This window comes from Schistocerca cancellata, chromosome 3, assembly GCF_023864275.1.
Source record: "Schistocerca cancellata isolate TAMUIC-IGC-003103 chromosome 3, iqSchCanc2.1, whole genome shotgun sequence".
Classification (NCBI taxonomy): domain Eukaryota; kingdom Metazoa; phylum Arthropoda; class Insecta; order Orthoptera; family Acrididae; genus Schistocerca; species Schistocerca cancellata.
In genome coordinates, this window is record NC_064628.1 from 49,836,329 (window position 1) to 50,120,310 (window position 283,982).

Below are 283,982 nucleotides of genomic sequence, written 5' to 3' on the forward strand. Positions count from 1 at the left end.
TTAGAATTATATGTTAATACCTTCAGCTGCTGATGGGCGTTGATATATATCAACGGGGACAGGTGAAAATGTGTACCCCGACCGGGACTCAAACCCGGGATCTCCTGCTTACATGGCAGATGCTCTATACATCGGAGTCACCGAGGGCACAGGGGATAGTGCGACTGCAGGGACCATCTCACACACGCCTCCCACGAGACCCACATTCTCACCTCATGTTGTTGTTGTTGTTGTTGTTGTGGTCTTCAGTCCTGAGACTGATTTGATGCAGTTCTCCATGCTACTCTATCCTGTGCAAGCTTCTGCATCTCCTAGTACCTACTGCAGCCTACATCCTTCTGAATCTGCTTAGTGCATTCATCTCTTGGTCTCCCTCTACGATTTTTACCCTCCACGCTGCCCTCCGGCACTAAATTGGTGATCCCTTGATGCCTCAGAACATGTCCTACCAATCGATCCCTTCTTGTAGTCAAGTTGTGCCACAGACTCCTCTTCTCCCCAATTCTATTAGTTATGTGATCTACCCATCTAATCTTCAGCATTCTTCTGTAGCAGCACATTTCGAAAGCTTCTATTCTCTTCTTGTCTAAACTATTTATCATCTATGTTTCACTTCCATATTTGGCTACACTCCATAAAAATGCTTTCAACCTCAAAGATTTTATTTCTTCTCCATGGATTTCTTAATGCCTACTCCGAACTTTTCTTTTGTTTCCTTTACTGCTTGCTCAATATACAGATTGAATAGCATTGGGGAGAGGCCACAACCCTGTCTCACTCCCTTCCAAACCACTGCTTCCCTTTCATGTCGCTTGACTCTTATAACAGCCATCTGCTTTCTGTACAAATTGTAAATAGCCTTTCGCTCCCTGTATTTCACCCCGGCCAACTTCATAATTTGAAAGAGAGTATTCCAGTCAACATTGTCAAAAGCTTTCTCTACGTCTATAAATGCTAGAAACGTAGGTTTGCCTTTCCTTAATCTTTCTTCTAAGATAAGTTGTAGTGTCAGTATTGCCTCACGTGTTCCAACATTTCTACGGATATACCTCACATTTTTTTTCTTTTTTCCTTTATTGAATTTCGATTCCCGCCAAAGGGGGCGGGCTGGCAGCAGCATAGTACACCGCTCTTCAACTTACAGAATTTGCTTTAAAAAGATGAAGATAATAAATAATAAAAGCAAGCGATAAAATCGGTGACTTAAATGGTAAAATGGCGGAAAATTGTGGAACTTAAAACATAAAACAAAGCGTTGATGAGGCTAATAAAATACACAGGAAGCAGAAAAATAATAGACAGACAGTTAATAAACACAGCGATAGTCTTGTTTCTGTTCGCAAGAGATATAAAATTCACACCCAGAGACAGCACGATTTCTGTTCGCAACACTTTGGAAAGACGCACAACACTGAACACACACTTGAACACTGCACTAAAAAGTTGGCACAAATATGACATATCACAGCCGAGGGCAGATGAAAGGAACCTGGACAGATCATGGGAAAGAGGAGGGGGGAAGGAGAGGAAAAAACGAAGTGCGGGGGGGAAGGGGGAAGGAGCCGTTGGAGGACGAGGACCCATAAGAGGGAGAGCGGCTGGGCAGACGCGACAGGGAGTGGGGAAAGGCAGAGGAGGGGAATGCAAAAGGACTTGGGGGGGGGGAGGCAGAGAGAGGTTAGGCTGGGAGAAAACAGGATGGAAGGGGGGATCACCACATATGTCCACATACTCCATTCGTAGTGTCCCTACCCAACACACTCATTACTCGTGGAATACATTCTTATCAAGTCCCGTGAGATTTCGGGTAATATGTGAGCATCCACACAGAAGAAGAAAGTCATGGCCGGTATTGCCAGAACTATACAGGGTGGTCCATTGATTGTGACTGGGCCAAATATCTCACGAAATAAGCGTAAAATGAGAAAAACTACAAAGAACGAAACTTGTCTAGCTTGAAGGGGAAACCAGATGGCGCTATGGTTGGCCTGCTAGATGGCGCTGCCGTAGGTCAAACGGATATCAACTGCGTTTTTTTAAATAGGAACCCCCACTTTTTATTACATATCCGTGTAGTAGATAAAGTAGTATGAATGTTTTAGTTGGACCACTTTTTTCCCTTTGGCGCTGTAATAGTCACAAACATAAGCCTCACAATTTTAGACGAACAGTTGGTAACAGGTAGGTTTTTTAAATTACAATACAGAACGTAGGTACGTTTGAACATTTTATTTCGGTTGTTCCAATGTGATACATGTAGCTTTGTGAACTTATCATTTCTGAGAACGAATGCTGTTACAGCGTGATTACCTGCAAATACCACATTCATGCAATAAATGCTCAAAATGATGTCCATCAACTTCAATGCATTTGGCAATACGTGTAGCGACATTTCTCTCAACAGAGAGTAGTTCGCCTTCTGTAATGTTCGCACATGCATTGACAATGCACTGACGCATTGTCGGTGGATCACGATAGCAAATATCCTTCAACTTTCCCCACAGAAAGAAATCTGGGGACGTCAGATCCGGTGAACGTGCGGGCCATGGTATGGTGCTTCGACAACCAATCCACCTGTCATGAAATATGCTATTCAATACCGCTTCAACCGCATGTGAGCTAAGTGCCGGACATCCATCATGTTGGAAGTACATCGCCATTCTGTCATGCAGTGAAACATCTTGTAGTAACATCGGTAGAACATTACATAGGAAATCAGCATACATTGCACCATTTAGATTGCCATCGATAAAATGGGGGCCAATTATCCTTCCTTCCATAATGCCACACCATACATTAACCCGCCAAGGTCGCCGATGTTCGACTTGTCGCAGCCATCGTGGATTTTCCGTTGCCCAGTAGTGCATATTGATTCAAATGGCTCTGACCACTATGGGACTTAACATCTGAGGTCATCAGTCCCCTTGAACTTAGAACTACTTAAACCTAACGAACCTAAGGACATCACACTCATCCATTCCTGAGGCAGGATTCGAATCTGCGACCATTACAGTCGCGCGGTTCCAGACTGAAGCGCCTAGAACCGCTCAGCCACACAGGCCGGCAATAGTGTATATTACGCCGGTTTACGTTACTGCTGTTGGTGAATGACGCTTCGTCACTTAAATAGAACGCGAGCAAAAAATCTGTCATCGTCCTGTAATTTCTCTTGTGCCCAGTGACAGAACTGTACACGATGTTCAAAGTCGTCGCCATGCAGTTCCCGGTGTATAGAAATATGGTAAGGGTGCAATCGATGTTGATGTAGCGTTCTCAACACCGACGTTTCTGAGATTCCCGATTCTCGCGCAGTTTGTCTGCTACTGATGTGCGGATTAGCAGCGACAGCAGCTAAAACACCTACTTGCGCATCATCGTTAGTTGCAGGTCGTGGTTGACGTTTCACATGCGGCTGAACACTTCCTGTTTCCTTAAATGACCTAACTATCTGGCGAATGGTCTGGACACTTGGATGATGTCGTCCAGGATACCGAGCAGCATACATAGCACACGCCCGTTGGGCAATTTGATCACAATAGCCATACATCAACACGAATCGACCTTTTCCGCAATTGGTAAACGGTCCATTTTAACATGGGTAATGTATCACGAAGCAAATACCGTCCGCACTGGCGGAATGTTACGTGATACCACGTACTTATACGTTAGTAACTATTATAGCGCCATCTATCACAAAGCGAAAAAAGTGATCCAACTAAAACATTCATATTTCCTTACGTACTACACGAATATGTAATAAAAAATGGGTGTTCCTATCTAAAAAAAAAACGCAGTTGATATCCATTTGATCTATGGCAGCGCCATCTAGCGGGCCAACCACAGCGCCATCTGGTTTCCCCCCTTCAAGCTAGACGAGTTTCGTTCTTTGTAGTTTTTTCGTTTGATGCTTATTTCGTGAGATATTTGGCCCAGTCACTTTCAATGGACTACCCTGTATACTTATATGGATATGGTGTCTGTTCTTTCGGACATGTCCGAACGTTTCAAGCAGACTCACCATCTTGAAATGTATTTTTGAGGTTATAAATAAAACTGTTGAGACATCAGCTGGTCAGGGCTCATCCCAGTGATGTCAACTTAAAGCCACAAAAGTACCAAACTTGCCCTACTGACAATTTTTGCCCCAGACCAATTTGTCTTTTTAATTACTGAATGACCCCTGTATAGTTCAAATCGCAATAAATGATAATTATTGCAAGCAGTTTCAATAATATTGTCGTTACATAATTGTCATTTTGTTTGCCCGTCTTCTCAAAGCTGTGTCAGCTGTTCTCGTCTCCCGAAGTCACGCAGAGTAAATCTGTGGAGCAGTGGACGCAACGTCGTCAAGACGTAAATTAATATTTCTCTCATGACGACTGATCGAAACTGGTTTTAATATCTACTATTCCCCTCATAGATTTGAACGTATAGTACAACGTACAGTAGGCAAACGGGCTTGACTCTTGTCCGCAGCAACGATGTTCGGCAACGTGGACTTCGTTTGCCCGCTCCGTTGCCGCGCATGCGCAGTTCTCATCCCTCCACTACTGCACTTCTTAACGTGACGCGAGCTATAATAGGTAGTACAAATAAGAGGGTCTGCTCACAGGATGCGGCGAAGAGCTTTTGCTCAAAGATCTACGCCGGGCAAAAATTTTCGCAGTTTTCAGTCGTTGCACGATTGCTGGACGACTATGAGAAGCTGGAACACAGTATTGAGTATTGCTTCTATACATACTTCCGAATTCGAAAAGTTTCTTAGTCGCTATGGATAAAGTCGTCGTACGTTTGTCGTCATCATCAGGTATGGATATTACTAATACCGACAATAGCGAAAAGCATGTTCAGCTAAAAAATAAGGCACCCGAGAATGTGTGTTCCGTCAGTTCCTGTAGTACGTCAGCAAGAAGTGTCAAGAAACCGTCAGGTAGGTCATACCATGAAGAATGGAAAAACACGTTTCCTTGTATTTATTACGACGAAGAATTGGAAATGAATAGTGTGCATAAAAAGGCTTTTGATCCCAGTACAGTGTTTCCGTCGGCAACTGCTACAGCTGCAAATAAGAACTCGCGTAAATGCGTTTGTTCGAAATGAATTTTCCCAGTGGCAAAAGGCAACTGAACGTTTCAACATTTACACTTCGCCGTTCGTTCGTGACTGCTCTGGCAATTACGAAACAAGGTAGCAATGTGTCATCCCATATCTCAACACATAAATTAGAAGATAAGAAAACTGCACGTAAGGCGATTTTAAAGATGATAACGTTCCTCCAGTTTTAAGTCAGTAAGGAATATCAATTCGTGGTTATGCCGATGAAGCATGAAACATTCATCATTTGCTGCTGCTTAAAGCAGAAGATGCTCCTGATTCGCAATCTTGCTGCAGCGAACTTATTATAAGTGGGCTTCTCGCGATATATTGAATGAAATTTTCTCGTTATTACCCAGCGATGTACAGCAGAACATTGTGAAATCTATTAAGGAGGCTCTATGTTTTTCGCTTACTGTACATGAGGCTTCCGACATATCAGTGAAGGAAGAACTATCCGTATGTTTCAGATATGTTGATAAAAATCTTCAAGTTGAAGAAGTTTTTATGGGCTTCTATGAAGTAGCTTCAATAAGTTATAGGACATACTTTGAAGTCCGATATTGCAGCACCTGTGTTATTCTGATTACGATGAAAATTTCTTTTGGACTTGCATTCAAGCCCAAAGAAACTTTGCATCGTAATCAGCATAACGCAGTCACTGCAATATCGTATTTATCCCATTGGCGGATTTAAAAATTTTAGGCCCCTAGGCACACCATATTATATGCCCCCCAAAACATGTTTTAAATAATAACTATTACCCGATCACTTCACAATTATCATTTTGGGTGGGAGCACTGTGAGCTGTTTCCGAACTCTGCTATTCGTTGTCCTGAAGGATGCGTCAGTGGTCTAGTCGCGCTTGATCAAAATATAATATGGTTCCTGAACTGTACTTGGTGCGCGGCAGCGAATAAAACAAAACTGCATTGTGTTAACGCATTCTTCTGTCGAAAGACAACAGAAACGAACACAAGTAAAATAACTTTTCTTTTATGACCTAAAACTTTAGCCCAGGAGACAACGGAGTTTTGTTATACATTCACTTTTAGATTGTTCTTTTACATGAAACCGTTGAAAATGAAAAAAATAGTTGTGTTACCATCTGAAAATTGAAGCGAACGTGTCATACATTAGAAATTAATACATACTTTTACAGAGATGCGTTCAAAATTAAAATTAAACTGTCGTTTTACGATCTAATAACGTGAGTGTGTAGCAGATAAAAAAAAAAAAACACGTTCGGTATTAATACGTGAATCTATAGGAAAGCGTAAGAAATGAAAATGAAATAGAGATTTCGGTGCTCGAACTAATAACTAAATGCAGACGAACAAACACAGAGCTGGATTTGCTATTACATAATTTTACAGACTAGTGTGGAAAAATCAAATTTGTTTTGTAATCTAATAGTTAACGGTAAAGAATTAGGGTCTGTGCAGCTAGATGCTGCATAACAAGTGCACACAATACGTTTAATCCATGTAAGGGCTGAACAATTTTGTACTACAGCTACGGCTCTCACCATAGCTCTTTCTAATGGTATTAGCAAAACATTTACGTATTTATCGACAGAACTGGACTACGTTATTTATTAACATTTTTTCATCTGAGCGTACTCTCTGATGACGTATATTTCCGCGATAACTATACATTTCAGCAGACGCCAAGAATACGCATCAGTTGTAATATACTGTAACATTACGAGTCAAGATAGCTGTAACGGAACTTAATAGCGTAAAGTGATCGTTAAAAACGCACGCCGCGCAATTTGTTACGATTTGGTCGGTCATAATAACAGTAACATGCTTTTGAATACAATTAAAATATAACGGCGATGCCTGTTTAGTGTTATTGGAAATAATATGTAGTAAATTAATGAGTAAGGTAACCGATCCTATAAGAAGAGGTAAAATTGGGCATATTAAGGTGTTTTGCTTTATATCGACTAAGCCGATGATACGCCGTCTTTTTTTTCCGTTTACTCTCAGAAAAAAACAACAAGTAAAGAAGAGCTAATTGTGCGTTGTGAAAAATATAGGGGCGAATTTTAAATAGGTACAGTGTATAATCAGACTAACAAATGGACATTTAGTTACGCGAAATAGCGGATAGCGAAGTGTGGTCATTAAACTGAGTACACCTACAGGGCTGTCAATTCTGGGATAATTCGATTCACATCTCACGAGGGACGCGGTATTGAGACCGTTTTTTTTTAATTATATCGCGGAAAGCGGGCTTCAATTTATAAAAAGGAGAAAAGCTGTATCATTATCATTGACTGTTGGTGTCAAGCAACCAAAACAGTTCATCAAAGGGTTTCGGTGAATGAGTGGTGAATACGAAATGAAACTGTGAACGAAGTTATGTTAAATAAAGCAGAAGAGACAAGACAGTTTGGTCGTATCTGTTATTATTCCATAAACTGTAACATTTCTTCTCGTTGTACGAAGCCTTTATAGACGATCGTTATGACAATTTGCTTTGAAGGGATCTCGTTACGAGTTAAGTTTTGGGGACCTGGTCAAGAGGGGATAGTTCGTAGATCCTAACTAATGCAGCTATTCTGGAATCAGGTGCTACCGTGACCGTTGTGTGTTGTCAATGGCTTAAGGTCATCATATCTCATGCTCTAAGATCGACGCGCCTCTCTTCTTGGTATAACGGTGTCTCACGGTAACAACGACAACGCCGACGACGAAGGAAGATACGATAGAAGTGGCGCCCAACGTGGGGCTCGATCGAGGAGGATTGCTGCATCGAGTCGAGTGTCATCCGGATTCACGAACTCTAGAGTTGGAAAATATTGTAGCAGCCAGTGAGTCTGTCCAATGAGAGAGGTATTCTTCAATAGCTAAAAGTGAGCGATACTACCAGGTATGATTAAAATAACAGTATAATTATAAAGAAAAGGAAGTTGAGACTTCTGATTTTGGTAGATAAAGATATATAAATACATAGTGAAAATAAGTGTATGTCTTGATAGTGAATAATCATGTCAAAACGAACGAAAGGAATACATGATAATGTGCAGTTGAGTAGAGCAATGAGTAGAGAGAGAGAGAGGAAAGTGAAGAGGATATGGATGATGCATCCCATGAGCTCAATGTGGGACAGGAGACATGTAAAGATAATAATACAGTTATTGATTTAGAGCTGTTAGGAGATTCAAATACAATGATAAGTAAGGTAAGCAGCGTGGGAGAACATAAAGATCTTGAGGTTTCGGAAGTAGATCAGCAAGTTGATCCTCAAAATGGAAATAATAATCAAAAAATGTTTGATATGCTGGTATCAATAAATACTCAAATGGGTCTAATGAATGGAAGGCTTGGTTCACTAGAAAAAGATAATAAGCAATTAAAAGAGGACAATCAAAAGTTAAATGAAAAATTTTAGGCCAAATTTGGTTCAAATGGTTCAAATGGCTCTATGGGACTTAACATCTATGGTCATCAGTCCCCTAGAACTTAGAACTACTCAAACCCAACTAACCCAAGGACATCACACACATCCATGCCCGAGGCAGGATTCGAACCTGCGACCGTAGCAGTCACGCGGCTCCAGACTGACCGCCTAGAACCGCTAGACCACCGCGGCCGGCAAATTTGGTTCATTAGAAGTTAAAATGGATTCTTTGGAAAGCAAACTGAACACCTTTGATTATAAACTGGAAAATACTAAGAAAGAATTAAAGGTGGACTGGGAGACTCAATTAAATGCGAAATTTGGAGAACTAGATGTGGAGTTTTCTAACACCTTAGAAAGGCAATATAATAATTTAATGGGAAAACTTCATGATGTAGAAAAGAAATATGAGGTAGTTTCGAAGAGTTATGATGGCCTGTCCAATATGATGGTTAAGTGTGAAAGCAGCTGTTTCAGTGCTAGCGCAGTCAAATGAAAATATCAATGAGCACCTAAGTAGAAATGATTAATTAATTAAGCTCTTCACTAGCGAAATTCAGAAAATAAAAGACAAAATAGTTGATGAGTTACCTAAATGGCAAAAGGAAACCAATCATAAATTGGCGGAGTTAGAACTAAAGTCATCAAAAATTTGTTGGGAGAGGATGAACGTTCGGAGAATAGGTCGAAAAAACCGAACATGTGATAATATGAAGTACAATTGTGGTGAAAATTTGCATTGGGAAGTTGATGATTCGGTTGATAAAGATGATGATTCTTTTGGTCAGTGAGGATATTTGTCTTCTTTAAAGGCGGAGAACAGCATTTTTAAAATTAGACAATTCCCAACATTCTCCACTGAAAAAAAACAACCTGCATCCGAAAATCTTTATCAATAATTTCAAAAGAATATTTCCACGTAGCTGGTCAGAACACGACCGACTTCAATTTATAGTATCCAAAATTACCGGAGAAGCCGCATTATGGGCCGCCAAAGTAAGTGAAAGTTGCCATACTTGGGCTGAGTTTGAACAACTTTTTTTGGCTAAATACTGGTCGTCGAGTAAACAAGAGAAATTAAGAAAAGAGGTTTACCAACCTGAGTATTTTAACAGTAAAGGGAGTACTTTAAGGCAATATTTTGAAAAGTACATAAATAAGACACGTTATTGGAGTGATCCAATTTCCCACAAGGAAGTTATCAGAATTTTGAAGGGAAGGTTGCCAATAAATATACGTGAAAAGTTAATAAATGTTCCTGACCATGATGTAGAACAATTCTTGTTGGTGATTGACTCTATAGATATGATTATGGAAGACGCAAGACAAATGAGTAGTAATCAAATGTTGACTCACACTCATAGTAATACAAATAATTATAATAATAATTTAATATATGATAATAATAATACCGAAAACCAGGTCAAACCCGCATCACAGGAGCGTGGACAATCTTCGTCCTATGGTTGCATTAAAAACAATGATTATAATAAATATAGAAGAGATACTTACTGTGCTAGAGGTAAACCTCGATATGGTGACGCGAGTGTGCATAGTAGTGATATTAATAAGAGTAACAGGTACCCAAGTGATGAACCCAATTGTATTCGACCTTGGGAAGATAATTCGAAGCATAATGTTCATCGGCTGAATGGAACAAACGCCTCGAGTCCTCATCCAGCACAAGGAGTTATACCAATGGGCGAAGGAGCCTCCAATGTGCGACGGGGTGAATACCATAACTCGGATCATACTGTACGGATTGTGGAAGTTAATGAACCCCCATCGATGACTTAACAAGATAGATTAAACTAATACCAGTCACCAAATGCCTTCCTAGGATGACTGGAAAGGAGAAGGAAGGCAGGCATCAATTTGAACTGAGAGTATTAAGGTACAATAATGATCAGGATATAAGGAATGAATTAATTGAAGAAAAACCTGAAGTTTCTAATAAATGCGGACAAATTGTACAGGCAATAATTCCAACAAGTATAAATAATGTTGATGTTGAAATATTAATCGATACTGGAGCGACTATTACTGCTATGATGCTGGACTGTTTAAAACAGATAAGCCAAGGGATAAAAATGCCCACTTTTCCTATCACAGGATGTACCGTGTCTGGCGCGTTCAGCGCAAAAATCCAAAAAAGTGTGAAACAGGTACATGCCGATGTTACAATACGGGGGGCTCAAATAGAAAGTACATTCCTGGTTGTTCCTAAAATGACAGTACCATCTATCTGGGGTTTGGATTTTTTATGTGAGACCGGTGCAATCATTAATTTAGAGAAAGGTGAGTGTATATTTAATTCCAATGGTAATGTTTTGACAGCCACCCTGAGAAAGGGCCGAGTAATTCCAAATCAATTGTGTATGAATCTAATGGTAAAATATGTCAGTATTGATGATGAAAATGTGTTTGATATCTGCCTTATTGAATGTTCTGAAGAAATGATGGATAAAATGTCATTGCAGGAAAAGGTGTTAGAATCAGAATATTTATCTGTTATCCAAAGGGACGAATTGTACTACTTCTTGGAAGCATATCAATCGATTTTTAGTAAACGTCTGGGTATAATAAAAGACTTTGAATACCATATAAAGACGTATGTACATAAACCCTTTTGTCGTACTTCCTATTCTATCCCATGGACAAAGAAAGAAGTAGTCAGAAAGGAAATAAATAAAATGTTAGAATGGGGTATTATTGAGCCCTCAGATTCCGAATATTGTAACCCTCTTGTGGCGGTAATTAAACCCAATGGTGACATCAGATTGGTGTTGGATGCCAGAGAGATCAATAAGATCATTATACCTGTACAAAGGCGACTGGAGAACCTAGAAGAGTTAGTACAAAAGTTTTATGGTGCCTGCTTCTTAACTTCTTTGGATATGCGTAGTTCATATTGGCAAACTAGAATATCGAAAGAATCTCGAAATTATACTGCATTCGTTTTTCTGGGCCGAAGTTACCAGTTTACTGTCATGCCATTTGGGTTGAAAATAAGCAGTGGTGTTTTCATATCGGCATTAGATACCATACTGGGCAGAGACCTTTTGAATGAAGTTACTTTATATGTGGATGATTTGCTAATTGCTTCTGAAACTTGGGAGGAACATTTGGACTTATTAAGAAGAGTTTTTTCGAAACTTTTGGAATATGGAGTTACTGTAAATTTGAGCAAATCCAAGTTTGCTCATAACCAATTGAAATTTCTTGGACATATAATTACTCCTGAAGGGATAAAACCAAATCCTAAAAAGATGAATGCAATTAACAGATGTGCTTATCCAAAGAATAGAACGGAATTAAAGTCATTTATCGGCTTAGTTTCATTTTTTCGACGATTTTTACCCAAGCAGTTAGGAAGCCAAGACTGTTTGTTATGGCTGTTAAGAGAAAATTTCATGTGGGAGTGGAATTCCAAATGCATGCAAGCTTTTGATAACATCCGCAATGCTTTGACTAATGCTCCACTGTTACATCATCCGGGACTTGATCAAGATTTTTATATTGCTGCAGATGCTTCTGAAACAGGATTGGGTGCCACTCTTTTCCAGATGGACAATCCAGAAGATATCAGTACCATCAAAATAATTGGGTTTGCCAGCAGAACACTCTCTAGCTGTGAATGTGCGTATTGTACTACTGAATTGGAAGTACTGGCCGTGGTCTGGTCCCTTAGAAAGTTTCGATATTTTGTATATGGAAAGAAGATCATTGTATTCTGCGACCACAAAGCTTTATCTTTATTTTAACAGGAAGGATCTTCCATTCACGTTTAACCCGGTGGGCCTTGCTACTGCAAGAATATCATATTACGCTCAAATACGTCAGAGAGAAAGACAACATCATAGCCGATGCTCTTTCAAGACTATCGAAAAGAAAGAATGACGACGAGTGTGAAGAATGGACTATTGACTTTAAAGTCATGAATTTATCAAGGCAATATTGTGAGAGGAAGATTTCACAGCTATGTCGAAGTCTTCCACAACTGCAAGAAGATGATAAGTTGTGGAAAGCCATTAGACATGCAGTTGAAAGCAAAACGCTAAGTCACTCTCAAGAACAGTATCAATTAAAATCTGGAATATTGTATCGGAGGAAGGATGAAGAAGATGTTTGGAAAGTTTGTGTTCCAAATAAATATTTAGAATCACTAGTATGGTACACTCAATTGAATTAGGGTCATTTTGGTGCCACTAAATGTACAGCCAAAATAGCACAATACTGCTATCATCCGGATTTGGGACATCTAGCTACAAATATTCTTAAGAAGTGCAAAATATGTCAGAAGGCAAAACCCATAAACTATTGTCGGAAGATAGAATTACATCTGATCATCCCACAACAATCTTTAATGTTGGTGTCATGAGATGTCTGTGGGCCATGTCCCATGACACGTGGACAGTTCAAATATGTTTTGGCTTTCTATTATCTCTTTTCAAAATATGTGAAATTATATCCTTTGAAAAATCTCCACATTTGACCCATGTTACGCAAATTTATCAACTACTATATAACTGAGCTTGGCAAAACTATAATGATCTTGACAGACAACGCTGCTTATTATACAAGCAAAGTATGGAGAGACACTATGAGAGAACAAGGAATCGAGCACATTTACATCTCAAGATTTTATCCTTGTGGAAATCCGGTTGAGAGAATCTTCCAAAAGTTGAACCGATTTTTACGGATGTACATACCCAAACAACATTATAAATGGATCGATTGGATTTATGTATTTGAGAAAGTGTATAATGACTTACCACACTTATCGACAGGTTATTCACCTAACCAAATAGTATCTGGTGAAAGTATTGTGCCAGAATGGATGAAGAAATTACCTGCGATAGAACCAAAGATTACCAAGAAAGAATATATGGTGAAGAAGGTCTACAAAAACCTGAAGCATCAAGCACAATTGAGAAAAACCCGTTTTGATAAAAACGTGAAGAAAGTAGTCACATATGATGTAGGGGAAGAAATTTTATTGAGAAATCACCCAAAAGCATCAACCAGGAAAAGACTGGATAAGAAATGGCAATATTTATAAACAGGTCCATACAAAATAATGAAAATACCTCATGAAGGGAGCTACCTCCTGGCAGATTGTGATACTGATGTAATTAAGGGCTTGTTCCCTCACATAGACCTGAAGAAGTGTTATCAATAATGAGCAAAATATAGATTCAAGAAACACTGAATGGTACCAAGACTACACTCAGAGTGGACTAAACAAAAGCACCAGTGGATAAATACGTACTTATACTAACTTACAAAGAAAATTAGAGAATGTACCGACGATTTCCATGAGATATCTTCTTGGTATCAGCAACAACGATGACGCTGAAATACGATTTATCCTCTCACTGAACAGCGAGGATGGATGATTTAAAAGTGGCATTAAGAGGAAAAGAAAAGTACCAAATTCTCTGTGGTTAAACAAGTGGCCCGATAAGGGTTTTGGCCTAGGATGCCAATCGTCGAACCAGGCTGTGATCCCTGCCTTGCACAGTCGGTTGAAGAACTGAGGGCTTCATCCAAGAAAAAAAAATGTGGTGTGAATATGAAGTGATTAGTGCGAAGTGTTTCTAAGACAACCTTTAAACAAATGTGGAATTTAGCTAAGGGCATTTTGTCTAGGCCCAGTAACTCAACTTAAATATTGTAGAATGTATGTACTGACTTGTTGAGTGAATCTGAGAGTGATTGTATTGGCCGAAACAAATACCCTCTCCTGTCACAGTACACAAAAAAATAAGCCTGTTCTGTCTGGAACCCTCTTCAAGTCATCACAGTCTGGGAGGCCGTGTTAACATTATGAGTCAAGATAGCTGTAACGGAACTTGAATAGCGCAAAGTTATCGTTAAAAACGCACGCCGCGCGATTTGTTACGATTTGGTCGGTCATAATAACAGTAACATGCTTTTGAATACAATTAAAATATAACGGCGATGCCTGTTTAGTGTTATTGGAAATAATATGTAGTAAATTAATGAGTAAGGTAGCCGATCCTATAAGGAGAGGTAAAATTGGGCATATTAAGGTGTTTTGCTTTATATCGACTAAGCCGATGATACGCCGTCTTTTTTTTCCGTTTACTCTTAGAAAAAAACAACAAGTAAAGAAGTGCTAATTGTGCGTTGTGAAAAATGTAGGGGCGAATTTTAAATAGCTACAGTGTATAATCAGACTAACAAATGGACATTCAGTTACGCGAAATAGCGGATAGCGAAGTGTTGTCATTGAACTGAGTACACCTACAGGGCGGTCAGTTCCGGGATAAGTCTATTCGCATCTCACGAGGGACGCGGTATTGAGACCGTTTTTTTTTTTAATTATATCGCGGAGAGCGGGCTTCAATTTATAAAAAGGAGAAAAGCTGTATAATTATCACTGACTGTTGGTGTCAAGCAACCAAAACTGTTCATCAGAGGGTTTTGATGAATGAATGGTGAATGCGAAATGAAACTGTGAACGAAGTTATATTAAATAAAGCAGAAGAGACAAGACAGTTTGGTCGTATCTGTTATTTGTTCCATAAACTGTAACATTTCTTCTCGTTGTACGAAGCCTTTATCGACGATCGTTATGACAATTTGCTTTGAAGGGATCTCGTTACGAGTTAAGTTTTGGGGACCTGGTCAACTAACTATTGCAGCTATTCTGGAATCAGAAGCTACCATGACCGTTGTGTGTTGTCAATGGCTTAAGGTCATCATATCTCATGCTCTAAGATCGACGCGCCTTTCCTCTTGGTATAACGGTGTCTCACGGTAACAACGACAACGCCGACGACGAAGGAAGATACGGTAGGATACTACAGTATCAGTATGACTTGACTGTACAGCGCGGCCTGGATATTGTTTAGTATTGTCGGGCGCCTTCGGTCACGTCTGCACAATGAGGTTAATTCCGCGTTCTTCCAGCGGCAAATGTAACATAAACAGGTAATACGTAGTTTGTAAATCCAATGAATGTGCTCGAAGCTATAATAAAAACCATATTATAATCTTAAATTTTTAAAACTAATATGAATAAATAAACAGACTCTCCAGTCAGCAAAGTTTTGCGGCTGGCTTTGACGACAGAAAACTCATAGTTCAGACGGTTATGCGTTAGGAGGTCGGCTTCGATGTGAAGAATGGACAGGGGGTCACTCTCTCTTCCGACAGCGTATGTACGATTTCAGTCTTTTAAGAGCCGAAAACGAACGTTCTGTTGAACAATTTGTAAGTGCCATACATAGAAATATTCTAAGAGCAATGTCAACATTCGGAAACACGGACTGTAACCTCTCTTTTCTTAAAAATTTACTCATTTCGACTGGTATATCACTAATCTCAGAAGATTTCAAAAGTTTCATGCACACATTCACTAGGTAAGGGAGGCTCTAAATCTGTGTCATATGACGTTTGGATTTTTGCTGCACATGCAGCAATATCGTCAGGTGAACTGTTCTTAAGGTTACTGACAACTGTGGAGTCCAACAGTGTTCTATAGCTTTCCTTCCTATTCACTAATTCGGTGTACAAGTTGTCGAGTACTGGGAGAAATGTTTCGACTCTAAATTTTTCCCTTCAGAGTCCACTTCTTTCTCATCATGAAGTTTGCGCTTTCGTGGTCTTTCATAGGTGCGTTCATAGTCTATATCATTCACAATCTCCATGGATTTATTTTCATAATAGTGGAATATGCCACGAATAGATGCAATAAATCCTACAAGTGATTCATATAATTCATGCACTATTTTAGTACCAATATTTACACTTTGCAATTTCAGATTTACACTATTAAATCTCTGGAGTATGTCCTTCCAAACTGTCATCATGAATACTGTTTCTAGTCTGCTGAGTTGATTCAATAAAGCTGAAACCTCATTTCGCACAAGAGGTTTTTCAAAAGTATCATTGGCAATATGTGTGAGGGCATTGATAACGCCCTCCCAGTTTTCATACAGAATTACACACACTTCCTCTCTTGCTGACCAACTTGTTTTTGATAAACTGTTTACTGTTTTGCTTCATTATTTGATGAAAGAAAAAAGTTTATCCCAGCGCTGTTTAGAAGCACAGAAAAAATTATAAAGGTTTTGCACTACATTGAAAAATGAACATGCTTCCTGACAATAGCTTGCAGCACTAGTGCCGACAAAATTCAAAGTGCTGCACAAGGCACATAATGCGCTTGGGTTCCTTAATGTGTGCCTGCATACCAGTGTAGGTTCCTGACATGTTGTTTGCATTGTCATAAGACTGGCCTCTACAGTAAGTGATATCAATGGAATTTGTAGACAGGAGTTTTAGCACGGCCTCAGCTAAATTTTCGGACTTGTCCCAGGTTAGGTAAAAACAGAAGGAAATGTTCAACGGGTTCACCATTCTCGTTCACATATCTTAGTATGGAAGATAATTGATAGATATGTGAAATGTCTGTAGTAGAATCTACTATTATAGAGATATATTTGGTCTTTTTTATTTCACTTAGGATAGTTCTTTTTATTCGTTCAGAAAGAAGCTCTATTATTTCATCACAGATTATAGAAGAAAGATAACTTGTATGTCCCTGCCCTGGATTTTCCATACCGTTCAATGTGCTCTGTGAGAAAAGGATCAGACTCAGCTTAAGTTCAAGAGACATCATAAATTGACTGTTACGTAACGAATGGAATCTTTCAACGTGTCCGTATAGTGAGGTCCATGACTTGTTAGCTTCTTCACTACTGCAAACACCATTTTCAGCACACTGCATCAGTTCATTTTTTCTGTCTCAACATATGACTCGAAATGGTTATCTATTGTTTCAAGTGGCTTTTTTCTTGTTAAGAGTGATAACTCAGATTATTTGTGTTCAAGTGAATTCTCAACGTGAGATAAAATATTAGAAATATGTTTCCAATCTGCAATACCATTAGTAGCAATCGCAGCCTTACTTCTAAAAAATTTACAAGGTGCATAAAAAACAGCACCAGTGCTAAAGGAGTATGCTAGAAAATCACACAAAGTTGATTCACTATTTACAATTTTACAATAAAATACATATTTGTTCAAATATCTGGTTTTATCACCTATTGATCTTCGTGAATTAAAAAATCGCCATCACAATTTTAATTAATTAAGAGAATGTTGATTGTTGATTCATTGACACACCATTCTGCAGGATCATCACTACCGAGTTTATTTTTTTCTGTAATGTCTGACGCGACACTTAGTTTTTTTGTGAAACTCGAAATCAGGTACAATTTGTTTTTCTTCATTTTTATCTTTTGTTGTTTCGTCTGTATTTACCTCTTTTACCACAGCTGCAGAGCCACAAATATCATCCGTACTACTTGGAACTTAACGTCGAACCAGCATCATTTTATGCGAAAAATTAATCTACTCTGTCAAGCGTTTTTAGATCATAGGCTTCTCGTTCTCGCTCTTCCTTAGGTAATTTCCAAAATACCGCCCCTCATAATTTTGCACTTTTCCTATTCTCACTGTTATTCATGTTAAGTCACTTACCAAATTGTCAACCAATAATCAAAATAAAATAAAAAAAATTGTAAAAGGAAAAAAGGGAAGACTGTATCCAGTTCCAATCATACTACACCGCACATGAGCAGAGAGCTTATTACTTTAAACACCACACACGAGCACAAAGATTTCTCCTTTAAGCACAGAGCGATGAACTGACCAACTCGCAACACTTGACGTAGCTGTACTAGGAGAAAGAACGACAATGCAGAATAATTTAATTTCATTTTCGCCTGTTTCTCTGTTGTCAGTGAACGGTAGAAGCACACCTGCCAGCTGGAATTCGTCTTGTAAAGAAAACAGGATAGTCCCTTTTTTGGCTTCTGTTTCCTGTGTCGCCGGTATTTTAGCTGTTCTTAATATTCTTGACAATCTTTATAATTTAAAAAGCAAATAATTTTTACAATTTCTTGCAGTGAGGTGTACCGGATCTAATCTTATCCTACTTATTATTATAACATTTTAGTGGCTTCGGTGGGAAGAGAAGATGGACTACAAAGTTTAAGTAGCCTTGTTGGCAGTTGATATGGTATGTTGTAATTTGTATGGACACTGCTGTTATGTCTACACGCAAAAGCACCTTTTTTTCCAACATAAAATAAAAATAACCTTTCCTTGAAGAAAAAAAGCTTAGTTAAGAAGTTTAATATAAAATTTGCAGTGCCACGTACTATTCGACTGCATAGAGTGGGAACTTTGATATCGTGCAGCCTGCAGCACAATAAATGAGACAAACGAAAGTTGGTTTCTTCTTTTTTCGCCAAAAAAAGTAACTAAGTAAATAAATAAATAAAATTTTTAAATTGTTGTCAAGTGTATTTCACACATTATTAGATATTCTGCTTATGTTCTTTTCGTATAAACATGTGTTTAAAAATGTAAAACATTCCCAGTATCAACATGTTTTGTTAAACAGGTGTCATTAAATCAAAGCTCAGGTACTGAAGACCACAGAGCTTTCACATTAATCACAGCAATGGAGGGTTGAGTTGATACTTCCCCATAATTTCTACAAGACATTTAAGTTGAGTTGGGTTTTACATTCTGAGGCCCACATATGTTACAGTATTTGAGAAACTGCTGATTCGTTTATCACAGTTTCTCAGGTGTCCTGGTATTTTTACGGGGAAAATATGGTAGGGTTAATAGAAGCCGACAACATTCTCGGAATAATAACTTTTAAAACATTGTATTGTAGGTTGCTGTCCTGACAGCTTACTTCAAAATATTTTGAACAATCATGAAGATGAAACCAGACTTAACTTCTGAGGTCATCAGTCCCCTAGAACTTAGAACTACTTAAACCTAACTAACCTAAGGACATCACACACATACATGTTTGAGGCAGGATTCGAACCTGCGACCATAGTGGTCGCGCGGTTCCAGACTGTAGCGCCTAGAACCGCTCGACCACCCAGGCTGGCACCAGATATAAACCCAATGCTCAATTTCCATTCAGTCACCAAGTAAACCATGTATATTTCAAAGTTTGTGTTGTCGAATTTCGTTCTTAAGGCTTATTAAATTAGCAAGTCGTTTAACAACATAAAAAAATTTTGTCGTTTGTAAGTGCAGTTATTTTAAAATGTAAAAGGATAAAATGAGTACAGAGCAAAACATGCCCTTAAGGTGCCGCTCCTAGGTCCATGCCTAGTGGGCCTATATGTAAATGCACCACTAATATATCCGCCAACACCAGGAAAGCGACTTTCAAGTACAAAGACTGATCTGCGTGGGAATATACATAATGGATGTAGTAGCACAGGATGTGGATGCATCGTTGATGACACATGGAAGTTTGAGACATGTGCAGATAGTCAAATGGTAAGGCAACTGCTCGCGATAAGCGGGAAATCCGGTTTCGAGTTCCAGTCTGGTACAAAAATTTCATTGTCGCCATTCCATTCTACAGCTCACAGTTGCACTAATTCGCAATTGCGAATTCATTTAATGTACTTTGAAGTCGTCCATAATGTCATAAGACATTTTTCCCTTGACATTAAATACTGTCGTGGTCAATGTTAGGATAGCAGGAGCAATGTGGGTGGACATTTAATAGGATTACAAAGTAGGATTACTCAGTTGGAGCCAAGAGCTATATTTGTTCATTGTTCGGTGCATAATTTTAATTTGGCAGTACAAGATGCAATGCAAAGTATTAGTTATGTGCGAAATTTTCTGGTGGTTCTTCATGAATTAATATCATAAGACATTCGCCACAGGCCCTAGTGGTGTTTCAATCGCTGCAAGAAGACAACAGAAATGGTGACGTAAAAAAGTCCACAGACCGACTTTGCTACGTTTCTGTCCTATGAGGCGGTGTGTCAGGTTACAAGCACTAGCATCGTCGAAAAAAATTCTCTTGTAATTATTGGAAGATCTGTCAGAAGAAAAAAGTAAAGTCAGTGGGAAGGCTAGTAGATGTATTTCAAACCTGCAACAATTCAGATTTCTTTCTTCCCTGAAAATGTTAATTTCAGTTTTCGACAGGACTGAGCAACATCATTTGCCATTTCAAATGAAATCATTGCCATACAGAAAAATCAAAACATTGGTGGAAACTTTATCTGCAAGTTTAGCTTCACAAAGGGATTTATAAAAGTTGTGAAATGAACCATCATTAGAAAAGCAGAGGAACTTAAAACTGATGAACCAGTTTTGCCATGAAAAAGAAAGATGCCAAAATGTTAGAATGTAATAAATGTAGGTTCTGGCTCACTAGCTCAAATTTATAAAAAATACCAAATTGCTCGTTAACACTCACATTTTTTATTTTCCATAAAATTGATCTAATAATCCAGAACCTACATTTATTATCTAATATCCCTTTTACCTATAATAAAATAATATAACAAAAACTATAATAAAAATCATTTATTTTACATACATTTCCCATAGGTGAATGCAATGGAATTAAATATATTAGAGAATTAATTATTATTTTAAAAAACAATTTTTAAAAATGCATTTTTTACAACTTTTTCATAGCCCCAAAAATTGTCCTATTTTTGACTTTTCTGAAAAACGTAGTTATTTAAAATTATATTAAAGAATAAGTATATAAAATTATTTACATTTTGCTTTAGCAACCATAAGATTATTATCAGCTGTTGTGTGTAAATGTTTTTTGAGACAACACTTATATACAGTTCTACCACATTCAGATACATAAGAAAAGTACTTTACTTTGCTTTCATCTACCTAGTTTCAGGTACTTTTTGAAAACAATTTTTATGAATGTAAATAAGTTAATTAAAATGTATTACTTAACAAAAGTAAATTATATTAAAAATTAAATGGACAACAAAAAACGGACAACAATAATAAAATTAATAAAAAGAATTAGTTAACAAAATACATTATTTTAAAAACCACACTGGAAACATGAGTAAATAATTAAAATGTGTTAGTTAACAAAACTAAGTAATTAAAATGAATTACTTAACAAAATAATATTATATTAAAATTTTCACTTTTTATTTTTTATATCTTTCTTAATATGTTTCAGAAATGTATATAAATATGAAATTAACATTTTTATAAATTTTTAAAGTTTTTCATTCATTTATATAGAAGCAAATATTAATAATAAAAAATTTTCAGTAAGTATTCTATGTAGTGCATTATATGTGAGATTCTTTTTACCATTCATAATTACATAAACAAGTGTATCATTTGGAGTTTTATCATTAAAAGTTGCACAAGGATTCATAGTTGTTTTCTGTGTAGTTACAACATTCTTTCTACATGTCATATTGATGACAAAAATAGGATAATTAGTTACAAAAGTAAATGGATTAATATCAATATCTGATTTTAGTAAAGTAATCCTTTTAATTCCTTTACTCTCAGAATACTAGTTTCAGCTACTTTTTATTTTTTACTTTTTAACCTTTTCCACTTCTAGCTACTTTTTTCAAGTCTAATTTTTTTATCTTTATAAATGGAAGCTGAAATTAAAATGTATTCTACAAATGAAAAGAAATATTCTTTAATAGAACTTTTGGGAAATAAAGTAAAACCATTTAATGAAAGATTTGGCTTATGGTTATTTACAGAAAATTTAAATAGTAGTAATAATCTTATAACAAATATTGTAGATATGGTATACACAAATGAAGAACAAAAATTAGAAGAATTTAAACCAATTCTAGAACCATTTTGCGATAATATAATGGTAATTAAAATAACAGATTTTATAGATTGTAAAGGAGAAATGAAAAATGGAAAATGTTTTATAAAAAAGGAAGCATGTGGGGCATTTAATAGGATTTTAAGGTCTAGATCTTCTAAATTTAATTTAGCAATACATGGAGTTAAAGCAAAAATTCCATATTTATTAGATTCCAAAACACAAATAATTAAAGGAAGTAAACAAATTATTAACAAAGATATAAAAATTACAGAACAAAGGCATAAAAATCCTGTTGTTATTCCTTACAATATAGAATAAGCAAATATTAAACATAATACACTTTTAAGAGAATTACCAGAAATTTTAGAATAACTTAAAAGGAACATTATTATTTATTATAGATTTTTAATATGTTATAAAGAAATTTATTAAGATTAAACGGAGGAATTAATTATCCCTAAAGATGTTGCTCCTTGGGAAAAAGATGTATTTGTTTGCATAACTAAGAAAACTATAGAAAAAGAATGGAATCTGTTATTATTTAGTTATTTGGAATATAATGTTTACCATATTAATTCTGCAGAAGATGGAAATTTATACTTGTTATAGTTTTGGAGATTATTATATTAGTAAATACATAGCAAGTTTAGTTGGACGAAATTACGAATACCCACCATTAATGTTAAGCTTTTTTAAACAGAATCATATAGTTATACCAGATAAAATCGAAACAATCAAAATATATTAAACAACAAACACAAGTATTTCTTTATGCTTGTTTGGTGTTGTTTTAATTTTATCTAGTTTAACTTTAATCATGTAATTTAGATCTATATGTCTATTTTTAATTTCTTCTTCCAACCAATAATTTGAACAATAACAATCTGGTATATTTCCAAATTTAAAAATATGTCTATCTTTTCCTTGATCATTTTCGATTTTAATGTTAGAAATAATTAGTTTTAATCCTTCTTCTAGATCTTGTAAACCTTTACAATTTTTTATTTTTGTACTCCTAGTATTTGGTCCATTTTTACATTTTCAATTATTTCTTTATCTTCTTCTTTATAGAATAAACTATCTTTGTCGTCGAACATCGTTATTCTTTTTTAGTAAATTATTTTAGGAAACGAATTTCCGTTAAAAGTAGAAACACCATCTGTTTTTATTACTAAAAATGGTTCTTCCTTTGGATAGTAAAAAGTTTCTAATTCATGTTTAAATAATAGAAACAAATCCTACTTTTTAAAGAGTATTTCCTTCTTTCTTAATTTCTATAAATGTATTTTTATTGTAACCTTTAACAATATATACAGATTTATTGCCATTTTGTTTTACCCAGTGCACCAACATATGTAAACTTGTTTTTATCATTTACTACAAAAGCATAAATGTTAAAAACTCCTCTTGTAGGGTAATCTATCCATTGTTGTTTAAAATAATTTTTAATTTCTTCTTCTGTTTCTCTTATTTTTTATTCTTTTTCGAAAGTAGTTTTGAGTGGTTCCTTTAAAAATTTTGTTTTATCTAAATATTTTAGTTTTCTTTCTTATATATATTTAAATTTTCTAGTTCTTGTACTCATTTCTTAATAGATTGTAAATATGGTGAATTAACTGGTTCGATTTCTTTAATGGAATATGGATAAAGTTTATTGTGGTAATTTATAACTTTTCTAGACCTAAGTGGTAGAACATTATCTGTTTTTATTAATCCCAATTCTTCGATATTTATTTCTTTGGATATTGTATGAAACAAAGTATTAAATTTTGAAAAATATGTTTCTCCAGATTTTATAAAGCCTGTTAAAACTAAGTTTAACATCTGCTAATTATATTTTCTAAGGAAGAACAATGGGATTTTTATACCTTTGTTCTGTAATTTTTATATCTTTGTTAATAATTTGTTTACTACCTTTAATTATTTGTCCACTGGGATCTGATAAATATGGTATTTTTGCTTTAACTCCATATCTTGCCAAATTAAAATTAGAAAATCTAGATCTTAAAATACTATTAAAAGCACCACATGCTTCCTTTTAGAAGAAATTTTCCATTTTTCGTTTCTCCTTTGTAATCTATAAAATCTGTAATTTTAATTACCATTATACTATCGCAAAATGGTTCTGTAATTGGTTTAAATTCTTCTAATTTTTGTTCTTCATTTGTGTATATTATATCTACAATATTTGTAATAAGATTATTATTTTTTTAAAAATTTTCTGTAAATAACCATAAGCCTAATCCTTCATTAGCTGCTTTTACTTTATTTCCCAAAAGTTCTGTTAAAGAATATTTCGTTTTATTTATAGCATACATTTTAATTTCAGCTTACATTTATAAAGATAAAAGAACATTAGACTAGCTAGAAGTGGAAAAGGTTAAAAAAATAGAAAATTAAAAGTAGCTGAAACTAGGTTGCTGAAAGTAAAGTAATGTCCTTTTTTTACCTATATGAAATTCCACCTCTTATTCCTTTTTCAACCACTAAAAGCATATGTTAATTATGTAATAATTCAGGTTTTTGTTCAGTAATTTTTAACATTGCATCCCAAGATAAACCTGGTGCTGTAAAATACCAAGAAGGATCTAAGCTATATGTATTTATACACGTTTTTTTAAAATTACTTAACAGTAATACATCAGTTTTAAGATATAAATCATGATATTCAACAAGATTTTTTATATTGATTCTTCCCCAATTAATTTTGCATGTTTATAATCCTCATCAGTTAAATCACAACCATTTAATTTACTATAACATTTTTCTTTGTTTGGTAAATATGTTTCTTCAAATTTTTTCCAAGAATGCATGTAATCATATGGATAAACACCTTTGCTAATTACTAACTTAAATAATTCTGCAGAAAAATACTTTTTAATTGTATTTAATTGATTTTTCTTTAAATTTTAATGAAAGTTTATCAAGTGAAGAAGCCATAAACTTAAATGTATCAACAACTCCCCCCCCCCCCCCATGAAACATTGGCCTTGATGTTGATGGTGAGGTCTGCATGCCTCAATGATACAGATAGCCGTACCGTAGGTGCAACCATGATGGAGGGGTATCTGTTGAGAGGGCAGACAAACGTGTGGTTCCTGATGAGGGGTAGCAGCCTTTTCATTAGTTGCAGGGGCAACAGTCTGGATGATTGACTGATCTGGCCTCATAACACTAACCAAAACGGCCTTGCTGTGCTGGTGCTGCGAATGGCTTAAAGCAAGGGGAAACTAAAGCCATAATTTTTCCCGAGGGCATGCAGCTTTACTGTATGGTTAAATGATGATGGCATCCTCTTGGGTAAAATATTCCGGAGGTAAAATAGTTCCCCATTCGGATCTCCGGGCGGGGACTACTCAGCAGGAAGTCGTTATCAGGAGAAAGATAACTGGCGTTCTACGGATCGGAGCGTGGAATGTCAGATCCCTTAACCGAGCAGGTAGGTTAGAAAATTTAAAAAGGGAAGTGGATAGGTCAAAGTTAGATATAGTAGGAATTAGTGAAGTTCGGTGGCAGTAGGAACAAGACTTTTGGTTAGGTGAATACAGGGTTATAAATACAAAATCAAATAGGGGTAATGCAGGAGTAGGTTTAATAATGATTTAAAAAAATACTACTACAAACAGCATAGTGAATGCATTATTGTGGCCAAGATAGACACGAAGTCCATGCCTACTACAGGAGTGCGAGTTTATATGCCAATTAGCTCTGCAGATGATGAAGAAATTGATGAAATGTATGATGAGATAAAAGAAATTATTCAGGTAGTGAAGGGAGACGAAAATGTAATAGTCATGGGTGACTGGAATTCGATTGTAGGAAAAGGAAGAGAAGGAACGTTGTATGTGAAAACGGATTGGGGGGTAAGAAATGAAAGAGGAAGCCGCCTGGTAGAATTTTGTGCAGAGCACAACTTAATCATAGCTAACAAAAAAAATGGCTCAAATGGCTCTGAGCACTATGGGACGTAACTTCTGAGGTCATCAGTCCCCTGGAACTTAGAACTACTTAAACCTAACTAACCTAAAGACATCACACACATCCATGCCCGAGGCAATAGTTAGCTCTTGATTCAAGAATCATGAAAGAAGGTTGTATATATGGAAGAAGCCTGGTTATACTAGAAGGTATCAGATAGATTATATAATGGTAAGACAGAGATTTAGGAACCAGATTTTAAATTGTAAGACATTTCCAGGGGCAGATGTGGACTCTGACCACAATCTATTGGTTATGAACTGTAGATTAAAACTGAAGAAACTGCAAAAAGGTGGGTATTTAAGGAGATGGGACCTGGATAAACTGAAAGAACCGGATGTTGTACAGTGTTTCAGGGAGAGCGTAAGGGAAGAATTGACAGGAATGTGGGAAAGAAATACAATAGAAGAAGAATGGGTAGCCTTGAGGTATGAAATAGTGAAGGCAGCAGAGGATCAATAGGTAAAAAGACGAGGGCTAGTAGAAACTCTTGGGTAACAGAAGAAATATTGAATTTAATTGATGACAGGAGGAAATATAAAAATGCAATAAATGAAGCAGGCAAAAAGGAATGCAAGCGTCTCAAAAATGAGATTGACAGGAAGTGCAAAATGACTAAGCAGGGATGGCTAGAGGACAAATGTAAGGATGTAGAGGCTTATCTCACTAGGGGTAAGATAGATACTGCCTACAGGAAAATTAAAGAGACCTTTGGAGAAAAGAGAGCCACTTGTATGAATATCAAGAGCTCAGATGGAAACCCAGTTTTAAGCAAAGAAGGGAAAGCAGAAAGGTGGAAGGAGTATATAGAGGGTCTATACAAGGGCGATGTACTTGAGGATGGTATTATAGAAATGGAAGAGGTTGTAGATGAAGATGAAATGGGAGATACAATACTATGTGAAAAGTTTGACAGAGCACTGAAAGACCTGAGTCTTTACAGACGAATGGAAAAACTGACAGAAGCCGACCTCGGGGAAGATCAGTTTGGATTCCGTAGAAATGTTGGAACACATGAGGCAATACTGACTCTACGACTTATCTTAAAAGAAAGGTTAAGGAAAGGCAAACCTACGTTTCTAGCATTTGTAGACATAGAGAAAGCTTTTGACAATGTTGACTGGAATACCCTCCTTCAAATTTTGAAGGTGGCAGGGGTAAAATACAGGGAGCGAAAGGATATTTACAATTTGAAAAGAAACCAGATGGCAGTTATAAGAGTCGAGGGGGATGCAAGGGAAGCAGTGGTTGGGAAGGGAGTGAGACAGGGTTGTAACCTATCCCCAATGTTATTCAATCTGTATATTGAGCAAGCAGTAAAGGAAACAAAAGAAAAGTTTGGAGTAGGTATTAAAACCCATGGAGAAGAAATAAAAACTTTGAGGTTCGCTGATGACATTATAATTCTGTCAGAGACAGCAAAGGACTTGGAAGACCAGCTGAATGGAATGGACAGTGTCTTGAAAGGAGGGTATAAGATGAACATCAAAAGCAAAACGAGGATAATGGAATGAAGTCGAATTAAGTCGGGTGATGTTGAGGGAATTAGATTAGGAAATGTGACACTTAAAGTAGTAAATGAGGTTTGCTATTTGGGGAGCAAAATAACTGATGATGGTCGAAGTAGAGAGGATATAAAATGTAGAATGGCAATGGCAAGGAAAACGTTTCTGAAGAAGAAAAATTTGTTAATGTCGAGTATAGATTTAAATGTCAGGAAGTCGTTTGTGAAGGTATTTGTATGGAGTGTAGCCATGTATGGAAGTGAATCGTGGATGATAAATATTTTAGACAAGAAGAGAATAGAAGCTTTCGAAATGTGGTGCTACAGAAGAATGCTGAAGATTAAATGGGTAGATCACATAACTAATGAGGAGGTATTGAATAGAATTGGGGAGAAGAGGAGCTTGTGGCACAACTTGACTAGAAGAAGGGATCGGTTGGTAGGACATGTTCTGAGACATCGAGGGCTCACCAATTTAGTATTGGAGGGCAGTGTGGAGGGTAAAAATCGTAGAGGGAGACCAAGGGATGAATACACTAAGCAGATTCAGAAGGATGTAGATTGCAGTAGGTACTGGGAGATGAAGAAGCTTGCACAGGATAGAGTAGCATGGAGAGCTGCTTCAAATCAGTCTCAGTACTGAAGACCACAACAACAATATCAACAAATCCCATTTTTAAATTTTTTTGTGTGTTTATCAAAACTAAGGTATTTATTTCCATTATTTGGTATTAGTTCTATTTCTTTATCATCATAACCGAGTTCTTTTACAAAAAGATGTGAATTATAATGAGATAGATTATGTAGATATATTGGTACAATATCAGGTTGTTTTAGTTGTAAATTACAATTATTACATAATGGAGCAATATATTTTCCAGTTAAATGATCACGATGACGAACTTTTTTATTATTTTTTGTATAATGACATTTACGTAGTGTACAAACTGTAGATTTATGATACATTTTGTATTCATCAAGTGTAAGTGGTTTCATTTCTTCAGTTTCAGAATATATTCTTGCAATTTCTTCAACTTCTTGTTTTATACACTCTATAAATTTTTTATGACACTTGGTCCTCTATAGACAACAGGATCTTCATAAATTCCATGTATATACTTTATATAACAACAAAATCCATTTTATTCATTTTTTTATATTTCATTGTATATGGTGTTTGTGGATTTGGTTCAAAATAATGCATCTTTAAAAACTAAACTTTAAAAATCAGCATAAATAACAAATGGAACTTTTATTTATAAAATAAACATGTTCTTTTTAACCTGACATTTCAACTTTTAATGGTTTGTTAGTTAAACAATTTGGCGTATGATTATCTAATTTTTCTTTACTATTAAAATGAAGTAAATATAAATCACAAATAAATTTTACTGTTTCATGTTTGGTAATTTGACTTGATACAAGTCTAGATAAATTTTTTTATGTAACAATAATGTGAATTGTTATCTTTCTTAAAATAAAACAGATTTACATGTTTTTCTTTTTTAGATTTTGTAATTTTTAATGGATAGACTTGATAATATTCATCATCATAATCAAATGAATAAACATTAGTAGATTCATTAATTATATTTTCAATTTTTGGAATATGTGTAAGTAATACAGGAAACTCAGTATTTTCAATTTTTTTTATGGAGATCAAGACTAACAGTTTTGTATTTTGTTTTTCTTTCAGCACTTTTATCTACAGGAAACAAAGCTGCTTTTATAGACCATAAAAAACATTTTTGATCTTCATTCTTCACATTAACACATACTTTTTGGTTTTTTTATTACTTCAGGTAAATCAATGTGAGATGATCCTTTTAATGGAACATATTTATTAATTGCTAGTATTGAATCACTAATTCTATTTAAAGACCATCCTGATCTTTGTGCTTGAAAATAAGACATTTTTTCTAAAATATGACTTTCATTTTATTAGTATTTTTTATTAAAATCTTTTTCTGTTAAAATAGTATAGTTTGGTGTTTTTTGTCCTATTTCTTGAAATTTTTTAATCGATTTCACCTTTCTTATCTTTACGCCATGATGTACTTTCAAATATTCATTAAGAATTTAAATTTTTTTTGTTTTTACTGCATTTAAAATATCATTAGGATCAAGTATATCTACATTATTTTCTAAATTTATAGTTTTTAACATATTTTTATATGTTCTTTTAATTAAGTAATCTTTAATTGTTTTTCTATCTCTTGGTTTTACAGATATATTTGTAAAAAATGGAAACATTCTTTTTAATGGTTTATCTTCTTCAGTTGAAAAACATCTTAAACATCGTAATATGGTAACTTTTTCTCAAATTTTTTCACTATTTTCATTTTTATCAATGTTTGTATTTTCTTGTTCATGTATATAAATATTGACAATATTATTATTATAAGTTTTACTTTCTTCAGTTATATAATTTTTTATTTTCACTTATTTCAGATTTATTATTATTTTGAACAATATTTGTTTTATTTTCACTTGTGTTATTTCTAACAATATTTGGAGGATTACTAATAATATTTGAACGATTACTGATAATAAATGTAATTAAATCAGCTTTACATAAATTTGAATATCTTCGTACATTATTTATTTTACAAAACTCACAAAGTCTTACAACAGGAAATTGTTGTAGTTGATTAGCAAGTTGTTCTAGTTGAGCAGCTCGTCTATTAATTACAAAAAATTTGTTAGATTTTTAGAAAATATTTTTTATTAATAAAATGATAATTATTTAATAGATGGATCAGTATTATTATTTAATAAATAATTAATAAAAATCAGAAGTATTTTAACAATTAATTAGTTTTCAAAGAATTAATTTATTATTTAGTTTAACAGTCAATTAGTTTTTTAAAAATTAGTTTATTATTTAGTTTCTAAACAATTTGTTTTTCTAGGAATTAGTTTACTATTTAGTATAACAAACAATTATTTTGGTCTTCTATTTATTTTTAAAAAATCATTAAATTCCTAAAAATTATTTTCGTTAATAAAATGATAATTATTTTACACTTGAATAAGTATTATTATACACTCCTGGAAATTGAAATAAGAACACCGTGAATTCATTGTCCCGGGAAGGGGAAACTTTATTGACACATTCCTGGGGTCAGATACATCACATGATCACACTGACAGAACCACAGGCACATAGACACAGGCAACAGGGCATGCACAATGTCGGCACTAGTACAGTGTATATCCACCTTTCGCAGCAATGCAGGCTGCTATTCTCCCATGGAGACAATCGTAGAGATGCTGGATGTAGTCCTGTGGAACGGCTTGCCATGCCATTTCCACCTGGCGCCTCAGTTGGACCAGCGTTCGTGCTGGACGTGCAGACCGCGTGAGAACGATGGGTTCGATGACGGTTTGGATGTACCGTGCACTATTCAGTGTCCCCTCGACGATCACCAGTGGTGTACGGCCAGTGTAGGAGATCGCTCCCCACACCATGATGCCGGGTGTTGGCCCTGTGTGCCTCGGTCGTATGCAGTCCTGATTGTGTCGCTCACCTGCACGGCGCCAAACACGCGTACGACCATCATTGGCACCAAGGCAGAAGCGACTCTCATCGCTGAAGACGACACGTCTCCATTCGTCCCTCCATTCACGCCTGTCGCGACACCACTGGAGGCGGGCTGCACGATGTTGGGGCGTGAGCGGAAGACGGCCTAACGGTGTGCGGGACCGTAACCCAGCTTCATGGAGACGGTTGCGAATGGTCCTCGCCGATGCCCCAGGAGCAACAGTGTCCCTAATTTGCTGGGAAGTGGCGGTGCGGTCCCCTACGGCACTGCGTAGGATCCTACGGTCTTGGCGTGCATCCGTGCGTCGCTGCGGTCCGGTCCCAGGTCGACAGGCACGTGCACCTTCCGCCGACCACTGGAGACAACATCGATGTACTGTGGAGACCTCACGCTCCACGTGTTGAGCAATTCGGCGGTACGTCCACCCGGTCTCCCGCATGCCCACTATACGCCCTCACTCAAAGTCCGTCAACTGCACATACGGTTCACGTCCACGCTGTCGCGGCATGCTACCAGTGTTAAAGACTGCGATGGAGCTCCGTATGCCACAGCAAACTGGCTGACACTGACGGCGGCGGTGCACAAATGCTGCGCAGCTAGCGCCATTCGACGGCCAACACCGCGGTTCCTGGTGTGTCCGCTGTGCCGTGCGTGTGATCATTGCTTGTACAGCCCTCTCGCAGTGTCCGGAGCAAGTATGGTGGGTCTGACACACCGGTGTCAATGTGTTCTTTTTTCCATTTCCAGGAGTGTATAATAGAATATTAATAGTAAAGGATTATTACTTAATAAATAATAAATCATATAGCTAAAGGTTTCTTATTGTTAACATATTCTAAAATAAATTTTTTACATTTATTATTAGGTTTATCTTTATGTGATGAATTAATAAAAAACAATTTAAATCTCTAATTTCTTGACAAATTTTACATTTCTCTTTAGATGTAAATTTTTCTTCAGCTATTACTTCTTCATTATTCATTGTAGATTTAGATTTCCCTTCATTATCCATTGTTAAAAATATTTTTGAGTGCAATTCACTTAGATTTCGTCCTAAGTGTTCTTTAAAATAATATTTAGTAACAGTTTCTCTACAGACACAAGGAATTCGATTTTTATTGTACTTTGGTACATGATATTTATTTATACATGGTCTAAATATGGTTCTATAACCATCTTTTGTATATTTTTGTAAAATAAAATTAATAAATGATATCTCTGTATTACAATAGTTACAAAATTTAGTTTTCACAAAACAATCTTGTTTCACTTGCTCCACTTATATATATAAAAATTTCATTAAACTTGTGAAAAAGTTAATTTTTATAATCTTTTAAACTTGAATTTTATATTATTCATATAAATTATTTCAAAAATAAGAATCTTCTGGATCATCAGAATCATCAACAGATTCATAATATCGATTTCTAAATTGTTGAATTCTATAAAAGAAAGGATCAAAATTTCTTGTAGTCACTAGTAAATAATTAAAAATTGATCAAAACGTCCGATTATTGTTGCTGGGAAAGAATGAACTGTTGTCAATATTTCAACAGATGTTGGTTCTTTAGTTTTAATAATACTTCTACAAAGTGGACTATTTTATTTTTCTGTTAACCATTGATCAATACATTCTTTTTGAAAAATGCGATTGCAATTTATTTTAACAAATTGATTATTATTTTCATTACTTAAACAAATTGGATAATTAATATCTTTTTCGTGTATTTGCGGCCAACAGTGACATAAAAAAGATTGAATGACTTGTCGATTTTGCATGTTCATAAAGAAATGGCTAAAAATATTGATATTACCAAAATTTCAAACTAATTCATATGTGCAAATGACATAGGAGGGAAAGTGTTATGCACTGAATGTTAATATCTGATAGATCAAACTGTGGACCCACATTATTTGGTACATAAACTCAGTAATTTGTAGTTCTGTTCACAAGTAAATCTTTGCATGGTTCTTTCTCCAATAAATCAAAACTATCTGATTTATGAAGAGTTTTTAATTTTAATTTATATGAATGTGTTATTTTCTTTTAGCAACACTTTGATAACATCATTACTCCATGCAATCACTGTCCATGTGAGTTATTTAAAGTGTATACCCAACACAGATCTAACTGATATTTTGTTAGTGAATTAAAATTTGAAAGAAAGACAAATAATTTAATACAAAAGAATCGATTAATGTTAGAGTAACATATTTTCAAAATATTTGTTACAATAACTTATCCTTGTAATCCAGACCCAGTAGTGTGACGGCCGTTATGTAACAGGGCATGTCACAGAGACCTTATTTGGGCGTAGAGTCTCTTTGATCCCAGGTTTTCCCCCGGTATTCACGTGAGACTGGGGAGACCATGAAACACACTGTCTGTGCACGAGTGTAACGTTTGGGCTGGTCTGGTAATTAAGTAGCCCACAGTAGGTAAAAGATTATTGTTATTTTATTATGATTTAAAATTAAAATAAAAAAATGCAAATATAAACTAAGAAATATGTATACAACATAGAGTATTGCCACACGCATAGGAATGGTCAGATCAACATGGTTTTGTAGAATCAGTCAACACTATATTGAGTTTAGTCCAGTGTTTGTAAACAATGCTTGTCCTTGCCGTCTCTCATATCTCTTTGCAGCATGTTCCACAGACCTCACAAAAGAGCTCCCTTAGGTGGGTCTTGGCGCCCCTCTGCCGTTTAACGCTTGTCCACCTCTCCTATCTCCACCTTTCCATCCTCCAAGCTGCTGATTTCCACACCTTCCCCTATTCCATGGTGACTGGGTACATTGCTTCTGGTCATGTCCTGTACAGCCACACTTCAAACATTTCACACCTGCCGTAAACATTGTTTGCCTCTTGTGTGCCCCTGTTGTTACGTCTAATTCCTCACATTGAGGAATGTACGGCCAAATACAAATCTTTCGGATTCCCTTCACGCACTTTCCGTGACATATGCGCCGGTAACCGTCTCAAAAATACATCAAGCGTCCTTTGCTCAGCCTCCTGCAACAGAACATTAATTTACCTTATCCTGTAGGCAAATTTCTCCCCCTGTCTCTTTGTCATTGTACTTAACCTCTCCCTAAAGTACCGAGAGCTATTCTGTTTCCTGCACCTTTGTAAAAGCCCATCCTTTAACTTCTTAAGCTGTCCTGCCTTCCTTAAGGCTTCAGAACACCTTACGCCCATTAATCTAATCGTGGCTACATGTAACAACTGTTCATCAGATCAACCATTCATCGCAGCTGAAATTTCCATGTCCTCCAACAACGAACGCACATCCTCAGATGCCTTGCCAGAAAACGGAATAATCAAGCTTGCGGCAGCTGGATCAATCTCCTGTACCCTAGGCAACAGGGACTGTTCTGATGCGGTTTTCTGCTCACTTCTAGATGTTAATTCACTTCTCAACTGCGTATTGTCCGCTGTCGATTGTGCTACCTATTCCAACAAAATCTGCACCGCTTCTGATTCCAACACACCTTGTGTCCTTGACTCTGCCATTGTGTTGCTTTCGTTCCCAGTTAGTCCCGAAACAAAACATTTTTAAGTACAATAAAAACCTGACTTCCTACAGGTCCGTATCATCACACTCAGTGTCATCATAAACCAGTACAGAAGTAATTAAATGCCACGAAAAAATAATAAATCTTATTGCCTCAATTACGCTAACATTTACTCTAACAACAAAAAATACTATGAGCACGAAAAACATCTAAAATGTGGCTTGCCAGGAGCCATACTCGAAAAAACAAAAAAGAAAGAAAGTGTCCAACACTCAAACAGAACCATTTTGTCAGCACTCACCGCATCTTGTGACTGTACTGCAGGCAGTGGAATCAGACGTTGTACTGGTCAGATGATGTCCGCTATTCTGACACCAAATGCAGTGGCTACTTCTGCAACCGAATGAATCAGGATGACCTAATGTAGTGGGAAGATACCAAATGTAGTGGGTGGAGCCAGGAGGGGGTGTATTAAAACTCGTCCGAGCTTTTCAAATAATTTATTTGCTTCCACTACAGTGCCCCTGTTCACCTCGGTCCACGTCACAGGGTCCCTCAATGCTGAGGCCACTGCCCCAGCAACTGAGTGCAACACACTGCTGTGTGTCGGCCTTGTAGGACTGCGTCTTCGGGCTGTGCCCGCAGCCGACTCAGCAGACTTCCTCCCCATTGACTCAGCACTGCTCCACTGGGAGCCGCCGAGCGGCCTGCTGCGTCCTTCCTCGCTGGTGTAGCTGGCGATAGCGAGCCGTGGAGTTGCCCACCGCTGGCTGGCTGGCTACGGCCTCAGGGGGCCGTGGTTTCAAGGTATATCCGACCATAAAGGGTGATAGATTCATTTCGTAAACACCTGCGTAATATATCAATGCATAGGTTCAACTGGATCTGTTGTACTGTACAAACAGCACAGGCAATATGGATGTAACATAATGGATATGCAGAACGTTATCTCATCGGTTCCCTAAGCAGAACCTCAGATGTTCTTTGTAGCACTATCGACTGTGATGTTTACTGCTGTACACCGACCAATATCAGTTATGTCTTTCCAACCATTTCGTCTGCATGAGTGCTGTTGATTACCACATACTGCCAGACGCTTGTGCCTTACAACGCCTCTTTGGTAGAGTCTTACCGGAATGCAGCGCCTCCCGAAAGTGCTGGCTGAAAATACCTGCAGTCTGTTCAAGAATCTGATTGACTGGAAGACCTAAATGTCAATTTCCTAGAACTGAGAGGAATCGAAACAGCTAGCTGGTGTGAGAGTGGACTACCATAATTTTTTCGGACAGTATAAACATATAATAAACGATGTAGCGGCACCACAGTCTAGGATAGGGAAAGTTCGTTTTGCGCGATATTCGGAGCACGTGTTACAGCCAGGTGTGGGCCGGATTGCAGTAGGTTACACTGACCAGCGGTTGCGAAGTGAATGGAGGCCAAGGGCCGTAAAACCGCTGAATAGGATGTATGAAGCAGTTCGCATGGCGCAAGCTATAGGCAGAAGGAGCCCACTGGTGCAACCAGGCTGCGGTGCTTACGTGACACGAAGCGACGTGTTTGTGAAACAGAAGCACGCAGCCAAGTATAAATAGGTTTTGTTTCCTAACAAGATTCATTCAAGTGTGGCAGCTCTCCTGGATGGTGGAGCGCGTCACTCCGCCGGGCTACATGCACAACAGATGGGACGACAGCGTCCCAGTCCACGGCGGGTCGTTGGTTCTACCCTCTGAGGCTGATGGAGGGTCCGCAGCCAGCCAGGGCAGGCCACTCCTCGGCTCGCTACCGAGGGCAGACGTCTCGGCTCCCGACACATGCCGGAGACATCCGTGGTGAGGTCTGCAGATTCGGATGTCGGATCGTGGGCAGTCGTTGCCACCGCGTTCCCAGCTGTGCCAGCCAAGGAAGAAGCAGCAGCGGGGCCAGCCTGTGGCTCCTGGTGGAGCAGTGCGGAGACAATGAGGACAGTTGTTGCTGAGTTGGCTGCTGGCACAGCCATCCTGATGTAACTGGAATTCTGCAGCTGGCAAACAAGGTTGGCACAACACAGCGTTGCATTGCACAGGCCGCTGGGGTGCTACCCCAGTATTGTGGGGTCTGCGACGCAGACCGAGGTGAATGGAGCTCTGTAGAGGAAACGAATAAATCATTTGGAAAGTTCTTTCTGAGTTTTAATACGGCACCTCCTGGCACCCACCAACTACATTTGGTGTCAATACGCCGCATTTGGCGTCTGATACCACAACAACGATAATTGCACTGTGTGCCTGAAATGAGTACATGTTGGAGTGTTAGGTCACTGTAGTTGTGTTGTGACATGTGAAAAGAGAATGTTATGGATGTGACTATGTCCAGTTGTAAGGGGAGTATGGATTCTGCGATTTTTGCGTGGAAAATTGCGATTTCGTCGCATCGATGCCCATAAGCAGTTTGAAAGATTATATGTGGAAGATTATGTCCATTCATAAGGAGGATATACACTCCTGGAAATGGAAAAAAGAACACATTGACACCGGTGTGTCAGACCCACCATACTTGCTCCGGACACTGCGAGAGGGCTGTACAAGCAATGATCACACGCACGGCACAGCGGACATACCAGGAACCGCGGTGTTGGCCGTCGAATGGCGCTAGCTGCGCAGCATTTGTGCACCGCCGCCGTCAGTGTCAGCCAGTTTGCCATGGCATACGGAGCTCCATCGCAGTCTTTAACACTGGTAGCATGCCGCGACAGCGTGGACGTGAACCGTATGTGCAGTTGACGGACTTTGAGTGAGGGCGTATAGTGGGCATGCGGGAGGCCGGGTGGACGTACCGCCGAATTGCTCAACACGTGGGGCGTGAGGTCTCCACAGTACATCGATGTTGTCGCCAGTGGTCGGCGGAAGGTGCACGTGCCCGTCGACCTGGGACCGGACCGCAGCGACGCACGGATGCACGCCAAGACCGTAGGATCCTACGCAGTGCCGTAGGGGACCGCACCGCCACTTCCCAGCAAATTAGGGACACTGTTGCTCCTGGGGTATCGGCGAGGACCATTCGCAACCGTCTCCATGAAGCTGGGCTACGGTCCCGCACACCGTTAGGCCGTCTTCCGCTCACGCCCCAACATCGTGCAGCCTGCCTCCAGTGGTGCCGCGACAGGCGTGAATGGAGGGACGAATGGAGACGTGTCGTCTTCAGCGATGAGAGTCGCTTCTGCCTTGGTGCCAATGATGGTCGTATGCGTGTTTGGCGCCGTGCAGGTGAGCGCCACAATCAGGACTGCATACGACCGAGGCACACAGGGCCAACACCCGGCATCATGGTGTGGGGAGCGATCTCCTACACTGGCCGTACACCACTGGTGATCGTCGAGGGGACACTGAATAGTGCACGGTACATCCAAACCGTCATCGAACCCATCGTTCTACCATTCCTAGACCGGCAAGGGAACTTGCTGTTCCAACAGGACAATGCACGTCCGCATGTATCCTGTGCCACCCAACGTGCTCTAGAAGGTGTAAGTCAACTACCCTGGCCAGCAAGATCTCCGGATCTGTCCCCCATTGAGCATGTTTGGGACTGGATGAAGCGTCGTCTCACGTGGTCTGCACGTCCAGCACGAACGCTGGTCCAAATGAGGCGCCAGGTGGAAATGGCATGACAAGCCGTTCCACAGGACTACATCCAGCATCTCTACGATCGTCTCCATGGGAGAATAGCAGCCTGCATTGCTGCGAAAGGTGGATATACACTGTACTAGTGCCGACATTGTGCATGCTCTGTTGCCTGTGTCTATGTGCCTGTGGTTCTGTCAGTGTGATCATGTGATGTATCTGACCCCAGGAATGTGTCAATAAAGTTTCCCCTTCCTGGGACAATGAATTCATGGTGTTCTTATTTCAATTTCCAGGAGTGTAGATTTACATAGGTAACTAATATTTCCAGAGCCACAGCCGTCATGAGGGGATATTTGCGATGTTTCGCACATCGTCAAATGTTTCAAATTTGCGCTGCAATCGTAATATTTAATTGAAATTACACTGATCATTATGTGGCTGGTTTCCAAGGACGGCTACACTTAGTGTCTGGGCGCATGGCGGAGGTAACTGGTGGCCAGAGCGGATGGACATTTGTGGCTCAAATCACAAGCTGTCGTTGAGCAACCTTAACTGGTCAGGCAGGGTACAAGGATGCAGCTGACCTAACCAAGTCGCCCTCTGGGCGAGTGAATGGCGCACAAATACTCAGTATGTGTTGGGCAGCCTTCGCATCACGTGTATTGTTTGAGAAGGTTCAGTGTGGCGAGTGTTTGCGCTGGACAATTATTCCTCCATATAAATTGATTTCTTGACGACCTGGTGGTCAGGGCAGCAGTCTCTCCGGCAGTTTTAGCGTCTGGTACGTTTGGCGTGTAGATGCTAGAAGATGTCGGGCATGAAGGCAGCTGGCAGTGGTGGGCTACGGAAGTTTCCGCGATTTACAACTTCTAACCACGGCAACTACTACGGAATGGCTCGTGTTTTTATATGTATGTGTTTACAAAGTGCTCTGTCCACGTGCCGACAGGTGCTGTCTGTGACGTTGAATGCTGTTCAATACGTCCCAGTGGATTCTGTCTTGCAGCATAAAGTTGGAGTGGCATTTGTTTAAACAAAGGTGGATTTATTGTTGTGACTACCCTAACATGCAGTAGGTGCTTTCCCCTCCTTCTTCTTCCTGGTGTAGTAGAGAGAACCAACTTGCGAATTCTATGGTATAGTGCTTTAAAAATACACTTACCAGACCTGTAGGTGGTCAGGAATTACTCAACCATGATGGCACGAATTCCCGCCGAAATTTGAAATTACAACTATGATTTTATACTGCACAGCTTCCAATTACGATGTCAAATTCCCGATTGATATTTTTCTTGTTTCAAATAGTCGTATTGTGAGCACGCTCCAGTCAAACCCCTGCAATGTCTCCAGGAAATTAAGGACATAGCGCAACTGATCTGAAATTTGCAATTCTCACAAACATTTTTAGCTATCTCGAACGTAATGGATTTCCCACAAACGACCTAACTGTACGAGTATTCACCAACAGCAGGAGAGGAAAATCCAGAAAGGGGAAGAGAAAGGTTTTGAAACTGGGTGGCTGTAGGTTCGAGCCCTGGACAGCCCCAGAATCCCCCCCCCCCCAAATATGCCAGTCCTAGTATCCACCAATAGGAACCAAGGAAAAACTGTCCAGCACAGAGAGTATTGATTTAATTAATTAGTCAGTCAATTTCATAGAGTGCCGGTAGTCCAAATGGACTATTTCCAAATCATGCACATCCCAGTATTGTCGAGAGGCTGGGGATTTACCAGTTATCCGTCACTTTGTTCAGAACAAAAGAGGGGCTAGTGTGGTTCCCAGTGGCACACAAGAGAGAGAGAGAGAGAGAGAGCATGTGTTTTGTTAGGAATTTTCCAGGTATCACTATCAAAGAGTTGCCACCACCTAGTGCTTTGTCTGATGGGAAGTACCTAGAGGAGCAAGAGGGAGGGGAGGTGGTGATTGGAGGGAGAAGGAGATTTCTTCTCCCAGCGTCCTCTGCTGGTGATGTTGTGATTTAACTCAGGCAGCATCTGCACAGCGGGCTGTGCACATAGAGCACCTGCTTCCACTCACCTGGTGTGGAGCTGTGTGTTTGGGAATGAATCCGGAAGTTAATTTCAAAGGAAGCTGACAACTGGTATCACGCATTCCTCTGCACGTGACTAGCACATCCCAGTCCAGCGCTCTGGTCTCAAGGGATTGCCTGTGGTCTGGCGCATATGGTGCGGTATGGCACACACAAAGACGAGATGTCCCAGTCGGTGCTGTTCCAGGCACGACTGAAGTTGGCGGATGGCGCGATCAGAAGTTTTTCCCATGAAATATGGGTTGTGGTGAGTGTTTTAAGCAAGCCTTTACTGGCAAATTGCAATATTCCCACAGCCAATCCGTTTGATGAGATATTTCTTGCCAAATATGCAAGCCCTGTGTCCTGCAAACTGATTAAATAAAGAATATGCATCGACATATTATTGACATTGGTTTGGATTTTGTGTTGTGAGATTCTTTGTCTCCAGCACAGGTAAGTCTTTTTCCCACCAATTTCCAGATGGGGGAGGGAAGGGAGAAGTGGAGAAGGGGAGGGGCTTTCCAGAGTTTGCCAAGTGGCTCAGAAATTAACAAGTTCCCCTTTTCCCAGACAGTGGGGGGGGGGGGGGTTTGGGGGAAGGGTGAGGGGAGCAGTTTTTCAGAAAGACTGATGATCCCCAGGAGGCTATAAATCAACCTTAAGGGATTGTAAACTACTTAGCAGAACATTAGGTTAGTGGAAGAGGGAGGGGAGCTGGTTTAACTGATCAGTTCAAATAATTAGCATACCAATTTGATATCAAAAGTGCTCCTGGCCTCACTTTGCCCTACTATTGACGGTTTGCGATCGTGTTTCTTTAATGATTGTCGAAACTCTGTGTCAGCTGTAAGAGGATCATTCGATCATTACATGTCCTAATGTGTTTTTGAACACATATTGACACACATTCCTTATGGTACAAGGTGCCACCCAAGGGCTAGAGAGAGAGAGAGGAATGCGTCTATCTGTACAACGTCGGTTTTCACTCATATTATTTTATCCTACCAGTAACAGATCCAGCTCTGCACTACTGATTTTGCCCAGCAACCTTATAAACTACAGCAGTGGATCACGGCTCCCTTTTTAAATTTTCGTGATAAGCTGTGTGTGAGTCTGTATTTGTGATACATCAATTGTAATTTAACACTATATATACATTGTCAGACCACATTATAATGACTCCCATCACGATGGCGAATATGACCCAAGTTACGGCAAACTGGTGTTAGAATGTTTTTTCCTAGTACAATCGACTTGATAAAATATTGCTATGCAGGTAGACTCTGATGCCGTTCCCCTCAGAAGTATTAGGCTCCAAGATCACCTGATTTATGTGTTGTCATCGACAACGATATGTAAGAGGCTGATTCGTGGTAGAATCTTAACGTCCGAGATCTGCTGATATTGCTGTAACCAGTACAAGTATGGATTGTTTCTGCTAATACATAAAGCAATTGTTTTTAAATATGCAGCAGCACGCAGAGTTTTAATATAAATTAGTTTTAGAACTTTTTATTCGGACAGTCTCTGCTGTCTGGTTTGTGTTTGACAGGCGATACACTGGTAGCTTTATCAAGCAAGTCTCTGTATATTACCGGCAGCATGTGGGCAATCCTCAGCTCTGCCACATTGCGACCGAAACGGTGCTGGTTATCAGGCAAAATGTTGTGGAACTTCACTCATAGCCACACACAGATCAGTGGTTCCCTTCCTTAAGCCGTCGGCACACGGACCGTGCATCCGAACGTTGAGCGTTGAGCGTGCCGAGTTTCTGACGTCATAGCGTGGAATAGCACGTTCCGGAGTCTTTCCGAACGTGCAGAGCAATATCTGGCATGTCAGATATCCTGAGCGTGTGTCTGAGCGTTGACCAATCAGATGGCACAACACCACCTACGTAACACGCACGCCAGCTCCCTTCAGCATTGATCTGTGAGGCGCCATATTGGCATTCAGTTCAAGCTTACACGTATATATGTCGTTTCTGAGCAGCAGCAAATTGAGAATCATTCGAAAACCTATTGTTAACTGCATGATTCGTTGCAAGAAAATAATGAGAGACATCATATTCGTGGCAAAAGAATTATTGTAACTTGCATATTATGAGAGTGTATCATTTGAAGGTAGCGACACACTGAGGATCCACGAAAAACACATTGTTCTTGGTACAATTTGTTATAATTAAATTTCAATTAGTAACATAGATACGATTAAACCTTTTAGCAAAGGCTACATCTTATAAGAGGGCGCTAATGAAGTTGTTGTCAATTTAGCGTAGTGAGTAGCATTTATGATTGTGAAACTAACTACAGATTTGTGAATCTCGCTAAGACTAGATATTTTTTTCATAATATTCGCGTATATAATAGGTTCTGATGCTTTATTGTTAGTTTAATGTAAGTACATACTACAGTATTTGATGTTATGTAAATATAAGTTCACCTTTTTTTGAGGAGTGAGTTTGTTCGATTGGCTTAATCTACAGGACAGCTTGCGCTACTTGTATAAAAATATTTTGTTCCTTTTTCTTTTGAGTTTCGTGATTCACATGTTGTAAAGTTTCTGCTACTGGGTAGGAACAGTGATCAAGTAAGAATGACTTTAGGGTTTTACTAAAATGTGGGGAAGATAAAATAGTGTTATCTTATGTGGAGAACTAATGCAAATTTGTGTCCCACTGTTTGTAATGGAACTTTTATAAGCCTGTGTCCTTATTGATTGGACACGTTACTTTCCTTTTTGTCTTAAAACATCTACATCGATATTGAAGTTTTTATTTGTGTATATTACATATAGAACAACGTGACTAGGATATGAACAATGGAGGAAATGTGCGTTTTAATAGAGCTAACGTGGGAATTTTACGCAGCGTGTTGAGTAAACAGTGTGATTTACGAGCTAGAAACATCCGACAACTGCCGCTGGAGTGCGATGCGATCGCGTATACCACGTTGGGGCCCACGTACCGTATGCACAAGTCGCATCGTTCCTGAGCGTTCAGCAGCACGTTGAACTCGGCACGCTCAACGTTAACGTTCGACAGCACGGTCCGTGTGCCGACGGCTTTATATCAGCTTTGCGTGGACCGCTCCCTGCGCTTATTTGGAGCCAATGATAAGGTTTTCTCCACATATACGGGGATGTGTTGCACTGCTGCCTACGGGCTCACAGTGACGATGTTGGTCCATGTGCTTCCTTGATCTGTAGCGTTGTCGGGTACAAACGGCATCTCGTCGTAAATACGGTGCTGATTGCACTGTTATCAGGTATGTGCAACTTGCTTTTCCAGCGGTCATTGTGCATGTGTTGTTCGCATTTTTTAATCACGTGGTAAGTAGTCGTTGGACAACCGGTTTTTCGGTATACAGTGAACGGTCTCTACGGTCGCATTTAATCGTATTGTGGCATCTGCGTGTCTATGACTTTGTATGTAGGAAGAGTTTATTATTTTGCTGCGCTGTGACTATTTCTCGGTCTCGTTTGCATGTGACAATGTCACATATGATAATTTCCACAGCTATTTACTAGTCTTATATTGAAGTAATATCGCTAGAGTTACATGTCCGGCAGATCTAGCCCGCCGTCGATGTGGTCCTAGGATTGTATTTTGTGACTAAATTTTTTTCCTCGATACACCAGGTATGGTTCGTGTAGTACAGGATATGTATGTTGCACAAGTCGTGCTCACTTTTCATGGGTACTCATTATTAACGCACAGGTAAGTTTTCGTGTCAAATATGGCAGTGTGTTAGCTGTCCAGCATGTGTGTGGAATTCTGTGGATCAGTGGAAATTATGTGCCATATTTGGATTTGCCCTTGGTTAATGTTCGAGTCATATAGTACTGTCTCTTACACTTGTAGAGTTTATTCTGTTAAGAGTCTTCATTTCACCTGAGAGGCCGCCTAGCTCAAAACGCTAGTTTCAAAAGCATAACGGTTGGATGGGTGGAGGAGGGGAGCATGTTTCTGATAGGTCCAGAGAGAAAAGGGGGTGGGGAGCGACGTGCTTGGCTCTTAAACTGTTATCCACGTTTATCTGCAAAGGTGTAGATATGTTACCGACAGGTTTTGCTGTGGTTTGATGCCCTCTCTCTAAATTACTGAGCACCATTTGTGCAAATTTCTCTACCACACAAGGGGAGATGGTCTGGCGTAGTGCTAGAGATATACGCTCCTGGAAATTGAAATAAGAACACCGTGAATTCATTGTCCCAGGAAGGGGAAACTTTATTGACACATTCCTGGGGTCAGATACATCACATGATCACACTGACAGAACCACAGGCACATAGACACAGGCAACAGAGCATGCACAATGTCGGCACTAGTACAGTGTATATCCACCTTTCGCAGCAATGCAGGCTGCTATTCTCCCATGGAGACGATCGTAGAGATGCTGGATGTAGTCCTGTGGAACGGCTTGCCATGCCATTTCCACCTGGCGCCTCAGTTGGACCAGCGTTAGTGCTGGACGTGCAGACCGCGTGAGACGACGCTTCATCCAGTCCCAAACATGCTCAATGGGGGACAGATCCGGAGATCTTGCTGGCCAGGGTAGTTGACTTACACCTTCTAGAGCACGTTGGGTGGCACGGGACACATGCGGACGTGCATTGACCTGTTGGAACAGCAAGTTCCCTTGCCGGTCTAGGAATGGTAGAACGATGGGTTCGATGACGGTTTGGATGTACCGTGCACTATTCAGTGTCCCCTCGACGATCACCAGTGGTGTACGGCCAGTGTAGGAGATCGCTCCCCACACCATGATGCCGGGTGTTGGCCCTGTGTGCCGCGGTCGTATGCAGTCCTGATTGTGGCGCTCACCTGCACGGCGCCAAACACGCATACGACCATCATTGGCACCAAGGCAGAAGCGACTCTCATCGCTGAAGACGACACGTCTCCATTCGTCCCTCCATTCACGCCTGTCGCGACACCACTGGAGGCGGGCTGCACGATGTTGGGGCGTGAGCGGAAGACGGCCTAACGGTGTGCGGGACCGTAGCCCAGCTTCATGGAGACGGTTGCGAATGGTCCTCGCCGATACCCCAGGAGCAACAGTGTCCCTAATTTGCTGGGAAGTGGCGGTGCGGTCCCTTACGGCACTGCGTAGGGTCCTACGGTCTTGGCGTGCATCCGTGCGTCGCTGCGGTCCGGTCCCAGGTCGACGGGCACGTGCACCTTCCGCCGACCACTGGCGACAACATCGATTTACTGTGGAGACCTCACGCCCCACGTGTTGAGCAATTCAGCGGTACGTCCACCCGGCCTCCCGCATGCCCACTATACGCCCTCGCTCAAAGTCCGTCAACTGCACATACGGTTCACGTCCACGCTGTCGCGGCATGCTACCAGTGTTAAAGACTGCGATGGAGCTCCGTATGCCACGGCAAACTGGCTGACATTGACGGCGGCGGTGCACAAATGCTGCGCAGCTAGCGCCATTCGACGGCCAACACCGCGGTTCCTGGTGTGTCCGCTGTGCCGTGCGTGTGATCATTGCTTGTACAGCCCTCTCGCAGTGTCCGGAGCAAGTATGGTGGGTCTGACACACCGGTGTCAATGTGTTCTTTTTTCCATTTCCAGGAGTGTAGTAATGTAGTGTGGTATTTCTTATACAATTTTTTTGTATTGTAAGATTCTCTATGACATCACTATTTCTACCAATGTGCTCGTTTCTAACACTATGACGTGACACACTAGTAATGGAGTGTTGGCTTAGTAATGATACATAAATCGGGACCGTGCTGACAACGTCATGACGTCGACGCAACGCAACGCGACGTGACGTCACGCAACACTGTGATGCGACGTCATGACGCACGTAACTCGCTTAATAGCATACAGTGAGTAAAATTGCGGAAAATATGGAAACCTGATCATAATTCCATAACTGGATGAGGTCTTTGCTGGTGCTTCGAAATATTAAAGAAATACATCTTGAGTAAGAAATTTGTTGTTAACAAACAGTCTCGGCCCATATCTGTGGTGTCCAGTTCCAGAGTGTCCCAGTTACAAAAGATGGAGCTGGGGAGGTGTGCCTAAGTATCAGTGACATCTAAGTCTGCATCGTGATTGCCTACTAGCATCATGACGTCGAGAGTGGTCTTACGTAATTAGACAAGATACATAAAATTGTGGAAAATACGAAAGTAGGTGAAAAATACTTAAAGCTGAGGAAAATACGAAAAATACGTAAAACTGAGAGTGCTTACATATTTGCCTAGGTGAGGTCTCTACAGGTCCACATAACATTGTAATTAACGAAGAGAACTCAAAAGATGTGACTTAACATAATTTGTTATTAACAAATAGCCACAGCCTGATCGCACCCAATGCAGGCTAGCTACAGGGTAACCCCTCCCACACAAATGTCCCAGTTATAAAAGGTGAAGGTGTGGAGGGCTTGCATGGTTCTCATTGATCCAGAGGTGAGGGGATGGTGTTGCCGCCATGCCACCATTTTTATGTCACATTACTTTGAATACAAGTAGTACAATTGCCTGTGCGGTTCCCCTGAGTGAACTTGATCAATTACAGGTGGTTCTCAGGGGGAGAGGGTGTGGAAGAAGCAAGAGTCCCATACTGGATGCCCTTATCAGTAACCTTGAGATAAGACCGTGTATTCCTATTAACGGTATGTGTTTTGACTTGTGTTGCTGTACTTTTACCTCCTCCTGCAGTATTTTCTCCTTGAATATATTCCATAGCTATAACTAATGCTTGTATCCTCAACCATATATTCATCTCTGTCCTTAACTTTTATTTTACACTTACGATATTGGACATTCTTCCCACATTTGAAACAAAATATTTGTCTAGAACGTTTCTGACATTGTTTGCATTGGGGTTTCTCTTTGGGCAGTAAGTAATACAGAAAAACCAGTGTTTCAGCAGGACAACATTGTTAACTGCACAGATTCAGCATTGTTGGTCTAGGAAAATAAAAAAGATAGTGCTATTTTTTTCAAAACTAACATAAGTAATTGTGTAACAACAGCTCCAAAATTATACAAAATGGCGTTTTACCTCATATACAATTCCATGCATCAAAAAAACCCAAATATGTAAGTGTAAGGGTCTACAGGTCGCACGCAGTCGTACAGTACACAACACGCGCTCGCCAGACGACCTATGTGGAATGCTGTTAGCCGGCCAGGGTGGCCGAGCGGTTCTAGGCGCTACAGTGTGGAACCGTGCGACCGCTACGGTGGCAGGTTCGAATCCTGCCTCGGGCATTGATGTGTGTGATGTCCTTAGGTTAGTTCTGGGAGACTGATGACCTCAGCAGTTAAGTCCCATAGTACTCAGAGCCATTTGAACCAATTTTTGGAATGCTGTTAATTTGCTTGGACAGTACCCGTGCGTCCAGCCGCAGTGCGACGCAGGGAGTAAGCCACTGGCCGCCGTCCCCAGCGCGCCGTTTTAACTAGTGTGGCCTCGAATATGTCTTCACCATGCAGCCCTTCGATACGACTGTAATTAGCCGCTGTTAGGATGACAGACACAGTGATGATGGGTGCGCGTAGCGTGCGTGTTTTATAATACGCCTTTGTTAATAAATTTTTTTTAATCTTACTTCTCAGTGTTCGCGTATTGCCGCACGTCAAGGACCCACTGCTTACAAATCCTGACAAAATATTCGTCTAATTATCATCCGTGGCAACAACACAAACTACCCTCTTATAGAAGTGGTGTCAGAAGTTTGATAATTATGGAAAATCTACAGTCCTGAAGAGGTGCAGCACAACGTGAACTTCGAGCAGCTGCAGCATGAACATCTTCCAACTACGCGGGGACATTCAACGCTGGAATTCAGGTTGGTCTACTCCAGTTTGGCTAGAATACGAAAGGCAGTGATGGATTTTTATTGTACATTTGAGTGACTCTTTGGCGTTAAATTAGACAAAATGTCGCAATCCAGTCAGAGTAACGTTGTCGATCTACAAATTGTTATTAATGAACTGCAAGAAGAGATTCGGCAGTTAAAAGCAGAAAGAAGTGAGCGTAACATTCCGAAAGACTTCTCAAATCATAGTTCATGCAGTACAACTACAATAAAGAATTTTTCTTTATTGCCATCAGTACCACTGTTTATCGGGAAACCCGAAGATGATGCGAAGGTGTTTTTTCGTAAACTTGAAGGTGCCGCCATGTTAGGATCATGGGCAGATTCAGATAAGCTAGTGGTCACCAAATTAAGAATTCAGGGAGCAGCACAAGATTTCATTAGAGCGGAGCCTAGTTGCATGAAAACAGAAGATTACAATGAGTTTAGAACGATTGTTGTTCAGAGATTTAAACGCAAAAACGCGATCAGATTGTACAGAGAGCAGCTTTACAGTTTGCGAATGCGACGAGACGAATCTATCGAGCAGTTTGCCGACAGAACTCGAAACATCAACGCTCAAACATACGAGTTAGTAGAAGATGAAAATTAAAACCGCATTCAGTTGTTCGAAGCCGACCAGAGAGCCTTGGACACATTCATTCATGGGTTGCACGGAGAGGAAGTAAGCAAAGCTGTTCGATTGGCACGATGTAAAACGTTTCAGGAAGCAGTAGAATCAGCTGTTGGTTTCGTTGAAGCACTAAGACGACCGAATGAGATGCAGAAACAAGAACGCAGAGTTTTCAACACAACAGTACAATGCTACAGATGCAAATGGTTCAAATGGCTCTGACCACTATGGGACTTAACAGCTATGGTCATCAGTCCCCTAGAATTTAGAACTACTTAAACCTAACTAACCTAAGGACAGCACACAACACTCAGTCATCTACAGATGCAATAAGCTGGGTCACAGGCGTAAGGATTGTAATGAGAATCGAATCTGTTATCATTGCGGGATGCAAGGTCATGTTTCGAGAGATTGTCGCAACAAGAAGAAACATAATGAGAACAATAGACAATCTGCCAGATCTTTAAACCATTACGGGGACGTACGGGCCTCAACTGCGTCCGCCCCTTGCCAGAGACAGTGATTCCTGTTAGTTACAGTGAAAATCAGACCGAAAATGGCTTCTTGATAGGTGCTGTATATCGTGGGAGAAACATCAAACTGCTTATTGACACAGGAGTACAGACCGCATTAATGTGGTGTTGCACAGATAAACGGGATAAATTGAAACCTCCGCTATTAAAAGTGCGTGTGTTAAACGGAGGAAAGGTACGTAACTATGGAAAAGTTGACGTAGAGTTCATTCTTAGCCAAGGTGAAGGTGAAGGTGAAAATAAAGATAGAGATAAATACACAGCAAGGGCGCAAGTCGTTTCAAATAACGAAACGCGTTACGACGATGTACTTGGATTTGATTTCTTGCCCGCTAACGAGGCAGATATATTTGTCACACAAAGACAGATCAGACTATGCCATAGCAACTACAACCTAGGAAATCGTTCTTCAGATCATACTCAAAGGAGCAGCAATACTGATGTCGTGGGAATGGATCGCCCAAACGATGCATCAATTCAAACCGTCCGAGTCGACGCTCAAATTGATCAGCCTCAGCAAATTCCCAAGGGAGCGGGAAAGACAATCTATGTTGGGGTTAAGTCACCCCAATGCAAGGAAGGAACTTTGTTATTAATTGAGCGATCCGAGAAAAGTGCCTTACTGGATACAATGCATTTTTATGTTGCTAGAAGTGTAGGTGTCGCTACCGTGGTGAGACAGAATGTCACGAAAGTCCCAATTACAATAACGAATTTGATCAATGAGGATATTGTTGTGCCACGAGGAACGAAAGTTTCTGAAGTGTTGAACGTAAGTAAAAGTGATGTAATACAGATTACAGATGACGTAACAAATACTGCAACTATAAACACTGATTTTTTTTAACAGTACCGCAAAATTGCATGGAGGAGATGATGTTAATAATGAACTGAAGTGTAAGATTTGGAAGAAGATAGAACATTTGACAGCTGATGAACAGAAGATTTTAGCGCATGTTTTGTTGGAGTATGCAGATTTATTACCAGAAAGTCCAAATTTACCTGTCACTCATTTACACTCCTGCAAATTGAAATAAGAACACCGTGAATTCATTGTCCCAGGAAGGGGAAACTTTATTGACACACTCCTGGGGTCAGATACATCACATGATCACACTGACAGAACCACAGGCACATAGACACAGGCAACAGAGCATGCACAATGTCGGCACTAGTACAGTGTATATCCACCTTTCGCAGCAATACAGGCTGCTATTCTCCCATGGAGACGATTGTAGAGATGCTGGATGTAGTCCTGTGGAACGGCTTGCCATGCCATTTCCACCTGGCGCCTCAGTTGGACCAGCGTTCGTGCTGGACGTGCAGACCGCGTGAGACGACGCTTCATCCAGTCCCAAACATGCTCAATGGGGGACAGATCCGGAGATCTTGCTGGCCAGGGTAGTTGACTTACACCTTCTAGAGCACGTTGGGTGGTACGGGACACATGCGGATGTGCATTGTCCTGTTGGAACAGCAAGTTCCCTTGCCGGTCTAGGAATGGTAGAACGATGGGTTCGATGACGGTTTGGATGTACCGTGCACTATTCAGTGTCCCCTCGACGATCACCAGTGGTGTACGGCCAGTGTAGGAGATCGCTCCCCACACCATGATGCCGGGTGTTGGCCCTGTGTGCCTCGGTCGTATGCAGTCCTGATTGTGGCGCTCACCTACACGGCGCCAAACACGCATACGACCATCATTGGCACCAAGGCAGAAGCGACTCTCATCGCTGAAGACGACACGTCTCCATTCGTCCCTCCATTCACGCCTGTCGCGACACCACTGGAGGCGGGCTGCACGATGTTGGGGCGTGAGCGGAAGACGGCCTAACGGTGTGCGGGACTGTAGCCCAGCTTCAAGGAGACGGTTGCGAATGGTCCTCGCCGATACCACAGGAGCAACAGTGTCCCTAATTTGCTGGGAAGTGGCGGTGCGGTCCCCTATGGCACTGCGTAGGATCCTACGGTCTTGGCGTGCATCCGTGCGTCGCTGCGGTCCGGTCCCAGGTCGACGGGCACGTGCACCTTCCGCCGACCACTGGCGACAACATCGATGTACTGTGGAGACCTCACGCCCCACGTGTTGAGCAATTCGGCGGTACATCCACCCGGTCTCCCGCATGCCCACTATACGCCCTCGCTCAAAGTCCGTCAACTGCACATACGGTTCACGTCCACGCTCTCGCGGGCATGCTACCAGTGTTAAAGACTGCGATGGAGCTCCGTATGCCACGGCAAACTGGCTGACACTGACGGCGGCGGTGCACAAATGCTGCGCAGCTAGCGCCATTCGACGGCCAACACCGCGGTTCCTGGTGTGTCCGCTGTGCCGTGCGTGTGATCATTGCTTGTACAGCCCTCTCGCAGTGTCCGGAGCAAGTATGGTGGGTCTGACACACCGGTGTCAATGTGTTCTTTTTTCCATTTCCAGGAGTGTAGTTCAGCATCATATTCATACAGGGAATGCAGCCCCAATCACATAGAAACCTTACCAAATACCATTAAGTCAAAGAGAGTTGGTAGAAGACATGGTTAAAGAACAATTAGAAGCTGGAATTATGACACCAAGAGATCCTTCAGACCCACCGTGGTGTTCAACTGTTGTAATTGTAAAGAAGAAATGAATTTCTGGAGAACCACAGTTCCATTTTTGTGTTGATTACCGATCTTTGAATGCTGTGACCACACCCAACATTTACCCTTTACCAAATTTAGTGAAAACCTTGGATTACTTGGGCAGATGTCGAATTTTTTCAGTATGATGATGAGATCCCATACTCTGAGGAGCGTAGGGGACAATGCAGGAGACCCGCACCGCTATACTAGGCAAGGTCCTAGTAGAGGTGGTTTGCCACTGCCTTCTTCCAACCGTCATGGGGATGAATGATGGTGATGAAGACGACATTACAACATCCAGTCATCTCGAGGCAGGAAAAATCCCTGACCCCACCGGGAATCGAACCCTGGACCCCGTGTGCGGGAAGCGAGAATGCTACCGCAAGACCACGAGCTGCGGACGTATGTGATGTTAACAAGCGGTTATCATGAGTTAACAGTGCATCCAGATAATCAAGAAAAAACTTCATTTGTAACAGCAACAGGAGTATACAAGTATCTTCGTATGCCGATTGGACTTTGTAATGCTCCAGCTACATTTTAACGCCTTATGGATTCAGTTTTATGAGGACTCACTCCAACACAAGCACTTGTTTACCTTGATGATGTAATAATTTTTGGTGAAAACATGAAGCAGCATACTGACAGACTACAAGTTATTTTTGAGCGTATAAGAAGCGCAAACCTGTCTTTATCAATAAATAAATGTCATTTTGCACAAAGTAAAGTTAACTATCTTGGTCATGTTACAACCAGTGAAGGTGTTCGACCTGATCCAAAAGTAATTGAAGGTGTAAAGAATTTTCCTGAACCACAGAATTTGAAAAAACTACAATCATTCTTGGGATTGTCAAATTTCAACACACGATTTATAGCCAGTTGTGCGAATATAGCACGCCCAATGACATAGCTACTGAAGAAAGGAGCCACATTTAATTGGTCTACAGAATGCAAAAAGGCAGTGGAAGAACTTAAAACTGCTCTAACCACAGCCCCAGTGTTAGCCTATCCGTATTTTGGTAAACTTTTTATTCTTTCAACAGATGCATCCAATTTTGCCATAGGTGCAATCTTGTCTCAGGAAGTTGATGGTCATGAACATCCAATCTCATTTGCCTCCAGACAATTAAACAAAGCAGAATATAATTATACTACTACTGAGAAGGAGCTTTGTGCTTTGGTTTTTGGTATAACACATGACAGATGTTTCTTAACAGAAGAGAATTTACAGTTATTACAGATCATGCCGCACTTAAATGGTTATTGAGCTTAAAGAATCTAAGTTCCAGTTTAATGAGATGGGCATTATGACTGAGTGAGTACCAGTTTGAGGTTATTCACCACACTGGTAAACAACTTGTGAATGCTGATGCAAGGAATCGAAAAGTCAATGTTTGTGTTACAATAAGTCGAGAAGAAGAGTTAAAGACAGCTCAAGAAGAAGATCCACAATGCAAACTATGGAAAAATGATCAATGTTTTGTCCAAACAGATGTATTATTGTACAAAATCACTAATAAAGGAAACCGCCTAGTTATTCCAGAAAGCATGAAAGAGCAAATCCTGAGAGAACAACACGATTCTTTATTATCAGGACATTATGGTAAAAAAGCAACAAACATTAAAATAGCTCATAGCTGAGTCGCAAAGCTGACGTTTTCGAATTTGTTTCACAATGCAATTTCTGTAACAGACGGAATAATGTAGGAAAAAGTAGAGCACCACCGCGAGAACTGCAAAAGAAAAGTGAACCATTTGAATGAGTAGGACTAGATGTCATAGGACCATTGCCTAAGACTAAAGATGGAAACAAATACATATTGACAATGTTAGATCATTTCTGTAGATACCTTCTCATGATACCAATACCTGATCAGAGCACTGAGACTATAGCTAAAGTTTTTGTTAAAGAATGAATTCTTAAGTCTGGATCACCATTAAGTATAATTAGTGATCAAGGAACGAATTTTATGAGTGAATTACTTAAACAGACTTGTAAGCTCATGCAATTAACTCAGTTAAGGACTACACCAGCACACCCTGAAGGAAATGGAAGAGTCGAGCAAGTCCACAGAACAATTATTAAAATGATTAGCCATTATGTGAGCAGCAAACACGACAATTGGCATGTCTGTTTACCATACTTGGTAAGTAGTTACAATGCCAAAATGCACAGCTCAACATGCCTAGGTCCATATGAGATCGTTTACGGAAGAAGAATGCATTCACCCTTGGACTTTGCACGAATCAGCAATGAACACATAAGGGATCTAGCACGCAAGCTAAAAGAAGCAGGGAGGGGAATGAAATAGTGAAATCGTTAATCCTTTCTTCAGCAAGCAAGACAACACAGAGTACAGGTGTTTTGTTTGAACCACGATCAGACATGTTAGTTTCAACAAGTAATACAAAACCTGTCCTCAAGTACAATCTGAGTGTAATCCAGCAGCAGTTCAATTCTGTAAAGAAGTAAATTGATCTAATTCGTTCTGTTAAGGGTAATGATACAATTTTAGAAATGGGTACATCTTGATATAATAACTGGATCCCAGCCAAAATGCAGGTAGAATCTACATTTGTTAATTATGAACAAGAGATTTACTGTTTTTAAAGCTTTTGCCACACAAAACTTTAATTAGGCATAAACATGCCTGGTTTGATTTTGGAGGGAGTATCCTTCATACTGTATTTGGTAATTTAACTAGTCGAGATCTGCTGGAAGTTAAAGGCAAAATATTAGCTCTTGAACAACACTCCAGTACAGATTCAACTAACCTCTCCAATGAAATTATCATATTAAAGAAAGAACAGTCTTAGAAAGTAGTTCAAATGATTGTTTGAGCAGTGTACTGCTACACCCAGGACAACTTTTACAGATCCTATTATCAATTGAGCGAAATCTTGATGCAACCTATAATATGATTTACCCTGTTAATTCTTACAATTTATATGATTACTGTAAGTTAACCACCACACACTCTTAAATGATTGAAGATGAATTAACTGTTATTGTTTCTACACCCATTGCTAGATCAAAGCATAACTTTGAAATGTATAAGATTTATACTTACCCTGTGAAATGGAGACAGCCAGGTAGTCATGTAAGGTACATACTGAATGATTGTCTACTGATCAGCAAGGATCGAAGATATTTTGTGTCCCTAAATGAAAATGATTTGCATATGTGTAAACATAGTCATAAGTTAATTTGCAGTATTCTTAGATAGTAGAGTGTATAGCTTTGAGAAAAAATTGTTTATGAATCTCCCCCAAGAGACGATTGCCCTAGAATTTTAATGCATCTTTATCATACATTTCTTAAACGATGTTCTGAAGGTATACTTTTCTCATTTAACTCCACTTTTGATGTCACATTTACATGTAAAAATTATGATACACCTGAGCTACCCTTTACACTCAAATTGGACAATAATAGATTAATCTGGAGTGCCACACATTGTGATTTATCATATGAACTATTTGATATGTCTAGTGTATTGCCAACTACATTTCATGCAACTTGACATTTGCCTTTAACAAGAACATTATCTATTTATTACAATGATTCATACATATTAACATATGGAAAGCATTCCTTATCATGTGTTTCTGAAGATAATAATGTAATTAAGGATATCCATGAAAATGTAATTTCTTCCAATAATGAGTTAAACTTCATTTAAGTAGCCAACAGAATTAAGTCCTTCGGTTCATCCAGTAATGTTAATGCATACTTTATTGTTAGTATTGTGTTTTTATTGCTTTTATTAATTTGTCTTTTGTCAACAGCATTTGTCATGTACGAAATTGTCATCCTGAAGACATGCTTCTCTGTACCAAACGTTACTGTGTCTGCAAATGAAATACATGTTGCAATGCCTTCTGATGCCACAAATGGTGAAACAGATTTATAACGCCCAGAAGTCGTTTTGAGCCACCTATGGTTGCTCTTTTTCTCTGGGGAGAGTGATGTAAGGGTCTACGGGTTGCACTCAGCCGTACGGTACGTAACATGCACACGCCATCCGACCTATCTGGAATACTGATAATTTGCTTGGTCAGTAAACGTGCGTCCAGCCACAGTGTGACGCAGGAAGTAAGCCACTGGCCGCCGTCTGCAGCGCGCCATATTAACTAGCATGGCCTCGGGCAACAATATGTCTCTTTTCTTAGCTCACCATGGAGCCACTGTTAGGATGACAGACACAATGATGGTGGGTGCGTGTAGCGTGCAATTTAATTTAGGACTGATCTACACCTGCCGGCAGTAGACCGCTCCATTCGCACCATCAACAGAACAGGTTCTGCTGACGGTATACTACGCCTTCCACATTGCTGGCAACAGGTTCTACACAACGCTGGTGACTACTTTGAAGTACAGTAACAGGTGCAAACATGTAACTCTTTTGTACCGGTTGTGAATAAATAGTTGCCACTATTTAAGTTCCAGCCCTTGTATATAATAGCAGAACTGCACGCTTTTTCATACTTGCATTTTTGTGTCTGCATCAGAAGACATATATTATTCTTGCGAATACATGTTCTGATAGCTGTGTGATATTGAATAGTTTGTCAATGGAATTTCCTGATGCCACTGCTTCCATCACCATGTCTTCACATTATGGTGGGAGTCCTGAAATGCAGCCTGAACGAGTATATGACACCTGCATGTCGAAACTGTTCCAGCTGGTGTGCAAGATGTACGAGAGAGGCGAAATAACTCCAGACTTCAAGAAGAATGTAATAAATGCAATTCCAAAGAAAGCAATTCGTGAGGGGTGTGAAAATTGCCGAACTATCAGTTTAATAAGTCATAGTTGCAAAATAATAATAAGAATTCTCTACTGAACAATGCAAAAGTTGATAGAAGCCGACCTTGGGGAAGTTCTGCACCTAGCCTTGGAAGACAGATTGAGGAAAGGCAAACCTACATTTATAGCATCTGTAGACTTGGAGAAGGTTTTTGGCAATATTGACTGAAATACTCTCTTTGAAATTCTGAAGGTATCAGAGGCAAAATACAGAGAGCGAAAGGCTATTATAACTTGTACAGAAACCAGATGGCAGTTATAAGAGTCGAGGGCCATGAAAGGGAGGCAATGGTTGAAAAGGTAGTGGGATAGGGTTGTAACCTATCCCCGATGTTACTCAATCTGTACACTGAGCAAGCAGATATGGAAACAAGAGAAGAAACTGGAGTAGGAATTAAAGTTCAGGGAGAAGAAATAAAAACTTTGTGGTCTGTCGATGACGTTGTAATTCTGTCAGAGACAACAAAGGACTTGAAGGAGCAGTTGAACGGAATTGGCAGTGTCTTGGAAGGAAGATATAAGATGAACATCAACGAAGGCAAAACAAGGATAATGGGAAGCTATCGAATTAAAGTAGGTGACACTAAGGGAATTAAATTAGGAGGCAAGATGAGAGCAGTAGATGAATTTTGCTACTTGTGCTGCAAAGTAACTGATGATGGCCGAAGTAGAGAGGATATAATGACAATGACAATGAAGGCATTTCTGAAGAAGAGAAATTTGTTAACTTCGATTATAGAGTTAAGTGGGTTGGGTTGTTTGGGGAAGGAGACCAGACAGCGAGGTAATCGGTCTCATCGGATTAGGGAAGGACGAGGAAGGAAGTCGGCCGTGCCCTTTCAAAGGAACCATCCCGGCATTTGTCTGGAGCGATTTAGGGAAATCATGGAAAACCTAAATCAGGATGGCCGGACGTGGGATTGAACCGTCGTCCTCCCAAATGCGAGTCCAGTGTGCTAGCCACTGCACCACCTCGCTCGGTATAGAGTTAAGTATTAGGAAGTCTTTTGTTAAGGTATTTGTCTGGAGGTAGTCATGTATGGAAGTGAAACATGGGCGGTAAATAGTTTAGACAAAATGAGAATAGGTTTCGAAATGTGGCGCTACAGAAGAATGATGAAGATTAGATCGGTCGAGCATATAACTAATCAGGAAATACTGATCAGAACTGGGAAGACGAGAAATTTGTGGCACAACTTGATCAAACGAAGGGATCAGTTAATAGGACACATTCCGTGACATCAAGGGATCACCAGTTTAGTACCGGACGGAAGTACGGGGGGGTGAGGGTTAAAATCGTAGAGGGAGACCAAGAGATGAATGCTGTAAGCAGATTCAGAAGGCTGTAGGTTGCAATAGTTATTCGGAGATGAAGAGGCTCGTACATGATAGAGTAGCATGGAAATCTGCATCGAACAAGTCTTCAGACTGAAGACCACAACAACAACAACAAACGACATCTGAGCATGTATATCAATTGATCGTGTCATATATTGCTTTCTGAGATTTGGTTAAGTCGATTTTGCAGTATTTTTCTTTATAATGGCAGATAAACACTGATGAGCTAAAATATTATGACCACCTGTTTAATAGCTTGTTTGTCCGTCTTTGGAAAGAAATACATCGCTGATCCTGCGTATCAGGGATTCGTTAGTTTGCTGGTAGGTTCGTGGAGGTATGTGGTATTAGGAGCCTACGCACAGGCCTCGTCATTCGCGTAAATAAAGGATCGCTGATTTGAGTACGCGGTGATGGCGCACAATAGCGACCCAGATGGGGTGTGTGGGATTTACATCAGGCGAATCTGGTCGCCGACACCTCAGCGTCAGTTCGCTATAATGTTCCTCAAAACGCTGTAGCATGGTTGTGGCCCCAAGACATGAGCAATTATACTGCTGAAAGAGGACATCGCCGTCGAGGAAGACATCAGGCACGAAGGGATGCAAGTAGTTTGCAGTCAGCGCGTTTTCGATTACTACCACAGGTCCCATGCAAGCGCAGAAGAATGTCTCCCATAACATAATATCGATCCTACCAGCCTGCGGGTCATGGAGTGCTGCATTTTTCAAGTCGGCTTTCACCTCGATGATGGCTTTGTGAAGACGACCATAGACCTAGCGTAGCGTTAATGTGATCCACGTGATGAGCCGACACGTTTCCATTGATCGATGGTCGAATCGTGATTGTCCTGTGCCCATTGCAATCGTAACTTGTGATGTCGTTGGATCAATATGTGAACACGAAGGGGTGATCTGCTGCGGAGATCCATGTTCAACAACAAACGATGAATGGTGTGCACTGAAACCCTTGTGCATGCTCCAGCATTAGTAGAGATGTAATATGTCACAGACCACCATCTATCCTACTTTACAGAGCAAACAAGAATCCAAACACCAGGTTGTGTGAAGAATCGTGGACGTCCAACCGCGCAGCTCGTAGTGGTAGTTTCACTACCTTTCTACTTCATTCTGTAGATGCTCACGACAGTGGAATGTGAATATTAGACTGGCTTCGTCGTTTTCGAGATACTCCTTCAGAGGCTCCACGTAATAATAATCTTCCCTGTGTCAAAGTCGCTTATGTAAATGGATTTTCCCATTTGCAGTCCATACATTCGCTAGGGTGATCTCCCTTCTGTGTCTGCTGCACTTACCCTGTCATGTGCCCTTAACGCCACCAACCGGCATCAAACGTCACGGTGGGCAGCGGTAGATCAGTCTACTGCTCTTTTATATTTTAATGTTGTGGCATCTATCAAGGGGGAAAATGGCTGATTCCATTGAAACCAACTAGTACAGATGTGGAGATCTCCTCTAATGGCCGAAAACAGTCATGGCTAGTTGAAGCATATTACAACTTGACTGAAACACTCTGCTTCCCGATTCCTTACACTGCAACAAATTTTCGTCATAAGATAATGATGGTAGGTGTGTAATTCCCTTTTGCATTTGCTGACACGTTTTAAGGGGCTCCGGAAAGGTCAATTTTTACTTTTTTGCGTTTTCTGAATCTGCAGACCTTTTAATAGATATATAATTTATTGAATTCCGAAGACTACAACTATTTTTAAATTTTTTTTTGAAATGTGTTCTACATGGGCGTGACCCACTGTGGCGCTGTTAAACTGCTGTCAAATGGTGTTATTATTAACCAATTATTAATAATTATTATTAATAATAATAATTATTATTATTATTAATAATAATAATAACTAAACTGTTGAAAAAGTGTATTCACGGAAAAACTCAAAACCCCAATGAAAGTGTAAATAGTGTTACATGGTCGAGAATCCCCAAGACTGTATTTGTTGGAATAGAAACACTTCACTTTGGTGTGTATGATGCTGTTGCGACTTTCAATGATGGCAACATTGTAAGGTGCAAGGTATTTAGAAATATGGGAATGAAGATAGGTTCTAACATGGTACGAGCGATGCTTGCTTTAGACAAGGAATGCCTTCGGACTGCAGACAGGGCTGTAAAGAGTCTAGAAATACAAGCAAGAGTAAACAGGAGGAGGAACAAGAGGAAGCTGGAGGAGGAGTTTACAGAGGATGAAGATAATCCATCCTATGGCCCTGGAATGCACTAAAAAGTTAATCCAATGTTTGTCGCTCGATTCCCAAAACTTTTATTTTTTCATACTAATTACATGTTTTCTAAGGATCTTCCAAACATATTTGTTTCAAACTTTCAGTAAATGTTACACAGTACCTTCTGCATAATTTAACACAGCTTTTTTCCAAAAAACTGTATATTTTTGAATATATAAATAAAAAATTGCAAAAACATGTTGTGAATTTTCATTACAATTGAAAAAAAATCATCTTTAATAACTGAACTAAAATTTTGTAAAATCCCTGTGTTAAGTTGTAGCCCATATTCCAATAAATAATCTGTAAAAAGTTCAACTTCCTACCTCAAATACTTTGTGAGGAAAGATGTAATTTATAAGCGTTATTTTAACATTGCAAGTATAGGGCGTTCCGGAGCCCCTTAATCATAGTGCTAGATTACATGCTACATAGATCCTCAAATCATATGCTCCACGAGAAATTGTGAAATGAGAAACTTTGGCACCTATGTGTTGAATTTTTGTTACACTTGCGTTAGCATTTATTAATTACTCATTCCCCCAACATTCGCCATCTACCCCTCATCCCCCCCCCCCATCTCCCTCCAGAAAAACAGTTCTAATAATATATGGTAGAATACCTATTACGTTAAATAATACTAGCTGAAACGAGAGCAGCAGTATACTCCGTAAATCGTAAGCAGTCGATGCGACACACAGGGAACACCTGGAACCTGGGGGCAGCTAGGGAACCGCTAGCCACAGCTAGTGCCTGCACCCATGGAGGTAAGAATAGAGGGAGACGCCGTGACGTCACAGCTGTGAAGCTATGTGAAGCCGAGGGTAGCCATCTCAATCCGACCAAAACATTGCTGCTGTAAGCTTGTGTGCATAGGCTTGTCGCTCGCTTTTGGAAGGATTTTGCGCTATTATGGTGACTTGTGTGGTGTTCGGATGTACGAATCGTTCTGATTGTGATGCGAAATCGAAGGGAATAACATTTCATGTGTAAGTTGTCTCGTCAAGTGTGATTTTACAACTTCATTGTGAATGAACGTGTGCTACATCGGTACTTGTACTATAACGTGTTTTTCTCCTGTATGATTTTAGATTTCCTAAAAATGAAAGTCGGAAAGCTCTGTGGGAGAATGCCGTGAGGAGGAAGAATTGGCGTGCGTCTAAATGGAGCACTATATGTTCTCAGCATTTCCGAGAAGAGGACATAGACCGAACTTCCCTTTCAACAGTAAGGCTCCAAGAAAATGCTGTACCATCAGTTTTCCCTACACACCCAAAACATTTGCAAAAGGTATGTTAATTCAAAGAATTAAATTCTTAGTTTTCAAGTTCACATTTCAGTATAACACGTACGTATCGTCGATAATCGAAGTATTGAGTAACTCACTTAGTCTTTATCATGTACCAAATTAAAAGCTAACACTATATTAACTGCCGTAAAGTATAGGCCTAAACAGGACACTGTGTAGATTTGCCATTCTATGTACCGTATTTCAGTAAATATTGGTGGTAATGAACAGTGTTTCCCAGTAGTGTGACGTAACTGAAATGTCCCAGTACGTATTACAAACAAGATGTGTTTATGGGGCTTTGGAGGGAGGGTATAGCTGACTTAGTTTTCAGTTACTATTATTTAGTTTGTGATACACGTTTATTACTGAATTAACAAAATTGTATCGTTTACATTGAGGACTAGCTATTCGTAATATTACGTTAAAAACTATTTTTAATCAGAAGAAACGCGGAATTTCGCCTTTACGAGATTTTATTTTAAACAAAAACTTTGAAACAACCAATCTGATGACGTCACATGCGTATATGGTGCAATTAGCGACTGTAATACACGCAGCGCTGTAGCACACTGGCAATGTTTTGGTCAGAGTGTCATGGCAGCGAGCCACGCCCCCACGGCTTCAAAACGTAGTACAGCTGGGATACGTAGCGCCATCTCCCCTTAATCTTACCTCCATGCCTGCACCCATGCGTCCATGGAGGTATACCTCCATGCGTGCGTCTCTGTCAGGAGCAGACGCTGGAGCATGAAAGAGTTCAGAAGAAGACAACCAGTCTAGAGCTATGTAGCAACAATATTTTTGCACTAGACTGCCGTTAGTGGCGTGCCAGAATGGGAAATGCAATGTACTTAATTTAGTTGTTCAGTTTACACATACAGACGAAATGCAATATATCGAGTGGACATGAACACGCTTCTTAGCGCCGTTTACCAGTAGGCTACTAGCAGACATGGCATTCGAGGGCTGTCGCAGATTATAACGTTTCATCTTCCAACTACTGCGTCTTGAAGTGTGATCAGTTCGTGTCAATTGCCAGACATAGAGCTTTGAGGGTGGCCACATGCCACCTAACGAATTGGTTCGGTCTACTCAGCTGTGGAAGCCGTCCAACAGCCTGGTGCTTTTGTGAATGACGGTATTGTTTTGTACGCTTTCGAAGTGGCATACTCTAGAAGTGAAATGTAGTTCACATAATGATTCAAGCCATGTTCCTTTGCCTGTTTTATGTGTTAGGCAAAGGTGGAATCTTGCAGACAATATTGTACTGTATGCTAATATCAGGATACAAGGGTTTGCGATAGCCTAATGGTTAAAGAGGTAAATTTGTAATCTATAAGTAAGACGTTTTATATCTACGAGTACAGCAAATTTTAATTTTTTATGAATAATATAATCAAATGTAGCATTCAGTGTATTTCTGTATGTGGCTTCGAATGCTCGCTGGAGGAAGACAAGGACGAGCAGCGTCCACTATCTTCCATATTGTAAATACACCTCAGTCTGAGGATTAACTGTTTATTACAAGCTGATTATTCTGTGTACAGCTGCTAAGGTGTTTTGTGCCTGTGTTTATGATCTGCTGTAACCGTTCATTGCTGTCTCCTTTTAGTAGAGTCGTGGTGTCATCTGCAAATATGATTGTTTTATGTGCATCAAAATTCAAGTTTAGATCATTTATGTACAGAAAGAACAGAAGGGGGTCCCATTACTGATCCTTATGGTACACCGCATTTAGTTTGTTTATAGTCAGATAAGTGTTTGGATACAGTTTTGAGTTCAATGTTTGTGTGCTTGATGCACACTGTTTGCTTACAATTAGTCAGGTAGGAATTGATGCATTTGTTGGGCAGACCTCGAAAACCATATATTTCAAGCTTTGATAGCAGAATTTCATGATTCACTATGTCAAAATCTTTTGACAAGTCAATAAATACTCGTGTTGATTACAGTTTTTTGTCCATAGGCTTGGGATAGAATTGATGCACTCGTAAATAGCAGTTGTTGTTGACCTCTTATTTCTGAATCCATGTTGTTCATTAATACATAGGATGCTATTTTTATTTATAAACTTCATAAGTTTGTCATTCATAACTTTTTCTAATACTGTAGAGAAGCAGGAGGAAATTGTGACGGGTGTGTAGTTATTTACATTATCTTTATCACCTTTTTATATACAGGAATAACTTTCGATATTTTCAATACATCAGGGAAAGTGCCTGCCTGAAGTGAGCAGTCACATGAGTGTCAGAGTATTTCAGTTAGGTTTGATACACTCGTCTTTAATATTTTTGCAGGTATACCGTTAATGTATGTAGAGTTGGAATTTGTTTAGTCCTTTTATTGCTTTAGCTACTTCGCATTGGGAACAAAACTGATGTACATTGGTCCTCTACATGTACTTATTTTATATTCATTTGCCTTGGTGCTCTTAAAGCCTGGTTGTAACATGTTATTAGAAACACTTGTGAAAAAGTTGTTAAATGTGTTGGCTGCTTCTAAGGGGTTTGTTACTTTTTTATTTTTATGTGATAGTGTTATATTTTTGACAGATTGTCTGTACTCTCCAGATTCTTTTTTTACAACACTTCACACAGCCTTTGATTTATCAGCTGAATTATAAATGTATTCTACATCTACATGATTACTCTGCAATTCACATTTCAGTGCTTGGCAGAGGGTTCATCGAACCATAATCATACTATCTCCCTACCATTCCACTCCCGAACAGCGCGCGGGAAAAACGAACACCTAAACCTTTCTGTTCGAGCTCTGATTTCTCTTATTTTGTTTTGATGATCATTCCTACCTATGGAGGTTGGGCTCAACAAAATACGAGTATTTTCGCATTCGGAAGAGAAAGTTGGTGACTGAAATTTCGTAAATAGATCTTGCCGCGACGAAAAACGTCTTTGCTTTAATGATTTCCATCCCAACTCGCGTATCACATCTGCCACACTCTATCCCCTATTACGTGATAATACAAAACGAGCTGCCCTTTTTTGCACCCTTTCAATGTCCTCCGTCAATCCCACCTGGTAAGGATCCCACACCGCGCAGCAATATTCTAACAGAGGACGAACGAGTGTAGTGTAAGCTGTCTCTTTAGTAGACTTGTTGCATCTTCTAAGTGTCCTGCCAATGAAACGCAACCTTTGGCTCGCCTTCCCCACAACATTATCTATGTGGCCTTTCCAACTGAAGTTGTTCGTAATTTTAACACCCAGGTACTTAGTTGAGTTGACATCCTTGAGAATTGTACTATTTATCGAGTAATCGAATTCCAACGGATTTCTTTTGGAACTCATGTGGATCACCTCACACTTTTCGTTATTTAGCGTCAACTGCCACCTGCCACACCATACAGCAATCTTTTCTAAATCACTTTGCAACTGATGACCTTACTAGACGGTAAATTACAGCATCATCTGCGAACAACCTAAGAGAACTGCTCAGATTGTCACCCAGGTCATTTATATAGACCAGGAACAGCAGAGGTCCCAGGACGCTTCCCTGGGGAACACCTGATATCACTTCAGTTTTACTCGATGATTTGCCGTCTATTACTACGAACTGCGACCTTCCTGACAGGAAATCACGAGTCCAGTCGCACAACTGAGATGATACCCCATAGGCCCGCAGCTTGATTAGAAGTCGCTTGTGAGGAACGGTGTTAAAAGCTTTCCGGAAATCTATAAATACGGAATCAACTAGAGATTCCCTGTGAATAGCGACCATTACTTCGTGTGAATAAAGAGCTAGATGCGTTGCACAAGAAAGATGTTTTCTGAAACCATGCTGATTACGTATCAATAGATCGTTCCCTTCGAGGTGATTCACAATGTTTGAATACAGTATGTGCTCCAAAACTCTACTGCAAACCGACGTCAATGATATAGGTCTGTAGTTCGATGGATTACTCCTACTACCCTTCTTAAACACTGGTGCGACCTGCGCAATTTTCCAATCTGTAGGTACAGATCTATTGGTGAGCGAGCGGTTGTATATGATTGCTAAGTAGGGAGCTATTGTATCAGCGTAATCTGAAAGGAACCTAGTCGGTATACGATCTGGACCTGAAGACTTGCCCGTATAAAGCGATTTGAGTTGCTTCGCAACCCCTATGGTATCTACTTCTAAGAAACTCATGCTAGCAGCTGTTCGTGGTTCAAATTCAGGAATATTCCATTCGTCTTCCCTGGTGAAGGAATTTCGGAAAACTGCGTTCAATAACTCCGCTTTAGCGGCACAGTCGTCGGTAACAATACCGTCACACAGCGCAGTGTAGGTATTGACTGCGTCTTGCCGCTTGCCTAGAACCGCTCGGCCATAGAGGCCGGCCTGTTTATTTTAGAGTTCCCCTGTATGGTTAATGTTTTCAGTTGGAATGCAACTTCAAAGAAATGGGTTAATGTGTTAATGAAAGTGTTGAATTTTTTATATATATCGTTATGCATTATTTATATCATTATGCATTATTTTTGCAGCTTTTACTACTTTTCTTAATATTTTCGAGTATTTTTTATAATATGTGCATACTTCAGGTGAGAAATTTTTTAAGTTAGACATACATATTTCATGAAGCAGTCTTCTCTTCTGGCATAAAACCCTTTTTCCCCTTGTGATCCAGCTGTTTGTTCTAAAAAAGTGGTTCAAATGACTCTGAGCACTATGGGACTTAACATCTGAGGTCATCAGTCCCCTAGAACTTAGAACTACTTAAACCTAACTAACCTAAGGACATCACACACATCCATGCTTGAGGCAGGATTCGAACCTGCGACCGTAGCGGTCGCGCGATTCCAGACTGAAGCAGCCTAGAACCGCTCGGCCATAGAGGCCGGCCTGTTTATTTTAGAGTTCCCCTGTATGGTTAATGTTTTCAGTCGGAATGCAATTTCAAAGAAATGGGTTACTGTGTTAACGAAAGTGTTGAATTTTTTATTTATATCGTTCGTTTTGTACACTTCTGACCATTTTTCTGTCTGTAATAAGTTGTTGAAGTAGTTTACATTATCGTGATTATAACTACTACACGTGGTTCTAAAACACATGTTGTTAATAATACTGCCTTTTACTTTTATGCTTAATATTTCAGCAAGACGGTCACTAAAACCTGTACTGAAAATTTTTAGCGGACTGTTTTGGTAACTCTTCTTGACTAGAATCTGATCTAGAGCTGTTTGGCAAGTTTCTGTTACCCGAGTAGCGGATTTTACTTCAGCCTTTAAATTATGGCATGTTGCAAGGTTCAAAAGGGTCTCCCAATTCCCACTATTTGTAAAGAAATCAATATTGAAGTCACCGAGGATTATCAGCTCACAATCCATTTTATTTACTTTATTTAGCAATGACTCCATTTTGTTTAAGAAAAGCTCAAAATTTCCCTATGGTGATCGGTAAACTGTAGCAATAACCAGGTTTAACTGAGTAATTTTGATAGCTGCAATTTCATAACCCTTTTCGACATTTGTTCTGGTTAAGTCAGGTAGGATAATAAAATCTACATTTTCCTTTGTGTAGATTGCTACCCCATCCTGCCTGCTGTTTTTCGTGGCGTAAGTAGTAAGCAGCCAAAATGAATTTGTTTATTTTCATATTCTGGATTAATTTTGGGTTACGCAAGTGCTCAGAAATGCATAACACTGAGATATCTTTAAGTTCACCTGTTAACAGTACGTTTATTTCATCGATCTTATTACGCAGGAATTGCACATTATGGTGCTAAATTTTTAGATCAGGAGTATTTACGATCTGGTAATTGGGAATCATATTTACTGCATCATACACTTTTAGTTTAAATTAGGAACGTCAGCAGTGTTGTATTTTCGGCCTCCTTTCTTGTTCATTTTGTTTTCCTCGTTGTTATGGAAAGGGTTGGGAAGGATGTACAGGCAGCTGATAGATTTTTCTATTCCTTAGAAGTCTTTCTTTAATTATTCCCCTAACATGATGACAAACAAACCTTTTCCTTCATAGTTCAAATGCATTCCATGCTTCGTGTGCAGATTTCAATGCAGCTTGCTTATATCCAGTACATCGTGCTTAGCGTATTGAGAACATAGTTGTTGTGGACACTCAGTTTAAATTAATTACACGAAAATGTGAACTTGGACAACATTAACGCAATAATTTGAGTTTATTGCCACAAAATCGGCTGATTTTTTGCAATATTTGCCTCATTGCACTAAAAGATCAATCTGAAGAACTTATCTGATAAGAATGATCATGACAATAATGAAAGACGTTAACATTATATGGATTTTGAAATATCGGTTCCCTTCCATTTTAGCGTCTTTGCTAAGCGCAAAGAAATGAAGTAATTGGCCGCGACTTTGCTATCGGGTAAAGTCTTCATCAATAAATTTAGTTTTAATATGAACAACGAATAGTTGGACATGTCCGGTATTAACTTCAGAAGTATTCCCTAGATATGGAAAGAACTAAATAATAACCTATTTTGGAGCAACTGCTTCTGAAAATGATCAAAAATCACACCTGCAGCAGCAGCCAAATTAAGAAAGTAGTAGTAATAATAGTAATATATTTCTTGTAATTACATAGTCTGCAGCGGCTTTTCTTTTACTAAGAAATTCGTTGATATTGTTAAAATTTTCAATCCGACTTCGAATTAGAGCTATAAAGGCAAGAAGTTCTTTACATCCCGCGGTAAGAGACCAACATAATATCTGTGTTAGAAGATCGCTGATACATTTAAAAGAGAGCCTCTTTTTCTTCACCGCATCTAATATGTAAGCTCTTTTCATTGCTAGTATCAGAAATTAACTGTACTCGATTAGCAGTTAAGACTATGTACGGTATAAAATGGTTTCGGTGCTTGTTACAATACGATATGAAATATCATTGCATTGTGGGCCTCGTGGAGGTATTGGAGATGAGTTAGCGAGGAATCTGGTGAACGACAATGTGGTCGAACAAAATTACAACATAGCCAGGAACTGAATATATTGAACAAGCTAGAATCCACGGTCTGGGAGTCAGAACTCTCATACAACATGGCGCATCTTCCATTGCAACACAATGACGACCTTGCAAATGTGGGTTTGAGTAGTCTAGTGGACTGATACGAGTATGGTACGCACCAGGTATGGGTTTGATTAATATTTTTGCACGAACAGACCTCCTTCATTTCAGGTAACGCCAAGTGAAGAACACTGGATTGCACCATGATTCTGAACCCACATTAAATATTAAGATCCTTGCTAGCTACTGGTGTAGAATCACTTTAGGTTGGGCCACAAGAGAGGAGAAAGTCGTGGCAAACAGAAACTCTGTCACCAGCAAGCTTTCTTACACAAAAAAATTAATTTAATTTAATGAACCTGTAATTGTTGTATAATGTCACAGGGCACTTACGGTCGTTTTATTTGAACCTGAGATGTCTCAAATTTGTGTGATGCTCTGAGATTCCAATTCAGATCTCCTTTATGGTGACTCAGCACCGATTACATCAGCTAGTATAAGAAACTTGTCTGGTCAGTGCGCAGCTGTGCTACAGGGTTGTCTTGGCAGCAAGTTTTCCCTCAGCTTTGGTTTTAATCGGATGCGTTCGTATTACTACCATTTAATAAAGTGTACATATTCTGTATTTGTGGTTACAGACCACATATCAGCAGTATCTTCACATGACTGCTCTCCATATTGGTGACCCTGTGACTAAAGTCAGCACCTACTACGCATTTTCCTGCATTCTTCATTTCATCTTCACACCAAAACAATGGAACCTGCTTGCAACTATAGTGACAGAGTAGTACGAATATAAGGTAGTGAATTATAAAGTGTTGAGTTTAGTGCTTCGCATAAGACTCGTTTGAATATCAACAAATCGTCAAAGATAGACACATTGCAATGTTGCTCGATTATATAGCACTTACCACATTACGTACAGTTCTGCTGAACCTGTTCACATCACCATGCTGGTTCAACATGCATTAGGTTTCTGAAAGTGAGTGCACTGTGTGGTATTCTCATTGTTAACATATATTTTCACTGAGGGTGGTTCTGATACACTGTAATCCAGTAACGCTGTCAGCAATTGAGAGTTGAGCAATGCAAGTATTTGTTCTGAATTTTGATTTAATTGAAATAAATCATAATCTGGTAGCACTACTTTCACTGAACTCTCCATCTGATGACTATCCTTTAACAACACATTTAACATTGCAGAGTGTAACACCACATCCATTGAACATAGTGCTGTAATGCTGACGTTGGAGATGGTGGAAACTAAAATCTTGGAACAATTGTGTGTATCATGGAGCTTGGCTGGAAACAGTTCTATGTGGTGTTCCAATACATCCTTGATGGCTTGTAAGCCTGGATGCTAGGGATGAGTGGTAGGTAGAAATCTACTGGAAATGTTAGATGGCCTGTGTACGACATGAAGCACTTATAATTTATATGAGGAGTCACTTAAAAATGCAGTGTTAGCCCATATACACTCCTGGAAATTGAAATAAGAACACCGTGAATTCATTGTCCCAGGAAGGGGAAACTTTATTGACGCATTCCTGGGGTCAGATACATCACATGATCACACTGACAGAACCACAGGCACATAGACACAGGCAACAGAGCATGCACAATGTCGGCACTAGTACAGTGTATATCCACCTTTCGCAGAAATGCAGGCTGCTATTCTCCCATGGAGACGATCGTAGAGATGCTGGATGTAGTTCTGTGGAACGGCTTGCCATGCCATTTCCACCTGGCGCCTCAGTTGGACCAGCGTTCGTGCTGGACGTGCAGACCGTGTGAGACGACGCTTCATCCAGTCCCAAACATGCTCAATGGGGGACAGATCCGGAGATCTTGCTGGCCAGGGTAGTTGACTTACACCTTCTAGAGCACGTTGGGTGGCACGGGATACATGCGGACGTGCATTGTCCTGTTGGAACAGCAAGTTCCCTTGCCGGTCTAGGAATGGTAGAACGATGGGTTCGATGACGGTTTGGATGTACTGTGCACTATTCAGTGTCCCCTCGACGATCACCAGTGGTGTACGGCCAGTGTAGGAGATCACTCCCCACACCATGATGCCGGGTGTTGGCCCTGTGTGCCGCGGTCGTATGCAGTCCTGATTGTGGCGCTCACCTGCACGGCGCCAAACACGCATACGACCATCATTGGCACCAAGGCAGAAGCGACTCTCATCGCTGAAGACGACACGTCTCCATTCGTCCCTCCATTCACGCCTGTCGCGACACCACTGGAGGCGGGCTGCACGATGTTGGGGCGTGAGCGGAAGACGGCCTAACGGTGTGTGGGACCGTAGCCCAGCTTCATGGAGACGGTTGCGAATGGTCCTCGCCGATACCCCAGGAGCAACAGTGTCCCTAATTTGCTGGGAAGTGGCGGCGCGGTCCCCTACGGCACTGCGTAGGATCCTACGGTCTTGGCGTGCATCCGTGCGTCGCTGCGGTCCGGTCCCAGGTCGACGGGTACGTGCACCTTCCGCCGACCACTGGCGACAACATCGATGTACTGTGGAGACCTCACGCCCCACGTGTTGAGCAATTCGGTGGTATGTCCACCCGGCCTCCCGCATGCCCACTATACGCCCTCGCTCAAAGTCCGTCAACTGCACATACGGTTCACGTCCACGCTGTCGCGGCATGCTACCAGTGTTAAAGACTGCGATGGAGCTCCGTATGCCATGGCAAACTGGCTGACACTGACGGCGGCGGTGCACAAATGCTGCGCAGCTAGCGCCATTCGACGGCCAACACCGCGGTTCCTGGTGTGTCCGCTGTGCCGTGCGTGTGATCATTGCTTGTACAGCCCTCTCGCAGTGTCCGGAGCAAGTCTGGTGGGTCTGACACACCGGTGTCAATGTGTTCTTTTTTCCATTTCCAGGAGTGTAATAACACATTACATTCCTCCACGACAGATCATCAATGTACAGTATTACTGTTCGTTTTTGGAGCGTTATCTGCGACCAGCTTTGCGAAAGAAGCGGCGACACTTTCTGTGCAACCCACCCATCATTTTGCACGACAATGCGCGGGCGCATACAGTGCAAGCTGTGGCTGCTCTGTTCAGTCGATGGGACTGGGAGGTACTGTACCATCCACCATACTCCCCAGACTTAGGTCCTGGTGACTTTGATTTGATTCTGAAGATGGAGCCACTTCGTGGTATTCGCTTCAGAACTGTTCCAGACATTCGACAGGCAGTAGACCGCTTAATTTGCACCATCAACAGAACAGGCTCTGCTAACAGTATACTACGCCTTCCACATTATTGACAACGGGTTCTACACAACGCTTATGACTATTTTGAAGGACAGTAACAGGTACAAACATGTAACTATATTGCATCGGTTGTGAATAAATAGTTGCCACTATTTAAGTTCCTACACATTTCAGTCGAAGTGTTTGTACGCTTCTCAACAGTTTCGGTGACCGATGGATTGGTAGAGGCGGACCAATTCCATGGCCTCCACGCTCTCCTGACCTCAACCCTCTTGACTTTCATTTATGGGGGCATTTGAAAGCTCTTGTCTACGCAACCCCAGTACCAAATGTAGAGACTCTTCGTGCTCGTATTGTGGACGGCTGTGATACAATACGCCATTCTCCAGGGCTGCATCAGCGCATCAGGGATTCCATGCAACGGAGGGTGGATGCATGTATCCTCGCTAACGGAGGACATTTTGAACATTTCCTGTAACAAAGAGTTTGAAGTCACGCTGGTACGTTCTGTTGCTGTGTGTTTCCATTCCATGATTAATGTGATTTGAAGAGAGGTTGTAACCTCCCCCTCACTTATCGACCTTAATGACAGTGAAAAATAAAACCGCGTGTACCTAATGGAAATTTGGGAAAAGCAATCGTCACAGAGGTTAATTTGTCGGTAAAGAGGGAGGAAAGGGTTACATCTAAATGAAAGGAAAAATGCTAATGAAACTGGTGGAAATTAATTTTGAAAAACGGGTAAAGTTAATAAAGAAAGTAAATGTGCGGCCGTTACGTTAACAATCAACTAGCGGTAATTAGATATTTGAGATTTGGGGGAAATTACGGTCGCCAGTCCTAAGGACAATTACTATAGTAACTGAAAAAGAAAGATTATTACACATATAATTAGCACTAGAAGTGTGGCAACTGAAGGTTGACAAGTGTAGTGTGAAAACTGAAAGTTTGTCAGAAGTAATAAATTTCGCTACACTCTGACTTAATTTAGCAAAAGAATTAATAAAACCGAAAAATCGAAAGTTAATTTAGTGACTGAAGTTAATAGTGAGCTTTCTTTCTGAAGCACATCGAAATTCAGTAAAATACGGTTAGTCTTGGACTACCTCAACAATCATTTGAAAAGCTACTTGAATCTACGCAATTTAGAAATAAGAGATTTAACTTTGAACTTGAATTAAATGATTCTGAACAATTAACAATAGTAAAATTTAGTACGTACCAAGCTGAGCTGCAGTCACAGGTAAGCTAAAATATGGTAACAAAACTCACACTCTTAATTTGTGCTAGTGTAATCTAACTATTGTAGCCAGCTATGAATACTTTAACTGAACTTTGAAATTAAAGCAGCGAAATGCTATAATATTACTCTAATGCTGGCGTTTGAATTTCTACGACACTCGGGTTCATTCCGGAAAAGGAAGGGACCCTGCTTGGTAATGCAATTCGGACAATGAGCAACATGCCAAGTTGCTGTAATTTTGTGATGCAACAATTTTAAAAGTTTGAAGAGCTGAGGTCTGCCATACAGTTCTAAAACTTTACGTGCTTCCAGTCTTCCTTGTTGGTTGATTGAAGGTTTGAAGCCATCGATCGAGGAGGTGGCGACAGTCACTCATTGATGGCCGTCGCTGTTGCAGAAGCTGGATGTTGGTGCGCCTTCTTCTTGACACGGTCACCAGACAAAACGGGCTCTTGATGTGCGCCAGCTAATGCTTCCCGTCTGCTACACCATGTCAGAAACTATCATCGCAAGTCGAGTGCAATTACACGCTGCCAAACCCCGAAAGCGCGGCAACTCGCGGGAGCTTCACACAACACACCTGCTCCACTCGCTACTCCAGCCAGACTCCCTCTCTGCCTGCACTCCACGCGACACAATTAACACTCCCAAAGATCCTAAACACTCTGGTTCTCCACACGACCTATCGACGTATCCGTTCGATAGCATAGTTTTCCCTAGGCCAGACCCAGCGTATAAATACAAATAATATTCACAAAACAAACAAACATAAATGCATAAATATGTATATACAAACAGTAAAACAATTACAATATATAAAGAGACAGAAATGTCATATCTTGAGGTAACAAAGCAAGGAAAAAAAATTATAGTACAATAGATGGAAATAGGATATGCATTTCCGGCGTTATACGTGCTCTACATTGTCTGAGGATCTCCGTGTAACCTAAACAGACTCAGAAAATGTCCCAAAAAAGAAACAGCGGAAATGCATATGTTCAAAACATCAACAAAATTTAGCATTCGTCTAATTAACCGTAAACCAATTTTTAGACGATAATAATTGACTGGAGGCACTCCTAATCTTATTCCACTCTGTCATCTTGCACAAAATAAAACAGGTTGACAACATATTAAAATTCATAGAAAACATAGAAAATGGTTTAGCTATTCTAAAAATCAAAATTCCTAGCAGTCTCAAGAAATGGAATACTATTTACAAAATTAATCAGATTACATGGTCATAGAAAACAGGTATATCAAAATACGCAAATTAATAATTAATTACATAGAATACGTATTTAATATAAAGTTTTCATACTTAATATTCTCGTCATGAGTGTGCACTTAACGCTAAACAAGAAAATAATATACAGCAGATCGACAAAAACATAAATATTGACAGTAGAATTATTTCACATCAGCTGTCCGGGAAGAAAAACAACTCCGCCTTTCGTACTCGCAAGTACAAAGAATGCCGACAGTGGCACAAGAGCCGACAGCGACACAAGAGCCGACAGCGGCTCCGCCTTGCCAGTATTGTTGCGCCCGCCTGTGCGGCACGCTTGATCTCACTCGCCCCTGTAACGGCATTTCCAGAACGTCCGTTTCACTGAATTCTTTCGGAAAAACTCACTCCCGAGTAATCTCAAGGAGTCCATAAACACTATCACAGTGGATAACTCAACACTGTCCATCATCACTCGCATGTACTAGCCTGAAACTTAAAACAGCGTCTAAGTACATCGGCAGTGACTAGTAAATCACATATTTATGAAATCTTACAGCTATTTACAAAAACATATTTACATTCCTTAATCTACTGTGACTCAGCTGAAAACTTAAACTAGCAGCTTGGATTTTTTAGTTGATTAGATCATGATTAAATTGATTAAAAATTAAATTGATTAATCAAAATTAATTACTTATTAATTACAACTTCTTTAATGACCTTGGTCAGTCAAAAGCATGGCAATCTAGCAAATCGTTAAATCTTACACTCTATTTTACATACTGTACAAATTACCCATTGTGTGGTATTAATCGATCCTAGGTTGGTACAATTTCAAGTCTACAATGTTCCGTATACCTAATAGTTTTCCAGAGCTTGGATACTCTAAGCAATAGGCATTTGTGTGAGGTATACCAAGGACTTTATATAGTCCATTATAAACAAACTTCAATTTAGAGATTTCATGGTCTATCTCGCTCGATTTCTCATGAGCTTTTACAAGTACTAAGTCTCCGATTGCAAACTTACCAAAACGCGCTTTAACGTCATGACGGCGTATGTGAGCATCGGCTTTCAGCTTTATTACTTCTCGCAAACGATCTTTTTCCACACCAATACTAATGTCAATCCATGGAGGGAATTTGATTATCTCTTCCAATTCACTTTCTACAATTTTGTCAATGCCGAAATTCCTCACATTATGGCAGTTCAAATTCATACCTACATCAATACCATCCGGCCAGTTAACAATGTGTATAGGCTGGTATTGCCTATGCGCACCGTCTCCTGCCTCGTCAAAGCTAACTACTACTGTTTTATCTTGTGAGGTACATGTCAAAGTTTTGCTTTCGCAATTAATCACTGCACGGTACTTTAATAGCCAATCTAACCCGATAATTACTTCCGTAGTTAAGTCTGGTACGACGACAAACTCTTGTTCAAATCGTGCCCCACATATCTCGAAGTTGACAAAAATCTGTTTTGTGACCGGTTTACTGGCCTTCCCAGAAGCACCGATAATTTTCACTCCTGTTACTGGCATAACTACGATGCCGGGTCTGTCTTTCAGTAACTCAAATATTTTCCCAGACACAGCACTCAATTCTGCACCGGTGTCAATCAACCCGTTTAGTTGTAGGTCGTGCATATTAACAGACACTACTATCTGTCTACACTTGTCCTCGACTGTTTCTTTATTTTCCCACAGTAAATCCTCGTCTATATCCAGGTCATTCCAGAAAAAACCATCCGGCTTTGGTCCTAAATCCGGCTTATCTGGCGGCTTTTTCAGCCTCTGTTCACATACAGTTTTAATTTCAACACGTTTGTCCTGAGGCTTAGTCTGTAGCTTCGCCTCCAATACCGAAACCTTTTCCTGTAACTCATCAACTAGTGAGTGTTGCTTTGCTATCAATTCACTAATTGTCACCTTCGTTGATTCCTCTTTGGTCAGATTGATCTCATCTTCCAGACTACCTGGAGAAATGTGCCCAGTAGTATCTGCAATTATTTCTTCTAGATCTGCGCAACCCACACTGCTATCGTCTGACCGTATAATGTCAGATCTAACTTCATACACGCTGTAATGTATGTGCTTTTCTACCAATCGTGTCCGGCTATCACTAAAATTTTCGTAATCTTTCTCCTTAATACTCTCGCAATGTTTAAACTGGAGTTTTGCGTCGGATGGGTCGGCCACTTCTCCCACTATAACTTTCGGTAAAGTCTGCCGGTCAGGGCCAGAACTTTCCGTTACTACTTCAACATCCAACTCTTACGGGACGAAACACGACGAATCTGGCTCGTGCTCCCCATTAACATCAATTAATTCTTGTAAAGTCTGCCGGTTAGGGCCAGAACTTTCTATCACTTCACAAACACCACCTTCCTGCGGGACGAGACGCGGCAAACCCTGCCCGCGCTCCCCATAAACACTTCTCCCGTACAGGCCGCTATAATCTCTTAGTTCGTCGTATAAGGACCGAACTGCCTTAACCAGACCTCATCCCTCTCTGCATCCCCTCGCTCGATGACGGACGTGTTATCCGACATCTGATCTTCTCTCAACAATTGCGAATCATTCTTAAACTCAATCTCCAGTTCCGCTGTGGGTATTACAGCTGCCACTTTATAATCGGTTTCCGGAACACTACTTAAATTGTTCTCACTGACAGTGAATGTACTTCCTTCTACTGTGTATACAGCTGATCTACTACTTGTGGGCGCACTCCTTTCTCCTAACACTGGCACACTCTCCCGCCGTTGATTATTCCACACGTAATTTTCATAACGACGACACCTGGGTTTTCTCCTGTTATTGGGCCGCCAAAATTTCTCCACGCTCGGTCGGCCCCTCACCGGCGCGGCTAATGGTTTCCCTGTCTCGTCCCAGCAGATACGCTCCCAGGATGCTGCTGAGGCGGCTGATCACACCCTCTGGCGTTATTACGATCCTGTGAAACCCGTATCACGTTAGTACGATACTGGTTTCCGTAATTCCTGTTATTATTTGCATTGTACCGATTGTTATTACGGTCCGAACCATTATTGTTATTGCTGCCATGGTTGCGGTATGCATTATTCCCATGGTTATCGTTGTTGTGGTTGCTGTGGTACCCGTTGTTGTTACCACGGCCTCTACCACTGTCGTGATTATTGCGCCAATTATCCTCGTCCTCCACTCTTTCCAGGAAATCATTTATTGTCCTGTAATTGCTTCCTACGTAGCGTTTTGTATCATCTGGAAGCTTTTTGTAGAGTTCCCAGACTATTTCGGATTCCGTGCGGCGATCACGCAAATATTCCAACTTGCGGATCCAGCCCTCACAAAACTCCTTCATCGAACCACGCGAATTCGCATCGAAAGGCCTCGATACGACAAATTCGCGCCAGACACTTTGCTGTTTTCGCTCTGACCAGTATTCAGCCAGAAACAAATTTTTAAACTCGTCAAAAGTCAGGTTCGTAATGTTGAGGTTTAAGCCCCAACGCTTGGCATCACCAGCCAGCACATCAATAACCGCATTAATTTTTCTCTCATTAGTCCATGATCTGGGTAAAACTCTTTCACAATTTTTAATGAAATCCGTCGCGTGTATACCGCCTTTTTTCAAGGGGTCGAACCGCTCCTCTTTCGTCAACAATTCCGAACTATGTGCATAGATTGGCACATAGCTCTGTTTTTCGTCAAGTTTCTTTTCTAATTCCGACACTCTCGTAATTACTTGGCAAGTGGTTGTCGCAAGCGTTTCTACTTCCCTTTTTTTCTCTTCGCAGGTATTAGCCTGCTTCGTCACTTTGGTATCTACTTCGGATACTAAAGCCTTTAAAGTTTCCACCTTCTTTTGATCCTCTTTTTTCACTAATTGAATTTGTTCCGTCACCTTATTCTCGATGATCGGAGTAACTGATTCTCCTACACTTTTCTCGATTCTGCTAATTTCAGAATAAAAACGAGTATTTATGCTCGCAATTTCCGCCTGAACGCCTATCATTTCCTGTTTAAGATTACCGATTTCGGTATTAATTACAACAATATCTACTTTGATTTTATCAACTTTTGTGTTAACAACTCCAACATTGTTGTTAACAACGTTAATAGCTTTGTTCTGATTGTCTAGCATCCGTTCAATTTTTTCAGACTGAGCTTCTTGCTTGGCAGCCTGAGCTTCTTGCTTGGCAGCCTGATCTTCTTGCTTGGCCGATTGACCCTTGATTTCGTTAATCAAAACATTCAATAAATCAGTTAAATTCCCGGAAACTACCGGTTTTACTTCCGTAGCGGCTTCCTCTTTAATTGTCCCCCCGTATTCGTCATCAATGGATTCAGATTTGATTTTCACTTCCGATTCCGAAACATTTTCTAAAGTTTGGAATTCCATTTCTGCTCTTTGTTGCGTTTCGGCGGTCGCGTCTTTCATGCTAGCCGCCTGCCCCTGAATAATGGGTACCACGGTGCGCGTTTCCCACTGTTCGACCGATTGTTCCGTATCCAAGTCTACCAAATTTTGGCAATTGTTGCCTTCACTCATTTTAATAATTTTCAATATAAATGCCATATCTCAAATATAATTAGGATTCCTCACACTAATATTCTCGCTGACGTATCGACCATTTTGTAACCAGTACTTTGTTGCGAGATTTGCACAATGCAAAATTCGTGTCCAGAACAACCTCAAATTCGAAGATTGTCCTGTCACCAGGTCGCCACGTGTAACCTCCCCCTCACTTATCGACCTTAATGACAGTGAAAAATAAAACCGCGTGTACCTAATGGAAATTTGGGAAAAGCAATCGTCACCGAGGTTAATTTGTCGGTAAAGAGGGAGGAAAGGGTTACATCTAAATGAAAGGAAAAATGCTAATGAAACTGGTGGAAATTAATTTTGAAAAACGGGTAAAGTTAATAAAGAAAGTAAATGTGCGGCCGTTACGTTAACAATCAACTAGCGGTAATTAGATATTTGAGATTTGGGGGAAATTACGGTCGCCAGTCCTAAGGACAATTACTATAGTAACTGAAAAAGAAAGATTATTACACATATAATTAGCACTAGAAGTGTGGCAACTGAAGGTTGACAAGTGTAGTGTGAAAACTGAAAGTTTGTCAGAAGTAATAAATTTCGCTACACTCTGACTTAATTTAGCAAAAGAATTAATAAAACCGAAAAATCGAAAGTTAATTTAGTGACTGAAGTTAATAGTGAGCTTTCTTTCTGAAGCACATCGAAATTCAGTAAAATACGGTTAGTCTTGGACTACCTCAACAATCATTTGAAAAGCTACTTGAATCTACGCAATTTAGAAATAAGAGATTTAACTTTGAACTTGAATTAAATGATTCTGAACAATTAACAATAGTAAAATTTAGTACGTACCAAGCTGAGCTGCAGTCACAGGTAAGCTAAAATATGGTAACAAAACTCACACTCTTAATTTGTGCTAGTGTAATCTAACTATTGTAGCCAGCTATGAATACTTTAACTGAACTTTGAAATTAAAGCAGCGAAATGCTATAATATTACTCTAATGCTGGCGTTTGAATTTCTACGACACTCGGGTTCATTCCGGAAAAGGAAGGGACCCTGCTTGGTAATGCAATTCGGACAATGAGCAACAAACGTTCATGCTAAGTTGCTGTAATTTTGTGATGCAACAATTTTAAAAGTTTGAAAAGCTGAGGTCTGCCATACAGTTCTAAAACTTTACGTGCTTCCAGTCTTCCTTGTTGGTTGATTGAAGGTTTGAAGCCGTCGATCGAGGAGGTGGCGACAGTCACTCATTGTCGGCCGTCGCTGTTGCAGAAGCTGGATGTTGGCGCGCCTTCTTCTCGACACGGTCGCCAGACGAAACGGGCTCTTGATGTGCGCCAGCTAATGCTTCCCGTCCGCGACACCATGTCAGAAACTATCATCGCAAGTCGAGCGCAATTACATGCTGCCAAACCCCGAAAGCGCGGCAACTCGCGGGAGCTTCACACAACACACCTGCTCCACTCGCTACTCCAGCCAGACTCCCTCTCTGCCCGCGCTCCACGCGACACAATTAACACTCCCAAAGATCCTAAACACTCTGGTTCTCCACACGACCTATCGACGTATCCGTTCGATAGCATAGTTTTCCCTAGGCCAGACCCAGCGTATAAATACAAATAATATTCACAAAACAAACAAACATAAATGCATAAATATATATATACAAACAGTAAAACAATTACAATATATAAAGAGACAGAAATGTCATATCTTGAGGTAACAAAGCAAGGAAAAAAAATTATAGTACAATAGATGGAAATAGGAGGATATGCATTTCCGGCGTTACAAAGTAATAAAATGAGCTCTATTATGGTAAGTAAGCGTTTCCGGACACATGTCCACATAACATATTTTCTTCCTTTGTGTGTGAGGAATGTTTCCTGAAGTTTGGCCGTACCTTTTTGTAACATCCTGTATAGCCGCACTGCTGGCTGTGACGTCACTAGTGCTCTCTTCCTCGCCATATATGGTAATGTTTTCATGCCGCGTCCATTTCAACCCCGCGATGGCCGTGTCCCAGGCTGTGCTGAGCTTCAAACCGCCGTCCTCGTTGATGGTGTTTTCAGAGGTTTTTATTTCAATAGCTTCTTTTATGATGCTATCCCAAAATCCCTTCGTCCTCATAACGACAGATGTTTCGTCGAATAGAATTCGGTGTCCATTTTCTAAGGCGTGTTCTGCTATGGCTGATTTTTCTGGATAGCGTAGGCGTAAGCACCTCTCATGTTCCGTCCAGCGTTGCTCCACAGTGTGTACTGTTTGGCCGAAGTAGTAACAGCCACAATGACATGGTATCTTGTACACTCCAGGCGTTCTAAGCCCTAGATCGTCCTTCACAGGCCTCTTGAGCTGTCGAATTTTTGCTGGAGGCCTGAACACCAATGAAATATTATATCTCTTCAGGAACCGTCTAATCTTTGTCGACACTGTACCACAGAAAGACAAAAACACAAGTTTCTTTTTTTTTCGTCTTCGGTGGTGTTCTCTTCTCTGTTGGTGTGTTTCTTGAGTGTCACACCAGATATAATATCCTGTGACACCCGACCGTGGCTGTACCCGTTTTCCCGGAAGACTTTTCGGAGGTGGCTCAGTTCTAGTGGCAGACTTTCAGCGTCTGAGACGACTTTAGCACCATGGACGAGGGTATTCAGAACACCATGTTTTTCTGCCGGGTGGTGGTGGCTGAGAGCGTGCAGATGCTAATTGTTGTGTCGGTTTCCTGTAGACACTGTTGTTGAGGTGCCCATTGGTTTTCCGTCGAACGAGGACGTCAAGGAAAGGCAATGCACCATCTGTCTCGATTTCCATCTTAAACTTGATGTGGCTGTGAATGCTGTTCAGGTGTTCCAAGAATTCTTCCAGTTTTTCACGACCATGGGACCAGATGACACTTTTATCATTTAAACATTATACAAAAAAACTTTCAAACTAGAAATACACATTCATTCATTCAAGTGACCAGGACCAGTGGATCACGCACCACCACAGTTAGAGCTCTCCATCTGCCTCTGTCTTCTGGTATCTGTCTCCAGTTTTCCATGACTCCCAATTGCAACAAGTCTTCTCTCACTCCATCGATCCCCCTCTTTCTAGGTCTTCCCACTGGTCTGCTGTCAGATGGGACCCAGTCCATTGCAATTTTGGGCCATCTTGTTGCATCCTTTCTAACTACATGTCCATCCCATTGCAGTGCTTTGCTTCTCATCACTTCCAAGATGTTAGGCTCATTGGACAGCTCTTCTTAGTCTGTGTTATGGTGTCTTCTCAATTATCCAGTAGTCTGATCTCAGACTGGTCCAAATATTTTCCTGAGGAGCTTCCTTTCAAATGTAAGCAGTCGATTAAGGTCTTGTTTTCGAGTGCTCCAGGTTGAGAACCATAAAGTACTACTGGAATTATTAATGTCTTACACAACCATAGCTTTAGTTGTTGAGAGACACTTCTACATTTTAATATAGGGTCTAGAGAGTGATAGCATCTGTTTCCCACCTGCAGTCATGCTTTTATCTCTGCCTCGATTGATGTTACTTCTGAAAAATTGATCCAAGATATTTAAACTCTTTCACATGTTTATACTTGGTGTGGTTCACAATTAAATCTTGAGAGTTTTTGATCTTTCTTCCTATGGACATATATTTTCAGAACTAATTTTTTGACCGATCTTAGCTGCCAATAACACCAAGGTCTGCATACTTCTTTTCAAATCTTCTTGTGTGCATGCTAATAGTGCAATGTCGTCTGCATAGGCCCGATATGTAATGTGTTCATTGCCAATTTGAATGTCCTGGAAGATTTCTTTGTTGAAATCCCGCATTACCTTCTCAAGTGCCAGGTTGAAGCGGACGGGTCATAGCCCATCTCCTTGGCGTAATCCTGTTACAACTTAGAAGCTTTCTGTCATTTTACTGCCTACCTTAACCTTAAGTTTTGTGTCATTTAGGCATATCTCTACCAGTTTGACCAATTTCTGTGGCATACCAAACTCTGTCGTAGTTCCAATCAGGCTAGGTCTATGTATACTGTCGTAAGCCTTCTTGAAGTCTACAAACAGACCTGTTTTAAGACAAAAATCTGGTCCATGGTTGATCGTCCTGCTTGAAACACTTCTTGGTATTCTCCAATTATGTCTCTTGTTACAGGTTTTATTCGTTCTAATAGGCATTTGGAGAAGATCTTATAACAGATGTTGAATAGCGCTATGCCCTATAGTTGTCACATACAGATTTATCTTTCTTTTTATACAGGGTGGTCCACTGATTGCGACCAGGCCAAATATCTCACAAATAAGCGTCCAACGAAAAAACTACAAAGAACGAAACTTGTCTAGCTTGAAGGGGGAAACCAGATGGCGCTATGGTTGGCCCGCTAGATGGCGCTGCCATAGGTCAAACGGATGTTACCGGCGTTTTTTTAAAAATAGGAACCCCCATTTTTATTACATATTCAAGAAGTACGTAAAGAAATATGAATGTTTTAGTCCGACCACTTTTTTCGCTTTGTGATAGATGGCGCTGTAATAGTCACAAACATATGGCTCACAAGTTTAGACGTACAGTTGGTAACAGGTAGGTTTTTTAAATTAAAATACAGAACGTAGGTACGTTTGAACATTTTATTTCGGTTGTTCCAGTCTGGTACATGTACCTTTGTGAACTTATAATTTCTGAGAACGCATGCTGTTACAGCGTGATTACCTGTAAATACCACATTAATTCAATAAATGCTCAAAATGACGTCCGTCAGCCTCAATGCATTTGGCAATACGTGTAACGACATTCCTCTCAACAGCGAGTACTTCGCCTTCCGTAATGTTCGCACATGCATTGACAATGCGCTGGCGCATGTTGTCAGGTGTTGTCAGTGGATCACGATAGCAAATATCCTTCAACTTTCCCCACAGAAATAAATCCGGAGACGTCAGATGCGGTGAACGCGTGAGCCATGTTATGGTGTATAACTGCTAACGTAATATTTACGGCAGTTCCCAAAAGATGTTGCTTGACGATATTTAGTCTAATTTTAAATCACGAAGAACACACGCCACTTGGCCTGCTTAAGACTTCTTTATTCACTTTTCTTAGCAGCTATCCCAGAATCATCACATCTTTGCTACCAAAGAATAAACAAAAATAAATAAATAAATAAATACTATTTTAAAGATATTACATCATGTTATCGGTAATGAACTATAACTATTAACGGTCTTGGCAACTTCATAAAATATAAAAATTCCATTTAGATTTCATCACTGTTGCCTTTACAGGTGCTTCGACGACCAATCCACCTTTCATAAAATATGCTATTCAATACCGCTTCAATCGCACGTGAGCTATGTGCCGGACACCCATCATGTTGGAAGTAGATCACCATTCTGTCATGCAGTGAAACATCTTGTAGTAACATCGGTAGAAGATTACGTAGGAAATCAGCATACATTGCACGATTTAGATTGTCATCGATAAAAAGGGGGCCAATTGTCCTTCCTCCCATAATGCCGCACCATACATTAACCCGCCAAGGTCGCTGATGTTCCACTTGTCGCAGCCATCGTGAATTTACCGTTGCCCAATAGTGCATATTATGCTGGTTTACGTTACCGCTGTTTGTGAATGATGCTTCGTTGCTAAATAGAACACGTGCAAAAAATCTGTCATCTTCCCGTAATTTCTCTTGTGCTCAGTGGCAGAACTGTACACGACGTTCAAAGTCGTCGCCATGCAATTCCTGGTGCATAGAAATATGGTACAGGTGCAATCTGTGTTGCTGTAGCATTCTCAACACCGACGTTTTTGAGATTTCCGATTCTCGCGCAGTTTGCTATTGATGTGCGGATTAGCCGCGACAGCAGCTAAAACACCTACTTGGGCATCATCATTTGTTGCAGGTCGTGGTTGACGTTTCACATGTGGCTGAATACTTCCTGCTTCCTTAAATAACGTAACTATCCGGTGAATGGTCCGGACACTTGGATGATGCCGTCCAGGATACCGAGCAGCATACATGGCACACGCCCGTTGGGCATTTTGATCACAATAGCCATACATCAACACGATATCGACCTTTTCCGCAATTGGTAAACGTTCCACTGTAACACGGGTAATGTATCACTAAGCAAATACCGTCTGCACTGGCGGAATGTTACGTGATACCACGTACTTATACGTTGTGACTATTACAGGATACCGAGCAGCATACATGGCACATGCCCGTTGGGCATTTTGATCACAATAGCCATACATCAACACGATATCGACCTTTTCCGCAATTGGTAAACGTTCCACTGTAACACGGGTAATGTATCACTAAGCAAATACCGTCTGCACTGGCGGAATGTTACGTGATACCACGTACTTATACGTTGTGACTATTACAGCGCCATCTATCACAAAGCGCAAGAAGTGGTCCAACTAAAACCTTCATATTTCTTTACGTACTACACGAATATGTAATAAAAATGGGGGTTCCTATCTAAAAAAAAAAAAAAAAACGCAGTTGATATCCATTTGACATATGGCAGCGCCATCTAGCGGGCCAACCATAGCGCCATCTGGTTTCTCCATTCAAGCTAGACGAGTTTCGTTCTTTGTAGTTTTTTCGGTTGATGCTTATTTCGTGAGCTATTTGGCACGGTCACTATTAATGGACCACCCTGTATATGGGGCATATCACAGCTTCCTTCCATTCCTCTGGTATTTCATGTTTTGCCCAAATTTGCTCGATTAGCTTGTGGGTATTTAAACATAGGATTTCGCTTCCAGCCTTGAGAAGTTCAGTGGAAATTCTGTCCTCTCCTGGACTTTTACCATTCTTAAGGTTTTTTTCTGGTTCCTTATCTCTTCGATGGTGGGTAGAGGATATTCTGGGTCTACTGTTACTGGGTCATCAAATTCAAGTAGTTCAGCTGGTTCATCAGAGTTCTCTGAAGTATTCAACCCATCTTCTCCCAATGTTTTGATCTTCTGTTAACATTCTTCCATTGGCATCTATTTTGAATTTGTGTTGATGGTATGCCCCTCCTTTAAAGCTTTTCACTTTTCTATAAAGTCCTTTATACCTATTTCCATGAAACTCTTGTCGAGCTTCCTCCATGTTGTTTTTTTACATATTTTCTCCTTGCTTTCCTCATGTGGCTTGTGTCTGCTGACATATTTCTTCGAACTTTGATTTTTCTTCTTCTTGTATAATACTTTGTACCCACAGTAGTTTGGCTTGCTGTCTCTTCCTGATAGGTTCCTCACACTCCTCATTGAACCACATTCTTTTTCCTTTAGTTCGCTTTGAGCTGTTTCTTTAATTGTCTCTGCAACCACCTTCCAGTTCTGATCTACCACAGTATCTCTTTCCTCTTCATTCAAAGCCTCAAAACAGTTTGTCAGGGTTATCTTGAAAGTTCTTCACATATTATCTTTAATCAGACTCTCCTGGTCATATCGAGTGACTCTTTGCATTCTTTTGTACTTTCTGGCTCTCCATATTGTTTTCATCCTTCCCCTGACAAGGAAGAGGTCCGATCCACATTCCGCACCTCTTGCTGTTTTGTATCCACTTCTTTATTTTCGTCTCTACAATTAGGTGGTCAATTTGGTTCACTGTCTTCTCATCTGGAGACACCCAGGTTCCTTTATATATTCTCTTCCTGTCGAAATCAGTACTACTTACAAACAAGCCCTTTGCAGTTGCAAAGCTAACCAGCCTAGTGCCATTACCACTGGTCACATCATGTAAACTGTGCTATTTGATGGTCCCTCTGAAGGCTCCTTCTTTCCTTATTTTTGCATTAAAATCTCCAAGGATAATTTTGTAATGTTCACTTGGTACATTGTCTAAAACCATTTCTAATTCAGATGGCTCTAAACACTATGGGACTGAACATCTAAGGTCATCAGGCCCCTAGACTTAGAACTACTTAAACCTAACTAACCTAAGGACATCACACACATCCATGCTTGAGGCAGGATTCGAACCTGCGGCCATAGCAGCAGCGTGGTTCCGGACTGAAGCGCCTAGAACCACTCGGTCAGAGAGGCCGGACTATTTGTTTTAGAGTTCCCCTGTATGGTTAATGTTTTCAGTCAGAATGCAATTTCAAAGAAATGGGTTAATGTGTAATGAAAGTCTTGAATTTTTTATTTATATCATTCGTTTTGTACACTGCTGACCATTTTTCTTTCTTTAATAAGTTGTTGAAGTAGTTTATATTATCCTGATTATAACTTCTACATGTGGTTCTAAAAGACATTTTGTTAATAATACTGCCTTTTACTTTTATGCTTAATATTTCAACAAGATGGTCACTAAAACCTGCACTGAAAATTTTTAGCGAAGTGTTGCGGAAACTCTTCTTGGCTAGATACTGATCTAGATCTGTTTAACAATTTTCTGTTACCCGAGTAGCGGATTTTACTTCAGCCCGTTTCTAATGACTCATGGAAAATATCTTTTTTGATGTCATCACTTTTTTCGGTTGCGGCATGACAATTTATATATGTGAGTTTGTGTGTCTATGGTTAGGAGTGAGATTCTGGCGTTGATTGTTCTAAAATCTATAGAGTGGTACAGAGTGATTTCTTCACTACAAAACCAGTTCCTAGTGAGTGGTTTGCTTCTGAGGCTCAATGGAATATGACATAGCTTTCTGTTTCTGTAGCTCCGGTTTCTGTCTACCTTGTCTCTTGCAGAGCCGTTAGATCTATTTGATGCTTATCTACTTCTTTTACTACGCATTTTGCTGTCACAGTCTGGAATAGGCTTCAGACATTGCAGGTCCCTAGTTGTATTTCCTTCCATAGTTCTTGTTCTTGCTTTGGTCGTTTTACAGAAATCAGTCCTATCCGAGGCTCTTCTGTGATGTCATACTGGTGATTATTTTTTCCAGGATGGGTTGGCAGCCCATCGCCAACCCACAGTCTGGAGGAGCAGGGTTTTTCGCCTTAGAAGGTTGGCTTCTCCATGCCTGTAGAGGTCTTTCTGTTCTTTTGTACATATACCAGGGAATGAGGAAAAGGAGATGGCGAGGACAGGTTTGGGATAGGAAAGGGGAGCGATAGGTCATTGTGGGACACACTTTGTCTGTTTCCTCCATTTGGCCTGTCCGGCTCGGGTGACCTTGTTGGTAGCTCGCTACTACTGGCATAGCCCTGCAGATCTGGAGCATGCAAACCTTCTTGCCCTCATGGACAGTGCTATGTTAAGGTGATGTCCCCTGAGTAGGAGAAATACACATTACTCTGACAATGCAAGATCTTCCTAACGATCAATGTTTCTCAAACAGGTCACACAAGATGGGATCATACTGACAATGAGCTCACTAACAAAACTTCATGTGGTACTGCTGATATTCCGGATTGCATTATAAAACAAACAGGGAAGCATATTGTTGATCCTGTGATATTTATTATTAATCACTCCTTTTTAACTGGTCCATTTCCCAGTCTTATAAAGGTTGCTAAGGTCACACTGCTGCACAAAAAGGGAACCACAGACAATATTCACAATTCTAGATCTGTAGCGCTGCTTAGTGGCTTCTCAAAGATCTTTAAAAAGGTCTTTTACAATAGGCTACTTGAATTTACAAGCAAGTACTCATTCCCTACCACATGGCTTCCAGAAATCTAGATCCACAGCCACGGGTGCATAAATGCAATTCTGAAAGCCACATACCAAAAGAAAATGGCTACTGGAATATTTATCGATTATCTAAAGCATTTGACATTGTAGATCATGCTACCGTACTACACAAAACAGAAAGTAAGGGTATCAGAGGTGTTCCAGAATAATGAAGCAAACCGCACCTTACTACAAAAAGTTATTCTTAAACATGACATACAAACTAGAAACAAACTACAAACCATTACACCCAAGTATTTGTAAGAGCTGACTGATTCCAATTGTGAGACATTGATATTATAGTCATATGATGTATGTATGTATGTATTGAACTGGGGACCTAGAAACAACAGAGGCTCCGTCCCCACAACAGGCTATAGCAGTCCACTCACCCCACACTGAACGTAGGGTTATAGTGTGGTTCGACCTCCACTGATATTGGATATAAGTTCAGGACTGCTGGTGAGGTACTATGAACAGCATAGCAAATACATTATTATAAACAAGCTAGACACCAACCACAGAAATACAAGTTTATATTCCAACTAGCTCCACAGATGATGAAGAGTCTGAAAGAATGTACAACAAGATAGAGGAAGTTATCTGTATAGTTAAAGGAGATGAAAATTGTAATGGATGATTGGAATTTGGTAGTAAGAAAAGGATCGGAAGGAAAAATAATAGGAGAACGTGGCCTGTTGGAAAGGAATGAAAGAGAAAGCCGCTTGTTAGAATTTTGAACAGAACATCATTTAATAATTGCTAACACTTGGCCTAAGAATCATGAAAGCACAGTGTGTGCATGGAAGGGACCTGGAGATGCTGGAAAGTATGGAATTAACACATCTACTGTTATTCAGGAGTCACATGGAGGTGGACTACATGGGCTACATGTTTTTGCAGTCACCATTACTTATCTCTAATAACTTTGACTGGAAATTCATGTGCTGCTTCTTTATTGTACATGTATTTGATCTCCATTATTACATTCCATGTTAGATTTTACTATAGCAAGGCTTTAACAAAGCTCACAATACATATATGCCTTTGTCATTTAACTCTGTCTTCTATGAGCCTCCTTTGACAAGTAACATCATGATCATTGTCTTGCACTGCCAGGTTCTATGGTCTGCAGTGAATCTTTGATGTGGGATGACATTCTTGTGGAATATCTTAGCCAATGAGCTGGTGTCTCCATGTAGGAAATCCACATGCCTATCATTCCTGCCATGCAGATACACTGCGAACATTTTCGCTCTCATAACACACGCAAGAGAAACAAAATTTCCTGCACAATCTGTGGCCCAAAACAAACACTTACTTACTAAAATAACAAAAATCCTTGTTGAAGATCACGATTATCCTTCATCAGTTATAGAGACAGAATAACACATCACTTTCTCAAAGTGATATGTTACCTCTCATACCTCACACTTAGACAAAGGATGTCATCACAATTCGGTTATCTAAACAACTAAACATATGTGCATCTTCATATTTTCCCGGTGCAAAGACATTTCCATAAAAGGTGTGCAGTTGCATAAATTCTACTTCTTCTTCTAATATTTTGGCTGAATACTGTCCAGCCATCTTCAGAGTGAGCCAACGTGACTGACACTCCAGCACTTGCTCCATCCTTTTAAACCCGCATACCGCATGCAGCCACAGATACACAAGGTGCCAGAGACATTGATCGGTGACAAAGAGGTATGACATATGCATGGAATTAGATCTATGGCCACACAGTTGATCTGCACGGTGATAGCAATGCATCATTCTGAGTTGCAACATCATGACACTTGTGATTTTATTACAGAAATTGTCAGATTCTGTGATTGGACCAAGCTGAAGCTGCTATCTCTATTAATTAAATTCAACACCAACCAAATTTCAATGGCTTCTTTCACTACTGAGTTCCAGAAAGATGAATTCGAGGCTAAAATTTTGACATTATCATGCACCATAGAGTGCCCAGTGTCAATACAGCGCTCTCTGCCACTGCAGATTTATTAGGCTGTAAGAGCCGAGATGTGCCAGTTTGCCTGCTTTATTTCTTTGTTTGTTGTCCTGCATTGCTCTACTGGCTAAAAAATGGGAGGTGGAAGTCAAACATGGGGTACTTTAAATGATGTAGCCAACAGGTGCACATCTGCGTTTCACAGTTGTTTACTTTCACTTTTCACAACCCCCCAATACACATTTAATATGGCCAGCGCACTATTGTTTAACTTTTGATAAGCATTATTAATAGTTTGCACGCAAACATCCTCATACTGCTACAATAGTTTACCATTGAACATCTACAAACAATAAAAACCTAAGCACACAGTTCTTGAAGAAATGACAAGGTACATACGGAACAGAAACTGTTATTGTTTTAACATAAGGCCTAATTGTGTTACACTTATTTCACAGTTAAGTTGATCCATTGTTGTTGATCTAACCAAAACAGGTTTCTCGTCTGAAACTTGGACATGGACTGACTGTCTTGGTACCAAAATTCAGGCCCTTATATATCCTCTCAATAATAGGCACTGAAACTACACATTTCCAAAATGAGATTTTCACTCTGCAGCGTAGTGTGCGCTGATATGAAACTTCCTGGCAGATTAAAACTGTGTGCTGGACCGAGACTCGAACTTGGGACCTTTGCCTTTCATGGGAAAGTGCTCTACCATCTGAGCTACCCAAGCATGACTCATGCCCTGTACTCACAACTTTACTTCTGACAGTACCTCGTCTCCTATCTTCCAAACAAAACTTTACAGAAGCTCTCCTGTGAAACTTGCAGAACTAGCACTCCTGAAAGAAAGGATATTGCGGAGACGTGGCTTAGCCACAGCCTGGGGGATGTTTCCAGAATGAGATTTTCACTCTGCAGCAGAGTGTGTGTTGATATGAAACTTCCTGGCAGATTAAGTCTCGATACGGCAAACAGTTTTAATCTGCCAGGAAGTTTCATATCAGCGCACACTATGCTGCAGAGTGAATATCTCATTCAACATGTACAGACAACACGTACAGTCAAGGAGAGATGCACAGGGCGCTGCAGGTACACCCGGCTCTTACAACCTAATGAATCTGTGGTGGCAGAGAACTGTACTGATACAGGGTACTCTATGGTGTATGATAACATTATAATTTTAGTCTCGGCTTCATCTTTCTGGGATTCAGTAGTGAAAGAAGTAATTGAAATTCAACTGGTGACAAAATTAGTTAATAGAGATAGTGGCTTCAGCCTGAACAAATCATGGAATCTGGCAATTTCTGTAATAAAATCACAAAGATGTTGAGAGGGTGCAGCTCATAGTGATACATCGATATCACTGTGTGAATCGACTGTGCAGCCATAGATCTAATTCCATGTGTATCTCATAGTTCTTTGTTGCTGATCAGTGTCTGTGGTGCCTTGTGTATCTGTGACCGCATGCACAGCAGTGCTATCTGCCGGTTTAAAAGGACAGAGTAAGCGCTGTAGCATCAGTCATGTCGGCTCACTCTGAAGATGGCTGGACAGTATTTGGCTGAAATGTTAGAAGAAAAATTGGAATTTTTATGGCTGCATGACCAAAATTTTGTGGAAGAACTAAACATATCTTTAACTATTTTACAAGTGACTTTGCACTTAAAAATTACTCATACACAATAATCCTTTCTTTGCATTACTTATACAAAAAAGTGCAATATATCATTTGGTAGTATTTTTAAGCTCATTTGAAAATGAGAATATAGCTTATGATTACTCAGTATTGCCGTACCTTTTCATTTATATGTATTACTTTTGCACAAAGTAATTCTATTAAAAGTAATTTCCACAACAATGTTTTGCACACTACATCTTGCTGTGTTAACTTTATCATAACCTCTGTGAACTAGGCACGCAAATCAGTAGTTCCATTATTTATAACTTCCAATAACTCATCACTACTTTGTGGACATCTGGTCCAGCTTCATATTTCCATTCTCAAGAAACTGGTAAGTATAGCTACCAATCATTCTCCTATTCATGGGTTCAATTCATTCAAAAATTTATGTAAGAAAATACACAGGTAACATATCCTAAATCAGGACTAACGTCCACTGAAAAAAGTACTTATAAACCCAACTAGGTACTTCTTATATTCCTCAAAACTACAAAATTTCACAGGTACAAGCAGTTAACCCCCTATGACAGATAGTCTACCAACTCAAACATACATTCTCCACAATCAATAACATAAAACATGGTAATTTTTTTATTATTAAGGTAGTCTGGTCACGAGATCATTCTTGGGATATGCTTCACAACATACAGTTGAATATATATCACTAGATTCTGTATCACCCTTATTCTCATGCCAGAGGAGTTACATGCTTAAGTGCATATGCAAACTTCTCTTTCTTTTTCTGATACCAGTATATTCATGCTCTATGCTGCGGTTTCATAACAAAGCTCAGACCTCTGTTTCCCTTTTCATTTAATTTTTCAAGGTTACAGAATATCAGTGAGTTCATTCATTTCACTAGCTTGGAGTATGCCAAGAGAAATTCAACAGTGGTCTACTATCCTTATACACAATGTCAGATACACCACTTACTGCAGGAAGACACTCCCTACAGACTTATAATTCTCTACCAAGATAATATTCCCTTATTCCTTCCCTCACTCCCCTTTCAGTGTGGGTCATCCTTTTATAGTCTACCTCACCTTTCTCTTACGCAAGTGTAGAGGGTCATTATCCCATACCATATGAAGCATCTACCTACATCCCTTTTTGTGAAACCTACTCCTTTTGGCCTCCAAAACTCATTATTCCATCTTGAACTTGCACATCCACTATGGCTGCTCAGGAATGCTCCTCCAAGTATTGTGATACTGCAAGCTCAGCTATTGACACATCATCTTTGCTAGGATATAGCCTGGATGTCACCATGCTATGGTACATTGCTTATGGTACATTGCTTATTTGTGCCTTCTCCAGAGGTTTTTTTATCTATGCATCTGGGGTACTACAGTGGCAGGATTTTATTTTGCATTGTAAATATTTAAACTTCAATACCACATACTTTCTTGATGAAGAGTTGGATTGGATTGCAGTGGTTGAGGGGTTAGCTAATTATTGTTAAGTAATTCATATTATTTTTATTTTTATTGATTCATGATCAAATTTTAGAAAGTCTAAAATAATTTATGTGTAGAATATGTCAAAGAAACAGTACTATTTTGTCACCAGTTGGATGGATGGATGGAGAGGTTTGTATGGGTGCACAACGGCAAGGTCTTCAGCACCTGCTCAATAACAGTTTGAGACAGGTGTCAAGAAAATACTCAGAATAGGAAGATAAAACAGAATGCAAAACACAGGTAACAAAGTTTAAAAAATATGTGCTTACCCACACCGAAGCATGCGATGAAGCATGCCGTCAGCAGTAAAACATGGAAAACACAGGAAGAAAGTGAGAGAAGGAGCTAAAAAATTATAGCAGATGGAAGTGTCTGGCTGACCGCAAGGAAAAAAGGGAGGAGTCAGCCACTCTGTACTACACTAAAACCTCCAGCCTTAAAGTTTAGGCCAGAGTCCAGACACATCACAAAACTTTAAAACCCTACATACACTCGTCTCGCCATTAGCTAAAATACATGGCAGATCCCCATCAATTTGTGCATCTGCCTTTGCATCACGGTATAAAATGCAGTCTGTTAAAATGTGGCGGACAGAGATGTGCACACTACAAGCATCACAAAACGGGGGATCTTCCTGCTGTAATAGAAAGCTATGTGTGAGAGGACAGTGCCTGATCTGAAGACGCATGAGGGTCACTTCTTCCCACCTGAGCAACCGGCAGCAGGAACGCCACGGCCAAGTTGTTGACTTCACCAACCGCAGATTATTGGCCATCACTGCCAGTCATTCTTCCTCCCACAACTCCATGCACTTCTTGTGGAGTGCAGAAATGACAGACTGCCAGGGAATAGGACACTGGACCACATCCTACTCTCTGCAGGCCTCCTTGGCAGCCCAACTGGCCTATTCATTGCCGCATATTCCGACATGGCCTGGCACCCAGCAGAATGTCACCTGCTTACCCCACCATTGGAGCAAGTACAGTTGGTCATATATCAGGTGGACCACCTCATCTGTCGGGTACAAATTCTGCAATGATTGTAAGGCACTAAGAGAATCGGAGCAGATGAGAAACTGATTGCCCCGAGTATGATTCATCTGCTCTAGTGCCTTCAGGACTGCATGGAGCTCTGCTGTGAAAACGGTATATTCATCAGGGAGGCGAATCCTGGTAACATGATCAGGGAACATTACAGAACAGCCAAGAAAATTCTCTTGTTTGGAACCATCATTGTAAACGACAGTAAAACTGTGATGCAAATTTGAAATGTTAAAAAACAGAGATTACAATGTAAAATCTGGCGTACTATCTTTCTTAAAATTCGTCAAGTCTAAAATAAGTCTGGGTCTCTGGAGGAGCCATGGTGGAAATCTGCTCCAACTGCAATGGAAAACATTAACACCATCCATACCCATCTCAGAGAGGCAATCCTGTGTGCAAATCCCATAGGACCTCGTTGCTCGTTGCTGGTTATGAGAAAACCGTGCCAGAGGAAGCTGAGCAACGGCATGGTATGCAGTTGTATATGGTGTGGACATACGTTTTATACGCCTGGCACACTTTAAGTAGCCATTGACGCACACCAATTTCAAATGAAAAGCATATTACTCCAATGACTTCAGCAAGTGTTGAAGCGGCAAGAAGAGGATCCCCATCTAGCCTAGTTGCAGTTCCTCAAATTACAACTCCAAAAATTACAGCAGAAATGCCATCACACTACAAGTCAACTCGCCCAACACGAAACAGGAAAGAACCACAACGTTTTTTATGGCAAGTGATTCCAGAGAAATGTTGATTTCATCTTCTAAAACATCACTCTGGAAAGAAAACTTCAATTGTAAAAGTGTTAAAAATGATATGTCATGTGCAGCTGTCGAACATAAGGTAGGCCAAAACAACCTAGTAAATAAGTCATCATCAAAATTTATGCTCCTGCACCAAAATGTACAATCCTAATCAAATAAAGTTAGTGAGATAGAAATATTGTTATCAGATGAACTAAAAGAAGTGTCAGTTATATGTGTTAGTGAGCACTGGTTATCAGAAAATATGTTACATCACAAGGATAGAGGGCTTTACCCTTTCATCTTTTTTTTGTAGGAAAACATCCATGCATGGAGGAACATGCATATATGTTAGAGAGAACGTCAAACACGATAATTTAAAGTTCACTAACCAGCTAGGGAATGAGCCAAACTTCGAAATTTCTGCTACACAGCTGACAAATTTAAATATAATTGTTATTTGCATATATAGAAGCCCAGATGGAAACATAACTACTTTCATTGAAAATCTTGAGAAGGCACTTAACAGTATAAAAATAGTTAGTAAAACAACCATCATATGTGGTGACTTTAATATACACTCCTGGAAATGGAAAAAAGAACACATTGACACCGGTGTGTTAGACCCACCATACTTGCTCCGGACACTGCGAGAGGGCTGTACAAGCAATGATCACACGCACGGCACAGCAGACACACCAGGAACCGCGGTGTTGGCCGTCGAATGGTGCTAGCTGCGCAGCATTTGTGCACCGCCGCCGTCAGTGTCAGCCAGTTTGCCGTGGCATACGGAGCTCCATCGCAGTCTTTAACACTGGTAGCATGCCGCGACAGTGTGGACGTGAACCGTATGTGCAGTTGACGGACTTTGAGCGAGGGCGTATAGTGGGCATGCGGGAGGCCGGGTGGACGTACCGCCGAATTGCTCAACATGTGGGGCGTGAGGTCTCCACAGTACATCGATGTTGTCGCCAGTGGTCGGCGGAAGGTGCACGTGCCCGTCGACCTGGGACCGGACCGCAGCGACGCACGGATGCACGCCAAGACCGTAGGATCCTACGCAGTGCCGTAGGGGACCGCACCGCCACTTCCCAGCAAATTAGGGACACTGTTGCTCCTGGGGTATCGGCGAGGACCATTCGCAACCGTCTCCATGAAGCTGGGCTACGGTCCCGCACACCGTTAGGCCGTCTTCCGCTCACGCCCCAACATCGTGCAGCCCGCCTCCAGTGGTGTCGCGACAGGCGTGAATGGAGGGACGAATGGAGACGTGTCGTCTTCAGCGATGAGAGTGTTCTTATTTCAATTTCCAGGAGTGTAGATTTCCACAAGAACTCAAAAGACTGATTAAACCTTGAGGCCTTATTAAAAACCTACAATATACATACAACTATCAAATCCCCCACCAGAGTCACCAAATCGTCAAGTAGTGCTATAGATCAGATACTAATAAATACAGATAAATATTTATACAAATTTGGAAATATGAATACAGGTTTCAGTGATCATTATGCACAGTTTATTGAATTCCCAGTAGAGACTGCAGGAAATACTGAACAACAAATGACAAGAAAAGGTAGAAATTTTACCAAGCACAACCTACAACACTTCAAGCACTTACTAAAAAAAGAAACATGGATTGATATAGACATCTATGAAGACACATGTAAAAAGTTTGACATGTTCATGGAAATATTCTCCCATTATTTCAGTATTTCTTTTCCAGTTAAAAACCAAACATTAAAAACTAGAAAGAGAAATGTTACATGGCTGACGAAAGGCATTAAAATATCATGTGCTGAAAAGAGGAGACTTTATGAAATTTCAAAAACACAAAATGTTACAGAAGAATTTCTGGTGTATTTCAAGAATTATAAGAGAGTGCTTCACAAAGTCATAAAAGAAGCTAAAAAAACAACAAATGATCACCATATAAAAATGGCCAGGAACAAAATGAAAGTCATGTGGAAGATAGTCAGAGAACAAGTAAGACATGAGACCTCCCAAAATGTAAATCTCCAGGCAATCTAAGATGGCAAAAAAATTACAAATCCAGAAGAAGTAGCCAATGCTTGTAAAACATACTTTGCAAATATTAGTGAAAAATTACTCTCTGACATAAAATCTTCAAATAAAAATCCTGCTACAACACCATCAAATCAAAATAGAAACTGCAACTCCCTATTTCTTACTCCAACCAACCCTAAGGAAATTATACTATCAATTAGAGAGTTAAAAACAAAATTTTCAAAAGGTGTGGATGAGATTCCAGATTATGTCATTAAAAATGTGGGTGACCTCATTGTAATACCATTAGCCCACATTTTCAACAGTTCATTAACAAATGGAGTCTTTCCTTCCTGCTTAAAGACAGTGAAACTGAAACCACTGTTGAAAAAGGGTAAGAAAGAAGACATAGCCAATTATAGACCTATTTCCTTGCTATCTACATTTTCGAAAATACTAGAAAAAAATTTTCAAAAGAGTTTGCTAGATTTTCTAGAAAAGTGCAAAATATTATCCACAACCCAACGTGGCTTCCGGAAAGGCCGATCAACAGAAACAGCAATATATGAATTTCTGGGTGAAGTACTTAAAAAAATTGATAGTGGACAAAAAGTAACTGGCATATGCCTTGATCTGTCTAAGCTTTCGACATCATAGACCACACCCTATTGCTGCAGAAGCTTGAAAGAATTGGTATCAGAGGTATGCCTAACAACTGGCTTAGATCATATCTTACTGACCGCAAGCAAGTAGTAGAAATACATTTTCACAAAGAAAATAAATCAACAAGACACTATTCTGATTATTAAGCAGTAAAATATGGAGTACCGCAGGGTTCAGTACTGGGCCCCATCCTATTTTTGATATATATAAATGACCTAACATCAACCAACCAGTACCATAGTACTATCCAGTTTGCAGATGACACAAGCATGTTAGTCAGTGGGAAGACTGCAGAGATACTACAGACAAGACTGTCTGAGGCATTAACAAATGTTGTAAACTGGTTCAACCAAAACAAACTAATAATAAATAAAAGTAAAACAGTAGCATTAAATTTTCATAATGTCAAGAGAAACACTGATGAGAATATAAGAATTCAGATGTCAGACACAGATATTGCAAGTGTGCCTAATACAAAATTTATGGGGGTCTGGCTACAGAATAATCTTAGATGGGATACTCACATTGACAACATATTAAAGAAGCTAAGTATCATGTGTTATTTAATGAGAGTGCTAGAAAACAGCTGTCATAAGGACTGTCTAATGACAGTTTACTATTCTAATATACATTCTGTCCTAAAATATGGGATCACTTTCTGGGGTAACTCGCCATCCTGCCTAAAACTCTTCAGAATGCAAAAAAGAATAGTGAGAATCATGGCTGGAATAAAAAGGAACAAACCATGTAGACCATTATTTAAAAGGATAGGGATTCTTCCCCTTCCATGTATTTTCCTATTTGAAAGTGCAATGTTTATAAAGAAATATACAATAACAAATCCTAGTATCCTCCCCAAAAATGAAAATGTTCATCATCATAATACAAGACAGAAAACTGACTTTCATGTACTTCATACATGTATGTACTAGCAAAGTCAGTCGTACAACTGGGGTGAGTGCTAGGGAGTCGCTCTAGACTAGACCTACTGTGTGGCGGCGCTCGGTCTGCAATCACTGATAGTGGCGACACGCGGGTCCGACGTATACTAACAGACCGCGGCCGATTTAAAGGCTACCATCTAGCAAGTGTGGTGTCTGGCGGTGACACGACAAAGACAATCACGAAAACCCAATTTGAGAAGCTGCTCCAGAATGAGACGCCTCCAAGTAGTATCATAGGCCTTCTTAATGTCAAAAAATACCCCTAGATGGTGATGACAGCGTAGGAAAGCTTGTTGTATAGCTGCCTCCAGCAGGGCAAGGTTATCGAAGGTGGAGTGAAAGCTCCTGAACCCACATTGAAAGCGACTAAGGAGTTGCTGGGACTCTAACATCCAGACAAGGCAGTGGTTGACCATCCGCTCCAAGATCTTTCCCATGCAACTAGTGAGGGCAACACTGTGGTAACTACTTGGGCTCGTGCGGTCTTTCCCAGGTTTTAAAAGAGGAATTAAAACTGCCTCACGCCATGAGTCAGGAAGTGACCTGATGCCCAAATGGCATTAAAAAGTGCAAGGAGGATTTCTTTGTTGAGCATTGTGAGGTGCCGTAGCATACTGTAATGGGTCCTGTCGTGACCAGAGGATGTGTCATGAGCTGCATACAATGCAGAATCCAGCTCCCACATGGAGAATGGGCAGCTGTAAACTTCATTAGAGATTGACTGGAAGTCCAAACTACACCTCTCAGCAACCGCTCTATGGCGCTGGAAACCCAGACCCTGACTGACTGTTGCAGTAACCATGGCAAAATACGCTGCCATAGTCTGGGCAATGCCTCGCGGATCCATGTGGAGAGTTCTATTATTCATTATAGCAGCCATGGGGCACTTCCGTCCTCTCCCAGAAATTCTCCTGATGGTTTCCTACACAAGGTAACTTTTGGTGGAATGATTAATGGTGTTCACGAACTGTTGCCATGACCTCTTCCTGCTCTCTCGAATAATTTGGCGACATTTTGCCCTCGCCACCCGAAAGGCTGCAAGATTCTCAGCAGTTGGCCGACACTGGAACCTACACAGAGCCGCACGCCTGGTCCTGATTGCAGAGCGGCATTCGGCACTCCACCAAGGAAAAGGTTGCCTCTTCTGGTGGCCTGTGGATTGTAGAACGGATGCTGCTGCGGCGTGGTGGACCATTGTCGTAATATGATCCACCCATGCCTCGACAGTCGCACAGTGTTCGAAGTGGGCCAACTGGCTGTAAAATGTCCAGTTGGCTCTACTGAGCACCCATCGCACCAGTTTCCTTTTGGGGCCTACGCCATCTGGCAGGTGAATCCAGATTGGGAAGTGATCACTTCTGTGCAAGCCATTGACCACTTCCCACTGAGCACTGTGGGCAAGAGCTGGAGAGTAAAGCGAGAGATCAATGGCAGAGAATGACCCAGTCGCTCTGCAGAAGTGAGTGCTCTGTCCCACACTTAGCAAGGACGCACAGGATGACAGGATAAGCCTCTCAATTGTTCTAACCCTGGGACAGGTAATTTCAGAGCCCCAAAGCACATTGTGGGCATTAAAATCACCACAGATGATGAACGGCTGGGGGAGCTGTGTAGTAAGGTCGGTGAGGGCCTCTTCATCAAGTGCATCAGTAAAGGGAACATATAGTCAATGGATGACGCATGTGTGCGGACACAGCAACGGCTTGTAAAGTTGTCATTAGTGAGACAGGCGAGGAGTGGTAGTCCATCCTGACGAAAATACCTATGCCTCCTCTAGCTCTCTCTCCACGCAGGTCGTCCTTTTTGTGGAGTGTATAGCCTCGTAGCACAGGGGAGTACGAGGGATGGAAATAAGTCTCCTGGAGACACATACTCTGAGAGAGTACACAAAGTTTCTCCACATGCTTCCTGAACCCCTGCAAGTTCCACTGAAGTGTGGGAGACATCTAGGATGGGGTAGCACCTTCACCCTGTCTCTCCGACAGGGTGGGGAGACTGCAGCAGGTGGAGGGCCAGCTGTGGGGTGAGACGATTGCCCCATACATGCGCCATACTCCATCAGCTCCAGGGAAGAGTCAGATGAAGCCTCATGTAGAATGACATCGACATGGTCAGACGGTTTACCACGTGATTTGACCTGCTGTTGCTGCTTTATAGGAGCTTATGCAGTTTGGTGGGTTTTGGTGGAGCTGATGTTGGAGTGGTAATGGCTGTACTGGGCTTCTGAACAGCCTCAGCTGGTGGAGGCGCCAGTGGCTGATTCAAGTTGACCACTGTACCTTTGTCTGCTGTTCGAGTAGAGGCTACAGGCTCTGAAACACTTGCTGCCTTGCAAGTGCACCGACATCTGCAGGTGTTAGTACCAACACTCACCATTTCCATCTGTGTAGAGGCATCTGTTTTTGGAGTAAGCTTCTGAAACATCAATGCAAAGGATGTAGCAAATGTGGGAGGCTGCATCGACATGTATATCTTTCTGGCCTCACCATAGGGGATACATTTGGTTGTTTTGATTTCCTGGACTTCGCATTCCTCTAAAAAGATTTGGCCGTCCCTACTCCAAACAGGGTGGTTTCCAGAGAAGTTGATACATTTGGCTGGAGATGAGCAACCAACACCCTCATGAGTGGCCTGACCACAGTTTCCACATGTTGCCCCTCCTTTACACCCGAGGGTGGTATGCCCAAAATGCTGGCATTTGAAACAGTGCATTGGGTTTGGGACATAAGGCCGTACGTTTAGGTGAAGAAAGCCTGCCTTGACAGTGCTCTGGGAATTTGGGGGTGTTGAAGGTAAGAATGAAGGAGTCATATTTAACTAGGGTTCCATCCACCCTTTTCATAACATTCCAGACAACCACAATTCCCTCCAGAGCCCACTCACTCTTCAATTCTTCAACAGGAATATCCACTATATCTCTACATGACACAGCACCTTTGCTGAAGTTCAAAGTGCTGTGGAGGTCAGTATCAATGGCATATTTGTCCAGCCACTTAGCAATCTGTAGGTTAACAGCTTATTGGGAACTTGATGTTTCAACCAACAGCGTCCCATTTCGCAACTGTTTGACAGTCCCAGCAGTGCCTTCTAAGCCCTTCTGGATGTAAAAAGGTGAGACCTTCTCAAAACTACCTTCTTTCCTTTTGATTACTAAAAACACATTTTGATTACTGTCCTGTGCTCTGTTACTCTTTACTGCTGCATGCTGTCTTTCTCTCACATCTGGAGGGCTGGCTACCTGAGCTGTCTTATTAGTTAGGGTGTTAGTAACTTCCAGTGGCCCACCCGTTCCACTGGGAGGAGGAAAGGAAGATGTTGGAGGATCCATCTTGATCCCATGAGCAGCTTGGGAAATAAGGGTCCACTCAGACAGAGCCAATTGCACCTGAGTAAGCCTTATACAACTGAGGTGCACCAAGTTCTCCAAAGATTACAGTGACAGGGGACTGGTAGCGATTATCAGGCCCCAGCTCAGGAATCGCGGGGTTGCCAAGCCTGTACCCGGCAAATGAATGCTGAGTCCCTGGGGATTGTCACCAGATGAACCATAGTTTAGATTTCTCTAGCAGCAGTCTTTTTTGGGAAATCGATGTTAACTTGTGTATCTTTTTGCCATATCTACGTTATAAGAGTCCTTTCACTCAACCTGTAGAGGGAGCTATCAAAAATTAAACCATTGGATGTGGGATGTCTGTTATCTCATATGGACTCTCATCTTGCTAGTCTCTTTTTTTCAGGTTTGAGCTTTGATTATGGGCTTTTATTAGCACTAGTGCACCTGCAGTAAACTCGACTGTAGTAGGTTTTTGATTCTGCTTCCTCATTCTATGCCTAGTTCGCTATCTTAATTGTTTTGTGACCTGTACATTTATCTTGTCATTACTTAAGCATTTTCATTTTGGCCACACAAAAAACTTCAGCAAAGGTTCTCAATGAACTTTTATTCATTACCTCTACTGGCAAAAGTGCAGTAGTGGGATGGTGTAACTTCTTTACAATTATTTGAAGGTCTAGGATCATTTGTTCCCAGGTGGTGTTTCTGGTAAAACAGTAATTTCTACATGGCCTACCAATTTCCTTCATTATTTCTACAGATGGGTTGGATTTAGGATGATATTTTGAAATGGTTTCAATGTTTAAATCCTTCCCAAGCTAAAAATTCCCTAAAGCTATTGCTCGTAAATTGTGATCCACTGTCCATGAGTATCCTGTGGGGCTTCCCTGTATCATTAAAATAATCTCTTAAACAATTTATTATGGTAGATGAATTTGCTAATTTTATCAGATACAACTAAACATATTTTGGCCAACACTCTAGTATAATTATAATGTAAGTAGCTCCAGCTCTACCTTTTGGTAATGGCCCATAGAGATCAGCAGCTGTTAGTTCATGCAGAACTTTTGGTGTTATTGGATATGACTTATATGTCATCTAGCAGTTATCATCATTCACTTTTTGACACAGTTTACATGTCCTTAGAACAGAAGTACCGAAATTCTTAAAGTGGTAAAACTTTGTCATATGCCTAATGCAATTCCTTATGCCAAAATGGCAGTACCCTTTGTGTATAAACCAAATTACAGGGTTATTACAAATGATTGAAGCGATTTCACAGCTCTACAATAACTTTATTATTTGAGATATTTTCACAATCCTTGGCACACACATACAAAAACTCAAAAAGTTTTTTTAGGCATTCACAAATGTTTGATATGTGCCCCTTTAGTGATTCCACAGACGTCAAGCCGATAATCAAGTTCCTCCCACACTCGGCGCAGCATGTCCCCATCAATGAGTTCGAAAGCGAAGCTTTCTGGCACGTTTCTTGGTAGAGGAGGTTTAAACACTGAATCTTTCACATAACCCCACAGAAAGAAATCGCATGGGGTTAAGTCAGGAGAGCGTGGAGGCCATGACATGAATTGCTGATCATGATCTCCACCACGACCGATCCATCGGTTTTCCAATCTCCTGTTTAAGAAATGCCGAACATCATGATGGAAGTGCGGTGGAGCACCATCCTGTTGAAAGATGAAGTCGGCACTGTCGGTCTCCAGTTGTGGCATGAGCCACACGTGAAACTTGCCCGCACGCGTTCAACCGTTTCTTCGCTCACTGCAGGCCGACCCGTTGATTTCCCCTTACAGCGGCATCCAGAAGTTTTAAACTGCGCATACCATCACCGAATGGAGTTAGCAGTTGGTGGATCTTTGTTGAACTTCGTCCTGAAGTGTCGTTGCACTGTTATGACTGACTGATGTGAGTGCATTTCAAGCACGACATACGCTTTCTCGGCTCCTGTCACCATTTTGTCTCACTGCGCTCTTGAGCACTCTGGTGGCAGAAACCTGAAGTGCAGCTTCAGCCGAACAAAACTTTATGAGTTTTTCTACGTATCTGTAGTGTGTCGTGACCATATGTCAATGAATGGAGCTACAGTGAATTTATGAAATCACTTCAATCATTTGTAATAGCCCTGTAGGTCATCCTCTGTGGTTTCAGGAATATTCAACTTCCAATACAACAATTTCTCATTCACTTGCCAAAATGAATTCTCACCGTGTATGACCCATAACTATTTCTCCAGTTCGGGTAACACTTCATGCTCACACAACAATAAATTTTCTCCAAAATAATTATCTAATCATATATTGTCTTTTATCATCTGAACTGGGTGCCTTACACCATTGTTGGTGTAGCCAACAGATAAAATTTTAATTGTGAAAATCACACCAGGCCCCTCAGTTCTAGTCATGTTATTCATTCCCAATGGTAATCAGGACAAAGCATCTGACACTGCATTTTGTGATCCTTTTAAGTACCTTATCTCTGTCTGGAACTCCTGCAGAAATAACACCCATCTCATTAGCTGGCTATGAAATAACCTTTTTTCCATGAGGAATGCCAAGGTTTTGTGATTAGTATAATGGACTATTTGTGATCCCCATATCAAAATTTTGGAATTCTTGTATTCTCCATATTATGGCTAATAACTCCTTTTCCATTGCTGTGTAGTTCAATTCATGCTTATTCAAACTCTTACTAGCAAATGCTATCATATTATTCCCACCTTCCTCTGGATTCCACTCACCTTGGAACAATTTGCATGCAGTTCTGTATTCAGATATATCAGTAGCAAATTTAAATGGTTGGTTCTTCCTTGGATGTTTTAGAATTGAAGCATTTACTAGATATTATTTTATATTTTGAAATGCCTTCACTGTGCTTCCATTCCATGCCCATTTGGTTCACTGTTTCAGTAATGATAGAAGACATGGATCATTCATTGGTTGCCTCTTTATAAATCACCTATAGAGTCCAGCCAAATCTAGGAATGAAGGTAACTATTTCACATTTTGTGGCTCAGGGCAATCCTTTACTGTTCTTATTCATTCAGGATCTGGTTTTACCCCTTCATCTCACCCAAAATGAGATTCAGATAACTTTATAGCTATGCCATTTTTCTGCAAGTTTTTCAGTCTCTTACCCAACAGGGTACAATGATCCTTCCAGGACTCAGATATTTTTAATACATCATCCACACAAATAATCAACTCTTGCATTAGGTCATCACCTGCTTTATCTAGTGCACATATGAAAATTGCCACAGAAATATTTAACCTGAAAGGAAGTACCCTCAATTGATATGAATTCTCCTCTAATAAGAAAGCTGTATAAGATTTTGAATCCTTATGTAACTGGACCTTCCAATAACTAGCAGTCAAATCCATGAGCTAAATAATTTCTCTTGTTCGAATTTCTCCAACAGTTCTTTGATACTCACTGGGTATCCCTTTCAGTCTCTATATGTTTGTTAAATGCGCTGGCACTCAACATCAGGCATACCCCTCCAGCTGGTTGTTTTACCACCAACAACAGAATGTTGTATGTACTCTGACTGCATTCTACAATGCTGTTTGCTATCATCTTGTGACTTTCTCCATGTACTGCTGACCATAGGCTCATAGGGATAGGATACAGTTTGCAAAAGAACAGTGTGTTATCTTTTACTTTAAACTTACATACATACTCCTCTATTATGCCTAGTTCATCAGAGAACACCTCTTTATATTCAAATAAAATATCATTTAATTCCTCTTTCTGGTCCCTCATTACAATTTTAAACTCTCAAGATTTTGCCTATATTTGTTCCAAAAATTCATCTAATTCTTCTGTTGCAGTACCTTTCATCACTACCTTAGGGGTAGATACTAAATAAATATTATCTAACTGCACCTCTCGTGAAATTATTAAGTGATGTTTTAAATGTAAATTGAAGGTGGCGACTGGAAGGAAAGGAAAGGGTGGAGGGGGGGGGGGGGGGCAGGGATCACTCCTGCATTGGGACATTACGCGGAATCTGCAGTGATTAGTGAAAATGTGTACTGGACCGGGATTTGAACCCAGGATCTTCTGCTTACTAGGCAGGTGCGTTAACCACTGTGCCATTCGGGACACATGTTATCACAACTGCGTGGACTATCTTGGCACTCCTCGCGTCCAGTTAATATTTTCGTCAAGCACCCCCTATCCTCAGCCCTGTCCATTTCCTCCGTGTTCACTCTCTGAGATTCCCACAGGAGTTCAGATGTATTTGTGGATCTGCACTGAAGGAGGTGGATCCAGTACCCAGCTAGGTCAATCAAATTATATGATTGCATGGGGTCTCTTCTTTCAGAATGGTCTGAAAGAAAAGACACCACACAGAATCTGCAGCTGTTATACATTATATGAAACTGAAGATGAAGAGGGGAAGAAAGGAAAGGAAATGGGGGGCTAGTGTATGGAGGTGGCTGTAAGTTTTTTGTGGTCACTGTTACTCAACTTTAATAATTGTTTGACGGGACTGTGTTGCTCTATCATGAGTCAACAGACTCAATTCTTGAAAATGCCAAGTCCATGCCAGCTGGAAAACTCAAGTACCAATCACTACAAAATAAATTCACATGCTGCTTCTTTATCACACATGTATTTTACCTCCATTATAACATTCCATATTAGATTTTACTATGATAAATATTTAACACAGCTCACAATATATATATGCCTCTGTTATTTAGCTCTGTCTGTCTTCTATGGGCCTCCTTATGCAATAACTTTCCCGATGAGCAGATATCTCCATCACAGGAAATTGAAGTGCCCATGGTCCCTGCCTTGAAGATACATTGTGTCCACTTTACTCTCATGACATGCATAAAGGAAACAAAATTTCCCACATAATATGCAGCCCACAGCAAACACTTACTTACTAAAATAACAAAAATGCTTGTTTATGGTCACGAGCATCCTTCGTCAGTTAGAGGAGACAGAAGGAATAACACATCCCTTTCCTAACGTGATATGTTACCCATCAAGTATCAGATTGATTATATAATGATAAGACAGAGATCTCAAAACCATCAGGTGTGGCTTCTGAACATAATTTATTGTTTGTCAGCTGGAGATTAAAATTGAAAAAAGTGCACAAAGGTAGGAAATTAAGGATATGGGACTGGGATAAATTGAAAGAACCAGAGGTTGTTGAGAGTTTCAGAGGGAATATTAGGCAACGGTTGGCTAGGACAGGGGAAAGAAATACAGTAGAAGATGATCGGTAGCTTCAAGAGATGAAACAGTGAAGGCAGCAGAGCATCAAACAGGTGAAAAGATGAGGCCTAGTAGAAATCCTTGGATAATGCAGCAGAAGGTGAATTGAAGTGAATACAGACGACTAAAAAATGAGATTGACAGAAAATGCAAATTGGCTAAGCACGCGTGACTAGAGGACAAATACAAGTCTGTAGAAACATTCATGACTAGTGAAAAGATAGATGCTCCGTACAGGAAAATTTTGGAGAAACAGAGACGCAGCTGTATGAATGTCAAGAGCTCAGATGAAAATCCAGTACTACATGTGGAAGGGAAAGCTGAAAGGAAAATGTAGAGAGTCTGTATAAGAGAAATAAACTCACAGACAATATCATAAGAAAGAAAAGAGCAAGTAGGAAAAGATAAGATGGGAGGTATGATACTGTGAGAAGAATTTGACAGAGCAGTAGTTGACTTAACAGGAATCAAGGCTCTGGGAGTAGCCGACATTCCCTCAAAATTATTGAGATTCTTGAGAGAGCCAGCCAAAACAAAACTTTTCCATATGGTGTGCAAGATATCTGATACAAGGGAAACATTTCCACTTCTCAAGGGGAATGTTATAATTTGCAACTCCCAAGAAGACAGGTGCTGACAGGTGTGAATACTACTGATCATAAAAAAAAGGTCATGGTTACAAAATAGTAATATGAAGAGTTTGCAGCAGAATGAAAAAACTGGTAGAAGCCAATCTCAAAATCCAGTAAATTCAAGGTACTCATTCAAAATATAGAAAAATATTTCTTTAAAAACATAATTATGAGTACAACTCTTTTTTTAATTAATCAGTGTTAAAATCGCCCCTCGGCCCAGTTAACCAGGGAAAAAACTTGCTTCAACTTTCCATTAAAACATTTAAATTTGCCACAACTAGACTCCTCAGCTGCGCCTTTGTTCAGATTGCAAGTGGTTTAGTTGCTCTCTTGTGAAGTGTGGAAATGGTGTAGCAAAGCAAGCTGTGACAAATTCCCATTTTATTTTGTTATTTGTGTCCTTAAATGATAGTTTTTTGCTTTCTTAATTATCATTAGTGTTCATGAGAGATGAGTCATAAAAATAAAGCTGTCATTCTGTAATTACGAGTATAAGATGACACCCAACTTTGCTAAATTACATTAGTCAGAATAATTCCCTAATTAATTTCAACCACTTCATGTAACTAGTTTTGCTGAAGCTCAGTTCAGTTAATTAACAGTAATTATTTTGTATTCCAGTCACATTGTTGACTTGTAAACAGATATAATTACTATATTGCTGATAAAGTTTGGAAAATAACACATAGAAATACTTACAGTGTGAATGTAGTTAATTTCAAAACCTAGTAGGAACATCAGCACTTAATTAGTTTCTGGGTAATTAACACTTTCATGCATGATATTGTTTATTTAGCTATTTTCGCAGTTTCCTTCATCAAAAAGGCTTATTTCAGTCAAAACTCTTATTCAATTAATTTGAGATTTAAAGTTCTAATTGTAAATTATCAAACTTATGTATTTAACAATGCAAAACTTTTATACCATTTTTGCAAAGCGACAGAAGCACTGGGCCTGAATTCATTTTTAAGTCAGTCTGCTCAGAGATTTTGAGAGTGGAACCCATGTCAGTCAGAACTGTAATAATGTAACAGCACAACGATGTGTTGTTACGAATAAGAAGACAGACAGTGAAGTAGGACAGTTAACAGTGATTAGTGGTTAACTATAATATAAAAGTGCCACAAGTACCATTCATTGGAGTGAGACTGTTGTAGGTTTGTTATGTTATGCTGCACAGTGACTATTGCTGTATAATTAGATGCCGTATGTGAATACCTGGTAAATGAGATTTAATTATGTAATTAAGACACAGATTGACAATAACTAATTCAGTGGGATAGGGTTCTGATGTCCATGGAAATAAAACCTGTGAAACCAAATGTGTGTATCGACAACATTACTGGATGTAGACAGTGCTGTACCTACCCATACTTACAGCCAATTTTTCACCGTGCTCGTTGCCCCTGAGGAACTACAAGCTGATTTATGACCAGGTATGTCACAAAGTGCTCAACAGACATTTGAATAATCGTACTATGTGATCAAAAGTATCCGGACACCTGGCTGTAAATGACTTACAAGTTTGTGGCGCCCTCCATCAATAACGCTGGAATTCAATATGGTGTTGGCCCAAACTTAGCCTTGATGACAGTTTCCACTCTCACAGGCATATGTTCAGTCAGTTGCTGCAAGGTTTCTTGGGGAATAGCAACCAATCCTTCATGGAGTGCTGCATTGAGGACAGGTATCGATGTCGGTCGGTGAAGCCTGGCACGAAGTCAGCATTCCGAAACATCCCAAAGGTGTTCTATAGGATTCAGGTCAGGACTCTGCAGGCCAGTCTATTACAGGGATGTGATTGTCATGTAACCGCTCTGCCACAGGCTGTTCATTATGAACAGGTGCTTGTTTGTGTTGAAAGATGCAATCGCCATCCCTGAATTACTCTTCAACAGTGGGAAGCAAGAAGGTGCTTAAAACTTCAATGTAGGCCTGTGCTGTGACAGTGCCATGCAAAACAACAAGGGGTGCAAGCACCCCCCATGAAAAACACGACCACACCATAACACTACTGCCTCCGAATTTTACTGTTGGCACTACACACACTGGCAGATGAAGATCACCGGGTATTTGCCATACCCTCACCCTGCCATCGGATCACCACATTGTGTACTGTGATTCATCACTTTACATAACGTTTTTCCACTGTTCAATCATCCAATGTTTAAGCTCCTTACACCAAGCAGGGCGTCATTTGGCATTTACCGGCATGATGAGTGGCTTATGAGCAGCTGCTTGACCATGAAATCCAAGTTTTCTCACCTCCCGCCTAACTGTCACAGTACTTGCAGTGGATCCTGATGCAGTTTGGAATTCCTGTGTGATGGTCTGGATAGATGTCTGCCTGTTACACATTATGACCCTCTTCAACTGTCGGCGGTCTCTGTCAGTAAACAGATGAGGTCGGCCTATACGCTTTTGTGCTGTACGTATCCCTTCAATGTTTCCACTTCACTATCACAACAGAAACAGTGGACCTAGGGATGTTTAGGGGTGTGGAAATCTCGTGTACAGACATATGACACAAGTGCCACCCAATCACCTGACCATGTTTGAAGTCCGCGAGTTCCACGGAGTTCCCCCTTCTGCTCTCTCACAATGTCTAAAACTACTGAGATTGCTGATATGGAGTACCTGGCAGTAGGTGGCAGCACACTGCACCTAATATGAAAAACATATGTTTTTGGGGGTGTCCAGGTACTTTTGATCACATAGTGTATTGTGTATATGTTACATCATGAGCAGTTGTTTTCTGTGGAATGAAGTGGCTCACCAGGTTTTGCACTGAGGCTGGGAACTGCATTTGTTCTGTACTCCTCATTCACCAATCTGTGCCCTCATTGTGGATACTGCCCAACATCTTTAAGTCAAGCAGATTTGTAAACCATACAGCCGTAGTCTAGGTGGGACATAATTTATAAAACTACAACATGCAGGACCTATCTGTGGCAAGATCCTACCACTGAGACATTTAATGCTCTACATGTCCTTGCCACAATATCTTTGTTGTGTGACAATCAAATAAAAAATGAGACACAATAACCTCACCAACTTTTTAAAGTCAAGAACAGTGTCCCCCAAAAGAAGCCATAGTAAGTTAAACAACAATTAAAATTACATAGTCTTTTTTTACGGAAAGTTAAAACCTGTAGCTTTTGCCCAGTCTCTGAAGAGTTACCTGCATGTGACATTCTGTAGCTGTCAGGTTGGAGGATTTGAGAAATATATCAAAACCAGTACACCTAATAAGCAAAGGGCTGAGTGTTTTACTGCAGATGACAAGCTTTTTATTGCAGTATATTTAAGGTTATTCTTGAAACATTTCTCTGAGGGACACAATTCTCCTCTACATATTTATCTGGAAAGCAGAAAAACAGCATAAAAATTGTGCAACTAGAAAAGAATTTATAAATGTTGGCAGCCACCCAGAAACATCCCTGTGGTGCAAATATCTACGAGTATGTATTGCCATCTCCAATTGGGCCAGATTGTCAAGTGTTGTAACCCTACAATGTGAGCACATGTAATCAAATGGTGAGCAATACAAGTGCTGCCACGGCTGACCTGGAGAGGTCACATCGCACCTGGACAGACGGTGCAACAAGTGCTTTGCTGTGTGCACAACAGCCCAATATAAGCCCAGCACACCAGGCCCTCAAACTCATTTATGTTTACTTTGTTATTGTATGCTTACCTATGAGAGTGTATATTGATGTGCTCTATAGTTATGAGACTTTGTACTGTTCTATACTTCATTCAGTGTTATTGTGGATCTCTTCATGTGGACGTTTATAAAACTTGGTTGGTGTTACTTTTGGCATTGTATCTGTACAACATTACAACATACCTGGTGGCGCGTGCGTTATTCTACTCCTTGTGTTTCTTTCTTCTTTGTTCAATATACAGCCAACATGTCAGTGAAACTAGTTCTTCATTTTTTTTGTTGAACTACAGTGAGATCTTTCCGACAGGGTTCCACTGCCACTGATGTAACCCCCGCTGTTTCCTTGATATGTCATTCTGTGGAAGATTGGAAAGCATTCGAAAAATGACTTTGGCAACATATCAGGCTTTTTAAGTTGCCGACTGCAACTTGCTTAAGGCTTTATTTTTGTCACGGATTCCTCTTCATGTCTATCATCTTTTGTATCAGGCAGCTACTCTTCGCAAACACACCAGTCTCTCTTTTGATGAAATATGTCAGTTGCTCTCTAATTATCATTGCAAACTTACTCACGATATTGCTGCTTGGGTCAAGTTCACCCGTTGGCTGGAGTAGTCATACAGAGTTTGGGCAGCAGAACTTCACATACATAGCCGTTGTTGCCAGTTTGTTACTGAGGCCCACTGGGACTTGTATACTGTTTTCATAGTTCGTGAAAATGCTTGACAATGGGGAAATTCCTCTCTCAAAGGCATCCTGAACATTGCTCCATCTTTTGAAGTATCTAGGGCAGCAGGAAATCAGACAGAAGCATGGCGTGAAGTAGCTGTCATTGCTTCTTCTCCTCCTCGGCTGCCATCAATTAGCTCACAGGGACGTCACGGCTGTGGAACCGTTGTCTCCTCACCGAATGGGGTAGTGCAGTGCTAAACAGCAGCAGTCAGCATCACAATATCAGCTGCGTACTCCTCTTCTATGGTGCCCTTACTGTTTTGTTCAACATGAGTGGCCCATGTGCCCAAAGCAATGGGTGGTGTGTGTGTGTGTGTGTGTGTGTGTGTGTGTGTGTGTGTGTGTGTGTGTGTGTGTAAGGGGGGGGTGGGAGGGAGGGATGGACATATTGCATCTGTGTGCAACTCTCAAACTCATTCACCAGACATGAAGGTGAATGTGGACACTGTTTTCCAAGTGATGGCAGCCCCAAACTCTACATTGAAGTACATGTGATGGACAAGATGTTAAAAATGTAAGTGGATGTGGTTGCAGCAGTGACTTTGTTAAATTCTCAAACCCATGTGGAGAATCTCAGATCACTGACATTGCCCCCTGTCTCAAATTGATTGGTGAGTTACAACAAAAAACAAATGCCCATATTGGAACAGTTTTCTACTTCAATATTGTACAAAGGAGTTGTTTGACCTTTGACCTTTCTAGTAGAGGATGATACTAACACTGAAAACTTGTCTGGGTTAGATGGCTTAAAAATTTTTGGGTTCTCTATTTTTGACGAAGTGCATCTGGTATCGGAACAAGTTCCATACCAACAACTGGATGTGCTCTCTGCTCAGAATATTCCTCCCTGTTTTTGGATGGTTTAGGGTGTGCTACGGATTTCAATGCTAACATCACAATGAAATCAAGAGCGCACCCCTCTTTTCTTTTGTGCCTGCCCAGCCCCTATAGCTTTACAGAAGCAAGTCAAATTGGAACAAGATTGACTTAAGTCTTTGGGTGTTATCATGCCTGTCTAATTTAGTGAACAGTCTACTCCCTTGGTAATTGTCAAAAAAACTAATAGCAACCTCTGGCTCTGTGGTGATTTTAAAGTCTCTGTAAATTCACAGTTTATTTTATCTATCTCTCACCCTGTCCGGATGAACTCTTAGCATGGCTTTCTGGGATCAGAACCGTATTTACAACTGCCTCCGGATGATAATTCCAAACGTGTCCTCGTAGTGAATACCTCCTTTGGTTATATCAATACCAGCACCAGACATTTGGCATGTCTAGCACACCTGCCATTTTCCAACAATTTTTGGAGCAACTCGCAGCCTCCATGTCGAGTGTACATTAACTGTCTGGATGATACTGTGGTCTAAGGTTCTGCAACAGATGAACATCTGTGGAACCTTCATGCCTTGTTTGTGGTGTTACAGTCTGACAGTTTTAAATATAACTTGACAAATCAAAATTTTTTCAGTGTTCTATTGTCTATCTTGGTTTTGAAGACTCGCATGCTGACTTCAAGCCTTTATGCCAACATGTCGATGCCATTAAAGTTTTGCCATGTTCCACCAATGTCAAAGAGATGCAAGCCTATCTCAGAAAGATTGCATTCTACCCTAAATTTCTTCCTGATAGAGACAGATTGGCCCAGCCAATTCATGTTCTTTTATATGAAAATGTTCATTTCCATTGGTTGCCCCCGTGCAAGTGTTTCTTTACCGTATTAAGTCAAAATAACACTCGGCACCTTGTCTGGTTACCTTCCAGCGAGGTTCTAGCCTTGGGCTATTACCAAACACAAATATGTGGACAGTTCTGAATGCCCTATTGCGTGCACTTCCGAAATTCTGAATCAGATACAACAGTGTTACTCTCAGATAGAGAAAGAATCCCTTGCTATTGTGTATATGCCAAAAAATCATGTTTTCCTACACAGTTCTAAGTTTCATTTTGATTACTGATCATAATCCTCTGGTTTCGCTTTTCAGTCCTTTAGTATCTTCACCAGACAAAGCAGCCCATTGCCTGCAACACTGGGTTCTGTTTTCAACATGCTATAGCGACAAGACCCATTTCCCACCCACTGCACAATGCTAATGTGGATGCTCTTTCTTGATTTCTGAGTGGCCCTGATCCAACATTTGATCAGGGTGAACTGTTGTATTTCCATTTAGACGTTGAAGCCCAAAACACCGTGGATGGTTTTCCCACTACCAGTTCTCGGATTTCGGCAACTTTCCCGATCGATCCTGTCTTACATCGGGTTGTTCGATTTGTCCACCACAGCTGGCCGGATAAACCACTGAGTCGAGTGTTGGATCCTTTGCATAATTATTATGCTCTCCACCAACACCGCTCAGTTCTAGATGACGTGTTACTGTTGGCTACTGAAGAGTCGGTGCCCAGGCTTGTGATCCCGTCTGCAAAACGGTGGGAACCATGTGCCTTCGCCACCTGGACCATTGGGGTATTTCTCATACAACATTGCTGTCCTGCTGCCACACGTTTTGGCCTGGTACTGATAGTGAATCACGCGCACTGCGGCGGCCTGTCCACAGTTTGTCGCCCATCAAGCGGCAGAATGGGTGTCTCCTCCCCCGTGGCCTGCCCACCCGCACCCCTGGGAGTATATTCATTCTGATTTTGCAGGTATGTTCCTTAATTCCTCTTGGCTTGTAGTAGTTAATGCTTTCCCAAAATTTTCTTATGTGACTTGTTGCACATCAACATCCACACTGGTGTTGGTCATGACACTGTGACCAACTCTGCCTATACATGACTGACTGTGCACCAGAGAGCCCTGCTTACCTATGAGATTATATATTGGTGTGTTCTACAGTTGTAAGACTTTCTACTGTTCTTATTTCATTTAGTGTTATTGTGGATCTCTTCATATGGAAGCAAAATAAAACTTGGTTGGTGTTACTTTCAATATTGGATCTGTACAACATTACAATATCGAGAGTTGAATGTTACCTTCTGAACTATGACAGGAAAGATAATTTGAAACGAAAAAGTCAAGTAAATATGGGCTCTAAAACACATACCTTGACAGCTATGAGCAATTCTTGATCTTCAGTACTGTGAAATAAATCTCTTCTACTGCAAGCTCTTTGCTTTCCATGTTTTGGGAAGTGGTAGTATGGACCTATTGTGTCTCATTGTTTAGAGGCACAAAACACGTGGGTGTTTTCAGCTCATTACTAAATGCAAATAAGTAGGAGGCCGAGTTGATAGAAGCTGAAGGAGTCCAGGTTGCAATAATATGCGGTACGGCACACTGTTAGAGAGAAGGATTATTATTCAAGAAACACATAGTACAATGAAATTACTTATCTTCAGTAGTTTGTAGGACTGCAACTGCGGCTATGAACTGACAATCTCGTAACATGGAATACCATGAACTAATACAACAATTCTCAGGGACTAAGCCTGATGGGCCCTCCTCAGAGAATCAATGCAAACATTACAGAACTGGCTGAGGGCCGATTATGAAAGTATGTCTACCTAGATTGAAATCTAGCGAAGTGAATGAGGCATACTCCAGTTCTGTCGAGCTGCACAGCCCACTAGTGTGTGCTGTGCTCGGCAGATTATGGGCTGCCAACCTTGTGTTGGCACGGCGTTGTAGTAGTATCTGTGGCAATGATACTACAGGACCAAAACAAGAAAAATATGTCCAGGAAACATGGGCTCTAAAATGTATACCTTACAAGTTATAAGCACTTGTTCATTAGATGAGTTGTGTTTAAAAGCAGCAAACATGAACAAGTGCTCATAGCTCTTAACATATGCATTTTAGAGCCCATGTTTACTTTACTTTTTTGTTTAGAGTGGTCATTCCTGTCTTATCCCTCAACATTGACCATCTCTTCTGAAACATCCTGTATAGTAGTGGCAGAAGTGAAAGACTTCTCCTGTCTGGGAAGCAATGAAGATATCAGGAGTAGAAGATTGCCACAAATGTGGAAAGCTTTCCTCAATGAAAGAGCTCTGTTGGTATCACATTTTGACATGGAACTGAAAAAGAGTTGATGAATCCCACTAGATGAATATAGTGAAAGTGTTTGTTATACGAGGGCCATCCACAAAGTACATTACATTTTGGAATTAAAAATAAATAAAGTATTGGAAAAAATTTTTATTATATACAGATGAAAGCCACACTTCAATACTACTTTTCTACATAGACGCCATTTAAATTAAGGCACTTATCGTAGCGATGGACGAGCTTGGAAATTCCTTCGTCGTAAAATTCGGCCACCTGCGCCTTCAACCACGTGGTTACCTCTTCTTGAAGCTGTGCGTCGTCATCAAAACGCTGCATAGCCAACCACTTCTTCATTGCTGGGAATAAGTGGAAGTCGCTCGGTGTCAGGTCGGGACTGTACGGCGGATGAGGAAACAACTCCCACTTAAAAGATTCGAGAACTTCACGAGTGGCATTTGCCGTCCGGCCCGGGCGTTGTCGTGAATCAGCCAGATCTTTGAGCCCTACTTTCCCCTGCGCTTGTTTTGTATTGCTCTTCTGAGGTTGTGCAGAGTTTGGCAATACCTTTGAGAGTTTATTGTTGTGCCTCTTTCCAGGGAATCCACAAAAATCGTATTTCTACTGGGTTACTGATTAACCATGTGGTTGAAGGCGCAGGCAGCCAAATTTTACGATGAAGGAATTTCGAAGCTCGTCCATCGCTATGATAAGTGCCTTAATTTAAATGGCAACTATGTAGAAAAGTAGTATTTAAGTGTGGCTTTCATCTGTATATAATAAAAAAAATTCCAATACTTTATTTTTAATTCAAAAACGTAATGTACTATGTGGATAGCCCTCGTAGTTCACATAACTAAGGCTATTCAGGAATGCAGCTCAAATGGCTCTGAGCACTATGCGACTTAACTTCTGAGGTCATCAGTCCTAGAACTTAGAACTAATTAAACCTAACTAACCTAAGGACATCACACACATCAATGCCCGAGGCAGGATTCGAACCTGTGACCGGAATGCAGCTATCCAATTAATAATACTGTTACGCCTGGCATCTTTCATATGTCTCATATATATAAGAAAGGCTAAAAATCCACCTCTTGAGTTAATACAGGGTGTTTCAAAAATGACCAGTATATTTGAAACGGTAATAAAAACTAAACGAGCAGCGATAGAAATACACCGTTTGTTGCAATATGCTTGGGACAACAGTACATTTTCAGGCAGACAAACTTTTGAAATTACAGTAGTTACAATTGTCAACAACAGATGGCACTGCGGTCTGGGAAACACTATAGTACGATATTTTCCACATATTCACCATGCGTAGCAATAATCTGGCGTAGTCTCTGAATGAAATTACCCGAAACCTTTGACAACGTGTCTGGTGGAATGGCTTCACATGCAGATGAGATGTACTGCTTCAGCTGTTCAATTGTTTCTGGATTCTGGCGGTACACCTGGTCTTTCAAGTGTCCCCACAGAAAGAAGTCACAGGGGTTCATGTCTGGCGAATAGGGAGGCCAATCCACGCCGCCTCCTGTATGTTTCGGATAGCCTAAAGCAATCACACGATCATCGAAATATTCATTCAGGAAATTAAAGACGTCGGCCGTGCGATGTGGCCGGGCACCATCTTGCATAAACCACGAGGTGTTCGCAGTGTCGTCTAAGGCAGTTTGTACCGCCACAAATTCACGAAGAATGTCCAGATAGCGTGATGCAGTCATCGTTTCGGATCTGAAAAATGGGCCAATGATTCCTTTGGAAGAAATGGCGGCCCATACCAGTACTTTTTGAGGATGCAGGGACGATGGGACTGCAACATGGGGCTTTTCGGTTCCCCATATGCACCAGTTCTGTTTATTGACGAAGCCGTCCAGGTAAAAATAAGCTTCGTCAGTAAACCAAATGCTGCCCACATGCATATCGCCGTCATCAATCCTATGCACTATATCGTTAGCGAATGTCTCTCGTGCAGCAATGGTAGCGGCGCTGAGGGGTTGCCGCGTTTGAATTTTGTACGGATAGAGGTGTAAACTCTGGCGCATGAGACGATACGTGGACGTTGGCGTCATTTGGACCGCAGCTGCAACACGGCGAACGGAAACCCGAGGCCGCTGTTGGATCACCTGCTGCACTAGCTGCGCGTTGCCCTCTGTGGTTGCCGTACGCGGTCGCCCTACCTTTCCAGCACGTTCATCCGTCACGTTCACAGTCCGTTGAAATTTTTCAAACAGATCCTTTATTGTATCGCTTTTCGGCCCTTTGGTTACATTAAACCTCCGTTGAAAACTTCGTCTTGTTGCAACAACACTGTGTTCTAGGCGGTGGAATTCCAACACCAGAAAAATCCTCTGTTCTAAGGAATAAACCATGTTGTCTACAGCACACTTGCACGTTGTGAACAGCACACGCTTACAGCAGAAAGACGACGTACAGAATGGCGCACCCACAGACTGCGTTGTCTTCTATATCTTTCACATCACTTGCAGCGCCATCTGTTGTTGAAAATTGTAACTACTGTAATTTCGAAAGTTTGTCCGCCTGAAAATGTACTGTTGTCCCAAGCATATTGCAACAAACGGTGTATTTCTATCGCTGCTCGTTTAGTTTTTATTGCCGTTTCAAATATACCGGTCATTTTTGAAACACCCTGTATAATCTGCAGCTTATCAAAAAGATCAGATTCCTAAAAGAAGCTACTGACTCTAAACTCTTCTGAAAGTTAAACTTTAAGGATTTGAGTGGTACATGTAGATTTGACGCTACACAAATCCAGCTATAGGGCAACAAGTCAACATGACAATAAATCCATTATTCAACTACATATTTTGTCAGCAATTCATTAGGCACCATTTTGCCTATCATATAAAATTCCTTCTGTGTGCCAATGAATGTGAGATTAATCTAGAATTTGCTAGCTAGGTGCATTTTAGATCAACAATTTAAGTGAGTTGAGTTTCAAATCTCTGCTTCCAAAATCATGCTTGTTTATACAGACGAATTACTTGATCTCCAGAAAGGTAATCATACACAAGGACAAAATGCATTCCACAGTTTCAAAACAAACTGATGTACACGATATGGGACTTGTTACAAACTGATATGGCTGGTGCCGTCTACTGCAATTTCAGATGCTATGTTTTTCTAATGACCTTCAATCAACAGATGCCCCACAAGCCAATTCTGCTGTCAATTTGATAGAGAATATAAGCATACTGCCACACCCAGTAGCCTGGTATTTCCCACCTAAATTGCTTTTCAACATCACAAAATGTTTTCACATATGTCTTTGTGATAATCAGAAGAAGAGTGTTGAAGTCTTATCAACCATGTCACATTGTTAGAAGATACAATGTCCAGTTTCACATCGTCACCTTGCATTTGGATATTTGTACAATTGAACAGTACCAAATAAATGATTTTGATCTGTTAATTTGACTTCACATATGACCTAGAGGTACTAAGATACTGTTTCTTCACTGAATGTATCTCACAAAGATGTTATTAACACTTACTTTGATTTTATTTAACTTCCATCTACCAGAAAAGCTATGGCACTTCTATAAACTGCAAAGTAGTCATTTCTTTTTCTTTTTACATTACTGTCAAAAGACTGGTGACATGCCTTTGCAAATAAAAATACTTGTTGCAATGTTGTGGTCTTCAGTGCTGAGACTGGTTTGATGCTGCTCTCCATGCTACTCTATCCTATGCAAGATTCTTCGTCTCCCAGTACTTACTGCAACCTACATCCTTCTGAATCTGCTTAGTGTATTCACCTCTTGGCCTCCCTCTATGATTTTTACCCTCCACGCTGCCCTCCAATGCTAAATTTGTGATTCCTTGATGCCTCAGAATATGTCCTACCAACCGGTTCCTTCTTCTTGTCAAGTTGTGCCACAAACTCCTCTTCTCCCTATCTCTATTCAATACCTCCTCATTAGTTATGTGACCTACCCATCTAATCTACAGCATTCTTCTGTAGCACGACGTTTCGAAAGCTTCTATTCTCTTCTTGTCCAAACTATTTATCGTCCATGTTTCACTTCCATACATGGCTACACTCCATACAAATACTTTCAGAAACGACTTCCTGACACTTAAATCTATACTCGATGTTAACAAACTTCTCTTCTTCAGAAACACTTTCCTTGCCATTGCCAGTCTACATTTTATATTGTTGCAATAGCATCAACTAAAAGAAAATAGAGACAGGAAAACATCCAAAAACCAGGAAATAATGAGTGTATAATGGAAATGGAACAAATGTAACTGAAAGCCAAATCAATATTTGAAGTAGTTTCTAAATGCTTTTATGCAGATCAATAAATGAATACATGTAAGGTTTTTAACTACAGTATTTATTGTATCTGTAATAATGAATTATCTTACACCAGCAGCTTTAACAGTACGTATGTGACAATAAAAATGTAATATAGACAACAATTACACTTACTGAGAATGATTCACATTTTAAATTTAATGAAGCATGCACATACAATTGAGACATTTCATCTTTATGCAGAATATATTTTCTTTTCCACCTTTGGCACATAATAAAGCTTTTCTAACTGCAGTTCAAGATAATTAGCATATGAATACAAAACCATATGCAGGTAGTTACACAGTAACAACATTCAGTTTTTCAGTCTATGCAATTTCAACACATTTAATTAAGCTTTATGTTAAATTTCAAAACACAAATAGAGGATACTGTATGCAGACAGTTATTTTAATTTGAAATTTGTTATCTTATCTACTGCACGAAAGTAGCAGATAACCCTTCTCTAAATATGATTACAGAGTGTATCCTGGAAATGCAGCTACATATGGATGCAGAATGTCTACAAGGAAATATATGGTACCAGCAAGACCTGTGGAAAAAGAAAACAAAAAGCTGTCATTTTACTACGAGTTACATCAGTTCTGTCAAATGAGGTGGTTTTTCGCACTGGGGGATTTTGGACAGTATGTTTTATTTGCTCTTTCCCATTGCATATCAATGAACTGCTGCTAATTTTCATTTTCTCCAATTACTTTAAGCACAAGACTGTATTTCCCATATTCCATGACTTACTTGGTATTGAATGTGTACCTAAGTAAGTATCTGATGAACAGTTTCATTGTTGAAAGTTCATGCAGTATCATCAGGTGGAAACTTTCTATTGTTGCAACCAGTGGAAAAATATTATAATTGCATATGTCAACGAGATCAGTAACCTAGGGAATTGAGACAATTGCTGTACAAGTTTGTCAAGTTTTTCATAAAGTTATAAAATAATGATGTTTTTACACAATTGTGTACTGTTGTGTGGTGATTTTGGCCACTGCTGAGAACATATAAAGGCAAGAAAGGTTATAAAGTATTGTGTAATTATGATGTGGAACTTTTGACGAAGCTCTTCCTGATATTCAGTGTTGCAAATTATCACATAGAAAAGCATATGATTTGTATGGTACACCTAGATGGACTCTGCAAAATGAAGTGCAGGAAATACATCTAAAAAATTTGTGAGGATAACCAGTACAAAATGTGGAAGAAAGGAATGCTGAAGCAACGTATCTTGAGGGCTGCACATTGAGGATTTCCTTTTATTAAATTGGATATTAGATATTTAGTGAAAGCGGACCTGGATAAATCTGGCTGAAAACAGAAGAGGTTTTCTACTATTTTGTCAGAAGAAGAATGGGCGCATTTATTCCTCAAGTGGTATTTAGAAAATTTCTCCATATGTTTATGAGAAAATATAAAATGAGCTCATGCCAAAGTGAACAAAGTTACTGTTAAAATGTATTTCTCCAATATAAAGCCAATGCCGAAAAAATCTTCCACCTAGCAACATAATCAACTATCACGAAACCAACATGTCAGATGATCTGGGCAAGCGACAGATAATTACAAGACAAGGAATTAAGCTTGTTGAAAAATGGATGGATTCTTCAAAATCTAGTGTTTCAATAATGATGACAGCAAGTGCCAATGGTAAACTGCTTCCTCCACCTGCCTTTCATAAATCTGAGCATTTGTGGGACCTGTGGCAAGAAGGTGGCTCAAAGGTAAACCATTACAATACAAATAAGATTGGATGATTTGATCTACTGATGCTTGAAGACTGGTTATTTACAAATGCTGTGCCCTATTTGAAGAAGTGAAAAAGGCCAACACTGATGACTGAGAACAACTTATCCTGACATGTGCCTTTATATATTATTGTAGAATGTGAGTGGAACAATATTTCATTCTCTCCCCTTCATCCTTATAGCACCCACCTCCTCCAGCTGCTGGATGTATGCTGTTTCAGACCAATGAAAGCACTGTGGTGAGCCATATTAATTGAATTTAAGAAGTGAACTCTTGAGACCATTTTCAAGGATACTTTTCAATATCTTCTGATGCAGACACTGACTAAGATTTCAGCAAATTCTACTGAAAACATAAAGAGAGGATTTTGCACCACGGGCTGTATCCCATTTGATCCGGATAATGTATTATGGAAATTGCCTGATAATGACAGCGGGCTGGTGAAGCTACACAGAGCCACAGACCTCCACTTTCGAAGAAATGCTCAATGAAGTTCGGTATCTGACAAATAAGCCTGGTAGTACCTGCTACCACAAACTAGACATTCCTCCGGGAAAATCTGTTATGGGCCATGACTTCCAGGGAAGTGAAAACAGTGTAGAGACAAGTGATGGTGCTTATAGCAGTAGGGAAAGTGAAAATGACCCATCATCCAATGAAGTTTTACTGCTGAAAGAAGAGACTTTTCTTGTTGCAGGTTATAAATACACATCAAGGAACATACAAGGCAGTATGATGGACTGGCCACAAATGTCGGTGCAAGGGAAGTATAAGTCAAGTTCTTGTGTCCACACAACAACAGTTGAAACGTATTCGTGTTTGCTAACCTAACTGATGAAATTACAATACAAAAAGAATCAGTTTTTTGAGTACTTTCTTCACCAGATGAGAAGGGAAGGGTGTTTATTTTTTGGAGAAGATGTACTTTAGACTTGTAGGCCATCGTAACTTTATGACCACTGTTTGAAGTGTTTGCATCTTAATTTTGAATGCTGAGTAAGAAAACTGATTTGGATCTTTTGACAGAATTTCTTTGTTTTGTTCCTGTTTTTAATATTAGAACTTTAAAATTTAGAACTTTAAAATTTACAATTTATTTTGTTAGAAAATAGAACTATCCTTTAACAATTACATAGTGAAGATGCTGAGTCACAGATAGTGAAGATGCTGAGTCACAGATAGGCACAACAAAAAGACTCTCACAATTAATTGTTACATTCCATCCTGAATTTCCATTGCTGATTTTTGAACTGACCTTTAATATATAAAATCCATTATCTCAATCCTTATCACTTATCCATAATGATGGACATCCTTAAGATGTGCTAAAAGTCACTAAAATCAAATAGGAAGAATGTAGAAAAAAAGGTCAATTTATGTCCAAATTCTCCACAAATACTTTATTTGTCTGTCTCAGGCAAATATAGGTACACACAGACTTTCTGTTTTTAGGACATTTTATTCGTAACCTATGCACGTTATAGTGAAAATAACCTCAAAACTGCCCAAAATCACCCAGTTTAAAGGTATGTCAAACAAATTTTAAAAAAATCACATTATCATCCAATATTTAATATGTATACTGTAATGCACTTTTGCTCCTTATGCAAACATCTCAGATGCTCCAGTATATCTCATTCTTAAACAATAACATTAAGAGACAGAGGTGCTCACTGTACTTACCTTCAGGAAGCAAAATAATAGTACAGCCAACAGGCACATATAAAAATATACAACAATATTCTAGCTTTCAGTTCAGAACTATTAGTTCCTTCCTTGGGGAAGATGAAAACAGAATCATAACTCACTCAGAGTCCAGCTCACTCAGATTCCAGGACTGGGAGACCCACCTGTTGTGACGTTATTCTCACTATGGATCCTCACGCCAGTTCTGAGGTGAGTACTTTGAGCTGTGTCTCAACCACAAAGAACTTTGACCTATGTCTCACCAAGAAACTATTCCTTCATGCTACCTTCTTCTGACGGTATTATATTCTCTTTCTGTGCCAATACTATAAACAAAAAATTGTACTTTCCTTCCTAATATTTGTGAGAGTGTATAACCACTATCTCAACATATTAATTTGCCTTAGATAGGAAATAGAATTTCAACTAAAACAAATAATGATGTGTCTGGCAGGAAAAAAATTAAAACAAATAATTTGTTAATATGGAAAATAATTTGTTGATACTGTTGGCCAAATGTGTAATTGGTGTGTATCTCAGGAGAATTGTCTTCCGATGGAAGAAACCATCCCAGGACTGGGAGCACAGGCTGCAATCAGCTGCAGATTGTCACCTTGATTTTGACACCATTCTCAGTTCTTTTCAAGACTCCAAGGCCCCACATAGAAAGACCATCACATCAGATAAACCAGTTATTTCAACAAACTATACAGCAAGTCTGGAGAGTGAAAATTTCAAAATATTGGTTTGTAACTGTCAAGTTACTTGTAGAAATGTCCCAGAGTTCTCATCTCTCAAATGTAAATTGCAGAATGTTCTGCTGTGTGTAGGACAAAATCAGGCCATGTTGTTTTCGGTGGTTTGTAAACATTTCTAATAGTGATACCGTGCAATTGTATGACAACTGTATGTATAATATCTGCCTCCACACTTACAGAATGGCTCTGAGCACTATGAGACTCAACTGCTGTGGTCATAAGTCCCCTAGAACTTAGAACTACTTAAACCTAACTAACCTAAGGACAGCACACAACACCCAGCCATCACGAGGCAGAGAAAATCCCTGACCCCGCCGGGAATCGAACCCGGGAACCCGGGCGTACACTTACAGAAATCAGTGAAGCTTCATTTATGTTATTACAGTCATATGCAGCAATTCCATACACTTCGTGGTAAGTTACACCAAGTGCAGAATATCCAGGAATTCGACCTCGGCTTCGGAATATTTCTTCACTGGAAATGCGAGTTTCCTGAATTGCGACGACATCAATCGTCACCACGAACTTTGGAAGTACTCTCAAAATGATGAAAATGGGAGTAGGCTTGCAGAATGGGTTGAAGAGAATAATCTTCATCTAGTGTTTGATGCCAAAGAACAAGGCACTTTCAGGTCAGCTGCTTGGGACAAGGATTCAAATCCTGACTTATGCTTTGTTAGCTGCAACAAAAGTGGCTTTCCCATCAACTCCACAAGGAAAGTGATAGATGCCTTTTCTCACAGCCAACACAGACCTGTAATAATACAAATTGGCTGCACGGTTCCTGTCATATGATCAACACCACATGCTCGATGGAATTTCCAGATAGCTGACTGGACGAAGTTTTCAATGGAACTGGATAAGACCATTCGCTGGATACCTCCATCACATAAGAACTATCAACACTTCATTGGTGCAGTGACAGCAACAGCTAAAAAGTGCAAACCACGATGATACCGAAAAGAATATGTTCCAGGATGGAATGATGAAAGTGAAACACTGTACCAACACTTCCAGCAAAGTGGTGACCCAGAGATAGCTACAGAACTATTGTCCAGCTTGGACATGTCTCGGAGGCAGAAATGGGCAGAAAAAGTTGAAAATGTGCACTTTACCCACTCGAGCAGGAAAGCATGGAGTCTTCTGAGAAAACTGGGAGGAAGTGCACCAACATGCAGAAAAAATTCTGAAGTAACACCAGACCAAATTGCTTCCCACATCATTACTACCTCAAAAGTGATCCTGACAAGAAACATACAAGATATATCAGAAGACAGCTCCGTGACCTGAAAAAGATGGCATCTCCCTCATCTGAGTATACCCATCCCTTCACGGTTTCAGACATTGACTCTGGACTGAAGGACCTCAAACCTCTTAAGGCACCTGGATTCGATGGTATCCATCCAGAATTCTTGATCCATATGGGAGGAAAAGCTAAGAAATGGCTGGCAGAATTCTTCACTGACATCCTGCTGACTGGTCAACTTCCATTGGAGTTTAAAAAGGTGAAGATAATATCTGTTCTGAAACCTGGCAAACCCAGCAACATGGTAGAAAGCTGTCGCCCCATTGCCCTAATTAGCTGCTGTTACAAGCTTTTTGAAAGGCTAATATATAACAGAATAAGTAGCACTATCCTAGAGAACGTTCCAGTTGATCAAGCAGGCTTCAGACCAGGGCGTAGTTGCTGTGACCAAGTATTGTCTCTCACATCCTTCATAGTCAGGATACCAAATGAAGCAGAAAACATCTGTAGCGTTTGTTGTTCTAACTGCCGCCTTCAACACTGTGTGGAGGGAAGGCATTATCTACAAATTTCTCTGCATCATACCCTGCAGAACAATGGCTCAACTGCTTAACAGTGTGCTAAGCGATCGGAAGTTCCAGGTAATCACTGGAAGCAACATAAGTAAGGAGAGGAAGCTGAACAATGGATTGCCTAAAGGATCAGTTCTCTCACCATTACTGTTCAACCTATATCTACCTGACACTTTGTCCAGAAAATACTGCTATGTCAATGACCTGGCTCTAGCCGTACAACACCAGGAAATGAAGACAACAGGAGACATTCTAACCAATGACCTCTGCACTAGATAAGTACTTCAAAATCTGGAGACTCCAACCCATTGTGAGTAAAACAGAAGTGTGTTGCTTCCATTTAAATAATTGGTTGGCGAATGTAAAACTGGAAGTAAGTTTATTGACTTCCATAATGATAGTTGCTATACTGACATCATGATTGCTAGTCCCCATTTCTATACTGACATTGTTGATAAGGTTTGGCCTATTTGTAGGTAATAGGTCTAATATATTTCAACTGCATGTTGGCTGCTGAGCTATCTGCTCAAGATAGTTTTCACAAAATGTGTTCAAAAGTATTTATCATGACTTCTGTCTGTACATTCCTTCCTCCCTCCCCTCCCCTGCCTGCCCGCAATGAATCCATGGACATCCCAGTCTACACTCAGTAGGTTACAGCCACCTCCAACTAGTATTCCATGATCTTGGTATTGATGTGCTACTGACCACAGTCTTTCTTTGAGTGATTCTAGAACTGTCACAGCAAAATTATGTGGCCAGCAAAAACATCCACCAATTAACTTGGCTTCAACTATACCTGTTACGTGTGACCAGATAACTTCCCTGTCACACTCAACTTCCAGTTTCTATAGAGAGAATATTTTTGTTAACTGCAATGAACACTCCCCCTGCTATGGCCTCTAAACTATCTTTCCGATATACGTTCCACAACTTGCCAAATGTCTCAGAGCTTTCCACTTCAGGTTTCAGCCAGCTCTCAGTTCCAAGAATAATTTGAGTACAAGAACTTTCCTGGAGGGCAGTAAATTCAGGAATGTTATTATGAATACTTTGAAAGCTTACTGATAAAATTATGACAGGCAAAGTGTCTTTATTCTGAACATATTCTGACTTCCCTTGCTGCATATCGAATGGTGAGTGTTTATCAGAACACCTAGCCCGCAAAACCCTCATGCGCACGCCACAAGTATTCTGCTGCCCGAGTAGCTGCTTCCTTCACGTAGTGCAGCCCTGACCTTTCAAGGGGAGTCCTACAAATCCCCACATGATAATGCAGCTCTAGAAATCTGCAGCCAAGACTGGCACAAAGTTGATAAAGCTTTGGTTGAGACCTTCCACTCAGCTCCAAACCAATGGACCCAGATCAACTCTGAGAACAATGCTGAAAATTGTGAGTTCTGCTTGCATCTGCGCGTGAGGCCAGTAGCCTTCACCACCCCTGCCAGTGAGTTGTACGAACTGAAGATGGTCTCAGAAAAGATGCAACAGGCATGGTTCGTGCCAACGCGAGCCATACACAGTCAGGTGGCTTGCGGAGTATGGATGTAGATGTAGAACTTGCAGGCAGCTGCACCCTGCTCATTCAATAGCTGCAGGAGAGGCCATCTCTACAGACATACTGAATGCACATCAGCTTTCTCTCCAGCCCTGAATGCTATCTGCCTAAGGGGCTCATAACATGCCTAGCATTGGAGCTCCTAATAACTAGTAAGCCCCCCCCCCCCCCTCCTCCCGTGTGCCTGCTTGGACCCTGCTGAATGAGCAGCCACCTGTGCACTCACAGGGTGAATAGACAAGGCCAGGCAGCCACCATACTGGCCCTCTGCCATTGAGTGATGTGAACGCGTTCCCACCAGCTACTGTGTCGGATGCACTAGGAGGTGCCTTGGAAGCAGAGCCAGTGGGCAAAACAAGTACATACTCTTCTGTAAGATGCAAGTGAGGAATGTATCTACGCATTAAAATATGTATTAAAATAATCTGAAACAGTTTAATCTTTACTTTACCTTGACATACTTTTCCAAACCTTATTTTTCTTTTTTAAAATTTTTCTTTTATTTTATTTCAGAATGAGTGTGGTTTGATCTCTTGAGGTTATTAGCATTTTTTGCACTTCAGTGGTACTGCATTGCAACACCTCTAAATTTTCAGGTGTGACATTTGTAGTTGGGTAGTTAGTAGTGTAACAAAAAACAGCACCATAGTAGCATTCGCAACATAGCCGCTGGCTATCAAGAATGTTCTTTAGTGTCCTGACTAACATATAAGGTGATTCAGGAGGAATGTCACATAATTTGTGACATGATTCTACATGTGAAAATAAACTGAAGATGTTGTACAATCATGTGTCTGATTTTTGATCATTACGGAACCGATTTTTGATCATTATGGAACTGGTGTGGTTTGAGGCTTACACGAATCCACAAGTGGATATAAAGACAAGTGTGAAAATTATGTACCAAAATGCTGTGTAGGCACTGTGGTGGACTTAATGACGGGGCAGACGATCGATCCATCCTACAAGATGTGTTCAAAAGTCATCCACCCATCTCAATGCACTTGTCAACAAGTTGGAGACTGTGTTATGTTGCACATTGATCATCATCTCAGTGGGTTTTAATGCAGGGAAAAGCATCGATAATATGAGAGACAAGTTCTTCATGTGTATCCAGTTTCATAGCATACACATCCCTCTTTAACCAGCCCCATAAACAGAAGTCGAATGGGGTTAGGTCAGGTGGTCCAGTTAACAGGTCCGCCATGGCTAATCCACCACTGAGGCAACATGTTATTCAGATACTGGGATACTTGTCTGGTACAACGAATCAATGGCCCATCAAATCACAGGTACATTTGCATCATTGCTCTAATGCTTTGTCTTCCAAAGGTGCAGGAAATATGTGTATTCTGCAGCTGGAAATATGTGTATTCTGCAGCTGTCATGCTATTTGGCAAGAACACAGGCCCTATCACCAGATCATTAGTCATACCACACCAGATGTTTACTGAGAACCTAACTTGAAATCTTGTTTCCCTAATGTCACGCAGGTTTTTCATCGCCCACGTATGAGAAATGTGGGTGTTCATGATACCACTATGTGCAAATGTAGCATTATCTGTAAAAAAAAATGTTTACTGCACGATGTCTGTGTACAGCCAATCATTCCCAAAATTGTTGTCTGCTTACTGAATCACCTGGATGCAGATGTTGCATGGGCTGCACTTGGAATGGGCACAAGCCCTCGGAATGTTAACATACACCAAACTTGCATTTGTGGAATATCGAGCTGGCAGCTGGTGGGATTCCATTATACCATTGCAATAATGTCTTCCCTTTCCTCAACCAACTGGACGGGCTCATGTTCTAATGTAATGTTTACACTGGATAGTGTTCCATATTCATACAATGTTTGAAGACTCTGAGGAATACTCCAGCACAGAGTGTTCATCGGTCAAGGAAATGTCTCTGGTATTCTGTCACGCCACATGGGCACTGCCATTACAGTACCCATACACAAACAACATGACTTCTTATTCTGCATGGGTGAATGTATGCAGCATGTTGGTATTCACAGACGCAATGGACTTGTTTAATTGAACAACATTGAAGTGCAACATGCAAAGAGTCTCACGACTGTGCATTGATCCAATCCACAATTGCACACTGGCTATGCTTGGAGCTATTGCCTCGGAGCAATATCACAGTGCTGCCATCTGTTGGAGAATCCCCAGACATCTTGTATGATAGATCAGTCATATGTCTCATCATTACTCTGTCCACCACAGCACCTTCATTACTCTGTCCACCACAGCACCTACACATCGTTTCAGTAAGTAATATTCACACTTGACTTCATACTCATTCATGGATGTGTCTAGTCTTCAACACTCTCCAATTCTGTAAGAGTCGAAAATCGGACACATGTTCATAGGACTTCTTTGGTTTATTTTCACATGTAGAATTACCTCACAAATTAGGTGAGATTCTTCCTGAATGGTCCTTTATAAGGATATAAAGTAATCCAGAAATAATTACAAATGGTAGTAGATTAGAATTAGGTGTGATTTACTGCTCGTGTACTTTACACAAATAGTCCACAGTGGCTGCTTCCACCAATTAATATATTACTTGACATATCACAATCCCTGAAGGTTCTCCTCCATGATGAGCTTTATGGAATACGATGTGAGAATGAATAAATGAAAGATTAAAGTGTTGTTTATTTCACAGAAAAAATGCAACAGAAACCTCAGTTGACTAGCAGCTGTGGAAATACTGCAGCTTTTGAACTCTTAAATAGAAAACTGAACAAAGTAAATATCAGGACTGAATGTATAGCTAGTCTTCAACCACCTATGTATCCTTCCTATAGAATAATGATGGTGGTGGTGATAAAATAATACTAATCAACACCATTCACAGAGCCATATAAGCAGTCACCTTTCTATGATTACCATATGAACGAAATGGGAAGAAAACCTAAAATATCATTTGGAAAGTATCCTCTGCAGTACACTTTACTGTGATCCGCAGAGGTTTTTTAAGAGAAAGAATTTTGTTAAAAGTTGCATGAAAGTTTAGAACACATGTATAGTGAAAGATTAATAATGCTATATTGGTGACAAAGTAAATCATTACTGCTTACATTTTAATTCATTAATGAATCAGTTGTAATATACTGCACAAAACAAAAAAAGATTTGAGTGGGAAGCATAATAGTGCAGTTAATAGGTCTTTTCTTTATATAGTGAAAATTATAATGACAACTGAATTTTTGCAGTGTATTTTTTCATTTAAAGTATCTTGAACTTTCTGAAAAGTTGTAATGAAAAATATGTTGCTGCTGAAAGGAGAACAATGTCACCAACAATGCTATGAGAAAACTGTTGATACTGCTTCCTCAAACACAATTGACAAGGCCTCTTTCTGATGAAGCAAGCTGGGATAATTTTTCTTCTGCTTTTGTTTTGCCATCTGCCACCTTAAATTTGTTTTGCTACTTTTAACTACTTGTCATAAGCATAAATGAGTATAATATGGATATTCATACAAGAGAAAGGTTGGCCCTCAGTTGTAAAGAATATAACACCAGATCTAATTCTGCACTTAGTTTTATGTATGTAATTGATTTTCTTATTTATTTTAACTATTCCTAGTTAGTATCTTTTGTTATACAGTGAAATCAGTAATTGTTTCATAACTTAAATTTTACTGTTGATGTATAAACAAAAATAAATTCTGTACTAATTATAAACATTTGAGAGAAGAAACAATAGCATTCTTAAAGTATCTATTTGGTTCTAGTTGGAAACATGTTAACAAAACCAGCCCTTAATGAATTCCAAAGTAATTAACAGTTTTGTCAAAAGTATTGTTTGCATAACTATATACGTTAATTTCATGATTTAAACAAATAATTCAGTCTAACTTTTGTAGTAGAAGAAACTATTAACAAGAACCAATTTTTTGATGTATTCAGTTAATTTAATGAGTTAGGTTTTAATTGTAATTTCTGTAAATTTAACTTTGAACAATGTGTAGTTTCAGTACCTATTGTTGTGATGATATATAAGGGGCTGATTTTTGGTCATGAGACAGTCAGTCCAGAGATGAGTTTCAGGTGAGGAACCTGTGGTTTTTAGAACGACAACAATGCATCAACTTAACAATGAAATAAATGCAACACCAATTGGCCACATGTTAAAGCAATGACAGTGTCAGTTCCATACACACCTGATTATTCCTAAAGAACTGTAAATTATGTGGTTATGTTTTTACTGCTTGTTGATGTTCAACAGGATGGACAATTTGCTCATCTATTAGCAGATTTCCCTTTTTACAGCAAGAACAAATACAATTTATGGAACACAGTACTTTACAGAGCAACACATAACAGACAGTAAAGAACAGGTTGTGTGTAGCAATGAACACATTGACTGGTCAACAGTAATACAGGTTACAGAATCTGTCGAGCTGTTTTTTGCAATTTCTTAAGTAACAATGGTTTTTTTTTTTTTTTTTTTTTTTTTTTTTTTTTTTTTGGGGGGGGGGGGGGGGGGGCCCTCACTAGAGCCCGAGCATGCCAGTGGGCCAACCCATGTGGCCTCAGTCAGCAAGCCTGTGAACTGTATGGACGCGTGATCTCTGAAATCGCACGCATCATGAGTGAACATATGTCACTTTTCCTTATCATGTTTACATGAATTCTCTTACGGCTTTTATTATCCTATTCTCCTACTGTTGTTGTCACTTCTTTAGCACACTCAACATCATAGCCATCAGCACCTGTATCCCTATTCTCTTCACACATATTTTGCTGCCCCATATAATTTGTTGAGAAATTGATTAAAAAACATTGGGTTATTTAAATATGGTAGTAATGTTCTGGGAGATTGAAAGTAATTTAAGAGGAAAGAAGATGACTTACCAGGTAGCGAAAGTGTTGAGTCAAGAGGCACACAAAATAGAATGGAAACTTCGCTAACTTTGGGATGAAATGAGTGGGCAAAGGGAAAAAATTTGGTGGGAGGCAGGAGAGAGGATTGCGGAAGGGTGGCTGATGGCTTGGAGGGCAGTCAGGGCAATGGCTGATGGCCCGAGGGGGCTGCCTCTTCCTACTGCATTCCTATCCTGCACACCAGCTGCCTCCCTACTAGCTATCAGCCACCCTTCCCATCCCTCCTGTCTGTTTTTACCCTCTACTTACTCCACCTGACATAACCTCTCACCATGTCTACCTGCCAAACTGCAATCCTATTATTGTGTGTTCAGCTGGCATAATGTAGCTGATATATAGAGGGAAACATTCCACATGGGAAAAATATATCTAAAAAGAAAGATGATGAGACTTACCAAACAAAAGCGCTGGCAGGTCGATAGACACACTAACAAACACAAACATACACACAAAATTCTAGCTTTCGCAACCAACGGTTGCTTCGTCAGGAAAGAGGGAAGGAGAGGGAAAGACGAAAGGATTTGGGTTTTAAGGGAGAGGGTAAGGAGTCATTCCAATCCCGGGAGCGGAAAGACTTACCTTAGGGGGAAAAAAGGACAGGTATACACTCGCACACACACACATATCCGTCCACACATATACAGGCACAAGCAGACATTTGTAAAGGCAAAGAGTTTGGGCAGGGATGTCAGTCGAGGCGGAAGTACAGAGGCAAAGATGTTGTTGAAAGACAGGTGAGGTATGAGCAGCGGCAAATTGAAATTAGAAATTAGCGGAGATTGAGGCCTGGTGGATAGCAAGAAGAGAGGATATGCTGAAGGGCAAGTTCCCATCTCCGGAGTTCTGACAGGTTGGTGTTAGTGGGAAGTATCCAGATAACCCAGACGGTGTAACACTGTGCCAAGATGTGCTGGCCGTGCACCAAGGCATGTTTAGCCACAGGGTGATCCTCATTACCAACAAACACTGTCTGCCTGTGTCCATTCATGTGAATGGACAGTTTGTTGCTGGTCATTCCCACATAGAAGGCTTCACAGTGTAGGCGGGTCAGTTGGTAAATCACGTGGGTGCTTTCACACGTGGCTCTGCCTTTGATCGTGTACACCTTCCGGGTTAAAGGACTGGAGTAGGTGGTGGTGGGAGGGTGCATGGGACAGGTTTTACACTGGGGGCGGTTAAAAGGGTAGGAGCCAGAGGGTAGGGAAGGTGGTTTGGGGATTTCATAGGGATGAACTAAGAGGTTACGAAGGTTAGGTGGACGGCGGAAAGACACTCTAGGTGGAGTGGGGAGGATTTCATGAAGGATGGATCTCATTTCAGGGCAGGATTTGAGGAAGTCGTATCCCTGCTGGAGAGCCACATTCAGAATCTGATCCAGTCCCGGAAAGTATCCTGTCACAAGTGGGGCACTTTTGGGGTTCTTCTGTGGGAGGTTCCGGGTTTGAGGAGATGAGGAAGTGGCACTGATTATTTGCTTCTGTACCAGGTCGGGAGGGTAGTTACGGGTTGCGAAAGCTGTTTTCAGTTTGTTGGTGTAATGGTTCAAGGATTCCGGACTGGAGCAGATTCGTTTGCCACGAAGACCTAGGCTGTAGGGAAGGGACCGTTTGATGTGGAATGGATGGCAGCTGTCCCCTACCTTCTACCTGCTTCCTAAAATTCACAAACCCAATCATCCCGGCCGTCCCATTGTAGCTGGTTACCAAGCCCTCACAGAACGCATCTCTGCCTACGTAGATCAACACCTTCAACCCATTACATGCAGTCTCCCATCCTTCATCAAAGACACCAACCACTTTCTCGAACGCCTGGAATCCTTACCCAGTCTGTTACCCCCGGAAACCATGCTTGTAACCATTGATGCCACTTCCTTATACACAAATATTCCACATGTCCAGGGCCGCGCTGCGATGGAGCACTTCCTTTCACGCCGATCACCTGCCACCCTACCTAAAACCTCTTTCCTCATTACCTTAGCCAGCTTCATCCTGACCCACAACTTCTTCACTTTCGAAGGCCAGACATACCAACAATTAAAGGGAACAGCCATGGGTACCAGGATGGCCCCCTCGTACGCCAACCTATTCATGGGTCGATTAGAGGAAGCCTTCTTGGTTACCCAGGCCTGCCAACCCAAAGTTTGGTGCAGATTTATTGATGACATTTTCATGATCTGGACTCACAGTCAAGAAGAACTCCAGAATTTCCTCTCCAACCTCAACTCCTTCGGTTCCATCAGATTCACCTGGTCCTACTCTAAATCCCATGCCACTTTCCTTGACATTGACCTCCACCTGTCCAATGGGCAGCTTCACACGTCCATCCACATCAAACCCACCAACAAGCAACAGTACCTCCATTATGACAGATGCCACCCATTACACATCAAACGGTCCCTTCCCTACAGCCTAGGTCTTCGTGGCAGACGAATCTGCTCCAGTCCGGAATCCTTGAACCATTACACCAACATCCTGAAAACAGCTTTCGCATCCCATAACTACCCTCCCGACCTGGTACAGAAGCAAATAACCAGAGCCACTTCCTCATCTCCTCAAACCCGGAACCTCCCACAGAAGAACCCCAAAAGTGCCCCACTTGTGACAGGATACTTTCCAGGACTGGATCAGATTCTGAATGTGGCTCTCCAGCAGGCATACGACTTCCTCAAATCCTGCCCTGAAATGAGATCCATCCTTCATGAAATCCTCCCCACTCCACCTAGAGTGTCTTTCCGCCGTCCACCTAACCTTCGTAACCTCTTAGTTCATCCCAATGAAATCCCCAAACCACCTTCCCTACCCTCTGGCTCCTACCCTTGTAACCGCCCCCGGTGTAAAACCTGTCCAATGCACCCTCCCACCACCACCTACTCCAGTCCTGTAACCCGGAAGGTGTACACGATCAAAGGCAGAGCCATGTGTGAAAGCACCCACGTGATTTACCAACTGACCTGCCTACACTGGGAATCCTTCTATGTGGGAATGACCAGCAACAAACTGGACACAGGCAGACAGTGTTTGTTGGTAATGAGGATCACCCTGTGGCTAAACATGCCTTGGTGCACGGCCAGCACATCTTGGCACAGTGTTACACCGTCTGGGTTATCTGGATACTTCCCACTAACACCAACCTGTCAGAACTCCGGAGATGGGAACTTGCCCTTCAGCATATCCTCTCTTCTCGCTATCTGCCAGGCCTCAATCTCCGCTATTTTCTAATTTCAATTTGCTGCCGCTCATACCTCACCTGTCTTTCAACAACATCTTTGCCTCTGTACTTCTGCCTCGACTGACATCCCTGCCCAAACTCTTTGCCTTTACAAATGTCTGCTTGTGTCTGTATATGTGTGGATGGATATGTGTGTGTGCGCGAGTGTATACGCGTCCTTTTTTCCCCCTAAGATAAGTCTTTCCGCTCCCGGGACTGGAATGACTCCTTACCCTCTCCCTTAAAACCCACATCCTTTCGTCTTTCCCTCTTTCCTGATGAGGCAACAGTTTGTTGCGAAAGCTTGAATTTTGTGTGTATGTTTGTGTTCGTTTGTGTGTCTGTCGACCTGCCAGCACTTTCATTTGGTAAGTCACATCATCTTTGTTTTTAGGTGTGTGTGTGTGTGTGTGTGTGTGTGTGTGTATATATATATATATATATATATATATATATATAATGTCTGCTTGTGTCTGTATATGTGTGGATGGATGTGTGTGCGTGTGCGAGTGTATACCCGTCCTTTTTTCCCCCTAAGGTGGGTCTTTCCGCTCCCGGGACTGGAGTGACTCCTTGCCCTCTCCCTTGAAACCCACATCCTTTCGTCTTTCCCTCTCCTTCCCTCTTTCCTGATGAGGCAACAGTTTGTTGTGAAAGCTTGAATTTTGTGTGTATGTTTGTGTTCGTTTGTGTGTCTGTCGACCAGCCAGCACTTTCATTTGGTAAGTCACATCATCTTTGTTTTTAGGTATATTTTTCCTTCGTGGAATGTTTCCTTCTATTATATATATATATATATATATATATATATATATATATAAATAATAGAGGGAAACATTCCACGTGGGAAAAATATATTTAAAAAGAAAGATGATGAGACTTACCAAACAAAAGCGCTGGCAGGTCGATAGACACACAAACAAACACAAACATACACACAAAAATCTAGCTTTCGCAACCAACGGTTGCCTCGTCAGGAAAGAGGGAAGGAGAAGGAAAGACAAAAGGATATGGGTTTTAAAGGAGAGGGTAAGGAGTCATTCCAATCCCGGGAGTGGAAAGACTTACCTTAGGGGGAAAAAAGGACAGGTATACACTCGCGCACACACACACATATCCATCCGCATATACACAGACACAAGCAGACATTTGTAAAGGCAAAGAGTTTGGGCAGAGATGTCAGTCGGGACGGAAGTACAGAGGCAAAGATGATGTTGAAAGACAGGTGAGGTATGAGCGGCGGCAGATTGAAATTAGAAATTAGCGGAGATTGAGGCCTGGCAGATAGCGAGTAGAGAGGATATGCTGAAGGGCAAGTTCCCATCTCCGGAGTTCAGACAGGTTGGTGTTAGTGGGAAGTATCCAGATAACCCGGACGGTGTAACACTGTGCCAAGATGTGCTGGCCGTGCACCAAGGCATGTTTAGCCACAGGGTGATCCTCATTACCAACAAACACTGTCTGCCTGTGTCCATTCATGCGAATGGACAGTTTGTTGCTGGTCATTCCCACATAGAGCGCTTCACAGTGTAGGCAGGTCAGTTGGTAAATCACGTGGGTGCTTTCACACGTGGCTCTGCCTTTGATCGTGTACACCTTCCGGGTTACAGGACTGGAATAGTTGGTGGTGGGAGGGTGCATGGGACAGGTTTTACACCGGGGGCGGTTACAGGGGTAGGAGCCAGAGGGTAGGGAAGGTGGTTTGGGGATTTCATGGGGATGAACTAAGAGGTTACGAAGGTTAGGTGGACGGCGGAAAGACACTCTTGGTGGAGTGGGGAGGATTCCATGAAGGATGGATCTCATTTCAGGGCAGGATTTGAGGAAGTCGTATCCCTGCTGGAGAGTCACATTCAGAATCTGATCCAGTCCCGGAAAGTATCCTGTCACAAGTGGGGCACTTTTGGGGTTCTTCTGTGGAAGGTTCCGGGTTTGAGGAGATGAGGAAGTGGCTCTGGTTATTTGCTTCTGTACCAGGTCGGGAGGGTAGTTACGGGATGCAAAAGCTGTTTTCAGGTTGTTGGTGTAATGATTCAAGGATTCCGGACTGGAGCAGATTCGTTTGCCACAAAGACCTAGGCTGTAGGGAAGGGACCGTTTGATGTGGAATGGGTGGCAGCTGTCATAATGGAGGTACTGTTGCTTGTTGGTGGGTTTGATGTGGACGGACGTGTGAAGCTGGCCATTGGACAGGTGGAGGTCAGCGTCAAGGAAAGTGGCATGGATTTAGAGTAGGACCAGGTGAATCTGATGGAACCAAAGGAGTTGAGGTTGGAGAGGAAATTCTGGAGTTCTTCTTCACTGTGAGTCCAGATCATGAAAATGTCATCAATAAATCTGTACCAAACTTTGGGTTGGCAGGCCTGGGTAACCAAGAAGGCTTCCTCTAAGCGACCCATGAATAGGTTGGTGTACGAGGGGGCCATCCTGGTACCCATGGCTGTTCCCTTTAATTGTTGGTATGTCTGGCCTTCAAAAGTGAAGAAGTTGTGGGTCAGGATGAAGCTGGCTAAGGTAATGAGGAAAGAGGTTTTAGGTAGGGCGGCAGGGGATCGACGTGAAAGGAAGTGCTCCATCGCAGCGAGGCCCTGGACATGCGGAATATCTGTGTATAAGGAAGTGGCATCAATGTTCATCCCCATCATCTTAGTTCATCCCCATGAAATCCCCAAACCACCTTCCCTACCCTCTGGCTCCTACCCCTGTAACCGCCCCCGGTGTAAAACCTGTCCCATGCACCCTCCCACAACCAACTATTCCAGTCCTGTAACCCGGAAGGTGTACACGATCAAAGGCAGAGCCACGTGTGAAAGCACCCACGTGATTTACCAACTGACCTGCCTACACTGTGAAGCGTTCTATGTGGGAATGACCAGCAACAAACTGTCCATTCGCATGAATGGACACAGGCAGACAGTGTTTGTTGGTAATGAGGATCACCCTGTGGCTAAACATGCCTTGGTGCACGGCCAGCACATCTTGGCACAGTGTTACACCGTCCGGGTTATCTGGATACTTCCCACTAACACCAACCTGTCAGAACTCCGGAGATGGGAACTTGCCCTTCAGCATATCCTCTCTTCTCGCTATCTGCCAGGCCTCAATCTCCGCTATTTTCTAATTTCAATTTGCTGCCGCTCATACCTCACCTGTCTTTCAACAACATCTTTGCCTCTGTACTTCTGCCTCGACTGACATCCCTGCCCAAACTCTTTGCCTTTACAAATGTCTGCTTGTGTCTGTATATGTGTGGATGGATATGTGTGTGTGCGCGAGTGTATACGCGTCCTTTTTTCCCCCTAAGATAAGTCTTTCCGCTCCCGGGACTGGAATGACTCCTTACCCTCTCCCTTAAAACCCACATCCTTTCGTCTTTCCCTCTCCTTCCCTCTTTCCTGATGAGGCAACAGTTTGTTGCGAAAGCTTGAATTTTGTGTGTATGTTTGTGTTCGTTTGTGTGTCTGTCGACCTGCCAGCACTTTCATTTGGTAAGTCACATCATCTTTGTTTTTAGGTATATATATATATATATATATATATAATAGAGGGAAACATTCCACGTGGGAAAAATATATTTAAAAAGAAAGATGATGAGACTTACCAAACAAAAGCGCTGGCAGGTCGATAGACACACAAACAAACACAAACATACACACAAAATCTAGCTTTCGCAACCAACGGTTGCCTCGTCAGGAAAGAGGGAAGGAGAAGGAAAGACAAAAGGATATGGGTTTTAAGGGAGAGGGTAAGGAGTCATTCCAATCCCGGGAGCGGAAAGACTTACCTTAGGGGAAAAAAGGACAGGTATACACTCGCACACACACACATATCCATCCATACATACAAGACACAAGCAGAAAATGTCTGCTTTTTCCGCTTTCAACACTACCGCTGCTATAAAAGCCGCCGTTTCCAGTTCACAAACAGTTCCTTTCAGCTATTAAACAACCTTTTCGGCCAGTTTTAATATCTTTTGCTTTATTTCCATTTCCGTTTTTCTCACATCATCGATCATTTTTACCCGCTTCCCACATGTTTTAACGTCATTATTTCTTCATCAGACAATTGTTAGCTTCATTTCCATAATCTGCCACCACCAAACCACCCTTTTAATACATCCTCACGTAGTTTTTTCGAAATTTTCGCGTATTTCTCCACCCTTTAACGTGTTTTGGCGGCAACACAACCACCTAACCTTTATGCACATCATTATCTACCTACACAAGTTCACCATAGGATCAACATAGCCCAGCTCTAACCAACCATTTTTCGCCTTTTTTCACACCAGATCTCCATTTGATTTCTAGTTTTACCTTTATCTCTCCCCATATATTTTTATATTTATTTTCATTTTCATTTCAGCCTCGTGTTCCACTTTCCACCTTCTAGTACCATGTCACCCTCACAACACCTCCACAACGACCCCATTAAGTTTTATTTACATTCCCTCCGCAAACATGCCTTCGCCCTAGCCAGATTACACTCCCATATTTTATTTTCTCAGGCTTGTCTGACATTTGGCATCACCCCCAAAGGCCTCACACTTAAAGTTCCCATCTCTGGCTGCAACCCTTCGTTCCATCAGTCCCTCTACCAGTTCCAAACCGAACAATCCATTGCCCTCACCCACCTAATCCTTCACCTACACATCCACTCAGCCAATCAACACACCCATCAACTCCTGTCCCTAATAAAAGTCCTCAATCTTTCCTCTCCCACATCCACACCGGTTGTTCAGAGCATCCTCCTACAGGCCAACCGCAAATTAGAACAGCATGCCACCCTCCACCTTAAAAAACTATCCAATCTCCTGGTTTCCCACCTCCGGAAAGGCAACTCACTCACCCTTCACAACCATTCCAGCAAACCTCAACCTCCTCTCATTGCACACAAACCTAGTCTCTCCCATCTACTCAATCTCCCACTTCCAGCTCCACTCCCTCCAAAACCTCAAAATTCCAATCAACACAATCTGGAACCACAACACCCCAATTCAGTAGTTAACCTCTCCTCCAAACCTCTCTCCCAATCCGAAACCTCTGTCCTATCCAAAGGCCTCACCTTCAGCCCCACTCCCAGATTTAACCAAACAGCCCTTGTCAAAGATTTACTGTCCTACACCCGTACTCTCTGCTGGAAATATCACTTTGCCACGAAGAAAAATGATCCTAATCCTACTCCTGATGATCCAACTCCCCAAGATACTATCCAAATTGAACCATGCCTGGAACAGTTCCGTCCTCCGTCACAGCGGGACCCACCTCCTCTTCCTCAAAATCACCCTCTCCTAACCTTCCAGGAATTTCTGACTTCCAGCCTTGCCTCTCAATCCTTCTTAAAAAACCTTAATCCTACTCCCAACATCACCACTGCTGAAGCCCAGGCTATCCGTGATCTGAAGGCTGACCAATCCATCGTCATTCTTCCGGCGGACAAGGGTTCCACGACTGTGGTACTTGATCGTCGGGAGTACGTGGCTGAGGGACTGCGTCAGCTTTCAGACAACACTACTTACAAAGTTTGCCATGGTAATCCCATTCCTGATGTCCAGACAGAGCTTTAAGGAATCCTCAGAACCTTAGGCCCCCTACAAAACCTTTCACCTGACTCCATCAACCTCCTGACCCCACCAACACCCCGCACCCCTACCTTCTACCTTCTTCCCAAAATTCACAAACCCAATCATCCCGGCCATCCCATTGTAGCTGGTTACCAAGCCCCCACAGAACGCATCTCTGCCTACGTAGATCAACACCTTCAACCCATTACATGCAGTCTCCCATCCTTCATCAAAGACACCAACCACTTTCTCGAACGCCTGGAATCCCTACGCAGTCTGTTACCCCCGGAAACCAACCACTGATGCCACTTCCTTATACACAAATATTCCGCATGTCCAGGGCCTCGCTGCGATGGAGCACTTCCTTTCACGCCGATCACCTGCCACCCTACCTAAAACCTCTTTCCTCATTACCTTAGCCAGCTTCATCCTGACCCACAACTTCTTCACTTTTGAAAACCAGACATACCAACAATTAAAGGGAACAGCCATGGGTACCAGGATGGCCCCCTCGTATGCCAACCTATTCATGGGTCGCTTAGAGGAAGCCTTCTTGGTTACCCAGGCCTGCCAACCCAAAGTTTGGTACAGATTTATTGATGACATTTTCATGATCTGGACTCACAGTGAAGAAGAACTCCAGAATTTCCTCTCCAACCTCAACTCCTTTGGTTCCATCAGATTCACCTGGTCCTACTCTAAATCCCATGCCACTTTCCTTGACGTTGACCTCCACCTGTCCAATGGCCAGCTTCACACGTCCGTCCACATCAAACCCACCAACAAGCAACAGTACCTCCATTATGACAGCTGCCACCCATTCCACATCAAACGGTCCCTTCCCTACAGCCTAGGTCTTTGTGGCAAACGAATCTGCTCCAGTCCGGAATCCTTGAATCAATTACACCAACAACCTGAAAACAGCTTTTGCATCCCGTAACTACCCTCCCGACCTGGTACAGAAGCAAATAACCAGAGCCACTTCCTCATCTCCTCAAACCCGGAACCTTCCACAGAAGAACCCCAAAAGTGCCCCACTTGTGACAGGATACTTTCCGGGACTGGATCAGATTCTGAATGTGACTCTCCAGCAGGGATACGACTTCCTCAAATCCTGCCCTGAAATGAGATCCATCCTTCATGGAATCCTCCCCACTCCACCAAGAGTGTCTTTCCGCAGTCCACCTAACCTTCGTAACCTCTTAGTTCATCCCCATGAAATCCCCAAACCACCTTCCCTACCCTCTGGCTCCTACCCCTGTAACCGCCCCCGGTGTAAAACCTGTCCCATGCACCCTCCCACCACCAACTATTCCAGTCCTGTAACCCGGAAGGTGTACACGATCAAAGGCAGAGCCACGTGTGAAAGCACCCACGTGATTTACCAACTGACCTGCCTACACTGTGAAGCGCTCTATGTGGGAATGACCAGCAACAAACTGTCCATTCGCATGAATGGACACAGGCAGACAGTGTTTGTTGGTAATGAGGATCACCCTGTGGCTAAACATGCCTTGGTGCACGGCCAGCACATCTTGGCACAGTGTTACACCGTCCGGGTTATCTGGATACTTCCCACTAACACCAACCTGTCTGAACTCCGGAGATGGGAACTTGCCCTTCAGCATATCCTCTCTTCTCGCTATCCGCCAGGCCTCAATCTCCGCTAATTTCTAATTTCAATCTGCCGCCGCTCATACCTCACCTGTCTTTCAACATCATCTTTGCCTCTGTACTTCCGTCCCGACTGACATCTCTGCCCAAACTCTTTGCCTTTACAAATGTCTGCTTGTGTCTGTGTATATGCGGATGGATATGTGTGTGTGTGCGCGAGTGTATACCTGTCCTTTTTTCCCCCTAAGGTAAGTCTTTCCGCTCCCGGGATTGGAATGACTCCTTACCCTCTCCCTTAAAACCCATATCCTTTTGTCTTTCCTTCTCCTTCCCTCTTTGCTGACGAGGCAACCGTTGGTTGCGAAAGCTAGATTTTGTGTGTATGTTTGTGTTTGTTTGTGTGTCTATCGACCTGCCAGCGCTTTTGTTTGGTAAGTCTCATCATCTTTCTTTTTATATATATATATATATATATATATATATATATATATATATATATATATATATATATATATATATATATATATATATTCTCTGCCCAAACTCTTTGCCTTTACAAATGTCTGCTTGTGTCTGTGTATATGCGGATGGATATGTGTGTGCGTGCGAGTGTATACCTGTCCTTTTTTCCCCCTAAGGTAAGTCTTTCCACTCGCGGGATTGGAATGAATCCTTACCCTCTCCCTTAAGGATTGCTAGATTTTTGAAAAGGAAAGCTGCTACTCACCATATACCAGGTGTATCGGTATGAAATGAGCATTTTCTTTTTCTTTTCTTTTTTTTTTTTTTTTTTTTTTTTTTTGTGGAAATGAAACAGTAATTTTGAATTGAAAAGTAAAAAAAATTTATTCAAAGTACTGACCATTGCTTTCTATACATTTTGACCACCTTTCTGGCAATTTGTGGACACCACACCAATATAAATGTTCGTCTTTTGAAGCAAACCAATCAGACACCCAATTTTAGACTTCTTCATAGGAATCGAAGTGTTCCTCAGCCAATGCATGTCCCTTTGATGAAAACAAATGGTAGTCGGAAGGGGCCAAGTCCGGTGAATACAGCGGGTGGGGTGGCAGCTCCCAGCCAAGTGTTTTTTGATTGTATCCTGAACCAGTTTTGCTTTGTGTGCAGGTGCATTGTCATGTAAAAAAATTACTTTGCCATGTCTTCTGGCCCGTTCTAGTCTTTTTTCAATCAATGCATAGTTCAAATTGATCATTTGTTGTCTGTAGCGATTAGTATTCACAGTTTCACTGGGTTTTAGAAGCTCATGATACACCACGCCTTTCTGATCCCACCAAACACAGAGCATTGTCTTCTTGCCGTATCGATCTGGTTTTGCAGTCGATGTTGATGGTTGTCTCGGATTAACCCATAGTTTTCCCATTTAGGATTCTTAAAATAAATCCATTTTTCATCGCCAGTATCAATTTGATGCAAAATTGATTTTCTTTCCTGTCTTTGAAGCAAAATTTGACAAATGGTTTTACAGTTTTCCATCTGTCTTTCATTCAATTCATGTGGCACCCATTTTCCAAACTTTTGGATCTTTCCCATAGCTTTCAAACGGTCAGAAATTGTTTGTGGTGCAACATTTAGCATTGCTGCCATTTGCTTCTGACTCAAATTATCATCTTCATCCAATATTGCTTGCAATTCGGCGTCTTCGAACTTTTTTGGTGGTCTTCCACGTTCTTCATTTCATACATCAAAATCATTATTTCTGAACCATCGAAACCATCTTTTGCATGTTGCTTCTGATAGAGCATGATCACCATATGCCTCGAAAAGCATTCAATGCGACTCTGCAGCACTTTTTTTCAAACGAAAACAAAAAATTAATGCTTTCTGCAAATCATCACTTTCTGGTACAAAATTCGACATTGTTAACACAATCAAAAATATATGATGATGTTTGTTCCATGACTTGATGTATACTAAATATCTTTGACAGATGTCATACCAACCAAACAAAAAAGAAATTAAGGCTCGTTCACAACAAATGTTCCCTATCAACACATTTGTATCTTAACGCTCATTTCATACCAGTACACATGGTAGTGGAGATGTTGAATCACAGATAGGCACAACAAAAAGACTTTCACAATTAAAGATTTCAGCCATAGGTCTTCAACAACAGACACACATATGCACGCACATGCAAGCATGCGCACAGCAAGCATGCACGCACACGCACACACACCACACACACACACACACACACACACACACACACACACACACACAAATGCAACTCACACACACAAGTGCAGTCTCAAGCAATTGAAACGACACTGCGAGCAGCAGCACCAATGCAAGATCACACTTAAACACAATTTTGAATCATACTTAATTTATTAAGAACATTATCTCAGATATTCAAAATCATCATTATTATGCACTTTCATACTACTGCAAATTCATACCTTCAAAAAGTGAGTAAGGACGATCAGGTACTCTGTTCTGATTCTTATCATATGTTGTGCACCAATCTGCAAACATGCAAGCCCGATACAAGTGCTTTGTATCCTGCAAAAAAGAAAAGGTTTGTTAATTGCAAAAAAGAAAAGGTCTGTTAATAATTTCATCTGGCAATAAAATGAGAATAGCAGATACTGTTTTACATCTTTTCTATCTTCATACAGATTTATTCACCAACTAGTGTCAAACTGTTGCAAACGAAAAGATATGGAGGACTTTTTTTGCAAATACAAAATTCTTTGAAAGCATATATTTCTTCTATCAGATTGACTTTAATTTTCTAAACATGATTATCTTCCTAAGAAATTTCTTGAAAAATTATCCTGTGATAATTTCTCACACACAAGTATGTAAAGCTGACATCCCAAAAATAAAACAAAGATCTTTTTATTGCATTATTAAGAAGAAAACCTCGTATCTCAACTGTCAGTAAGCCAATGAGAGGTAATGACCAATGATTAGAGTTGAAATTTTCTATGACAGGTATAATGGTCATCAAAGTGCATTGGTGTTGTTATCAGGTCTGGCAGGGTATCACAAGGATTTGTGAATAGCACCAGATGCTGAGTTATCACTGTGTCAAGAAGCAGAGGTGTCACGCACTCATGTGAGACAGCATTATTGCCACTTGACAGAGTTAGAAAGGGGTCTTATTGTGTGTCTGCACGTGGCTGGTTGAATCATTCAATATCCAGATTTGTGGAGCATTCGGATGCGTCAGTGACCAGATGTTGTACTGCATGGGTACCAGATACAATATTCTGCGCTATTGGTCAGGGAATTGCAGCAGCTGGACTAGTAAATAACCATATGGTGCGAGAGCTGCCATTAACACCACAACACAGACAACTGCATATGGAGCTGTGCTGTGACTGGAAAGCATGGAATGTGTTGCACTGCATTCAGCACGAGTAGTGGTTCTGCACTACCCAAGATGATCACTGTTGACGAGTACGGCAGTGACCTGGAGAGAGGTCCCATTCTTCCAACAGTTTGGAGAGACATAGTGGTGTTACTTCTAGTGTCACGGTGTGGGGAGCCGTCAGATATGACTTCAGGCCAGGGCTAACTGTGACTGAGGGAACTCTGCCAGTACAAAAATAATAACATCTTGCATCCTCATGTGATCTCTCTCACGTGACAGTTTCATGGTGCCATTTTTTGACAGGACAATGCTTATGTGATGCTGAGGTACTCCTGTTGCCAGGAAGATCCCCAGGTCTGTCCCTGATAGAACGTGTGCTCCGGTGTCAGTATCCACAATATCTAGGATCATTTACAACAGTTGTGGACTGGCTTGCCTCAGGAAAAGATATTAAGTCTTAATAACCAAAAAAGTGGATGCCTCCAAGCCAGAGGATACGAAACATCATATTTATTAGTGGGCTCATACTGCCAAGATCTTTGTAAATTTGACTTGATTTTGTAATCACTAAAATAATATCATATACCCTCTCCACGTGTGTAGTTTCATTACATTTCCTCCTCACCTTGTGCATGCTTGACTTTTTTGTCAGGCAGTGTACTGTACAAGCATAATATCTCATACAAAGCAACAATATTTGCAACATTCATTGTATGACAAAAGAATCTGAAAACAAGTATGTAAACACAGAAAAATGAAGTCCACCAAAACCTACTATCAGAATAAAGTAATTGCATGCACAGACTTTTATCATTTTTCTTCTTCATCTTCCTGTGGTATAAAAAAATCAAACAATATGGGGTTTGAAACTTGTTGAGGGATTAAAACTGTATGCTGGACCAGTATGAACCTGAAACCTTACCTTTCACAACCAATGCTCTTAATGACTTTGATACCTAGGCACAATTAATGACATGCCCTCCCAGTTTCACTGGCCCCAGTACCTCCCTCCTACTTTCCATACTTCAAAGAAGCTCTCCTGCATATTTTGCTGGAGAGATACTGACAGAACTAAAGCTGTGAAAGTGGGGTGTGAGGTTGCTCTGAATAGCTCAGTCATAAGAGCATTGTCCACAAAAGTTAAGATTCCTGGTTTGGGTCCTGGCCTGGCACACATTTAATCTGACAGGAGATTTCAAAAGAACACGCACCTTTCTGCAGTGTGAAAGATTAATTCTAGAAACGTATAGTATTTTTCTGAACTTACATTAGTCAGCTGATACAGTGTTAGGAAAGTGTATGCATTTCCTGCAACTCCGTGACAAAGTCCATATCCTTTCGTCAACAAGCCACGATTCCATACAACATCGCCACACTTCAATGCTGTCTTCAAATACTGATCATTGTTAAATACCTAAAACAGAAAAAAAACGTAGGTGTAAACAACAGCAAGGGCCACAAGATCTGTTGCTCTCAGCAGATACACTGTTGGTCAGTTCCCTGTACTGCAAGAATCTTTGATCCTTCCATTACATAAAAATGGTTGACTATCCTGTTTTCCTGAGTGTAATACAATCCTTAAGACAAGTTTATGTTATTATACAGAATATAATTTTTCACTTTTGGCTGCAGAACATTTTTGTCTACTATTGCAATTGTGGTGTTACGCAATTGTTCAGCATCGCACATTTGGTACCATATAAACCCAAACAAGTTTTAGGCAAAGATGGCATAGAAATGACTTACATCCATAGATATCTTTTGTACGATTGTGCATTACTTAGTAACAGCTGTGATCACTGACACAAGTAACATAACACCTAAACTTGTGCTATTAACATACAGGCTATAGCATTATTTTAAGTTACATGCAAATAGCACAGGCTTAAGCATTATGTTATAAGTAGGTGATAACTGCTGTTGCCTCCCTTGCTATGAAGTGGTGCAAATCATCTAAAGGTACTGTTACTTGTATCTGTGCTACGATTTGACAAAATATTTATGCTTGAAAATGGTGTAATGCCAAAATTGCAATGGAGTCTCACCAGCGTGTATCATGGAGCTCGTATTGCTGAAGATTTGGTGTTGTTTGATTCATTTAGCACCAAGGCCCACAAATTGTGTGATTTCAGTTCTTCTGTTGCATTGTCTGAGAATGAAGGCAGTAGCAAGTCTGGCTGAACTGGCTAGCAGCTTAACAGCCAAATGCCTTAAAGGATGCGGTTGGAGAGATTGCTTAAGGGTTGTTTTTGGAAGCCTTCAGCCCTTAAACCACCAACAAACTGTTAGCAAAGCATGTGCGTATCAGGAGTGCTTGAAGGAAGAGAGTAGCCTCTCTGTTTTGGGATTGTAACGTTATGCATATCTAGGCGAACTAATTGGCCACCCAGAATTTTATGAGTTAAGGTGAATTTGATGTATGGCTGAACACCAGCGGGCCCACAACCCGGGGAGCGCTGTGGCCAGTCTGGGTAGTTGAACGTTTCCAGCCAGCCAGGTACAGACACAATGAGTGCATCACCAGAATTGGATAAATCCCAAAGGTGGGAATTTGGATGGCTGATAATTGCACTACTTTTCTGCAGAATATGCTCCAGGAAATGATGGAGTATCAGACACTCTTAAAGATGACCAAGTTACAGCTCTTTAGAGATTTGACAATAACTCACATCAATTATCAATGCAAATCTGAACACATTTATGATCTCAGGAAAATGAGGCGCATCCAGTGTCACAATAATACCTCAATATCTTTAAAACTACAGAAGTTAATATCTCATAGCAAATAAACATTTTCAGAATAACAATCTAAATTAAGAACTTGAAATCGCTTCATGTGATTTCAACAAAGTCATCTCAGACGACAGAATTACACAATAGCTATATCCATGAATATTATGTATCTGTATCTATTGTATTTATTGATTTATGACATCTTATACATCTTTTCAATTATGCAAATGTTTGTCAGAAAATCATATTCTCCACATCTATGCAGCAAATGAATGCAGCATGAGTGCCTCATATTTTGTCATACTTGTGTTTTTATTTAGTGAACAGTTTACTGTTTTGCCAGTAACTTATTTAATTGTTGATTGCAAGTACTATTAAAAACCTTTTCTAATTTAAAAGTGGCCAGTGACTTGCTTTAGTTGACACCACTAATGTGAAGAGTGCCAAAAGAGGCTTGTGTCAAGAAGCATAAATAATTGTTTAAACAATACTTCACAATAATTTGTAGTCATTTATGATGAGCACATTTGTGCAAGAATACTGGCTTAATTATTTATGAACCAATTAGTACTTATGTTCATTGTATATGATCTGAGAATAACAAAAATGTTTATGACGTTTCTTTAACTAAACATTGTTGTAATACATTAGTTTAGTCCAGGAAGTGGTCAGCTTGACTCACATCGTGTCTGTAGAGCTTGAGAATGATGAATTTTTGGTGGGGATGGCCTTCAGCAATGAGAGTTGGACAGTGCAGAACACTGCTGTAGGGACTTCTAGAGTGAAGAACTCAAGGGAGCGACTCTGGACCCTTTATGTTGAGCTCTTGAAGAAGGCCTGAGGTAACGTGCGTGATTCAGTCATGTAGGTGATTGATTCCGGGCAGTGAATGGGCACTACCACATATTAATTCTGAATGTGTTCCAGAATAAGACTTTAACTTTTGTCACTTGATTTGTGGAACAGAGAACAGACAGAGTATGAGTTACTAATCTTTGTACTGCATGTGTTAATTTCTGAATCATAATGTTGAACTCTGAACTATTTTGAGCTGATAAATATTTCACATATTGTGATCATGAAATTGACTTAGTTTTTGCAAGTCTTTGATGACTACTTAGTTTGAGGATTTTGCTACCACTATCATAACACTCTCAACATAACGTTACTGCATTTGATAGGATGCTTTCTATCTGTATTTTAATTGTGTTTTGTAGGACCACTTCCTGTTTATTTGAGATGTCCTTTCTTGAATCAACATTGTTCAAGATAATTCTCTGTGGCCTACATCAATTACAGCCATTAGAATAGAATTATTGTTATTAAATTATTCATTTAACTTTAATTTTGTATTTCTGTATATTTTATTAACTTGCAGTTCCAGCCATTGTATAAACTATTTGACTGCACGATCAGAGCTACAGGTTATTATTTGCAGCAAATTAGCTGTGGGGCATGAAAGCAGATGTGCAGGACTCGACAATATGACTGCATCAAGCAATTCTTTTTAAACCGAGCCATGCATAGCCCCAGTACCTAAAGCGCAAGAAATCACAGGTAAAGACACAACTGGTTTGCTTGTATGCGAAGCTGTTTAGAAAAACAATTACCCAGAAGTAGCTGTTAGGTGCTGTCACAGGATACAGAGCATGCTCAGTATTAAGGAACTGCTAATGCACAGTGTGTGTTCTGCCAGTAACACCTGTCAGCAAAGCTCAGAGCTACAAGATGCAGCTGGAAACCAACTTGACATGAGGGGCAACTTTGTTTTATGAAAACTCAAAGGGCCACTGGGTGGTGGGGGATGCAGTGAGCTTGCATACAAGGCAGCACTGTGTGTCACCCATGCTGGTTCAGTTAGACACTAGGGACTCCACGTCTGATGAACTTATGGCTCGAGTTTAGAATTTACTCTTGCTATGCTGCTCAATACTTAGCCAAGCATTCCTCCTCCTCAATGACTTTATCTTTGTACTGAGTCAGTTCTTGTACATTCAAGCATTTCCTTTGGGGAACAAATAAAGTAGTCAACTGGACTTTATTATGAGGAGGCAATGATTCACAGGTTGCAAAAATTGTTGAAAAATCATGGGCACATTGCTGTATTACTCAATTTTTATTACACAAGCAGTTTTAGTCATTAACAGACTATCTACTGGTGTCTACCATCAACAAAAAATCAAAATAAAGCACAATGAGTCATTACAAAAACAATCCTAAAAACAGTACTCAACATTTGTAACCTACAGAAAATTTAAATTGTGAAATCGTAAACAGATGTGCGACACAACTTATAGCCACAGTTAACCATCATGGCACAAGTCAGTAATTTCATTTGGCTATAAAACATGGGGCTGATGTAGAGTCCAGTAATTCTGTGGTGAAGCACTTGACAATAATGGTGTAACATGCGATTCCCAGTAATGAATGCACTGTGAAAGATGTAATACAAATGGGAAGATCTGGTACACAGAATCAAAGGGCACCCTATAATTTTAAATTAGAGGTAACACTCGACCCATGGTACATGATTGTCTGACTTCAATTCAATGAAAATAGATATGAAAAACATAAGCTAATTGAAAATGACACATTCAGATTTTATCAGGACTGGTTGTTTTGGAGATGCCGAGTGTGGGAGAGCATGGGACTGTAGCTGTTGCTAATGCAAATTTCATAAAATGGGAAAGTTACTCTTGTAACATATTTAATGTGTGTAATCTACCACCATGACTAAATGTACCAGGAAATCCAATCAAATTATACACTGTCTCATTACGAAAGCTTGTTGTAATGAAATAAAAAAGTAAACTGCTTGTTTCTGTCACAGTTAGGAAATGATTCAAGTGGTGATGACTGTTTTCAGATGCGAGATGCCATCTTTACATCTGTATTAGTTGGCTTCAGTGGAATCAGTCACATTTATCGCCATGATGGGGGATATTACATTAAAATAGAAAAGGACAATACGTTTGCCCATGCACAGAGAAAGTAACTACAAAACCCACTCACCCAAACATCATGAAGTAATAATATACAGTGCAGTTTTGATTTGTGAAACTACGTGTCATATACAGATAGAATTTCAGTACTCTTGGCATAATGAGAAAGCATGGTGGTGAAAGTACAGGTAACTGGATAAACAAATTGTTTGATATCACACAGTAATAAAATTTTGTGTTCATGGCAAAAAATGTGTCTCATCTGATGCAGAGACAAAAATAAAGGTATGAATAAGCATGCATTTCGCTAACACATACATTTTTCACTTCAGATTTACCATAGACTAATGTCAATCATTGCTTGCCTAATCTTTGCCTGGGATGGTGATTCCCTAAATGAGGAACAAAACACAAATCACTAATTTTAATGCTCCCTTTAAGACTTTTCAGAACATTTCTTGTAACTTACTATTTCCAAAGGAGGAACTTATACTCTCACCTACAAAATACTGAATCTGTGAGATGGTGTATGATGCAGAGCATCTTTTAACATCTTCTCTTGAATTCCCATTACTGAATTTCATTCTGGCCATTCACAAATCAAATAAAGAAAATGGAAAAAATTGTAAGAACTGCAGCATTTCTCCAGCAAGATATGAACCAATATGTAAGGCCTCCTGTGAATCAGAAGCCAAGTGCTACGCCATAAGACATCACTGGAGCACACCTTCTCTCATTTCTTTTATGTTGCTTAGTTGTGAAACATCCCTCCTGGGTTCAAACAATGATTTGTACTTGATCTGTGTCACATTTTGAAAGGTAATAATTCTAAATATTTCTGCAAGATGATAAGAAAATATCAAGTGAACGCTGATGGACAGTTTATGCACACCAAAAGTAGGTGGAAGATACATCATTGTCAAACTTCTCCTGCTATGTTGTCAGTTCCATTCTACACTGATTTCCATATGCAGATTGATGGAGTGGCTCTGGGAGAATGCAAGAATTCACAGTTCCTTTAAGTGTTTTCAGAGCCTTTGTTGTAACTCAATATTTCTAAAGGAGGCAGTAATGCTTACACCTACAAGGAACTGAATCAAGGCTGTGAAGTGGCATGTGATGCAGAGCTTCTCTTCAGATTCAGTTATTGAATTTTGTTCTGCCTGTTAGCAAATCAAATAATTAGAAAAAATAAAAAATCTACATACTGCAGCATTTCTCTTGCAGTGACTCAGAAGCCAAGCATGTTACTGCTAAGCCAATAAGACACCACTGCAGTGTACTTTCTCTCATTACTTTCACAGTGCCTATGATAGATTATAATCACTCAGAGTCATATCTTCAATTGAAATCATTGAGAATATTCATCAAGATGACAAGAAAGCATCAAGTGAATGTAGATGGATAGTCCTGCACATACCGAGAAGTAAGTGCAGGAGTGGCTCAGAGAGTCTCACATACTGCAAAGTCAGTGAAGGGCTGCCATAAATAAATTTGATAGATGGTCGCATGCTGGGAGACTGCAAAGTAGCACATGATTTCCCCACTGAGTTTTACTGCCATTTCAGTAACTAGGCTAACAAACTAAGCTGTAGGCAGGAAAATCGTTCTTGACCACTACAGCAACCTACACCACAAATTAAGAGCAGGGGATTTTTTTTTAGGTAGGCCTCCTATGAAGCAGAGGTTACAACTGTTACCTCCTGGCTTAAGCATACTACAAACTGACATGCTCATTATGCACACTGCGAATTGACATGTTCATTCAACAGTCGCCTTTTAACTTTTCAACTAATTATCTTCAGTTTTTATGCTTGAAAGATGTCATCTAAGTATATCCGAAAATTCATAAGCAAATAATCTAAGTGTAATTACCATGTGTTTAAGAAGTAATGACTACAAAATGCTGACAAGAATTATTTACAGAAGAATGGAAACACGTAGAAGTTGATCATGTGGAAGATAAGTTCGGGTTCCGGAGCAGTGTAGGAACACGCAAAGCTATATTAATCCAGTGATTTATCTTAGAAAACAGACTCAAGAAAGGCAAACCTACATTTATAATATTTGTAGATTTAGAGAAAGCTTTTGACAATGTTGACTGGTATTCAATCTTTGAAATTCTGAAGATGGCAGAAGTAAATTACAGGAAACAACTTTCACAGAAACCAGACTGTGGTTATAAGAATCAAAGAGCTTGAAACAGAAATAGTAGCTGAGAAGGGAGTGAGACACTGAGAAGAGAGTGAGAAAGGGTTGTAGTCTCTCCCCAGTGTTATTCAATCTGTATACTGAGCAAGCAGAAAAAAAACTGAGGAGAAATTTGGAAAGAGAATTACAGTTAGGGAGCAGAAACAACAACTTTGTGGTTTGTCAGTGACATTATTATTCTGACAGATAGCAAAGGAGTTGGAATAATAGTTGAACGGAATGAACATTGTCTTGAAAAGAGGTTATCAGATGATTATCAACAAAATTACATTAAGGGTTATGCAACATAGTTGAATTAAATCAGGCAATACTGTGGGAAATAAAGTGGGAAATAAGACACTAAAAATAGTATGCGAGTTTTGCTATTTGGTTGACAAAATAACAGACAATGACTGGAGTAGAGTGCAAATAAAATGCAGACTGGCCATAGCAAAAAAAGCTTTTCCAAAAAAGAGAAATCTGGTAACACCATACAAACATTTAAGTGGTAGAAATACTTTTTAAGAATATATTTGTCTGGAATGTAGTCTTGCATGGAAGCAAAATGTGAACAATAAGCAGTTCACTCAAGAAGAGAATCGAAGCGTTTGAAATGTTATGCTACAGAAGACTATTTAAAATTAGATGGATATATTGAATAAATAATGACGAGGTACTGTATCAATTTGGGGAAAAAGTAATCTGCGGATCAACTTGACTAAAAGAAGTAACCAGTTGATAGGACATCCTGAGGCTTCGGGGAATCATCAATTCAGTAAGCAAATAAAGCGTGGGAGGCAAAAATTGTACAGGGAGACCACAATTTGAGTACAGTATACAGGTTCAAAAGGATGTAAGTTATGGTAGTTACACAGAGATGAAGGAGGCTGCAAATCATGGACTAGCATGGATGGAGACCATGACAACAAGAACAGCTCAAGATGAATCAACTATTTGGTCAACGGGCAGCTAACAAATCAGAGTAGAATGGTTCTTTGAAGGTACAGCTTTGAGGAAATGAATATTTGAAAACACTGAAATTATCAGAGTAATAGTTTTTGCTATTGATACCTGCAGAAAAGCTGTTACTCTGCGAAGTATAGCATTTCAGCATTCGGCTTTGTTATCAACCCCAATGTATTATGATAAGCTTCTTTGCTGAAAAAGTAATTTATTTTCTCAGGGATCACACACACACACTGATTGAATGTCTTACATCTACATCTATATCTACACAACTACTCTGCAATTCACACTTAAGTGGCAGATAGAGGGTTCATCGAACCACTTTCAGACTATTTCTCTACCATTCCACTCTCAAACAGCAGTGGGAAGAACAAACACCAACTTTTCCATCCAAACAGTGATTTCACTTTACAATGATGATTTCTCCATATGTAGGATGGCATCTACAAAATATTTTCTCATTCATAAGAGGAAGCTGGTGATTGAAATTTTGTGAAAAGACCTTGCTGAAACAAAAAATTCCTTTGTTTTAATGACTGCCTAGTCAATGTGTATTTAGTATCCAAGACAATCTTGCCCTATTTCACAATAATACCAAAATGAGCTGCCCATCCTTGAATTTTTTTGAAGCCCTCTGTCAATCGTATCTAGTATGGAACCCATACTGCTCAGCAGTACTCTAGAAGAGGATGGAAAATTGTAGTGTGGGCAGCCTCTATAGTAGACCTGATACATCTTCTAAGTGTCATACCAATAAAACAATGTCTTTCCTTCACCTTCCCTACATCATTATTTATCTGATTATTCCACTTTACACTGGCTGTAATTGAAATCCCTACATATTTAGTTGAATTGACAGTCATTAGGTCTGTGTGATTTATCGTGTGCTCCAAACTTAACAGATTCTCTTTAGTACCCATGTGGATGACCTCAAGCTTTTAATTACTTAAGAGTCAATTGAGATTTTTTGCACCATACAGATATCTTGTCTAAATCATTTTGCATTTGGTTTGATTTCCCAGTGACTTTACTAGACAGAGGCATTGTCTGCAAACAGTCTAAGAGAGCTGCTCAGATTGTCTCCTAAATTGTTTATGTAGAGGTGAAAAATGTATGTAACAGCAGAATTGCACATTTTTTGATACCTTTACATTTGTGTCTACATAAGACAAGACACATTTTTGCTGTGAATACAAAATTTGATTACTGTGTGACATCAAATAATTTGTTTATCAAGTTTTCTTGTACCTCTAATTTCACCACTATGTTTTCACATTATGGCAAGAGTACTGAAATACTATCTGTATATGGTACCTGGTTGCACAAATCAAAAGTGCACCATATATTATTACTTCATGACACTTGGGTAAGTTGATTTGTAGTTAATTTCTCTCTGTATGGGCAAAAGTATTGTTCTTTTCTATTTCAATGTTAGGGCCACCATCATCGTGACAAATGTCATTGATTCCATTGAAGCCAACTATTAGGGAAGTAAAGATGGCCTCTCACAGCTGAAAACGGTTGTCCACTTGAATCATTTCCCAACTGCGACAGAAACAAACAGTTTATCTTTTTCTTTCATTATAACAACCTGTTTCTTTCATTATAACAAACTTTTACCATAAGATAGTTATCAAAAATGTATAACTCAATTGGATTTTCTGGAACATTTTAATCATGGTGGTAGATTATACGCTTCAAAGATTCTCATGCCATGTGCTGCACAAGCAACTGTTACATGAATAACTTTGTCATCCCTGTGCCTAAATTTTAGGACATGTGCATTACCTACTATTACGTTCTCACACCATCCCGCACTCAGTATCTGACAAAATCTAGCAGAATACTTACTGCATCACTTTCAACCAGCTTATATTTTAATTCCATTCATAGAATACAATGTCAGATAACCTCTCTGCATTTCCATCGAAGACACACTGCACCATTTCGCTTGTTATATCAAAGTATTTATCCATGGAAACGTATACAGCAATATGAATAGAATTATACTAGTCAATATGACAGCAGCAGCATAGGCCGTAGATTGCAGCCATCACTGTGACACTTGGGTGAAAAGGGGGCCCGATGGCCATAGTCAGTGCCAGTGCTCATTGTGTTGTGAGCAGATTCTGTGGCACAGAGTGTTCAGAAGTGGACACCCAGTCTAGATCTCAGACACAAAAATATTTTGTGCTACACTGCCATCTGTGGCAGGCAAAATGTGAAATTATGATTGTACTTCCATTAGATATATAATTTAAACATAAAGGCAAAACCCAGTAGAGCAGGTGGACTTTAACACACTTCTTAGCACCATTTACCTTAAGACCCCTATCAGACATGGCATTGGATGGTTCTAGCAGATGATAACATTTCCTCAGCCACCTTTCACATCTTAAATTGTAACCAGATGGTGCAAGCTGCTGGACACAGAGCTCTGTGGATGGTCATGTTTGCCACTTAACAGATTGGTTCTGTCTTAGCAGTTGTACAGCTTGCCCAGCAGCTTTGTTTTTTGTCCAAAGAATGCACTATTTTGAATGGTTTTGAAGTGGCATACTGTTTCTCCGGCTACTGTATGTGATCAGGTAAAGGTATGACCTCACAGAGTATGTTGCACTATTTGGTAACTTCACTGCAGATGACCACTAGAATGGTGTTGTGATTAAATTGGTAAATCTCTAAGCTGTGGATAGTGTATACGAATTTTGTTACTTGTACAAATTTTAATTCGTTGTAAGAATTATTATCTTAGAATGACAACATCAGTTGTACCATTCAAAGTATCATACACATTTGTGTTTACAACTTGAAAAGTGCACTGGAGGAAGGCAAGGATAAAGTCTCCTCTAATTTACATGATGTAAGTAGACCTCAGTCAGAGGATGAACTCAGCCTTCAATTGATAACTGTTTTGTACTTTTAGCAGTTCCATATCCTTAGGTATTAAACATGGCTTCAACTTGTGATTTCAACAGCTGCAGCAACACAAAGTGTGATTTCTAAAATGGAAGTCCAGTTTGTAATATCAACAGTATTATGAAAAAGATAAACTACTACTCATGGTAAAGATGACACACCGAGTCACAGACAGATATCACGAAAAGACTGTTGTTACACATTTGAGCTTTCCACCAAAGCCTTTTTCAGAAAGGAAACACACACACACACACACACACACACACACACACACACACACACACACACACACACACACAAATGTGCGCGCCAATCAGAATGCAAGAACTTCAGCAGCAATCCCGGAGTGGGGTAAGGAAGGAAGAGGGATAACAGGATATGGGTGGGGGGAGGGGTGGAGCATGCAGAGACTAGATAGTGGAAGGATGAGGCTGCCAGGTAGAGTGTTGAGAGGCTGTGGGGGAGGGGATCAAGGAGCAGAAAAGGGGAAAATACTGATGGGTGCAATGGCAGAGAGTAGCGCATAATGGGGGTGAGGGCATGTGAATTGAGAGCAGGTGATAGGACAGATGGGGGTGGAAACTGTTGGGTGGTGGCTGGGTGTGAGGACAGTAGGTTACTTTACATAGAGGCCAGAACGATTTCAGGAGTGGAGAATGTTTTATAAGGATAACTCCCATCTACACAGTTCAGAAAAGTTGGCAGTGGAGGAGAGGATTCAGATGGCCCATGTTGTGAAGCCGCCATTGAAATCAAGCATGTTATGTTTAGCAGCATGTTGTGCCACAGGACGGACCACTTTGTTCTTGGTCAGTTTGGTGGTGGCCATTTATTCTAATGGACAGCTGGTTAGTAGTCATACCAATATAAAAACCTGTGCAATGAGTCCAGCAGAGCTGGCATATGACATGGTAGCTTTCACATTGGCCCATCCTCTGATGGGGTAGGATAAGTCTGTAACAGGATTGGTGTAGGAAGTGCTGGTGGGTGGATCAGGCAGGTCTTGCACCTGGCTCTTCCATCTGTGAGAAGAGGTTGGGCCACCTGTGAAAGCAGCCATGTCATACACCAGCTCTGCTGCAATATGATACTTGTGAAAAATTCAATACCTCACATCTTTTTGTGCCTTTTCAGCAATGATGATCTTTGCCTTGATCGAGTTTCAGTCAGGCATGACAGCTTTGCTTAGTTAGCAATGGCTACAAGTGCTGGGCCTGAATCTAGATCCAGAACAAAAAAGTTCACTGTGTCATTTAAAATTCAAATACGTGCACAAGTAACATTCATGAATCATGAGTAAGGTGAAATTACTTGTGAGAGGTTGTTAATGTTTATGTTTTCATAGAGCACTTGCCACCTTTTTATAAATGGTTAGTTCAATAACCAGTTTATGAAAAACCACCTACCACAGGAACATTATTCAGCAGTTGGTGGGTAAAGCTTTTAAATTGCAAAAATACTTTGAATTGTCATAGAACTTTAGGAAAACAGATATTGTCTCAAATCTCTTATTCATACAAATATTTAATCATGACTAAGGATTATAGAACCATTTATGTGGTAGAGTAATTTCAGATTCTGTCCAAGGCATTGGACAGACTACTTCCATAACATCAGCAACAAAGAGTTTACGCATCCACCAACTACTAGTCCTGATCCTACCTTAGGACCCATCCCCTCAATTACAGCTAAGGAAGTAATGCTTGCCATCAGCAAGATGAAAAATGGAGAAGCAACTGGGCCAGATGACCTACCAGCAGAAATCTGGAAAATGATCAGAAAGCCTGCTTCAGAATTCCTTGCCTCACTCTTCAACCGAATCATCACCAAAAAACAACTTCCACAAGCACGGAAAACTAGCATAACAGTTCCAATCTGGACGGGAAAATGAGACGTGAATGATTGCTCGACTTACCGCCATATTTGACTCCTCTGTCATACTTTAAAGATCTTTAAATGGGTACTTGATAGCATACTCTGAAGTACTGTCTCTGTAACACCAAACCAGTGTGGATTTGTTAAGGGGCACAGCACCATCAATGCTATACATGCCACGCCTCTTTTGATGGAAAAACACAGAGAGAGACAGAAGAGTGTACACATGACATTTCTAGACCTAGAAAAGGCTTTCGATTGTATCCCACACGATCTTATTTGGTGGGCTCTTCGCTGGGCTCTTTGCTGCCATGGTGTCCCTGAAGAGTACGTAAACTGGGTGCAACTTTTGAACCTTAATTCCACTAGTGTTGTTCGGAGTCCTGCTGGAATTTCTCCGTCCTTCAATATCACTGTGGGTGTTCATCAGGGTTCTGCCCTTTCACCATTGCTATTCATCCTTTGCACGGATATGGCAACAGTCGATATACAGACTTCACAGCCCTGGACCCTTCTTTATGCAGATGATGTAGTACTAGCCGACCAAGCCTGTCCTGAACTCCAGCGCCAGGTTCAAACGTGGAAGGACAGACTGGCTGAAAATGGACTGCACCTCATTGTCCAGAAGACAGAGTACCTAGAATGCACCTCCCAAACCAGAGGCACAATAAGGATCGACAAAGAAGACCTGCAGAAGACCATGCATTTTAAGTACGTAGGGTCTGTCGTCACCTCAGACTGCGACACAACTCTTGACACTCGGATGAGGATGAATGCAGCTTGGCTCAAGTGGAGACAGGTCACTGGAGTCCTCTGTGATAAAAAGGTGCCTCAGTATCTAAAGGCAAAAGTATATAAGACCATGTTACACCCAGCAGCTGTGTATGGGACTGAGTATCGCTCTATAATGACACAACAGGAGCAAAAGTTACACACCATGGAGATGAAGATGCTTCGATGGTCCATGGGGATGTCACCACATAAAAAATACAGACGTCCAGCAAAGGTTTGGCGTTGCGCCAATCACTGAAAAAGTGAGGGAAGCCTGTCTCCACTGGTAAGGCCACGGTATGAGAAAGCAAGACAACTCATTTGGAAAAACAGCATTCCACATCAACTCAGGAGGAACACGACCACAAAGAAGATCAGCAAAGAGATGGACTGACAACATCAGGGGAGACATACACGTTGTTGGCTTAAGACCAGAAGATGTCAACAACAGGGAGAAATGGAGGAGATGTAGCAAAACAGCAGATCCCACAAGACGAGGTTAATGCTTGGAAAGAGAGAGTAATTTCAGATTCTAGTGAGCATAGTGATACTTTTCAAATGTCACTTGTTATAATTATGCTGAGTTTACAATTTCTAATAACATGCTTCCTAACATACCGAAAACAGTGGTATTAATTTACCTATGGACTGATAGCCATACAGAGCAGTTTTCTCTACTGGTCACTTGTGGTAACCATTTTGTATAGTCAAAACCACTGTACTGCAAAGAGATTACAGGACCTTTAAGAAAGCTACATTATGTGGCTGCATGAAAATCAGGCAAAATGCAATTCAGGTCATTCAGATACTTTTGAGCAAAAAAGTACAACATACAGAATGTAGCAGAGGGAGAATAAGGTGCTATTGCAAGGTCTAAAACACAACCCTAATACTTGCATTCACTGACTCACGTTTTATTAGCAATACCTTGTTTTTTATATATATCACTGTAAAAGTATGTTATAATGTATACACACCTGACATTAACGGCATAGTTACAGCCATGCTACTTTAAGCCTGTGATTTTTTCGGTGCTGCTCAATGTGTGTGTGTGTGTGTGTGTGTGTGTGTGTGTGTGTGTGTGTGTGTGTGTGTGTGTGTGTGGTACGCGCATACCCAAGTTGTGCTTCATTCTGATGTTGTAACTGGTATACATATTGGTAATCTTCTTGTCGACTGTCTTTTGTTTATGACTGCCAGTTGAAAACAGGATGTCATTGTTATGAAGACTACAAACTTGGGCCAATATGTATCAAGCTACAAGGACATTACACCTGTTATTTATATCAAATCTTGTGGTTTTATTGTTTTAATTACTAGAAAATGTTTTACAAAACTGAATTTCAGAGAAGTATTCATTAAAAGATGATTATCATTGTAAGTTCTACCACACTTTTCACAAATTGAAACTTATGATTTTTTATGGTGTGTGGAGGAGGAGGAGAAGGAGAAGGAGAAGGAGGAGGAGGAGGAGGAGGAGAAGGATGGGATTTTGGGGGGGGGGGGAGTGGGGGTGTATGTTTGAAGAAGTGTGTTCCGGCACCTAAAATTTTAGAAATTAAGCACTGGATAAATGTGTAGACAGACAGCATGCGGGACTCCAAACGAGATATACATCTTCAAAAAATTAATTTGTGGATTAATACTGATTAAAAAAGCACATGTCAGTGTTAGAAACATGAGTGAATGCTATACAGGAATAATGAACTTCATTTAAATCCAGTTTAATAAGAAAGAAACTCAACTAAACCATAAAGCTCTGAAATACAATATCACAGCAAACATAAACGAAAATAAAGTAAGATGCATCACTGCAGATTTCAGTGTAGCCACTACAACAGAAAAACTAGGTAAATTCAATCACTTCAAAATTGCCTTACAATTTATCAAAATAGAAAAAAGTAAATGAAAACTTAATACAGTAGAGCGTCGATTATCCGAACGTCGGTCAACCGAACGACTGCTTAACCGAACTGTGTACTCGCTCGCACCTGTTACTCTCCCACCCTACCGTCCATCATCCCCCTCACTCCCAAACCAAGTTTCCCACAGTAGTTGCCGCACTGGGCCACCACTGGTGGGACATTGCTTCTAATGGGGCCTTCACAAGGCGCTGCTGACTGGCCAAGCCGCAAGTCACTGTGTTTCAATCAGCACACTTCTGTCGGCTTGGCACTGGCAGTAGAAGTAGCGGCAGTACCAAAGCTGTTCACAGCAACAGCTGTGCCCGCTTAGAGTTGAGGCGTGCCGCTCCACGCAGTTTGAAGGATTGCGCGCCCCCAAGAAGAGCTTCTCACGGTGTGAACAGTCACCTTCTGTTCTCTGTTACGACCACTTGTTTGCTGCTGCGTGAAGAACTTGAATGCGTATGTAATATGTATATAGTTTTGTTTAATAAACTGTGCCACATACTATATATTCCTACTGAAGTTGCCTTTGTATGTTACTTTGTAATACTAAAATAGATGCCTGTTCTTGTGAATAAATTTACTGTACAGTACTTCTTTAGGCAAATAAACATGTACAGTTCGATTATCCGAACAAACCAGTTTTCCGAACACCCATGTCCCCCAATTATTTCAGATAATCGACACTCTACTGTAATGATATTATAACCTTAAAAAGCATAAATAATAAATTAACAGTTGGTGGAGCTGTGGTCACTAAAGTGGACAAAGGCAATTTGTTTGTCATTATCAGAGAGGATAATTATATTAGCACAATCATACACTTCTGAATGAAAATGGCATTTATGAAATAGCAATACATCCTCACCAAGAAGTTCCAAACAAAAATTAGAAAGCTGATAGATGACAGTAACTTTATGATCATGCCAAATGAGAAAGAAGAATTAAAATTGATGAATCCACAACTGCCTACACCGAGAGCTCAACCAAAATTGCATATAATGGTTATTTGGATTGCTTTGACTGTAAAGAACATTAATTATCCCCTCTTACAAACTAAATAAGAAGTTAAATAATATATTAAAGGCACTTGATGTTGCAAAAACCATCTCCATAGACAGGCTCAAGCTGGCCTGCATCCTAGAGGCACCCCCAACCAATGAGCATAGCACCATAAAGGTGGAGCTGCCCCTGAACACCACCGGACCCAGTCACAGCACCATCAACACTGTGCCCAATGTGACACATGACAACACCATCCCCTCTACTGTTCGTGACATGCCACCAGCTGACGCCACCCCTGAAGCCACGTCCAACACATCACTGGCCAATGCCACCTCTGATCCACTGTCAACCGCCTACATGACTGACACATCCCCCAGTGCCTGGGACCCTGATGTCGCCACTGCACTACTCTTTTTGCAGCCTCCAACCGATGCACACAGCTTCCTGACCCCACAGGTACCCATCACTCCCAACAGATTGCCATCACCACTTTCACTATTACCTGCCCCATTGGAGCAGTGACGCTACTTCACAGGCTACCAATGCCATGCACAGGAGTTGCCCACACCCCTCATCTCAACAGAAACCACAGCATGAGCACAGCAGCAACAACTTGTGCATGCCCCCAGCACACATCTTCACTCAGCTTCAAACACTCCTCTGAGTGAATGGCAATGGTGTTTTCCTCTCGAGAGGGGGGGATTGTGTGGTGACTCGTGACTCGTTCCATCGCCTCCACATGTAGCAGCAGATGACAGGCTGTGCAGCCCAGAAGCCAGTCTCTCCACCTCCCTCGCTGGTCACTTCCACCAGAGGAAGAGCTTAGATGGTCTTTCTTATTGGACATCAAGCAGACCAAACCATTGCTGCAGCACTCTCTCCTACGAGCTGACATCTCCCAGCCGTGTTCTCGGCAGCATGCCTGTGAAACGCCATGTGGTTCACATTGTTGTCTGCCACTCTTCAGCACAGCAGGTGCAAACAGTTGAATTCTTACCCCGTGTTCGGTGTCAATATTCTGTTGCAGTTTATTTAACACACAGCGGACTGCCACATTTTTCCGCTCCGCCTTCCTGTTGTGGGTGCCCTTGAGGCACTTCTATTGACTACAGGAGTACAAAGCCTGACGCCGGATGCCAGTTTTGCTCTCATGGTATCAGTACTTGGAATACTACATGCAGTGTAGAGTGACTAGTGCAGTGAAGTGTAGTGTGTGCCACAAGTGCCACATGGGTTTATTACTATTCCACCCTGGCCATTTTGACATCTCCTTTGGCCCCAAACACGCCTTTGAAGCAGGTTTTCCTGTGCCACCAGATGATACTGAACAAAGACTGTAAGCTATTCATGGTCTACACTGTCCAGAGACTCTACCCTAAGCAAAGGTCCTACTTGGTTAAGAGGTGTTAGCTCATTGAATTGTACCACAGTTGTTAGCTTTTAGGAGTAGTATCTCCGAACCAGCCAGTGCGGCTTTTCTAGCATGTCCCATAATTTAGTCATCTTCTTTAATTAGCACACCACTTAGGTACATATGTCCCTTATGAGTATAGAAGGGAACCTAAAATGTTCATTCAGTGCATTGTGTCATACATTTCAGAGCTTCTTGTCTGAAGATGTTCGCTTAGACAAACTGGTTACCGGGTTAATAAACAAATAATTATTACAATATGGACTGCCTTTCTCTGTTATAAATTCTTTTTTGTCAATTACTTGGAAAGGAGGTATCATAACGGTGAATGGCTGCAGGTGTGACACATAGGATTGTAACCTACACAACTGTGGTTTCAAAAAGTCAGTCCCATCAGTCCTGTCAGTTAGGAGGGCTCATCAACATCTTACTTTCCTTAGACTTTATGTGTGTGTGTGTGTGTGTGTGTGTGTGTGTGTGTGTGTGTGTGTGTGTGTGTGTGTGCGTGTGCATACATGCATGCCTTTGTCCACAATTTTGTCCTCTGAACAAGAATACAAGTTCAAAAGCTGAGTGAAAAATCTGAGTGAAAAATCTATACTTCCTGTTTAAGCAGCTATCCATTACTCAAACATCCTTCTAAATTGTGAGTGATTATCATTACCATTTCCTACGTTTATGTATAAAACTCTAAGTAAAAAAGGCTGCTGTCCATTTCAGTTGATACATCTGGAGAAGTAATTCAGAGTATATCTGGAGTCATAACATATTTCTGAAATAATCTGATCTGCTCCACTACTAATCTAATGCCAAAACATTTATCTGTTTCATTTTCTGCATGAAGGAAGATTTCTCAATTATTGTACATAAAACTAGAAGTAGTCATACCTCTGAGGCCAGAGCAAACAGATGGACTGCACCAGGAGCACCATGGCACCACTGTACCAGTCGATCAGACCCAAGTGAACCAGCATGTCCTAAGGATGATGGGAAGTTCCCAGAATCAAACTTCATGCTGTGCACATAATCCACTGTGGGGCGCAGCAGCTCATCAATGTTGGCTTGGCTCAGGTATTCTCTAGCCTGAAAAGTAAGTTTTATTTGTTTATTACTGCTACTGTTGTTTTTCAAGCAGTTTTGTATTTAGGCAATAACATTTACATGTTGTTATATAACCTGAGATCATCACAGTAACTTAAATCAGTGTCTATTAGGTTATGACACATGGATCTCATTCAATAACTACTACTCATTCAACTGTGATTTCACACTGAATATTACTTGTGCAACAGAAACATGTTTATGCAATATTGCATTTAATATACAATATACTGAGACTGTAAATCCATTAGCCTTATAGGGGAAAATTGTATAAATTAATCTTTCTTCAGCCAACACTGTATTACTGTCTTCAGTATAAACATTCCTGCTGCTTTTGTATTTTGCTAATGCCATGTATCCATGATGAAGGTGGAAGTATTTCCTGATCAATAAGTACAATTACCAAACCTGTCAAAAGACTCAAAAAGACTGCAAAAGGTTGTAATCAGGTATTCATCTACAAAATGTGTCCAAGCCTAATTCAAGCTAAGATCTTATTCTTATCACGCTATAATCTTATTCTTAAGCAGTGACATTAAGCTAAAAAGTTTTGTGGTTAGTTGGTTATTTACATAGTTATTTTCATGTTCCATGGGTCATAATATTGTAACCTTTTGTTATAATATGAAATGAATCAGATTTTTAGTAGACTTTCTCAGCAAAGAATTTGGCAACAACATGACTGTTTACTTGAATTCTTAAGTTGAGCCTTCCTGGCATTTTAAAATTGTGTGCCCGACCAAGGCACAAACTTGGTGTCTTTGCCTTTCATGGGGAATGATGCTGGGAAGTCTCATATCAGCGCACGTTCTAATGTATGGTGGTTTCATTCTGGAAACATCCCCACACTGTGACTAAGCCATGTCTCCACAATATCCTTTCTTCCAGGTGTGCTAGTACTGCAAGTTTTGCAGGAGAACTTCCATGGATTTTGTAAGATAGGTGATGAGGTGCTGGTGAAAGTAAAGCTGTGATGACGGGTTGTGAGTCCCTATTTGGTAACTCAGTTGGTACAACAATCGCCTGCAAAAGGCAATGGACTCAAGTTCGAGTCTCAGTTCGGCTCACAGTTTTAATGTCATGAAATCTCGTATCAGCACGTACTCTGCTGAAGAATTAAGGTTTCATTCTGGAATTCTTACATTATTTTTATTTAGTTTTAAATACACCCACTGCTTTATACCAAACTATTACTCGTCAAGGTAACATGGCTGTAGGAGAAACTAACTTGGTGACATGACTACACAGCATGGCCACTCAAACATAGAAAAAAAAGTCACTGAGAATTCCAGGTGAGAGGAAGAAGATCGTATCAAGAAGCTCCTGATAAACTAATGGAAGTAAAGGGTGAGTGGGAGAGAGGGGGTGGCAGTATATCCCAGCAGTTTTTAAGCAGCGACAATTTATATGAAATAATATTCATATAATTAACATACTTCACAATATTAAGTATTTTAAAATTTGTGATTTATAAAACTCAATACAACTCAATTTCAATTCTAGGTTAAAATGCAGAATTCCCTGAGGTTTTCTGAAATTCCCAGACATTTCCCTGATTTTTCCAGGTAAAATGTAATTACCTCAGAATTCTAGGTTTTCCAGAAGAACTGTCACCTTGCTACATACAGTCATGTTTCAGTTCAAAGTAGCATGCATATTAGCTCACCTTTGTGGAAAGCCATGAGTACTTACTGCTTATGTCAGTAATTTTACTTACACTGAGAACAATACAACTGTACAGCAGAGAAGGCAACAGAAGGTGAAAGCAAAAGTTAAGAAGTTAATGGTGTGCAAATTACAGGAGAGGGGGAGGGGGGGGGGGGGACACACAATACAGAGTGGAGCAGGATAAAAGTATCTCCCCCAAAACAAAATAAGTAAAACGCACACAATAAATATATCATTGATGATATAGCTACTTTTATTTGACAGCAATTTTTTTCATATTATGAACAACACATGTGAATACCAACCTTGCAAAAGAACTTCACAGCTTTTGTTGAATGGTACTGTACTTTCAGCCTAGCAAAGAAATTCTTAGAAAAACTGTTCTAGCTGTGGGATTTGATTTTAAAAGATGCCAGAATGAACAAGTCATAATGGTCCTAGAGAATGTACTTGCAAGGAGAGTAAACACATTAGATTTTTTACAAAAAAATGAAACATCAGAATTAAAGTGTCCAGTGATTTATTTAGATGAACTGTGGATTCATATACGTGGCACTGTGAATAAATGTTGCAAAGTGCCTGTGTGAAGAATACTGTTAAACAACAATGTCTGGGAATGTTTCATTGCTGTGAATGCAGAGTTTCGTTTTGTGTTCACTTCTCTTCTATGATTATAACAGAAATACTTCAGACTATCATGCAGAGACAAGGAAAGCTGACCTATTGGCATTAATTAAAGAGCATAACCTTTCTCCTTCCTGCTGTTGCCGTTCTATCTAGACCTAAATCCTACAGAACTGATCAGGAATTTTGCAAAGAATAAGATGCGTAGTTTTAATAAGTCAAGCATCTCACTCTCTAATCTGAAAAAAATAACAGCTGATTGTTTTTCTGCTAATGAACACACACTGTGTATCACCTAGCATGGTGCAAGCCTTTCAAAGTAATACTACTTTAGTGATTTCAGTATCAAATTTACTGCTTTTTTATTTAAGTATCTTTTCAATTGGTTTCATAGGGCTGAGTAGACTACCTTCCTCGCTTTCCCATCAGGAAAAAATCTAAGGAACTGACTAGTACTCAAACCCATGACCTCAGTATCATCAGCCTAAAACACTACCTGTTATCCCACACAGTAAGTTTGTTGCTACTGCTGCACCATAAACTATTACTGTTGTGATTTTACGAGACCAGAATGGCCACATGTGATACCGAAAAAAGTGTGATGACTATTGGAGGAGATACTTCGACGGATGAGGAGACTGAAAATATAATAAAATCTGTTAGCATACATTTGAACAAGAATTGTGGCTGAAATAGCAGGTGACAAATTGACAGACAAAGCTGTAGAAAATTGTGACATCATCTGGAAAGATAGTTTTATGGATACAACCATCAAAGGGTCATAAAGAATGTAAGGAAAATACTCATATATTATCTGTCCTGTTTCTGTTCTTGTTCTAAATGGGTATTTCATTCAGTGTACAGACATGTAGCATGTGAAAGTGCCCCATACAATAATACATATTCAGTAATTCTTCTATGCAGTAGGAGTTGTCAAGCAGATATGACTTCAGTTTGCATTTGAAGTTATTTAGTATCCATCAAATTCTTTAAGCATTGAATTATTTACATCACTGGGTAGATTTTTATGGCTGAAGAGCTCATTCCTTTCTGTGCCACACTAAAGCTGAATGATGGATAGTGTAAATCATTTCCACTTCTAGTGTCATATTTATGAATGGTAACATTGTTTCCAAGCTGTAACTGATGGTTGGCAACAAACTTCATAAGGGAATAAATGTACTGTAAAAGATTGACAGTATGCCAAACTATTCAAAGAGCTGTCTACAAGAGGTTCTAGAGCAGACCACACACTTCTGTCTAATTAATAAATTTTTTATTCAATGGCGAGTTACCATGAAACATTAGTGAATGTAAGCAGGAAAAGTAAAGTTAAATTCTTGAGATTTTCATCTCTCAAATCTAATATTATCCTTAACACAGAAGTTGCAGAGCTTGGACATTTCAGAAAATCTATAACATGTGACTTCCGGTTCAAGTTCATCAATATAAACAACTAAGAAATTACAATATTTGTTTCATTTATACACTTGTCCTCTTCAATTATTCCTAACAGAGTGGTGAGGACTAGCGCAGTACTGAATTGCACATACTGTGCTTTTGTCTAAATTCTGTGATAGTCTATTTGTAGAGAACCAGTCAGTAAATTTCAAGAAAATATTAATTACACTTGCAGGTGTTGATGCCCCATTAGTGTTGATTATAATGTTTTCATCATCAACACAAAGAACTATTTATGCTTCTTGGCTGTATACGATACACATTATACAGAATAGGAATGGATCCAAGTTGATACTAGTGATACATCTGTAGTTAGATTAGATTAGACTTAGTTTTTGTTCCGTAGACCTAAAAATGAGATGATTCTCACAGGGTGGAACAAGTCAGAAAATATAACATAAAACATTTTAATATAATACTCACTACCCTGATCATTTGTACGGAGATTGTCAGAATATATGAATACATTATAGTAAACTGGAACTTCTAATATTTACAGAATTAATACACAGTCAGAAAGAAACTTCGTTATGCACTTTTAATAAATTTACCATACACAAAATATCTAATCTGTCAAAACTGAAATCTAAGAGACATTTTTACTTAAGCTGGTCTAACATTTCCTATTAAGACATTCATCAATAGAGTAGAAGGAGTTGACTATTAAAATGTCTTTCAAACTCTGTTTAAACTGTGCTTTACCTGAAACCAAGTTTTTAAATGCTGCTGGCAATTTCTTGAAAATGTGTTTTCCTGAATGTTGGACCCCTTTTTGGACCAAGGTGAGTGATTTTACATTTTTATGTAGATTGCTCTTATTCCTAGTGCCGATTCTACATGTTGAGCTATTGGTTGGAATTAGAGACATATTACTTGCAATAAATTTCATTAAGGAAGAAGCAGTGGTTAGAATATGAAGTTCTTTGCACCACAAATGAGTCTTATTACACACTTTTGCATACTAAAAACTTTTGCTTGGTTTGATGAGTTTCTCCAGCATATGATCCTATATGACATAACAGAATGAAATGAGGCAAAGTGATTATTCCCATTCTAAAGATGCCTTTTCATTGTGTACACTCCCTGAGTTTCTTAATGCAACATTACAGACTCTTTTAGCAAGTAAATGCATGAGATCACAAAGAATCTGTTGCTTTGGAAGTTAATGAGAGCAAATGCTTAAATATGACATGTTGTAGGCTGGTTACAGAAAATATTCACACAATAAGGTGAGAGGCAATGCAAACTGTAGAAAATAATTATGAGTTAAGTAACACAAACCTATGAAAACCTACTGGGTATATGTTTTGATATCATGAAAATTACTGAAAATAAACATAAAATTTCAAAATAGGAGTTATTGGTAAACATCACAGACATCTGTGACAAAACATATGAAATAACAATGAAAATAATCAATTTCTGACAATATAATGTAATTGGATAGATACAAAACATATACTCACCAAGTGGCAGCAGGAGAACACACACACAAAAACGGTTTAACTTATGCAAGCTTTCAGAGCCAGTGGTTCCTTCTTCTGGAAGAAGGGTAGGAGGGGAAGGAAGGAAGAGGAGTGAAGGAAAAGACTGGAGAGTTTTAGGAAAAGGGGTACAGTTTGGAAAAGTTGTCCAGAACACCTGAGTGTAATCAAGCACCTTCCTCAAGCAATAGTTGATGGAGCCTATTATATGTTCCCACCAGGCTCCCCACCAAACTGCCCGTGTAGGTATGTACTTCCAGGTGATTCTGTGGGGGCACAGTAGTGCTGTAGTTCAGTGTTCAGAATTGTGTTTAAGAGTTCTGACTGTTCTGTGCTTGCTGCATGGAATGTAGCACTGTTTGAATTGTTAAACAGTGAGTTGTAGGCTTCTACAGCCTTCAATGTGTTGCATTGGCAACAGAAATCTATCTAGCCATAAGTGACCTTAGTATGAATTGCATGTGCTGTGGTATGTGTGAGTAGGGCCATGTAGGACTTCTCGGTCCAATGTAATTGGTACCTGTTACTATGAAAGGCCTTGTGGGTTGAACCCTGTCAATTGGTAGTGGAGCCTCCATCTTTACATGTCGACAACTGTTTATTATCTTGCAAGGCAGGCAAGAGCCAAGAGCTCTCCTAACAACTTGTTGCACTTGCAAAATGCAAAACTCTTAACATAGTTCTCCTAGTACAATCATTCTCTGAGATGATGCAGTGTTACATGTGTTTGTTCGGGCAGACGATCCGTGAAATCAAGATGTCTGCTCAAGTTGGACTATGCTGCTTAATGTAGTGCAAAATATTTTGGGAAGTCTGCTGAATGTCTGCAACTTCCTGCCATGATATTTTGGTGTAGAGTCTTTTGGCCACCTTCAGGTGAATACTGATGAATGCGCTCTGAGCTCACATATTTAAGACTCCCCTGGAACATGTATGGTATATTCAGTTGGTATTACACATGCGCTACTTGGGTCCGTGTGCTTCTGCTGCAACTCTATGCTGCACCGTGCACCCTCCATAGTAAAGCTCATCGCATCAATAGCAATCTGATTGTCTTCTTTCTTCCAATATCTTGGCACTTCTGGGCTCTGTCAAAGATGATTTAAGAGCTGTGCAAGGCAGATGTTTACAGGATTCTATGTGAATGTGGCAAAGCTTGTATAGGGCAATCACACTGTGCAGGACTGCATTGTAGAGTGTCAACAGCATACCAGCAGTTCACTATCACCGAACATTGTATTTACCAATGAAACAAAATGTGGTCCATTCAATGAAGTTTTGGAACTCCATCACCAATGTATCAGTGGAAATATGACTGTCTGAGTCCCTTATCAACTGATATGGTAGCTTCCACTTAAATTCTGTAAGGGACCAAGTCATAGAAACATTTTGTGCTCTGCATAGGCAGCATCATTCTGTGACTTTATGGTGTGAAGACAACTGAACTGATATCGATGTGGTGAGCTTTCAGGTGTATGCAACACCAACTAAATACATGTGCTGGTGCAGACTGAAATACTTGAGATCAGAGCATTTTCACCAGTATTCACCTGAAGATGGCCAGAAGACTCTGCACTGACATATCATGGCAGGAAGTTGCAGACATCTGGCACTTCTGAAATGTTATTGAGCAATCTGTACGCCAGGGAAGTTTTAAATTTCACATCCAGCATAATGTTGCATTCCATCGACCCAGACCACACCATCATGCAGGAAAGGGTTGTATTGGGCAGCATTTTATGCTTTTGGATATTGTTCTCCCTTATGGCAGGCAGACAACTCAGCAGTGAATAGCTCCTCTTGAACTTTTCTGATCCAGTATGTACAGATATTTTGCAATTCCAGAGCAGTCAGACTGCCAGTATTTTTAATCTTGTTCTTCATGATATCAAAAAACCAAAATGCCTGGGCAGTTATATGCAATATTCACCAGTATGAACTGAATTTTGCAGTGTCGAATAAGGGTTCAATTATGGTAATCAGAGAAACACTTGTTAAGGTTTGGCTTCTGCCACTGATTTAGATGAAGCTGGGTTGTCCAGTGATCATGACTGTTTGTCTTCTAAAAGCCATGGTGGGCCACACCAACAAATGTCAAGTGTTACTTGCAGATCTGCTTTTAGTCCCCATGTGAGCTGATATGTGAGATTTTGACTTCCAGGAGAGTGTCTCCATGAGTGGGTATATTGTATGTCCATTTGTTTTGATAATTTTGTACCAACTAAAAGGCGACTATCTAGTCACTCCATGAAGTAGCTCTGTCGGGCTCAAACCCTGTTTCTTGGCAAAAGTAAAGAAGGAGTCATGAGCTGACAAATGCGGCAAGCAGTTCCAATGCAGGTAATGTCCAAGATCTGTATTGGTTTAACAACAATCCCAGTGTGTGAGAACAGACCAAGAGGGTCATACAACTGAGTTGCTGCTCGAAGAATGTTTCTCTTAGACACCAGTTTGTCAATCAGGTCTTCAGCCATCCTGTGGTAGTAAGCGGAGATAGTCATCTCGACAATTCCAAATGATTCACAAGACTTGTATTGTGGCCTTTATTCCAAGCATTTTGGCATGTAATATTGCCTTTAGGTCCTTCTAATTAGCCACCCATGGAAAGTGGAAGCCTTTTTTGCCGGACGAGTGCTGCCAGTTGATGATAAACAGTTACAGCTCATCAACGTCTCTCACAATAGCTACAAAATAATCCAGTAATGCAGAGTTGTCTATGCATGCTGATACTCGTTGATATTTACCACTATTTAGTGCCACTAGTTTGCTTATGGCTGCTGACTAAATACATGGGCTTGGCGTAAGTCCAAATAGCAAACAGCTGAAGCGATACATTATCACATCATCCATGGTGATTGAGGCATTGTCAGTTTGTTCAATGCAATTCCAAAAAAGCCTAGAGAGGTCCCTGTTCTCTTCAAGATGGCAACTGTAAGAAGGCTTTGTCCACATCACACACCAATCCCACCAGAATTTTGCAGAATTATATTAATGTTGTGAGGATGTCCGACAGTTACTTTGGCCCTGTTTCGAGGACGAAATCAAAAGATGAAAAGTTGGTGGCATGTGATGATGCATCATGCACAATTTAGTATTTGATACTTCCACTGCTGTGTTTCTTCAATTGCCGGTGTAACAGGTACAACATATTTCCATCTTTATAGTCCTCAGGTACAACTTCTACCTGAGTCTTCATTAATATAATCGGACATATTCCCATGGTAAATAAGCTTCAGTTTTTCATTTCCTTGTAACTTGTTTTGAAGGAGCACATAAAGACTTTATTGTGATCAAAATGGAAGGATAGTGGTTATAAAATTCCATGGAAATTATGTCACAGTACTTATAAGGTTATGTTAAAAAAAGTGCTAAGTGTCACAAAGTTGACCAGTTTTATGGTATATTGAAAACTTGATAATGAACACACTAGAAGTACAGGAGTACGTACAGGAGGCTGGAAGGTCAACTGAATCAGATTTGCTGATGACATAGTAGTGCTTGGGGGACAAAACAATGTCTCTTCAAAGAGCACTATCCACACTTGAAGGAGGACTGCTTGATTGTCAAATGAAAATCAACATGAATTTATTCTGTTTGCCCCATTGATATAAATCCATGCCTACTGGCAGCTAATGTCTTTAATTCCTTTGTGTCTCAATGCAAAGAAAACTATGGTTATGAGAGAAAATGACAAGGAAGATACAAAAGTGAAAACAAAAGATGGTCAAAACTGAACAGGTTGCACAGTGCAGATATTTGGGAGGCATGCTAATTGGTAAAGGGAAGAGTTGAAAATGAAATAAGATCAAGAATTGCAATGGTAAAGCAAGTTTTCTGGGAAAAGAAATGCTTATTATCCAGAGAATATAGGTCTGAGTTAAGGAGAAAGTTTGTTTTTTGTACACTGGTGAAAACTGGACATTGAAGATGAGAGAAAAAGATAAAATTGAAACATTTGAGATTTTTGTTTGGAGGGGAATAGAATAAAATAAAATGCGTGGATAAAGTGAAGAACAGTGAAGTAATGAAAAGGGTAAAGGAACAAAGAATTCTTCTACATCTGATTAAGAAAACGGAAATAAACTCCACGGCCTTGTCAGATAAATGCACTTTCTCAACATAAGTTTACATAAATGCACAACATTTGTAGACCCCCTGAAACCACTTTTTTGAGTCTGTGCAACCAGCACAGAGCAGCTGCTTGCTGTTCCTGGATATCTACAAACAGGAGGTAATCGGAGGGGCCAAGTCAAGAGAACAAAGCGGATATTGCAGTACCTGGAACCCCATGTCGGTGATGGTAGCCAGGTTGTTCATGCACTGTTGTGTTGCAAGAGCATTCCTTTTGCCCATTGGTCTCCAGCTCATGGTAGTTGAGCTAAATCTCATCGCCAGTCATGGCTTTGGACATGAAATCTTCTGTATCCTGGGTGTGGCACTGAAGGAGAGCACTGTACACGTCCTTGTGCTGTTGTGTTTGTGCTGTATTCAGGGATCAAGAACCCATTTGGTGGACACTTTCCCAAGATTAGGATGTTCATGCACTGTGTGGTACATGGTGCTTCTGACAAGTCTTGTAACTGCCTCCAATTCTATGAATGTGATGCACCTATTCTCCTGAATACGCTTTTCCACTCTGAAATGTTGTCTGGTGTCACCACAATCACTTTCCTTCCAGAACTGGTTCCTTTCTCCATTGTCATGCAGCCACATTTCCAGCCATCCAACCATTAGTTACACATGGTTTTTCATGATGGTGCACACTTTCCAAACACTGCCACCAATTGACTATGAATATCCACAGTGTTAACACCCTCCTTGCACAGAAAGCACATTGTCCAGCACTGTTCTTGATTATCACACTCCATGTTGACCACTCATGTAATGACTGGAGTTGGGAAAATGGGCTGTACTGTGCAGGGATTACACTTCTAGTGATTTTCCTGCCACATACAGGGGTAGACCAAAATACTACAATACTTGCAACTGTAATGATCAGTTGGCACACCACAAATTATGGGAATAAGTAAAGTGTAAATCAAGATGGACCATACCTCGTATGATGAACAATTTTTACAGATCACCTTAACATTTATCATTAAAAATTTGACTCAATTTAATTTTTTGTCTGTTTCCCTAATCTACTTACTTACACTTCCAAGCTTCAGATTATTTACAGGAATTCTTATGTTTTACTACTATTCAACTTCTGTTTTTCTCCATAAAACACTTAAAGTAATATTCAATCCTCTGGTGCAGCTGTCCGCTGCAGAGGACAGCTGTTAATGACATTTCTTTGGCATTTTAAGCAGTCTTAAGGTTGCAAATGCACAGTCAATTCCAGTGGATATTCCCTAATAGTGCTGTGCCCTACATGCATTTGCAGCCTCAGAACTGATTAAAACACCAAAGAAGTGACATTAAGAGCTGTCCATTGCAGTGGACAACTGCACCACAGAGATAAGGAATTAACATAACAGTTCAACCAATAGCTGAAGTGCTAAGTGCTTGATAGGCACATAGTACCCCTCCCCCCCTCCAAACATAAGCACAGGTACATAGCCTCAGCTTTGTTCCACCTTAACTATTGGGTGAACTGTTACCTTTATTCGTGCTGAACACTATAATTAGGAAAACAAGAATTCCTATAAATAATCAGAAACTTAATACAGTGTTAGCTAATAACTACAAGTATGTAGTATTAGATTTAAAAAAAGGGCCATTAAAGTTAAATGGCAACCAGCAGCAACATTCGTGTGTTCAAAGACTATTGTTCCCACATTCTCTCAGGTCTTAACTCTGCCTTGAACACAGTCTAATATATCACAAACTGCTATGTTCTATTTCTTCTTAGCTCACGAGGGAATGGTTCTATTCTTAGTTTACAAAATATTTAACAAAAGAATAAATTCGTAACAGATATACTAATAAACAATTTCTGTTTATCTTTGAGTGTGTTTTATGCAGGGTCTTGTGCTTATGCTATACTTTTGCAACTCAACCTGTGATACAACTCTTTCATTTTTTTCATGTCTTATAAATACTTAATTCTATAAAGTTGTATTTGCAAACCTGCAGCAACAAGTACAGGATCCCACACAGACCATGGGCTCCACCAATGTAATATTTTCCATGCCATTTGTACATCAATGGAGCATTGTGATTTTCAAGACGTGCCAGACCATTTCCTGACTGCAAAATCGCATATATTACCTGAAACATGACCAACAACATGTAACAATTATTTTAGATTAGCACCCACACCTACAAAAAATACGATTTGCTCTCCACTACATTTGATGCATTTTTCCATGCTGATGCATATCATAACCATCACTAAATCTTGTAAGCAAGTTCATGTATCCTATTTAGTCATCTCTTGTTTGTAGATTTATCAACATATGAAAACAAACAAATAGCAGTGAAGTTTTCACCTTAAGACTGTGAGAGATACATTTATTCCAAGGCACTGAAAATGCCTTGCAAAGAATAAAGACGAAATACATATGGCACAAAAATTGTGTTTTATTCAGTTGTGATTAGATGGACCCAAAGTAATAGTTATCAACATACTGTAATAATAAGCAAATCATGTTCCAGAAATTCAGAGACAGAGTAGAACCAGTGGTTAAATAAGAAAGTTTCAAGTTTACTTTAACTGTAATTAATGTCAGAATACATTTTAAGTAAGAAGGCATATGGTTTTATATCTGAAAATCTTTTTCTATATTTTAAATGTTTGTTAAAAATCTGTGGAATTCCCCCCAAAAATGATTGCTTACATCATCAGTAGTGACTGTACACTGTCACCACTGATGAGCAACTTTTATTTAGAGTGATAATCCTAACAGTATACATAATTCTACATCTACATCTCTTCAAACCACTGTGAGGTGCATGGCGGAGGATACATCCCATTGCACCAGTTATTAGGGTGACTTCCATTTCCATTCACATATGGAGCGTGGGAAGAATGATTGATTGAATGCCTCTGTCTGTGCACTAATTATTGAAATCTTAGTCTCATGATCCCTATGTGACTGATACACAGAGTGTTGTTGTATAAGTGTATTCAATTTTTCATTAGACCATTAAGGGTGCACGCTATATTGTTGAAAATTGATACAGCAAGACAATGGAAGTAAGAAAATGCAGTTGAAACCTGACTGCAGATAAAGACAGTGCCCAGTCACTGTTAATGCAGAGGCTAGTTGCTGTTCATATTTTTAGTAAGAAGTAATATGAAAGGTTTATCTCAAGTGGAATGACACAGCAAAATAATGTGGATATTTTCCAATTTTTATGAATAAACTGTTAATTTCAGTCATTTACAGATCTCCCAATCAGGACTACAGAATGTTCCTATCTAGGTTTTACAATGCACTTAGCTCATTCCTTAAAACAGACCTGAATTTTAAGTCATCAGTCAAGGAAGACAATAAAACTGGATTCACTTCATTAATACAAACTAGTGCAAATATAGAAAATATAGATAATACATTTGTAGCCTTCTCTTCGTTAAGTGGGCACTCTATGAGAAAAGTCCATGGAAGAAAAGTTAACACTTCATTGCCTACAAGATAATTTATAGGTACGGCACAAAATTAGAATGGGCAAGAACATGGTAGAAAATCAACTACTGTCTTTTCTAAGAAATCATCTTCACATTTATCTTAAATGATTTACAGGAGCAAACAGTAGAGGCAAAGAGAAGAAAAATGAAAATGATTATTTATCAGAATAATTAGAAATTTTCTGTCAATAGTAAGCAATGCCTCTCCCCGTGAACCATGGACCTCGCCATTGGTGGGGAGGATTGCGTGCCTCAATGAAACAGATAGCCATACCAGAGGGGTATCTGGTGAGAGGCCAGTCAAATGTGTGGTTCCTGAAGAGGGACAGCAGCCTTTTCAGTAGTTGCATGGGCAACAGTCTGGATGATTGACTGATCTGGCCTTGTAACATAAACTACAACAACCTTGCTGTGCTGGTACTGCGAACGGCTGGAAGCAAGAGGAAACTACAGCTGTAATTTTTCCTGAGGACATGCAGCTTTACTGTATGGTTAAATAATGATAGCATCCTCTTGGGTAAAATATTCCCACATTCGGATTTCCGGGCGGGAACTACTCAGGAGAACACTGTTATCAGGAGAAAGAAAACTGGCGATCTACATATCGGAGTGTGGAATGTCAGATCCATTAATCAGGTAGGTAGTTTAGAAAATTTAAAAAGGAAAATGGATGGGTTAAAATTAGATATAGTGAGAATTAGTGAAGTTCGGTGGCAGGAGGTACAAGACTTGTGGTCAGGTGAATACAGGGTTACGAGTACAAAATCAAATAGGGGTAATGCAAGAGTAGGTTCAATAATGAATTAAAAAAAAAAAAAAAAAATAGGAGCACGGGTAAGCTACTATGAACAGCATAGTGAACACATTATTGTAGCCAAGATAGACATGAAGCCCATGCCTACCACAGTAGCATAAGTTTATGTGCCAACTAGCTCTGCAGATGACAAAGAGATTGAAGAAATGTATGATGAGATAAAAGAAATTATTCAGATAGTGAAGGGATGCGAAAACTTAATAGTCGTAGGGGACTGGTATTCAATAGTAGGAAAAGGAAAAGAAGGAAAAGTAGTAAGTGAATATGGAGTGGGGGGAAGGAATGAAAGAGGAAGCTGCCTGGTAGAATTTTGCAAAGAGCATAACTTAATCATAGCTAACACTTGGTTTAAGAATCATGAAAGAAGGTTGTACATGAGGAAGAGGCCTGGAGGTACTGGAAAGTTTCAGATAGATTATATAATGGTAAGATAGAGATTTAGGAACCAAGTTTTAATTGTAAGACATTTACAGGGGCAGATGTGGACTCTGACCACAATCTATTTATTGGTTATGACCTGTAGATTAAAACTGAAGTAACTGCAAAATGGTGGAAATTTAAGGAGATGGAACCTGGATAAACTAAAAGACTCAGAGTTTCAGAGATAGCATTAGGGAATGACCAACAAGAACAGGGGAAAGAAATACAGTAGAAGAATGGGTAGCTTTGAGAGATGAAGTAGTGAAGGCAGCAGAAGAGCAAGTAGGTATAAAGACAAGGGCTCGTAGAAATCCTCGGATAACAGAAGAGAGATTGAATTTAACTTATGAAAGGAGACAATACAAAAATGCAGTAAATGAAGCAGGCAAAAAGGAAAACAAACTTTTCAAAAATGAGGTCGACAGGAAGAGCAAAATCACTAAGCAGGGATGGCTAAAGGACAAATGTAAGGATTTAGAGGCATATATCACTAGGGGTAAGATAGATATTGTTTACAGGAAAATTAAAGAGACCTTTGGAGAAAAGACAACCACTTGTATGAATATTAAGAGCTCAGCTGGAAACCAAGTTCTAAGCAAAGAAGGGAAAGCACCACAAACCATCAGGTGGCTTGCGGAGTGTGCTGTAGATGTAGACGAAAGATGGAAGGAGTATATAGAAGGTCTGTTCAAGGGTGATGTACTTGAGGGCAATATTATGGAAATAGAAGAGGACACAGATGAAGATGAAATGGGAGATACAATACTGAGTGAAGAATTTGACGAAGCACTGAAAGACCTAAGTCGAAACATGGCCCCGTGAGTAGACAATATTTCATTTGAACTACTGATGGCCTTGGGAGAGCCAGCCCTGACAAATCTCTGCTGAGCAAGAGACAGGCGAAATACTCTCAGACTACAAGAAGAATATAATAATTCCAATCCCAAAGAAAGTAGGTGTTGAGAAGTGTGAAAATTACCATACTATTGGTTTAATAAGTCAAGGCTGTAAAATGCTAATATAAATTCTATACAGACAAATGGAAAAACTGGTAGAAGCTAACCTCGGGGAAGATCACTTTGGATTCTGTAGAAATGTTGGAACAAATGAGGCAATACTGACCCTACGACTTATCTTAGAAGATACTTTAAGGAAAGGCAAATCTACATTTCTAGCATTTGTATACTTAGAGAAAGCTTTCAACAATGCTGACTGGAATACTCTCTTCCAAATTCTGAAGGTGACAGGAGTCAAATACATTGAATGAAAGGCTATTTACAATTTGTAAAGAAACCAGATGGCAGTTACAAGAGTCGAGGGGCATGAAAGGGAAGCAGTGGTTGGGAAGGGAGAGAGACAGGGTTTTAGCCTATCCCCGATGTTAGTCAATCTGTATACTGAGCAAGCAGTAAAGGAAACAAAAGAAAAATTTGGAGTAGGAATTAAAACCCATGGAGAAGAAATAAAAACATTGAGGTTTGCTGATGACACTGTAATTCTGTCAGAGATGGAAAAAGACCTGGAAGAGCATTTGAATGGAATGGACAGTATCTTGAAAGGGGAATATAAGATCAACATCAACAAATGCAAAATGAGGATAATGGAATGTAGTCGAATTAAATCAGGTGACACCGAGGGAATTAGATTAGGATATCAGACACTTAAAGTAGTAAATGGCAATTTGAGGAGCAAAATAACTGATGATGGTCAAAGTAGAGAGGATATAAAATGTAGACTGGCAATGGTAGAGAAAGCATTTCTGAAGAAGAGGAATTCGTTGACATCAAGTGTAGATTTAAGTGTCAGGAAGTATTTTCTCGAAGTATTTGTATGGAGTGTAGCCATGTATAGAAGTGAAACATGGACAATAAGCAGTTTTGACAAGAGGAGAATAGAAGCCTTTAAAATGTGGTGCTACAGAAGAATGCTGAAGATTAGGTGGGTAGATCACATAACTAATGAGGAGGTACTGAATCGAATTGGGGACAATAGGAATTTGTGGCACAATTTGACCATAAGAAGGGATCTGTTGGTAGGACATGTTCTGAGGCATCAAGGGATCACCAATTTAGTATTGGAGGGCAGTGCTGAGGGTAAAAATCATAGAGGGAGACCAAGGGATGACTATAGTAAGCAGATTCAGAAGGATGTAGGTTGCAGTAGTTACTTGGAGATGAAGAAGCTTGCACAGGATGGAGTAGCACGGAGAGCTGCATCACAGCAGTCTCTGGACTGAAAATAACAACAACAACTGCTGCTGCTGCTGCTGCTGCTGCTGCTGCTACTACTACTACTACTACTACTACTACTACTACTACAAAAACAAACAGTAAACAAAGTAATTTCCTTAGTATAACAATACTTGAATACAGCTTTAAGGTTCACAGCTGAGGTACTGAAACAGGAAGTGTTTATATCTGAGATGCATGCCCAAAAAATTATGGAATAATAGTAAGCAAACAAAATCAATATTTCACTGATCCAACAAAACATGAAAAACTATCATAAATTGATTTTCAAAGACCTTTACTTCACGTTTAGGCAGAGGAAACTACCTGAATAACTATTATTAAACCAATGAAGCATAAAAACTCACATTTATATGATAAAATATCAAGTACTCTTATGAAGAACAGCAAACAGCATATTAACCATTTATGTGGTTGTTAATATTGTAATGAATATTTCTTAAATCACAAAGAAGCAGCTAACAAGTTTCAGTAAGGCATGGCTGTCATCTTCTGCAACATTCTGTATGTATTTTGAAAGTTATTTTGCATTAATTTTCCTACAACTTCAACAAGTTCTTCTGGAGCACCACAGTCTCCCTGTAACTTTCCTGGATAAACTGAATGGGATCATATACCTCATCTGGAATTACTTTCAAAAGGTCATCATTTATAGTATTAATCATCTGTTTTTCTGATTCGTCTGTCCCAAAGCAACTCCAAACACTACAGCTCCTTTCTGCCACTTTTTCACATCTCGATGCTGACCCATCTTCCTGTGTCGATTCCATACAACCATTTGGCACCTAAATCTAGTTCACTGTCATGACTTCTGTCAGTGGTGACAGGTCATATGACAGCCTGGTACTAGATCTACACCACTCAGCACTTGGAAGTGACTAGTGCATTCGTTTAAGTAGGTGAGTATCCAGAAACTTTGGCTCTATCAATGGCAAGAGATGGTAAATTACAGTGGGCACAAAGTACAGTGGAGGGGGGAGGAGGGGGGAGGGAGGGAGGGAGAGAGAGAGAGAGGGATGGAGAGAGAGGGGGGGGGGGGCTGGTCAGCAGTCCCAGCAAAAAGATTGGAAATGAAGTCTTAAGAAGAATTAGAAGAACACACGTAACAGACATCCTTAAGAGAATTATAGGTTTAAATGGCAACAGTTTTCTCACATAACAAGAGAAGAGAAAAGATAGATGAATATGACAGTTCACTGAAAACCAAGGTTTACCATATCTGTTTCCTACCAGTAACAACTTAAGGTCCAGAAACAATGTCTCTAACTGTGTCTACAGGCAGTGATTCTAGACATAAACTTTTGCTTTCTGAATGTAATAAGAACAAGTCTAGTAGTATTGTGGACAGCAATAACAATGGAAACGTTATTGTGAACCTAAGTATGCTGTCAAGACTTTTGAAGAGTACTGTGAAATGTAGGTACTGCAATTGTGAAGATAGTACTGATGTTTCTGAGGACATTTCAGCAAGGAAGTATGAGGATGGTGATATAAATGAAGTCGAACATCTGAGGAAGAAAATGAAAAATAGGAAGGGGAAAAGTCTGGGAGAACAGGGAACTGATATATTCTGGGATCTAATGCAGAAGATCTGGAAAGGAGAAAGAATGCCACATTTGTGGAGAAGCAGTATACTGGTTCCCATATATAAGGGGAAAGGAGACATCCAAAACTGTGGCAATTATAGGGGATAAAACTAATGTCCCACACAATGAAGATCTGGGAAAGGATAACTGAGAAGTGGTTGTGTCTAGAAACTGAAGTGTGTGAAGAACAGTTTGGATTTATGCCAGGAAGAGGAACAACCAATGCAATATTTGCACTAAGGCAACTGATGGAGAGGCACAGAGAAGTACAAGCCGAAATGCATATGTCCTTTATCGATCTTGAGAAGGCATTTGACAGAGTGCTGAGGCAAGAGATATGGAAATGTCTGAGAAGTAAACTCCTGCCAGAAAAATATGTCAGGGTGGTAGAAGACATGCACGAAAGTGCAATGACACAAGTCAGGAGCAGTGCAGGTGCAACAAAGGCATTTCCAGTGAGAGTACGACTACATCAGGGATCTGCTCTCAGCCCATATCTATTTGACCTTGTCATGGATGTACTAGTCAAAGATATGAAAAAAGAGGCACCTTGAAGCACAATGTTTTCCGATGATGTTGCAATCTGTGAACCCACCCAGGAGGAACTTCAAGACAAGCTTGAACAGCGGAGAAAAGCTCTAGAGAAAAGGGGAATGAGAATTAGCAGGGTGAATACAGAGTTAGTGTGTACAAAGGATGCCAATGATCTGTACATTAACCTGAAAGGAGAACATCTGACACTGGTCAAGAAATTTCAATACCTAGGCTCTTACATGCAAAGTGATGGAGGACTGGAGGCCGAAATACAGCACAGGATAAATAGTGTACGGATGAACTGGAGGAAACTGAGTGGAGTACTGTGTGATAAGAGGGTTAGCTGCAGAATAAAAGGAAAGCTTTACAGGTCTGTGGCAATGCCTGCGATGCTGTATAGTGCAGAAACTTGGCCAATTACAAAAGCCCAACAGAAAAAGATGGAAGTGGCAGAAATGAGAATGTTAAGGTGGATGAGTGAGGTGACGTGGAAGAATAGACTAAAGAATAAGTACGTCAGGGGAACAGTGAAAGTGGGGCCCACAGGAAAGAAGACCCAAGAAAGTAGGCTATGGTGGTATGGACATGTGCAGAGAAGAGGGGAGTACTACGTGGGGAGAAGAGTCGAAGACCTAGCAATTGGAGCACCAAGGAGAAGAGGAAGACCAAAACTGAGATGGAAAGACAAGGTAGCAGGGGACCTACGGGAGAAAGGATGGCTCAGAGAAGAAGCACTGGATAGGCATTTATGGAAGAGAAGGATCCAGCAAAGCAACGCCGACCCCACATGACGTGGGAAAAGGCTGAGAAGATGATGAGATCAGATCACTGTATCCAGTCAAACACCAGAACAGCATCTCAAACATTTGGAAGCTCGTTTTCAAGTTTTAACTGATGCTGGACTTAAGTGTAATTTAAAGAAATGTTCATTTTTCAATAAGAACCTTGAATATTTGAGACATGTTATTGAGCCCATGGTGCTTGTTCTTTGACTATGCATTTAAGACTGTATGGTGATTGCTTCTCCTACAGATGTATGAGAACTCCAAGCTATTCTTGACAAACTAACATCTACATCAAATCATTCCAAAACACAACATACACTGCTTAGTTGCCCCATATCTCAGGCACTCTGATCCGCAAAAACTAGAAGTACTTGCAGCTGACACTTTAATAAGGGCAGATTTATCTCACAAGGTTAGGCACACTGAATGCCCCACAGCACTGTAAGGCTTTGAACAAGGCCCAAGTCAACTACAGTCAGCTGGAAAAGGAAGCTTTAGTCATAATTTATGGTGCAACAAATTTCTGTCAATCTCTGTATGGTAGAAGATTTTTTCTTCTGACTCATCATAAGCTGCTGACTGCTGTTTATCACCTGGAAAAAGATGTACCAGATGGCACAGCACGGAAGCTGCAGTGTTGGTTGCTACTTCTTTCCAGTTATCAATATGAAATTCTTTATCGCAATACTGCACAGTGTGTCAACACAAACACATGATTTCGGTTATCTGTAGGAAATAATACATATTCTGATGCATCAGATGTTTCTAGTCTTCAAATTGATGACTATGATGTGCAAGCACTGCAACCTTTTCCAATTGATTCTCAGCAAGTCGCACAGGCTACTGAACAAGATCAACAATTGTGATTGATCCAGTACTACGTTTGGTTGTGCTGGCCCCACAGTCCAAAATCAATCTCAAATGCAGTAGTTTGCAAATGCCATGCATAACGCAATAGTCTTTCTCTTTAAAATGGGGTAATTTTATAGCATTCTCTTAATGAACAAATGCATGTCCTAATTCCTACATCTTTGCAACAATATGTGTTGAAACTATTACATAGAGAATATGGGGGAATCATTTTAACAAAGCGGCTAGTGCATCAGCATTGTGTGTGGATCCCAGCTGGATAAATAAATAGAAGATATGACCTGCTATGCCGTACATGCGCTGATAACCAGGCAACATTACGTCATGAATTTTTCAATTGGCTTCAAACGTATGGTCCTTGGGAAAGTATCCACATCAATTTTGCTGATCCCTTCTGGCAATGATGCCTACAGCAAATATCCTTTTGTCATTCCAGTGCATTTGACTATTAACACTAGCACCATCAAAGCACTTGCTTCTGTCTTTTGCTTAAAAGTTTTGCTGCAAACAATTTCTTAGCTGGAATTTAAACAATTTTGCCAATAAAATGGAATTCCACATACTCAAATCTCACTGTTCTCTCCTCAATCAGAAGGTGAAGCTGAACATTTTGTCTGCACTATCAAGGCTCAGATGTTCAAACTCTGTGCTTTGCACTTGAAGGGAAATGCTTTGTTGTTGTGTCCAAGCACCTATCGCACTGTGCCTACTCATGAAGCATTGCCAGTAGAACTCTTATATGGTCATCATGCCCTCCAGCATGCTGTGGGGTGAGAATTTTTTCCTTTGTTTACCATTCTCAAGCAGCTGGTACCACACATATATGCCAGCAGAAGGCACTAAAATCACATTACCTCACTGCACATGATTCTAACTGGCTGGCATGCCTTTTTAAGCAGCCACAATTCAGAGCTCACCCACAGATTGAGTGCATCTACGGACTTATAAAGATTAATATGGATAACTGTAGTATGGACAATACATCAATGCAACATGGCCCTACTAGACATGACTAATATTTAAAGACTTCTGTAAGTGTGTAACCATTCTAGACTATTTGGTCTTATCAAAAACTTTACTATCGGTTGTATACAACTCAGCACCACAGAAGAACCTACAGCATTCAAAGTTATGTATAACTGATTTATTAAATACAGTTAGGGTAAACTTATTAATGTATTACCTTTTTGTAGGTGTCTGATTGTATTTTTTGCCCACCTCAACTACCAATAGAACAGTTTCTGTCCCATGTTTGCATTAAAATCCCCCATTACCATTTTGTAGTGGTATGTGCTGTCATTTATAATTTTCTTTAATTATTTATATAGGTCTTCTGGACACTCATCAGATTGTGAGTACATTGGCACATCAACTTGAATAATTTCCATGGAATAACCTTGCTTGATTTTTAAAACAGGTCTTGTTTTCCCTGGTCTGTTCCTCAGCTGTGAAATATATGTCCTGATTTCAGTGCTGACTAATTTTTTTCTAAACTGTACAGTTTATAGGAGACAGATAAAAACAGAGTCAAACCTCTGAGTGCAGTTCATGTTTCATGCTTGGGTAGTTCAATAAGTGTTTTTCCCATCATAAGCAAGGGTCCAGATTTAAGAATCAATCCAACACACATATTTGATCTACAGGAAGGTTAAGAAAAGAAACTATTAAATGCTAAAACTCACATTAATTACAAATATTTCTTGAGGCATTTAATTTTTTTTCCGAAGTTGCTGTTAGAACTCAGTACTGACATTTGTATACTACAAAAATCTTATTTCTCATGTGCTATTCTAAATCAGATATGGATTGCAGCAACTTTTTCTTTCTTTTTCTTCCAGACAGTATTGTTTGCCAATGTAGAAGTGTGACCACTACATATCAGCAACAATTTTATGAAACAGCCTGGGATTGCGAACTACAAACAAAAGTCTCCTACTTCAGAATGTTAAATAAAACTGTTATTGTATCAGTTTTATATTCTGAGCTATAATCCTCCGAATACTTATTATAAGCTACATGTGCAACTGGTCTACCTCATATACTAATGCTGCTTTTATTCTGCAAGAGATACATAATGACTAATTCCACATGTAACTTTGGCTCAAATGGTCCCATGGAGCTTGAGCAATCAATACACAAACAAGCAAAAAAAAATTAAAAAAAAATATTGCCAGGTAGTGAGTGCCTTGCATCAATACACCTGCAGGTTGAGATTTACATCTTCTCCAGGATGCAGAGAACTGCACTGTAACACACAATGCCCCAGAGTCATTGTACGAGGCAGTTAATATGGCACGCACAAAAATTATGGTTTTAAATACCTCATAATATTAATGATGTTCTAGCTCTTAAAACTTGGTGTGTACATACAACTGAGCTCCATTTACTCACCATTTAGCAACCTTTAATATGAGTAAGTACATATGAGTCATGACCCCTGATTTTAAGGAATGAAAATTCCACAATACAATATGAAGAAAAGATAATTTTACTTATTACATACTGGATGCAGCACAATTTGTAGGCAGATCTTGAAGAATTCAAAAGCTAACCAGGAACACGATTTTTACCACTGTCTTTACAGGACAGATGAAAGCAGCAGGTGTCCATATATTAGATACAAGAGTAACTACAATGTGGAACGGATATATTTCTGTGGCTCCATAACTCTTACATTGCTACTCACCATATGGAGGAGGCAGTAGAATACAGACACAAATTCATACAAGCCAACTCACATAAACATGACCACTGCCTAAGGGCATTAGATCCGAGTGGGGGAGTCAGGCCCTAGTGCCCTGACAATCGAGCTTGTGTGAATGTGTGCATTTTCTACTGCAGAAGAAGTACTTTGACTTAAAGCTTTAATATTTTAGTAGTCTTTTCCACTGTGCCTCTCTGTGACTCAGTGCCTCCTCTGTATGACAAGTAGCAATTTACGATTTCCATAGTGTTGTTATCCCATCCTGGAATTTTCACTGATAGCTGTAAGAGTTATGGATGATCACAATATAAATGGTATCATCAGAAACATTATGTGCTTCCCAAGTAACCTGAGTAAAGAATGAAAATATGAATTAACATTTAAACAATATGGACAAAGGTCTAAATTATAAAAGGAAATGAAAGTATGGCAACATTTAAGATTTTACAGGTGGAGTAATGAGGATCTGAAAAAAGATCTAAAACAGCTAAAAAAGAAATCCAAGGAAAGTAATGTCAATTTTTAGACTTATGTTTAAAAAGTATCTACTAAGATGAACGAACGCTGTGAGAGTATAAATTAGTTGACGAGCTTACTTAAAGTTCAAATTAATTTTTTTATGAGAGTTATTTTTTTTCAACCTCCTATGGGGCATAACAGAAAGACAAATGTGAATCACAAAAAGTTTTTATCACCAGGAGTCAAGCACAGTTACAGTTACTTCTCCACATAGTCACTGTGAAGATTAAAATATTTGTCCTATAAACAGACAAGCTTTTCAATACCGTATTCATAAAAGGTTGCTGTCAGCCTATGGACACAGGTTTTCATGCTGTCTTGTAGTACCCTGTTGGTGCTGAAGCACTGTCCTCCCAAACCTCTCTTCAGCTGCTAAAAAGGAAGAAAGTCCTAGGTACTAGACCTGAGCTGCATGCCTGGTGACTGGACACTTCCCAGTGAAACTGCATAAGCAGCTGTTGTGCTACTGTAGCAGTATGCGGTTTCACATTGTCACGAATCAAAACAATTCCAGATGACTGCATTCCTCCTATGCTTTTGTTATGAATGGTTCTTCACAGGTGATGTAATATCTGGCAGTATGCATCTGCAGCGATTGTTGTCTCTGACTCCATAAACTCCAAAGCAACACACCTTTCTCATACCAGAAAACAGTAGTCATGGCCTTCATGTAGTTGTAAGTTTGTTTGCACTTTTTGGGTATTTTTGGGGAGTGAATTTGCATCCACTGTTTGGAAAGTTCCTTTGATTCTGGATTGTTATAAAGAATCCACATTTCATCCCCAGTCACAATAGAGCTCAAAAACTCTTCCCCATCATCAGCATAACATGTGAAAAAGGGTAAGGCTAATGCCACATGCCACGATTCATGGTCCTGGGACAATTTTTTGGGAACCAACCAGAGTGCACAAAGATTTTGATAGCATAGGCATTCTGTAACAATACTGAACAGAACTGACCCTGAAACATCCAGAAAATCCATAGACAACCTTTGTCTCTCTTGAACTGCTGGATCGACTTAGTTTACGAGGTCCTCACTACCGACAGACTTGTGTCCTTGTCAACCTTCATCCTGGACATCTGTTTAGCCTTCTTTAAATTTCCTACACCACTCATGCAACACCTTCACTCATACATTTTGCACCCTAAACATGGCTCATTCTGAAATGAATTCCTACTGTGCTATTCCCTTCCTGCTGCAGAAAACGAATGATGCTTCACAACTCGCACTCAGTGGGAGAATCAATGATGGCAGCCATTTTTAAGTGCCTGTAGCTCAGCTCCAACTAATGTACTGAACTTGGTCATGGTGGATGTTATGGTGGGGTGCACACAAAACCTCACAATAACATGTGTTATGCCACTTGTTTCCCCAGAGTCTTTCCCTCTAACGAAGCACACCTTAAGAGTGAAGAGACAGGAGTAGTTATTCACAGAAGGAAGCATGCGACAAATTTTGCATTGGGCATGGGGAGGAGCAGGGGTTGAGGAGTTGGCAGATGAATTAACCATACAGAAAGGAAATAATTTGAGAAAAAGAAGAGTTCAGAGGAGATATCATGGGAAGAAAGTCGAGGGTAACAGAAAGTTACTTTGGAATTATAAGTAGTGACCCAATCCTGGAGATTTCAAAAAATCATAGGCCCGGTCTATGCATTCCATGCCAAGGCAGTACTGTGTAATACGATATATGCCTTTTTGATGGTTTTCAGATAGATCAATAGTTTTTGTAGCTAGTTAAGATAGGTAGAAATCTATTGGCTGCTGGGATGAGTTTAAACATGTTACCATGGTATGAATAACCTGTAATGGTGCAAAATTCATCATCAGTCACCTGTAATGTATCCTTTCCCTCATAGTTTATCACTTTTCTTCATCAGTCTTCACAATTTGTCTTGTCTTTACTGTTTAAAATTAAACATTTTTTTACTTTCTTACCACTGATTATGAACCCCCCCCCCCTTTTTCTCTCAACTTCTGTCCTGACCTTGGCTTCAATTTACACCCTATTATTCTTTCATGTTTAGCTGTAATCTCTTGACATTTTAATTACCAAGAAATAATTGTTAGTTTGAATTTGTGCCCATCATTACTGCACACTTATATCCTAGACCTTGTGCTTCTCCTGATGCAGGGACTGGAATGTCTTTTCCTTTCCTTCAGCGAACATTCTTTGGCCTTTCTTTTTCCCATTCAGTTTCTTCCATTTTCTCTTGGAGAACCCTCTTGTCTATGCTGATGATGCCTAGTAAGTAGAAGCTTCTATCTTTGTTTGACTGTAGCTTCAAGTTCAGGAGAAATGTTAGTTTGAGTGGCTATGCAAGACAGACACAATGAAAGAAATAGATGGCTGCATTTGATCAATGAAAAGATTAATGAGTTCAAAGAAGAAGAAGAAGAAGAAGAAGAAGAAGAAGAAGAAAGAGAAGACTGAGAAGGAAAGGTGATTTTTATTTATTTATTTTTTTTAAATTTTTAATTTTTATTTTTTATTTTTATTTATTTTTTTTTTTTTGTAGGGAAGTATCACTCAGGACTGGATGAGTTGGAACACACACTATCTTGTTGTTAACTATTACAGACAGAAAGTGTTTGCTAACTCTTTCTCCAGAAGAAAAGAGGCTTTAAATCTTATCATCTTATCATTACTAAGATATGAGGAAGTGTCCTTGCCAACTTACCTTTCTCACTGTTTCACCATCAATAGTGTCTGGTGCGATGTGTTTGTTCACAAACAACAATGCAGAAAGGTAGCCTGCCCTTCCATATAAAATTTCATCTGGTAGGTCTGATTTTAAACTCATTATTTGGGGCATGTAAGATTTAAGCCTAGGAAAACACAAAATACTAGCAGTCAACACATACAGTAAATACAATTAGGATTAATGGGCCACAATTAAAGCAACTACTTTGCTATAAAAGAACATTTTCAACATAGTATTTATAATTTGTACCTTTTTATCAGTTCATTAGAATTATCCGTCAACCCTTGCTTATGATATACAACAGCTCCAAGAGCCAGAGGTCCAGCATCACCAGTCAGGAAAGTAATTCGATGATTTTTCAGTTTTGGTAATACTGTATCAATAATTTCAGAGGCACGCTGTAAAGTAATGTTCATAATATATATCGCTATGAATGTAATCAAGAATAAGCTGATTCATGCAAAGGAGAAAACAGTAACCAGTGACTGTTACTAATGCTATCCGTTTACACAAATAACACCTTTACTGGTTTTGAACTGGCAGGTCCGTCTTCAGTTGGCTGCTCACACTTAGATAACATTTCTTGTGGCTTTCATTTGTTGTCAGCTGCTCCCTTTGAACTTATCAGTTCAAAATTGGTAACAATACTATTTGTCCAAATAAACAGCATTATTAACAGGGGCTTGTTACCGATGTCTCCTGTGCAAGAATCAACTTGTATTTTGTACACACAATCAAAGTACAAAATATCAGTTTTCAACAAAATGGCAATAATCAAAGAATGTCTAAATATTTTAGTTCCACAAATTTTCCACAACACAAATGGAAAAAATGCATAATGCACAGTAATGTAGCACAATTTGTTTTTGTTTGGGTTCTTACTTGCACCTGCAAAAATTTTTCTTGGCTGAGAGATATTTAAAACAAATAAAAGCTTTACTATGAATGTGTTAAACACACACTAAAACATTCCACCTTAGTAACTGGAAGGAGCTGCACCAGGCTAGGTGGTTGTTTTCACCAGCCACAACTAGTCACTTCTTCCCGACAACGCATGGTCCTAAGCCTTAATAGAGAGGTCACTGCATGCTGGGGGAATTTGTATTGTGCCACAATAAGTACTGTGCATGTATTGTATTTATTGGTCCAGTAAATCTTACATGTACAGTACAGCACATCAGATATTGGACAGGTCAAAGTATATCTTACAATTAAAACACGTCAGAATCTAGAAAATTATGTCCACAAAATTTTACAGCACTTCATATACTGAGCAAGTCAATGTGTAAGTTATAATTACACCACATTAGAAACTTGAAGATTACAACTGAATACATGTATAAGCCAACATTAACTATTACAGTATTTGCATGATCCTCACTTAAGCTCTAAGGATTTCTGAGGAACTCTTCTACACTATGAACTGACATGTACACTAGAGAATTACATTCACAGAATTTTACTTCAAAAATTAGGCAAGTCGGTATACAACTTATACATGAACCCCATTAGAAACTTGAGAATTACACCTGAATGTATTTATAGACCAGTATTAATGGTTACAGTATTTTCATAATCATCACTTAGACTCTCGAGGATTTTGGAGGAACTCTTCCACGCTATAAGAGCAATGTGTCAACAGATATTCTTTTAATGCTGCTTTAAAATTTTTTACATCTGTCTTTACTTTAATTTCTCTTGGCAATTTATTGTAGATAATTTTTCCATGGTGTAATGTTCCTTTTTGGCACAAACTGGTTTTTGTATGGAGTACATGAAAGTCAGTTTTCTGTCTTGTATTATGATGATGAACATTTTCATTTTTGGGGAGGATACTAGGATTTGTTATTGTAGATTTCTTTATAAACATTGCACTTTCAAATAGGAAAATACATGGAAGGGGAAGAATCCCCATCCTTTTAAATAATGGTCTACATGGTTTGTTCCTTTTTATTCCAGCCACGATTCTCACTATTCTTTTTTGCATCCTGAAGAGTTTTAGGCAGGATGGCGAGTTACCCCAGAAAGTGATCCCATATTTTAGGACAGAATGTATATTAGAATAGTAAACTGTCATTAGACAGTCCTTATGACAGCAGTTTTCTAGCACTCTCATTAAATAACACATGGTACTTAGCTTCTTTAATATGTTGTCAATGTGAGTTTCCCATCTAAGATTATTCTGTAGCCAGACCCCCAGAAATTTTGTATTAGGCACACCTGCAATATCTGTGTCTGACATCTGAATTCTTATATCCTCTTCAGTGTTTCTCTTGACATATGAAAATTTAATGCTGCTGTTTTACTTTTATTTATTATTAGTTTGTTTTGGTTGAACCAGTTTACAACATTTGTTAACACCTCAGACAGTCTTGTCTGTAGTATCTCTGCAGTCTTCCCACTGACTAATATGCTTGTGTCATCTGCAAACTGGATAGTGCTATGGTACTGGTTGGTTGATGTTAGGTCATTTGTATATATAAAAAATAGGATGGGGCCCAGTACCGAGCCCAGCGGTACTCCATATTTTTACTGCTTTATAATCAGAATAGTGTCTTGTTGATTTATTTTCTTTGTGAAAATGTATTTCTACTACTTGCTTGCGGTCAGTAAGATATGATCTAAGCCAGTTGTTAGGCATACCTCTGATACCAATCCTTTGAAGCTTCTGCAGCAATAGGGTGTGGTCTATGATGTCGAAAGCCTTAGACAGATCAAGGCATATGCTAGTTAGTTTTTGTCCACTATCAATTTTTTCGAGTACTTCACCCAGAAATTCATATATTGCTGTTTCTGTTGAGGCTTTCCGGAAGCCACGTTGGGTTGTGGATAATATTTTGCACTTTCCTAGAAAATCTAGCAACCTCTTATGAAAAAAATTTTCTAGTATTTTCGAAAATGTAGATAGCAAGGAAATAGGTCTATAACTGGCTATGTCTTCTTTCTTACCCTTTTTAAACAGTGGTTTCAGTTTCACTGTCTTTAAGCAGGAAGGAAAGACTCCATTTGCTAATGAACTGTTGAAAATGTGGGCTAATGGTATTGCAATGAGGTCACCCACATTTTTAATGACATAATCTGGAATCTCATCCACACCTGTTGAAAATTTTGTTTTTAACTCTCTAATTGATAGTATAATTTCCTTACGGTTGGTTGGAGTAAGAAATAGGGAGTTGCAGTTTCTATTTTGATTTGATGGTGTTGTAGCAGGATTTTTATTTGAAGATTTTATGTCAGAGAGTAATTTTTCACTAATATTTGCAAAGTATGTATTACAAGCATTGGTTACTTCTTCTGGATTTGTAATTTTTTTGCCATCTTGGATTACCTGGAAATTTACATTTTGGGAGGTCTCATTTCTTACTTGTTCTCTGACTATCTTCCACATGGCTTTCATTTTGTTCCTGGCCATTTTTATATGGTGATCATTTGTTGTTTTTTTAGCTTCTTTTATGACTTTGTGAAGCACTCTCTTATAATTCTTGAAATACACCAGAAATTCTTCTGTAACATTTTGTGGTTTTGAAATTTCATATAGTCTCCTCTTTTCAGCCCATGATATTTTAATGCCTTTCGTCAGCCATGTAACATTTCTTTTTCTAGTTTTTAATGTTTGGTTTTTAACTGGAAAAGAAATATTGAAATAATGGGAGAATATTTCCATGAACATGTCAAACTTTTTACATGTGTCATCATAGTTGTCTATATCATTCCATGTTTCTTTTTTTAGTAAGTGCCTGAAGTGTTCTAGGTTGTGCTTGGTAAAATTTCTACCTTTTCTTGTAATTTGTTGTTCAGTATTTCATGCAGTCTCTACTGGGAATTCAATAAACTGTGCATAATTATCACTGAAACCTGTATTCATATTTCCAGATTTGTATAAATATTTATCTGTATTTATTAGTATCTGATCTATGGCACTGCTTGACGATTTGGTGACTCTGGTGGGGGATTTGATAGTTGTATGTATATTTAGGTTTTTAATAAGGCCTCAAGGTTTAATCTGTCTTTTGAGTTCTTGTTGAAATCTATATTAAAGTCACCACATATGATGGTTGTTTTACTAACTATTTTTATATTGTTAAGTGCCTTCTCAAGATTTTCAATGAAAGTAGTTATGTTTCCATCTGGGCTTCTATATATGCAAATAACAATTATATTTAAATTTGTCAGATGTGTAGCAGAAATTTCGAAGTTTTGCTCTTCCCCTAGCTGGTTAGTGAACTTTAAATTATCGTGTTTGACGTCCTCTCTAACATATATGCATGTTCCTCCATGCATGAAGGTTTTCCTAAAAAAAAAAAAATAAAAAAAAAAAAAAAAAAAAAAATGAAAGGGTAAAGCCCTCTATCCTTGTGTGATGTAACATATTTTCTGATAACCAGTGCTCACTAACACATATTACTGACACTTCTTTTAGTTCATCTGATAATAATATTTCTATCTCACTAACTTTATTTGATAAGGAATGTACATTTTGGTGCAGGAGCATAAATTTCGATGATGAATTATTTACTAGGTTGTTTTGGCCTACCTTATGTTCGACAGCTGCACATGACATATCATTTTTAACATATCTCCTTAGCTGGTTCATCTGCTCTAATTCATTACACTAAATTCCCACGTGCCCTAACTTTCTCCCTAGATGATGCACATGAAGCAATGTCCTGAACAGCCTGGAGTGGTTTCTCTGAAAGGTGCATGTGCTGATTGGCTTGGGGTGCACTCAGTTTCACGGATTGTTGACGAATTTCATTTCTCCCTCTCCAGTGCCCTCAAGATCACCTTTATCTATGAATCACAGCAGTGAACTCATTTAGTAAATATATCTTGAGACCAAAATCAGGCCAAACCAGAGAGCTGTTTACATCGTCTACATTTTTAGACCCTTTAGTGTAGACTGGAATGCTTGTGACACTGATTTAAAACGTAATTTTATGATTTTTTTAAAAATGTACTCTGGGCACCCTCTCTTTTGTACTTTGTCAAATCTAAATGAATTTTGGGCCTTGATAGCAGCCATGATAGGTGATGCCTCCAACCAGTTGATTCATAGACCTAATTTTCAAAATCCTGCCTGGTCTGCACAAAAGCTTTATAAAACTGTAGTAGGTATGCTTCACTGATCCCCAAAGACCTGCAGCTGAGCCCGTAACAATGTTAACCATTTCAAGAAACCTTGCTTTCAAGGCTCTCGTATGCTAGAGCCAGGAGAGATTCTGTCAGTAACAACATACAGAGACTGAATCTCTTGTGCTGAGAATCATGTCTCTAGTTAAAAATACAGGTCTTAGTGAATGACGGATGTCAACACACACACAATTACTGTGCCTAGAATTTACAGCCTGTGCATGCAGCCCACTCTTCCATTATCAGTTTCAACTAACAGTACTCTCCTTATTGTGGACACTGCTTTTATTGTGGGGAAACAGTGCCATGATAAGAAGAACCATATAGGTAGTCATCCCTGAAAGCCTTGTTGCTGGAGCTGCCTTCAAATGGTATTTTTATGTCTTTCGGTCGAGAGAGACTCCTATGGGATGTTACCTACAAAAGAAAGCCTGCTGCAGAGTCATCTCTGGCATAGTCATGTTATGAAGGGTGTACTGATTCTACACAGAAAGCAGCTGAGGAACTGACTTTATTCTCAAGAAATCAAAGATGAGTTCTCCATACATTCTAAGACTTTATCACATGAAACATGAGGGCAACATTGCTGTAGCCATTAAGGCTTGTACATTTCACAAATTTCACAAGAGAGATAAAAATAACTTTCTTCTATGAAACAAGAAAATGTCCTGTCAGCTGCATAAAATAAAAAAAGGGGGGAAGGCTTTCTTTTTTCTTCTTGTGAGGTGCCAGGAACTGCTGAAATGTATCTTTCTGTGACAAGGTGCCATGTCAATAGGAATGGACAGTACTGAAACCATCTCCCAAATGGAGAAGGGGCAGCTGTAAATTTACTCATTGTTTTAACAAAAGACCCACTCACTGTTCTGGATGATGATTTTGTGATGATTACAAGCTGGATGTTGGTTGAAAATAGCTGTTAATTCTGTTCTGCACTGCCTGGACTGTCCTGTGAAGACAACTCTGGTTCATCACACAAGTAACTGGAGATTCTTCCATTGCTCAAAAATTCACCTGACAGTCTCACGAAATATACAATAATTTCATGTGGCTCAACAGCCTTATGGAAGCCTTTCAACTAATTTCACTTTGTTGAGTAGTGTGCCCTAATTCTACCTCAGTAATCCTAGCAGAGAAAGTGGACCTACAGCTTAACGTTGAATACGAATCTTAACATCACTGAGAAATGAAGCCAAAGTTAAATTTAGACTGAAAAATTTCTGTCATTCGACCAGGACTTGATTCCATAATCAACTGGTTACGAAATAGACACTCTGTTACTAGCCTCTCTCATGTACTACTATTGACTTGGTGGAATAATTTGTAAGAGTTTAGGAATTAGTGCTGCAATGTCTTTTTGCTCTCTTTAATAACACAGTGACACTCTGATCTCACTACCTGAAAGGCTTTGAGATTCACTGCAGTTACTTGGTATTTGAATTATTGTGAAGTTACACACTTGATTCTGATTGCAGAATGCTTCTCTCCTCATTTCACCATTCATTGAAAACAATATTGCAGAGCTGCAATTGCTTACTTTTTATACTAGTAATGTTGAGCTAAAGCCTTTATTTTTGTTTATTTTTGTAAGAAAATGGTTACTGACATTGCGTGTGCACTTTGTCAGTGATCATATAGAATAACTACAGCAAGTGACAACAATAAAAATGATATTTGATGAGTGCAAATGTTTTGAAGAACCGATGGTTGCTTTTAGTACTATATGTTCAGACTTTTCTTAACAAGCCTCAGACTTATGTCAGGGAAAATATACGAATTTTGTTAAACGTAGAAAACTGGTACTAACTATACCGGCTGTCTCTCGTATGAGTCGCCAGATGCATTTTCTCGTGTGTTTCAGTCGACATTTACAATTTCTTTTTTTGCAACAAGAAGCTGGATCAGCCCAAAGAAATCCTACTCATCACATCTTCCACATGATGCCCAGCATCAACAGAAAGCATTGGTTTGTTTCTGATTACAAACTTAATTATTTTTAAAGTGGATTTTTACATGCCCATATGACAGAGTGGTCCCAAACTGGTCTAGTGCAACATTCCCTTTATCAATGTATATTAACAGGACAGTAAAACTCAAAGAATACCCAATACTCCAGCAGCGACTTACCAGCACTGCTGCATGGCAGCAGTAGTCAGCAAGGGTCACGGCAGTAGTGATAGGCTGGAGTACTATTATTCTTCATGCTTTACTGTCCATATTAATATAATTGATAAAAGGAATATCGTATTAGGCTTATTTGGGATCGCTCTGTAGAATGGGCACATAAAATTCCACTTTCAATATAATTTTGATTGTAACAGGAAACAAACCAACACTTCCCATTGATGCCAGATACTGTATAAAAGAGATGATGATCAGAATTTGTTTGAACTGACTCCAGCTACACCTTGCAACAAAAAAAGTTGCAAATATCTGCAGGAACACCAGAGAAAAGTGCTTGAAGGCTCTTGGGAGAGACACCCTGTACATTCTAAAACTGGTAATCTGTAGTATGAGAAGATCTGAAGAATTATTTGAATTTAGGAATGAATTGTGAAGTTGTTAGTAGTCTCTGTTACCTTTTGTGGTGTAATGATTTTCTGCAATGAAGCAGAGAAAGATGACATAAGATCTAAATTGGGGAAGAAATTTTAATTTTTCTACTTTACAAATCATGGATTAGGCATTCGGTCTGTTATGTCTTCACAGATTACCTCTTCTTACATCTTCCAATCTCTCTTCTTCATGCCTGTTTATAAGCTAAGGCTTATACACTGAAGAGGTAAAGAAACTCGTACACCTGCCTAAAATCATATAGGGCCCCCGCAAGCATGCAGCACACGACATGGCATGAACTTGACTAATGTTTGAAGTAGTGCTGGAGGGAATTGACACCATGAATTCTGCAGGTCCGTCCATAAATATGCAAGAGTACGAGGGAGTGGAGATCTCTCCTGAACAACACATTGCAAGACATTCCAGATATGCTCCATAATGTTCATGTCTGGGGAGTTTGGCAGCCAAAAGTGTTTAAACTACAAAGTGTGTTCCTGGGGCCACTTTGAAGCAATTCTGGACATGTGGGGTGTTGCATTGTCCTGCTGGAACTGCCCAAGTCTGTTGGAATGCACAATGGACATGAATGGATGCAGGTGGTCAGACAGGATGCTTACGTAGGTGTCACCTGTCGGAGTCGTATCTAGACATATCAGAGGTCCCATATAACTCCAACTGCACACGTCCCACACAACTGCAGAGCCTCCACCAGCTTGAACAGTTCCCTGCTGACAAACAGGGTCCATGGATTCACAAGGTTGTCTCCATACCTGTACATGTCCATCTGTTCAATACAATTTGAAATGAGACTTGTCCGACCAGGCAAAATGTTTCCAGTCATCAACAGTCAAACATCAGTGTTGATGGGCCAAGGCGAAGCGTAGAGCTTTGTGTCGTGAGTCTGCGAACGGTACATGAGTGGACCTTCAGATCCGAAAGCCAATATCGATGACATTTTGTTGAATGCTTTGCATGCTGAAACATGTTGATGGCCCAGCACTGAAATCTGCAGCAATTTGCAGAAGTGTTGCACTTCTGTCACTTAAACAATTATCCTGAGTCGTCCTCAGTCCCGTTCTTGCAGGATCTTTTTCTGTCCGCAGCAATTTTTGGGGATTTGATGTTTTACCGGATTCCTTATATTCACAGTTCACTTGTGAAATGGTCATATGAGAAAATCCCCAATTCATCAATACCTCAGAGATGCTGTGTCCCATTGCTCATGCGTTGACTGTAAAACCACGTTCAAACTCACTCAACTCTTGATAACCTGCCACTGTAGCAGGAGCAACAGTCTAACAACTGCGCCAGGCACTTGTCTTATATAGGCACTGTCTTATACAGACTGTTGTTTGCAGCACTCTTTTCTGCCTGTATACACCTCTCTGTGAATACACATGCCTATAACAGTTTCTTTGGCGCTTCACTGTATAAGATATATGAGAAGCTGTTCACTGTCCATTTTTTGTGCATGTTCTTATTAAGTGGTGTGGTATTTGGTTACCCTTCTTTCAGTTGGCTCAACTTTTAGTTCTTGGCATATTGTTTCATTTCATATGTGGTGTTTTCTAGAATACCCTATTGTTGCTCTTAGAAATTTCATTTCTGTGCTTTGCATTTTATCTAACATTCTTTTTTTTATGTACCCACGAAGAGTGCTGGAAGAGACACAGTTTTATAAAATTTTACCCTCATTTTTTCTCTAGTCTTATTCTTAAATAAATAAGGAATAGTGCCATATATATCTTTCAAAATTTAATCACTTTTACATCTACATGTTTATTACCATCTAGGCCAATTTGACATCTTGTATACGTGAAATGAGTAACAGATGATGTTTGTCCTAAACTCACATTACCCTATTTTCTTGAGCAACAAGAAAAACACCATTAAAGTATGCTACTTCAATACTTTCTTGTAACTCTCCGCAACTCATGCACTATGCCAAGATGAGACGTGTTAGAAGCATAATATAGCTTTCTGAGATTGTGTATTATGTATACTTGTGTTACTGAGCACCCAGGTAGTACTGTTCTTACATACAGCTTGTTACTCAAACAGAATGCTGACCATCTATGTGCTCTGACTGCACCAACTGTGCTTTCAGTGTCATCACATAGTCTGACTGTCTTTTGCAGCATATTTAAACAGAGCAAGGTAGAGTCTATTCCAATGAAAAGCAATTTTCTTACAGTTGTAATTACTGATTCAGCCAAGTATTCCCATTTTCTGCACAATATTATGATTACCAACCCAGCCGTCTTCTTCAGGTGCTGTAAGTTTTGCTACTACGTTTACTAACTGCCTGGACTCCAATCAGACTGCGAGCTATTGCACTGATATTCTGTAAAATACAAATTCCCTCAGTGTTTTCCAATTGTGATGGATGTGATGGCCAGTGAGATAATAAAAAACCAATCCCAAGACACCAAGAATTATTTAAACTGAAACCTCAGTTCTTGTTTATTATGTTTTCTGACATCTTTACTTCAATAGACTCTTTAGTCAGGTTGTTCTAGTGGCAATCTGGATTGAACTCAGCTACAAATAGTGGTGTGAGACTAACAATAGCTGGCAGTGTGGCTGGAGCCCAGGCAGTGAGTACACATAACAGCAAAATGTGCAGCACTTGAAGAAGACAGCTGGGTTGGTTTTCAAAATATTGTGCAGAAAATGAAAACATCAATTTGGCTGAACACCTGGAAGTTCACTATTAATAAACCACACCAATAAAATCTGAGAGATCATGTTTTATTTTATTTTGATGTTTATCTCAAGTATGTACAGTCAGTTTCAAGACAATACTGTTCTGTCTTCAGGTACCCGTTAGGCATGCTCCATGAATACAATGTCCTAAGTACCATGCGTTTTCTTCAGTTGATGGAGGTGCCTATAATGCATCTGGTACACAGTTTGATAATTTGTGTCAAACACACTCTACTCTCTGCATAGAAAAGTTTTGATTTGTGGAGCACACCTAACAGGTGCATGAAGATGAGACAATATTGTTTTGACATTCATTATACATACAAAACATGGAAATAAAATATACAGCTTTAAGGATAATTTTTATCATTGCAGTAAATAAATAACTTGATAAGGTAACCAACAAGTGACTATTAGAAACGAAAGGTGTCGGTGGAATAAGACGGGATGTAAGAAAAGAAAGAAACATGGGTAGACTGTCTAGCATTCACAGATGATACTGTGGTATTGTTGGAATCGTTAGAAGAGGTGGTTAACCAAGCCATGCAACTACAGGGACAGGTGATTAAAGTGGGCCTACAGATTTCTGTCAAGAAGATGCAACATATGACAAACACCAAAGCAGCTCCTAGATGCATGACAATAGGAGAGAAAATTCAGGAAGTAGAAAGATTAAAATACCCAGGAGAATGGATAGAAACAGGGCTGACAGAAAAGGAAGCAATGGGAGCACAAATAAACTAAACGAATTTAACATACAAATTAACTATGAACATCAACAATAAGAATATTTCAGTCAATACGAAATTGAACCCTCTGAGACTTAAACTAGTAAGAACAGGAGTACTTAAGAGACTATAACTGGTGGAACAAAAGATTCTCAGGAAGATATTAGGACCTCAAAGAACAGGAAATGGTCAGTTTGGAAGACAAGCAAACCAAGGACTATATACCAAGATACAGAGAATCTCAGACATCATCAGGGAAAGGAAGAGGTGGCTCTTTGGAAACACCGTTAGAATGGACCAATGGAGGTTAACATAGCAAATAATACAGTTTCTTGTGAACAAGAAAATCAAAGTATGCTCGGTCCAAGAGGTACAAAGGTATATGGAAGAAATGAGAATACAGGACCTGTAGACATGCAGCAGTCTGGTTTTTAAATAATTTTTTTTTGCTTTACTGGTTTTGAGGACAGAATTAGACCCAGAACAAAACCACCACAGACAGAACGGTGAAGAAGGTTGCAAAGTATGAGAATGAAAGACTTTTGGACAGGGAGAAAACCAGAATAAATGAAGCTGATGTGAATTAATGTGTTCCTCAGATGGCCAAAACGGAAAGGAGGAGGAGGAGGAGGAGGAGGAGAAATAACAATTTAAAGTCCTACAGGTATTCGGAATTGGTACAGGCTACATGCCAGGTGGCCCTACTACAAGTGTTCTATGCACATGCAAGGTACTCTGCCACCCCCATCAGTGGGCTCTCAGCCAGAGAAGTACAATCACGCTTGCTGGGGTCCAGCACACTGCTCACGTTCAGCTGTTTGCCCAACCTTATTCCTGGAATCATGGCTGTATGCAGGCGGACGCTCAAGCTGTAATAGCCTACTACAGTTAATTGTGTAAACACTTTCTTAAATGGCTCTCAAAAGCTATGTCCAGTTTCAACACAGTATTAACCCATCAAATTAGTAAAGGCTTATCTGAGCAACAAAAGAACATTTTTGCTAATCCTTGCCATCTTTAGCACACAAAAAAGTTAAAATCAGCTTTTGGAAACAAGACACTATACACTGGAGTAACAGCCTCATCAGTTTAAGAAATAAGGCAGTACTGGTCATACAAACTAAAATCCAATATGTAAAATGTCTTTGATGTTCACACGGATAACAAACTCAAATGGCACTGAAAGGACTTGTTTTCACCTTTAATTGCGATTATTATTCCATTATTGTCCATTTTCTGCAGTTACGTAATTTTCAAGTGTCAGCTGCAATGAATGGACCAGGATTACATGATTTCAGCCACTATGTTTAAGGTGACTACCTCTTTTTAAGTTTTATGTTTGCCTCAAGGATGTCCACGTCCAGAGCCAAGGGGGGACTGCAGCCCTCCTCCTAGCTCTCAACTAAAGGAAAAAATTTATTGGAGTCAGGTGTTTTTCTTTCAGTAATGTGTATTCATTTTTTCTTTTTTAACAGGGTTGAAACTGGAACTTTTTTATGGCTACTTACAACTCACCATTAATCTTCCAAAATATTAAAAATACTCCATACCCCTAGGTCTATGCCCTGCCCCCTACATACAGTCATAGGGACACCCTTGGTTTGCCCATAATATGCTGGTATCTCAATAGCTTGGTGGCTTGTGATGATGCGTGTCAAGTACATTTTACTGATTCTGTGTACCGATGGAACTGCCACTTCTTGTAATTTTTTATTACGCTCCCCTTCCCCCTACCAATATTAAATGTTACTTTGCTGTTCTGTTCTTTGCAGCTGCCACTTGCAAATGGTGTGCCTTGAAAATGATGTTAACTGTTGAAATTTGCCAATAGCAGAAAATAAATAATAATTACAGTTGAAGGAGGAAAATGTAATTTCTCAAGTTTTATATGACTGCAGTACCTGTGGGAGGCAGGAGTTAATGAAATGAAACTAACATATTACAAGAATGTGAGCAAAGTTCCACTCAATAAGCAGAAGTTTTGACGAAGCTACACACAAACATCAGTCAAGGAATTGCAAACTTCTGCTGACTCAAAAGTATATCAAAATGATTCCAAAGCTGGAAACTGGCAAGACACAGGCCGAAGAAAGCAAGCTCACAGAATATGAATGACAAGGTACTGGCTCAAAGTTAAAGCTCAAGGACAGACATGGCCAAATTAACAGGGTCCATAGCTAGCCAGAATGAAACACAAAAATATTTTATTAGTTTTTTCTCAACGAAATTATTTGGTTATTTACATTTGTGAATTGCACATACCTGTTAGTAATGTAAGAGGTAAAAATATACACTGTTAACTGACCTCCATTCTTGCAGTATGCATATACTTAATATCCTTTAACAGTCATTATTGTTCCCATGTAAATGTTAGGCAGAACTGGTAGATAGCGGCCGATACTGAAAATTATCTCATGGAGATATGAGGCTAAACTGGACTCTCTTACTAAGTTTAGTTAGCTAACAGTACACTAAAGCTCAGAATTACACAATTTTATATGATTCCTGACTTTCAGAATACTGAGTGTTATAAAGCATCTACATGTTGTAATCAGAATCTTTAAATGTTGTTGCATGATATCAGAAATGTCCTGGATACAACCCTAAGGAATTGACATGTGTAATTTGTATTTGAGTTCACAAAGTGTCAACAATGGCTACTGGAGGGCCCTGATGAACTACTAGATGCCATACATGTTGCAGACAAGACAGCTGAAGACGAAAATCAGACAAGCAGAGGTTCTCATAATGTTCCGAAGAAGGCTCTGAAATTCCTTGCTATATTTGCCTGTGCACTGTTTTGCTAAATATGGGCTGTTGAGTTGCCTGAAAAAATGGGGCCAGGGCTGCAGTTCTTCATCTCAAAACCTTCCTTGGTCTAGCAGTTATTGTTCAGACTGCACTTAATACTTGGGAGTCAGTATTACTCATTCTAGCCAATGGTGCCTGTGGCCCGACCCAAGCTTAAGTTTGAACTCAAACTGATAATTAATCAAACACTTATATATGTGACAGCAAATAAAGAACTATGTTTAGCAATCAGTACTTGCAACTAGTAAGCGAGTATTCAAATAAAATTCTATTACAATTTATAACTGAAGTTCACTGCTCAGTTACTTTGCAGTCTATCACCAAGTTAGCTATAATTTTTTCTGATTCCATAACTCAGTTTCACTTCTGGAATTTCTAAGTGTTGGAACTGTATCATATGTGTCTGTATGCTATCCAGAAAAGTCCACCACATCTTCACAGTACCTTGACCTAGAAACAAAATCGCACACTGACCAAAAAACCTTCCTTCACTGCAGTCTCAGGAAAGATCAAAAAGAGCTCCAGTCTCAAAGGGTACACAGCAAAGAAACGACAAGAATCAACCAAGCAACAGTCGGTATTGTAGTTGTAAATTGTCGTAGCTGTGTTGGAAAATTACCAGAGCTTCAAGCCCTGATAGAAAGCACTGAAGCTGAAATCATTATGGGAACAGAAAGCTGGCTAAAGCCAGAGATAAATTCTGCCGAAATTTTCACAGAGGCGCAAACTGTGTTCAGAAGGGATAGAGTAAATAAAGTAGGTGTTGGTAGTAGTTTATCTTGTAGTGAAGTTGAAATAGATAGTTCCTGCGATTTACTATGGGTTGAGGTTATACTCAACAGTCGTACCAAAATAATAATTGGCTCCTTCTACAGACCCCCTCGTCTCAGATGATATAATAGCTGAACAGTTCGAAGAAAACTTGAATCTCATTAAAAATAAGTACCCTACTCATACAGTTATAATTTGTGGAGACTTCAATCTACCCTCAATTTGTTGGCGAAAATACATGTTCAAAACTGGTGGTAGACAGCAAACATCTTCTGAAATTGTACTAAATGCTTTCTCTGAGAATTACTTTGAACACTTATTTCATGAGCCCACACGAATTGTAAATGGTTGCAAAAACACACTTGACCTCCTAGCCACAAATAATGCTGATCTAATAGAGAGCATCATGACAGATACAGGGATTAGTGAACACACAAGGTCATTGTAGCAAGGCTCAAAACAATATCAACCAAAACTACTAAAAATAAATGCAAAATACATCTATTTAAAACAGCAGATACAGATTCGCTTGATGCCTTCCTAAGAGAGTGTATCCATCCCTTCCAAGCTAATTAAGAAAGTGTAGACCAGACATGGCTCAAATTCAAAGATACAGTATCGACAGCAATAGATAGATTCATACCGCATAAGTTAATAATAGAAGGGACTGATCCACCATGGTACACAAAACACGTCAGAATACTGTTGCGGAAGCAACAAAAAAAGTATGCCAAATTCAAAAGAATGCAAAATCCGCAAGACTGGCTAAGTTTCATGGAAGCTCGAAATTTAGTGCGGACATCAATGCGAGATGCTTTTAATAGTTTCCACAACGAAATATTGTCTCAAAATATGGTAGAAAACCCAAAGAGATTCTGGTCGTATGTAAAGAACACCAGTGGCAAAAAGCAGTCAATACTGGCACTGCGCGATAATGATGGAAATGTTACCGATGGTGGTGCCACTAAAGTGGAGTTACTAAATACTGTCTTCCGTAATTCCTTCACGAAAGAAGATGAAGCAAATATTCCAGAATTCAAAACCAGAACAGCTGTTAGCATGAGTGACACAAAAATAGATATCTTAGGTGTTGCTAAACAACTCAAACCACTTAAGAAAGACAAGTCTTCCGGTCCAGATGGTATACTAATCAGGTTCCTTTCAGAGTATGTAGCCACAATAGCGCCTTTCTTAGCAATCATATACAACCACTCACTTGACGAAAGGTCTGTTCCTAAAGACTGGAAAGCAGCACAGGTCACACCAATATTAAGAAAGGAAATAGGAGTAACCCATTGAATTACAGACCCATATCACTGACCTCAATTTGCAGTAGGATTTTGGAGCATATACTGTACTCTAACATTATGAACCACCTTGAAGAAAATGACTTATTGATACACAACCAACATGGGTTCAGAAGATATTGTTCTTGTGCAACACAGCTAGCTTTTTATTCCCATGAAGTAATGAGTGCTGCCAACAAGGTATCTCAGACTGATTCCATATTCCTAGATTTCCAGAAGGCTTTTGGTACTGTTTCTCACAAGCGACTATTAATCAAATTGCCTGCATATGGAGTATCGTCTCAGTTACGTGACTGGATTCGTGATTTCCTCTCAGAGAGGTCACAGTTCGTAGTGATAGACAGTAAATCACTGAGTAGAACAGAAGTGATATCTGGCATTCTGAAAGGTAGGGTCATAGGCCCTCTGCTGTTCCTGATTTACATAAATGATCCAGGTGATAATCTGAGCAACCCCCTTAGACTGTTTGCAGATGACACTGTAATTTACCGTCTAGTAAAATCATCAGATGATCAATTCCAATTACAAAATGATCCAGAGAGTATTTCTGTATTGTGCAAAAAGTGGCAATTGGCACTAAACAAAGAAAAGTGTGAGGTCATCCACATGGGTACTAAAAGAAATCCGATACATTTTGGGTATATGATAAATCGCACAAATCTAAGGGCTGTTAATTCGACTAAATACCTAGGAATTACAATTACGAGCAACTTAAATAGGAAAGACCACATAGATAATATTGTGGGGGAAGGTAAAACAAAGACTGCTTTGTTGATAGAACACTTAGAAGATGCGACAAACCCACTGAAGATACAGTCTACACTACACCTGTCCATCCTCTGCTGGAATACTACTGCGCGGTGTGGGAGCCTTACGAGGTAGGATTGACAGAGGACATCGAAAAAGTGCAAAGAAGGGCAGCTCGTTTCGTGTTATCATGCAATAGGGGTGAGAGTGTCACTGATATGATTCGCAAATTGGAGTGGCAGTCACTGAAACAAAGGTGGTTTTCTTTGCGGTGAGATCTATTTATGAAATTCAGTCAGCAACTTTCTCTTCCTAATGCTAAAATATTTTGTTGGCACCCACCTATGTAGGGAGAAATTATGATCATATTAAAATAAGAGAAGTCAGAGCTTGAATGGAAAGATTTAGGTGTTTCTTTTTCCCACACACCATTCGAGAGTGGAATGGTAGAGAAGTAGTATGAAAATGGTTTGATAAATATTCTGCCATGCACTTAAGTGTGAATTGCAGAGTAACTATGTAGATGTAGATCCCAAATGTTAAGTCCTCACTTTTTGTTCTAATCCCTAATGCCTCAGAGCACTAATTTCCCACTGGTTGTAACTTTCACTGCTTCTCTCCTTGTCACTTGTCATTTGTGATGCAAGTCACTATAAATTACATGAAATTTACAAGCATCTAACAAATTGTCTAGTTAAGAAAAATAATAGTAACAATAAATGTGTTAGATGTGCAATAATGCAAAGAGTATTTTGATACAAAATATGGCCCAGTTCACTAAATTCTAATTAATGAAAAGCTAAATTTATTATTTGCAGTTTCGCACAAACTGTATAATTAACCTTAACTCCAACAATAATGATCTCACAAATACATATATCATTTTACATTTGTCTTTCATCGAGTTTTATCTGATGCTAGCAAAATTTTATCGTATTGCACAACTTGCAGCTTAATCACTTAACTAGAACAATAAGAATTAATGCAAACATAATGGTACATACTCACAAGTACCTTATAATGAAAGAAACGAAAGGAAAGCAATGCCTTAACTATGTACTGTTGTGTGTTGTTATTTGTTTGTTAATATAAAATTGAATATTGTTACTATTACATTGATATGACATATTACTGCTAACAGACAAATAAATATGTTCATCTAGAATATTGTTCTAACAGCTGACAGTTTCCTAGATTTTCTACTTGAAATCAAGTTGTTGTTGTTTTCATACTAGCATTGTCTATCAGTGAGCCAAAACACTATGAACACTGCTCACTGTGGGACTGGATGCTGTCTTGTGAGTTTAGGAAAGTATATTAGTGGAACAGAGATGAATGGGGAATCATTCTAGTGAAGGTATGGGCCACAAATGGGAAATCACTGACATACGGGACTTTGACAAAGGGCAGATAGTTACGGGCTGGCTTTCAGGAATGAGTAAATTGGAAACAGCAAATCCGGTCTGCTGTTCACATGCTACTGTTGTGACCTCCATGGAAAATGGTTGAAATACAGTGAAACCACGAGTAGGTGGCAAGACGTTTGGCAGTGATCTGTGGCAGATTGATGACAGGGTTCAACACTGGTGCAAGAACAAGTGTTGCAGGTCACACTGTTCAGCAATCATGACTGAACATGGACATCTGCAGCAGATGACCCACTATGTGTTCTCATGTCAACCCAGTGACATCATCAATTATGATTAATAAGAGCATAATACTCTTCTCATTCCACACACACACACACACACACACACACACACACAGCGAGAGAGAGAGAGAGAGAGAGAGAGAGAGAGAGAGAGAGAGAGAGAGAGAGAAAATCACAATCATTTTCCAAACAACAATTTTGCCCCCCACAGTCTCATTGAACACGAAATGAAGGGACACACTAACATCTGCTTGATGACTCTTTGCTTACAGAAATTTGTTACAGACACACAAGAGACAGCACTAGTAGGTTAAGCTGTTTACTCTGGTCCTTACAGTTGTAATCACTTTTTGCTGGTAAACTTTTCTATATATTCTCAAAGTCTGTATTTATGAGGTAATTTTCATAAATATTAGTTTATAAAAGACTACCCTGGAACTAATGTTTTAATGTTGACAGATTTAGCCGTTTGTCAGTAATCAGCAACAAACTGGTACAAAAAGTTTATGAAGAAATGTGAAAAACTGCATTTCATGATCTCAAGTATCACAGCTTTCTGCAAATTTCTCAGTGTGTTTTACATGAGAAAGTGAGTAACAAATTAGGGTATCACAAGTTCTGTGCTTGTTGGGCTCCAAAACTCCTTTTGGAGAATCACAATACCTGAAGGATGACGACATCTTTGGACTTCTTTCTGTATTACAATGTCAACAGACAAGGCCTATAGAAGAGATATGTGACTGGTGATGTGGAATACATTTCCTATGCTAATCTGGAGACAAAAAGATCAATTATGTGTCTTGCTCTTACCCAACAAACCAAAGGAAGCCTTTCACACTTGTCAGTGTGAAACGTTACAGTGACCATTTTTCAAGAGAAATCTGGAATCATGCTCATGGACTTATAGATAATGGAAGGACAATCAATGCTGAGGAATTGCAAAAACCCAGAAGAGCCTGTCAAAACAAGAGATACTGTTTTCTGACAACTGGTGTCATGTTTTTGTACACAATATTCAGTCAGACTCTCCCGTGCAACCACACTGTGTCAGCTGAAATGGGAAGTTATTGAACATTTGCTTTACAGTTCAGATTTAGTAGCAAGTGATTTCCACATCTTCCTACATATGAAAAGGTGGCCCAGCTTCCAGAATATTGACTCCAATGAACAGTTACAAGATGCTGTCGCGAACTACCTGAAAACTCAGGATGAAGAATTTTATGCACAGGGAATTTATCAATTTGTGAAGAGACATGACAAATACTTAAATCTGAATGGTTACAATGGAGAGGAGTAATGCAATGGCGTAGGTTTGAAATTTTTCTAACAAATTTGCTGGAAGTATTACAGTGCTTTATTTATGGTCTAATGACCATTTCATTCTGGAATTACTATAACAGGAACATCTTACTGTACTACTAGTTACACTTCATTATAGGTGTTTGGAGTCACTAGATGAATCATTTCACATCAATATTGGAATTTGGTCACTTCTATTTTATATCAACTGAACATTTTAGTAGCCAGTAGTAACATCTGTGTGAAAAGTGAGTGCTGAATTATGATGTTAAATCTGCTAATGCTAAAATGCATGTGTGTTGCTGAACTACTATCATTAGCATCCCATTCCATAGCAGCAGATCTGCATACCAAATCAAATCCTATCAATCATGGAACTCCACCCATAATGGCCAACTGACATGTCAATTGACAAACCCATAATAAAGCCAAATCACAGCACACTGATGATGCACTCTCGCTTTAAGATAATAGTTGAGATTTTAATAACTATCAATCTCATTCCTAACTAATTCATGTATATCTACTAGCAACAAGTAGTTCTAATCTGAAAGAACGGGAGACTGCAGAATGAGATTTCCACTGATTTGATCAATGCCAAGCTGTGACCTTTATGGTTGTGATCAACTTAAGCATATCAACCAAAATTTCATAATGCTTAAACTTAAATCACTCATCCACAAGTCGCTTAGCTGCACATTCTGTCAGCCTGTCTTTCTCTGATTTAAGAAAGGTTATCATGCCTCTAGAGTAATAGATGCAGCCACATCACTTTCTCCCCCTATAATAATAACAGTAGCACTCAATCTGCCCCCATTTCCAACCTTCTCAAGTGGCAATCTACTGCCAGTTGCCTTAGCCTAAGCTTACTTTACAGTGAGGTCCATTGCTTCTGAACAAAGGGAATCACAGTTTAAAACATCTATAAATTTTTAGTGTTTAGTTACTCAAAGTAATAGCAGTTTGGTATGATATATTTCTCTGTGCAAATTTTCAATCTATTCAACGTCTCAGAGAAGACTGTTTTCAGATCTCACAATCATATGTATCTCCTTAATAAAGACAATTCTTGTGCCCTTCACATGCACTTTCAATTCTGCGATTTGTTGTTGCCAAATAAGTCGGAGTGTTGTCACACAACAGGAAATGTCCACAAAATATAAAGAGGCCCCATCAAATTTGTTGGACTGGAGCTAAACAACTTTTCAACACTTCTGGATATAATTCCTTATCAACTTTTCTATCTGGACACAAACTTTTTGGAAATGACACTACTGCTTTCAAAAACCACTATCAATTCTTCACATCTGATTTTTTAAAATGAGTTTTTTTCAATCTGGGAGGCGTTTCAATGACACCTCTAGAATTCCGATTTTTTTTTTCCTCCTTTCGCACTGTGGATAAACAAGTCTTATCACCAATAGATTCACCTAAAAAGTTCTTATCATGATCAGACATGGACAACACTGATCATGACAACAAGTTCTTAGCAAGACTCAACTTGACAACAGTCCATATGCTCACTTGTCAGAAAAATCACGTGCACAACCCCTGCTTATTCAAATTGTCGTACAATACCTACAGAAGCACTGTTTGGTAGATGTTTAGTGTTTCACCTGTCACCCAATATGTCAACTTATTATCTTCTTTTCTTTACTTAGGGACAGATGTAATGTTCAGGTTTGTTTCAGTTACTGTCATCACTGTCTCCTGGTCTTCATAAAAACATTTATGCCACTTACAAACTTATCTGACTTGCCACTAAACATTTGAATCAGTTCATTCACATCTACATACATACTCTGTGAAGTGCATGACACAGTACTGGCATGGTACCACAAGTTAGGATTTTTTTGTGTTCCATTTGCACATGGAGTGTGGGAAGAACAAATGCTTAAATGCTCTGGGCATGACGTAGTTAGTTAACTTTGTCTTCATGGCCTCTATGGGAGCAATAAGTAGGGGGCTGATGAATATCTCTTAAAACTGGTATTGAAATTTTGCAAGTAAACTTTCACGAGATAGCTGAACTGAAAAAAGACAATGATATGAAGCCTGCCAACTGCCCTGCCTACAACTGAACTTAGAAATAGTTACACCTAAGTATTTGTATGAGAGAACTAATTCTAACTGTGAATCACTGATGTTAATAACAGTACATAAGGCTCTTTTGTTTAGTGAAGTGCACAATTCAAAGTCTGAGGTTGCTATAAATATTGTTCACCACACCAAAACATTAACAAGGGTCCCAACACACTTCCCTGAGGCATACCTGAAGTTACTTCTACTTCTGTCTATGACTTTCCATCTGAGATAACATGCTACGTCCTGCATACAAAAGAATCCTCAACTCAGACACAAATTTTGTTTGATACTCCATACAATAATAATTTTGTTTATAAAGGTTGGTTTGATACAGAGTCAAGCACTTCTCTGGAGTCAAGAAGTACAGCATCTACACGATATCTTGATCTGTGACTGTCTGTCTTTTGTTCCCAAGAATTCAGCTTTGCATCAACTATCTGCTGTTCCTCCTCCTTGTTCATTTTCCCCAATTATCATACACCAATATATACACTTTAACAGCAATAGCTAAACCTGCATTTCTTAAGGTGTTCAAACTACGTAGGTCAAAATGGTGTGATAGGCGAGTTTAATCAGTAGCTTTTAAAAAATCACACTGTGAACTTCGACAACACACAATGTCTTTGGTATAAAACACTGTCTTACTCAATTTAATTCGAACCATGTTCCGACACCATCAGTACAACTTTAACTCTTTTCTTTAATTACATATCACCAAATTGTTACAGGATCCTTTTCATATTACATTGTGTGTGTGTGTGTGTGTGTGTGTGTGTGTGTTTATCAACCTAGGAAGAAAAATTTAGTACAGCCTGCAAGTTCTCAGCAGGTTGCCAAATTTTCCATTGAAGGCTTACTATAATTGTAAAATTGACTCATTTCATGTTGTTGTGAGACATGCAAGTATGACCCATGGAACATTCAAATAACTGTCTGCTATGAAATGTTCTGCCTTAATAGCCATCCACGCTGTATGTTTGCAGTTTACCTTGGTGATCTGTTTACAACAGCTGAGTCACTTGTTATAAACCTCAGCTCACCATTTATGTTAGCCAAATAAGTGTCTGTATAAAGTAGAATAATGTATTAATTGTTTCTAAGAATGGGCACAATCTGCTCATTGCTGAAAAATACAGTACCTTCATTTCAAAGATCACACAACATTATCAGAGAGGCCACACCAGCAAGGAATAAGTTGTAAATTGTTGTTTTTTTATTTTTTTTATTTGGCAACAGAAAATTTTGAACATATTTTTTAGGGTGTATAAGGTAACCACACCCGTCTTTCTTTTCAAAGTTTTGGATTTCATATTACTTCTCAGAGGAATATATTAAGGAAAGTAAAACAAATGCTGTAGAGTGAGGTTATTTTATTCCAAAAAAATACAAAATAAAATACATGGTACGAAAAACAGATTGTTATATCACTGTATCCAATTTGTTAAAGAGCAAAAGTGTTAACCATTGCAGAAATTAACAAGTAATTCCAAATGAAACTGTAACTTGTAGCATTTGAATTGTTGACATCAAAATGTTTAACTGACAAATCCTTGTTGACTCAAAGGAAAATTGTTGGTGTACCATTGGTCATACTGGGTCTTCCAATGCCAGAAGTAACAGAAATTCTGGATTCAGGATTACATATAATGCTGTTTATTGATGGATCCTTTATGTCTTCACTTCCTCAATGTCCAATTCTGTAAATATATTCTGAATTTGACCTTGAGATATGAAAACTATTTTCACAGATAACCTAACTGAATTCACACAATGCTCCTCATAAAGTGAAAAATACCTTTACTTCACTAATGATTTGAGATTAGCTACAACACAAGATACGCATGTATCTTATATTTTGGTCCTGTAGATTCTTCCTCAGTGCACTGTCATTTTTCAGGCTTAACACAATTGTATGTCTAACTCCTCGGTGCTGACACATCATCTTTGAATCAAATATACAATCAGAAAAAAAGCTAATTGGAACACACAGATTAATTCATTATATTCGATTATTTGTGTATTTTAGACTCCACCTAATTTTATTTTATTGCACTGAATGATTTTTGTACTTCCGATTCCAACTAATCATATAGAATGTGCCACCATAATAGAAAAGGCTCTGACCATATGGTATTTCCATTTGTGTCATGATGCTATCACTGACAAGCATGCTATAATACGAGGCCTGTCTAAAAAGTATCTGACCTTTGGCCAGAAAAAATATTTCAAATACCTGATGGGGTTGGGACCCTAATCCCCTTCAAAGTAGGCCCCTTGTGCTTGCACACACTTAGCCCACCGATCCTTCCACTGCTGGAAACACCTCTGGAAGTCTTCTTTTGGAATGGTGTTCAGCTCCGTCGTCATGTTCCACATTCTCTCTTCTCTACTCTCAAAATGGGATCCTTTCAGAAGCGTCTTCAATTCTGGAAACAACTAGAAGTCGCAAGGAACCATGTCTGGAGAACAGGAAGGTTGGCGAATGGCTGTAATTCCATGTTTGGCCAAGAAATTTTGGATCAAGTGGGATGAATGTGTGGGGGCACTGTCATGGGCAGTTGCCAGTTTTTTGCCTTCCACATGTCTGGTCTTTTGCACCAAACTGCATCGCGGAGTCGCCGGACAACATCTTGGTATTACTCCTTTGTCAGTGTTTGTCATTCCGGTGTGTATTCGTGATGCACAATTCCACGGACATCAAAGAAGACAGTCAGCATCACCTTGATTTTGCTTCGCAGCTGCCGCACTTTCTTCGGCCTTGGAGCCTCGGGACACTTCCATTGCAAAGACTGTCTTTTTGTTTCTGGGTCGTACTCCTACACCCATGACCCTTCTCCAATTATCACTGTATTCCGAAACCCAGGATCACTGTTGGTGGTGTCTAGAAGGTCCTGTGCAACGTTTTAACAGAGGTCTTTTTGTTCCGGCAACAACTTAGGCACGAAATTCACAGCCACTCGGTGCATATTCAAATCATCATGCAAAATGGCAGGTGCAGAATCTTTACTCACTCCAACCTCTTGGGCGATCTCCCGCATGGTCAAACGATGATCTGCCATCACCAAATTTTGCACCCTCTCAACAACAGCTGCACTCTGAGCAGTTTGGAGCCTGCCAGAATGCTGGTCACTCTCCGCAGATGTGAGGTCATTTTTTGAATTGGTTGAACCAATCTTTAATTTGTGACACACCCATCGCACCTTCTCCAAACACCTGCTGAGTCTTACGAATTGTTTTGCTTTGAGAATCACCAAGCTTTTGACAAAATTTGATGCAGTATCTTTACTCAACACGTTCAGTCATCTTGGGAGAATCGGTAATCTGACGAACGTGTTGAGTAGCACCTCACTCAGCGACCGACAGGCAGCGACTCACGCACCGGAAGGCGGGAACGAAATTCACACGTGTGCGTATAGGTCTCTTCCTTTACTGCTGTGTACAGTGGTGCTGCGCTATCGTCTCTATTTTGCACAGGAAAATCAAAGGTCAGATACTTTTTAGACAGAACTCTTATAAGCTCCTATCCACTGCAGAAGTGAGTTCTAGATGGCAAGCGATCTATTATTAACAATTGATTAATTGTAATGTTTTAAGCATATAAAACAAAGCAGTAAATGAGAGGAACAGTGAAGACAGTAGTATAGTCGTAGTATAAGACAGTGTCAAATAAATCAAGATTTAAAAAATAGTAGATGTGTGGTGGGTTTTAATGAGGAATGATGCCTTCACTCTAAAATAATTTTAACTGAAACCTTATTCCCATAGATGTCTGACATAGGAGGAAGCCATATTTCATTACTGATGATTTTCGGCATAACAACAAATAGCTGAAAATGTATCTGACATACTATTAAGTCAAACAATGGAAACTCCAATTAGGAATATCAACACTGGAGGAAAAGACGGATTGCTACTTGTGGTAAAGAAGACGCGTCAAGTTGCAGATAGGCACAATTAAAAGACACTCACACATAGCTGGAGTTGGCGGTTGTGCGTCTGTGAGATGTGCTTGCTTTTTTTTGTGTGTGTGTGTGTGTGTGTGTTACTGACAAAGGCTGTGGCCGAAAGCTATATGTGAGTGTCTTTTAATTGTGCCTGTCTGCATACTATTAAGTCAATTTTAAGAAGTTCAGAAACCTATGCAAACTTGCATGGATGTGCAGACACCTAATGAAGAACCATCCACTAAGTCAAATGAATATAAACTGTTCTTCTCACTCTCTTGCTTATTTTGCTGATCTAAGCAGTAGACTAAGTACTCAGAATTTGCGGTCACATTAGAAGAGTACTTAGCCGAAGTCACTCGCTGAGCTAAGTACTCCGATGGTGTGAGCTACGCAGGAATTAAAGTACGTTTGTGGAAGTAATAGGGTTTTTGGACTGACAGTTGACTTATGGTGGCCTTTTCCTCTGACCTAAGGGCACCCCATTATCCTTTCCCCTTGCCTTTGCAGCCTAGGAAATCAAAATGTACCCTTTGGAGCACACCTCAATCCTGGCTTTTATACTCAAGGCTCTATGTTCCAGACCTGGTGAGGACAATTTTGCCAATATTGACTGACTGATTAATGATGTCACTTCTGATTTATATATAAAATATCATAGATTAGTAACATAATAGAATTAATTTCAAGATGTGATTGTAGTTGAAAATAATCACTGAAGTGTTACAATATGGTGTCATTCCCCTAGAATGGTGGTGGTTGAAGGGAGCAGCTCCTACTAGACAATTGTGTAAAGTATTTCGCTTGTCTGCACATGCTCCAGTGGATCAATTACTTCCCAAAGAATTGTGTAATATGAAGGTAGGAACAGACAAGACATTTCATGTTTGTTCCTGCGTCTGGGGCATTGCTGAGTGGTGTTTGCACCATCACAAGGGCAGCATCCAATGTTTGTAAGGGTAAGGCAACCAACCAGGATCAGTGGCAGAGTAATCCTGTTATCACTCCCTACTGCTGATGAATTTATTCTAGTGGCAATCTTAACCTTTCTTTGTGGCTGTATGGCATATTTGGACATTTTCACTCAAGCACAATCAATTTTGAGACAGTATAGTCTCATCATCAACTCACTGGCAAGCATACCTCAGAAACTGAATGACACTGCAAGTGTTCACCCTGAATGAGAATGTGTCTGAGCTCACTGTAAAATAGCAGTCAAGCCCAGCAGGAGGGGTCCACCCTGATAAAAAAGCAAACAAAGTGGGTTCATTAGGTTAAGTTGAATGCAATCAAACAGGAAGGAAGTAACTTTGAAATGAGTTAATAATTCATCTGATATTTTTATTTTAGTTCTAATGTGTTTTGAAACTACAAGTCCGCATCTAACAACTAGTAATATAAGAGAACAACATAGTTACTAATTTTACAGCACAAGTCTTTCAGGTGAAATTACCTGCATTCAGTCACAGAATATACACAATTTGTTTGATGAAAAACTTCCAAGCATTCATAATCACACTCCATGAAACTTATCTAACTGGTTTAACATTTGTAAGTGATTACAGAATTCTAACTTTTAAATATATTGTAGTGCTGCTTTTCAGCAAACCGGATCAGAGACCAGCTGCTTGCTTCAGTATGAAATTATATCCATCATCTAACATTAACTCCATTCACATTACCAAGTTGATGATAACTTTATTGATGCATGAAACATTGCAACAAAACTAGGGAGAATAGAACTACAGTTCCACACCTATCCCCTAGCAGTAAGAGAAACAAACTCCAACATTCTATTGCTTTTCTGGCAGAGTCTCAACATCATTATTGTGTTAATCGATAGTCAGATTGATTACTACGAAAGAAAAGAACAAAATCATAACACTATACATTTGAATACAGAATTTTAATGTCAATGTTGATACATCAAAGCTGCAAACCCTTAAATTTCAACAGAAATGTGCACTTACATTCAACGCTTGACATCTGCTGCTGGTGTTAATGACAATTCATTATCATATTCATCACTTATCAGACTGATTACTGTTGTTGTTGTTGTCGTTGTGGTCTTCAGTCCTGAGACGGGTTTGATGCAGCTCTCCATGCTACTCTATCCTGTGCAAGCTTCTTCATCTCCCAGTATGTACTGCAGCCTACATCCTTCTGAATCTGCTTAGTGTATTCATCTCTTGGTCTCCCTCTACGATTTTTACCCTCCACGCTGCCCTCCAATGCTAAATTTGTGATCCCTTGATGTCTCAGAACATGTCCTACCAACCGATCCCTTCTTCTGGTCAAGTTGTGCCACAAACTTCTCTTCTCCCCAATCCTATTCAACACCTCCTCATTAGTTATGTGATCTACCCATCTAATCTTCAGCATTCTTCTGTAGCACCACATTTCGAAAGCTTCTATTCTCTTCTTGTCCAAACTATTTATCGTCCATGTTTCACTTCCATAGATGGCTACACTCCACACAAATACTTTCAGAAATGACTTCCTGACTCTTAAATCTATACTTGATGTAAACAAATTTCTCTTCTTCAGAAACGCTTTCCTTGCCATTGGCAGTCTACATTTTATATCCTCTCTACTGCGACCATCATCAGTTATATTGCTCCCCAAATGGCAAAACTCCTTTACTACTTTAAGTGTCTCATTTCCCAATCTAATTCCCTCAGCAGCACTCACTTTGACTACATTCCATTATCCTCGTTTTGCTTTTGTTGATGTTCATCTTATATCCTCCTTTCAAGACACTGTCCATTCCGTTCAACTGCTCTTCCAAGTCCTTTGCTGTCTCTGACAGAATTACAATGTCATCGGCAAATCTCAAAGTTTTTATTTCTTCTCCATGGATTTTAATACCTACTCCGAATTTTTCTTTTGTTTCTTTTACTGCTTGCTCAATATTACAGATTGAACAACATCGGAGAGAGGCTACAACCCTGTCTCACTCCCTTCCCAACCACTGCTTCCCTTTCGTGCCCCTCGACTCTTATAACTGCCATCTGCTTTCTGTACAAATTGTGAATAGCCTTTCGCTCCCTGTATTTTACACCTGCCACCTTCAGAATTTGAAAGAGAGTATTCCAGTCAACATTGTCAAAAGATTTCTCTAAGTCTACAAATGCTAGAAACGTAGGTTTGCCTTTTCTTAATCTAGCTTCTAAAATAAGTTGTAGGGTCAGTATTGCCTCATGTGTTCCCATATTTCTACGGAATCCAAACTGATCTTCCCTGAGGTTGGCTTCTACCAGTTTTTCCATTCGCCTGTAAAGAATTCGCGTTAGTATTTTGCAGCTGTGACTTATTAATCTCATAGTTCAGTAATTTTCACACCTGTCAACGCCTGCTTTCTTTGGGATTGGAATTATTTATTATATTCTTCTTGAAGTCTGAGGGTATTTCGCCTGTCTCATACATTTTGCTCATCATATGGTGGAGTTTTGTCAGGACCGGCTCTCCCAAGGCTGTCAGTAGTTCTAATGGAATGTTGTCTACTCCGGGGGCCCTGTCTCGACTCAGGTCTTTCAGTGCTCTATCAAACCCTTCAGGCAATATGATATCTCCCATTTCATCTTCATCTACATCCTCTTATATTTCTGTAACATTGCCCTCAAGTACATCGCCCTTGTATAGACCCTCTATATACTCCTTCCACCTTTCTGCTTTCCCTTCTTTGCTTAGAACTGGGTTTCCATTTGAGCTCTTGATATTCATACAAGTGGTTCTCTTTTCTCCAAAGGTCTCTCTAACTTTCCTGTAGGCAGTATCTATCTACCCCTAGTGAGATAAGCCTCTACATCCTTACATTTGTCCTCTAGCCATCCCTGCTTAGCCATTTTGCACTTCCTGTCAATCTCATTTTTGAGACATTTGATTTACCTACTTGATCCTTCAGGCAATATTTCAACACCCACCATACACTGACTTTGCATGTCTGCCTGGAGAAAGGGTGCAAAGTTTTGAAGTAATGGTTATACCACACACAGGTTATATTTTAAAAGTAGGCCTTCATATTTAGAATATATCTAGAACTTTAGTCTACTATTATACCCATCATCATCAAACCATGAGTTACCATGAAACTGATTTCTACATTGGTGAGATATTCCACCTTCTGCAAGACACTGTCTGTTTGTTTTACTTTTAATAAACACGGTTCAGTACTTTTTTAAAAGAGTAAACCGCAATTTGACTGTATATTACTACATTTATCTTTTGTACTATCCAGATTTCGGCTTATATATAGAAGATTAATACTGTAATCGTAGTCAGAGGGCATTTTATTCTTTTAAAAAGTAATGCAATTATTGTGGCTCAACACCATCAAAATTTTTTTTATGGTTCAGCACTGTTTGTGGCACCCATATCACAAGATTACAAACATATTATTCACTACTGAAATTTAAAGCAGTGTCTACACAACAATTGTATTCTAAATATAATTAAAGGGATAGTATCAATATTATTAATGCTGAAAATGTATTAATATAAAACTACTTTTTTCACATTTATGAAGAATAGTGTTTTTGTTAAAGCTATGCCGAATATTCGAAAAATGAGGGATGTGTTAGGATACGTGAATTGACATCGACAGCACATTCTTTACTCCTTGTTGTTACTGTTACTCTCTGGTTGTCAAGTATTCATATGTGCTTTGTCGTAGTCGTGCAGGTACTGATTTTCTTTACATAATATGTTCTTTCATGAAGATTTCACTGTAGTTATACTTAAAATGCTCAACAAAAGATTAAGAGTCCAGGATCAGGTGTGGGGGAGGGGGGGGGGGGGGGGGGACTGAAGTTGGGTGCAGAAATCCGGAGTCTGTGAAGTTATGTGGGTGCCGATCATTCGTTTTAAATTTTTGTTAGTTAATCATTCCGGCATGTAAACTGCCATTTATTTTATACGTTCAGGCCTAGTAAGAAATAAAATACATGACAAAAACTAATCACAATTATGTTAGCAGACATAACTGTCGTTTGCAGACCAATACAACAACGGCGAACAAAAGAGAAGGTACGACCCAGCTCTTCACTGGTTGGCTTCTATGATAACTCTCTTGTAAGCAACTAGCTGTTGATAAGGGCTTAGGAAGATGGCCCCAAATTCTTTTTTTCAGAATGTGCCATTAGTGAATAACAAACATGGAATTGCGAATACGACGGACACCCAAAATATCCTTCGCCATACACTATACGGTGGCTTTCGGAGTATAGATGTAAATCAAATGCCACAGGTAAGAATGTCACACATTACCTCCAAAATGATGGAAAAGTGAGAAACACAAATATGCAAACTGTGTATTTTTTTCCCTCTGTTTCTATGCGGTGTTGTCCTTAAATATTTTGTGCCTCAGAGACAAAGAGTAAATTATCATTTTTAGCATGAAGGGTTCAAATAATGATCTAATATAGAACAGGGGTACCACAGGGTAGAAACTAAATGCCAATGCCAATTTATTATTGTAAAGTAGTTATTTTGGTTAATGTATGGTATTTTGTGTTTCTAATCATTAGCTGCTGCACTGTTTAATATAATTAAACAAATTATATCGCGGATTCCTGAAATTCTGTGAACAATACAAGATATTTCAACATACAAGGCAGTGGGTTTCAAAATTCCAGCTATGAATGAATGAATGAACGAATAAAGAAATAAATAAATCTTGTTTAAAGACTCCATACAAGAACTGATATACCTATGTTCTTGCAAAGTGCAAGATTGTGCAGCAGCTACTATTCTGACTTGATACACAATATATGCCAAAATTTTTGTATATGCAGCTGTATCAGATGACTCATCTCATCATTTGTTACATGTCCACTGGGATCAGAATCGCAACCATCTGTTGTAGGTATATCCACAACTTAGTAACAGAATGTCTCTTCCCTTGTGTACAAGCCCAGATGCATTAGAACAAAAGTGCACAAACAAAAACTAGTGTAATGAACATACTGTACACATGCACACTCTTGTGTCAACAAGTTATCTAACTCTTTGAGCAATCCCCGATGCATCCACTTCTTTGCTTGACAGTTGTTGCTGAATTTATTGTGATTAAAGACAACAGAAAACACAAATGCTACTATGGGTAAATGTTGCTGCAAAATATTGTTGTATGCAACATAATTTCTGCAGCTATAAGGCTGCCATTAACTCTTAGTTGACTGGTATCTGACAACACATATACGATGTATTTATTTTGCATTTGAAAACCAAGGATTTCAGTGATTAATCCTGAAACTGGAAAACTTAAGAGATTTTCTTAGCAATTGTGTGAAAATAGCCCACACTCATTACATAATTTGTATTTTATTTTCTACACATAATAGTTATATTTAAAAAAAAATAATATAGATTAGCATCATCACACTCAAAAAGTTCACAAATGTCCTAGATCCCACAATCCACTCCAATGGAGGTCATGTTTTCCAAATTTGTAGTTTCTAGTAATTTATTGAGGATCTCCATCTGTGCTACCTTTTTCAGTTGTTCAGTTTCAGGTTTCTCAATTTCTGTGTTATTAAGTCTTCAAAGCACAAATATTTGCCCGTAGTTCTCACTCACATGCTTTTTTCATAAATTTTTTCTACTCTGAGACTCGCCACTTTCTTTATAGAAACATGAATGGAGACATTTTTATCTTATTTTTAATTCGAACTGTGTGTGCCCATAATTGGTAGTCAATGCATTAGCCCTCAAATTTTTGTTCAAATAATCTACAGAAGCAGAGTTCCATGAGACTTTACTTTGTCTGTAATCATCTATAAATTTCAGTGTGCCTTCTTTGTAATCAACAGGCATGATTTGCTTGAAAGCACAACCACAACAAAACACACATGGGCACCAGCTGATAGGTAGCGAAATTATCCTGGCCTCAACCAATAACAACATACTGTCCCCCCCCCCCCCCATCCACCCACTGTCCTGTTGCCTCCTTCCTATTCTTTCATCCTACCCTCTTCGTATGCCCCTCTCTGCCAATGCACCCACCCATCTTTACCTGCTCCTCTTCTTTTTCACTCCCTGTCTCCCTCTCCGACAGCCTCTCCACCTCCCTGCCCCACAGCCTCCTGACACTGCACTGGTTGGCAGTCTAGTCCATGCACACACTGCCAGACAGTGCTCTTCTCTCCCCCCACCCGTTTACTACTATCCCTTCCCCTCCCCTGCCCCTACCAAATTGCTGCTGTCATTCTACGTGACAGTCGCATTCTGGTCTGAGCCGCCAGAGACGGTGGTCATGTATGTGTGAGGTGTGCTTGCTTGTGTGAGTGAATGTCATGTGTTTTTTTCTGATGAAGGCTGTGGCCAAAAGCTAATGTGTAAATGTCTTTTAGTTGTCAGAATGAAATTTTCACTCTGCAGTGGAGTGTGCACTGATATGAAACTTCCTGGCAGATTAAAAATGCGTGCCAGTCCGAGACTCGAACTCGACTGTGACTAAGCCATGTCTCCGCAATATCCTTTCTTCCAGGAGTGCTAGTTCTGTAAGGTTCACAGAAGATCTTCTGTGATGTTGGGAAGGCAGGAGACGAGGCACTGGCGGAATTGAAGCTGTGAGGACGGGTTGTGAATGGTGCTTGGGTAGCTCAGATGGTAGAGCATTTGCCTGCGAAAGGCAAAGGTCCCGAGTTCGAGTCTCAGTCTGGCACACAGTTTTAATCTGCCAGGAAGTTTCTTTTAGTTGCATCTCTGCAACTTAACATGTCATCTTTACGGTAAGCAGCAATCTGCTACCTTTTCCTTACATTGTTGACAAACACAATGATTAGACAGAAGATTGTCATGTGTGAAAAAGGGTGCTGAATCCTAACAACAAATGAGAACTGTTTTATGGGATGACAAGATTCCAGAAAAAGCAAAATTAATGATGTTCAACAGCTATTTTGTGCCATTATTGACCTATGGTATCAAAGCATGCACCCTTAAAAAGAAGAGTGTCATCAAAACTCCAGCATCAGAGCATCATAAATGAAATTCTTTAGACCTACCATCTAGAAGACTAGGATGAATACCAGCACGTCCAGACTACAGTGAACAGGTATGTAATGAGGTTGGAAACTGCAAGAACAGCCCCAATAAATTTGGAAGGAGAGCTGGAAGGAAAAAGCCCAACAGGAAGAGACAGAACCCGTTGGCTGGACATGAGTTTGAGGAAGACCTCACTAACATAGAAAGAATAATAGATGGCGTACAGATTATATGTAGACAAAAGAAGGCGGAACAGATTCATTAATAATACCCAGGAAACTGGAACTGTATGACGACAACGATGATGATGATGATGATGATGATGATGATGATGACGATGACGATAACACTTTCTGCCCTGGGAGGAAGTATGGCTAAATACAATGTAGTGCAAGTGATTATGAACAGTAGTATTACCAGGGTCAGTCAGACTCTTTAGAATGCTGCCCATGAATGAAAGCTTTTACTAGCAAGACCATCTGACACAGGTGAAACAACATAATCAAGAGAGCAACTCAAAGATTCTCTATTACTTCACAAACAAAAAAGTATGCAATATTAGAGATGATACTTGAAATGTATAAGAGCATTCCAAGAGAACCACACTAATAAAAAAGTATGTATACATAAAATATACAGAGCAAAGAAAAGAAATGTCGCACTTGGAGGTCGGCAGGAGATTCGTCATCCTAATCCAAGACAAAAGTGTATTTAGCAAAACCTATTCCCACCAATAAGTTTAATAGAAATGCAGTTTAAAAAACGAGGCTCTGGCAATGCTGTAACTACGTCCAACGTGGCCAAGAATAGGTAGTACGACTTCTGTGCAGTGCTGGAGCAGTCCCATTAGCTAAGTGAGATGAGGCAATGCCATGGGGAATGGATATACATACTTGCTGATGTTTGAGCCACGTTCGCGGCAAATGACACCCCCCACCCCACCCTCCCCCTTTTCCACAGTTAAAGCATCAAATTATATCCACTTTACATCTGGGGTACCTTGTGTATATCTTTCTGTTACTGTTACCTTTATTCAAACATTAAGACATAACAACAACTTCTTACACACATAAACAACCGGTCTGTTTTGTAGTTGACACAAATGAAGCCAAAAGAAAATGATAGTTGATGCAGCAACATTGTCTGTATCCAATGAGGTTAAGAAAACACTATAGGCAGGCTACGCTATAATGCACATTATGCTATCCACAATAACCTCCATTCCATACGTTTGGCATCCAGGCTAATCTTTCACAGAGGGCATATACATGTATGAGCAACATTCACTGTAGAGATGTTCAAAGCATTTGTATGTATGTGTGTATGTTTGTGTGTCTATCCACCTGCCAGCACTTTTGTTTGGTAAGTCTCATCATCTTTGTTTTTTAGATATATTTTTCCCACGTGGAAAGATTCCCTCTATTATATACACTTATAAAATGAAATAGAAGACTATGATCCTGGTGAAATAGTTCAGTATAGTAAATGAGTATCAGCTGTTATAATGACTAGGTGTTCAAATAACCACCCTATCAAAATGCTGTGACACTAATTAAGAAAATTCAAAAACTTACTCCAAACTCTTATTTCTCAATCACATCTGATTGTCTGAAAATGGAGAAGGAAACAGTCAATGAAGGATCAGTGCTAATGTTGATGGATTTCAGTGAAAATTTCAATTTTCTTGTTCAGGATGAAGCACAGGGATGATGTGCCCCAGATGTACCAGACTCAGAAGTTTATACTGAACGTTTTAAAGTTGAACTTCCTGGAATTCCACTTGCTTCTGCTTAATATATCAATGATGAATGTGTTGCATATTACAAACATTGTAAGAAATTCAAAAATGTTACAATGAACAGAATTTTAATGTAACATGCAGGTGGTGTTTGTTTCTTTTTCTTTTTGCAACCAGCCATGAAAAATCCCCCTGCAGTGGTATTGTGGGTACTGTTAAAAGACTTGTGACAAAAAGAAGATTGCAAAGACCCAATAAAGATCAAATGCCTACAGCATCACAGGTATTTGAATTCTGCCAGGAGAGCCCGCAAGGAATTTCAGTTCTCTCTGTTTCAAAAGATGCAATGATACAAGTTAGAAAATTTCTTTTTCCCCACTTTGTGAGTGCGAAAACAGTTCCTGGAACACGATCTATGTACAACATTATACCACTGTTGCCAACCGAGATTGGAGCAAAAAGGATAAGCTGTGATAGAGATTTTAACACTGTGCACAATTTCTCTGCACTTCCGCTGCTAATGCTAGAATGTTCTGTGCAAGCCAACTGCTATGTTCCAAGTGTGTACTACTCTTTTTGGTATTTGGGAATTGTTGAGAAAGTGAATGGTGAAAAGATGATGTTACAGGGGATAATTTCATGCTAAGTCAATGCAGTACTCATTGAAAACTGCCAGTTTGCAGAGGTATATGACAACTGTGAAGAATGTTATAGGTCTGCAAAGTTAGGAAATTTGTGAAATTTACAAGCATCTGTCCCAACATAAATGACTGTAATTCTGGTTCTAACCCAGAAGAAGCAATGAAACTAGTATACTTGAAAAGCTAATGAGTAGAACTTTATGCTGATCTGATACAAGACGAGTTTCTATGACTCTTCATGTTCATGGCCACTGACCTTAATCTTTGACCTCATGTAGCTCCGAACATGCCATCTTCAATTTTTTTGAAGAATATATACAGAACTACTCAAATGTGTTACTATACATACAGTAAATATCAAGATGATACACCAAAAGCATCATGCCTAAAAATTTAATTCATCTACATCACTAGACTAGAAAATGCAGTAAGCAGCAATATATTCTGATGAATTGGAGAACATTCTTGCTGTGAACAGCCAATCAGGGAGACTTTTGTTTCAACCAATCATCATCAGCTTGAAGTCGTGGGTGTATTCAATCTGCAGTGTACAGTTGCTCCAGTATTTAGGAGTAGTTTGTAAAAAAGGTGTTTCAAGTCAAAACTGTATTGTTGCAATACATTTAAAGAAGAAGGTCATACAAGAATACAGTGGAAATCTAGGAATGTTCAGGAACGAAAGGTAAAAAGGTGTTCTAATGTATTGATAGGTGGAAAAATTTGCAGCAAATGTAGGAAGCAAATATTGCAAAACCCATCAATTCCTGCAGGTGTTGCTTCAGCTATGCTAGGTACTTCCAGATAAAAATTAAGTGAATATGAAACAGTACTGCATCTGGTACTTGGCTCTTCAAAGACCAGCCATCAGTATTTAGGCAAATCTCCTGTGAAGAAAAAGATGCTTCAGAGTGAGAGAAAGTACCTAAACCAAAAATTGAAAAAGGTTGGACTACATGTAACAAAATACAAATTTAGACAGTACTTCCAAAGTGCTGGAGCATAAGAAAAACCATGAAAGAATTTTCCACTTTGGATTACATAGCTCAAAGAGCAAAACAGTTAATAGCACAACATATCCAAATCCAGGTAATACAGTGTGTGAGAAAACTGCTACTGTGAAACATGGCATCCGGTATAGCTGTTTATAGAGAGAAAGTGAACAAAAGTTATAGTTGTGTCGTGAAAAATGGAACATACGTAAATTATAACAGTGAAATAGTGACGCTAAATGAACGTGTATCAAGCCTGCAATTAATTGTAGATGTACTAAGGCGGACATTGTGCGTTTAGAAAATGAAAATGCCGAACTGAAAAAGGCATGTAATATCCCGATCGCCAAAGCAAGTAAAACATGGAACTAGGAGCACAGGACTAGCATGATCACGGAAGAAAGAAGCGAAAAGGCGATAAATACAACGAATGGAACGAACCGCGGCAATAAAAGCAGTTTCAGTGTCCTAACTACAATAAACGAGTGCTCTGAAGTGGATATAGGCCTAAAGGCAGAAACAACAAGGCAACAAATGTTTACTAAGCCAAAAAGGGTTGGTCGTGTGAAACCCAGCGACTGTAGAATTCCTGTGGTAACAAAAAACCGTTTTCATGCACTAGATTCAGATATAAATGTGGAATCCATGGAAAACTGTGGCGACAACACACCGAATCTATATAGTGACAAGCACACGAGCAGAAACTTCGGCAATAAACATGAAGACAAACTCAAAGTGAAAATATTCTGATAGCCATGGATGTGAAATTGCAAAAATACTATGTTACAGTCATTGTATACAAGCAACTAGTATTGTCAAACCAGGTGCACCCATCCAAGAACTCATTAGAAACATAGAAATTGAAAATGATCGTCATACTGTCGTCATAGCTGGGGCCAATAATGTATATAAAAACGATCTCCACAGTGCAACACGAAACCTTAAGGCAATACTAAATTCAACAGAAGAGAAATCAGTTTTTGTAGTCGGAATTCCACATAGGCATGACCTTTCAGAATGGTAATGTGTGAACGTGGAAATCATAAAAGCAAACAGGCAATACTCAAAGATTTGCAGGGCCTACCAAAATGCGTATTTTATAAGTATGGACTCCTTGCAAAGAGACTGTTACACGAGACATGGCATGCACCTTAATAACAGAGGCAAGAAGATTCTGTGCCAAAACATCAGCATGATACTGAAAAGCATCTGACAACCAAGAAGTAATTGCTGCACTTCCAGTTCCTTGCTTGACGCAAGCAGAGCCTGAAGAAATGGTTACTTCTATACCAGCAGTAGAGGTAGAAGCAGCAATTGTACCTACACACATAACAAACACTGCAGCAGCAGTACCTACCACACTCCATCTACAGGATTCAACAGCAGCAGAAGATGAAGCAACATCCAAATCTTCACTGTCACCAGTTGCCACAACAATGCTTACAGCAGCAGCAGCAGCAGCAGCAGCAGTACCTATCACACTTCATCAGCAAGATTCAACAGCAGCAGAAGAAGAAGCAACAACCCTATCTCCTCAGTCACCAGATGCCACAACAGTGCCTCCACACACCATAACAGCAGTTCTATCAATTCCTGTAGTAGCAGCTTCATCTACAATATCATCACAAGGAGGGAAGAGTAGGCATACAATAGTAGATGTGATACCACTCCAATTGAACAATTTTTTAGTAAAAGGCAACAAGAGGCAAAAATCCAAAAGATAAGCCTTGTAAAAGGTTTGAAAACCAATCACCATAGTCTTCATTGTGTAAGCAATAAGAGTGTGGATCTTAAAATATGTTACCTTAACATTCAAGGACTGAAAGATAAAGAACTTATCATAAATGAGTTTGGTCTTGATAACCAGTTTGATATTTTTTGTCTGAGTGAACACTGGGCTAATGAGAATGAACTTGCAGTTACCAATTTTGACAATTTTAGTATAGTAAATAGCTACTGTAGGAAAGAGCACATTAGAGGTGGTGTGGCAATTTATTCCAACCAGTCACTCAATTGTACGATACCCAAACTAGACCTAAATTCCTTGTGTGATGAACAGTACTTTGAAGTTACGGGTATAATCATTAATAGTCATAAGCTAATAGCAGTATCCGAGTACAGATCACCAAAGGGATGTATTAACATATTTTTAGTAAAAATGGACATGCTACTGAGTGAATTAAGTAATATTAAATGGCTACACTATGATATTGCAATAGGAGGGGATTTGAATGCTGATTTTGATGTTACTAAATGTAAGGGTAGTGTTGCAGAACTGGAAAACTTACGAAGACAAAACAATTTACATCATGTCAATAACAGGCCCACAAGAAACAAAGCACATTTAGATAACATCTTTGTAAACTTCAAGACCACTGAAAACACATGCGAAGTTTTAGTGTTCCCATTCTCTGACCATGACTCCATATCTCTAAATTATGCAAGTAAAATTCCCCTCAATAGGAGCAATGCAAACAGACCTGTCCCAACAGTTGTGATTACCAGACCCGTAACTGAGGATAAAATTAACACATTTCATAATTCCCTTGCTGACAGAGACTGGTTTGGCCATTGTAGTGTCGATGGACATTACACATCAAGTAATGACCTGCCGCCAAAATATTTGATAGATTTTTTAATGCATTCTTGACCCTGTTTAACCATAGTATTCCCATAAAGAAAATCAAAATAATGGACAGCAGCCACAAATCCAGATCTCATAACAGACAAAATATATGGTACACTAAACAGCTGACAGATCTAAAGAAACAAGTTTTGTTACTGTACAACATATACAATAGTATGAAGCCTGACTATGCCAAATCAGCCTATGTGGCATGCAGGAATGAATACAAAAAAGCCATCCTGCAAGCCAAAAAAACCTACAATGCCAACAGCATACATAATTACACCAATAAAATGCAAAACTGCTTGGAAAGTAATTAACAGTGCTGCCACAGATATTAAAAAAGACAAAATTAATATCCCACCTCAAACACTCAATGAGTTTTTTATTAATTCAGTGAAAGAAATAGGAGACGCAATTATCAAACCAGACATTAGTCCATCAGAGTTACTCTCCCAAAATTGGGGTAGACAGTCACTAAATACAAGCATGCTAACTTTCTCTGAAGTATCACCTAGATTTGTACAAGGTGCCATAAAACTACTGAATCATCTGATAGCTTAGATATATATGGCATATCATGCAACCTGCTAAAAAAAGTGTGTGATTGCATTCTGTACCCTTTAACCCATTGCATAAACAAGTGCTTACTTGAGGGATATTTTCCTGATGAGTTAAAACTGTCCAGGATCGTCCCAGTAGACAGAAAGGGAGATAAAGACTCTCCATCTAGTTACAGGCCTATTTCAATAGTGCCCGCATTCTCCAAGGTAATAGAATGCATCATGTACCAACAATTATCATCTCACTTTGAAAATCTAGGAATACACAATACGGGTTTAGGAAGAATCTGTTGACCATTGATGCAATCAACATGGTAGTCAGTAACATCCTCAAAGTTTTTGAGAACAAAGGCTTTGCTCAGGTCTCATTCTGTGACCTAAGCAAGGCCTTCGACTGTGTCGAGCACATGCCACTACTAGAGAAACTAGAATTCTACAGTATCAAAGGAAACCGTCTCAGACTATTAAAAGCTTATATCAACAAACGTAAACAGGTAGCGTGCGTTGGTAAGGAAATGTCAAACATAGAAAATGTTAAAGTAGGTGTGCCTCAGGGATCTGTACTGGGACCCTTCCTGTTTTGGATAATGATCAATGACCTCCCCTTGTTTATAGATCCACCACTGTATTGTATGCAGATGATACAACTTTTCTTCATAGCAGTAACAATCTTAATGATCTTAAAACCTGTTCTGAAAATACACTCACACAGCATATTGGTTCAGAGAAAATGGTTTCCTGCTAAATGAAAAGAAAACTCAGCAGATAATCTTCACTCTTAAGAGACAAGTCACTATCTGATGACCCTAGTTCTGTTAAATTCCTGGGAATTTATTTAGGTGAAAAGTTATCCTGGGGCCAACATGTAATTTATTTATTAAGACAACTCAGAAATTGTGTACCTGAAACATACATCAGATCATCTTATTTTGCATTTTTCCAAAGTATAATATCCTATGACATCCTATTATTGCAGAAGAAAGCCATTAGTATAATTACAAATTCTTCACATAAGGCTCACTGGAAACCCTTATTTACTAAACAAAAAATTATGACAGTAATAAACCTCTATATATACAATGTCTTAATCTTTACGACGAAGAACCTACAAGATGTGAAACGTAGAGAAAATGTACATTGTTACAACACCAGAAGCATCAAACACATATACACGCCTTACCACAGGTTATCAAAATCAATAAATAGCTATGAAATCACAGGGCACAAACTATTTAATAAGCTGCCACATGCTATAAAGGATCTTCCTGAACATACATTCAAAGAAAGACTGCATGAATGGTTTATTGCCCACCCATTCTATGATATCAATGAATTCTTCAACTGTAAAATGCAGTAATCCAACAGATGACCCCCTGTACATTTATTGTAATACAAGCTAAAATATTTCAGTAGTCAATACCTTATCACACTGTATTATAAATTGTACCTTCATTTGACGTTGTCAATTGCTGTAATGACCTAAAGACAATAAAATCTTTATTATTAGGCCTATTATTATGGTGTACATGGTTTTTACTGTGATCAGAATGTGAGCCATGTGATGCTAGGAAGAAAAGACTAAGTCTGTGAAAGAAAATGGAATTAGAGTACATAAGCAGAAGCAGCTGGGGTTGCACAATCTTAAGAAATTATACGCATATTTCAAAGATACATACCCAGAGTAAATAGTGAATTCTCAAAATTTTGTGAATCATGACCAAAGCACTGTTCTTGCCAATATCAGTGGCACCCATGTTTATTTGTGTGACTCACACCAGAATTTTAAGTTAAGGGTTGTAGGGTGTAAAGTGAAAGAACTAGAGAAGGGTGAAGAATGCACATTACCATAATACAAGCACTGTAGCATTCGTTACAAGCAATCTTGCATTTGCAGCATGTTTCTTACATGGGAAACTTTCCATCACACCCCCTCACATTTCATGGTAAAATGGCTCAGTTGATAGCCCATCAAAAAATGAACCCAGATCAAGCATGAAAACAGGAAGGAGGTGTACTGAGCTGTGGGGAAAAAAAAAGCTAAATAGAAACAGTGAATGTTCAAATGATAGGAAGTACAATATAGGGCAGCTGTATACGAATCTGGGTTCATTTGCAACAGCAAGGTATAAGGAATGGAGCTATAATGACATTTGATTCTGCACAACTACTTTATTCACAGCTGAAAGGAACTGGCTTTCGAATGGGAACCACAAATGTTCGATGACAAGGTGACAAGTCAACCAAATCCTCCAACAGAAAACACACATGGTATGTCATACACGGCATTAGTAGCAATACATGTCATACGGTAGGAATCTCTTACCAACACACCTAATTTGTACGCCTGGTAAATGAGTGAGCTATGCCTCCTTGTCCGATTTAGGTGTTCACATTAATTTGAATATGATGATTCTCAAGGAAATGATGAAAACATAATAATTTGTCTCATAAGCTGCAAACAAATAAACACAGCTCACACCCATCTATTTGTTGTTTTTATTTCTGTGAGACGTCTATGTGGCATCTCGCCTGCTCTCACTATTCATCATGTTTACTTGTGATGGTAACATATTCTTACCACATTACTTGCACGCTATAACCAGTGAATAGTATGACAACTGACAAGGTTCCAGACAGAGAAACATTTCAATGACCAGATAAACAGTTCACAATGTTCTGGAAAAAAAAAAAAAAAATAGATAAAAATAACGGGCACAAGAGAGAGTTGAACACGGGTCGCCCATGTGATGGACCAACAACACCATGACGCCATTGCTATTCAATGCTGCCCTATATTGAACGTCTTATCCTTTGACCTTTCATTGTTTCGATATTTTTTTTTCACAATTCAGGACACCTTCTTCCTGTTTTCAGTTTTTGACGGGCCGTCTTACCATAAAATGTGTGTGTGTGTGTGTGTGTGTGTGTGTGTGTGTGTGTGCGCGCGCGCACGATGGTGAGATCCCCTTGTTAGGTTCACGTCCCTTCATTCAAGTATGACAAGACTGACTGATTATCTGTTTGGTATGAACTGCATTGATGAAATTACATATAAGTGTTGGATAACAACAGGCAGGGTAGTTCTAGAGACTGTAACAAAATCCATAGATGATTACATTGAGGCGTTTGCATCAAGTTTACAACAGCTCCTACTATACTCATGTATCACCCAGCAGCAGTCACAGTTCTTTAAAATCACTAAATAAGAGCTCAAAGTAAGAGAATTTCTTGTTGTCTGAGGTTTTGTGGGGAATTACTCATTCACCATTCAGGGCGAAGTTCAGGGATTTCATTAGAACAATCCACACTTTACAATTCACCCGTTTGTTGCTTATCACCGAGACGCAACTACTAATGCAATACACCATGTTTCATATATCATATATGGAAATATCTGATGGCTTCAGCATGATACAGACAGAGAGAGAGAGAGAGAGAGAGAGAGAGAGAGAGAGAGAGAGAGAGAGTTCTTTCCGGCACAGTTTCATCACTTTCTGACTCCAAAATATAATTTATTACTTTTCTGGTGGATATGCTGCCCAATGCAAAAAAAGGACAAAAGATTTTCAAGAATCTGTCTTGCCATCACAAAGTTTGTGATGTTATAGCTGAATGGCATTTCCCGCCTCCCCTACAGCACATTATAAAGGAAATTGTGATGGGGTTGTAGGGACTGTAAAGAGATTGGTCGCAATTGCCTCAGGTGACCTCATGAAAACCAGATTTTGACACCACAATTATTTCAACGGTGCAAAGAAAATATTCCTTCATGGGTCTTCCACTATACATCTAGATCCCATCACAATGAAGGCACTGCCAAGGTGACATAGCATTTCAAGAATAAATGACTATCCCAGATACCCAGAAGCTTCACTGTGTAATACCTATTAACAAAGGTACAGTCAAAACAGATATACAGTCTGCCTGTATCATATCTATAGGACATTAACAATTTAACTGGGACGCGTGAACTGAGATTTTACCTTGTTTTATTAGCTTTTCAGTCAAGCTACATTGTAAATGGTTCATAATACCACTAAAATATTATAGAACCATATTTTTGTACTATATTACTTATGAATTGCACTTTTTAATAATTTGTGTTTCATATTCATGTGCTGCCTTCTGTATTTTGATGTGTACTGATGCTGACAAAATAAACTTTTGGGCACGAGGACAATACAGTGATTCCACCCGTCTGCTTTGACCCATGAAGTTATCAAGATGGTGGACACACTTATTCCCAGTGTATACAATATGGCAACCACAAACTCATTAACAATCACAAAGTCACTAAATACTACCATACACAAAAATATTTAACAGTGCACAGAATTTCACTTCACCAATAAACTGAAGCTAATTGGGTGTAAAGTAGAGGGTCTTGGTGGGGACAGTAAGACTGGCACCATTATACAACAAACAATACCGAAAAATAATGAACACAAAATTCTCGAAAATAAACAGAGTAAAAAACACAAAAAAATCTGCAATGGAATATTATGTTTGACATATATAGCTCAATGGAAAATGATACAAGGCACTTCCACCTGCCCCCCCCCCCCCCGTTCCCATTCTCCCAAAAACTAAAATAACCATTACTGAAACCTGAAACCCATTGAAAACTTTGTCGCATACGCTTGTACTTGGATTGAGAAGCAGATACTCGGTTCATTATCATAATTTACACAAACTGTTGATACCTCACATATTCCACTAAGCAAGCATATAACTGAAGGACTTTAACTGTATAGACTATATTCTCGCCAATAGCAGCAAGCAACCAGTGACTTGTAAACTTTGTTGTGACATCCACAGTTAGTACCAAATAAAACTCCAAAAATAACAACTTTAAAACCATAAAAAAACACGTAGAACTAACAAGTTCAAAACCAAACTTAAATTGGTAGCCAATAACTAACGACACCGCCAAGGCAACTAATAAGCAAGCTCCCACAACATCGAGTAACACGCAGCACTAAGGTCAATACCACATTAACATCACTTACAAACAATTTAGAAACAAATACCACACAATAGAATGTGTCACTGATTACTCCAACAAGCCCATTGCAAACACAATCCATTTTTAACACACTGCACCTCAATGACATCATACAACACAACACAGTTATGTCACAGGTCAAAGCAGATGGGAGGAATCCGACACTTCCATTAACCCATTTTGAGATATTTAAGGTCAAAGGTTAAGGTCAATGACGTTGAACATAAAAATTCTTAGAAATCCACTGCGTTGTATATAAATATAAAGCTCTACTCAATAGCTTTTCAGTAACCCAAGTTCCACTGCAATATCTTGATTTGTACCAGATTATAGTCATGTTGAGACAGATGCATGCAAATTTCACGCAACTTCCAAACTTTGCAGACCTATATATTACTTCACAACTGTCATATACCTCTCTAGATTGGTCGTTCTCCATCTCTTATCTGGATCACTGTATGCACCAAATCTGATATAAATCTGAGATAGTCAGGTTGAAAAATTTCACTTTCCTGCTTTGAACTGACATGGAATTACCCACAAAGATTAATCGTCACCCTCATGGGCCATCTCCATCCTTCTATTAGCCTGATAATGATGTTTGTGATGTCCCATTCCCTCACATTCTATGTAAAGTTGGTATCACCACAGCAACAGGCTGTGTTACTCTCTACGCAAAGACTCTTCAAAGTTGGTGGAAGAAAAGTGAATTTTAATGTGCGTCTTAAAAAGTGTCTAGCCACGTATAATTCAAAATAAACTTTAACACACACTGCACTATCAATATCTTCCGCAATGTTGACATAGTATTGAATTTTGAAACAGTGTTCAAGTACCACAAACAAAACCTTGTGTGTCACTGCACTAAGTTAATTCAGGTATGACAGATGTTGTCATTGTTATGTTCATATATTGTATGGTATGTACATTTTATAGCTTTGCTTTATATTACAATTTTTGTTGAATTTGTATAATGCTGTACTCATTTATGTTAATGACAAAATGGAAATGTTCTCAATATTCACAATTGTTTTCATGCCATTACTTCTTTAAAACTGATTGGCTGTGATGAAACTTTACTATTTGCAAATCACTTTCTACATTTGTCAATGATTTTCTCATGGGAGCAAGTGCTCAATTTTTATATTTAACAATAAACTAAAATAAAATTAATCTGCAATATATTATTGATCAATTCTTAATTTTTTCATAAGGCAGATGTCATAAACGATATTCAGGTAAGAAACTGTCAACTTACTTTTTTTCATTTACAAACTGCCGCCAATTTTCAAATTTTCACAGTCTGGTTTTAAGGAAAGCATTGCATCACATTTTCTACAATTACTACTAACATAAAAAACAATAAAAATTGGCAAAAGTTCATGTAATTAACAACAAAAGCAGTACGCAAAATCTCAGTTCTCAATATGATAATGGGAATCATGGTCTGGATGACTGGTCATGGAATTACTAATTCTTTTAAGTGAGTTCACCTTAAAATATTAGCAATTATTAAAACGACATCGATATTACGTGGGCGTAATTATATTCCACGATATTGGAAAAAAAAAGTTGGGGAGCTCATGAACCCACCATACCAGTAGCGCAACAATAACTTCACGATAACAGTTTAAGGTTAAATGTAATCAAACTAAGTGTAATTATCGCTCAAAAAGGCCTAACTGTACTTCTAATGACACTTTTAAGCATCAACGTAGAAAATATCACAGGTTTTGTAGCTATTTTCCTCAGAACTTAAACTGATGAAATAAAAAGTTTTGCACCAGTCTAGCTAGCCACTAACATGGGATATCCGAAAAACAGTGTTATGTTTCGGTGTGCAGTCAATTGCAACACGAAGTCTGGAACAAACAATGGCCAAAGTCAGTGCTTTCATTATTTGTTCCTACTATTAAATAAAAACAAGATACTAAAAAATTGTAAACTGCAAATATGGATGTTTGCTTGCTATTAAGGAGGATACTGTTGACACTGATTTAAATCTCTATATTTCGCTTGTGTTTAACATAACAAGCAGGAAATCCGGTTGTGTGACATCCACATCAGTTAGCATTCTACCTCCCCCCCCCCCCCCCCCACACCGGCAATCTCTCACTCTCTCCCCCTCTCTCTCACACTCACACACACACACACACACACACACACACACACACACAGGACCAAATTTACCTTCAAAAACTCTGGATTGCTCTGCTTTGTACTCAACAGATAATATAAAAATGCTATCCCCGTTGTCCCAGTATAAATGGAGTAATCATTCTGGTCGACAGAAGCCAACTTTGCCACTAATTTGGCAAGTAAAGAATTTGTTGCCGAGTGCAGTTTGTCGAGTAACTGGGGGTGAATCTGAAACAGTCAAAAATTGTTTCCACTATTTTTTTATTCAAGGGAGAGTAACGTTAGGAACAAATGCACATAAAAGACAAAACATTCACCTCCCCATTTAATACAATTTTCGTAGTAGTTTCCCTATGAGCAACGTAATCCTCATACGGATTTTCATAATAACGTACGTCATCCATCGCACAAACTGTCAACAACAAACACAACACAAGAACCTCACTCTTCAATGAACTAAATCGATAATTCGTTGCCATAGCAACGTAATACCAACATTGAACAAAACATTTCTCTAGACAAGGCTAACATTTTACCGCTGATGAAGTCTATTATATAATATTTAACTTGGATGTTTAGACGAAGGTGTTGTAGAAGTTTGCTCCCTAGCCGAATAATTACTGTGTATCGCGATGTTTCTGCACCAGCGGTTTTCTGCTAGAGAGAACAAACTGTAACCTACATCCCCCCACCAGATTCGGAACTCTAATGTATTTAACAGAGCCCCACATCCAGTTACCTTACAAATGAGTTACGGGCACCAGCACATGATAGTGGTTCAAAAGATGTAGTTTTTTATGGAATTGAAATCTTTGGGATCTTGTTCACATACTCTCCAAGGGATGTTCCTGAAAAAAAATGTTTTTGGGACATTTATTTTATTTAATATTGCATGTTTGTCACTTGTGTCTAAATTTGCTGAGATCTTATTGATTTGACGTTCACCTTTTTCGTATCACTTATCGCAATTTAGTTCTGTTAATTAGAATCTCAGTGTTTAGTGATCCTATGTATGCACCTACGACAGGTAACTGTGTTGATAGGAGCTGTCCATCACATGCACACACAGGTGGGGCTGACACTTATCTCAGAAGATTCAACAGTGAAGTGTTTACACATCTTCCATATAAATTAGGTCTTCCTCCAAGTGATTTTCATATTTTCGACCAATACAAAGGTTGTCTTGGAGGTAATACTGATGATAAAGTCACATTCACAGTGAAGAACTGGTTATGAGCACAGGACCTGACCTGGTACAACACTGGTTTTTATAAACTTTTTTGTGTTACCAAAAAGCTTGGAAAAATATGGTGATAACAGAAATGTAACAGAAGCATTGCACACTACCACTAAAATTATTACAACATAATAAATTGTGTGTAATGTTTTTTAACAGGGAATCTTTCTTATTGGATATCTCTCATATTTAACCTTTGTACATTCATTCATGATTCATCAATTTATGTGTTAGTTCTTTCAAAGCAATTGGAGACTTGATTTACGACTAGTTTTTGTTTTACTACATTCTCAATGATGCTGATTGTAATAGAACATTATACAAGGTGTATCATAAGTACCTCTTGTTTTTTGAAATAATAGAGGGTATGAAGTTAAACATAGTCCTTAATAAAACACTGTGTGGTAATACATTGTCTTGAGCATGTGCTAGGATAAAGGAAATGGTATATTGTAAAAAAAGGTGCTGTAAAGACTTCACTGTAAAGCGAATGTGAAATTCAGAACATGATCTTAGCAATGGCACATCATGCAAGTATGTTCTCAAAAGGTTTTGTTTGTATTATTTTACTTAAATATAACGAAAATTGCGAATTCGTTTATAAACGTTATTTAAATTTGTAACTACCGCAATCTATTCTATTTCCCATTGAAAATATATGTGGGAATGAGTAATGTGAATGTAGAAAATGTGCTCAGAAAAAATTGCGTACTGGAGACAGGCAATTTAACTTTAAGTGTCAGTTCTGCAATTAGGAAGCCCATCTTTCCACACATTCGTAGAAAAAGAATGTTGTACATACCAGAAACTTAAGTTTCAGATTTCAAGATATTCAGTGTTTTATAATAACCAACTTACTTCAGTAGTTCATTGTTTCCATGGTAATAATTTCAACTCAAACTGAAGTATTCAAAATCTGAGTGATGAGCACTGGCTTCTGTATAGAAAATAAGTCAGTAGCGGACATTGTATTATTGATAAGTCATGTTTATTTTCATGTTCTGTGTGATGTCAAAAAAAATAAGGAACAGTTACACTTATACATCTGTGTATAAACTTTCTGCTCTGCATTTGAAAACTTCACATGATTTCCTTGAATGTTCATGGACTCTGTAATACAGGATAACACTGCATCCAACATGCAACCAAACTTAGTGCTGTTGATGGTGGCTTGATGCTACACAATTCAACCTTTCGCACCATGAACAACTGTTCAGTGAACTCGAATTCCAATGGGAATATCTCATGCAATGTATACTACCATTGTATAAATTGCATTTGAGAATGTATGTTCAATGTTAATAAGGAATTATAAAAAGAGTTATAATTATTCTGTATTACATTCAAAGAGTATTTTTTGTGTATCTCCAGTATTCCCAAAATTGTGTTCCACTCAAATCATGTCAAAAATATTTTAAAATAACAGCAAAATTAGATTATTGTATTTGGATATTGGGCCCAGTCACACATCCTGCCCCAGATCCAGCTGAGGCTATCAAAGATCCTGATTTCAAATTCTCTGTTATATCAGTTTCGGTACTTTCTTTTGTGCTTGCCTTTGAAATGTCGTTTTTAGTGGAGAACAGGTACATCACACTTCAATATATTTTCTAAAGAATCAGCCAAACATTGATTCAACATTAGTTTGTTCAATCTGTCTTTGAAACATAAAATCACACTTTATGTAACTTAATCTATCAGCAGACAAGTTAACAACCACATCTTCCTGACCTCTCATCCAAGTGACTATACCTTCTTCAAGGATAATGTTATTTGTATGAGTAGACAGTTATCTGTATAGTGTAGAGAGTAGTGGTTCATGGTCAGAAAAACAACCATCTTCATGACCAACAGTAAAAATCTCACTGAACGAGTTAACAGTAATATTATCTAAGCAGGCTTTTTTCCAAGTAGTGCTTTTGTATTTACAAAATAAATTTAGTGGCCTTAAGATACTGAAAAACAGTCTTGATACTTGCTTGTTAGAGTTTGACATTTCTATCCTATAGTCACCAAAGATAGCAATATTTAGTTTTTCCTTAATACTTTTCTGAAAATAAGCTCAAAAATGTTGAAGAATATTTCTACAGCTCTTTTTGGAGACCTATGAACACTAAGAACTATAATATTCTGGTCTGCCAGCTTTATGCAACTGAACTACTCACAATCTAATTAGGAACACTATCAACTTACGCCAACTTTTGTGAATTTCAGACCTTCTTTCGTAAAAATTGCAACTCATCCATTTTTTTCTGTTTTATTGGCATTATACTGGCAATAACATAGCACTGAGAAACAAAAAAATATATTTCCACTTCAGTTAGCCAGTATTCTGATGTTCAGATTACATCCACGTTCTGTCTTCTACAATAATTGTGCTGGGTTAAGCTGGCACCAACACATCATGCGACATAGAGGTCACAAGAAGATCGATCGAGGCCAAAGACAGACTTGCTGGGAATGCACCGCCAACGCCCTCTCAGCCGTCAGTATTTAGGATCGCCGCCGCAGACTGGTGGGCCATTTCGTTCAGCTAGTGCGAGTTAATTCGAGTTTGTCCCACCTTGTGAGATCCAGTGTGTCACCGAATCGGAGCCGCAGTCCTAGCCTCTAGCACAGAGACAGGCAGCACAAAGCAACCTTATAGTGAACATAGCGGACTTCTACTTCACCAGCAGTGAGGCTGAAATGGACTATATAGGAGAGCTTGTACCACAGCACATGGACGTTTAAGTAATGTAGCTCTTTGTTCATGTACACTCCTGGAAATTGAAATAAGAACACCGTGAATTCATTGTCCCAGGAAGGGGAAACTTTATTGACACATTCCTGGGGTCAGATACATCACATGATCACACTGACAGAACCACAGGCACATAGACACAGGCAACAGAGCATGCACAATGTCGGCACTAGTACAGTGTATATCCACCTTTCGCAGCAATGCAGGTTGCTATTCTCCCATGGAGACGATCGTAGAGATGCTGGATGTAGTTCTGTGGAACAGCTTGCCATGCCATTTCCACCTGGCGCCTCAGTTGGACCAGCGTTCGTGCTGGACGTGCAGACCGCGTGAGACGACGCTTCATCCAGTCCCAAACATGCTCAATGGGGGACAGATCCGGAGATCTTGCTGGCCAGGGTAGTTGACTTACACCTTCTAGAGCACGTTGGGTGGCACGGGATACATGCGGACGTGCATTGTCCTGTTGGAACAGCAAGTTCCCTTGCCGGTCTAGGAATGGTAGAACGATGGGTTCGATGACGGTTTGGATGTACCGTGCACTATTCAGTGTCCCCTCGACGATCACCAGTGGTGTACGGCCAGTGTAGGAGATCGCTCCCCACACCATGATGCCGGGTGTTGGCCCTGTGTGCCTCGGTCGTATGCAGTCCTGATTGTGGCGCTCACCTGCACGGCGCCAAACACGCATACGACCATCATTGGCACCAAGGCAGAAGCGACTCTCATCGCTGAAGACGACACGTCTCCATTCGTCCCTCCATTCACGCCTGTCGCGACACCACTGGAGGCGGGTTGCACGATGTTGGGGCGTGAGCGGAAGACGGCCTAACGGTGTGCGGGACCGTAGCCCAGCTTCATGGAGACGGTTGCGAATGGTCCTCGCCGATACCCCAGGAGCAACAGTGTCCCTAATTTGCTGGGAAGTGGCGGTGCGGTCCCCTACGGCACTGCGTAGGATCCTACGGTCTTGGCGTGCATCCGTGCGTCGCTGCGGTCCGGTCCCAGGTCGACGGGCACGTGCACCTTCCGCCGACCACTGGCGACAACATCGATGTACTGTGGAGACCTCACGCCCCACGTGTTGAGCAATTCGGCGGTACGTCCACCCGGCCTCCTGCATGCCCACTATACGCCCTCGCTCAAAGTCCGTCAACTGCACATACGGTTCACGTCCACGCTGTCGCGGCATGCTACCAGTGTTAAAGACTGCGATGGAGCTCCGTATGCCACGGCAAACTGGCTGACACTGACGGCGGCGGTGCACAAATGCTGCGCAGCTAGCGCCATTCGACGGCCAACACCGCGGTTCCTGGTGTGTCCGCTGTGCCGTGCGTGTGATCATTGCTTGTACAGTCCTCTCGCAGTGTCCGGAGCAAGTATGGTGGGTCTGACACACCGGTGTCAATGTGTTCTTTTTTCCATTTCCAGGAGTGTATAATGAACCCAGTTAACAACTGTGTGCAGTTTGTGTTGTAGAACAAGGCTACTGGCCACCAACCAACATCCTCTGCTTGCTTCCCATGGTTCAGCTCTTCAGAGGCAACGAGAGACATAAAAGCTGTTGACGAGGATTCAATAGTGATGACGAGAAAACTTCAGTGAAGAACTTGCTTGCTTCCCTTGTGTTTGTTTGCAGGGCTGGTAATTTCTAGTTGCTAATGCGTAGTTGTGTTCTTGCATGTTTTTCAGGAGGGAGCCGCAGAATTAATCAAATTTCTCTTTTCAGAGGCTTTTTGTTTTCTTTTGCTAGAACGTATTTGTGTAAACCATGCCTACCTCGTTCCCCCTGCCACCGCGCCTCAGCCGCAGACGGCCAACAAATTGGTGTCTTGCTGACGACAGTGCGACAACTTCTGGCTGCACAAGCTACGGCGGCTGCCAAACAGACCAACTGACACTCTCAGCAAGTACCGCCGACCAGCATTCCATCATTCCGGAAGAGGAATGGCTCGAATACCTGACACAGTTCCAAGCTCATTGTGCAGTTCATCGCGTTCAAGGTACTGTGAAGGTGCAATACTTTCTTTCGATTGCAGGGTCTCCAGTGTCCAGGTTAAAACAAAAACTATTCCCAACTGCGCCTCCGTTATGACGAAGTAATCGCTGCATTAAATAAGTACTATGACCAGCAGGTCCATGCAGCTGCAGCCAGATATCAGTATTTTCGTTCGTAGAAAAAGCCAGAACAGATTAACAGACATGACTAAGAAGTGTAAATTTAAGTGTAGTTCTGGTAACTTTTACATTGACTTAATGTTTTTTTTTTCCTTTATTGGGTTTCGATTCCCCCTAAAGGGGTCGGGCTGGCAGCAGCTTATTACGCCGCTCTTCAGCCTACAGAATTTGTTTTAGAAAGATGAAGATAAAAAATAATAACAGTTGGCGATAAAATCGGTGACTTAAAGGTAAAAATGGCAGAAAATTCTGGAGCGTAAAACATAAAACACAGGGTTGATGAAGCTAATAAAACACACAGGAAGCAGAGAAACAATAGACAGACAATTAAAAAAAACACGGCGACAGTCTGGGTTCTGTTCGCAAGAGATATAAAAAGCACACCCAGCGACAGCATGATTTCTGTTCGCAACACTGTGGAAGGACGCACAACACCGAACACTTACTTAAACACTGCGCTAAAAGTCGGCACAAATACGACATACCACACCCGAGAGCAGGTGGGGGGAAACTGGTCAGATGACGGGGAAAAAAAGGGGGGGGTGGAAGGAGAGGAAAAGTGAAGGGGGAGGGGGGAAAGGAGCCAATGGAAGAGGAGGATCCATAAGAAGGGTGGGGGGTGCTGAGCAGATGGGCCAGGGATTGGGGAAGGCAGAGGAGGGGAGTACAAAAGGATTCGGGGGGGGGAGGGGGGAGAGAAAGGAGATGATAGGCGGGGAGAAAACACAGGATGGAAGGGGGGAGGAAGAGGGAGCCCAGGGAAAGGACGGAGGAAAGGAGGGGGGGTTGAGGATCAGAGTTGATAGGAAGGATAAATGGAGGGAGAGAGGGCATCATCCGGGAGGGTGTGACTTAATGATTAGGGATGCTATAACATTCATTGTCCCCCATAGTAGAATACGAGAACAGATCCTAAAGTATTCTGATCCACCACTTCCTCAAGTGTTGCAGATCTTAGAGCAATGTGATTCGGGTGCCATAGCGACCGATAATTTGACCATGCCCAGATTTGTCGGCTCGAGTCGCCCCTTGCTCGCGACCGCCCAAAGCAGTCACAACAGCGAGCGCGTACACAGCCGCACGGACTGTCACGTAAACATGTAAACAGACCTGTCAACTTAGTGGTCTTGCCCTAGATGTTTTGCTCGCCATAAACGACAGGACTGCCCATCACGCAACGCAATGTGTTACACGCATGGAAAGAAAGGACATGTCTAAGCAGTTGGTTTGCAACGGCACAAAAACGACAATTTTTCACGCTCCAAGGGAAAACAGGCTCGTGCACATGCAGTAAACATTGTTTTTCAAACCAACAACAGGTTCTGACAAAAGTAACATTAAAGTTGTGTCTCCTTCTCGCCCTAGTGCTGTGCAATGACGTTTAACAAACTATTTGTCTCACTGCGAATTGCAGGCCGTCGTGTGAACTTTCAGTTACACGCAGGTGCATCAGTCACTTTCCTTAATTGTGTCACATACGAACAGTTAGCTTCACTACGCCTTTCTCAATCTAGCAAGCAGTTCACTGTTTACAACGCACAGGAAATTCCAGTGCTTGGCCAGTGTAGTTTGCCAGCCACTTACAAATCTCAACCTAGGACAGTGACTTTTACTATGTTGAAGTCAAGAGGCAGTGAGAAGATTTTCGGTTTAGATGCCTCTGATTTGTTTGGCCTTGTCATCCATGACAATGTACTTTCCATATCAGCTTGTGATCCAAAAGACAGTATCACTAGCCTGATTAAAAAAATTCCTGAACTATTTTCAGAAGGAATGGGAAAAGCTAATAACTTTGTAGCGCATGTTCCATTGAAAGACAATGCACAGCGTAAATTTTTCCGGCCCCGTCCCATTCTATTTGCTTTACGAGACAAAGTGGCCAGTGAATTAAAAGAATTGCGAGATAATGGTGTAATTGCTCCCATTCAAGCTAGTCAATGGCCAAGTCAACTAATTTTGTTGCCTAAGCCTTCTGGTCGCTCTCGCGTTCGTGTTGATTTCAAATCTACAGTGAACCCACAGACAGGAGTTGACATTCCTCCGTTCCCTCGCCCTGAGGAACTCGTGGACAGGCTTGCTGCAGGACGTTACTTTTTCCAACAGATTTGAGTGACGCCTACTTGCGAATTCCATTGGATGAAGAATCACAGAAATTTTTTCTAAATACGCTCTGAGGACTGTTCAAGTATTTGCGGTTGCCCTTTGGCAGTGCTTCCACACACGCAATTTTTCAATGTTATTTGGAACAGCTGACTGCAAAAGTGCCATTTTGCTCAAACTACCTTGACGAGTTTGTCGTCTCAGGTTCGTACACCAGAGGAACACATTTGCGTACTCTTTTTAGAATGTTGTCAGAAGCAAGACTCAAGTGTCGTCTCGAAAAGTGTGACTTTTTCAAACTGAATTACAGTATTTAGGTCATGTGATAAACACACAGGGTGTGCACTCTCTCCAACCCATTTGCTTGCAACCCGTGACCTACCAGTTCCTAAAAATGTAGCTGCAGTCACTACTAACCAAAGTACATTCGATTCATACCGAATGCTGCTCAGATCGTGGCTACACTGCATCACTTGTGTCACACTAAAGTACCTTTTGTGTGGCCTAAAGAATGTCAAGACGCCTTTCAAAAACTCAAATGCTTTGCTTAGTGCATTTTGACCCTGTCAAGCCGTTAGTTTTGCAAGTCGACGCTTCTTCCTACGGAATCGGCGTTGTGCTTTCGCACATAACTGGTGCGCAAGACAGACCTATTACTTTTGCCTCAAAGTTGTTAACTCAATCTCAGTGCAGTTATTCTCAAATAGAAAACGAGGCTCCCGCTATTGTGTATGGTGTCACAAAATTCCATCACTATCTGTATGATCCGAAGTTCTATTTATTGACGGATCACAAGTCTGCTGTCCTAGTTTCATTCGTTAGAGCCAGTTCCTACACACACTGCTCAAAAATAAAAACGTTTTGCTTTGTTGTTTTTGCAGTATCTGTATGAAATTGTGTACAGATCTACGGCAAAGCACGGCAATGCAGACGCCCTATCCCGCCTTCCGATTGGCCCAGACTATGAAATTGACGCACCTTCCGCAGTTTGTTGCCAAATCGATGCGCATGACTCTGAATTGCTGGAATCTTTTCCGTTGCACTACAGAAAAATTGGACAGGCCATGGGAGCAGACCCAGACCTCAAGATTTTATTGCATTATATTCGCACGTCTTGGCCTCATTCATTGAACAGTATCCAGAACTCAATTGTGCGTCGATACTTTGCTCGTCGAAAATGGTTCAAATGGCTCTGAGCACTATGGGACTTAACTACTGAGGTCATCAGTCCCCTAGAACTTAGAACTACTTAAACCTAACTAACCTAAAGACATAGCACACATCCATTCCCGAGGCAAGATTCGAGCCTGCGACCGTAGCGGTCGCGCGGCTCCAGACTGTAGCGCCTAGAACCGCTCGGCAACATGAGCGCCTTTGCTCGTCGGCATAGCTTTTCGGTTCAACAGAGTGTGATTCTAGTTCAAAATGACAATGGAAAATCTCGTGTGCTTATTCCCAAAGTGTTGCAACAGGATGAGTTGCGGTTGCTCCATTGGGGAATTGTTCGCACTAAACAATTAGCTTCGCGCTGGGTAGCCGCGCTGTCTGACGAACCTTGTCACGGTTCGCGCGATTCCACCTGTCGGTTGGTTCGAGTCCTCCTTTGGGCATGGTTTCCAAACAGTTAGTGCTCCGGCACTGTACTTGGCATGGCATGGACCCCCACAATGAACAAATGACGGCACAGTGGCCCACATGCGCGGTATACCAATCCGCTCCACCACAGACATTCTCAACTTGTTCTAAGACAGAATAGCCATGGCAACTAGAGCACATTGACTTTGCAGGACCCTTCTGGAACACTCGTTGGCTCATAGCGGCAGACACTTTCAGCAAGTTTAGATTTGCAGTGCCTAGAAACTCTACGAAGCCATGTAGCACCATTCAAGTGTCGTTCCCAATATTTTGCATAAAAAGTTTGCCAGACGTACTTGTGTCGGACAACGGACCGCACTTCACGTTGTTTTGTGAACGCAATGACATTCATCATCTAACAAATTCTCCATTCCACCCGCAGTCCAACAAAGAAGCAGAACACCTCGTACGCACTTTCAAGCAAACAGATGGCCAAGCTTCGCATTACCCACCTACACAGGCGCTGCAACTCTTTGTCACTTCCTATCGCTCCCGCCCACGAGACGGACCATCACCGGTGGAACTTCTGCATGGCAGCCACCATCGGACGCTGCTACACTTGCTACACCCACCGCAGCGGCCGGCGCCACCAATGGTCCGCGAGCATCGCTTTGCGCCGCGCGATCTTGTTCTTTTCAGGTTTTATGGCAACCGTAAGCGCTGGAAAACAGGCGTAATCCAGGAATGCATTGGCTGATATACGAGGTGTGGCTAGAAAAAAACCGGACTAGTACTGGTGAAACAATAAAACGAATGCAATAAGGCTGAAAGTCGCGTGGCCTGTCACGTGACTCTCGCTCCGCCTACTGTTCGAGTTTCATCTGCCTCCTGCACTCAGTCTGCCCGTGGCGTCTGTTTTAAGTAGTTGACGTTTTGTCTGTGCGTCGGAAAATGTTGAGTGTACAGAAAGAACAGCGTGTTAACATCAAATTTTGTTTCAAACTAGGAAAATCTGCAAGTAAACGTTTGTAATGTTACAACAAGTGTACAGCGATGATTGTTTATCGCGAACACCAGTGTTTGAGTGGTTTAAAAGATTTAAAGATGGCCGCGATGACACCAGTGATGACACTCGCACTGGCAGACCATTGTTAGCAAAAACTGATGCAAACATTGAAAAAATCGGTAAACTTGTTCGACAAGATCGCCGTCAACTCCTGTTAACTCAGACACTGCTCTGATTGTTAAACGGCGATCTTGTCGAACAAGTTTACCGATTTTTGCAATGTTTGCATCAGTTTTTGCTGACAATGGTCTGTCAGTGCGAGTGTCATCACTGGTGTCTTCGCGGCCATCTTTAAATCGTTTAAACCCCTCAAACACTTGTGTTCGCGATAAACAATCATCGCCGTACACTTGTTGTAACATTACAAACGTTTCACTTGCAGATTTTCCTAGTTTGAAACAAAATTTGATGTTAACACGCTGTTCTTTCTGTACACTCAACATTTTCCGACGCACAGACAAAACGTCAACTACTTAAAACAGACGCCACGGGCAGACTGAGTGCAGGAGGCAGATGAAACTCGAGCAGTAGGCGGAGCGAGAGTCACGTGACAGGCCACGCGACTTTCAGCCTTATTGCATTCGTTTTATTGTTTCACCAGTACTAGTCCCGTTTTTTTCTAGCCACACGTCGTATGTACCCCCCTTACTTGCAGGCCCCGATGGTTTGCAGCGACGCCACAAGAACCAAATTCGCGCATATCGTTTGCCCCCCTGATTCTGCCGCTCTTCTTCCCCCAGAGTCACGACTTCACAGGACCGCGCGGCCTTTGCAGCCGCCCGCTGGTTGCCACCAGGGCAGCCCAGGAGGAGCTGATGAACGATTTGCCCTCGCCCCTGCCATCCCCCATCGCTGACACCGTGGACCAGGACCCGCCGTCGCTGTCGCCGTCATCGCCGCACCACGTGCCCTCACTCCTGGACGTGCGCCCTGGCAGCAATTTTCTGGAGGATGTTTCTCTTGCCTCGAAAGCCAGATGGCGAAGTATGGTCGGGAATACGCCATCCTCCAGTCACGGCTTCCAGCCCATCTTAACGTCCAGTGTCCTGCCTCCCTCTCCATTGTCGTTCGCAGCCTCACTACGCGACAATGGTGCGGCATTTCGTAGGGGAGGAACGTGCTGGTGTAAGCTGGCGCCTGCACAGCATGTGGCATAGAGGTCACAAGAAGATCGAGGCCAACGACAGACTTGCTGGAAACGTACCGCCAACGCCCTCTTGGCCGCCAGCATGTAGCCTTGCCGCCACAAATCGGAGGGGCAGTTCTTTCAGTTAGTACGAGTTTGTCCCACCTTGGCTGGCCGGGGTGACCGAGTGGTTCTAGGCGCTACAGTCTGGAACCGCGCGACCGCTACGGTCGGACGTTCGAATCCTGCCTTGGGCATGCATGTGCGTGATGTCCTTAGGTTAGTTAGGTTTAAGTAGTTCTACGTTCTAGGGGACTGATGACCTGAGAAGTTAAGTCGCATAGTGCTCAGAGACATTTTTGTCCCGCCTTGTGAGATCCAGCGTGTCACCGAATCGGAGCCGCAGTCTTAGCCCCTAGCACAGAGACAGGCAGCACATAGCAACGTTATAGGCTAGTGAAAGTAGCGGACTTCTACTTCACCAGAATTGAGGCTAAAGTGGTCTATGTAGGAAAGCTTGTACCACAGCACATGGAAGCTTAAGTAAAGTAGCTCTTTGTTTATGAATAAAGAACCCAGTTGCCGGCCGCTTCAGTCCGGAATAGTGCTGCTGCTTCGGTCGCAGGTTCGAATCGTGCCTCGGGCATGGATGCGCGTGATGATGTCCTTAGGTTGGTTAGGTTTAAGTAGTACTAAGTCTAGGGGACTGATGACCTCAGATGTTAAGTCCCATAGTGCTTAGGGCCATTTGAACCATTTGAAAGAACCCAGTTAATAATTGCGTGCAGTTTGTGTTTTAGAACGAGCATACCAACCACTAACCAACATCCTCTCCTTGCTTCCCAAGGTAGAGCTCTACACAGACAATAAGAGACATATAAGTGGCTAGCTAGCATTCAACAATAATGTTCCAACTATAGTATCTTACTTCTAATGCTGCATTGTAACACAGTAAGTACTTAACCTAGTATTTGGTACCACTGAACTGGATGTTGTTTCTTTCAGCACACTTAAGGACCAATTCTTTATGGAGAAGAGAGACTTCTTGTACAGATAATGAGACTGATAACTATTGGGCTGGGCCATGTTACTTACGTATGGGATGGATCTCTCCCCATTCTGCGACTATATCATACAAATTTCTCATCTTGTATTGTGGCTCTTCTTAGTCTCTCATTCTTTGGATGCTTGCCGCTTTAGTGTTGGATCGTTTTACCGATCTCCCGACTCAGAAGATATAGTTGCTGAACAGTTAAAAGAAAACTTGAGTCTCATTTCAGATAAGTACCCCGCTCATACAATTATAGTCTGTGGTGACTTCAATCTACCCTCGATATGCTGGAAAAATTACACGTTTAAAGCCGGCGGCAGGCATAAAACGTCATCCGAAATTGTACTGAATGCTTTCTCAGAAAATTATTTTGAACAATTAGTTCATGAGCCCACTGGAAGCGTAAATGATTAGGAAAGCATACTTGACCTTTTAGCAACAAATGATCCTGGACAAATAATGAGTATTGTGACGAATACAGGGATTAGCGACCACAAGGCAGTTGCTGCTAGGCTGAATACCGTAACACCTACTACCATCAAAAAGAAACGCAAAGTATATCCATTTAAAAAAGCTGATAAAAATGCTCTTAACGCCTTTTTAAGAGGCAATCTTCACTCCTTCCGATCTGATCATGTAAGTGTAAAAATGTTGCAGAATGTTTTCGAAGAGACAGTATCGACAGCAATTGAGAGATATATACCACATAAATTAATAAGTGATGGTACTGATTCCCCATGGTACACAAAACGTGTCAGATCGTTGTTGCAGAAGCAACAAAAAAGCATGCCTAATTTAAAAGAACGCAAAATCCCCATGATTGGCAAAGTTTTACAGAAGTTCGAAATATGGCGCGTACTTCAATGCGAGATGCTTGTAATAATTTCCACAACGAAATTCTGTCTCGAAATCTGGCAGGAAACCCAAAGAGATTCTGGTCATACGTAAAGCACACCAGTGGCAAGACGCAATCAACGGTGAAGTCACTGATGACAGTGCCACTAAAGCAGAGTTATTAAACACGGTTTTCCGAAACTCCTTCACCAAAGACGACGGAGTAAATATTCCTGAATTCCAATCAAGAACAACTGCCAAGATGAGAAACATAGAAGTAGATATCCTCGGTGTAACGGGAAGCAGCTTAAACCACTTAATAAAGGCAAGGCCTCCGGTCCAGATTGTATACTAGTCAGGTTCGTCTCAGAGTATGTTGATATAATAGCTCTATATTTAGCAATTATATACAACCACTCGCTCACAGTAAGATCCGTACCTAAAGACTGCTGCGCGGGATTAGCCGAGCGGTCTCAGGCGCTGCAGTCATGGACTGTGTGGCTGGTCCCGGCATAGGTTAGAGTCCTCCCTCGGGCATGGGTGCGTGTGTTTGTCCTTAGGATAATTTAGATTAAGTAATGTGTAAGCTTAGGGACTGATGACCTTAGCCGTTGAGTCCCATAAGATTTCATTTGAACATTTTTTTGAACCTAAAGACTGGAAAATTACTCAAGTCACACCAATACCCAAAAAGGGAAGTAGGATTAAAACGCTGAATTACAGGCCTATATCACTAACGTCGATTTGCAGTAGGGTTTTGGAACGTATACTATATTCGAACATTATGAAGTACCTCGAAGAAAACGATTTATTGACACATAGTCAGCACGGTTTCAGAAAATATCGTTCTTGTGAAACACAACTAACTCTTTATACTCATGGAGTAATAAGTGCTATCGATAGGGGATGTCAAATTGATTCTATATTTTTAGATTTCCAGAAGGCTTTCGACACCGCTGCTCACAAGCGTCTTCTAACCAAACTGCGTGCCTACGGAGTATCGCCTCAGTTGTACGACTGGATTCGTGATTTCCTGCCAGAAAGGTCACAGTTCGTAGTAATAGACGGAAAGTCATCGAGTAAAACAGAAGTAATGTCCGTCGTTCCCGAAGGAAGTGCTATAGGTCCTCTATTTTTCCTGATCTATATTAACGACATAGGAGACAATCTGAGTAGCCGTCTTAGATTGTTTGCAGATGATGCTTTCATTATCTTCTTGTAAAGTCATCAGATGATCAAAACGACTTGCAAATTGATTTAGATAAGATAGCTGTATGGTGCGAAAAGTGACAATTGACCCTGAAGAAGGAAAAGTGTGAAGTTCTTCACATGAGTACTAAAAGAAATCAGCTAAATTTCAATTATGCGATAAGTCACACAAATCTGAAGGCTGTGCATTCAACTAAACACTTAGCGATAACAATTACAAATAACCTAAATTGGAACGATCACATAGATAATATTGTGGGTAGAGCAAACCAAAGACTGCGATTCATTGGCAGAACACTTAGAAGCTGCAACAGGTCTACTAAAGAGACTGTTTACAACACGCTTGTCCGCCATATTCTGGAGTAATGCTGTGCGGTATTGGATCCGCATCAGATGGGACTGACGGATGACATCGAAAAAGTACAAAAAAGGGCAGCTCGTTTTGTATTATCGCGAAATAGGGGAGATAGTGTCACAGACATGATACGTGAATTGGAATGGCAATCATTAAAACAAAGGCGTTTTTCGTTGCGACGGGATCTTCTCACGAAATTTCAATCACCAGTTTTCTCCTCCGATTCCGAAAACATTTTGTTGGCACCCACCTACACAGGGAGAAATGATCATCACGATAAAATAAGAGAAATCAGGGCTCGCACAGAAAAATTTAAGTGCTCGTTTTTCCCGCGTGCCGTTCGAGAGTGGAACGGTAGAGAGACAGCTTGAAAGTGATTCATTGAACCCTCTGGCAGGCACTTTGTTGTGCATAGCAGAGTAATTACGTAGATGTAGATGTAGATGATGGTTTTTCTGTGTAAATCATGGGTCTCAGGCCCATTCGCTGGGTGCTTTCTGGTGCTGTCGCTATTGTTTCTTCTGTGAAGCTTTTCGGTCTGAGTTTTTTTATTGCTGCTATTGATAATGTTGTCTTTCCAGGAGTCACTTGTACGTTGGTTGTGGATCTTGTGTATTGTCTTTCTTTGCTCGCCCCCCGTCAGAAAATGTCCTTTTGGTGGTGTTGACATTAACTGCATGGAGTCATTCAGTACGCACTGGGTATGGTTTTATCAATGTTTTCGTCTTACTTCTTGTTACCCGTTGCGTAATCAGCAACTACTTACAAACTACCTTGTGAGTGTTTATAGTTTTCAGTCGTCCATCACAGAGATTATTTTCGTTGCGAATAACTGTTTTCCTAAGTAGATTGGTATGAAATCTGCATCCAAAGCGACTTATGTCGACAATTTCTTCATTTTAAAGTTTCTGCCACTCATTTTTTAATTGCAGGTTTGCGACGCAGATTTCTGGATTAACACGCGACCATGATAGGAAATTCGGATGTTGCAGAAAGTTTATTATTATCGCAATAGTGTGTCTTAGGTTTTCTATACAGTCTTTTATAACTTTAACAGCCATATGTGCTTTGTTTTTGTCTGTCATTTGAACCCACTATTAACACAATATCATTCGAATTCAAACAGCTTATTTCCGAGGATTTTGAAATCTTCAACATTTCAACTGACACAGCCTCAGATGTAATAAAGCTAAATATCTTTACACTAGAGTTTCTTCTGATGACTTCGGTGATATCATGTCCATGAATTTCGCCCTGAATTGTCACCGTCCCTTCGTTTCCTACTTTATCTGAATTTAGTGCTCTTACTTTCGTTTGGGCGTTTGTTCCATCACTAGAAACGCTTTGTTTGTAATTCAGTTCTCACACTGGTGACTGCATATGTAATTCTACTAGTTTGTTCTTTGCCTATTGCTTATCTTAAGCAGGGTTCACACACGCAACGAAAGTGTCACCACAGCTATTGACATACTGCAGTTGCATGTGTAAACTCCCCGTTTTCAGCGGTACAACTTACCAGATACAACGTTTGTCATGCCACATAAAGTTCAACTTGATTGTACTTTGTTACGCCACTTTTCTTCCACCACTACTCCCTGGTGACTGCAGTACTGGGTGATCAAAAAGGCAGTATAAATTTGAAAACTGAATAAATCACGGAATAATGTAGATAGAGATGTGCAAATTGACACATGCTTGGAATGACAAGGGGGTTTATTAGAACCAAAAAAATACAAAAGTTCAAAAAATGTCCTACAGATGGCGCTTCATCTGATCAGAATAGCAATAATTAGCATAACAAAGTAAGACAAAGCAAAGATGATGTTCTTTACAAGAAATGCTCAATATGTCCACCATCAGTCCTCAACAATAGCTGTAGTCGAGGAATAACGTTGTGAACAGCACTGTAAAGCATGTCCGGAGTTATGGTGAGGCATTGGCGTCGGATGTTGTCTTTCAGCATCCCTAGAGATGTCGATCGATCACGATACACTTGCGACTTCAGGTAACCCCAAAGCCAATAATCGCACGGACTGAGGTCCGGGGGCCTGGGAGGCCAAGCATGACGAAAGTGGCGGCTGAGCACACGATCTTCACCAAACGACGCGCGCAAGAGATCTACGCGTCTAGCAATATGGGGTGGAGCGCCATCCTGCATAAACATCGTACGTTCCAGCAGGTGTTTATCAGCCAGGCTGGGGATGATGCGATTCTGTAACATATCGGAGTACCTCTCACCCGTCACGGCAGCGGTTACAAAACCAGAATCACCCATTTCCTCGACGAAAAAAGGCCCGTTAACGGTAGATATGGTAAATCCAACCCATACCGTGACTTTCTCGTCGTGTAGTGGAGTTTCCACGACAGTTCTAGGATTTTCGGTAGCCCAAATTCTGCAGTTGTGGGCGTTGACAGACCCTCGGAGCGTGAAATGAGCTTCGTCGGTCCACAACACGTTACTCAACCAACCGTCATCTTCCGCCATCTTTTGAACGCCCACACCGCAAATGCCCTACGCTTCACTAAATCGCCAGGTAACAGTTCATGATGCCGATGGATTTTGTACGGATAGCATCGGAGGGTACGCCTAAATGCCAACCAAACAGTAGTGTATGGAATGCCGGTGTGACGTGCGACTGCACGAGCGCTGACTTCCTCGTGTATACACGAACCCGCTACTGTCTCCATTTCTTCCTGAACTGTCTCAGCAGCATTACGCCTTGTGCTCGGTCGGCCACTACGGGGTCTATAGTCTAAACAACCCGTGGCTTCGAACTTCGAAATCATTCTCGCCACAGCTGCATTTGTCAACGGACCTTTACCCGTTCGAATCCCCTTCCTATGGCGACAGGATCGTAACGCTGAACTAGCACATTCCCAATTCTGATAATACAGCTGCACTAAAAGCGCCTTTTCAGGTAACGTCAACATGCTGCGACTGCTGGCGCATCTGATTCTCTCTCTCATTACAGCTCCTTTTATACACGATTGTCATGCGCAGTCACTGACGTTTTGCTGCCCAGCTCCATCTGTCGGACATTTTGTGAACTTCGTTTTTTTTTTTTTTTGGTTCTAATAAAACCCCATGTCAGTCCAAGCATGTGTGTCAATTTTTACCTCTCTATCTACATTATTCCGTGGTTTATTAAGTTTTCCAATTTATACTGACTTTTTGATCACCCGGTATTTCCAAACACGAGCATTCCGTGAGTTATCGTGGAGTAGTTGCTGCTGCACTCTGATTTCAGTGTTTTTCATTTTATTATTGAGAAAAGTTAAAACAATGCTCGGCAGGTGCACTTTCGATGCTTCTGGAACTTCAAGAGGAGCAACCCGTGTTTAATTTTCTGTAGCAATATAGTGTGTGTGAACAATATTTGCAAATCTATGATGCAGGTCTGTCCCACAGTACTGAAAGATATTTGGATGAATAAATAAATAAACTTAATATGTAAGCAAAAAAGCGAGTCGTATAAACTTCGGTATTGGTAAGACCAAGCAGTGTATAAATTATGTATTATTTGCGGGAAATGCTTACATCAATGAATACAATAAGATTCCAAAATCTTGGAAGAGTGGCATGTCTGCAGATGCTATTTACATGCCAGCTGGTAGTTTGCCATAGTAGACGACGTTTTCGTCTTCGAGTGTCATTTATTTTGTAAATGTGTTTATGGTCCTTGATTTATCTGTGCATGAAATCTACATTGACGGAAAAAATTGCTACACGAAAAAAATAATTAATGCAGAGGAACGAAATTTCGGAAATACATTTGCAGAAGTACCATATTTAAGTTATTAACAATGCAAGATCACAGGTTAATGTAAGCATGAGATAATCCATTGCAAATGTGAAATGCTGGTACATTAATAACCGATGTAACCGCCACAATGTTGACTGCAAGCATACGAGGGGCGTTTGAAAAGTCGGTGCAAAAATAAAAATTACTTACGTGTTTGGGGTAAACCTTTTTTTCTTTTTCTACATAGTCTCCTTTTAGACTTATACACTTCGTCCAACGCTGTTCTAATTTGTTGATCCCTTCCCAATAATAGGAATTGCCGAAGTCTGCAAAATAGCTATTAGTTGCTGCAATCACCTCCTCGTTTGAATAAAATCTTTGTCCCGCCAGCCATTTCTTCAAATTGGGGAACAAACAGTAGTCCGAGGGAGCCAAGTCTGGAGAACACTGGGGATGTGAAACGAGTTGGAATCATATTTCCATTAATTTTGCGACCACAACTGCTGAGGTGCGTGCTGGTGGATTGTCGTGATGGAAAAGGACTTTTTTCCGGTCCAATCGCAGGCGTTTTTCTTGCAGTTCGGTTTTCAAACGGTCCAATAACGATGAATAATATTCACCTGTAATAGTTTTACCCTTTTCCAGATAGTCGATGAGAATTATCCCTTGGGAATACCAAAAGACAGTCGCCATAACCTTTCCGGCCGAAGGAATGGTCTTCGCCTTTTTTGGTGCAGATTCTCCCTTGGTAACCCATTGTTTAGATTGTTGTTTGGTCTCAGGAGTATAGTAATGTATCTATGTTTCATCCACAGTGACGAAACGACGCTTAAAGTCCTGCGGATTCTTCCTGAACAGCTGCGAACCATCCTTGCAACACTTCACACGATTCCGTTTTTGGTCAAGCGTGAGCAATCCTGGAACTCATCTTGCGGATACCGTTCTCAAGTCCAAATGCTTATCAAAATATCATATACCCGTTCATTCGAGATGCCCACAGCACTAGCAATCTCACGCACCTTAACTCTTCTGTTATCGATCGCCATATCATGGATTTTATCAATGATTTCTGGTGTCTTCACCTCCACAGGGCGTCCAGAACGTTCAGCACCACTTGCGCCCATATGGCCACTCCGAAAATTTTGAAACCACTTATAAATTGTTCTAATCGAAGGTGCAGAGTCACCGTAATATTTTTCAAGCTTCTCTTTAGTCTCCTGAGGCGTTCAGCCACACGAAATTCTTTTTCGTCCATATTTTGACAATCATTCGACTTCTTTGTTTCACACGAATGCCAAACACAAAGAATAAGACAAATATCGCTGAAACGTGGTGTGCATTCATTCCAAAGATGCTACTAACTAAACATGACATCGATACTCGCCGGTGGTGCCATCTCTCGGACCTTGCACGGACTTTTCAAACGCCCCTCGTAAGCATTGTGCTGCACAGGTGCCGGATGTCTGTTTGTGGGATAGTTCCATGCCTGTAGGCCTTGGTCGGTCAATATAAGGCCGTTTAATGCTGGTTGTGAATGACGCTGAAATCGTCGTCCGATGTTGTCCCATACGTGCTCGATTGGAGATTGTTCGGTTGATCGAGCAGGCGAAGGCAACATGTCGACACTCTGCAGAGCATATTCGGTTACAGCAGTGGTATGTGGGAGAGTTATATTCTGTTGGAAAGACCCCCTGGAATGCTGTTCATGAATGACAGCACAACAGGCGGGATCAGCAGATTGATGTACAAATTTGCATGGGATAACCACGAGAGCACTCCTGCTGTCATACGAAATCTCTCCCCAAATCATAACTCCAGGAGTAGGTGTAGTGAGTCTCACACGTCGAAAGGTTGGGTGCAGGCCCTCAACTGGCCTCCCCCTAGCCAACACACGGCCATCACCACTATTAGCGGGGAACTAAACATCTATGGTCCATAGCACGTTAACACAACAGTACTGGCGAGCCCCTGCAACACAGCTACTACTGGCAACCCCAGATGCTCGACCTGCCAAAAAACAGGCAGTCGCAGGGAAGCCGTACTGTATACAACACGCAAACCAACCACACACACCCCCTACACTTGTAAGGTGTCAGGCAAATCCAACACCTTCCATGAAAACCCTGACATGATAAGCAAATCCAGTAGTATGTCACATAGCTCCGAATAAATCGTGACATTAAATTAACCAAAGTAATACGAGTAACGAGTGAGCAAATGGAATACCACAGACTAACACAAGAATGCCTAAATGCATGTCATACCTTCCCACCGTGAGACAGACGCAGTTCTGAGGGGAGAAACGAGAACAGAAGCCGAGAGCAGAACCGTGTTAAGTGAGAAGGCCTTACGATAAGGGACGGACACCCACGTCGCCAGCTAACCGTTAGGACCACCCCACCAGCCCATGTTGAAAGCTAGAGCCTTAGCGTGAGACTTTTTCGCGTCTCTGTTACGTCAGAACCAGGATGTTAGAAGATAGAGCCCTCCAGAAGAACAGTATAGATCTTACGATAACATTAAAAGGACCACACCAGCTGCAAGTTTTAGCGTGAGACTTTTTCGCGTCTGTGATACGTTGCAAACTTTAAAAACATTGCCCCACCACGAAAAGTATAACGTTTCTCATTGGATAGACAGAATTTTTGTAGGCGGAGCTTAAGGTTAACATTGAGACCCTGATTGGTCAGATGAAAACACAGCCAGATAGTTTTTTTTTTAAACCAACTTCGGTAAATTGTAGTAAGGAGAAGTTAGGAGAGAGTTGCTTCCGAGACAGCGAGGTGAGCGGCGCTGTGCTGTCCGCCACCCCCTGACGAACACCGACAAGGTAATGAACGCACGCGATGCCGCATAACAGCGCATAAAGCTTCAATCAGAACTGCAGAAGTCTGGCGTCTCCTTACCAGCAACAGGTCCCAGGTTCAAACTAGTCAATTCCCTAAAAAACACGCTCAGAGCACCGTTGCGTGAAAGTGGTAGGGAGACACAATATAGAACAAACAGACACCACGCAGAATGTTAGAAAATGGCGACCCTGCCAGGATGGTAAAATACCATGATTGAAGGTCGGCCACATGCCTAACTAGGTCAGAAAAATATCCTGTTGAAAAAACTTTTGTAAAAAAAAATTTGGTTTGAACGTTATAAATAGTCGAAAACAGTAGCTGCAGCGATAGATAGTAAGAAAGTATTCAAAAAAAGTGAGACATTCTGGCAGAGACAATAGCATAATTAAGTTATGAATTTTAATATTGTTAGAATTAAGTTTTCTCTCGAATGCAAGCGCACAGGTGGCGGATACATCACTGACAAGTTGGTTCTGACCCAACAAGTAAGTGAATTGATTGTCAAGTCGTGTGTGCAAAAAATTTATGAAACGCGTGAGATCGTATGAGCGCATGTTGACGCAAAGTAGGGCGCGTGAATTGCTTTTAAAACTGAAAATAAGTGATTCGGAAAGATTAGCAATGGCAGATCGAGACCTTGACCGAATTGAGGTAGAGACCCAGCATGAAAATGGACAGAGAATAGAGGACAGTACAACAGACGATACAGTATCGCAAGAAATAGGACATATAACGCACCATAACGAGGATAATGTACGTCAAGGCATAGAAAACGTAAGTCAGCATACGACAAAGGAGCAGGAAAGTAGAGAGACTGTCGATGAGGATTCTAACTTGCATCTTGAATACGTAGAACCCATAGTACAAGTAATCAGAGCTCCCTCACCACAGAGTACAAGGAATGCGAGCAGAAACGTGTCACAGCACAGTTCAATGCAATCGTTTGCAAACCAACAATTGGGCGAAAACACAGAGCGTAGGACGTCGGAAGAAAACGCAATAGGACCTACCAATCTGGCAGAATTATTACAATTAATGACGGAAACCATGACAAGACAAAATAAAGAAATTGCGAACCAAATTAAAATTCAGAATGCAGAAATGACGAAACAAAATGCAGAAACCACGAGACATATGCGTGCGATTAAAGAACAAAACAAAAAAAAATTCAGTTACTCCTAAGTCATATTGAAGACGAGGCAAAAGAATCTCGAGAAGTGATAGGAAACTTTATTAACATGTTACAATCAATTGAGAACAGACATTGACAAGGTACAAGTGGACGTACAAACATTGCGTAATGACACTCAGGACGAGATCAAAACATTACGTGACAACACCCAGGGAGAAGTCAAGAAACTAGAGAAACAGATATACGTAATTACTAGACAAGCAGCAGGTACAGCGCGTGAAATTGTTGAAAACAGTGTGTTACACAAACGTATCACAAAAGCAGCGCTGAAAAGATATGATAACCGCATAGTCAAAATAGAAGCGCAAACAAAGTGACAATTTCAGAAATTGCGAATAGAGTTGTTGCAAACTATTGAAGAGCGTAGTGAACAGGATCGAATAAGCACTGAGTCTGCAACCACATCCGTATCTGTAACAGCACCGGAAAAACAAGCAATTAACGAAGATATCATGCATTAGCGATTCCAATCACAGGCGGAAAGTAACATACGTGAAATCAGACAGCCTGCACAGCAACAAACACGTTTCGAAATTCTTGATGAAGAAACGTCATCACAAACACATGCGGAACCACAAATGTATATTTCAAGACAGTTTGCATCGTGCAATGAAGCAGCAAGGTTAGCCAGACAAGATACCGAACCAATACCTGACAATGGAAAGCCAGGTCGCGAAGAGTACAGTGCAATGCATTCAGCTACACGTTCACAACCGATGGAAGAAAATTATTGCGTACCACTCCAACGATACTACGCAAGGGTAGGCGAAAGTTACAGTGGACAATATCCAATGGATCTACCACAACCGGAAAGAACGACGGGAGAAATGATCAGAAACAAAAGTGGCGAAGAATCGCGAATTTCATATAGAACTATGACGAAGTACGACAACGATCATTTCCTCACAGTCAGAAAATTTCAACACTTTCGAGAAGGAAACTCGTTACATCCACGAACTTTTATTGATCAATTCCGAGTAGGATTACCAGAACTCTGGACGCTAGCACACAAATTAGACTTTATATGTGCACACATGTCAGGAACAGTCGCAGAAACCATGCAGAATGTTGCAGCGACATGCCGATCGTACGAAGATTTCAGAGAGAAGTTTCTCTCACGGTATTGGTCCAGCGAAGCACAGAACAGAGAGAAGTACGAATTATTACAGAACCCATATTTTGAAAATTCAGGAGAGAAGAGTCCCGTGAAATTTTTCGAATTAATGGCAAAGAAAAATCAATGCTTAGATGTACCATACAGTGACGGAGAGTTGATTAAATTATGCGCGATGAAGCTACCATTGAAATACCAGCAATCATTAGTAGGTCGCGGAGGCAATGACGTCGAAGCATTTAAAGGTATTCTAAGGGAACTAGAGTTCATATTTTCGGAAGATGACGCAAGAAAAAGACGAAGCGCACGTGAAAACGAAAGCAAAAAGCAGTGGAATCCACAAGACACAGTACGAAGAAACAATAATTACGAACCACGTGATAACTTCGCACCAAGAAACGACAATAGATTTCAACAAAGAACCGGTTATGGATTTAGAAGAGAATATGGCAATAACTATCATTCACTCAGGAACGGCAACAACTATTACAGAGGGAATAACGACTACCGGAACGGGTACTGGAGAACCAATAGACCGACAAATTATCAACAAAGAAACCACTATCAACAAGCTGAACAAGAAAAGAGAATACAGATAGAAGAGGTGGAGGTAAGACCACCAAACCCCGAAAAACGTTCGAATTGACAGCTAAGCGCCCATGCCAAAGAGAATGACGCACCGACCCAGGGCAATTGAAGCATCTTGAACAGAGAAGTAAAAATCTTATCACGAGAAGAGAAGAAGAAAGAAACAAATCCGCAGGGACCAGATGAAAACGAAGACAAGAAAATAACAATATCGTGTTGGAACGAAATTAATTGGGAGAATACTGACGAGGAAGATGAATTACCAGAGGCATGCACAACGAATGTCGGAGGAAAGGACGAAGAGCTGTTTGAGATGGAAACCAGGGAAAGCGATTTCAATGAGGATAATGCGCAGTCGACAGAAGTTGAAAATAAGTTACGAGTGGGCACACAACCCAACGTATATAATGAAGGAAGTTATGAAGCGATAATTAGAGCATTTAGATGCGATTAAGTGGAAGTAGAGACGAAGAAGGAGAAGATAGATGAGGATGAGGAAAAAGTAGAGGATGTTGAAGAAAGCATAAATGAAGGAAGAAATAGAGAAGAGGAAATAAAAGAGAGAGAAGTAGCAGTCGAAGCTTATCCTACAGAAAGTTCGAATTCACAAGGGAAAATCCTGAAAGGACTCATGTATGATTTAGTGGAGGATTCGTTGATGCAAGAAGAAGAAGAACAGAACCAACCTTTTTAAATTCAACCAATTGTGAAGGCCATGGTAAAGCATATCCCAGTCAATATTGTAATTGATAGTGGAAGTGAACTGACTGCGATCTCAGAAAATTTATTCATGCAGTGTAATGCCAAAGAGGAATTGCCAGTTATGAAAACACATAAGATTAAAGTAAGAAGTCCTATTAGAAACAATGCTGCGGAAGTTATGAGACAAACAAGGTTAACTCTTTCGTGTCAAGGTCAAAATATCGAAGCCAACTTCGTGATTATACCTAAACTAACTGTAGATTTGATTATAGGTGCAGATTTTTTAAATGAGAGACGAGCGATAATAGATATGGGGAAAGGTAGCGTAACATTCAGGAATGTCACACTTCTCTTTGAGCAAAAGCTAAAATTAGAAGAAATACCAGTCATAAACAAACAATTAAGAATGATGCGAGATAAAGAGGATGAAGAATTAGAATGGTATGCACAAAAGGGGGAATCGCCTCAACTCATGTTAGAAGTCCATAAAGAAATCGACGAAAAATTGCAAGAAGTTCAAGGTATTTCGGAACACAGTAAAAGAGAATTAGAGGGTATTTTACGAGATAAAGCAGCGGTATTTTTACCTAAGACTGGCAGTATTAAACACTTTCAGTACAAGTTTGAAGATTAATTTTATTACTGGTAAATAATCAGCACAATATTTCAAGATTATGTTGCAGATAAGATCGTCAGGAGAAAGAAGAATGAAGAGAGAGGAAGGTGGGAAAAAGAAAGTAGTTTCAATAAAAACAAAAACAAAAATAACACCAATAGTACCATAGATTAAGGTGAAGGGATAAAGTGTAGATAGTCTAACAGCATGAAATATTAAAATGCTATACACCATGACACTACACAAAAATAAAAAAAACGAATTTGAGGTTTCTTGTATAAGTTAAGACTCAAAATATCTTAGAATAGTAACATGGAAAGGGCGCCGAAATTTGTAAAGCTTTTTAAAAAGGCGTAAAACAATGTAGGTACTAGACATATGTTAGATGAATATAAGTAAAACTTTTTGTAAGAACCATTGTAAAAACTCCAGCAAGGACAAGATGCAATGACCCACAAGTTGCAACGAGAGAAGTATCAAGAAAGAAAAGGACGTAATTAGCAAGACACGATTCCTACAAGGCAGAAGCGTCGAGAGAAAGGAAAGGACAGTGAGACCAACAGAAGGCCCTTGTATCAAAAGTGGGCAATAAATCTGCCAGCTAGGCGGAACCCAGCTGGGATAGAACACAGAGCCGCGCAGTGGCGGAACCCTGCAGAGACACGACGGGACGCCGAACGCCCAAAGGGTCTCCGAGCGCATTGACTCAGCGGAGCGAGCAAAAAACGGCCCGACGAGAAGACCGCCTGAGCAAGCCACCACTGGCAAAAAAAAAAAAAAAAGTGTAAAAGTAACACTACTGCTATTAAACAGCACACTGATGCACGAAACTGAAGAAAAGATCCACAAAGTAAAAATGACACGCCCAAACAATTTATCAAACTTTTAGTAAGAGGAGAAGTTCAAAGCGACTAGTTATCAATAAACATTCTCATATCCTGCCCAGAGAAGAACCAAGAAGCAAGTAAGAAGCAGAGAAAAGGCAGGAAGAACAGAAGTTGAAGATTCGCAAGATTGAGACCAAGAAAGAAGATGGGTGAAGAATAGACGACATACCTTCCCAAATCCCTATGCTATTGTAAACTAGTCGTCTGCAAAGTATTACAACGAAAAACGACTGCTTTCAGCGACACATAACGATGACATTCACGCATACAAAGCCAGTAACCACGAGATTCTGCACTCACAGCTCCATTCCATTATGGGACCTCCACAACAGCAACACACACTTGCAAAGCCAACAAGGAACGACGAACGAAGTTGTACATCAAATACTTGCCCACATCCATCTCGCTCAAGTCCATCACCTTCGCGCAAAAACATTCGCCAACCTCATGCTTAAACATTAATAGGATTGTGTGAATGTGTGAAATCAAATTATGTGATGTAGGAATTGTGCAAAAGAAATGTGTGGAAAACTAAATAAGTTAAGCACACCAAACAGCCAATAAACTACAAAATAACAGTCATTGACTATGGACTTAAGTAAAAAATAAACTATCGATAAAAATAAGTCATTAGTTCTGAAATGGACAGTATATAAAGAACAAAAGTAAGGCATAATAAACACTAAAACTATATGCCACTTATGTTCTCCTCATAAAAATAAAAGAATAACTGTATTTTACTTATTTTCTCCTTATAAAAACAAGGAATAAAAATTATCTTGTTGGATGTTTTCCCTTTTTTTAACATTTGTACCATTTGTTAAGATAATATCTCAATACTTGTGTATGTATATTTCTTTGTCAAAGCAATTCTTGGAAATAATTCTTATTTGTTAGTGTAACAATGTTGAAATGAGTGTCTAGAAACAAAAACATTTTACTTGTACATGATATTTAGAAAAAGTGTTAGGAACAGATTTTACTTAATTACTACATTTATAAAAAAAATATATTTCTAAGAAAATCGATGGGAAAGATTCCTCACTTTCGATAACAAACTTCTTAAAAATCAAACTTTACACTTAAATAAAGAAAGAAAATAATTTAACTTTAATAATAGCATAAAAATATTCTTCTCTTGTCATTTTTGAGAATAATGTGGAAGAATATAAAAATATAAATTAGTAATGCAAACTAGCATAGAACCAGAATAACATGGCTGAACAGTAGGCAACAAAATTTAGATAAAGGAATAATTTTTGACTGACTTAGACAACGATTCAATCATTGCCTAAATTCAGTGTGAAAATTAAGCTCGAAGGGTGGTGATATGTAAGGTGTCAGGCAAATCCAACACCTTCCATGAAAACCCTGACATGATAAGCAAATCCAGTAGTATGTCACATAGCTCCGAATAAATCGTGACATTAAATTAACCAAAGTAATACGAGTAACGAGTGAGCAAATGAAATACCACAGACTAACACAAGAATCCCTAAATGCATGTCATACCTTCCCACCGTGAGACAGACGCAGTTCCGAGGGGAGAAACGAGAACAGAAGCCGAGAGCAGAACCGTGTTAAGTGAGAAGGCCTTACGATAAGGGACGGACACTCACGTCGCCAGCTAACCGGTAGGACCACCCCCCAGCCCATGTTAAAAGCTAGAGCCTTAGCGTGAGACTTTTTCGCGTCTGTGTTACGTTGCAAACTTTAAAAACATTGCCCCACCACGAAAAGTATAACGTTTCTCATTGGATAGACAGAATTTTTGTAGGCGGAGCTTAAGGTCAACATTGAGCCCCTGATTGGTCAGATGAAAACACAGCCAGATAGTTTTTTTTAAACCAACTTCGGTAAATTGTAGTAAGGAGAAGTTAGGAGAGAGTTGCTTCCGAGACGGCGAGGTGAGCGGTGCTGTGCTGCCCGCCGCCCTCTGACGAACACCGACAAGGTAATGAACGCACGTGATGCCGCATAACAGCGCATAAAGCTTCAATCAGAACTGCAGAAGTCTGGCGTCTCCTTACCAGCAACAGGTCCCGTATTAATACACTCCTGGAAATTGAAATAAGAACACCGTGAATTCATTGTCCCAGGAAGGGGAAACTTTATTGACACATTCCTGGGGTCAGATACATCACATGATCACACTGACAGAACCACAGGCACATAGACACAGGCAACAGAGCATGCACAATGTCGGCACTAGTACAGTGTATATCCACCTTTCGCAGCAATGCAGGCTGCTATTCTCCCATGGAGACGATCGTAGAGATGCTGGATGTAGTCCTGTGGAACGGCTTGCCATGCCATTTCCACCTGGCGCCTCAGTTGGACCAGCGTTCGTGCTGGACGTGCAGACCGCGTGAGACGACGCTTCATCCAGTCCCAAACATGCTCAATGGGGGACAGATCTGGAGATCTTGCTGGCCAGGGTAGTTGACTTACACCTTCTAGAGCACGTTGGGTGGCACGGGATACATGCGGACGTGCATTGTCCTGTTGGAACAGCAAGTTCCCTTGCCGGTCTAAGAATGGTAGAACGATGGGTTCGATGACGGTTTGGATGTACCGTGCACTATTCAGTGTCCCCTCGACGATCACCAGTGGTGTACGGCCAGTGTAGGAGATCGCTCCCCACACCATGATGCCGAGTGTTGGCCCTGTGTGCCTCGGTCGTATGCAGTCCTGATTGTGGCGCTCACCTGCACGGCGCCAAACACGCATACGACCATCATTGGCACCAAGGCAGAAGCGACTCTCATCGCTGAAGACGACACGTCTCCATTCGTCCCTCCATTCACGCCTGTCGCGACACCACTGGAGGCGGGCTGCACGATGTTGGGGCGTGAGCGGAAGACGGCGTGACGGTGTGCGGGACCGTAGCCCAGCTTCATGGAGACGGTTGCGAATGGTCCTCGCCGATACCCCAGGAGCAACAGTGTCCCTAATTTGCTGGGAAGTGGCGGTGCGGTCCCCTACGGCACTGCGTAGGATCCTACGGTCTTGGCGTGCATCCGTGCGTCGCTGCGGTCCGGTCCCAGGTCGACGGGCACGTGCACCTTCCGCCGACCACTGGCGACAACATCGATGTACTGTGGAGACCTCACGCCCCACGTGTTGAGCAATTCGGCGGTACGTCCACCCGGCCTCCCGCATGCCCACTATACGCCCTCGCTCAAAGTCCGTCAACTGCACATACGGTTCACGTCCACGCTGTCGCGGCATGCTACCAGTGTTAAAGACTGCGATGGAGCTCCGTATGCCACGGCAAACTGGCTGACACTGACGGCGGCGGTGCACAAATGCTGCGCAGCTAGCGCCATTCGACGGCCAACACCGCGGTTCCTGGTGTGTCCGCTGTGCCGTGCGTGTGATCATTGCTTGTACAGCCCTCTCGCAGTGTCCGGAGCAAGTATGGTGGGTCTGACACACCGGTGTCAATGTGTTCTTTTTTCCATTTCCAGGAGTGTAGTTTTCTCTTTTGTGAAACTTAATTTAAACCTAGATTATAGATGTGATATGGCATAGGTCATCCTTAGATCCATTATAGAACTTGGAAACCCATTCAGGGAGTATTCGTTCACATTTTTGTTGAATGCAGTTGGTTTTTACCATCCTGTATTTAAACATTTCCTTTTATCAATAGTGCAATTTATAAACAATGTTTTGTGAGTAGAATAAAATTTCCAATGGTAAACTTAACTGCTTTTACGACGTTATTTTACCAGCTAACTAGAAGTAGGAAAGCCTTGAACGCCTTCCACTAAATTTAGTTAGTATTAAGATTCTTTTACAGTGGAGCTGACGCTGAAATCATTAAGTATTTGGTTATGTCATCGCTAGTCTCACTGAACTCTTCTGAATTCTACATGTCATGTGTGGTCTGGCGTCTCCTTACCAGCAACAGGTCCCAGGTTCAAACTAGTCAATTCCCTAAAAAACACGCTCAGAGCGTCGTTGCGCGAAAGTGGTAGGGAGACACGATATAGAACAAACAGACACCACGCAGAATGTTAGACACTGTGAGCTGATCTATGGCTGATCGCCCACTAATGAATGACGACCTCGGACTGTTGCAGGGTCGAAGCCGCTGCAGCAAGCCCTGGAGAGTTCACAGGAGCCCAACTGCAGCGCCCGGGCTGACCTATCTACAACGAGCACCCGCAGCAACAAAGGTCTCGCACGAACATAACTAACATATCCTCACTGTCGCAGATAGCAAGCCTCGGCACTTTTTTCCCTCTGCCCTTACAAACAGCTACCCTTCGACCACTTTCGTCTACTTTCTGTCTCCTGATGGACCATGTCAATGAGTAATTCTACCCAGACGCATGGACTACATCACAGCCCGCATCCTGTGACTCCTGATCCGAACTAACATGTTATACGGAGGTGACAGTAGAACTTTTGGTTTGGTCACCACGTCGGTGTGGACGTGGAGGAGCCCCATCCTACTGCTGCGGCCATCACCGGCACCGAGGCTGAACCAGCTTTCATAGGAAAATACAACAGACCTCCATCCTTCCCTCCAGTGAGGTCTCACTTGACACCACTGAACTCGCAACTGGCGGTGGTCTGCGGTCAGTGGAATACACGTTACAGCAGGGGCGGGCAGGAATTCTGCACGTGTGCGGTGCACATGCACGTGTGCAGTTAACAGGTGTTCTGCGCGCACACAGGGGCAAGCTGGCCACCCGCTTCTCACCCCTCCCCGCCATACCGTCTCACCGCTTCTTCCTTTGTAATGCGTCTTGTTTCCTGGCCTGCTTTATTGAATGAAGGAATAAGGTTAGTAGGAGTGCTTGAAAGTAATCGTGGTCTGAAAGAGTACCTATTACCTTCGATACGTTTTATTTAATTATCACAGGTAGAGTTTACAATACGTTTAATGTCTGCAACAAAATTTCTACATACATACAAACGCAAACAGTTACGTAAATTTTCATTACTGATGTTTGCTCTTAACCGAGACTTTCATAACAGAAAAAAATCTCTCACAAACGTATGTCGAGCCAAACATTGACATTATCTTCATGGCTACACGATGGAGACGAGGAAACTCTTGCTGTGGAAAGTCGTGATAAAAATCTATTACACGTCTTGCCAAAAGGAACTTGTCTCTCAGACGAGAATTACGCTGTAGATCTATTAATTCCATTTGTAAACTGGGATGAATATCATCTACAGAAACAGCAGATTGTCTCGAGAACTATTCAAAACCTTGGGATAAGTAAGATATATCCCCAAATCGCTTGAGAAATTCCTCGTTTATTGCACCAAGAACGGCAACATACTGAAATTTATTATAATGGCGTTCAATATTAAACTTCCGCTGACCAGCCAGAATACTGTCACATATTATACATTTCCAATTTTCACGTTTTTGCACAGAGAAAAAAATGATTCTCCCATTCCTTTTTAAAAGATAGCAAATCTCCAATTCTCCGTTTCCTTGATTCACTCTGCATTTTCCGGTTATTGAAATACAACGTTCACTACGTAGTGGTCGCTTCGCTTCATCGTCCGCATCTTAGCCTGGTACTACACTGCCGCAACCTGCTGGCTGTCGCCACTGCCCCTGTCGACGACTGCACGCGAGCAGCACACGTGCAGCGCTGTGTGCTCATGAGCCGCGTGCAACGTTTGCCCGCCCCTGCGTTACAGGGTGTCGGGCCCGGAGCTGTCGATGAAGTAACCGATCTGTAACAGTTCGTTGTGTCACTGTGGTGCCAAATGCTGCTCAAGCTGCTGCTGCAGATGCAGTGCGATGCGACAGAGCCACATGGCGAACACGGTGCTCTTCCCTCTCGATAATGCCGCTTGACTGTCTGGAGCCCAGTCTTCTTGCGAACGTAATTCTCCTGACCACCGCTGCCAGCAATCACGTACGGTCGCCACATTCCAGCCAAGTCTTTCTGCAGTAACGCAGAAAGAACATCCAGATTCTCGTAGCCTTACCACACGACCCTTTACATCCTCAGTGATGATAATGACGTCTTTTTCGCTTTAAAGGCATTTTTGTCTAACTTCAACTCATCATGTTAGTCTAGAAGGTAACTAACTCTCACCTCCGTTACGGCCCGTATTTAAAGCCAACCTGATTTGCACCCTCATAGTGGCGGTACTAGAATCACTCCTGTGCAACTGGCGCGAAATTTGAATAGACATTATCTTTCACATGTAGAAACACGCCTACCACCTTTTGTTTATGTTGTCAACTTTTGGTGGTGCGTTTCTTGTCCGTCAGTGTATTTTCGGATCTAACATTTGGGTTTCGTCTTGCTTGTATTTAAATCTTGTCACATCTCTAATTCCATAACCAGCACTGTAACACTGCCAACTGTCCATATGATTTCAGTTGACGCCCTATTGAAAGCTGTGCAACTACGTAGAATTTATGGCGTCCTTTGTGTATGGTAGCTCGCGATGCCACTACAGAAAGCCACAAGCAGTGGCTTCATATTAGTGGCATGCGTGAATCCCGCTTTATTGTATGCCATAGGCCTACTGGCTATGGTAACATTTAGAGGAGTTCGCCTTTAATGTTAACGTTAGGCCTACTCGTAGTTGGCAACATTCTCGACACAACCATATTTCTTGATGAAACTTCCTGGCAGATTAATACTGTGTGCCGGACCGAGACTCGAACTCGCGACCTTTGCCTTTCACGGGCAAGTGCTCTACCAACTGAGCTACCCAAGCACGACTCACGCCCCGTCCTTACACTTCTGCCAGTACCTCGTCTCCTACCATCCAAACTTTACAGAAGCTCTCCTGCGAACCTTGCAGAACTAGCACTCCTGAAAGAAAGGATATTGCGGAGACATGGCTTAGCTGGTACTGGCAGAAGTAAAGGTGCGAGGACGGGCCGTGAGTCGTGCTTGGGTAGCTCAGTTGGTAGAGCACTTGCCCGCGAAAGGCAAAGGTTCCGAGTTCGAGTCTCGGTCCGGCACACAGTTTTAATCTGCTAGGAAGTTTCATATCAGCGCACACTCCGCTGCTGAGTGAAAATCTCATTCTGGAATCATCCCCCAGGCTGTAGCTAAGCCATGTCTCCGCAATATCCTTTCTTTCAGGAGTGCTAATTCTACAAGGTTCGCAGGAGAGCTTCTGTAAAGTTTGGAAAGTAGGAGACGAGGTACTGGTAGAAGTAAAGGTGTGAGGACGGGGCGTGAGTCGTGCTTGGGTATCTCAGTTGGTAGAGCACTTGCCCGCGAAAGGCAAAGGTCCCGAGTTCGAGTCTCGGTCCGGCACACAGTTTTAATCTGCTAGGAAGTTTCATATCAGCGCACACTCCGCTGCTGAGTGAAAATCTCATTCTGGAATCATCCCCCAGGCTGTAGCTAAGCCATGTCTCCGCAATATCCTTTCTTTCAGGAGTGCTAATTCTGCAAGGTTCGCAGGAGAGCTTCTGTAAAGTTTGGAAAGTAGGAGACGAGGTACTGGCAGAAGTAAAGGTGTGAGGACGGGACGTGAGTCGTGCTTGGGTATCTCAGCTGGTAGAGCACTTGCCCGCGAAAGGCAAAGGTCCCGAGTTCGAGTCTCGGTCCGGCACACAGTTTTAATCTGCCAGGAAGTTTCATATAAGCGCCCACTCCGCTGCAGAGTGAAAATCTCATATTTCTTGATTTTTGCTAGCTTCTGTACTACTATAAAGATAAAACGTCTTGCATTTAATGCACGAAACACCTTCAGCAACACGTATTTTGCAATAGCAAAAATTAGTGTGTGTCTGTTCTCATGTTCCTTTGTAGGTCACTGTGACTGCTCATGTTCAATCACTACACGAAGTGTAAACTGAGCACGTGGCTTCGTTGTGCGTTTTACTACTTCTTTACTCATTTTATCCGCAACATTAGCGATGATATAACACGCGAACAAGGTAAGTTTTCCACACAATACGCACTTTTTTTCGCAATTTTCGATTAAATTCGTGGAGATACCGTGTGTGTGTCATGTTCAGCTTCTGCCATTTTCCTCCGTCCCTTCCAGCCTATCACATCCCAACAATACAATACAATACTACTGCGTTTTGTTGTGGTACATAGTTTAATATTTGTTTTTAACTCATTTCATCCACACATACAACAAAAGTGCGTGTGTGTGTTTTTTTCTCTCTTCATATCTCCCTTTAAACCAATGGATCAATTTCAACCTAACTTGGTACACATGTCCCGTACTGTCAGGCAACAATCGATCTTGGGGTAGGATCCACCTGCCTACCATAGTTCAGGAGATATGTCATAAACAATGAAATGCGTGAAAAAATTCCGCGTCTTGCATGACGTTTAAATTTATTACTTATTTGCTACTAACACTATTCGCAACACATTTTGCAGACAGTATCCTCATATGTCTCTGAATGTACTTACAAAATTAGCTCATTTTGAGACACATAGATCAAGTAATATGATGTCATAAACACTGAGATGCGAGAAAAACTGCCTCATCATGCATGACGTTTAAATACATTACTTCTTAGCTACTAACTCTATTCGCAACTTGTTTCGCAGACAATAGCCATATATGCCGCTGAATGTATCTACGCAAATATATCATTGTACGATCTATAGTTCAAGAGATATGACGTCATACACACTGAGATGCGCGAAGAAACGCCACGTCAGTGAATCAGTCATTCATTCATAACTGACTCATTTTGTGTACGGAAAGTACTACATGATGTCGGACAAGTCTAAGACACTCCTACAGTCGAGTCAGCTTAAGGGGCTCCGCAACGTCCTATACTTGCAATGTTAAAATAACGCTTATAAATTACATCTTTCCTCACAAAGTATTTGAGGTAGGAAGTTGAACTTTTTGCAGATTATTTATTGGAATATGGGCTACAACTTAACACAGGGATTTTACAAAATTTTAGTTCAGTTATTAAAGACGATTTTTTTTCAATTGTAATGAAAATTCACAACATTTTTTTGCAATTTTTTATTTATATATTCAAAAATATACAGTTTTTTGGAAAAAGGCTGTGTTAAATTATGCAGAAGGTACTGTGTAACATTTACTGAAAGTTTGAAACAAATATGTTTGGAAGATCCTTAGAAAACATGTAATTAGTATGAGAAAATAAAAGTTTTGGGAATCGAGCGACAAAGATTGGATTAACTTTTTAGTGCATTCCAGGTCCATAGGATGGATTATCTTCATCCTCTGCAAACTCCTCCTCCAGCTTCCTCTTGTTCCTCCTCCTGTTTAGTCTTGCTTGTGTTTCTAGACTCTTTCCAGCCCTGTCTGCAGCCCGAAGGCGTTCCTTGTCTAAAGCAAGCATCGCTTGTACCATGTTAGAATGTTATTATTTACAGTAATAACACATACCTTTGGCTTTCCAACATTTCTCCTGTTCTTAAAAGCCTTCAGAGGATTTCTAATAACTTTACTTTTACTCATTATTATACTTCAACAAAACAGAGACTCAAGAAACAGAATTAATTACGAATATTTTCGAGATAACGACAGAGTAAATAAACATGAAACAATCGACAATCACACCAGCGATATATATTGAACCAGCACAGGTTAGCCACAACACTTACTTTATCTCACATCACTAAAATGTACCTGATGAACACGGACGTTAATAATAACACCATTTGACAGCAGTTTAACAGCGCCACAGTGGGTCACGCCCATGTAGAACACATTTCAAAAAAAAAAATTAAAAATAGTTGTAGTCTTCGGAATTGAATAAATTATATATCTATTAAAAGGTAATAGTCTGCAGATTCAGAAAACGCAAAAAAGTAAAAATTGAACTTTTCATGATTTTGAGCCTTTCCGGAGCCCCTTAAGGAAATCCGTGACACCTGGCAGCCGTTTTGACAGATTTCAACTGCGAAGCGCAAACGGCTGTAGGCAAAGCAATTGTATTGTATGGAACTGGGGATCTAGAAACGACGGCGAGGCCTTGTCCCCGCCGTAGCCCTCAGTGGTCCACAGCTCCACAACAGGTTACAGCAGTTCACTCACCCCACGACCGCCCCACACCGAACCCAGGGTCATAGGCAAAACAATAGCTGTATAAGCTTAGCAATTGAGACTTTTACAAAATCGCATTGTAGAGACGCGAACAGCCACGCCCGACGTACAGAAATGGAATGTTTCTTAATTTGGATACTTTATTTATAAATTTGTATATCATGTATAGTTCTTTGTATGACTGTTTCATAATTTCGAAGGTGTTTTCACGAATATATGAGAATGAATTTTTTCAGTGTTACTCTACGAACACACTTCAATTTTTGTTTTCGGTTGTAACAGAAAACTGGCAAAATGGATACCCAGGCAATGCACGGTTTGTCGGCTAGTTTAACGATGAACATTAATTATGTACCATTAAAACACTATTTTTAATAATCTGAGATTATTCTATCCCCTGTAGCGTGGAAACCGTTAGTCTAAGAGAAAAATTGTGTAGAGCGTTTTAGTAATTTCTTTACTCTAATATTGTAGCAGGAAACATTTTCACAGGAAGCCGCAGTTTTCGAGTTATTCAAGTGAACCAAAAAAAGTGACCTTTAAACGCCCTCCAATTCCCCCTCCCCACCCCACCATGCACTCACACCCCAACGGTCAGGATTATTTGTGTACTGTTAGGACACTCCCTCCTACCACTGCGCAAAAATTTGCGACTACACGAATTTTTTCTCCTATTCGACCTTTTTTTATCTTCGTTGTCTGGGCTATTCGTACTCTTGAGTATGATGAGGTATCTGTGCATCTGGTGGCATGATCTGCGAATTTAATAATTCCTATCACTTTGCGTTGTAGATAACTGTTGATACTCAGTGTCTTTTATGATGCCTCAAAAAGGTTAGGCAAGGGGAATTAAATCTGACGACAATGGCGACCAAGTCACTGGTCCTGTACCAAACTATTAACCATAAAAAAAAAAAACGATTCGAGGCATGCCTAGTCGCCAAGGAGAAATGTGCTCGACGTTCAACCTACTGCAGCCATATTTCCAACTGCGTTGGTAGTGAAACATCTTCTAGCAACTCCAGCAGAACATGCTACTAAAATACAGAGCTCCATCAGCACTTAACTTCTCATAAAAGAAGGTCAGATAACTTAATCATTGGTCCATGATATGCTGATTGTATTCCTAATGCTCCATAGTGAACATTTTGCTTATTTACTCGGCGTTAGATCTGAAAGTAGAATAATAAGTTCCTTCTATGACAGTTGTGAAGTCCTTTTTTAATTTAGATACTCGGTACAAAAACTGATTATATATATAATTTCCCCTCTCCATTCATTCTCCGAACAGTATTTCTGCTCACTCTGGAATCTCATGCTAGTCTGCGTATCCTCTGGAGAGAACCAAGAATAGACTTAGATCCCAAGTGGCGGCTGCTTTCCAGCACGTTCATCCGTCACGTTCCCAGTCCGTTGAAATTTTTCAAACAGATCCTTTATTGTATCGCTTTTCGGTCCTATGGTTACATTAAACCTACGTTGAAAACTTCGTCTTGTTGCAACAACACTGTGTTCTAGGCGATGGAATTCCAACACCAGAAAAATCCTCTGTTCTAAGGAATAAACCATGTTGTCTACAGCACACTTGCACGTTGTGAACAGCACACGCTTACAGCAGAAAGACGACGTACAGAATGGCGCACCCAGAGACTGCGTTGTCTTCTATATCTTTCACATCACTTGCAGCGCCATCTGTTGTTGAAAATTGTAACTACTGTAATTTCGAAAGTTTGTCCGCCTGAAAATGTACTGTTGTCCCAAGCATATTGCAACAAACGGTGTATTTCTATCGCTGCTCGTTTAGTTTTTATTGCCGTTTCAAATATACCGGTCATTTTTGAAACACCCTGTAACTTCTCGTAAAAGAAGGTCAGATAACTTAATCATTGGTCCATGATATGCTGATTGTATTCCTAATGCTCCATAGTGAACATTTTGTTTATTTACTCGGTGTTAGATCTGAAAGTAGAATAATAAGTTCCTTCTATGACAGTTGTGAAGTCCTTTTTTAATTTAGGTACTCGGTACAAAAACTGATTATATATATAATTTCCCCTCTCCATTCATTCTCCAAACAGTATTTCTGCTCACTCTGGAATCTCATGCTAGTCTGCGTATCCTCTGGAGAGAACCAAGAATAGACTTAGATCCCAAGTGGCGGCTGGTTAAAAGGATTCGCCGAGCAATAAGAGACCCATGTAGTGACGTAATATGAATTTCATGTTCTCCGGTAGAGTGTAAACGTGGCGCCATCCGACGGAGAACAGCGAGTGATAAAAGAGCAATGCTTACCTGGCGGCGCAGTAGGGGAGATTAGAATCGCATGTAAGTGTGAGCGTTGTGCGGCTCGCCGGGCTTGGTTGACGAAGATGCTGTCGATACGGCACATTTAATGCGTTTATGCACCGAAGCGCCAAAGAAACTGGTATAGGCATGCGTATTCAGAGATATGTAAACAGGCAGAATACGGCGCTGCGGTCGGCAATGCCTACATAAGCAAGTATCTGGCGCAGTTATTAACCATCCTCCACACCTACAAATCCTTAATCCGTCCCATCCTCTGTTATGCCAGTCCTGCCTGGATATCTGCCCCCCCCCCCCCAAATTCTATAAATTCCTCCAAATCCTTGAGCGTCATGCACTCCGCCTCGCCTTCCGTATACGCCTCCTGTCCCCCACGCGGATCCTCTATGATCTCATTCCTTTCCCCCATCTGCTCCTATTCCTCGAACATATCCGCATCCTCTACACCTCCCGCCGTCTTGAACCCCCTCACCCCCTTGTTGCTCCTCTCCGCTCCTCTCTGATCCCCGCCCCCTGCCACGTCTTCACCGTTGTGTCCCCCCTACCCTCCATCTTTACACCCTACATCTCCTTTCCCAAGGTGGCTTCCATCAGCTCCCCCTCCCAGATGGTGCCCTCTCTCCCTCCATTTATCCTTCCTATCAACTCTGATCCTCAACCCCCCCTCCTTTCCTCTGTCCTTTCCCTGGGCTCCCTCTTCCTCCCCCCTTCCATCCTGTGTTTTGTCCCTGCCTATCATCTCCTTTTTCTCCCCCTCCCCCCGAGTCCTTTTGTACTCCCCTCCTCTGCCTTCCCCAATCCCTGGCCCGTCTGCTCAGCACGCCCTACAGCCGTCGGCACACGGACCGTGCTGTCGAGCGTTAACGTTGAGCGTGCCAAGTTCAACGTGCTGCTGAACGCTCAGGAACGATGCGACTTGTGCATACGGCACGTGGGCCCCAACGTGGTATACGCGATCGCAACGCACTCCAGCGACAGTTGAGGGATGTTTCTAGTTCGTAAATCACACTGTTTACTCAACGGGTGCGCGTAATTCCCACGTTAGCTCTAATAAAACGCACATTTCTTCCATCGTCCACGAAAAGGAAAGTACCATGTCCAATCAGTAAGGACACAGGCTTATAAAAGTTCCGTTACAGACAGTGCGTTACAAATTTGGAATACTTCTCCGCATAAGATAAACGTTATTTCATGATTCCCACATTTTAGTAAAACCCCAAGGTCAGTCTTACTTGATCACTGTTGCTACCCAGTAGCAGAATCTTTGCAACATGTGAATTACGAAGCGTAAAAGAAGGACTAAAATATCTTTAAACAAGTAGCGCAAGCTGTCCTTTAGATTAAGCCAATCGAAGAAAGTCACCCCCCAAAGAAAGGTGAACTTGTATTTACATAACATCAAATATTATAGTCTACACTTGTATTAAACTAATAATAAAGTATCGGAACCTAATAAAAACGTGAATGTTAAGAAAAAAAAATTCGTTGTGTCAGGACGCGAAGCACCGCCCCAACAAAAAGAACTCATTACAAATCACTGATGCTCTTCATTACGCTAATCCAACATCTCACATTCTGGCACTAATCACAGCATCTTAGCGCATGCTAAACACATTAATCGTAGATATATTAGTAATTGAAATTTAATTATAACAAGTTGTACCAAGAACAATGCGTTTTTGGTGGATCTTCAGTGTGTCGCTGCCTTCAAATAGCCTACTCTCATTATACGCAAGTTACAATAATTCTTTTGCCGCGAATATGATGTTTCTCATTATTTTATTGGAACGAATCACACAGTTAACAACGGGTTTTGCAGTGATTCTCAATTTGCTGGTGCTCGGAACGGCATATATACGTATAGACTTGAAATGAATGCCAATATGGCGCTTCACAACTCTGTACTGAAGGGAGACGGCGTGCTTGTGACGTAGGCGGCGTTGGGCCATCTCATTGGTCAACGCTCAGACGCACGCTCAGAATATCTGACATGCCAGATATTGCTCTGCACGTTCCGAAAGACTCCCGAGCGTGCTATTCCATGCTGTGACGTCAGAAACTCGGCACGCTCAACGTTCAACGTTCGGATGCACGGTCCGTGTGCCGACAGCTTACCCCTCTTATGGATCTTCCTCTTCCATTGGCTCATTTCCCCCCTCCCCCTTCCCTTTTCCTCTCCTCCCCCCCTTTTTTCCCGTCATCTGACCAGTTTCCCCCACCTGCTCTCAGGTGTGGTATGTCGTATTTGTACCAACTTTTAGCGCAGTCTTTAAGTGAGTGCTCGGTGTTGTGCGTCCTTCCACAGTGTTGCGAACAGAAATCATGCTGTCGCTGGGTGTGCTTTTTATATCTCTTGCGAACAGAACCCAGACTGTCGCCGTGTTTTTTTAATTGTCTGTCTATTGTTTTTCTGCTTCCTGTGTGTTTTATTAGCTTCATCGGCCCTGTGTTTTATGTTTTACGCTCCAGAATTTTCTGCCATTTTTACCTTTAAGTCGCCGATTTTATCGCCAACTGTTATTATTTTTTATTATCTTCATCTTTTTAAAAAAATCTGTAGGCTGAAGAGCGGCGTAATAAGCTGCTGCCAGTCCGCCCCCTTTAGGGGGAGCCGAAACCCAATAAAGGAAAAAAAAAGCAGTTATTAGATCGGTTACTGCTGCTACAATGATATGTTATAGAGATTTAAGTGAGTTTGAACGTGGTGTTATAGTCGGCGCACGAGCGATGGGACACAGCATCTCCGAGGTAGAGATGAAGTGGGGTTTTTCCCGTACGGCCATTTCAAGAGTGTACCGTGAATATCCAGAATCCGGTAAAACATCAAGTGAATCCATGGACTCTGCATGTCAGCAGGGGACTGTTAAGCTGGTGGAGGCTCTGTAATGGTGGGGGGCGTGTGTAGTTGGAGTTATATGGAACCCCTGATACGTGTAGATACGACTCTGGCAGGTGACACGTATTTAAGCATCCTGTCTGATCACCTGCATCCATTCATGTCCATTGTGCATTCCGACGGACTTGGGCCATTCCAGCAGGACAATGCGACACCCCACACGTCCAAAACTGCTACAGAGTGGTTCCAGGAACACTCTTCTGAGGTTAAACAATTCCACTAGCTACCAAACTCCCCAGACTTGAACATTATTGAGCATGTCTGGGATGCCTTGCAACGTGCTGTTGAGAAGAGATCTCCACTCTCTCGTCCTCTTACGGATTTATGGACGACCCTGCAAGATTCATGGTGTCAGTTCCCTCCAGCACTACTTCAGACATTATTCGAGTCCATGCCACGTCGCGTTACGCAACTTCTGCGTGCTCGCGTGTGCCCTACACGATATTACGCAGGTGCACCAGTTTCTTTGGCTCTTTGGTGTATATTTTCTCCTTTCAGGAATTAAATTCAGTACTCACTGTATTAATCAAGGGTTTCTGCTATGCCTTGTTCTTTTAATTATTTGACTCTCTACCGTCCTCGCTATTTCTTCTCTCCAAGCTAACCATTCGTATTCTGCTGTATTCCTCTGCTTTTTTAATGTTTGGCTAATGCTCTCTCTGAAACTATCGAAAAAATCTGGTTCTACTACTATTCACGTCCCATTTCCTTAATTACCAATTTTTTTTAGAGTCTCTTCAGTTTTAATCCGCAGTTCATGACCAATAAATTACGGTCAGAGTCGGCAACTGGCCCTGGAAATGTCTTACAGTTTAAAACCTGGTGTCGAAATCTCTATCTTACCATTATATAATCTATTTGAAATTACCAGTGTCTCCAGGCCTCTTCCATGCACACAACCTTCGTTCGTGATTCTTAAACCGAGCTTTAATGACGACTACATTACATTCTGTGCAGAATTCCACTAGGCCTTGCCTTTTCACTCATTTTTCTCCAGTCCTATTTTTTTTTCATTCTCTTTCTGTTTCCTACTCTCGAATTCTAGTCCCCCATCCTTACTAAATTTTCGTCTCTCTTAATTGTCTAAATAATTTCCTTTGCCTTCTACTACATTCTTTCTGTTTCTACATCATCTATTGAGCTAGTTGGCATATAAACTTGTACTACTGTGGTTTCGTGTCAGTGTAGACTACGATAATGCGTCCACTCTGCTGTTCATAGTAGCTTACCGGCGTTCCAATTTCCTCATTC

At 40.3% G+C, this 283,982-nt stretch overlaps 1 protein-coding gene across 1 annotated transcript; it reads right to left on the reverse strand.

The window, feature by feature from the left end:
- Positions 1-120,955: 120,955 nt before the first annotated feature.
- LOC126176934 (lanC-like protein 2) lies at positions 120,956-240,825 on the reverse strand. The gene is made up of 9 exons (XM_049924127.1): positions 240,682-240,825; positions 240,416-240,592; positions 193,195-193,343; positions 192,922-193,069; positions 178,259-178,399; positions 166,737-166,931; positions 148,397-148,543; positions 146,210-146,312; positions 120,956-121,471 (listed from the first exon to the last, which is right to left on the reverse strand). Exons 1-9 carry the CDS (start codon positions 240,766-240,768, stop codon positions 121,395-121,397), a joined length of 1,224 nt encoding a protein of 407 aa, XP_049780084.1. The 5' UTR covers positions 240,769-240,825; the 3' UTR covers positions 120,956-121,394.
- Positions 240,826-283,982: the final 43,157 nt, after the last annotated feature.

Bases quoted from the DNA above. Each gene is read 5' to 3' on its own strand.
- LOC126176934 (XM_049924127.1), bottom strand. From the start codon at position 240,768: ATGGATGACGTACGTTATTATGAAAATCCGTATGAGGATTACGTTGCT. The intron at 166,932-178,258 runs GTTTGCAAATAC...CTTACTTTTCAG, and splicing joins TCCTGTACTTGTTGCTGCAG to GCTAGAGAATACCTGAGCCA. The intron at 121,472-146,209 runs GTATGAATTTGC...CTTTTTCCACAG, and splicing joins TCCTTACTCACTTTTTGAAG to GTCTTGCTGGTACCATATAT.